Source organism: Oryza glaberrima, chromosome 6, assembly GCF_000147395.1.
Source record: "Oryza glaberrima chromosome 6, OglaRS2, whole genome shotgun sequence".
Classification (NCBI taxonomy): Eukaryota; Viridiplantae; Streptophyta; class Magnoliopsida; order Poales; family Poaceae; genus Oryza; species Oryza glaberrima.
The window spans coordinates 248,671-476,285 of NC_068331.1; the positions used below are offsets into that span (position 1 = coordinate 248,671).

Sequence of the window (227,615 nt, forward strand, 5' to 3'; positions counted from 1 at the left end):
GGATCGAAGCCGAAGCTGGGTCCCGTCTAGGCCTTTAGGGAGAAGACGCCTTGGTGGTGAAGACAATGGCCAGATTATCGGGGATCCTCATCAGGATTGAGGGATAGGGCCCATCGTCTTGATCAGGTCGTGCTGGAGTAGATTGGATCTCGTCCGAGTGGTTTGAAGCCAACTCGATCGAGATGATCTTGGGGTAGATCTCGGCCGAGTTCGGAATACCGAACGGGGCGAAGACCTGGCCTCTCCCCGACTGGTTCGGATCCGAGTCGAGGAGGATAATCTTGCCGAAGTTGTTGGTGATGAAGTCGAGGCTGCCAAACCGGAACGCCTGCCCAGGAGGGAAGACGAAGTCGTCGATGCCGGAGACGAAACCCATCGCACTAATCGGCGAAAAACTTGACACTACCCCTACCTGGCGCGCCAACTGTCGAAACAAGATTTCGGCAATACTAAAAGGGGGTGGCTATCGAGCTAGAAAAGTGGATGGGTTTAGAGACAAGGAAGTTTATACAGGTTCATGCCTTCTTAATAAGAAGTAATACCCTACTCCTGTCCGGGGATTGATCCGCCGAGTGTATTATTGATCGTATGATCTGGGAGTAAAAAGTCGTACCCCAAGAGGCGCCCGGACCCCTCCTTATATAGGCGAAGGAGTCCGTATTACAAAATACAGCCCATATCCCTAACGGAATAGGTAGTTACAAATATGGCCTAATCGTAACCGACTAGGATCCCGGGTATTTCCTTAACATACAAGTTTGGAACTTAACCCGAGTCTCCTTAAAGATATTCTATCTATACATGGCACCCCATACCCAGTCGGATTATACATGCCGTGTAGGTATGGGGTATCCATAATCTCCACAAGTATGCTCAACCATGTCGAGGCTCTGTTTGTCGCACTGTACCGCTAACTTGGCGTTTCCCTGGATAGTGATTATCCCTTTTGGTCCTGGCATTTTGAGCACTTGATAAGCATAGTGGGACGCTGCCATGAGCTTTGAGAGTGCAGTTCTCCCTATGATGGCGTTGTATGCAGTGTCGAACTCTACGATATCAAAGGTGATCTGCTCTATTCGGAAGTTGTCGGCATGTCCAAAGGTGATGGCCATGGGTATTGTGATCTTACCCAATAGCTTAGATGATGATTCTGGAGTGATCCCATGGAAGGGCTAATCTGTAGGCGCCAGCTCGCTTCGTGGTATCCCCATGGCATCTAAGGTATTGGCGAAAAGCAGGTTAATGGAACTACCACCATCGATGAAAACCCATGCTACCATGATGTTCCGAATAGTGGGCTCGACCATGATCAGATATCTGCCAGGTGCGGTTGCAATTTTCGGGTGGTCCGCCTGCAAGAACTCGATCTTGTGTTGGGACCATCTCATCTTGGCAGTAGCCCCCTGCGACGTGGAGCAGACTTCGCGTTCTATATTTTTGTACTCCCTCTTTGAGGTGTACGATGTAGAACCACTGAAGATGTGTGAGACGTGGAGGTCGTATTCTAGGAATGCGGAGTCAGAGTCGGGAGTGGCCGTCTCAACAATCGTTTCGACAACACGTACTCTCTTTCCCCTCTCGATTGCTAGTTGTCGCGCGAGCTCCTTTTTGAAGACGCAACAATCTTCCATGGAGTGACTGTTCGTTTTGTGTATAGGGTACCATTGTTTCCGTGAGTCGTCGTTTTGGGCGTTTGGGCGTTTGGGTGGGTTCGTTTGTGTAACAACCCAGGGCCCGGAAACAGTATTGGGTCCATCTCATTTAGTTGGACCACACCTAACACTATTAACTCACTTGCGTTTTCGTCCTCGCTTCACGCAAAAGGTTCGAACTCCACAGGCTCCCATCCTTATAAGCTGCTGCTGCTCTAGCTGAAGTAGCGAGGTGGTACTAAACTCAGCTGCTACAGTGCCGCGAGCTACTACTGCTGCGCTGCTGCATGCACGGATACTATTAACTCACTTGCGTTTTCGTCCTCGCTTCATGCAAAAGGTTCAAACCGGACTTAACAGCCTCCAGGATCCCATCCTTATAAGCTGCTGCTGCTCTGGCTGAAGTAGCGAGGTAGTACTAAACTCGGCTGCTACAGTGCCGAGTACTGCTACAGTACCGCAAGCTGCTACTGCTGCTGTCTGCTGCGCTGCTGCATGCACGGACGGCCCAGCCCAGCTGTTGCTTGCTCACATGGGCCGGACAAGGCCCAAGGCCAGCTAGCTTGCTATTTTTTTTAGGGTGTTACAGTTTGCTCAGCAGCGAGGACCTCTTCCGAGGGTTTGCGCTTCCCACAATTACGACTTCTCTTCTTGCTCGACTCTGGTGTGTCTTTGTTGGCTGGTGTCACACTCGGAAAATACCTTTCCCGAACGCTCATGTATTAATCCCCATCCCAGGAAAAGCCAGGGTACACCACACAAACATGATACAAAAGACACATCTTTATTAATTATCACGATAATATTTACATTATTACAAAGGCACATAAGGCCTAACAATCAAAGAAAAACAGCAGTGGACTAGTGGGTCTACGGCTTCATCTTCACAGGCGTTCAACTAGGGTATAAGCCAGGACTCCACCTAAGACTTCCTCTTCAAGACGCTTCTCTGACTGGAGGGGGAAAGATTGAGCAAGGATGAGTACAACCACCGTACTCAGCAAGCCACACCGGGAAAATGCACTTAATGCAAGGGAGTACAAGGATTTATTTATAAAGGTTATTTTGCAGTAAACAAGCACTTCAAACATTTAGTTATTTAAAGGCATTTTAATAAAATCACATCCTATCTCTAGTCAAATTACTACCAAGTCGTGCTACGACGCGAACTTACATGGGCCGTGCAACGATGCGAACCCACTTAAGGCGCGCTATGACCCGACCTTACCTTAACCCAACCCACAGGCTCCAACCATGTGTTCCAACTCTACAGACAGAAACCACTAACTTTGGGTCATTGCTCCGCTTGCCCATAACCGAGGGCGCGGCTATTCGAATAAATTTAACCCTAGCCAGAGGTGTACATCTTTACCCACAAGACGCAGTCTTGACTACACGTCAGTCGTGCATCGTGATGCCGGAAAGGTACCCGAAGAGCCAAGATCGCCACATAACCCATCGTTTAGTACTGTCCTAAACAAAGAAGACCGACATAAACTTCCACGGCCAGTAGACTCTGGGACAGGTGGACAGTCTATGCCCCCGGGCGCAACTGCCAGGAATCTCCATTGCAAACTAGACATGTGGTACTACGGAATATGCTTTGCAATCATGCCCCGAAGACCAGTCCTTATGTCGGCCGAGGTGGGACAAACAAAACCATGCACCTCGAGCCCAGCTGAAAATGAGTTTGGGAATTTTGCAAGGGGAGATCCAACCTGTCTAGGCTAACAAGCCTCTAATCCATCATTATCAAGATTATAGAGTCATTCCCAAAGTCTAGATTATTATAAAACAACTAAAATGTTTCTAATTAAGCAGGGCTAAGCATAATCCTAAAATGTCTAGTAAGCACCACATATAGAGTTCTCACTAGCTGGTTTTTGTTACCTAGGGTTGTCAAAGGTAAATACACAATATTCAATAAGTAAAGCCATATCATGGAAATGTAGGAATGGCTAATTAAAACAGTTATAACACGGTAAATTTAATAAAGTGAATGCAATAATTTAATTAAAATACTTTTCACAATTGGGATTCAATATGCTCCAGGAGAGCGTGACTTGCCTTGCTCCGAGAAAAGGAGGGCTTCGGAAGCTTCTGCGACAAACTCGAACGGCACCGCAGGAGACTCCGAAACGACAGGAACTACACGAACAACACAACAAGGCTACAACGCTAAGAAAGAAACAAGAACAGTACATAAAAACAACAAATACAGGATCTTTAAGTTATAACAAAAATTAGACAATTTGGACGGGTCAATTTGGAGATCGTATGGCCGAGAAAGGACCATCCGAATTTTAGGTGCAATTAAAGTGGAAATTTCTGAGTTGTTTAATTATTATTAAACCATTAAATAATGTGTTCTTCAACATCGCTCGAGGAAACAAAGGACCGAGCGACTGGTAGCTAAGACCCATTGGTCAGACGGCTAGCTCACCGTGGACTGGGTTCACAGAGACGATCCACGGGAAGGACGGAGTGAGACCGTACGTGTCAACCGAAGCAAGTGGCCAACAAGCGGGGACTCACACGAGTGCCACGCGGGTTGCACACGTGCGCAAGCACGAGGCGACAACACGGGCACACGACGACAACTACCACCCGTGCACGTCAAGACCGCACAAACGATGGCCGATCCCGACGCACTGGACCGGAGCCGACAAAAGCACGACGAGCATGGGGCGACGTGGGGAGGACGAGGACGGGGCAGCGAGGAGAGGGGTCCTTACCACCACGCACGAGGCGAGGGAACGACAACGATGACCGATGACGAACGGAGGAGACTGGCGGTGACGAACGGGGCGACGACTCGGGGAGGACGACTTCGGTGGTGACCCTTGCATGGAGGCGAGGATGGGCTTGGTGCGGCGACGACGACCGAACGACCTTGACGATGACGGCGGCTTTGGCTTGGCGAAGAGGCGGACGACGATAGGATCAGCTTGACAGGAACGGCAGCCGAAGGGGGACGAAGCAGGACCGAGGACGAAGACGAGGCAACGGCCAGGGAGGAGGACGGCGATGTCGGGCGGCACACCAGGGAAGGCGACGGCGCAGCCGGCCGTCACAGCGGGTCGACAAGCCGAGGACGACAATGCCACGGCGCACGGGTGCCGCAGCAGGGGTGACGACGGTGGGGGCACACTTCCGGCTTGCCTCGGGTGAAACAAAGGCGAGGCCGGGGGAGAAGGGGTGGCGGATGAGAGGCCAAGGGTGGCAACGGAAGGGTTCGGCGCGGCTCCAATCGGCGGGGAGGTGCGGCCGGGGCTCGCCGACGCGGTGGAGAGAGGAGGCCGAGCGGGGAGACGGTGGGGAGAGGCTTGGCTTGCGGGGTGAAGGAAAAAGGGGAGGAATGGGAGGGGCGGCGCCATTTTGTAGGCCGGGAGGAGGGAGGGGAACGGCCGAAGGGAGCTCGGCCGGCCATCCATGGCGGCGGTTCAAGGAGGCTTAAATCCGGTGAATTAATACCGAATTAGGCCTTGTTCGGTTACGTCTGGATTCAATCCGGGCCAGGAATGACAAGTATAATAAGAAATTTATGAAAGATACAATGAGAGACCAGGATTTATTCTAGGCCGGAAACCAATTTACTCGTGATATGGACAACAAAACATCCGGATTAGTTCCACACCTCTTAACTAGTGGATTGATTCCCGGTCGCTTATTTTCCCTATCATAAGTAAATTGGTTCCCGGCCCGGAATAAATCCCGGTCTCTTATTGTATCTATCAAAAATTTCTTACTATAATTTCATTCCCGGCCCAGATTGAATCCGGGCATAACCGAACAAGGCCTTAAAGGGGGGAAAGTTGGGGGAATTGATGAGGAGGAGGAGAGGAACCGATTGAGAGGGAACAACTGGGGAGGGAGATCAAGAGGTGGCGGCGGTGCTTCTGTTCATGGCCGGGGAAAGGAACGGCCGAGCAGAAGGAGGAAGACGACTGACAGGCGGGGCCCACGCGGGGGGCGCGCGGTCACCGCGCGTGCGGCGCGCGTGAGGGCGCGGGAAGGGAGCGGCTCAGCTTGGGCTAGGCGAAGCAGGGGCGGCCCAAGGAGGAGGGGAGGGCGGCCTGGGCCAAGGCAGGCCGAGAGGAAGAGAGGAGGGAGAGAAAAAGAGAGAGGGAAGGAGAGGAGGACCTTGGCCACGGGCCAAAGCAGAAAAGAGGAGGGAGACTACCGATCGGTCGCCCGATCCAAATCGGCAAAAATCGGGCACTCACGTCAGCATGACGTCAGCGCCACGCATGCGTGCAAAACTACTTTAAACTAATTTTTCTCTTAAATTATTTATTCAAATCATAATCCGATTGCACCATTAAATTCGTTGCAATTAAATCTTTAAAACAAGACCACACATGGATATATTCCGATGAAAAAAATTAGCTTATTATTGAACTATTTTTAAATGTTGCACGATGTTCCACCAAGTATATCGGAATTATTTCACTAAGTGGATCGAAAATGTTTCAATCGTTTAAATCAGGCGTTGTTTCACCTTATATAAAAACAATGTTTCAGCAAATAGTGAAAGAATATTTCAGTTCACTACAACATTAGATCTATACGAAACATTGTGAGTATACTAGGTGAAACATTTTTAGTGGAACAAAAAATGAAACAAATTCCGTTAATAGAGGGTTTCCAAAATATGTGGGTGATTTGTTGCAAAAGAATGTTTCGTTCACTGCAACATTAGATCTATATATAGTGAAACATTATGAGTACACTAGGTGAAATATTTTTTGTGGAACAAAAAATGAAATGAATTCCCTTAATAGAGGGTTTCCTCAATATGTGGGTGATTTGTTGCAATAGAGTTAATTGTGTGGATACGTGGTGGGCCAGGGGGGCAACTGCACGCACGCGGGGGGCGGGGGGAGCGCCCAATTTTTGCTCCCCCAACCGATCGCGCGAGGATAAGCATTTTTGGGGAAAAGGGGGAGGACTTTGGGCCGAAAATAACCCAAAGAGAAGATGGGATTATTTTTAGGTTTTCTATTTTAATTGACTCTGAAATTGGTTTTTGTTGCTTAGAATTATTTCTTGCACTCTAAAAATTCATGTAAAAATTGAGGGCTCCTTTCAGACCAAGGAGAATTTAAGACAAATACCCCCAAGCCACATTCGAATTTTTCTTGTACGCATTTTAATGTTTGCCATTTTCTATCGAATTTTAATTAATTATATCGTTCCATTTTAGAGAATGATTTTTAAAACGGGATGAATTTATCAGGACATGACAGCTGGCTTTTTCTCCTTGCCCACCTTACTTTTTCCTTCCTTTCATCTTAGGGCGTCATCTGCATGAGCGCATCTGTCGATAATTTCAAATAGCTTGCGAGCATATGTGATTCGTCGTGTCACTAGTTCCTGGGTGGTGTATCGATCTCGGACGCCTGACTTAAACGCGTGGATGACAAAAGCGTTGGAGATTTCAGGGATCGTATTCCTGCACTCATTAAAGCGTCGGATATAGTCCCTCAACGATTCAACTGGGTTGTGAGTTAGGGCGTGCAGGTCTTACTCGATTGCGTGGCGCTTATATCTTCCCTGGAAATTGGCGACGCACTACTGCCATAAGTCTTCCCACGAAGAGATTGAGTGGGGTGGCCACGTCATCAGGCTCTCTCTTTCCCCTCCTCTCCCTTCCACCTCCTCTCTCTCTCTCTGACTCATCTCCTTGGGCAGGCTGGCTGGTGGTAGGGAGGAGGTCGCCGGGACGACGAGGTCCGACGGCCGGCCGGTGACGCGGCGGCGGCGACACGGGAGAAGGGGAGGGAGGCGGCGGCAGGAGCACAGGGGAGATCGAGCACGGCGGCAGGCGGAGTAGGGCGATGGCGAGGCGGAGCGGCACCACACCCCCTTTGCGCCCGGCGTCGTCATCTGGATCGCGTCGTCCCACCTCCTCGCCCCCTTCGTGCCCTCCTCCGCCAACGGCGGCGACATCTCCGTTGGTCGCCAGGATCCCCTCCCCGAGCAGGAACCCGTCCCGGATCCCGCCCCCACCTCTTACGCGGTAGGCACCACAGCTCAAGCTCGAACTCGCCGCCCCCGAAGCCCTCAGATGGTGAAGCACCCAGCGGGTGAGTCGCAGCGGTGGGAGAGACCGTGACGGAGTAATCAGCCTGATCCTGCATACATTTGAACGCCTCAAGATCTTCCTCTTGATTGTCACCTTTGGCTTTGTCGTCTTTGCCGGAACTGGTTTCTACGTCATCCTTGTTCGACAGAACTACCTTATATTTCTGAACCATGGTGCCGGAGCGAGTCGGTGCGAACGAATGCAGAAATCGGTTTTGCAAGTCGTCTTTCATCTTTTCAAATTCTGCCTTCTGCTCCGGGGTCAGCTTGTCCATCGTTATTGGGATGACGTTCTCTGGGTCAACCTCTCCTTTCTTGAGGCTTGCCATGAAGAAGATTTTACGAAAGTCAGTCCCACTAGGCGTGCCAAGAGGCGTGTTGACGCGAAAAACACGCACTAGACTGAGAGATTTGCTTAACTCTAGTGCAGGTCCAAAGAAATTGCCTTCGGGTTCTGAGCGTGCCAGGGTTTGATCCTGGAACCGAAAAGAAAGAAAAAGGAAAAAGTTAAATCCATCAACGATAGCCGATCAGCTGGATTGCCGATGACGTATCGTTCAGGGCCATGCCGATGTGACTTGCATCGGACCAGCAAGGTCAGAATAAACGTAGGATCATTAGATCTACTCGATCGGCTGTAGATGTCAACGATACATCATCTATCCATTGAAACACACTTAGATCGGGTGATTGGGATAGATCGGGCGTTATGCCGAGACAGTATAAATCACTCAACAACTAAGTGTGCCCCGAAGTACAGATTATGTAGGTTCACAGCATAGCCGATAGAGCAAACATAACGTGTATCGGCTAGTACTCCGATACTACTTTCTACTAGGATATCATCGCAGATGAAATATACAAAACTAAGATCAATCTAACAAGCAGGGTGAACTAGTAGACTGATAGGAAGCTTAATATACTTTAAACGGATGAGATCTTAATATAAAGGGCAGGTTTAGACGGTCCAGAACCAAGTAGGGAAACAGGACGGCTAAATCAAGTAAGATCGGCTGAAACTCCGATGCTATATGTATTAGCATTCAAAGGAAGAGCTAGATAAGACGTTTCAAGACAATACTTAACAACTCGAACCTAACGGTTGCAACATTAAGCATAAAAAGAAACATAAGATCTAAGTAAATCGATGAAAACTCATTCAAGATGGTAGATACACCACATAGTCTAGCTTGACATCGATGCCTAAACCTATCGGCCGTTTCGATGATAGAGGCTAGCCGATGAAGTTTAGGTGACGGAATCAATCTAGATTATGCGGTATATATGATAACTCAGCAATTCACGTAGACATGATTAGAGTGTCATAAAGATGTAAGCACTGATCCCGAGAACGCAATCCACCATAACAAGCTTTACCTCTTCGTCGGAGATCGAACCCGATGCAGCCCAACTCGAAAGCAAAGACTCGTAAAATAGAAAAGGGTGGTGATGCGCAGAAGTATTATTGAACTGTCGTCCCTTGATTTCAAGATGTCGGGTCTTATTTATATCCGAAGTACATAGCTTGTCCTTGCTGGACACGACTCTTATCTCTATTACAATTTAAAATACGAACAAGCCCATTAGGTGGACTCTTACCAAACATATCTTTAAGGAAACTGAAAAAACATCCTAATTAATAAATACAATTGCCCCTTTCTTCAGACCTCGATCCTTGTGTGGCAATGGCTATGAAGTGCTTTGACTAATCCTGATGACAGATGTGGGACCGTATTTTTCCCCCTGGTCGCATCGGCTTGACTCCATCGGATTTGGTGCTAGCCGATATGTGGCAGCTGATACCGCTTGTAGTGATTCGTGCAGCAGCCGATGCTGCTCGTAGCCAATGCTGCTCGTAGCCGATGTGTGCTCTGCCTTCTCAAACATAATTTCTCCAAATCAGCCTTGACCCTAGCTCTGAATCCGGCTTATGGTACTACCAAATTTGGTCGTCAACAAGCGCCGGCGGCAACATCGCCCACCACGTCGCACATCGATGGACCTCCTCCTCCCCTCCACCTCCCTCCCCCGTCCGCATCGTCGACGTCATCCTACTGTAGCCGTTCTTTAGTGGCGAGAGATGAATTACTCTGTGAATAAACAGATTTTACTAGCCCAGGGAGATGAGTGTGAGAGAGAGAGGAGGGGAGAGAGAGCCTGATGATGTGGTGTCCTGAAATGTGGGGCCCACGTGGGTCCCACGCTGACTCGCCCGCCACGTAGGACAAAATCGGGGTCAAAACCACCGAAGGATGTTCGAATGGTTTTGTAAGTTAAGGGATGATATATATCTGGTTTTACGGTTAGGGGACGATTTTGTAATTTGATGACAAGTTGAGGGACCTTCGGTGTACTTTTTCCTTTTCTACTCACTCTTCTGGGCCTCTAGTAGGCCATATGGGCCCCAGTTTTAGAGTGATCGGCCCAAACATGGACCGGGCCATATTGCCAGCCTGTCTAAAAAAGAAAAAGTTCACTTTGAGATCACTGATCCATCGGGTCACATTAGATAGCATTGAGGACGGTTTGGTGCCTATGTGGTAGTTTTGACTTGCTCTTGTTAGGTGAGGTGGCATCTTATATGGGACCCACGCAAAACTCTTTCAGTGAATTGTTTTTAAAAAAATAACATGACCCACCTATCATCTTCTCCTCCCCTCTTCTCTCTCCCTTTATTCTCCTCCCTCTTCTCCTTCTCTCCATCTCTTCGATGAGTTCGTGGGGGACTTGAGGGAAGAGAATGTCGCCGGCGTGGATCAAACTCTAAGTGCTCTACCCGCATCAACCTCGACAGATGGTGAAATGCCACCAAGGATGAGAAGGTCAACATCCCGCTTCCACTCCAGCCAACACCGCTGAGGGCATCAAGTCGCTCGTCACCTCCATGCACCTGCCGCTCCAAGATATCCGCACCGATACTGGTGTAGGTGGCCGCTCCTCTTGCTCACACGCTAGCTTCCAGTAGCTCGCTAGTGGGGAGAAAGAAAAGTTACGAGAGGAAGCGTGGCATTGGTGGCCATAATGAGGGGGCTTGACCGACACGACGCAACGATTGAGCGATAACGCGAACGGCCCTAGAGCGGCAGTCGAGCGACCTGTGTGCGATGGCGGCCGCAGCGTCGCGCTAGCTTGTGGCGTGAGGCTGATTCGCGGGCTGGGGATGCGCATGTAGGCGCCCTAGTTGATGTTGCCCTCACTCTCGTGCGTGGTGGACAAGCACAATGCGTCGCTGAACAATGCCATGGCGCCCTCATGCAACCCTGCCGCCACGACGTCCGACGTCAACACGATGCTTGTCCTTCACCTCCACTTTTTCCCTTTCGCATCACAATCCGACCCCTCCATGATGTGGTTCATCGTCTCTGGCTCTCTGCCATGGGCAGGTACATCCCCATGCCTTCTTCCTTCGTGGCCTGCTCCGTATCACTTGACGAGGACCTAGCTGTCGCATACGTCTTCACCTTCAAATCCCTCATGGCGCTCAAGACCCACGAGGCTGTTGTCCCCACGCGCCTTGTGCGAGGCCGTGGCGGCACTATCCATTGGTCGTCACCCCTTCTAGTTCGTGGTGTGATGTGAAGAGGCGTGCCTCCGCCATCGCCATCGAGCATGCCAGACACCATTTCCTTGTCCTCGATTGTTTGCGCACCTCCACCACATCTGCTACCGCCGAGACCGAAGATACGAGGAGAGAGATAAGGTAGAATATTTGTTTCAATGATACGGGGGTCCTGTGTGTTCTTCTTGTTTCTAGTGCCACGTCAACCAAAAACACGCTCAACACTGTATTGGGACCCAATGTAATCCCGTTTTATAATTTTAGAGATATGTAGTATTTCAATTCAGGACGATTTTAAAATTTGACGATAAGACGAGGGAGCTCCAGCGAACTTTTTCCGTCTAAAAACAATCAATCATCAATCTGGATCTGGCCCATCCACATTTACTTTTCTTTCTTTTTTGAAAAAAAAAAAAGCTGCATCTCCAAATTCTCCGTCTTCTTCTGGAGCGAGGAAGAGGGAAAAAAAGAAAAGAAAGAAAAGAAAACGGAAAGTAGTACGATACAGTAATGGTAAGATGTGGGGGTGGAAACCCAAATGGTATTGGGGAGGGCAGGGGTCAGGGGGGCGCAGAGGCCTGCTTCGTTGCTCCGCCGCCGCCGCCTCCTCCTCCTCGGTTCCTCCTCCCATCTCCTCCGATCTCCTCCTCTCCAAACCCTATCAAATCCGATCCCGATCTCAGAGCAGGTGCGCGTGCGCCCGCCTCCTCCTCTAGATTTCGATCTCCACCAACAATAAGGGATCCTATCCCATCCCATGCCCGCCTCCCCATCTCCGGCGCCGCGAGCCATGAAGCGCGAGCTTGCCTTCGCACTCCAGTCGCTCTCCGCCATGTCCACCTCCCCCGGCCGCACCCGCTCCGGCCGCCCCCTCTCCTCCTCCTCCTCCTCCTCCGCCCCCGCCCCTGCCCCCAAGAGGCGGAGGAGACCGGACAAGCCCCCCGACCACGACCCCGCCCCCGCCCCCGCCCCCGACAAGGATCTTCTCGTCTCCCCTCACACGCCTCCTATGGACGCCGAGGCGCCCAAGCCCATACACCTCCTCAACGACAAGGACAAGGACAAGGAGGGGGACGATGGATCTCACCAGGATACACCCACGCTACAGTCACCCCCTCGTGGATCTGATGCTCATCCAATACCAACGGAGCTCAATGTTTCTGCTGCTGTCGCCAGGCCTCCACAACCACCCCATGCACAACCAACGGAGCTCAATGCTGTTGCCGCCGCCGCGTCTGCTCTACCAATGGAGCTTGATGCTGCTGCTGCTGCTGCTGTGCCTGCCGAATCAACGGAGCTCAATGCTGCTGCAACCGCTGTGCCCGCACAACCGACAGAGGTCAATGCTGCTGCTGAGATTGTCAAACCAATTGGGCTCAATGCTGTCGCTGCTGAGACTGCAAAGCCAGACATGGCCATGGAATTGCAGGAACCGCCTACTGTAACTGCAGCCAATGGGAGGGATGTTTCCCATGAATCATTTGAACAAAACCTGCAACACCAGGTCCTGGACAATGCCTTAACCGATCCTTCTTTGCTTGCCGAGAGCACTGCAACACCAGCCTGTACTGCTGGCCTCAAGCCTGCGAGGCGCTTCACACGATCGCTGCTCAAGAACAAACCAGAGGAAGAGTCCACAGCTAGCAAAAGTCAAGACCCTGCTGTCTCCATGATATCGGAGGACAACAACGAGGCCTCTGTTGATTTGGCTCTTGCCCCAGAGAAGCCACAGAGGAGGTTCACAAGGTCTCTTCTCAAGGTAAAGGTTGAGGCGCGCTCTACCAACAATTTGCTTCAATCCAAGGAGGCAATTGACAGCACATCAGACTCTTCTCGGTCAGTGAAGAAGATGGAGATGAAGATGTCTAAGAAGGTCGCCTGCCTCACAAAGCACCCAAGCAACATTAGAGAGTTGCTCAACACTGGCCTGCTCGAGGGAATGCCAGTCAGGTACATCATCCCCAGTAGCAAGGTACGTGAGGATAATACTTATGTTTTATGACTTTTACCAACAGCTTTTCATTTTCAGTCCATTATAGCGAGTTCCTTATTAATTATTGTGATGGCCACCATGCTAGTTTTTATTATACTATCTTGTAAGTTTTTAGCCAAGCAATGTTAAGATTACTCATGGAACTTTATCTTTAGTCTACTGTGGTATTTAGGAATTTTGTCTTTGACGTGACAGTACATGTATGCACTTATAATATGTTTACTCATCAGCTAGGTCTTATCCATGAAAATAGCTTTAATCACCTATTCTGTTATAATCGGGACCTCCCAGGGTCAGCTCCCAATCGATCTTGTGATATATTCTAAGAACAATTGCCAGGCCAACACACACCCTTGATCTTTTGCTTTGCTTTTCATGGTACACTTCTTGTGGACATGGTGTGCTATTATTTGAGTTGCACTAAGCCAGGTAGCCCCTAAAATGCTACTCTCTACGAATGATACATCTAGCCAAGAATATTAAAACTATATCTGTGTCTTTTCTTCTTCTTTTTTTTTGGGGGGGGGGGGGGGGGGGGTGTTATTGATGGGAGTATCTTTGAGTGATTCACTGTGGATTATGTTCTAGCATACTTTTGTAGCTCAATGCAATTAAATTATATTTTGTTTGCAAGTTGCAGAAGGCTGTGCTGAAAGGAGTGATTACAGGCTGCAATATCCGTTGCTTTTGTTTATCCTGTAATGGTTCCAAGGTTAGTACTCCTTAATCGATAAATCGCTACACATTACAAATTGTTTACATTATCCACCTAAATTTCACAGGATGTTTGTTCTTATTTCTTTGAACAACATGCTGGGAGCAACAAAAAACATCCTGCTGACCACATATACTTGGGGAACGGTAATAGTTTGCGGGATGTGCTGCGTGCATGTGAGAGTTCTCCCTTGGAATCTCTGGAGAAAACAATACGTTCTTCCATTGATCCAATTGCGAAGAGAAGCTATGTTAATTGCCTAAACTGCAATGGTGAGGGTTTCATGCGTTTGTTTTTTGACTGATAGTTTTCCTTGGTACATTTATTTACGTCTTCTAATGCTGCAGAACATCTTTCTTCATCACAAACTGAAATCTTTGGAAGCTTTTTGTGTCAACGTTGCCTTGAGCCAAAACAACATCAAGATCCCCCTTCCCCATCTTATGCTTGTAAGAGCAATTCCAGGTAAGCAGTCCAAGCACCATAATATGTTAGATGTGTTTTTCCTAATAACTATGAGATATTGATTTGTTTGAAAATGCAAAATCTTTCCTTTGGTTAGATAATTTTGTTCAAGATATATGACTTACATCCTTAACTCACAAGAGTAACAAACTATTTTTATTTTGCTGCCAGGGATGTTTTTAATTTTATGGAAATTTCATTGTTTTGACTTATTCAGATGTTAACAGTTTTGTAATGTTCAAACTTATGCTGTTGCATTTATAAATTATCTTTTTTTTTTGCTCCATGTTGTTTTGGGGGCTTTAGCCTGATACCAAGCTCCAAGGATTTTTTGTTGAAGAAGACACCATTAAATACAAAAGGTGGAAGTGCTGGAAAAGTAACTACAAAGTTGGTATTTCTGTACTGTTGTTTTTTTTTTTTTTCTTCTTTCTTATCATGTGACTATACGAGGCATGAACACGAAATTAATTGGTCATTTCTTGGTACTTTCTTCAGGGACACCGGGCTACACAAATTGGTCTTTAAAGTTCTGCTTGATGGTACTGAAGTAGCTTACTATGTTGATGGTCAGGTTGTTATACTCAGAGCTGCTCACTGGTTATGTTAACTACACCATTTTGCAACTTTGGTTAATAATTTGCAGTTGCATTATGCAGAGGAAAGTTGATGGGTATATCAAGGATCAAAGAATCTACTGTAATCACTGCAACCGAGTGGTGCGCTCCTTTCTTATTTATGATATATAATTTACTTCTATCATACTCTATGAAATATTAACTTTTTGTATATGATGAGTATCCAGGTTAGCCCGTCAGCATTTGAGGCTCATGCGGGTGAGGGAACAAGACGCAAGCCGTAAGTCTTTGTTATTTCCTGTATTTAGCTTGTGTGAGCAACTTCTATTTCGGTTGCCCTTATTATACTATGTTTCTACCAGGTATGACAATATTTTTACATCAAATGGAGTATCATTACATGAGCTGTCAATGAAAATATCAAAGGACATGGAATTATCTGAACGCGAAACAGATGATTTGTGCAGAGAATGTGGTCAAGGGGGAGATATTTTCCCTTGCAAAATGTGCCCAAGGTCATTTCACCCAGGTATAGTCTCCCATATTCCAGAATTAATTGCAAATAATGTTTAAGAATGGCTATGTTTTACTTGGGTGATGTTTTTTCTTTAACGATCAGTCCAACACTTGACCTTCTTTTTGTAAAATCTGCAGCCTGTGTAGGGCTGTCTGGAGTCCCCTCAGAGTGGTATTGTGATAATTGCAGCAACCTTGTTCAAAAGGAAAAGGCTTTAGCAGAAAATAAAAATGCTAAAGCTGCTGGAAGGCAAGCTGGAGTTGATTCTATTGAACAGATAATGAAGAGAGCTATACGGATTGTCCCAATCTCTGATGACCTTGGTGGGTGTGCCCTATGCAAGTAAGTATTCTTACTTTTCTTTTTCTTTTAATATTTTTTCTCAATTCATACTTCCATTCTGCAGTTATAGCTAGAATACGTTTTAAACTTGTTGTAATTCATAATATGCAAGCGTAATTTTGATCAATAGGCTGTAAGGAGTAATGCAGTATTCGATGGTATTGAATTAACAATCTACTAGCAAGTAGTAGTACATCACTTTTTTTTTTGGTCCATGGAGAATGGTACCCGAGCAGCATGAAAACAGTGACAGACTACTTATGGACTGGGAAAATCTTTTGGTAATTTTCCAGTGGCATAAGCATAAGTATGACTGGAGCTGAAAACTCATTGGGCTAATAAGAAGAGCAAACAATGGTCTAAATGACTCTGAACAAATGCTCTGATCTAGACAGCAAAATTATACTAAGTAATGTACCTACCCATATTTTGGAGGACTGAAAGATAGCTCAAGTCACCTTGGGTTGTTGGAGGAATGGATTTGAACTCACTCATCCATGTTCATGAATACAGCTGCAGTTGAATCTGATCCCATGATGGGACCAACAGAGTCAACACTATGTGCATATTGGATTTCTTATTTCCTTTTAAAAATTCCAACGTTAAAATCACGGGCCCAACCGAATGGCACCCAACTAACTAATGTAATGAGTAAAGTCAAAACAAATATTATAAAAGCTCTTTGTATCTTTCTTGAAGTTTCTTGTTATCCAGTACAACACCTCAAAATTGCTAGCTATTTTGTTTCTGATGTTTATCTTCTTTTCACTTTCTACATTGTACCCCCGTGATATTATTAATGGTAAGAATTTGTTTCTGCAGGCAGAAAGATTTTAACAATTCAGTATTTGATGAGCGCACTGTGATACTCTGTGACCAAGTATGCCTTATATGCCATCTTGATAGTTCCTGTTTAAGTTCCTGATATTAAAGCTTGCCTTTGTTTTTTTTATTGGATGGTATTTTTATTTTAACACTTTTTTAAAATATTTGGTGCCCCTGCATTTATTGAATTATTCTAATTCTTCACTAACATGGTTTTTTTCGTCACTATCCAGTGTGAGAAAGAGTATCATGTTGGGTGTTTGCGGAGCCAGTGGCAAGTTGACCTGAAGGTTAGCATGAAATCTTTTTTGTTTGATCACCCTTGTTCTTCATGTGTGAAAAGCTAACATTGCCTGTTTTCTTTTCTACAGGAATTACCAGAAGGGGAGTGGTTCTGTTGTAATAGTTGCTCAGAGATTCGTTCTTCCTTGGACAAGATAATCTCTGATGGAGCTTTGATTTTGGCTGAGTCAGATATTGATATCATAAGGAAGAAACATGAGATGAAAGGGTTAAGCATGGACACTAATACAGATCTGAGATGGCGATTACTTGCTGGTAGAAAGGCTTCTGAAGATGGTGACTTATTGCTCTCTGCTGCAGTCCCAATTATTCATGTAAGTAATTCATGTTTTTCTCATAAGTGTAGACATGAAGTTCCATGTCTACAGTCTGAACATTTGCTAGCCAGTTTATGAAGTGGATTTGGGGTGGGGTTAGGTCCTCAGTAGTTACAAGCACGTACCAGCCATGTCTATTAACCAATGACTTGCTCGGTATGATCCACTGAGTTTTTTGTTTTTTAAAAAAAAACCTTTGTAAGTCTTAAGAATTTTTGCCAACATTGATGAGCCTTCAAGTCCAGTCCATGCATAATTTCTAGCAAGGTTTTATATTGAGTTTTTGCAACTGGTGGTTCTTCTCACCAAGTATCTATCTATTGCAGCAATCTTTTGATCCAATCATTGAAGTTCAGAGCGGGAGGGATCTAATTCCTGAGATGGTCAATGGGTAAGAGAACTATCCTTCCATATTTCTCCCAATGCATTGTCCCTGTGTCTATGTGTAAGAAATTTCCCATTTCCTCTAATCTCCCAGGAGGAGACCCAAGGATGGAATGCCTGGCCAAGATTATAGTGGAATGTACTGTGCAGTGTTAACTTTAGGGTAAGAATTCTTTATGATGATTAAGATTTGGCCAAAACTTTTGTGTTCATTGTTGTTGATACAAACTTGAATGTTGCAGCACTTCTGTTGTGTCAGCTGCATTGTTGCGAGTCATGGGAGGTGAAGTGGCCGAACTGCCACTAGTTGCTACAAGTAAAGACCTTCAAGGACTGGTGAGTTGTCTAAATTTGTTCTTTATATTATGCTTCATTCTTGTGTTATTATCTGGCAACGAATGCACTTGTGTAAAGAAGAAATATGCTCTTTTTGTTCCATGTTTCTTTCTAATAATTTGTTGCTCCAAACAGGGCTACTTCCAAGCTTTGTTCTCGTGCATAGAGAGGATGCTTATTTCTCTGAAGATCAAACACTTCATGCTTCCAGCCGCCCAGGAAGCTGAAGGCATCTGGATGAACAAATTTGGCTTCACTAAAATTCCTCAGGAACAGGTTTGTGTTAATCTGCACAGTTTTTAGTGATGACGAGAAATTTAAATCTAATTTTAACTCTCCACCTGGTTGCAGTCGGATGCTTATCTTAATGGGGCACACCTGACTATATTCCATGGAACGTCAAACCTGTACAAGGCTATTCCTTCGTCATAATATTGGTTTGAAGCCTTGTGCTGTGCATGTATGCAATCAGACAGATTTGTGTTTTGAAGCTCTGCTGACAACTGTACATAAGATGATGAAGCATGGGCTAAAGGATGATGATAGCACACAGAAGAAAGGGGGAGAACAGATGAAAGATAAAAGTAACTCGAGGCGGCATGATATTGGTCGACCAAAATTCTTATCCTTCAGTTTGGAGATATGCTGGATGATGGAGGCAATGCATTTTGCTTAATTTTGTTTATCTTTTTTTTAAAAAAAAATTGGCTTTCAGCATTTTCAGTGTGGCTGCTATGCCGCTGAGAAATGCAGCTATTTTTGATGTACAGACCTCAAACATCAGAAACTGCAGGTTTAATGCAGTGCTGACCCTGTTCTGTTTGGAGTTAGACTTTTGGTCTGTTTCTTGGGTTGGCATTATTGCAAGATTTGGAAGGGCCTGTTTGATGTGGCTGTCAAGTTTTGATGGGAAAGAGCATATTGTATTTGTGGATATACATGCTAGCTTAAGTAAAAGTTTTGAAGGAATGCAGTAAGTAGTGGTATTGACCTGGAATTCGGGAGAAGTCATCTCTTGAGTGTAAAATTTTACAGAGCTTGCTCCTGTTAGTTTATTTCATAGGCAAAATTGAATGTCGTGCCGGCGCGTGTTGCTTGCTATTGGGGTCTTACTTAACAGGAAGAAGATAGGGCAGGCAGGCCGGCCCATCTTAAAGCCCATCCCGTCTCGATCTCACGCCAACAGCAACAACAGGTACAAGTCCGTCCGCCGCCGCCGCCGAGAGCGAGAGATGGAGATGGATCCCCCTCGGCTGGGCATGGGCGCGTACTCCGGCCCCGTCCGCCCGGTCGGGGACGGGGACGGCGGCGCCGCGGGCGAGACGATGCTGCTCTGGGCCCTCGGCCAGCCGGCAGCGCAGCGCCACAACGCCTTCGTCCGCCACGGCGCGCACTCCCTCACCCTCGACGCCTGCGGCCGCCGTCTCTCCCTGCTCCAGTCCCCGTCCTCCATGTCCACGCCCGGCGTCACCGGCGCCGTTGTGTGGGACAGCGGCGTCGTCCTCGCCAAGTTCCTCGAGCACGCCGTCGACTCTTGCCTCCTTACCCTCCGGGCCGCGCGGGCGCTCGAGCTGGGAGCGGGCTGCGGCCTTGCTGGCTGCGTCGCCGCGCTCCTCGGAGCCCACGTGCTGCTCACCGACCTCCCTGACCGCCTCAAGCTCCTCAGGAAGAATGTCGACCTCAACGTCGGGGACGACGCAAGGGGCTCTGCTCGGGTCGCCCAACTCGTCTGGGCTGATGATCCTCACCCGGACTTGCTCAACCCACCTCTAGATTACGGTCATTCTTCCTTACTTTTGTATTACTATCTTCTCACTAATAATTGATAGAAATTAATTACTGGAGTACTCCAGTTAGTTAGTAGTAAGAAGAAATGAATTGGAATTTCAGTGCTTGGGTCGGACGTGATCTACAGCGAGGAGGCAGTGGATGATCTGCTGCTCACCCTCAAGCACCTCTCAGCCCCTCACACCACCATCATCCTCGCAGCAGAACTCCGCAATGGTACATTCAGATTCTTAATATCCAACCTAGTACAAGTGGAATCCACTTGACAATTTAATTTCGCATCCAGATGCTGTACTGGAGTGCTTCTTGGAGGCAGCAATGGCGGACTTCCAAGTCGGCTGCATCGAGCAACAGCAATGGCACCCAGATTTCCGCTCTACACGTGTTGCCTTGTTCATCTTGCTCAAGAAACCACCTTCCCAACCGGACGTGCTGCTCTAGCTCCAAATTTTGGGCGTCCCTCTTCGAAAGCTGAATTGTAGCGGAGTACCAGCATTTACTCCATCCTTTGTTCTGGACTCTGGAGTTTAATTTTACACCTTTTGCATGTATGGAATTAGGGGGTCAAAACTGTACGCTTTTGTTTTCTCCTATTGATTACGTGCACTTCGGAAATGAAATTGAAAATTGTAGAGACACCATTTAATCGGTCTACTCCTTTTATATATATAGGATTTTTAAGACAAAATATATCATATAGTTCCGACGATTCATTAGAATGAAACAAATATAAATTCTACTAACAAATATTAGAGTGAATCAACTTGTGATGTAAGATAAACCATACCGTTTTTGAGAAAACAAATTGGCTAGGAAAATTTCCCATCCTCGTGTCATGCTCCTTCAATTTAGACGGCCCTTTTCTTTTCTAATAATTGGATTAAATAAACACTCTTTACTAGCTCCTAAAAGATATGATTTTTACAAACTATATGTGAATATCTTATAATACTTTTTTCAATATATGTTTCAATTTCATAATAGTATAAAGATTAGGTCATATGTACACTCAAATAATTCCACTATTCAACCATTCAAACAGTTGAGCATACATTCAGGGCCTCTTTGTTTCACACGATTTCCAAATCATATAAATAGGAAAAACACAGAAATATTATAGGAATGCACGTGCAAAATAAAAGATTGGACCACAAGAATTTTTCATACACTGAGAGAATGGAGTGGATGTTTTCATTCTTATGGAATTAGTACATTTTTGAGGATTGGCGTAGAAAACTTTCCTTTAAATCCTATAAACCGAATGCATGAATAGTGTTTATTTCAAAGGAATTGAGACTTTCTTTAGGAACAAGGCCTCAAACTAGTAGTGTTTCATATCGTGCTATTTTAGAAGGAGTAAATTTGGTACGTACCATCGCAAAGTTTCTGGTGTTGGAAAATACCATCGCAATGACCTCGAGTAGAAAAGTACCATACAAATTGCCCAGTTTTTTAGAAATGCCCCTACCGTCGCTTTGCTCGTTTGAAGACGTCGTTGATGATGTGAAATGGCGATGATGCCCCTGCTGTGGCCACATAGGACTGAACCCTAATCCCAATCCCTCATCCCCTCTGCCACATCTCCCTAGTGCGCCACATCTCTCCTGCCGCCAACACAATCTTCCCTGGCACCGGCGGCACATGTGTAGTGATAATCACGATGAGGAGTCCATTGAAGTCGCCAGCAACACGGTCCAAAGCGGTGGTGGCTCGAGTTGTAGATCTGATTCGAGCTGAATCAGCAGAGCAGCAGTCCATGGCAGAGGGCAGGAGGACATCAACGCATTCTCCAAGCCAAGCTCTTGCAAAGTCCCCAGTGGACAATCTCCTGCAAAGCCAAGCTCTGTACATGTAAAGTGAGACACCAAACTTCAGTAACTTGGCTTCTTGGATTCCAGAAGGGTAATAGCTTCTATCCTGTACACTTACTTTCAGAAAATTGAACCGAATGTTTGCATTGTTGTTGGTTGATTGGATTCAAAGAATAGACCAATATATATGTGCGATTAGTAGTACTTTTTAATCCTGTTTTATCCATTGGCGTAGGTTTTTTCTAACATATCAGTGCATTTTCTTCTGCTTTGTTGCGGTAGGATGGATCCTACCAAGGCGTTCAAAGTTACTATTAAAATGGGATCATATATGGCAAAGGATGATAGTGGTAGGATTGAGTACATCACTGCCAGATCCATCCGTAAGGTTGTAGATAAGGAGGAATGCTCACTGTTGACTATTGTTGATTATCTAAGAGATGAGTTTCGATGGGGGAGTAAGCAATATCTATCCTGTTTTTTCTGGGACAAATGTGCTACAGAGTTAGCAGCAATTAATTCTGATGCAGAGCTTATTGAAGCATTTGAAATGTATTTCGTCGAGAGGGCAATCCAATTAAACATGTTTGTGCAGGACATAGGACCAAAATGGTCTGGTAAGTTAATGCTTGGCATGACCATGGAGGCTGTTATGATGTCACAGAATACCTCTAGTGCTCAGAACTTCTCCCAACCATCTAGTGTGGTTGAGCAACGTACTCCACAATTATCAATTATTCCGGTTCCACCAGCAGCTCCAAATCTTTCTATTACACCAGCAGCAGCAGCAGCTCCAAATCTTTCTATTACACCAGCAGCAGCTCCAAATCTTTCTGATCCATCTGCAGCTCAAAATAAAGAAGATGCATCTCCAAATAAAGAAGTTGAACTAGTTCTTCCTTCAGTAGCAGTTACTGCTGATGACTATGTTGGGGTTGATGATGAGGGGATTTATGGTGTTGCTCCCATGGTGGGGCCAATACCTGAGGTTGAGATAGGTGAAGATCCAACAGAGCATTTGTTGGAACGTGAAGATGAAATTACTGACAGTGTACCTTGTGAGCCCTGCCCTGTCGTTGATTATCAAAACCCAGCTATTAAAATCAATGAAGTATTTCCTGATAAAATTTCCTTTCTGAAAGCTCTTAGACATTTCGCAATTCTGAAACAATTTGAATTTGGTGTTGACTATAGTGACAAGACAAAATTTGGTGCCTCATGCTGTGATCCTGATTGCAAGTGGAGAATACATGCTTCTAGGCTTCAAGATGAGCATTCATTTCAGGTATAGTGTATTATTGTCAATCTTTTTCTTAATTTTGTTCATTATAGTAACATGTTTTTATTTATTTTCTAGATAAAGACTGTTGGGTCAGACCATGAATGTACTTCTACAAGTTTTTCTAGTGACAAGATGGCTTCTTCTAAGTGGGTTGCACTTAATGTGATGGATTGGTTAGTTGAAAACCCTACCCTTGGCCCTAAGGAGCTGAAGAGAAGGATCAAAGAGAAGTACCAAGTGGATGTCTCATACTTCAAGGTTTGGGCTGGCAAAGAGGCTTGTCTTGAACAAATTCAAGGTTCATGGGTGGAAAGCTTTGATAGATTATTCAACTTCAAGGCAGAAGTAGAGAAAAGATGCCCAGGAAGTTTAGTGGAGATAGACTACAAGGAGAACAAAGGAAAACATCAGTTCAGCAAGCTGTTTGTGGCTCTCAAGCCTTGCATAGATGGATTCCTTCAAGGTTGTAGACCTTACCTTGGCATCGACTCAACCTTTTTGATAGGAAAGTATAGAGGTCAACTAGCAGCTGCTACTGCTATAGATGGTCATAACTGGATGTTTCCAGTAGCCTATGGCATATTTGAGTCTGAAGCTGCTGAAAATTGGGTTTGGTTTCTTCAAAAACTTAAGCAAGCAATCGGCACACCCCGTGGACTAGCATTGCATACAGATGCTGGAATTGGCTTGACGAAAGCTGTTGGTATTGTATTTCCGAAAGGAGTGGAACATAGGGAGTGCATGATGCACATGTGGAAGAATATGATGAAGAAGTTCCACGGTACTGCCATCGATGACAACATTTGGCCTGCAGCAAGAGCTTATGATACAATATTTTATGATAAATACATGGGGAAGATCAAAGCGGTTTATCCTGAAGCCATAAAATGGCTTGAACAGAACCATCCCCATATATGGGCTAGGAGCAAATTCAATGCAATTTGCAAAGTTGACTATATTAACAATAACATTTCTGAGTCTTTCAATAACAAGATAAATCCTTTGAAGGGGCTCCCAGTTGATGAGCTTGCTGACAAGCTTAGACAAATGATGATGGAAAAAATAGAGGTGAGAAGAAGAGTTGCAGCAAAGTTTGAAGGTACAATTATTCCTAGTGTCATCAAGGAGCTCAATGCAATAACTAGGGATCTAAAAGGATATATAGTAAAGCTAAGCTCCTCGACAGAAGCAGAGGTTAGTGGATCCTACAAGGATGGGACTGCTTGGAGGGAATCAGTTGACCTAGAAGCAAATGAATGCTCCTGCAACCAGTGGCAAATATCTGGCAAGCCTTGTACTCATGCTCTTGCTGTGATCTGCTCAAAGAGGGATAAGGTTGAGAAGTATGTTAATAAATACTACTCAGTTCAAATGTTCAAGGCTGCCTACTCCCATGCAATTAGGCCAATGCCAGGTAAAGCCAAGTGGACCAAAGGGACTCAAGGCTTCAAGTTGCATCCTCCCAACCTAAAGAGGCCAGCTGGTAGACCTAAAACTACAAGACATAAGGAGGGCAAACCATGGGGTAAGAAGCACAAGTGCAAGAAGTGTGGAAGATTGGGACATAGGCAATCTACTTGCAAAGAAAATGTTCTTGACGAAGGTCAATCTGAAGCAGGTCCAAGCAACAATAAAAGGTGGTTACACAAACTATATTTACTTCTTTTTTACAATGGATCATATACAACTCAATTTACTATTGTGTTGCAGGCCAAGAACCTCAAATACAACTAAGGGTACAAAGACCAGCAAGGCTACAAAGAGGACAGCTCCAAGGGGGAAGAAAGCAACCATTCAACCAACTTCTACTCCTCCTAGAGATCCAACTCTTGTAATGCCTAGTTCTAGTCCTTTGACAAGGAGCAGGAAAAGGTTATTGGAAGCTAACAATTGCGAAGCACCATGAAGTTCTGAGTCTTTGTTATGTTGCCATGTTATTTTGCTAGACTGATAACTACTAATCATGTGTTATTCATGTACTATCACACTGTTATTTTGCTACTCTAAAAACCATGGATGTGAAACTGTTGTGTAAGAAGTATGGTCTGCCTATTTCGGGCTAGTATTCAACTCTATATTGTTGTTAAACTGATGTTATGCACTTCCACCTAGTTGAATTGTTTTTATAATAAAAGCTGCACTTCTAGATGTTCTACTTGACATTGCATTCACTTCACTAAAATTAGTTTTCGCATACAACTGATAAAGAAATGCACATATTACAGCTTCCAAATTACTACAACTGTAAGGAACACAACTAGAAATATAACTATGTTGATCTTGAAGCCCATCATATCAAAACGTCTTCCTATCTCAACTGCAAGCTTCAAATCATTTCTTCCATTTGGTGTTGTGGCAGTTTGTTCCATAACTGGAGCCATCAGTTCATCTTCCCAAAACCAAAAATGACAGCCACTTGGCTCATCCTGTGACAAGGAAAATCATCACATTGGGACCATGGCTGCAACTGCCAAAAAGTTAAAACTTTGTTAAGTTGCTAATCTTTAACTCACCGAGTGAAATGGGCACCTGTAGTAGTGCCGGGCTGGATTTCTTGTTGTTCCTGATGTCTTCCGCCGAACCATCACGTTGCAGTTGGGACAAACCACTGATGGTATTGCCGAAGAGGCAACGGACTGACTCATCTATGCTGCAACTTGATTGAAGAAGGAGCAACAGACAAAGAAGAGAAGAACAAGATGTCAAGAAGCTGGAATGATAAGGTCCAAAGGATCTAGGTTTTTATATCCCCCGAAGCATCTATTTTGGCTCCAAAAGTTGGAAATTTTGGCGCCAAATGCTGAAATATTTGCAGGGGCATCATCGCCATTCCGCATCATCAACAACGTCTTCAAACGGACAAAGCGACGGTAGGAGCATTTCTAACAAACTGGGCAATTTGGATGGTACTTTTCCACTCAAGCTCATTGCGATGGTATTTTCCAACACCAGGAACTTTGTGATGGTACGTACCAAATTTACTCATTTTAGAAGGGAGGAGGAAGACGGTGAAAAGAAGACAAACAGTTGGGCCTAATTGGGCCTGGGGAAAACTTACTTGGGCGGGGCTTGTGGGGGGTGAGAGGTTCGAGAGCCTTCTGGGAGGAGGAGAGAGAGCGCTTGCCTGACACTGCAGTGGCCCCACTTGTCAGTCACAGTAGGTGGACCCGTACACGTACACGCCTCTTTCCTTTACTCTTCTTCTTTCTTCTTCTCCTCGAGTCGAGAATTGTTAGATTTAGGTCTCCCCCATATCCCGATTCCCATCTCTCTCTCTCGAGTCTCGACGGCGGCTGCTGCTGCGGCGTCGCCTGCGGTGCGATGTCTTCGTCTCCGGCGCATGCTCAGCGCTTCTACTGCCACCAGTGCGACCGCACCGTCCCCATCCCGCCGCCCACCTCCCCCGACGCCGACGTCCTCTGCCCGTTCTGCGGTGGAGGCTTCGTCGAGGAGCTTGGGGAGGACATCAACCCCAACCCCAACCCCAACCCTAGCCCCTTCCTGCCACACCACCCCTTCTTCCCCTTCGCCTCCCCATCCTTCGACCTCCGCAACCCTAGCGACCTCGCCGCCTTCTTCGGGCCCCCCTCCCCCTCCCCCTCCCCCTCCCCAGCCGCCAGGCACTTCGACCCCTCCAACTTCCTCCATGATCACTTCACCGGCCTCCTCTCTGGCGGCGCCACCATCCAGATCGTCCTCGAGGGCTCCTCCGCCTCCCTCCCCCTCGGGGGCGCCGCCGCCGGGCCCGGGGGGATCAGCCTCGGCGACTACTTCGTCGGCTCTGGCCTCGAGCAGCTCATCCAGCAGCTCGCCGAGAACGACCCCAACCGCTACGGCACCCCTCCTGCCGCCAAGTCCGCCGTCGCCGCGCTCCCTGACGTCGCCGTCTCCGCCGACATGATGGCCGCCGATGGAGGGGCCCAGTGCGCCGTCTGCATGGACGACTTCCACCTCGGAGCTGCCGCCAAGCAGCTCCCCTGCAAACACGTCTTCCACAAGGATTGCATCCTCCCCTGGCTCGACCTTCACAGCTCCTGCCCCGTTTGCCGCTTCGAGCTTCCCACCGATGACCCTCACCACGCCCACCCAACCCTTGGATCTCACCGCGCCGCCGTACCCGCCTCTGCCTCTCCCTCTCCCTCTCCAGCTCCACCACCTAGGCTGGCTGAGAGAAGGTTCAGGATATCGCTGCCATGGCCTCTCCGTGCTGCGTTTGGCGGCCAGGCAGAGAGCAGCAATCCTACCAATCAGGATCCTGTTGGTGGTTCTACTGATGCTTCCGGTTCTGGCAACAACAATGCAACTGGAGGTCATCGTGGCTACGATGATCTTGACTGAAGAGCATCGGACAAAGAGGGGATGAGGAGGTATAAGTTACTCTATAGCTTTTATATTTTTTTTTTTGTAAGATGATTACGCTAATGTTGATACTTTTACATGCTCTACCAACAGCCATATTAGTTTTCGAGATATAACCATTCATTTTAGTGTTCTAATATTACTACATGGATTGAAAAAGAAGGGACCCTTCTTTTAACCTTAAGTCATCCATTTCTGATATCTGTTCAATGACAGTTTGGTGTGCTCGATTTAGATTAGAGGTTTTCGCGATCTATAACATTCTTCGTTTATGTGCTAAACATCCGTGGGTTGAGAGTTGGGAACTTGCGCCTAGGGAATGCGTCATGCCATGCGGTGGGAGTCAGTCTTGTGAATAAATCTGTGGCTATGCGAGTCGGCTGGTAGGAAAATGCTTCAGTAAGGCCCACATGTATCCTCATTTATTTCAGTCGATTGGCCAAACATACACTTAATTGGTGGTTAATGCTTACATGTATTTGGTATGCCACAAGATGATTGGTTGCATGTTTAAACTATCAATAGTTGATTGGCAGTAGTGTGTAATGAGACACGTAGTATGTGCTTAAACTGGTTAATCAAGAAATCTGAGTTCTTTTCATGTATTCCGATCTAATGGTTCATATTATCTTTCTTGGTTTGGTCAATCTTAAATTCTGTATCGTGCTAGACAAGCTTGAAAAGGAATGTATTGTTGACCGATGGTTCATATTATCTTTCTTGGTTTGGTCAAACTAAAATTCTGTATTGTGCTAGACAAGCTTGAAAAGGAATGCACTGTTGACCGATGATTTCGAAAGGAGTTTGTGCTCTGTAGGCTACAGTAGTTTGATATACTTCTGCCAGCTTTTTATTGGACCACGTGGTGCAGTAATTTTTTCGATGTGGGAGGAACATACGTGCTCTTGATCCGTCTGGATAGATCCGTACGTCTTGATCCGTCTGGATAGATCCGTACGTCACGCTGCTGAAAAAGGGAAAAAGGAAGAAGCGATACGGGTTCACACACAGGCTGGCATCTAGCTGGGCCTTAGATTGCTTGGGCCTTGCTGGCTGGTGAATGGTGATCACACACGTAGGAGTAAGGGTGCAAGCGGGCAGGCCCACGGACCCACTTATAGTATAAATAAGCGGGTTATCCGGCGTATTATGGATTACCTGCTTATTTGTACTATAAGTGGGTTCGTGGGCCTGCCCGCTTGGTAGGAGTAGGCAGATAAAGAAGAAAAGAGAAGTAGAAAAAATAAAATAAAGAGGTACAAATAGTTTTCTGAAATTATGAGTATGATATACTACAGGTTAAGCTGTAGATTGAAGCAAGTACGGTAACTACACAGACATCCTGTATGTCTATAAAATACGCCTAAAAACAAAAAATAGAAAAATTAAATGTCTTCGATCGAACTTCTTAAGCCTCGGAAATCTTTTTCAGATCTTATATTCCACTAATACTACAAATTTGGAAGGTTTATTTGCAAAATTTTTGTGTCTTATGAATTCACTGCAGTTTTGAGAAAACATATCTTTGTTTCTCCCTAATGGCATATAATCATTTGCCAAAGTTAAACACACATCCATAACTCAACAAAATTATTCACAAATATAAATTACTATGCTACTTTGATCCATCTCAACATTGCAAAAATATTTAAAATACATTATAAGGTCTTGTGGAAATTAAACTTTTTCTATATTATGTACGGGCTATAAATAACCGGCACGCCTAAAGGTGCGCTGATTTTCTAAGACATTAAGAATTAGGTCAATATTTATTGATTATATACCATCAACCTTTGCTGTATTGCATGATCAGTGTGTGGATGGGCTTTGCGCTTTGGCTATTGTTATTTATGGTTAAGTGCTAAAATATCCTTTGTTTGACCAAATAACCAAGTTGCTAGGTTTATGCACTCTACATCTACTGTGGATCGAAGTAAGTGTCTGAAAAAGTTTGATCTTTGTTTTTGTAGCTTTATTTGATTAGCCAGCTTTACCATTTTGTTATTATCAGGATACGTTTCATAATGTCATTCTAGTTTCTGTTGCTTCCTATCTTTGGTTGTGATAAGCATTCAGGCCCCGTTTGGCTAATGGGAAAGGGAAATCATTTCCCACCCACTAAAAGACATCTTTAAATCCTAACCATTCATTCTCCCTCTTCCATTTAATTCTAACCCTTTATTCATTTCCCAATCCCAATCCCACCCCCGGGTTAAGATATCTTATTTTCCCTGCATCAGATACTCAAATTAAAGCATTATTTTTAGTGGGTAACCATGTTTTTCAGAACCACTCGCTCTGATGACAATTTGTTACTGCTATCCACGCTCATTTTTCATATCAAGTTCAGAAACTGAAACTTCCGCCCCATATAGCCTGCTGCCTTTTCCACTCTATTGATTATTTAATGTATTATACAAAACAACCTAATCGTTGAGGGATCTAATTAGTCTGATGTGTTTTGCACCCTCTTGAAGTATGGTGAATGACTGCTAATTTTTGTGACACAAGAAATGGGAAAATACATGCTAAGTGGACTAGTTTAGGAGTCTGGGCGGCTGGGCCTGATGAAAGTTCTGTGCGTCTCCTTTGCAGAACTTAGAATCTATTCCGCGAGAACACTATATTTTCCAACGGAGTATTAATTTTGGTACAAGGGCTGGCTAACAATGCAGGGAGAGGGAGCACGTGCATCAGTATACACAGATGAATGTGCCTCTGATTTTAGCTTTCTTGCTATAAGTTGCCCTCCTGTTGTAAATTGGGCATAAGTAAAATTTTTCTATTTTGTTTTGCAAAACTATTATAGTAAGCTTAAGCACCCCAATCCCTTTCCTGATGCAGTGTTGATGGTTTTGCTTGCAGGGGCGAGGGACATTGTTTGGAGAAGAGGTGCGCCGCGGCAATGAAGCTAGCCTATTCCGTTCTGTTCACCTATCAATGACGAGAAGAAATGTTGGATTTTTTTCCCCCTTCCTTAATTGTGGCATGGATTTACTATTGCTGGTTTTGGGGTCCTCTGGTGGTGTAGAGAATTTTCTATGGGGGCCCTTTTCTTGGTGACATGGACATAGACTGGTGGTGAAAAAAAAAGGAAGGATGGTGGTGGGGATGTTATACATTTTAAGTACTATATGTTACTTGTCATATATACATATCTGGGAGATCTGAAAGCTTTCCTCTGATTGCTGGCGTTGGCGAGCTAAACAACCAGTGCACGATGAGCGTCCTCTTTTTTAATAGCGGTCGGATCGCGTACGTGCTCTCTTCGACGCATCAACTTTTATACTGGTAGTTCTCTCAATTTGGTCTAAGCTCCCGTCGGAGGGCTCATACAACTTGGATTCGGGGTTTGGGTAATGGGGATAAGACCTTGGACGCTGATTTGGTTATACTCAGAAAACCATTCTCTCGTCCTTGGCGCTAGTTTGGCATGGAGCGCTGGAATCAATCAAGAAAGAAGTCGATCTTTGGCCAAGTCCAAGTGCAGCGAGCGTTCATTTGCTCATTCGTTTTAGTGCCTTGCTTTGATGCAATGTGGACTTTACAAAAATTAACGGGCCTTTACAATTGAATGAACCTTTTTACATGTTTCTAATTTTAAAGAATGAATCAATGTTAAATGGATTATAATGTGCTTAGTATTTAATTTCAAAATATGAACTTGTATAAAGAAATTAAAAATGACAGTGGATTATTTAGATGATGAATGATTATGGATTTGAATTTATGTTTCACTTGTAAGTTACTTTGATTTAACTAAAAAGGCAATTTATTTTAAAAGAGGTAGAACGTATTTTATTTATAAAATATCTGTCATTATCTTTTTAGCTGAACTAATTTTTCGATGTGCTATAATTTCTTTTATGAACATGTAATTTTAACGTTGCTACTCCTTTCATCCCATAAAAAACAAATCTAGTACTGGATGTGACATATCCTAGTACTATAAATCTGGACATACCTTTGTCTAGATTCATTGTACTATAATGTGTCACATCCAATTTTAGATTCGTTTTTTTGGACAGAGAGAGTACTAGCTAGTGATTGTGGGGCTGGCTGGCCAAGCGTTGGGGCGCACAAATAAATAGCGCCATGGTGCGAGAGAGAGAACGACAAGGGTATATCTATACTTTCTATATAGTTGGTACCCACTAAATTATTAGAAGTTAAAGCTTAACATGCAAGCATGCCACATCATCACCCACTAGCAATTACTATTCTAGCCTATTTTAATCCCATGCAAGCATGATACATCATCTACAATATTATATTATAGAGATCAACAAGTATGTGTCAAATCATCTTCCTCACATTATTTTCTCAACATTTCAACTATCATCATTTCTACAATATTTAACATATATTTATCCGTGAATCCCGCAGCAAAGCGCGGGATATCACCTAGTTATACAAAAATCAAACCCGATCGAGTCTCGCTTTCTCCTTGCGTCCAATGTTTCTTCGTCTCCAGTCGTATATATTTGAAGGGAAGGGGCCGAACAACTCTTCCATGGTTTTTGTCTTTAGTTTTTTTTTCTCCGTAGATATTCGGAATTTATTTGCGAAGTTAGGGATGCCACGTGCTCCTGGCCTAACGGCCAGCTTTAGAAAAGTACTCTATATATTTCATATTACTTTAAAAACTGCCCATGCGTGGCAACGATGAGAGCTATTTTAATCCTATTATTGGTACTAGAAAAATGCCCATACGTTGCAACGAACGAAATCTATTTTAATCTTATTATTCTTATATGATTTAGTTAAGATGAAATTCACTGTGAGAGTTCGCTTGGATATATATATTTTTAGAAAATCATGAGCTGCAGTTAGGAGTCCAATCGTTTTAAGTTAGCATACGAGTTTTTTTAAAGAGATTTCTTATATGATTTCTTCTGTATTACCAAAATTGAACAATCTTAAAAACCGACTCAAAAACGGATATGTATTTCCAAAAGCAAACGAACTTAAAAACCAACTCATACACGGATGACGTACCAAAATACCGGCAAAAACATCTTCAATGTTTATAATAGTAGAGATAAGTCGTTGTTTTTTTCATAATCAAGTTTATAGGGTTTAATATTTCAACCAAAATAAATATATTATCATATATATATATATAATGCTAGGTTTAATAAAATTAATTCTATAAACTCGAGTCATAATACAAAATGAAGAATTAGTAGCATTCTTTAACAAGACGGGGGTGTAGCTCATATGGTAGAGCGCTCGCTTCGCATGCGAGAGGCACGGGGTTCGATTCCCCGCACCTCCATTTGTTTCTGGTTTCTATGTAATTTTTTGTTTTGCTTCTATACAATTTATGATTTAAGGTCATCTACTCAATCAAACCCCCCCCCCCCCCCCCCAAAAAAAAAAAAGATGTTTTATTTGGAGAACCGAAAAAGAAATAGGAGCTCCCGGCGAGGATCGAACTCGCGACCTTTCGCTTACGAAGCGAACGCACTACCACTATGCTACGGAAGCGGTTGTAGCTGGTTTGCCGCTAACTTTTCCTACAACTTAAATTTTGTATTAAGTATAGTACGGGAACTGCCTGTGCTGTGCTTGTGCTGTTGTGGACGCGGTTGTGCCCTTTGCCTGCAAACATTAATTGTTCTTGTGTTTGGATTGTTTTATAGGAATATAATTAATTGGACTTATTTGTGAAATACTTTCTCTGTTTCACAATGTAAGTCATTTTAACATTTTTCACATTCATATTTTTTTTATTCATATATTGATGTTAAATATGAATGTGGAAAATGCGATAATGACTTACATTGTGAAATGGAGGGAGTACTTGCTATACTTTGATCTAGTAGAAGCACGGACGACACGCATTCATTCAATAGTTGGCTCGCAAATTTAATATAATGTTCCACGCATGGACCAATCGAATTCCGGGCGAAACCGGAAGACGAGATATGATATGTATATGACACAAATCATCAACATAGATAATATATCGTTGAATTGTTCGTCTCATTGCTATTGATAATTGATACACACTTGCATACACACAAGAGAAAACTGAGGAACAGATCATCGGTACGTAGTATATTCGCGATGGACAAATCGATATATATATATATAGGATAGAGCCGTAGGAGGCATTTAGATTGAGAAGAAAGAATAATTAGTTGACGGTCACCTTGCCGACCATCCCAGCTCCGGCGTGCGGCTCGCAGTAGAAGCCGTATGTGCCGGGGACGGTGAGCGTGACGGAGAAGGTCTCGCCGGGGGCGTTGAGGTACTCCTCCTGCGATATCTTGGACACGTCGACGCCGCTCGGAACCGCGTCCTCGTCGAACACCACGTTGTGAGGGAAGCCGGCGTTGTTCTTGAACGTGATGGTCTCGCCGGACTTGACGGTGAAGTCGTTCGGCTCGAACACCAGCACGCCGCCATTGGCGCCGAGAAGCACCTCCTGCGCCATGGCGCCGCCCGCGAGCATGGCGCTGGCGGCCACGGCCACTGCGGCCGCGCCGGCTGCCTTGCCGAGCGAGGCGCGCACGACCAGCGAAGATCTCATCCTCCTCCGCCCGGGAGCGGAGGGGGCCATGGAAGGGATGGTGACGGCGGCAGAGGAAAGAGCGGCCATGGTAGCTAGTGTATTGTATTTCTTCTTGGTCTGCGTCTGCGTCTGCGTCTGCGTCTGCGTAGTACTCCTATGGTTCAGCAGCAGCGGCGCCGGTGTAGTGGTTGCTATAAACCAATCCAATGATCTGAGCTCGGGTTGGGGTTGAGGGGTTGGGTGGCCAGCGTCGTCGCGCGCCATCTTATCGACCTCGTGGCCGCAGCCCATTGGCTCACCCGGATTAGGTGGGCCCACCCCCACACTGCCCTAGCTTAGCTTCCCCCATCGATTCGTGATGCCCACCCAGCTCAGCAGCTGCTTTCTGGGCCGGAATGAAAACGTGGGCCTTTTCTTCTCGCTCAAATCCACCCATCTTTCCTATTAGAAGAGTAAAAAGGAAAAAGTACACCTAAGGTCCCTCAACTTGTTATCGGGATACGAAAACGTCCTCGAACCGCAAAACCAAATATATGGGGTCCCTTAAAAATACAAAACCGGTCACTCGAGATCCTTCGGTGATTTTGACTCCGGTTTTAGTCTACGTGGCGGCTGAGTCAGCGTGAGACCCACGTTGGCCCATATGTCAGGATGTCACGTCAGCCGGCCTCTCCCCCCCTCTTCTCTTCCTCGGTTCCTCCTCTCTCTCTCTCTGCCAGTTGAGCGCGAGCGGCGAGGCTTGCAGGTGAGCAGATGGTTGAGGACTCGGCGAGCTCGAACCGGTGCACGACGTGGAAGGGGTCCGGGTGACCGACAAGGGCACGGCCAACGGCTACGACACCGACGGCCTCGCCGGCAGAGAGGAGATCGGCGACCAGCGCCGCCGCCGCCTCGCTTCCTCCACAAGCCGGTCACCACCGCGCCGTGGACGGTAGCCATCGTCGACCTCGCCGCCCCTATGGCCCTCCACGCCGGCGCACAAAGGGCTCGCCACGGAGGATGAGCGGCGTGGAGCTCCAGACGCGCCGCCAGCGGAAAGCGAGTGCGGCGGTGCGAGTCCCGTCCTTGACGGGGATGCGGGCGACGAGGAGGTCGTCGGGGAGCGTGCTGACGCGGTCCTCGCCGTCGTAGCCCTCGGCGGCGGAAATTGTGGCGCCGTTGCCGGAGGCGGGATGGCCGGGGAACCACCGGAGGCGGCCTTGGACGTTGCGAGGACCACGTCGAGCCCCTCGTGCGCCGGCATGTAGGGACCTATGTGTGGCGAGGTCGACGTTGGCCGCCGCCCATGGCGCGGTGGTGGCCGGCGCGTGGAGGAAGCGGGGCGGAGCCCGAGCCATCAGGCTCGCAGTCGCGGAGGATGGCCAGCGCGCCGGTCGACGGGCTCGAGCGCCGGTCGACGGGCTCGAGCATCGGTCTCTGGTGGTGAGGCCCTCCAGGGTGGGCGCTGGTCGGCGATGACGACTTCCAGTGCGGTGTCCAACGGCGAAGAGCCCCTCTGCCTCCACGCTCGCCCACGGCGTCGCCTTTAGCTTCCGATTCTGGGTCGGTGCCGGCCTCCCCTCCCGCGTCGCAGCCGCCGTCCATGCCGCCGCCTCTCCGTCACCGCACTCGCCCGCCGACGCCGCCTCGCCTTGCCGCCGCCCTCCCCTTCTCCCGTGTCTCCGCCGCCGCGTCACCGCCGCCGCATCGCCGGCCGGCCTGCCCAGTCCAGAGAGAGGAGTGAGAGGGAGAAGAAGGAAAGGAGAGGAAGGGAGAGGCCGGCTGACATGGCATCATGACATGTGGGCCCACGTGGGTCCCACGCTGACTCAGCCGCCACGTAGACTAAAACCGGGGTTAAAACCACCAAAGGATCTCGGGTGACCGGTTTTGTATAGTTAAGGGACTCCATATATCTGGTTTTGCTGTTCGAGAATGTTTTTTATCCTGATGACAAGTTGAGGGACCTTTGGTGTACTTTTTCCGAGTAAAAATAACTTCACTTTACATCCGAGTTTGGCTCGTGTCCTTAAACACAATACCAAATATAAAGCATTTCTCATTTTTTAAACCAATACAAATGAGGTTATGGTTTGGATGATTGGTTTTGGCTGAGTGGTGCTTACGTGGCTAGTTTGACTAGTCCTCGTCCCACATGGCACTAGAAGCAAGATTAAAAAAAATAAAAATATGTGGGCTACATATGTTAGCCAAATAAGAAGATAAAAAACAGTGGGACCCACTTCCTCCACCTCAGCCTCTCTCATCTCTATCTCCTCGACTCTTCCGGGTCGGCGTGCATCCCTCCCTTTCTCCCCTCTCCTTCCCAATTGCGGGCAACGAGCAACGGGGGAGGAGCTACGCGGTGGCGGTCGACAGGAAAGGGCGGCCAACAAAGAGTTTGACGACGGTTAGCCATGGACGCGATGGCGATGACTCCCCGCTTCTCAATGGCCGACGATAGTGGTGGCGAGCCTAGGTCTTATCCTCAAGCGACGGTGGCGCCTCTCTTTCTTCCCCTCTTTTGCAGGCTTGGGTCACCAGCGATGCTCCTCAATGACTCAATTATCTTGTTACGTGAGCAGCGCGACGACGGCGACGACTGCTCGTGATCTTGCGCCAATGACGAGCAGACTGGTGTGCCTCGACGGCGAGCTCCCTGTCTCTAAGGTGCATCGTTGCCTCCTCTCATCTGACTCTAGCAACAACTACAACATTGCCACCGTAGATATCACCGCAGACCTCGCCCGCCTTCGCTCGCACAACTCCTGCCTCGCCACCGGCCCGCCCGTCTGCCCCCGCAACGTCCCATGCCTCATTGTATGCACTGACAACCCGCTGCTCGTTATCGCCGCGCTCTCTTGGCTCGACGACGATGTATGCCCATCCTACATCCTCCTCCCACTCTCTCGACGCTCTTCCTGTTCCTCCCCGCACATGCCACCTCCATGCTCATGAAGCTATGCTAGGACAACGAGGATGCACGCACCGATGACCCGCCGGTTTACACCTTCGTCAGGGATAGGAAAGAAGATGTTCAACTGATATGTGGATCCCACATGTTTTTTATTTTTTTAATGTTTTCTTCTGTTGTCACATCAGTGTGAACTAGGTCCAAAACTGCTTCGTGATCTTGTTTTCATTGGGGATACGTTATATCTGATAATGTAGTTTAAGGACGTGATTCAAACTTGACGTCAAAATTAAGAACCTAAGGTGAACTTATTTCTAGTAGAGTAGAGTTCTCCAGTTCTCCGTTGCACGCAGCATCTTTGGTTGGCAACCTTATTCATGCGAGCGAGCTCTTGAGAATGGATGGATCGACATGATAAAGACAATGGAGGAAAAGATAGATGCACTAGTGATATGACAACAACCACACTTAGCAATAAGCACATCATGGCTAGCTAATGAACTCTTGCAACTTCTTTATATGAACCAGTTACCTGCAGTACTTTCCAAAGAACATATGTAGTAGTATATATGAGGCTCCCAAGCTTAAGCTAAGCGACCATTTATTTACATTAGTCAGGTAGTGTGATTCAGAGATTTCCACACACCAACCAACAAAAGCAGAGAGCCGGCCATCACAAAGAGAGCCGGCCACTGCCACCCCCACCCTAGTCGCACAACAGAGCTAGTCCATTTCTGAATATGAGGTGCATGCTGCTGTTCTCGTGTCTCCAACGAAGGTACATTATTCTCATTGCTATTTCTAGACTCCACTCTCAACAGCCTCTGCTTTAGATTAGTTCCACGGGGCTGATTAGCATGTACCAACATCTCTTCTGCACGTGGGAAATTGAAGGAGATCAGCTACATCGTCAGAGAGAAAAAAATAACTCAGCCATAACAGCCCTGCAAACAACATTGGCTCCAGTAGTCTGTTTCACAAATGTTCCACACGATCCCATCCTCTAAACTATACCGCATAAGAGACGAAGACCTACTGTTCGTGGACAAAATCCCATACTTTCACATTATAAGACGTTTTGGGTTTTGAATAGGTTCATGCATAGGTCGATGTATGTGTTACATATATATGTTCAAATTCATATGAATAGTAGTGAATCTAGAAGAGCGATGGAGAGGCCAAAACATCCTATAATGTGGAACGGAGGGAGTACTATATATTTTTTCAATATATAGAAAACTCAAGTTCTTACACTTAGCATTAATGACATCTCAAGCCAATATTGACCTTTTTCAAATTAGCTAATTGTACTTGAGATCTAGGGGCGAATGCATGTCATACCCTTGCTAGCTTGGTAAATACACCACTAATATTTATTAACGATGACTACCACTTTACACTAGCAAGAAAGAAAAAGTCCAGGACCCTTCATGAGGTATATGTAGGAAAATATAAATTTCTTTTTGCCAGGTGGAAGATATAAATTTCAATGTCTCAAGTTCTAATTACGAATTTAGCAAAGATTGCTTACCATGAAAGGAGAAGCCTTGGAGCTTGTCCATAACTTCCACTGAATAATCCACTTGAATAGGGGTATCCTCTTTGCACTGAATATGCATTGGTTCTCCATCCTGATCAAGACCATTTTAATCAAAACTATACTATTATGAGTAAATAGACTTACAATAAACTGTAGTAGTACCATAATCTGGGAGGCTGCATCGTCATTTTCCTCGCTGTGGTTATTAGATGAACTTCCAGTGTTACAACATGATCCAGCTTCATCTTCACTCCTGACACTTTCCTTCTTGTTATTAGATGAATTGCGAGTGTTACAGCATGATCCAGCTTCATATTCACTCTGCAAATGTGAGGATACAGGTTGAGAGACTGATGCCCTCTCAACAGAGCATACAAGGCGGATCCTTCTTGCAGCAGTTCCTTGTTGTGGATCAACGAGATCTTGAGCTGTCAAGTGCTTCATTGAAGGTGCCTGTTCCTGACCTTGTTCTTTCAAGGCATCTGAAAATGTCATGCCACTCCTGCCCGGTTCTACGATAGTATCGAACCAATGCTGGGGATAAGGGGTCCACAATCCAGCCCAACAGAAGGCTCCACTCTTTTGTGACTCCATGTGAGGATTGAATGCGGAGTGTAGTTGATCTTGGTTGCACAAGGGGGAGCCCTCGGCTACTCCACTGTAGACCATGCTGCTACTCTGGGCTCTTGCTTCAAGATTAGCATCACTTGTTTCTGTTTGTGGTGCATTGATTGAAGAAGAACAGCAAGTAGCATCTGTGTTGTCTGCACGCTTTGTTTAGAACAGGAAATAGAAGGGAAGAAAATGTTCTCATGAGATTAGTCAAAATGTGTAAGAGTAAATTCTAGAATATTCTAACCTGAATTAGAAGCATCTGATATGAATCATTCTTCCTCCAACTATCCATGAGTAATGTGTTATTGTTTGGATTGTTGGACGACGCGGTAGGATTAGACTCTACGTTTCCAGTGGGGTGCTTATCCATTTTGGTGTAATTTGGACTAAACAACAAACTTTGCAGGTCCTGCTCAGACAAGGTACTGCCAAAATGCGCTGAAAGATCTTGCTCACCCAGATTGCCGACAAAAGGGTGATCGCTGTAAGGGCGAATTGGAGAGGTGATATTAGGGAATCCATTGTATCTTTGCTCAGGCTCTAGGTCTGGAAGTTGAGATAACACGTCCAGAAAAGCATCGTCCTAAGTTTTACACACACACAAAAGAAAAAAAAGAAAAGAAATTTATTATCATATAAATGCCATGGGGACCAGTAATGCAGGAGAATTAATAAGAAACTCACATGGGCTACAGTTTGCTCTTTGTCATGGACAGATGTACTAGCATCTTGTATTTCAGTCAGTTGGCTGAAACCAGATGATGGTAAGGTCTGATGATCCTTCATTATTGAGGCGAGGGCCGGTTGGACAGCAGGTGTGCCATTTTGGGGATTGCCTTGAGAAGACGTGGACAATTGTTGGTCCAAATTGGAGGCCGGGGTATGGGTATCATCTTGTTCGTGCTTGTTAAACAGGCGATACAGAACGAAGCTACCCTGACAAATTAAAGCAAATAGACACATTTGATTTGCTCAGCTATTTATATTTAGAGTATGGAGTAGACAGTATATATTTGGTCGTGCTTACGTTTTTGCCTGATTGGAAGTGGGGCTCAGTGGTGCGGTACTCGTGCATGATCCAGGCGGTGCGGAGGCCCCGCGGAGCTCTGCCGCGGTGGAAGACGAGGGTCTTCTTGATGCCGATGAGGGGGCCGGCGGGGCGGGAGCGGATGAGGCGGTCCTTGCCGGTGGCCTTCCAGTAGCCGGCGGCGGTGGAGCGGTTGGAGCGGTGGCCGCCGGGATACTTGCGGTCGCGGGGGGCGAAGAAGAACCACTCGGGGTCGTCGGACTTGATAACGGACATGGCCGGGAGATCCCAGGGCTCGCAGGTGGAGAGGTCCACGTCCGGGATGAGGAGGAGGTCAGGGTGGCTCCGCCCAGCGATCTTGCCCTTCAGATAGTGCCTCACCAGCTCCTCGTCCGTCGGCCGGAAACGGAACCCCACCGGCAGAACCGCCGCGGCGGCGACCGCCGGCGTCATCTCCACTTTCCCTTGTTTCATCGCCACTTTTCCCTTCTCCGACCTCTCTGTCTTTCACTTTTTTTTTTGAGAACCACTTTATATTCTTTCAAAACAAAAAAAGTGTTTCACTTTTATCTTGCCATACCTAACAACCAATGTTTTAAGGGCAGGGTTAATTTATCCATGCCATTACAAGTATGTTATTTCAGATAAATATCATTATATTTTGTTTATTCGTAATTGTGTCACTGAAATTTTTACAAAATTAGAAACATACCATTGCCGTCACATTTTCATCTTCTTTATTTATAACTTTAACTACGAATATATATTAACTAGTTATGTGTTTTCTTTTATAACTTGTGGTAACTGGATTTTTAACTTCTATGTTTGTGGAATGATCTATTTGTAAAGTGAGTATAATTCAATTGGTTAGGTTCTTGTGGTGGAACCAGCCCACCCGAGTCTAAGTCCTGGACTAATTGTTTAGGCTAATTATTATTTCAGTAGTAGACGATGTACCCGTCGATAGCAAGACGTCGTTTGTGCGTTTGTACTATGTTTCTAAAAGTATTAATCTATTATGTTGATTTTTTTACAATCAATTAAATGCCAAGCAAATAATAAGTAGATATTTTTTTTGAGTTTAGAATCCACTTCCGAAAATATGTGGAAGCCTAGAAGGTGTGGGTTGCATGCATACTTTCAAGCCTCTGAGATAATGGGCCGTTTTGGTTTGATAAAAAAAAAACATGCCTTACCAATTTATTGGCAAATGTAATAGTTTTTGTGTTAGTTTGGATCGTGGCCAAATATTTGGTAGTGCATCTTTCCTATTTATTATATTCTATAAGTTTCTTCACTGTACTATGAGAATTTGGTTTTATATTGGTAGCAATCCAAATGTTTGCTAAATAATTTTACTCTACCAATAATTTGGTAGTGCCCAAGTTTACCTAGACTTTGGCATTACCAATAAATTGGTAGGTTAAAGAACCAAACAAGCCCAACATAAATTTTATATACTTCAAAATTTTGAAAGAAAAAATATGTGGTTCTTTTTTAACCTTTTTCGTAACCATTAAGATAACATGCAAATCACGAGAAGATATTATAAATTTAGATAATTATATGTTCAGATTTATAGCTTAAAATATACTGTACTACTTATATTTCAATACGGAGGTACTACTTCTGTAAGTTAGAGCATCTTCAACAGCCTCATAGCATCTTTAACAGCCTCTCCATTCCACTCTCCAAGCCAAATTTTAGCCATTTTAGCCCAACAAGGTGCTCCAACAGCCTCTCCAACTGGATAGCTAAGCCATCCTGTTGGCCAAAACCCCTCCTCCACTAGCCAAATTTGGCCAGCCAGAAATCACTGGCCAACCGTGGGCCCCACACAGATCCCCCCTCCTTCGGCTCGGATGGCGCAGGCGGCCAAGACCTCGCCGCAGCCGCCAACGCAGGCGCCGTGCACCGCCGCAAGCACCGGCTTCTGTAACACCCTGAAAATTCGACCAACAAAATCAGAACTCTAAAATTACAGACCCTCAAAAACTTTTTAAATGAATTGCATCATGCCGGTTTTATTCGCCTATTTTATTTGGATTTGATTTCGGAGTTTGTTGATCGCGAATAAAGAATAATTAATTAGGTCTAAACCCTAAAAATTAAACTGGCAAAATAAATAATTAAAATATAATTTAAAACAAAGATTAGGTGAGGTTGGTAATAAATAAAAATATTATCGCGACCATATTAGTATCAAATAAATTCAAGTGCGATGGAATAAGAATTAACTCTAATTAAATTCAAGAAAGTTATATATAAAAATAAAATATGGGTTAAATTAGGGTTAAATAAAGCTAGCACTGTTCATTGCACTCTAGGTGCTCGACGAGGTTCCCTAGCCCCGCCCCCTCCCTGCCACGTGCGCCGCGTCGCCCGTCCGTCGCGCGCCGCTGCCGCCTGTCGCGCGTCGCCGTCGCCATCGCCGCCTACCGCCGCGCGCCGTTGCCCCGCGTCTCGAGCCCCACGCCGCCGCGTCGCCGTCCCGTCGCCTCGCGCCGCGCGCTCGCCGCCTCACGCCCCGTGCCGCGCGCCATCGCCATCGCTGTCGCCGTCACCGTCGCGTCGCCGTCGCCGCTTCGAGCCCCGTGCCGCCGCTGCCGCGCCGCGCGCGTCGCCGTCGTCTCGAGCCCCGCTCCGCCGTCGCCGTCGCCCGTCTCGAGCTCCGCGCCACCACGTCGCCGTCCCATCGCCGCGCGCCGTCACCGTCGCCGACGCCCCGCGCCGTCGCCGTCGCCGCGTCGAGCCCCACGCCACCCGTCGCGTCGTCCGTCTCGAGCCCCGCACCGCCGCCCGTCGCGTCGCCGCCCCGAGCCCCGCGCCGCCGTCGCGTCGCCGTCGTCCCGAGCCCCGTGCGCCGCCGTTGCGTCGCCATTAAGCCGCCGCCCCTCCCCCTCTCCTTCTCAACCTCTTCCCTATAAATACCCCACCCCCTCTCCATTTTCCCCCACTCCATTTCCCTCCTCCTCCCCTCTTCCCTCTCCACCGCGCCGCCGCCCTCGTGCCGCCGCGCTGCTGCCCTCGGTGCCGCCGCGCCGCGCCGTGTGCCGCGCCGAGCGTCGCCTCGCCTTGCGCCGCTGTCGCTGCCGCCGCCGTCGGTAAGCCGCCGCCCCTCCCCTCGTCCGCCGCCGTCGCCACCCCGGGTAGCATGAGCTGAGAGAGAGAGAGGAAGGGAGAAACCGGGAGGGAGAAGAAAGAGAAAAGAAAGAAAAGGAGGGAGGAAAAAGAAAAGAAAGAAAGAGGAGAGAAAAGAAAGAAGAGGAAAAGAAAAGGAGGGAGAAATAGAAAAGAAAGAAAAGAGGAGAGAAAAAGAAAAGGAAAAATAAATAGAAATTAGAGGGAGATTAAGGAAGCTTAGAAAATTTAAAATAATTAGAATTTAATTATAGGTTGATTATAGTCGTAGAATTGCAAAATTTAATATAATTATAGATTATTTTGGTAATCTCTATAAGTAACTCACTCGCGGTAGATAATCGGATTTAGTTACTAAGAATTGTATTCTTCATTGAATGTTAATAGAGACACTTCTAAATCACAAAATGACTTAGAATTAAATGGCCTTAAAATTGGAATAGCGTGGTTTTTGCAAACTTTGTAATCAATATAGAAAGATCGATTCGCGCTCGACTTTTATTTGAGTTTATTTGGATTTTATTTGAATTCTAATTGAGTTCAAATCATTTCTTCGCACGTAATTTTAGAGCCCGAGGGAGTTGCGGATCCGAGCGAGGGTCAAGACCCGCAGGACTACGAGCAAGGCAAGTCATCACTATTCCTTGAACATGTTGATCCCAATTGCGAAATTGTTTTGTTTACAAATAAAATTGCATGCAATGATAAACATCCTACTTGTGATTATACTATGCCTTGATTATTGTTTACCCCTTATTCCTTCATAACCATGTTTACGTATGAGTCCCTAGTCAACTATGACAATTGCTTAGAAATGCTATTCTAGAATCATGCATACTCATATTTATCAAAATGCTTTATGCTTGGGAAATTACCTTTGGGAAGGTAATTGAGATGCGGCATGTGGAGACATGAGCGCCACATTGCCATGATATTGATGACATGATTTGTGAAAGGACAAATAAAACTAAACAACTGTTTTCGACTGGGGCGGACGGAGGATTTGGGTGATATCTGGAAAAGGCTAGTACCGTCCCCGGTCAATTAAGGACCGAGCCATGAAGTTAAGAATGAAACGACCCCCGTATAACCGCACTTCTCGTATGGGTATAGGCCTAGCGGAGTAGATAGCCGAGCGGAGGCAGTATCCCTGCATAGATGGTTCATCCTTGAGTGAGGCAGGTGCGCTACGGTGGGACAGCCGTTGAGGTAGGGCCGAGAGGCGTGCCCTACATCGGTGTCGCCATTGGTAGGACTGCCATGAGTGTGTGAGAGAGAGAACTTAACTTGAACTATAATTTAATATGTATGTGAGACTTCTCTTTCCCGGGAGCGCCAGAACTCCTCGCTCTGCTAGAAACATGGACACCTAGAGTGCATGAGGATTTAAGTTCATAGAGCGGGTACTGCCAATGCGAGGTTATCAAAAAGCTTTGCCGTGACGCGTCTCATGTGTTGGGACGAGGCTCATGTGTTGGGTAGTCGCGGAGTGCGGGTAAAGTGTACATCCACTGCAGTGTGAGTAAAGCAAATCTATTCGAATAGCCGTGCTCGTGGTTATTGAGCACCGGGACGTGTATTACACTTGGCTAGACTCTAAACTCTTAACTTGTGTGGGATGGGATATTGCATTATGACTTTTATGCTGGTGGAGCCACTTCCTGAGAGGAGAGAAGGTGGACGTCCTCAAAAAACCATGACGACTCAATGACGGGAAGCCATCCTTGGGATCACAATGGATGGTGGACAGAACCGCCGTTGTTTAATATGAACACTGGTACTAAAATTTGATCAGTCTATGCTAGGTCTTAGGCTTGTGAAAAGAATTACAAAACTTGCTTTACGCAAATGAACCATAGCCACACCTTGAATACTCTCTATCATGTGCATTGTTGCTGTGGTGGCTTGCTGAGTACGGTTGGTACTCACCCTTGCAATATACAAACTTAATCAGAGGTCGGAGATGAAGCTTCGGAGGATCCCTACGCTTACTACCAGGAGGGTGATGAAGACGATGGCGCTCAGTAGGTCTTAGTTACGGTCGTTGCCTATGGCAATGGCGTGCCGTTGCCTTAACTCCACTGCCTTATCTACTTCTGCTTTTGGAATGTATTCCGGACCGCTCGGTCCGATGATCTAAGACTATGCCTGCGGGCTTATGATGTAATAATTCGCACTAGACTCTCGTGTATGTGCATTTGGTATTTCAGCTAAGAACTCGTGTGTACCAGACTACTTGATCCAGGGAAATGGTACTGTTTACACGATTGATTCCTGTTATAAAAACGGGAGTCCACAACTTCCGTGCGCCGCTTGCATCTCCAGGATGGTGCGGCGAAGCTCCTCGGCCGCGGGCGCTGGGCCGCTGCCGCCGGCGAGGAGGGGGCCGTGGCGGGGTTGTTGGGGAGCCGGCGGCGGAGAGCACGACGACGAGCGTCTTGAACCTACGCTAGAGCGCCACCATCGTTGTCGAGGTCGCCAGCCGCTGTCGTCGTTGTCTGCACCGTCGCCAGTCGTCCCCGAGGTTGCCGTTGCCGTCGTCTGGATCCGACGGCGGCCGACCTCCGTTGCCTCCCACCCCACCAGCGGCGACATGGATTCGGGCGGCGCGGCGTGGATTCGTGCGGCCTCCGCCGCCTTGCCATTCGCCGTCGCCACCATCCCCATCCACTGCGGTAGCCGTCGTCGTTTCCATTTGTCAGTGTTGAGGAAGAGGTGGGGGGAGAAAATCTAGAGGAAGAGGGGAAAAAAGATTAAGGAGTGATAATGGAGGCTGACATATGGGTCCCAATGTCATAGGCTCGGAATAGAGAGTTTAGATGGAGAGACTGTTGGAGTCCACAATGAGTTTGACTGACCAAATCAATTGGTTAACTAGCTATGTGGGTATTTGAAGAGTCTATTTTAGGTAGTCTGTTGGAGATGCTATTAGATAGTGACAAATGTTGATGGTAGGATCAATGAAGGAGAAGCAGACACGCATCCATTTCTGACTCAGAGGACGTTCATTTTCTGTGACACCTGTCAGGCAATTAATTACACAATCGTGCGGTCGGTACAGGCCTCACAAGTCTCGAGCCAAACACACACACTATCAAGTGCTCGGTATGTACTGGTAAAGAAGAGCCCACACGTGACATACTACATGTAAATAATTTTACCTTTTATCTTCATTTTTCTTCTTTCAAAATTTTGAATTACATATAATTGGTGTAAGCTCCAAGGCTTGAAAGTAGGCATACAATCCAGGCTTCCACAGATTTCGGAAGTGAATTCTAAACTTGTTTGTATTTTGAGATGATACAAACTTGTTTGTATTTCTATTTCCTCTTCTATGTATCTTTTCAATCTTCTCTTTTCAACTCAACCATTTTTACTTAGACTATTAATAAGAAAATCAAACATGTAAATTGATGTTGCTAGATTTATCATTAACTAAACTATCATAATATGCAACTCTTTTATTTAAAACATCTTAGTTTTATGAATATTATTGATTAAAATAGCATTTCAAAAACTATATCAAAGTCTAAAAATACTTCTATTTTAGGACGAACCGAGTATTTGGACTTATACTATGGCACTACGGAGCGAAAGTGACGGGGGGCCGGGGGTGTGAATTCTGGCCGCACATTGTACCTACCCAAAAAGTACTTGCTGTATTGAATCAACGACGATGTCGTCGTTAATGCATCATCTTAATTGACTGTAGTAGTACTAGTACGTAATGCCATTGCACGGGACCATCTTATCTCTTCTTTTTTCTTTAATTATTTGACACAATGCGATTGAATTGGGGTGCAGGAGTATATATATAATAGTAGTGGTAGGTAACATGAACGGTGTAGATTGAGAGAGGCGACGTACTGGTGCTAATAACAAGAAGTACTCCTACATAAAGAGAGAGAGAGAGAGCTAGCTAAGGGAGTACCGACCGAAAAAGCAGAAACAGCCTGCCTGACCCCAAAAAAATGGAGGAAGGCGTCGTCGGTGGGGGCGGCGCTGCCGTTCTTGTTGCCTTGCTCGTGACCGTGGTGTTGGCGGTGATGAGGTCAGCTGGAAGCAGAAGCAGCAAGCGCGGTCGGCTGCCCCCGAGTCCCATGGCGCTGCCCATCATCGGCCACCTCCACCTCATCCGGCCGCCACCCCACCGCGCCTTCGACCGCATCCTCGCCCGCCACGGGCCCCTCGTCTACCTCCGCCTCGGGCCCTCCACGCACTGCGTCGTGATCGGCTCGGCCGACGTGGCGCGCGACTTCCTCAAGTTCGAGGCCAGCATCCCAGAGCGGCCGCCCACGGCGGTGACGCGACAACTGGCGTACGGCAAGGCCGGGTTCGCGTTCGCGCCCTACGGGGCCTACTGGCGGTTCGTGAAGCGGCTGTGCATGTCTGAGCTGCTGGGCCCGCGCACCGTGGAGCTGCTCCGCCCCGTCCGTGCCGCGGAGCTGGCGGGCGTGCTGCGCGCGGCGCAGTCGGCGGCGGAGAGGGGCGAGGGCGTCGACATGAGCCACGAGCTGGTCCGCATGGCGAACAACAGCATCATGAGGATGGTGGCGAGCGCTCTGCCTGGCGAGATGGCGGAGGCGGCGAGGGACTGCGCCAAGCAGGTGGCGGAGCTGGTGGGGGCGTTCAACGCGGAGGACTTCGTGGCGGTGTGCCGGGGCTGGGACCTGCAGGGGATCGGGCGGAGGACCAACGAGGTGCACGCCAGGTTCGACGCGCTGCTGGAGACCATCATCGCGGCCAAGGAGGAGGCGCGGAGGCGGAGCCTAGGGCTGGGCCGGCGGGAGAGTAGCAGCAAGGACCTGCTGGACATGCTCATGGACGCGGCGGAGGACGACACCGCGGAGGTCAAGCTCACCAGGGACAACATCAAGGCCTTCGTCCTCGTCAGTACACTATATATCTTCAAATACTCCTCCTATATATATATATATATATATATATATATATATATATATAGTATATATTCCTCCAGCTCCAGTGCTCCAGTAGAAAAGAATGTTAATTATATATATATATATATATAATGCAGGACATCTTCACCGCCGGGTCGGACACGACGGCCACCACCGTGGAGTGGATGCTGGCGGAGCTGGTTAACCACCCGGAGTGCATGGCGAAGCTGCGGGGCGAGCTGGACGCGGTGGTGGGCAGGTCGCGTCTGGTGGGAGAGCAGGACGTGGCCCGGCTGCCCTACCTGCAGGCGGTGCTCAAGGAGACGTTGCGCCTCCGCCCCCCCGCGGTGTTTGCGCAGCGCGTCACTGTGGAGCCCGTCCAGGTGCGCGGCTACACCATCCCCACCGACACCCAGGTCTTCTTCAACATCTTCTCCATTGGCCGCGACGCCACCTACTGGGACCAACCGCTCCACTTCCGCCCCGACCGCTTCCTTCCCGGCGGCGCCGGCGCCACCGTCGACCCCAAGGGCCAGCACCCGCAGCTCATGCCCTTCGGGAGCGGCCGCCGCGCCTGCCCCGGTATGGGCCTCGCCATGCAGGCCGTCCCGGCGTTCCTGGCCGCGCTTGTGCAGTGCTTTGACTGGGCGCCGCCGCCGTCGCAGCCGCTGCCGCTCGACATGGAGGAGGCGGCGGGGCTCGTGTCCGCCCGCAAGCACCCGCTCCTCCTCCTCCCAACGCCGCGCATCCAATCGCTCCCTTCCTTCTACTCCTGAGCATCCTCGATCGTCGATACGTACACCTGCGAGCCTGCGATCCTGATCCATCCATTTGTTTTTGTTGACTTGTTACTAGCACCTGCTTTGTTTTACGTACCTCACATCAAATAATTCTTATTCAACTCAAAATTAAGCTACAAGTAAGCTATCTCATTTTGAGTCAATGAGTAGAACAAAATATCATGGGCAGGGGCTCGACCTTGTTTGGTCCTACTCATGGCCACCCTGCTCATATCTACTTGGCTTTTAGCAACCCTTATCCTTGGAGAAGAAAATTAAAGAGAGGGGGTGCAATGTAAAACAATTTATAAATAAAACTAGACCAAAGTGAAAAGGTTTGGTTCAAATTGCACCTAGGTAAAAAGATGTGACAATACACTTGGACCAAAGTGAAAAGGTTTGGTCCAAATTATTACAATTACAACATACTAGGTAAAAAAACGTCCTAGCTGGTTATTTAACTGCATTGAGAGCATGTCAGTCCTAATGTTTCTATGGAGGAATTGGCATGTGCGAAATGAAATCATGCATGGTAAAGCAGCCCCACCAATAGAAGTCTCAGGGCCCCTTTGAATCGCAGGGTTGAAAAAATGGAGGGATAGGAAAAACACAGGATTCTGATAGGAATTGAAGTGTAAAATAGAGGATTGCAAAACACAGGAAAAACATAGGAATGGTCGTTTGATTGGAGCGCAGGAAAAACTAGGAATCTGATGAGAGAGATAGACTCAAAGAAAATTTTCCAAGAGGTTGAAGCTCTTACTAAATTTCCTCCAAAATCCACATGCAATGTAGCATTCCATAAGAATTTCGTAGGATTTGGAAAGCTTCAATCCTTTGAATCAAATGGCCAAATAGGAAAATTTCCTATAAGATTTGAATCCTATGAAATTCCTATAAAAATCCTCTGATTCAAAGGGGCCCTCAAAGAGGTTCATTGTAAGTTATGTTGATGCACTGTTCCAGATCCAACAAAATCCTGGTGCAGACCTGTCAAAAGGAAAATTTGTTGCAAGTGCTACAAAGGGTACTGTAGTCACCTCGGCTCCCAGGATTATTCAGCCAAGTTGGGAAAGACATGTACCAGGATGGATGAAACTTAACATCGATGGTTCCTTTGATTGCAGCATTGGGGGGGGGGGGGGGGGGGGGGCGTGGTATTGGTGCAATCCTCCAGGATAGCACGGGGAAAACAATTTTTGCGTCATGCAAACCACTTGAGCGCTGTAATGGGGCGCTAGAATCTGAACTTCGTGCATGTGTGATGGGGCTGACTGCGGCGATCCAAAGGACGCTTCTTCCGATTCTTGTTGAAACGGACTGTATCTCCGTGGTTCAACACCTGTACTGCAGAGAGAAGGACCGTTCAGAGTTGGCCTGCATTTAGGGGTGAAAACGGAGCGGATAATATCCGATCCGCTCCGCCCCGAATCCGTTCGAAATGAGGATATGGTATGGGCTTTTAGAAATCCGGCAGATATGGATGTGGATGCGGATTATCCGATAGGACTTTTTCGGATAATCCGAGATTATCAACACATGTAACCACTCTATCTATTGCATATAACATAAGTTGGTCCATCCAATGGCCTAATTCATCAATGAACCTAGATTTTTTAGTCTGAGGCTTTCACCGTCTTATGTCACTCTTGCGTAGCTGTATTTTTACATTATGGACATTATGTATTCATGTTGTTTAGCACTTAAGTCTATAATTATTACGATGGGTCGTTTATTGATTATTGTATTATAGTTCCTTGCATTGCTAACTCGATGTTGTATTGATTGCATACACACATAGCATCCGATAAATTTATTCTGTTTCTGAACCGACTCCGCACCATTTCCGACATCTGAAACAATCCGCTCCGCATCCGTACACTATCCACACCCACTCCGAATCCGTTTAAAAAATATGGTTTAGGATATGCTATAACCGCTATCCGTTCAAATCCGCTCTGTTTTCACTCCTACTTGCATTGTTCAGGAGGCTAAGGACCTTCTTCTGAGAGACAGGGAGGTTGTTATCAGGAAAGTTAGCCGTAGTTAGAATGCCGTTAGTCATTTCTTAGCAAACAAGGCTAGGGTGGAGTTTTGCACTGGTTTTTGGTTGGAAGGAAATTGCAATCAGATATCACAGCTAGTCTGTGAGAACTTCTCCAATAAGCAATACATTTTCTTCCCCGCAAAAGAAAAAAGTGATTCTATGTCAAATTTGTATATATGTACAAAAGAGCAAAAAAAAAGTGATTCTATGTCAAATTTGTATATATGTACCAAAGGAAAAAAAATAATCGACGCCTGAGAGATTCGAACTCTCGCGGGGAAACCCCATGTACTTAGCAGGCACACGCCTTAACCACTCGGCCAAAGCGTCGGTGATGTGCAAGGCTACGATAGAATACATCTTGAAATAAGATTTCACTTTCAGTCGAGTGCAAGAAGAGGAAAGCAAGACGCGTCAAATCTATCAATCAGCTTCAGCCAAAGCCGAGAGCCCCCCCAAAAGAGAGAGAAGCACGCATCCGATCGCCGGCGACGACCGAATCTGTGCCGGGCGGCAGGAAGCAGAGCGGCGATGGCAGCGATGGCATCCCTGTACCGGCGTGTCCTTCCTTCGCCGCCGGCCGTGGAGTTCGCGTCGGAGGAGGGGAAGCGGCTGTTCTCGGAGGCCCTGGAGAGCGGGACCTTGCAAGGCTTCTTCAACCTCATCTCCGTGTTCCAGACGCAGTCGGAGCCGGCCTTCTGCGGCCTCGCCTCCCTCTCCGTCGTCCTCAACGCCCTCGCCATCGACCCGGGCCGCCAATGGAAGGGCCCCTGGAGGTGGTTCGACGAGTCCATGCTTGACTGCTGCGAGCCCCTCGACAAGGTGAAGGCGGAGGGCATCACCTTCGCCAAACTCGCCTGCCTCGCGCACTGCGCCGGTGCCAATGTCCGCTCCTTCCGCGCCGACCAGTCCACCATCCACGACTTCCGCCACCATCTCGTCCGCTCTGCCTCCTCCCAGGACTGCCATCTCATCGCATCCTACCACAGGAAGCCTTTCAAACAGGTTGTTTTTGTTAATCCTTCTCTTCTTCATTTCAAGGTCTTAATAACCAACCAATTTATCATTGCATTGCATTTCAGACTGGAACCGGCCATTTCTCTCCAATCGGCGGCTACCATGCCGGCCAAGACATGGCGCTTATCCTGGATGTCGCCCGCTTCAAATACCCTCCTCACTGGGTTCCACTCCCACTGCTTTGGGAAGCCATGAATACAACTGATGACGCAACTGGTCTACTCAGGGGGTCTCTTCTCTACCCATCTTCCTCCTCTCCTATCTTTCATACTAGAATGTACTGCCTCCCTTCTCAAATTGCACATGTCTCACGCCATTACTGTTTTTAACTATACATCTTTTAAAAATTATAACCATATCATTTTTTTCATGATTAATCTACCAATATCAGCTTCGCATATAAAGTCCTATTACTGTTTTTAGTAATAATTTAAGATTTTGAGGTCGTCATGGAACAGAGGTAGTAGCTTGAGAATTCTCAGCTTCTACCTACTACTCCCTCCGTTCCATATTATAAGACGTTTTGGCATCTCTCGTCTAGATTCACTAACATTCATTTGAATTTAGACACATATATGAAGCACATATATAGATTCAGGCATGAACCTATTCAAAACCCTGTACGTCTTATAATGTGAAATAGAGTAAGTAGTTCAATTTCTGAATAATGGAGCTACTGATTCTCTGATGAGAATCTGCACTGTTGGGAGCTGGAGATTCTTTGAGCTGCCCCAAACAGGGCCTTTGGTTTGTTAGCAACGATTACTCTTGATGAAGCAATTGGGGCACTGTTATATCTTATTCAATCCTTTGTGCAATTAAACTCCCATTTCTTTAAGAAAGCCTCCTTACTGGATGGTACATTTATGTTTTCTTTGCTGCAGTAATTGTTGTGGTTCGCAAGTAGTTGTAGGGCCTGTTACTTCCTTTTTTGGGCAGCCATCTAATTGCAGGGAGCATTAGTTATGATCTCTTCAGTTTGATTGCCCAGTTTTTCTTTCTAATTGGCAGAGATTGCTTAAATCTGATGGGGTGTCCTTTTTTTGGGTGGTTTAGCACTTAGGTTTAGATGAATATACATGTTACATCACTTGCATTTGGTATTGTGGAAAATAGCAACTTGTAGCATTGAACTTAAACATCACACTAGGTGTATCTTCCACGTGTTGCTGTGGAGATGACAGTGCTTTTCTAATAAAACTGCGTGGAATAATATAATTGCTATAGGAGGGTAAAGTAGAATATACTTTAGAAGCTGTGGCCTGTGGGAAGAATAACAAATTTGCTGTTGTTATATGATGGAAAAGTCTATTTGGTTTCTCAACTTGTCGTGTGATTTGCCTTTGCGTCTCGACTCTAATACCTGATATTACTTGTCCATCATATCAAAATGATGCAAATACTGTCCCTATGCTTGTTTTGCAAGTGTTTTTTTAGTGAGGTGGCTTCCCACATCATCACTTTTTTTGCCATGATATCTGCCTATCAATTAGACACTCATGTTAGTCATGCCTCTTCCGTTATAATAGAAAAAAAATATTAAGAAAAGAGATGAAAATCATATGCATACATGGATAATCCGAATGGCCCCATCATGTTCCTTATTTTTTGCTGACTTATTTTCCATGTGCGCAGTCCAGTAGGATGCCACATATGACAAAACCACCAATATACCTACCAGGGACATCATTTGCATGGTTTTGATAGTTGAGGGATGAGTTTTATCTGGTGCTGGATTTGAGGAGCGGAAATTAAACCACATTAAGAATTGAGGGTCCAAATATGTACCTTTTCCTTATTTATTGGGATACATGGAATTCTTGTACTGCACAGTGACTGCACTGATATAGACATGCACACTAAAGTACTCACTTCAATCTGCACCCATCCACTCGAAGACGCAGACCATATTTTCATCCACTGCCCCTTTGCTTCGGCCTTCTGGAATCTGATACAAGTCTCTCCAAACCGCACATCAATCATCCGTATACATCAGGTCACCCCCTCCGGATAACTCCCAAACCGTCTCCAAGGCACCTTCCTGTTACTCTGCTTCTGGAGACTTTGGCTTCACAGGAATGAAATCATCTTCAACTACCTGCCTCCCTCAGTTCATCGCCTACTTCGTGCCTGCATAGAGGATGCAGGGCTCTGGACTCAGCGGCTTAGACAGATCGACCTTCCTATTGCCGCCACCTGGAAATCCCTTTTTTTCGGGTGCTCTGCAGTTACTGTATATTGTGTTTAAAACTTTGTACAGTGTTTTCCCTTAAAAAAAAACTATAAGCAGCTAAATGATACAGCTAGCCCACTTGCTGCTTGAATGATGATGTGGAGAGGTAGGCTTGGCAAAGTTGCCTTGTAAACACAAATTAATTTTCACTGTAATTATTTGAAATTATAAGTTTAGAACGTATGATGTAATTATTTGAAACCGTTGCAAGTTGCAACACACAGGTATTAAGCTAGTCAAAAGAATAATATACAATTTTAAAATAGTCAGCATATAAAGTAAGCATGGTACAAAAATATGCAAATGCTGTTATTTGATCTTATCTTATAAGTTTACTTAAAAGAGCAACTTTTAGTTCCTGTGAAATGTTCCTAAGAAAATCAAAAGGGCAGATACATGTTTCTTTGCTGAACTCATACTGTGTAAAAAAACATCGACAATCACACTGATATCTGATATTGTTTATTTATTGCTGATAGCATAAGTGTATTCTGATTAAGATATTTATATTATTTATAGCTGTAGATATCATTTAGATCCATCACAGTAATAATATAAGGACTTTAAGTTAGTTTTTCTTGCCAAACTAAAGGGTTTATATGCTGTGAAATAAAGTAAACTACAAACTACATATTAAAACCCATCTAAAAGAAAAACAACATAATACCTTTAACATCTCGTGGGCAGCAAGCATTGACTCATTTCATCAGCAAATATTTTATACCTGATCTATTGCATTTCCACTTCAGTAGCTCATCTCTCCTTTGTTTTGCTATTACTTTCAGAATGTCCTGACCAAATACATTTCATGAACACAACTAAAACAACATATCTGTAAAAAAACAGTACAGAATTGAAGGAAATAATAGGAAAATGAGAATTGAAAAGTGCGAAGAAAAGCAATATGCAAGGAAAAACAGGATTGTTGTGATTCACTGGACTCACCAGATGAAAGAGCATATGCCATTCATTGGTAGACAGAGTTAGAGGGTTGGAGAAACAATGTTAGGAAGTTTTGCTTGCTCCAGTTTCCTCCTCCGTATCTATCCAGTTATTCAGACTCAAGTGCATGTTGGCATTTTGGGAGATCCAGACAGCAATAAAAACTTGACTTTATGGCTTTATTGTTATTGGGATCAGGAACTTCCGAACTTGGCAATTTAGCTTGGTCACATGACTCACATCTAACACCATTTCTTCCGCATCCAACCTCCATACTGTCAACTCCATACCTGTTTATGAGGAGACAACAACTGTGAACTGTCTCCGCGGTTCTTCCTTTGTGCAGCATATTTTTTTGTTCATTTGTTTCATCCCCATACATCAAATGGTTGTTTACATAACAGTGATCCAATGGTTGGTAAATTATGATTACTAGAAAAGATGCCCGTGCGTTGCAACGGGTGGATGCTATTTCAATCTTATTATTATTATACGGTTTAGCTAGGGTGAAATTCACTGTGGGAGTCCGATTTTTATCTCAAGTTAGTATGCAAGTTTTTTTACAAAATTTCTTATACGACTCTTTTCGTATTTTCAAAAGCAAACGAACTTAAAATCCGACTCAAACACGGATATGTATTCCAAAAGCAAACGAACTTAAAACCGACTCAAACACGGATGGCGTACCAAAATACCGGCAAAAACATCTTCAATTTTTATAATAGTAGAGATGTGGATACCATGATATTTACCTTTGCTGCAAAACATTATAGGGGAGAAATTACATTTGCGTTATTTCCTATAGATACAAAATTGAGTATCATTTCAGTTTTACACTCAATTGCCAAACTATCTGTACTTGTCTTTGCCTTTTTATTCATGCCAGTTTAAGATACTGCCATCTTGATATTTGAAGGTTCATGCTTATCTCAAGGCACACTGCAGCTCCTTCATTGCTCTACACAGTGGTAAACATGCCAATGCTTGGTATATCGAATTCAAGTGGGTACATTGATATAATTTCCTTTATATCATTCCTTTAGCTTTTGTGCAGAGTTGCAGAGATGAAAGCTGGAAAAGCATGGCGAAGTATTGCATGGAAGATGTACCCGATCTTCTTAAGGATGAGAGTGTAGACAATGTTCCAGCACTTCTGTCCCGCTTAGTGAAATCCCTTCCTGCCAATGCTGGAAATTTGATCAAATGGGTTATTGAAGTTAGGAGACAAGAGGAAGGAGGATCAGGATTAAGCAAAGAGGAGGAAGAAAGGCTTATTTTGAAGGTCATCTTCAACCTTTTCTTTTCAATCTGGGATTCTGGATCAGAATTTTCTTTTTGTCTCTTTTAACACACCTTACGCTGTGTGCACTTGCAGGAAATGATACTACAGCAAGTCCGTGATACTGAGCTTTTTAGATTAGTCCGTGAACTGCAATTCACTAAGCAGCCATGTTGTAGTTGCTCATATTCAAGTGATGATGATTCCTTTACCCGGATTGCAGCCTCTGTGTGCTGTCAAGGGGCCGCATTGCTAACAGGGAATCTTTCATCAAAAGATGGGTTCTGCTGCAGAGAAACTTGCTTCAAATGTGTACAAGTGGATGGTGATGGGCCTAAGACTGTCGTTACAGGCACAGCGGTTTCAGGAGTCAATGAACAAAGTGTTGATATGCTTCTACCGATATCCACATTGGAAACAAGCGTGTGCAATTCAAATTCAAGCAACGAGGTTGTCAAATATCCATCTAGAACAGATATTTTAACTGTTCTATTGCTGGCTTTACATCCTAGCACATGGGTGGGCATTAAAGACGAGAGGCTGAAAGCTGAATTCCAGAGTCTTATTTCAACAGACATTCTTCATGATGATCTTAAACGAGAGGTTTGTTGTATTAATCCAAACATCCCTTGCTCCCTACTCCCTAGCAAGATTTGTTTTCTAGATAAAATAGGATGTAAATCATGCCTAGTTTTGTGCCAAACAGATCTACTTTAAAGGAACCTTGTCAGACGAAATTATCGTTTCCACCTTCCACCACAAGATAAAATAAGATGTAAATCACGTCTAGTTTTGTGCCAAAAGATCAGTTGTATAGGGCCTACTTTAAAGGAACTTGACTAGACGAAATTATCGTTTCCACTTTCCACCACAAGACAGAATAGTTAACCCAATGTTTAGGGGAGACGAGAGTAGTAGTCACTGATGAGCATAATAAAAGAGAAAGGAGGAAAAGGAAGCATATGCTTTACATACATTAATGAAGTTAAGTTTATGAGTATTCCTTGAAGAGGTCATGGGGCTCTGCGATACTAAAGTTTTGACTTCTGAGTACCTTTTTGAATAGAATAACGTTAACATATAAATCCAACATCTAGCAAAATGATCTGGGCGCCGCATTTTATTGCACATGTGTGAATTGTACCTTCACATGCAAAACTGAAACAAACATTTTTCTGGAGATGATATTGAAACCTTTTTCTTTTACTTCAGTTAAGGAAGTATCGAATAGAATGCTGTTTCCAATCAGATTTGTCCATGTTTCCCTTTTTTTCTCCCTTGTGGATGAGCATTCATACCATGCCGGAGTTAAATTCATATTTCCATGAAGGAAGATAAATTGTTCATCCACTTCTCTTTTCATCAAATTATAGATGTCAAAAACATTTGTTGCACTAGTTTAGAATAACATTTTGTCTGTTGACACAGATATTGCATCTAAGACGGCAACTCCATTATGTGAGGTCCTGTAAAGAGGAGGAATATGGAGATCCTGTGCCACAATCCCATTAACAATGATGCAAATCGCGCAGTTGGTTACCCTGGAGATGCAAAAAAAAGGGGTTAGAGGAGGAACTACATACTCCGTATTACCTTTGTTTCGAGTGAGGACTTCTCATTTTTGAGACACCTGACCTGAGACGGACCCGTGTAGACATGTTCATGTTCATCACCTGTGGTCGTTTCTCTTGTTAGTGACAACTGACAACTAGCGGGGAGGCACACGCTAATTGTGCGGCTGGTGTCCTTGCAAAAGTTTCTCATAATAACGCAATGGCAGATATATTTTCACACTTTATTATTAAATAAAAATATTGAAAAGGGCAATTAAGGAGTAGGATAAACTCTAAGAGCAAGTATGATACTTCTTCCGTTCCTTTATATTTGGCACCAAGCATGGTTTATATTTAGAACTGGATCATTCATCTTCTCTTCAAAAGTTTTCTAAATGCTCAAATAGATGTCAGATTATCAAAATGTATTACATATTAAGTACTAAACTTTCATTTATCATAATCTAATCAACTCAAAATTATTAGTGGTTAAAGTTGCAATAGTACGAGTCAACGGTGACCAACGGTGACAAATAAAAAGGAGGAAGGCTCTAAGCGCTAGTCCCAAGATAGGCTTAGATTAGATAAAGATGTGGAGGAGAAAATAGAGAAGTTATCCTATACACAAACAAACTTGAGGAAATAGAGACAATGCATGTATTGCTCATTTTGACTAGTGTTAAACTTGGGATCAGTGATAAGAAACATAAGTTCACATATACAACTAATTTTTTTGAGTTTTCGTCAAAGCAGTCACCTAGCAGCACCCATCAAATGCAGCCCAGCCTACCTAGTACCAATCTGTATGACTCATCTTTCTTACTTTTTCTTCTTCACACCACAGTCGACAGTATGACACGACAGGACACACATATGCTTTTGTCTTCCTTCTTCCCCTCCAACTCCAACGATCCACTCCACCCCTCTTCCAAAACCCTAACGGCCTAACCCCTCGATCCACCACGCAACGCAGGCAACTTCCCTCGCTCGGTAAGCAACGGCCTAACCCCTCGATCCACCACGCAACGCAGGCAACTTCCCTCGCTCGGTGAGCAATCCTTGTTGTGTTGTTTATATTATGGATTTTCTGTTTGATGCACAATTTAAATGCGGGGGTCCTAACCCTAATATTAGGGTTTAGGGTTTAGGGTTCGATAAACTGTATGTGCAGAGCATGCTTTTGAACGGCGTCCGACAGCTAACTGTATATGTTGTCCACCAGCACGTCGGATGTTGCATTGGTTTTTGGACTCCGAGACTTTTGAACCAGCATTAATGGTGACGGTGTAATCGGGGTCGGGGAACTGTTCCCTGGTGCATTAATGGTGGGAAACTGTTCCCTAGTGCATTAATGGTGACGGTGTAATCGGGGTCGGGAACTGTTCCCTGGTGATAAATCAGGAATGCGCTTGTCAAAATGGTATGCAAGCGCATTCCTGATTTGTCACCGGGCAATGTCGTGTAAGTATTGACTATTATTTCAATCTGGTCTTATGCGAGTTCGATCGAATTACTAGGCTCTTTATATGTTTGTTTTGTGTTAAGTGAGACAGACTATGTTGGTTTACACGAGGATCACCAATCTTAATCTGGAAACCAATCTTAATCTGGAAATGGTTTCAATGAATGACATGTCAGGCTCGCCAGTGCTTAAGGCAACATGAGTTATTGGTAGGGATGAAAACGAAGCGGATAGTTTCCGTCCGCTCCGAACAAAAACGGATAAGGATACCTTTCAGATCGGATAATTCTTGGATAGTTCGGATACGGATACGAATACGAATATGGTATCAGGGTTTCCGTTGGATACGGATAATAATTCGGATATCCGGTGAACAACTATTCGGATATCCGCAGGACCCATGAGACATACCCCATTTCTTTCTAACTCTATAACCTTCAATATACCTTTATAGATTTTAATAGTAGTTTAATCTCTTAACACTAGTCCATACTATTAATATTATTTAAATTTTAAAAAATATTTATAAATTATACCTCATTTTATATAAAATGAGCTAATTATATATGTTGATATTTGTTTCTATTAGAAGTTGAGTTGGTTTTCGTGTTCCGAGAAAAATTTGTTTCTGTATTCGTGTCCGATCATATTCGATTATTATTCGTATTCGAGATAATCCGAATTTGTTTCCGTATTCGAGCTATCCGTATTCGTTTTCGTATCCGGTAAAAAAAAAATATGAAAACGAATATGGTATGAGCATTATCCGTCCGTATACGCTCCGTTTTCATCCCTAGTTATTGACATGTTAGTCGCTGGTGGTTATTGGCATGTTAGTCGCTGGTGACGGGACGTACACTACTGCAGCTTTATACGATACAGTGCTCAAGACATACCACGGGATCCATCTCCGCCACGAAATAATAAGACTCAAATAGTCAAATTTTCACAACGTTTTGCCAAATTCACAATTTATTATGATGAATCATTCTTTCTCATTTTCTTTAGGATATATCCAGCATCACCGATGTGGAGATGAATGCTTGTGTCAATCCAATGACCATGGAGCAAGTCATTGATGCACTATCTTGATTCCCTACATCATCACTGACCACGACGTCTTTAGCAACCATCGTTCGTGCAGAGAGTTCGTCTTCTATGAGCTGGCGGTCGCTTCCTGCACTAGTGTGGTCTGTCATCATTTGGTCATGATTTCGTTAGGAAGTGTTGAACCATTATTTGCTTATGTAGTGGTCAATCCCAAAATTAGAATCCGTACGTATGTGCACGTCCTTCTTTTTAGCTCTCTACGCACAAATGCAGACATAGGGTTTTTAGCCTTGGGCATCCTGTCACACAACAAGTGTGTCCATCCAATCTTATCTGCATTGTGATTGCTGCAAAAGAGAATATCTAGGTAAACCGTTTTACACAGTGTGCCCTATTTGCAGAAGCTGAGATCCGAATAACACGAGGGCTACACCGACACCAGCACCGCGTCGTGGCCGATGAAGTTGTAGGAGAAAAATTGTATATTTGGGACTCCAAACGTTGTGTTTTGTAGATTTGCCATTCCTAACATCGACTTGTAAAAATAGGTCTCCAAACATGTGACACTTGATTTGCATACTATTCTATGTATTTCTTCTCTTTTCTAATCGCTATACATGTATTTGGCAACCAAAAAGACGTATCTGGCCCTTCTCCTCCGTCGTGACCGTTCACTTGTGACGATGAGAGGATGCCGAAGAGGGAGTTCCGGAAGCCGACCATATGCCGTGGAGTGCTGTGCCTGGACGACGACGGCGACGAGCCGACGCTGTCATGCTGCGGGATAGGTTACGCACCATCTCACGCACGATATGTTTCCGAAACAAACTCTGGAAATATTTTTGGGTGCAGCAAAACTAAATTGTAAAAGAAAGCCGCATCTGCGCAGGCACGAGAACCAATTTTGACGGACCATTCACGCGCATGTCTTGTGCGCGCGTCCCCCGGCCCGTGCCCAGGCGAGGTGAGGCGAGCGAGCCCGCACGTGTGTTCCTCTACTTCTTTCTTACTCAAGTGGCTAGGGAGCACTCTCCTAGAACTAGTAATATGAAGGTTAACATGTGTGCTTCTCATGAGGTAAGCTTTTGTGATTCTCTAGAAATAATCTTCATATAGACCTTAGCCCACGTATTAATTCTAACAATGCCTGACTAGATTTTGCAGCTTAGTATGGCAGCCTCATATTGACCCTTTATTTAAACACATTATGCGATATGTTCGCAATTAATTTAGTATTTCAAGGTGAGACATTTGTGTCACCATCTGTAATTTATGTAATTGACAGTCTTACCTACTAACCTCCTCTCAATTTCTACAGACCCGCTGGCCGGCGCGCTACCGCCCACGGCTCTATCTTGTATGATCTGCCACCACACTACTTAAAAAAGTACTCATTGTGTCATTTAATTGAGCAGGTCGTTGAGCCTGACATAACCCCTCCTTTCCTAGGAGTATGATAAGTGCAACGGCATCTTAAAATAACTAAGTCAATGCCTCACTGTCGATGGCATTGCACACTTGCTAGTTTCAAATGAACAAAAGTGTCTAGTGTTAGACTACCATATATGCTACTCCCTCCGTTCCAAAATATAAGGCACATTCATCTTTTATGCAAAGACCAAGAAGCATTTAATTGTGTATTTACTTGATACAAACCAACCAATGCATGCTATATGTATTTGCTTTTATTTAGTTTTTGCCAATGCATGATGCCCTTTGTCTTATTCAAAAAAAAAATGTAATTATGAATTATTTTGCTAGCATTTGATTCATTATTAAATGTACTTTGAGCATAACATATAATTTTCTATATTTCACAAAATTTTCGTGATCAGAAGCGACGACGGGCCTCGATCGTCCTCACAGCCGATCGACCACGTGGTTCAGGATATGGAGCCCGGCGATAAACTGTACATTGCACTGCTTAGGATTCCTAGACTCCGGGAACTTTGAACCATCATTCTTCAATAGAGACGGTGTAATCGGGGTCGGGAACTTTGAGCCATCATTTTTCAATAAAGACAGTGTAATCGGGGTCGGGTACATTAATTCAGAATATTTATGCTTTCTTCGTTCGATTGAATTATCAGGCTTTATGTTCTCTGTATGTTTGTTTTGTGTGAAGTGAGACAGACTACGTTGGTTTACACAAGGACGTTAATATCACCAATCTTAATCTAAAAATGGTCTCAATGAAGGGCATGTCAGGCTCACTAGTACTCAAAGGCAACAGGAGTTATTGGCATGTTAGTCGCTAGTGACAGGGCGTACACTGCTGCAGCTTCTTACATACACCCTTCAGGAAGACATACCATGGGATCCATCTCCGCCACGAAATAATAAGACTCAAATAGTCAAATTTTCACAAAGTTTTGCCAAATTCACAATTTGTTTTTGCTAACATTATGATGAATTATTCTTTCTCATTTCAGTTAGCCATTTGACGCCATTTAGAAGCATGTTTTGAGTGGAGATTATATTAGGTGGTGGGTAGCAGGGTTTTACACTGTTTTTGTATAGCAGCAGAACCAGACATACAAAATGCTTTAGTTTTGAAATTAGGGCATTTCCCTGCATGCTTTAGATGGTGTTAATTTAAAGTAGGATGACTATTTTGTTGCCCCTCTCCCTAATTCTAAGTATATTATAGAACAAATAAGAACCTAAAGTATACTTAGAGCCTCTTGTAATTTAGCTCTACATCTTGTGTGAGAATAAATGATGAGAGGGGTATTTATAGGTGGAGGTGCCTTGGAGGATAGAGTTTCTTCCAAGCATCCAATGAGCATCTTCATCCTCCTAGTGCAAGTGTCTATTTTATGACGTTCTTCCAAGCATCCAATGAGCATCTTCATCCTCCTAGTGCCAAGTGTGTATTTTATGATGGTTTTCATTCAAAAACCTAAACCCTAAACCCTAATTGTTGCCTTAGGGTGTAGGGTATCAGGGTTTTAGGGTTTAGGGTTTAGGGTTCAGGGTTCAGGATTTAGGGTTTAGGGTTTAGGGTTTTGTCATGGTTATGGATAAGGTATACCTCCTATCCTACGACTTATGAAATATGCGGATATGGCATACCTTCACATACGCGGATTGTTCCTGTGTACGCCGTAGGAATCTGTTACAAATTATGGAAAATATCTCTACGAGTCTAGCGATTTCCAAAGTCCTGCTCGGAGGGGATAGAGTTTCTGTTATATCGTACAAGATCCGATGTCTCCGAGTCTTACTTGGAGATCAAGATGATGCAAGATATAAAAGGGACCCCCGGGGAGGGGTGCAAGGCATCGAATATCATCGCCAACACACTCGCCATAGCTTACGAAGCCGGAGTACACGGAGCTAAGTCACCGGGAGATCTCGTCGAATACATCGACTACGATCTCGTCGATCCTCGTTCCAACGTACCCCAATACCCTAATCATCCGGTCTATGAGTATCACTCGTCGACAGTGGCGCGCCGGGTAGTGGGACTTGGTGCTCAAGGTTCCGCTAATATGACTTCAAGCCATCTCGACAACAGTACCAACACCGGCATCAATCAAGGAGCTTCTACCTCGACATCACTGGTGTGGACTCAAGTCGGATCTATTATCTTCCAGTCTACACCGTTACACCAATCTCGACTGACCCAGTTACTATCGGGAATGAGAACGGCATGGCTACGACTTCGAGAAACGACGTCCCGCCAACAGTTCCTCCCACGCAAGTGGAGAACGGAACATCGACGGCCCCAACACCTGGAAGGAATCCTCAAGCGGCTGAGTTATGTCCTTCGCGCAGAAACCCAGAACCGACAAGGATGCCTATCCAGAATCTGAGATCTTGGTGTCTCGTCCATAAGACATCCAAGCATACTCTGGAAGATTGCCCGGTGATACTCCATGTGAAGGCCGAACTCTACGTCTGCTGGGAGCGTGGGATTCAACGCACTTCACCAACGGGTTTCACCTATTGCCCGGTCCATAAATCAAGATCTCACGATCTCACAAGTTGCAAGATCTTCCTTAGGACATTCAAGCCGCCACGTCCTCACATCAAACAACCACGAATTCAATCTCAGTGCGTTGCCGAGGAACGAGACGTAGCAATGACTTTAGATCGGTTCGTGGGTTTTGTCGGTGTCAACCCTAACGAGCCATTCATGCTACACCTTTTGGAAGATTACGAGATGTAAACGTGATCAATGTCGCTGAGACAAGTGCGTCCGCAGCAGCCAGAACGCCTGCCCAACAACTGTGGAACCTCGACGCGTGTCACACCCTAAAAATCCTAAAAATATAAATTGTTGTTTAATTGGAATTATTAGAATTTATTTTAAAAGCCTAGAAGAGAAGATCTAATTTTAAATAATAAATTCCAATATAAAATGAGGCCAGATAAAATTTCATTAAATACTTTGCTTAATTCTATAATTCCTAGATTTTTCTGGGATTTAATTGAGCTAAGGAAGTATTTTTAATAAATGGAATTGCATTTCATGAATAATTTAAATGGAAAAAGGTTTTAAAAAGTCTCTCTTGGCTTTGGGCCGAAAGTCGGCCCAAAACTCTCTCTCTCTCTCTCTCTCCTCCTCGGCCCAAGTCGGCCCAAGTCAAGCCGAGCCGCCCGCGCGCGCGCTCGCTACCGCTGACAGGTGGGGCCCGCCTGTCAGGTCGTCGTCTACCTCTGGCCGGCCGCCGCCCGAACCCTAGCGCCGCGCCGCCGCCGTCTCCTTCCAAATCCGGCCGCCCCTTTCCTTTTCCGGTGAAATCAATAGAGGGGAAATGATCCCCGGGATCCCCTCTATCTTTTCTCTTATGGAATCGTCGGCTAATTCCGTTTGGAAATCCGTGGATTCGATCTCGAATCGGATTCATCTCTCTCTCCGAACCCTAATCTTTCCTTCTCGTCGCCGGCCACCGTGGGCCTTCGCCGCCGCCTTCCAACCCCTATAAAAGCACCCCCAGGTCCTCCGCTACCCGCCGCCACCCTCGCCTTCGTCTCTCGTCGCCCGTAGAGCCCTAGCGCCGTGAGCCCTCGCGCCGCCGTCGTCGCCGCCGCTCCAGCCGTGCGCCGTCGTCGCTCCAGTCGTCGTCGCTGCTCGGGGAGGTCACCGTCATGGTCGCCGTCGCGTCGCCGTCCTCGTCCACCCCTCCGTCGTCGCCGTAGGTCGCCGGAACACCGTCGTCGTCGTCAAGCCGAAGGTCACCGCCGCTTCTTCCTCGACGCCGTTGCCGTTCGTTGATCTTCCGCCGTTGTTTTGGTCACCGGTGAGTTCGCCGCGTCGCCCTCTACGAGTTGGTGTCCTCCGTTCGCGTCGTCGCGCCGTCGTTCACCGGCGAGCTTGCGCGCCCGAGCCGCCGCCGGTGGTGACGTCATCGCCGACGTCATCGTTGCCGTCCGCCGTAGACCGGTCGTGGACCGTTGGATCTTGGCCGTCCATTTTGGATGGATCGATCTCGGCCGTTCATTTCCGTGAACCGTCGCCGTGCACCCGGTCCACCGCGAACCCTAGCCGCTGATGCAATAATTCCCTTTTCCTTTTCAAAAATAATTCATTATTGCGTCATAATTCAATTAAAATCCATATAAGTGTTTTAATCCGATTTAATCTTTAAAAATTCATAACTAATTCATCTTAGCTCGGATTTTGTTGGTTCAAGTCTCTAAATTTTTCTAAAATCGAGATCTACATGTTAAAAATATCCACATGTACTGTTCATGCTTGTTTATGTGCTGTTTTGGTGATTCTGCTCTTTTCTGTTTAGATTCCGACGTTTCCGGAGAGTTCGTTTTCGCAGGAGAAGAATTTGAAGAGTTCCAAGGCCAGCAAGGCAAGTCACACAGATCCCAAACAACCCTTTGAGCATGTTGATCCCGTTTAAAGCTATTGTTTTTATTCAACTATTGCATTTATTTTCGAATGTCATTGGGTGGAATTAACCTATTGTTTGTTATAGCCTTTTTGTTCTTGATTACTTTATTCCTTGATACCTTGGGTTATTATAACTTGACTAGTTGGGCTTTATATATTGGTTCAGCTAGATATTAGATATGATTGCTTAGCCATGCTTAGAAACATTAGCACACTATTGGGATAACTTATGATTCACTATTATTTAATGATGGCTTAATGATAGCTCATGATGGTTAATCATGATTGGTTAATTAATTAATTTGCCAACTAAAACCTGATAATGGTGGGTTGTGAGCACATGGTTTTGATGGTTGTGCTCATGACAATTAAGGACCGGTTCACGATTTTCGGTTGTGAAACATTAACCGTACCAACCACAAGCCAGCGTAGGCAACGACTTTACCTTTTGTATAACATGGTTCATTGCGGGGCACCAGACTGAGAAGTGGCGGAGATAAGCCCACGGGGGTCGCTGGGGAGTCCATGCCTTGTTTATAAGGGGGTGATTATGATCCAGGAACGGTGCGCTGTGGTGGATTGTGTTGTGCGAGGGGTACTGTCACAGCTCCTTTCCGAGGTACCGTGGTGGTATCGAGGCGCATGGTGACATGTCGTGGGGCTGTGTCTTGTGGGTACAGTGGTACACCTCTGATAAGAGTAAAACTATTCGAATAGCCGTGCCCGCGGTTATGGGCGGGTCTAACAATGTCTTTCGTGATTAGTCTCACACCTCTCATCATAATAAAAGATGCTATAACTGGTAATAATTTGATTAGCTCCTGGTTTGGAATGGTATATTCCTGCTTTGGAGATAGAACTGTGCAGCCGGGATGGTTGTTCAGAATGGTTGGGCCTATGCAACAGGGTATGTTGTATAGCATTGGATTAATATTGTTTAATTATTACTTAACTGTTTTATTAAATTCTAAAATGTTTATTAAATGCTGTTTATGCAAATGAAACCCTACTATGCCATCCTTTGTTATCCTGTGCATTTGCATATTTGCTGCGTGGCTTGCTGAGTATGTCATATACTCACCTTGCAATCATTCATCAGAGGAGGAGTTCGACAGTGATGCTGATGGTGTGGAGGATTAGGTGTAGCCCTGATCAAGCTGCCTGTGGAGTGGAGTCGTCTGCGCCGTTTATCTTATTTTTCCGCTGCTTAGATCTTTATTGATTGAGAGGAACTATCTACCTCTGTAATGACATTTTATTCGCTTATTAATTAGAGTAATAATTGTACTCTATTATCAATTTGTTATTGTGTGCCTCGGCTGATTCCTGGACGAGGGTTCACACACATGTAAGCGTTTGGAATTTTGGATAGAAATTCCGGGCGTGACAACGCGATATTGAGAGAAAGCCCCTTTGACCTTGCCCTAAACCCTGACGTTGATCAGCGGGCAACGTGATTACGAGAGACTGTGACCAATCTCAATAGCGTGTTCGCGGAGACAGCGACTGAGCCTCCACCGCAAGATCCACCACGAGGAAACGGTGAACCAGCTAACGGGAACGCAGAAGCGGAAAACCCTACTGGAGAACATCCTCTCCGTGCTCAATCGCCACGGGCAGCCCGAGATCCAACTCCACCGCGTCGTGAGAATCGCGACCTTCACGAACATCTGGACGACTGGCGGAGGGAAAGACGAGATCGGAACGACACTGATCGTCATCGGCGTCGTTCTCCCTCTCGACGAGAAGAGAACACCGCTCACCGTTGACACTGCCATCGTCCCCCCTCATGCCAAGGAGGGAACAATGATCGAGGAGGCCGCCCTAACGAAGATCGAGATCGGCAGGCCCGTAGCGACCGCCGAGACAACAACGATAACAACCGTCGTGACGATGGCGACAACAATCAGCGAGATCAGGGAGCCAATGGTCAAGTTCAAGGCGATAGCATCAGTGGCGAGGCGACGACGATGGACGGGAACGCAATTCCCGATCTCCCGCATCTAGTCGAGATTGAAGACGCGACCACCGTTCGAGAAGTCGAGCTCCCGACCCGAGCGATCCCTCGTCCTCATCTTCGTCGTCTTCTTCATCGGACAGACCTCCTCGACGACATCACAACCGCGGGCCACCTTTCGCTCCAGGAGGTGGGTGCAGAGCGTTCACACCCACATTATGAGATGTACGATGGCCCGAAAAGTTTCGACCAGGAGCGATCGAGAAATATGACGGAAGTGCAGACCTAGAGGAATTCCTGCAAGTCTACTCCACAACTCTCTACGCTACTGGCGTAGATGATAACGTGCTGGCAAATTACTTACCAGCCGCATTGAAAGGTTCTACTCGTTCATGGTTGGTCCACGCGTCCTTGACATGTGGGGCCACGTGGGTTCCACGCTGACTCACCCGCCACGTAGGACAAAACCGGGTCAAAATCACTGAAGGATGTAAAGCGAACGGTTTTGTAAGTTAAGGGATGTTATATATCTGGTTTTGCGGATGAGGGACGATTTTGTAATTCGATGACAAGTTGTGGGCCCTTTGATGTACTTTTTCCAAGTAGAAAATAAACTAGTACCATAAGGATATTTATTTTTATTGATTTATATGGTGGGTCCCGCAATATCTCCTTCTCGTTCACCTCCCTCTTGTGTTGTTGAGGTGCGGTGCGACTTGCGATTGCGAGTGAGCGGCATATACCCTACGAATCGAATCGAATTCCAAGCCCACCGCCGGCGATGGCCATCGCCGGCCTGCTACTCCGACCTCCTCCGTGCGTCGCCACGTGTACTCCTACTTCCCCTTCCCTTTCCTCACAGTGGAGGAGGCGGAGGCTCACCCTCGCCCAGCCCTACTGCGCGGTCGGTCTATCCTTCGTCTCCGGCCGCCATCTCCGCCGCCGCCGTCGTACGGGCACTCTCCTACTACTACACCACAACCAACAAACGATTCATTGATTGATTGATTGTATGATACGAAGCGAGCCTTCCTGAGTTTATTGTTTGGATTCATTTCTTCCCTTCATTCATTGCGACTCATAGTATCTAGTTGCCTTTTAATTGCACTCCTTCTTTGTGTTATTATCCGTCAAAAGTATTCATCATATCTTAGATGAAAATACCCGTAATAGCAACTCTTGTCACAAGCTCTATACAGTGCACAAATTGGGCGGCATTCAACATTTTGTCATTGTTCGGCAAAATGCCCACCATATGCTCGGCAAAATGCCTGGGATCATGTCCCTCGCATCACCTGGCTGCTCGCCATTCTACACTGTTTAGTTTCATCTCAATTCAACTCTACCCACTTCTTCTTTCGTTTCCATAACTACCATTCCTACGTGTCTCGGCAGTTCGATTTCACTAACCTCATCTACAAATTTTCTCTTGGACTGGAATTAGACGTCAACACATTACCATCTTTGTATGAAAAACAGGAAAGCTAAAGACTAGGAAAGGAAGAGATCAGGATTTCTTACCCATCTAATTTGTCTTCGCCGATATAACTGCCCATCTACCTTCCTGCTTTACATAGCTGGATGAAGGATATTCCCTTTACTATATTTACTATGCCTGTATTCATATCGTGCTGTTCCATAATTCTTTGCCAAATTAGGCATCTCACTGCGTTTGTGTTTCTTTGACTTCTTCAATGTAGAGAGCAAAAGAACAAGTCGTGGAACTGGTGTTTACGCTTCTTTATTTGGAGTTGGAGCTCCCGAAGCTCTGGTTATTGGAGTGGTTGCTCTGTTAGTCTTTGGTCCCAAAGGACTAGCAGAGGTAAACTCTTTCCCAGCAAGCCTAGACATCATATTTTTGCTGTTGTCCGGCTTCCTATTCTAGCTAATTCTTCACTAAACCCTCAGCATTAGTACTCCAAATAAACTGCTCCTGAAGTTATTCAGGGGGAAGTCATACCCAATTAATTTAAAGCACTCGTCTTGAAATCCACATTAGAAATTCATGTATGTCAGTAAAAAATCACAATTGCACCTTGATACATTTGCAGTGTTTGGACCCCTGGGTTGTTGCTGGTTAGCTCCACTTATCTATTTACCATTTCCTTCAGTCCTAGACTCATATCCTGCTTCTCATTCAATGCTGTTAAAAACTAAGGTGGCATTCAAACAAGGGTCTTGACATTTTCCTAGTCTTGAGCAAGCACACATTTTTTTCCCGTGATTTGAGCTTAAGACCCGTGAATGTAATGTTGTCTTCCCTTGTTTTTTTGTTCCTTGAAACACAAAAGGCTCGGATGATAAGCCTGAGGCTGCACCTTACACCAGCGAAGAACTCATGAAAGTAATTGAAGAACAACTAGCTGCATCTGCAGCTGCTGCTTGGAATACTCAAGAACCTCCTCCATCACAGCAAAAAGGTTGTGACATTTTCTTTGTGCCAGTTCTTCAATTAGGTACACATGTTCAGTATTCATAAGATAAATTGTGCAGATTGTCTTATGTTGTATGACATTTTCCAACTGTGTAAAATTCTGGTTTGTCTTTGCCAAGTTCTCAGGACTCTATGCTCCTGTAAGCATATAGTAGTCCTAGAACAAAATGGAAGCAACACTGCCAGTGGCTTATGTGAGCATGTGTTGATTGCTGGGGTAGTTGTTAAAGGTCCTAGTGACTGCACTTGTTTTTGCTCTGAATTTGTGTAAATCGTAAGCCTGTTTCAGGGGACACTCCCTTGTAGTATCGTTTTTACTTACGTTGTATCTGAAAGTAATCGCTTACGAATTTCTGGTCAAGCTAATTAACTTGATTCTGCTGTGTCATATTTCAGAAGCAGCAGCTACTTCTGAAAGTAATGACGGTGCTATATCAAGAGGGAGTGATGGTGCTGGTGCTGCAATGAGTGAGCCCAATCGGAACATTTCTGAGAAGATGGAAACCGAGAGATGAAGCATAACGATGTACTACTGTATTAAGACCGACGCAAGAACACGCTGTGGAGGTTGGAAAGAGCGGATTATGATTTTTAATTTGGGGAGCTGGGTATGCCTGGGTTTGGGTAGGGAGTGATTTGAGAAAGTCTGGTCAGGTGTGATGCATATGTGTTGCTTTGCTGTGTACTAGTACTAGATCGATTGTAGAATGGACGGACAGACTGACAGGTGATCGTCCCTCCCTTCCTCCGACCTCTAGTTTTGCTATGGATGATGTTAGACCCTGTTTATATGTGACTAAAAGTTTTAAGTTACTATCACATTGGATATTTGGACTATAAATATTAAACGTAGACTATTAATAAAATCCATCCATAATCTTGAACTAATTCGCGAGACGAATCTATTGAGCCTAATTAATCCATGATTAGCCTATGTGATGCTACAGTAAACATGCGCTAATTATGGATTAACTAGACTTTAAAAATTTGTCACACGAATTAGCACTCATTTATATAATTAGTTTTATAAGTAGTCTATGTTTAATACTCCAAATTCATCCGATATGATAGGGGCTAAAATTTAGTCACTGATCCAAACACCACCTAATTTGTAGGAGTAGCTGTCTGTCTGTGCCCATTGACTATCCCTAGTACTACTATGTGTTTGATCAGTTGTCATCTGCAATCACTTGATGAGCTTGATTTGTAAGGTGAAGAGGATATAAGTTAATGCCAAAGGAGACGATGCAAGTAATGAATTGATGGATGATGTATCTGATTATTGGCACTGCAGGCATGTCCAGTATAGGTGTTATTATATTTTATTATTATCACTATGATCACTTTTAACTTAAACTATCATCGTCTCAAAATATAAGTATTTTGTGACTTCAACATAGTCTCGAAGATACTACTTTGAGCAACAATATCTATGAAAGTAATATGTTTTAAATATAAATAGTTACATACTACGATAGTTTGTTTAATGATTAATCTAGTAACATTAATTTTACATTATTGATCTTTTTTATTTTTTATTAATAGTTAAAGTTAAAAATGTTTGACTTAGACTATTCTAAAAATGTTTATATTTTGGGACAGAGGGTGTATGTATGTAGACATTCATAATAATAATAATAATAAAACTTTTTATATTCTGGTAAAGAGATAATAGTAGATTTTATTTGTTTGGAAATGTAGCTATAAATTTGGACGTATGAATTGAAAAGGTAGAAAGGTACGCTCCCATCCTTGGATGCAAAATGAAATGGGAGTGGGAGAGGGCCACCGAGCAGCTGAGACTCGGTTTGGTTGACCTGACCACCGGTCGTCGTCTTGGGTTGGCTTGGCTTGCTGTCCGCCCGCGTTCACAAGGAGAGGAGAGGAGGTTGAGGTTGATCTTGAGTGTGAGGAGAGGCGAGATCGGAAAAAGGGGAAATCGGCGTTGCGATGCCGAAGCGGGTGGCCGACGAGATCGCGGCGCTCCCGGAGCCGCGTGGGCCCCTGCGCCGCCCCTGCGCCGACCTCTCCCGCCGCGTCCGCCTCCTCGCCCCGCTGCTCGACCACCTCCCCGCCTCCTCCTCCTCCTCCTCGAGTACTCCCCTCGCCGACGCCCTCGGGGCCGCGCGAGACCTCCTCCGCAAGACCCGCGACGGCAGTAAGATCGACCAGGTCTCTTGTCAATTCTCCTCCTGCTCTTCCTGCTGCTGTTGTTGATTTCAATTCTCAACCATCAATCTATACTATACTATATACTATATGGATGGATGGATGCAGGCCATGCGAGGGGATGCGTTCCTGGACGAATTTGCAGGCGTCAACAGGCAGATTCACCTCGCCTTGGATGCCTTGCCCTACAACACCTTCCACATGCCCCAAGAGGTCCAAGAGCAGGTACTCACTATATTATGCAGCCCCCAACTCCTTCTTGGACTTGGACTTGGAATGGAATGTTTGAATGTATGTTTTCTCCTCATCAGGTCGCGCTCGTCCACTCCCAGTTCCAACGAGCCTCCACAAGGACGGATCCCCCGGATACACAGCTTTCCATGGATCTTGCTTGGGCTCTTACCGACAACCCTTCCGACCCCGCCCTTCTCACCAGGATCTCTCACAAGCTGCAGCTGCACACCATGGCTGACATGAAGAACGAGTCCATCGCCCTTCATAACATGGTCATTTCCACTGCCGGAGAACCTGATGGCTGTGTCGACCAAATGTCTTCCCTGCTCAAGAAGCTCAAAGACTGCGTCGTCACTGAAGATCATGCCAACGATGCCCTCACCACTAGGTCTGCCTCCATTAAGCATAGGTCTCCTATCATCCCAGACGAGTTTAGGTGCCCCATATCCCTCGAGCTCATGCAGGACCCTGTCATTGTGTCCAGCGGCCAGGTACATGTTTCTTGTAGTATATTCTTTCCACCACATACATTTTTTCAGTCCAAAAAATTTAAAAAGCAATTGTGTCTTCTTTTTTTCAGACATATGAGCGATCCTGCATCCAAAAGTGGCTTGATTCTGGCCACAAGACCTGCCCTAAGACGCAGCAGCCACTCTCGCATACTTCTCTCACCCCAAACTTTGTCCTCAAAAGCCTCATCTCACAATGGTGCGAAGCTAATGGTATTGAGCTTCCCAAGAACAAACAGAATTCCCGTGATAAGAAGGCGGCAAAAAGTTCCGACTATGACCATGCTGGTCTAGTCTCGCTGATGAACAGGCTCAGGAGTGGGAACCAAGATGAGCAGCGGGCAGCTGCAGGTGAGATACGACTGCTTGCCAAGAGAAATGTCAACAACCGGATATGCATCGCTGAGGCAGGAGCCATCCCCTTGCTGGTCAATCTGCTCTCCTCTTCAGATCCACGAACACAGGAACATGCAGTGACAGCACTCCTGAACCTCTCCATTCATGAGAACAACAAGGCAAGCATCGTGGACTCTCATGCTATCCCTAAGATAGTGGAAGTGCTGAAAACTGGGAGCATGGAAACCAGAGAGAATGCAGCAGCCACACTATTCAGCTTATCAGTTGTTGATGAGAACAAGGTAACTATTGGCGCCGCTGGTGCAATCCCTCCACTCATCAACCTTCTGTGCGATGGGAGCCCAAGAGGCAAGAAAGATGCTGCGACGGCAATTTTTAACCTGTGCATATATCAGGGAAACAAGGTCCGGGCAGTGAAAGCTGGAATTGTCATCCATCTGATGAACTTCTTGGTGGATCCTACAGGGGGAATGATTGACGAGGCACTTAGTCTTCTGTCAATTCTTGCAGGCAACCCAGAAGGCAAGATTGTAATTGCGCAGTCAGAACCAATTCCTCCACTTGTTGAGGTTATCAAAACAGGGTCTCCTCGCAATAGGGAGAACGCTGCAGCCATTCTATGGTTGCTCTGTTCTGCTGATACTGAGCAGACATTGGCTGCAAAGGCAGCTGGAGTGGAGGATGCACTCAAGGAGCTGTCAGAAACTGGAACAGATCGTGCAAAGAGGAAAGCTTCTAGCATCCTCGAACTCATGCGCCAAGCAAATGAGGCATGAAGCAGACAACATTCATTTGTTTAAATCTGATTTGTGGTCGTCTTATAGCTGTAGCCCATTGTACACATAGACATATAAACACTAAATTGTTTCTCAATTATGTTGAAGTTTGATATATATATGTAGGCAGATTTTTTAAAAGGGAATATGCCGTAAACGTATAAAGTGTTGTATAATTTATATTGTAACTTGCTACCATGTACTTGATAAAACTGGTAAAAAAATCCATGTGTTTCAGTTTGCTGGCTATTATTGTTTCAGATCTGACGCATTCACATGCATTTTCATTTGTTGGCATTTGACTGCTTGTTGAGCAGGATTCTTTGAAGGGAAATGGACACTGAAAGTTGCTTCTTCCTGGGGAAGCTCTGTGCTTTGGGCAATGCGTTTGGTGGCTTCATTCTGAAGTAAGTTCGATTTCAGAAAATTGTTACCACATTTAGTTGTTTTTTTTCACAGATTAGTACTGCATGTTAGTATATTGGTTTCTTGAACCCACAAAATGTGTCTATTATCAAATTGTCTGATTTAAGCAATGAGCAGCATTTCTTTTTCCTTTTTATTTACCAAAAGCAACATTTCTTCACTTGATGAAAACCTAAGACATAGAAGATTACCATTGCATCTACTTCACTTTGTGTTTCTTAAGCCTTTTGCTAATGACATCCTTAACTTGTGATTATTATTTAATGAAATCAAACAAAATGAATGGTGTCATTGCCATGTAACTAAATCTGTTTTGCAACCAAAAGATTCATAACATGCTTGGGCACATGTAAGTTGTAACATACTAAAACTGCTATGTTGGGGCAACAAGTGGCCCAGTTGTCTATGATTCCAATTTCCAAACTACTTCTAAAAAATATAAATTTTTGGTGCAAAATAAATACTGACAAAGAAACAAAGAAGACAAGAAATTGCTGAAAATTGTTGCCCGGGTGCAGCACGTGGATCAGCATGGTGCATAATTTAGTTGTAGCTAATTTCAAGAGATAGTGCTTTGCGGATTAATTACAAAAAAACACGTTATTGGTGTGTTAGTATGACCGTTTACACTCTTACTAGGATGCAGGGAAAAGAAGTCATAGGAATAAAGAGACAGTAAAAGGAAAGATACATATGCCTCCATGAGGAGTACATATAATTATATATCATCACTGCACTTGTGGTATGTGAGAATACACAGCACGTTGAGACCATAACTAGGTGTCGAGAAATGCTATTCATTCGCATGATCTGGTCTTTTCTCGGACTCTATCAATGCAGTCTTACTATTCTTATTTAATCTCTTTTGAGAACATGAGAGGATCTGGTCGTTTATCTTGTGGCACAAAGAGCTGAGTGGCTGGGACAGAGTAGAGTGTTGGGCTTCATGCATTCCACCCATGTGGGGACAATTGTTGTCGTGCTGGTTGCTCTGTAATTCCTGTCAGTTCTAGCCGAACCCATTTACAGTCTAAAATGGAAGGGGGGACAATATAGTAGTAGCAGATAAATGTAACAGCACACTACACAGTATAATGAGCTGGGCTTGCTATGGCATGACGTCTGGTTAATGGCACTAGTAAAAATGAACTGCCTGTGTCCTCTCAACTTTTGAATCGTGATGCATAGAAAAAGTTCATCAGGTCCCATTGCCTCCTATTAACAAATAGCTCCAGCTCTCTCCTCACCACGGTATGTCATGTCAGTAGTAGTGCACAAACATGCAGCCGCAACCACATGGCCAACCTAAGCAACGAGGGCATGCGCATATCATTTGCTTGCTTAATCTTTCTTAACTCATCTGTCAGATTGTCACAGCCCTCTTGTTGGAGTAATAATCAATACTACTTGTGGTGTGATGACACAGCTACGATCTAATCCTTGTACTTAAAACATATAAGCAAGTTGGGTTGAGGAAGATCTAAACACCGGGCAGCCTGCAGATTCAGTTGTGTTCAACTTTGTCCTTTGACCACAACTACTAGCTAGTGCGTGTACCTAATCAAGATTCTTGTTACAAGCAGCTAGCTAGCAAAACATGTATTGTGATATTATTCTATATATGTTCACATGTGATGTCCCCTGTTGGCTTGGTGCATTTGGTAAAACAAAACTACTCTATATTATGATAGACTATGGATACTCCAATAATCCACAATCTGTTGCTAGGGGGGGTGTCAACTTGCATTAACTTGTTAACAAAATACAGATTAAGGTGGGAGCCCGGTTGGAGAATCAGTGGCCAAGACGCATGCATGTGCATGGCGCTTAATTAGTTGAGTCGTAGCTTGTTGCTTATGGAGCAGGAGTAGTATACATGGAGGTACTCCAGTATAAAGGAAGGTGATGTGATTAATTTGCATCGATCTGCTGCAGGGGTGAGCCGCGAGCCAGAGCCATCAGGTATTTGTCAGCAGCAGCCAAAGAAGCTACTCGATCAGTAGCTATCTTGGGGAGCTAAGGGAGGTCATGGGTCACATTGGCGAGGCTGGCGGCGGCGCTGTTGTCATGGGCTGCAAGGTGCTGCCGATGTGGAGGGAGAGCGGCGGCATGGTGGATGGCGCGAGGAAGACGATGGTGCATGGCAAGAAAGCTGTCGCTCGGGTGAAGGAGCTCCTCAGGCGGGCTGCTCAGCCCAGGTCCCCTCACCCTCACCCTCAGGCCACTGGCGCCAGCAGGTGGAAGGTAAATTCATTCACCTTTTTTAATTCCTTCTTAAATCTTCCTGCTTGTAAAGAAGAAGGAAGATGATAAGTATGTGTTGCATGGATGGCAGAAGGTTATGAGCTTCCAGGCGAGGGATAGCAGCAACAGCAAAGCAGGCAACGACAGCACGAGCAAGCTGAGTTTCAAGTGGGACGCGGGTAGCTGCTCGTCTGCGTCATCGTCGGCTATGTATTCCCCGCTGTCAGCCGTGTCCGCGCCGGCGAAGGCGCCGTCGAGCCAGCAGCAGCTGCGGCCTTGGTCCACTGTCCCTGATGATGGCGAGCAGCGGATGGCGCAGTGGATCACCACCGATTCAGACTGTATGTATATACTCCTATCATAGCATCTTTCTTCTACTAGTGTACCATATATACACACAATATACATATGTGAAGAAGGATCGAAGCAAAAGTAACGATGATTTTGGTTCATCTGCAGTTGTGGTGCTGGAGCTGTGACCTCAACTAATCCCGTTCCTTGGGATGATGGAGTGGAGGCCAGGCAAGCAATTAAGCTGCAGATACTCATGGATGGCTCTCACTAATTTACTGACTGACTACATTCACAAGTTTAGACCGATGGAGGGGGGGAAGACGGAAGCAGCGAAGACAGTAGTATTATTTATGAATCTCAAGGGCCAAGAGCAGAGGCTGCAGCTAGGTTGCTGCTGATCAATCCATATCATGAGGAAACTTGAATGGATTATTAAAAGTAATAATAACAGACCGGTTTATTACTAGCACAAGAGGAGAGTCATCGATGAAATACTAGTGCGATGTATAGTATACGTTTGTGTTTCTTTTTCTTTGACACGTAGGATGTGTTTGTGTTGCAGGAGTGAGTGAATTTAGAGTAGCATACATGCCATGCCATGAATCGTTTGATCCTCTCTGTTTATGTTCCACGTGGATGGAGGTTTGGGCAGGGTACTACACGATTCATTTTAAGCCCGCCCTGCTCTGATCTCCGCTCGAAATAGTCCAATTTATTTCCCAAGTGAAAAAAATAGATATTTCATCTTTAGAAACCCGCACTTAGTTGAGTACTACTCCCTCGTTTCAAAATAAAAAAACATTTCCAAAGTTTAAATTATATATTAAAATATAACTACTTTATCATTTACTCCCTTACCTTATCAATCAAAAATCACCCCTTGTCTAATCTCTTCACATGCTTTCTCATTTTAATTAATGATAACTCATGAAAAACTTTAGAAATGATTATATTATTAAAACAGAGGGAGTACTATGCAATCCCAACCCCACAATTCCATGTATCTTCAAGACCCATACTCCAAGGGTATATGGCCGATGAAAATGAATGATAGGAGGTGGTGATCTACTCTAGCTAGTTGTGATAAACATGATAAGAAAAATTTCTAACTTTCTTATCTGTGAGTGTCGATGCTATAAATTCAAGTCAAGATGTCGAAAATATCATTGTACAGATATTTTTGTCCCGCTCTTTGCCATCACTATCAAGTATGTGTTATTTGGCACCTATTAGGCTCTTAAAGAAACCGGTTTTTACCCTGGATTCCACTTGTACCATCGTGAGTCCCCTGAAGCCCTAAAATTCCAATGTTGTCGCTACAAATCGTGTGCGCCTACATGCGCATTGTCACCAATGTCGCTCAGATACCCCTCCTCCCACCCAAGCAGATTAACCATAACATAGTTGCCTTCCGCTAGAGCCGTGTTGGATAGGCTCCTTTTCAAACTAAAAGCAAAAAAAAACGTAAAGTATAAGTTGTCGGACATTTCAATATTGGGTCAAACACTCTGATATAGCTATTGACTTTTACACACTAAACCGCACTCTAATATAGCTATATCGACCACTCAAACAACAGCGCATATACATCAACTAACTATAAGCGTTGCAACTAGCAATGCGTCAAGAAAGTAAAGATGGAAATAAATCATCGAGATTTGTGCGATGATGTATTTCCCAGAGTTCAAATACTTGAGGGAATTCTATTGATGCAGCAATGGGACTTCATGATCTTTCAATGAGAGTAGGATAACTTCGATTTGGGGTGAGAAGTCGACATTGACGGTTCGACTACAAATACCACGGGGGTGCTGCGACTTAGCAACTAATGCCGTGCCAGGAACAACCTTGAACCTGAAGCAATCGAAGAACAAGTAAGAATGTGTTGGCATGTAAACAGTTCACAACACTTGCCAAATGAAACTGATACACAAAGCTAGGGTAAGTATCTGGGCGGTCTAGTTGATATGCGAGTACAATGAAATAGTTGAAACTAAACTTGCATCTAAACAAAACCCAAGTTGCAATGGTGGCTGCAAAGGGTTTATATAGGTGGAGGAATGATAAGGAGAGAAGGTGGGAGAAAACCCTAGTCTTTATGGACCTCTAATGGCTCTATTGAATACAAGCCAGAAGCCCAAGTTTCTGGTGCGAACACTATTTTGGTTATTCTGAGCAGCTTCGGGTGAATATGATGGTGAGACAAGACATATATGAAAGTATACGACAAGATCATTCAACAAGTACTCATTTGCCCCTATTGCCCTCTGGAGTGAAGAGCCATGACTTCATATTCCTTAACTTCATACAACCATGCCCCTAATGCTCCTAGTCTTGTTCGTGAATCTGGTTGCTCTCCCATATTCGTAAGAACAAGTAGACCATAACAACTAGTTAGTAGCACCCAGTTTAAAGAACTTATATGAATAGTTAGGAACAACTTTACTTGATTCTTAAGATTGAGCTCTAGCCATTCGTCCTTGCTGTGCAGTAGACATGATTGTTTCGTTGAAAGGGATGTCCTCATCATTTACTCTCCGTTGAGTAGCTCATAAAGAGTCAGTTTTTTTTTCAACACTGGTAGACACATCTCTCCACTAATATAAATAGTATGATAGAAAAAATCAAACCACATTCCAGCCAAGCTAGAAAAAACATATCTTGTACCACACCCCAACCATTTTTATTTACTTTTCATTTTAGCATTGTCGATCTCCTGTCGCATTCCCAGATTTTTTTAGAGATGTCTTTCCTTTGCTACTTTTAATCAATGCAACCATAGTAGTACAAGGAATTTTAATGCTTTTCTTTTGGGATCTCCCTCCATTTGACATTTTTTTTTCAAAAATCAAACATCCTTAGATTTAAATATGTTTATAAAAAATTGACATAGCAATACGTAAACATCAAATTAGTTCACTAAATCTAATATCGGATATGTTTTTATACTTTGTTTGTTTCATGGTTAGATTTTATAAATTTAATTAAAGTTTGAAAGATTAATTATATTAAATCAAAACATGTTATAATATAAAACGAATAATCAGGTTACAACTTAACCACATATATTGGATTCGGATAATCAAATTGCAACTATACTACCGAGTACTACACTAGCCACCGAACCTTTTTTAGGAGGCATTTAACTATTTACCACTCGCAGTTATGTCATGTGGCTTCTCATGTGTCTATGATATATAACGAGATTGCTAATTGGTGCGCGCACGCCCTCCACCCGCCACGTGTCTATTTTTTTAGTGATTTTTTTCGTGCGTTTTTCTTTTTTTCGCGATTTTTTTCTTTTATTTTTGCTCTTTTTCTGATTATTTTTTTAATTTTCAGCACACGTGTTTTCAAATATTTTGTGTTAAAAGTTTTTAAATCATGACTTGAAAATTTTTTAATTTGGATTTGAATATTTTCAAGTCTCGAGTTGAAAGTTTTTAAATCCGAGTTGAAAGTTTTCAAATATGTGTTGAAAGTCTTTGAAATTTGAGATGAAAATTTGAGATGAAAAGTTGAAAGTTTTCAAATTTAAATAAATTTTGAAAATTTGACTTCATATATATATATATATATTTCAATTTCTTAGTTAAAAAAATCTAGTGGAAAAAAAAATCTTAGCTACTACTGTTATTATGTCTAAGATAAGACTAATAGATTAGTCTAATCTAACTACCTAAAAAAGTTGGGATGGCTAGAATGAGCTAGCCATCCAATGGAATTAAGATAGGAGGAGCCACATATTTCCAACCCTTCATTTAATTCAGGTGTCATTTAATCCAGGTGGAAGGTAAGGAGTTCAGGAATTGAACCCTGGCTGCAACGTTCACACTGAACGCTTGTACCAACTGCGCTAGAAGCGCATCTCTAATCTAACTATCTAGTCCAAAAAAAATATGCGCCGGTAGCGCGTACGCGTCCACTAGCAACCCCCGATACACAAGCTGTAATGTATCTATGATAAGTGAGTCCAGCGATAAATTCATAATTGCCTTACGGATCTCAAATAAAAGTAAAGAAAATAGAGTTGAGGGAAAAAAAAGAAAAAGAAAAAAAGAGGGCGACCCACCGAACCGAACAAGAAACAAAACTAGAGAGGAACTCTCCCGTCGTCGTCTCCCCCTCCGGCTCCGTCCGACCAATCCGCCCCGCATAAACCCCCGCGACTGCCGGCGCCGCATCCCCTCCGCTCCGGCCGGCCCGACCAGAGAGCACTGCCCACTGGCCACTGGAGTGGACTCGCGGGAACATCTGGGCGCCGCCACTGATCGATCTCCTCTCCGTCCGTCCTCTACCTGGTAAGCCCTAGTTTGTTTGTTTGTTTGTTTGTGTTTTCAACCCTGGCCTCAATTGACATTGGCGTCGGCAGGGGCAGGGCAGCTAGGTGATCGATGCCAAGGAAGAAGGCCAGCTCGCCCTCGCCGACCTCCACCGCCAGGGAGACTAGAAGCTCCTCCGCTCGTGGTCATGCATCACCAACCCCAACCCCAACCCTCAGGAGGTCCACCCGAGAAACCACATCCAGATTTTCTTCTTCTTCTTCGTCTTCCGCAAACAAGCTCAAAGGCTCCCCCGCCAAGCAAAGTGCCAACAACAACACCGCAAAACGGAAGATGAATAATGCTGCAGCAGATACCTCCACCAGGCCAATCAAGAAGAACAAAAGGCTAAACGCAAAGTCCTATTTAGCACTCTTCTCCACACCCCAACAAACCGCCAAATCCCCTCCTACCCCTGGTATGTATTTCATCTCTTTCTCTTCTTTATTTATCGAGGAGGAAATTCCCGGCTGTATTCTAACTTTGGCAATGTAGCCCCTCCTCTCCTAGTCCAAGTGGATGACGACAATGCTTCCACGGTGCCTATGCAAGACAGTGGCACTCTTCTGGAGCATGAAGAAGCTGACACACAAGAGCAAGGTTACCAGTCTGGCTTGCACAAAGTTCCTGAGGTGGTACTGGAGGAGACTGATGTCTCCAAGAACAAAGCTGATGAACATGCTTCCACTTCTGAGGTCTCATCCTTCCTAGGCCTTAAACCCCTGAGTAACATCATAACTAGATATCTGCTTATTTCAGTATTACATGTTCTGTTTGTTTATACCTGCAAAATCTTATACGACCTCTGGAGGGAGCTACTTTGGTTTATAATAATATGACCAAACACAGTATCTGCCAGATGAGGATACTTACTACACATGCTCTTTTCTGTTTACCACCTCAGTCCCTTTAATTACTATGTTTCATGGCTCTTAGCAGCACCCTGGTTCTTTGAATATTGTGTTATGTTAGTTCCGTTTGTTTTGAGAGATATAAGATTTGCAACTCCATTGTGGTGCACTCTAGGATTTGCCTTATCCGCCATTTTGTTGGAGTGACAAATTCTTGATTGCCCCCATCCTAGTCATTAATGATCTTTCAAGTTCCATGTGTACAAGGGAATTAAAAGCGTAACATGTATTTTTCTACAGCCACTTATTCCTGTTGATCTGTGTTCAAACGATAATGCTTCTGAAAGCAGCCATGGGATGGAAGTCAAAGAGCAAACCGTGGGATGTTCAAAGTAATCCACTTATCACTGTGTGAATGCTGATTTTCCTATAGAGTTGTTACCACTTACCATGATGACGCTGAGCATCACCCTTTCATTTTGCAGCCCATGTTTTGTAACAGATTTGCCAAATAGGCCTTGCTCCATTGTTCATCATGAAGAGGTGGTACTAAAACAAGTCTTTCAGCATCTTTTTCTGTCACTAGCAGTGTATCTCTTCTGTCTTCGTTTTGGTGGAACAGGACCAACATTTTTAGTTAATGTTCTTTTGATGCTTCTCTAGGCCAAGAAGACAATTGAAGCAGGTGATCCCAGAGAGATCAAAGGGGCTTCTACTTCAAATCAGGCTTTAGTAACCCATTCTGATGGAACAGATTACAACGAGTACCTGTGTGCTGTTTGCAGAAGTAGGGAAACCCCAGGAATTCTCAAGTAAGTCAATTTACTTCGTTCTTGCTGCTCCTTGCGGTGCTGTTCCTTTCTGTTACTTCTGCAGATCCTGTCCATTCTTGCTGTGGATCCTGTATTGGCTTTCCACATGTTAAACTGTTCATGCCCCAGTGTAGAAAATATGTGGTGATTGTTACTCCCATTGACAGCTGGCATTCTGTACAGTGAGTTAATACCAGTGACAAAACACTCTCAAACTGCCAAATGTATGGAGGGCACTGTGACCACCTGCCCTTCGTGAGGATGGAGGGATTTGGGACTATCGGCGACTGTGGAGGTTGATCCAGGCCATGTAGCCTCCCTCGTTGGTTGGTTGGTAGGGGCTACTTCTGCCTCTTTTGTAGGTTTAAAATGAGGCAGCTCAGGAGATGCCACCATGAAAGGCTGTGGGAGAGGTCATTCAAGAAGAATTTGTATGACAGAATGGGGCACACCGGCAGTGTGATGGGATCATGGGAGTAGTAGGTGGTAGGGTACGAGAAGGTGGCAGTGGAGCATGAGAGGAGAGAGGGTACGAAGATAGTCCGTTGGACTTGAGTGAATAGTGTGCCCTTTATCCTTCATATCTTCTTCTCTTTATTTTTTTCACATTCATGCTGTGGATATAATAGTTGGCTTTGTTAGATTGTGTATTCGGCATATACTTAATTTGTAAGGATCTCAATAATTTTAAATCATCGTTTCTTTTTTCAATCTGGTAACAGGTCTTGTGATGGAAAAGATTGCAAAAATCGGTACCATGATTCTTGTCTGGATCCTCCCCTGCAATATGTGTCGCTAGGTATCTGGTTGTGCACCTTATGTACTAAAAAGAGGCTCCAGTTTGGTTTATTTGCAGTCAGTGAGGGCATTGAATCTTTGTGGGATGTTAAGGAAGGTAAGTACTAAATAAAGCGACAAAACATATAGATAGATATCTTGAAGTGTAACCATTCATTTATTAGTTCTATTACTTTGTCACCCTAGGAGCGCAGAACAACAAGCAGTATTTTGTGAAGTACAAAAATTTAGCTCATGTACATAATCAATGGCTTCCAGAAAGCGATATAATTCGCACCCCAGGAGGTCAAGATCTAATCAACAAATTTTGTAAGAGGATTCAAAAAGAAAAGGTGGTCTCTGTGAATTTTTGTTTTGTCATATCAGAAGAGACTATTAGGTTCTGCAAGCCTACTGATGTTTGTCCCTTTCAAATGTGGTTTCTTAGACAATAAGGTGGAAGCAGGAATGGGCTGAGCCACACCGGCTATTGAAGAAAAGACCTCTTATGTCTGAAAAGGAAGCTGAAGAATTTTTTAATTCACTTGGTGATAAATTTGCTTACTGTAATGTTGAATGGTTAGTGAAATGGAAAGATCTGGGCTATGAGTATGCAACATGGGAGCTTGAGACTTCATCATTTTTATGTACCCCTGAGGCTAAGGATTTGAAAAGGAACTATGAGAGCCGCCATGAAGATGCAAGAAGAGGTTTTGATCCTGCAAAAATAAATAAGGTGTACCTCTGAGAACAGTTATCCACATTAACTGATTCACCATTGCTTAATTGGATAAGGATCACACATATCACCTGTACATGCTGATCTGCTGCATGCATGCATTTTTGTGGTTGTCCACCTCATATAAATAATGATGTTTGTAAATTTTTAATAAACTATTGACTTCTTTTCATAGTCATGTCTTATCTTCATGTCATTTTATCGTACAAATTCGACCAGTTATGGCCGGTTGATTATCAGAAATTGAAGCTTTATAATTGGTTCTCAATCAACTTTGAATCTATACCAATGATCTTCTGTGCTGTTTGTTAACCTTGTCTTTCTCCTTTCATGCTACATTTTGCACTTCTAATTCTTCAGTGATTTAATTCTTATTCTACATGAAACAGCAGGTGTATTTCTGACTGAGTTCTTGTTAGATTCTTCGTGTCATTTACCTTATATAAACCCATAGTCTCCTAGAATCATTTTGAATTACTAAAATTTGGTCGGACAACTTTTTTGTACTTACTCCCTCCAACCAAAAATATAAGGCCTAGTAGCTTTTTACATTGTCTCCAACATTATACTTTGACCATTAATTTCTTTTATAATATATCAACAACTATGAAATTAACATTATGTGAAAGCAATTTCAAATGCTATTCGAATGATATCACATTCAATATGCATGAAATTAAACATGTGTTTTGTTAGTTCAATTATTAGTCAAAATTTTCAGATGTTGATTTTCCTAAAAATAAGGATGCCCTATATTTTTGGATGGAGGGAATAACATTTTGCTCATGTAACTTCACTGGTATCATTCGGTTACTGGCATTTTCTTAGTTTGTTTCATGCTTTCCAAGTTAGTTCATTATGGGCCTGTTTGGCATAGCTCCAGCTCCAACTCCACCTCTCATGGAGTTGGAGCTCAGCCAAACAGTTTCAGCTCCACCTAAAATGGGAGTAGAGCTGGGTGGAGTCTCTCACAAAATGAACTAGAGAGGTGGAGCTGGGTTTAGGCAGCTCCACAACTCCACTCCAGACCCAACTCCTAGAGCTAAATTTAGGAATTGGAGCTCTACCAAACAGGCCCTATGTTTAAATCCATATATTCATTAGGACTGTTTGAAATGTGGAAACCCGCAGGGAGATACACTCTTTCCTATATGACTATATTTGAAACATGTCTTAGACTGGTATATCTTTCTATGATTATGCAGGTTTCTCTTTAAATAACTCAATGGGGGTGTTTTTTCTTAAATATTAACAATTTATAGTGTCTTTGGTGTTTACAGGTTAAGCAATGTCTGTTTCAGAAACTTCAGAAGCTACCGGATGGGTTCCCCCCTGGTTTAGACAAAGATCATTTGAGTTCACTTAACCGGCTCCGCGAGTTCTGGCACAATTCTGATGGTGCTATTTGTCTCGATGATCAGGTAGTACTCTCCGAATGTTTTAGCTGCTATGCACAAGAACTGATATAGCGTTTACTCCAACTTGGGTTGGCTTCCTTTTTTTTCACCCACCCACTTTTGTCAGTTCTTACTTCTTAGTTATAAGTATATAGTGGACTGCATGGCTAAATGCTGTAGTGCCCTTGACATTTTATTGTGGATTCTTTCCAGTTATGTTCCACATCTGAAGGTTTAACTATGTAACTTATCTATTGACTTTATACAGGAGAGAGTAATCAAAACCATTCTTTTTTCTATGTCCATATTGCCTGATGTCTGCCAACCACTTCTCATTGTCTCTACTTCTGCTTCTCTCTCATTGTGGGAAGCTAAGTTCAATCGCTTGGCACCATCGATCAATGTTGTTGTGTATAATGGGGAGAAAGACGTACGCAAACAGATTCAAGATTTGGAGTTTTATGAGAACGGTTTGGTGACGTTTCAAGTTCTCTTGTCCCATCCTGATGCCATCCTAGAGGTACTTGTTTCTCATTTCCATCAGCATCAAAACACATCAATGACTACTCTTGTTCTCATTTCCATCAGCATTATCCAATCATGAAAGTCAGCTATCAAGATTACTCACATCCTATTTCTTTCCTTTTTTCCACTGTAATACAGGACATTCAGACCATGGAATCAATTGTTTGGGAGGCAGTTATGGTTGACGATTGTCAAAGCTTGAGAGTTTCAAAATGCCTTGAACAACTTAAGCATCTTTCTACCAATTTTAGGATGGTTCTTTTGAGTTTCCCACTCAAGGTGCTGTTAGCAACCGTAACCTGTAGAATTATTTTCACTCTTTTTCCACAAACAGGCAATGTTAATTCCTTTTGTTTTGCAGGAGAGTATTCCTGAGTACATCAACCTGCTGTCTTTCCTCAACCCTGAAGGAAGTGTCATTTCGAGTAGTTCAAATGGTGATTTTACTGATACAGGTGATATCTTAGCAACGCTGAAAGAAAAATTTGCTCGTCATGTTGCATTTGAGCGGAAAGCAGATTCTTCAAAATTTTTGGAGTACTGGGTTCCTGCTCGTCTTTCACGAGTGCAGCTAGAAATGTACTGTTATACCTTACTTTCAAACTCCCCAGCACTCCGATCACACTCAAGAACTGATAGTGTTGGTGCTCTTCGTGACATTCTTGTATCCCTCCGGAAGGTTTGCTCTTCAATTTTCTGAGCACAATATATTGTTTTAATTCATGGCAGGGAATTAGATAGTCTAGATGATGGAATCTGTATGCAACAGTTTCTTCTGACATAGCTGCTGACACAATATATCCTTGTTTCTTCTGGCACAGTGCTGTGACCACCCTTACCTGGTTGATCAATCACTGCAAAGCTCACTTACTAAGGGCCATTCTCTGACTGATATTCTAGATATTGGAGTGTGTGCAAGTGGCAAGCTACTGCTGCTTGATAAAATGCTCCAAGAGATCAGAAACCAAGGCCGGAGAGTTCTCATTGTTTCCCAGGCAAGATACTAGATAACATTCATCCATAATGTTTTTACATGCTATACTTAAATCCAAAGTTGTGAAGAGTGATTGCTTAGTACAGAAGTCCAAAGTTTACTTTCCTCAAACATATTTGGGTGTTTTCTTATCATTTCCAAAGATAGTCATTGCTATGCGCAATTATTATCATCTGAGAAAAATATTGTGAGCTGTCTTTAATATGCACGTTTTAGTGTCAGGGCTTAACTACTCAAATTAGGGCAGTATCTGACTTGCCTCAAATGCAACATCAAGGGCTGCATAAAAACCTTACACGATTTAATACAGTCATGCAGAACATGTAGGGCTGGTGTCTCTCTCTATAAAAATTCTTAGGGCTGTAGCTGGGGTAGAATGCAGTTGTTTGCTTGAGCCCTCCTGTTCATATTTTATACTAGAAACAAAGGCTCAAACCATGTTATTCTAGCTTGCACACTCCATATTCTGCAGGAATCCAGGTGTTGGAGCTGCACCATATGAACCCTACCAAAAAGAATTAAATAAGTTACTGAAATGTACAAAGTACAAACTCTTTTAGGAGTATATACTTCTTTATTTCTAATTGAACTCATTATTTCGATATGCTTTGGTTCATCACTGATAGAACTTAAGTGTTTGGCATTCTTATATTTTTCTTCCAAAGTATGTCAGTCCAATCTGGTTCTCCTTTTTCTTATATGGCAGTCTGGTGGCGGGGCTGGCAACCCTATGGGTGACATTTTGGATGATTTTGTCCGTCAGAGATTTGGTTTTGAGTCATATGAGCGTGTAGAACGCGGATTGCTAGTGCCAAAGAAACAAACAGCACTGAATATGTTCAATGACAAAACTAAGGGGCGTTTTATTTTCTTGATTGATAGTCGTGCTTGTGTTCCAAGCATTAAATTATCATCTGTCGATGCCATCATCATATATTGTAGTGATTGGAATCCAACCAATGACTTGAGAGTTCTCCAGAGGATCAGTATAGAGTCTCAATCTGAATGTGTGCCTATTTTTCGCTTGTATTCGTCTTGTACGGTGGAGGAAAAGACTCTTATACTAGCGAAGCATGATCATATTCTTGACAGCAACGTCCAGAATGTAATGCCTATCGTGAGCCATTCCCTGCTTAGTTGGGGTGCATTGTTTCTCTTCAATAGACTTGAGGAGTTCCAAAAGCATGACTACTCCAGTAAAGATTCTGAGGATGATGGTCTCTTCATGAATAATGTATTTTTGGAGTTTGCAGAGAAACTATCCACCAACGTTGAAGCCAGCACTAAAATGGAAAATGCAGTCATATCTCGAGCTCAGCAGAGTGGATCGTTTTATTCTAGAGATATTGCTGTTATAAGCGAGAGGGAGGGAATATCTGCAGTTGATGGTGATTTGCCAAAGTTCTGGACCTTCTGGTCAAATTTACTAGGTGGGAGGTCTCCTCATTGGCAATATATATCTGAGCCAGTGCAAAGGAACCGTAGGAAGATACAAAATATGGAAGACCAAATGAGAATACCTGCAGAAGAAACTGATGAAGCAATAATGAAACGTAGAAAAATCGGAGAAATCATGGATTCATCTCCGAAGATCCTACCTGTCAAAGACAATGATGCTGTGCTGCCTGAAAATAGTGCAGCATCCAGTTCTCATGAAACATCAGTTGATGACACTTGGCAAGAGCTAGGTATTCCAACTGTAACAGTAATTAACAGCTCTTATGCTTTATGTGCATATGCTACATTTTTTTATAATACACTCCATTTTGTAGGGGCAGAAAGCCTTCAGGGCACACAGAAAGGTCTTCACACCCAACTCAAGCCAGAGCTGTCAAAGTTGTATGAATTGTTGGAATTGCCGGTACTGCCAAGTATATTAAAATAAATGCTTGCTTTATGTTATTAATTTGAGAAAAATATTTTAGTTCACTGCAAGTACAGGACATAATCTGCTCTTTTAGCATTCAATTTAATAACTAATATTTCTTAGTTTTCAACAGCAGAGTTCCACACCTTGTGAAGAGTTATTTATCAAGTTGGATCTTGATAACTTTTGCTCTTCATAACGGAAACATTTTCTTTGACTGTCAGTGTGTCATTTCGATCCATATATGTTACTTCCTCCGTTTCACAATGTAAGACTTTCTAGCATTGCCCACATTCATTTAGATGTTAATGAATCCAGACATATGTATGTGTTTAGATTCATTAACATATATATGTATGTGGGCAATGCTAGAAAGTCTTACATTTTGAAATGGAGGGAGTATTAGTTGCTACTATATCCTGCTTTTAGCTCAGGTTATGAGCTTTGATATCACCTACTCCCTCCGCCCCATAAAAAACCAACCTAGTACTGGATGCCTGTCTAGATTCGTAGTACTAGGATGTGTCACATCCGGTACTAGGTTGGTTTTCTATGGGACGGAGGGAGTGCATGTTTCTACATGCTTCCAATATGAATTTATGCAGGACAGCTGTGTCCTGCAGTCCTGCTGTTAAAAAGTTGCCTCCTCTTCTGTAGAATTTATGCAGCATGCTGTTACCCTAACGTTTCAGTTTAAGCGAACTTTTCCTGAAGTCACTTGATTCTCTAGTTAAATAATATAAGCTGATTGGATGCTTGGATGCTTGATAAAACCTTTTGCAGGAGACTGTCAAATGTTTATGTGAGGAATTACTTGATTACATTTTGAAGAATCATCAAGTCAGTCAGGAGCCAAAGGGCATATTGCATGCATTCAACATTGCCCTGGTTAGATTATAAAAATATTTTATAGGTTTTTAGCTAAATTTGCATGGCTAAATGCTATTATTTTTTCCATGTGCTTTTCAGTGTTGGCGTGCTGCTTCTCTCTTAAAGCATAAGATCAATCGAAGAGAGTCACTTGCCCTTTCTGTGAGAAACTTGAACTATGAGTGCGATGAAGTGCTCGCTGAATATGTTTATGAGAAGCTAAGGATCCTCAAGAAAAAGTTTTCGCGTAGAGCAAGTGAAACAAGCAAGCAGAGCCAATCTACTCCAGTAAATAACACATCATCTTACAAACAACAGACCTCACCGAAATTGAGAAGTGACGGATCAATTTGTCATCAGGTAACGACAATTGATGGTGATTTGGAAAATGTTTCACATGAAGAGGCTCCACATGATATCTTGACCGAGGAGATGATATTAGAACAGAAGGAATTGATATCTGTTCTAGAAACTCATAGAGAAGAACATGTTTTAAGGGATGAACTTCTTGAAAGAATCACAGAGAAAAGAATTAATTTAATTCACATGGTTTTCTCCTTAAGAGAAAAGAATATTCAGGATAAACAAGAAAACGAGACCACACTGTTAGACATGCACAAGCAAAAGGAAGTGGCAAAGCTGCGAGAAACATGCAATTTGGTCGTGGAACATCTTCGTAAAGGTCACATTGATTCAGAGGACAGGGATGCCACGGTGAAGCTAATAATTGAATGGTTTACTTTGCTTCTGTATGCATTTTTGAATCACATGAGATGCCAGCATAACAAGTTGAAGATGCAGCAATCAACTTCATGGAACAAGGAGTTACAATTGAAGGAAATTTTCCTTCAGCAAGCAAAATCTGGCCACTTAGATCGTAGCTTTGATCAACAAATTCCTTTACCAGATTCATGCTTTACTTTGGAAGAATTCAGCCACTTCAAGGAAATAGTTGGTAATTTCCCTGTCGGTGCAGCTACTTCAGCAAATTGCCAGCATTCTTTGGCATCAACCATGGAAATTGCATTGGTCCGGAGTGTCAGTCCATCTGAAGTTGGGAATTCAGAAGCAGCGATAAATGGGGCTGTTGAAGTTCCTGTCCCCACCGAAAAAAGACCAACATCAGAAGTTGGGTTGTCGCAGAACAGGATGGACAATGATTCTGATGGCATTGACTCACAAGGAGGGCCACCTCTGGCTGTTCAACATTCATTAAGTTCTAATCCTGCAATTGACAATTCCAATAATTTGGTATGTTGTATTTTGTTCATATGCCTTCTTTTTCTGCGTGATAACGTATCGTATTCTGACTTGACAACTTATTACATGCACAGCTAGTCGACATTTATTCATTTAAGTAGTTGCCCTATTTTATATAAAAAGATTAAATTGCCTGGACACTATATATTAGTAGGAAGATCTAGTTAGTTGCTCTGTTAATCTGTCCAGCATGGATTGAACATCATGCTAACCGTATATAGTATGTGGCCTTTGATGCATAGCATTCTCTTGGGCATTATTCATTTGCTCTATCCATTTTACTTGAATGCATTCTTTAGTTGTGGACATCTTCAGTTGATGCAGCTGGTACACTTTGTCTTTGCATGGGAATAGTGGTTAGAATATTTCATTCTTTTTTAAAAAATTAATGGCACCTCACTACTTTTGTGAAATTTTGTGCTGTAAATATCATTGTACACTATATTTATTTTGTTTGTTGTTATTTATTTCATAAAATATATAATGCCAGAAACAGCACATTGTAAAATGTTGTCCATATTATATCAGGAATCTTCAGTTGCCAGCCATAGAAGCGAACATCTTGGGGATATTGCAGTGGAAGTTAATGCCAACAATTGTGGCACTACTCTTGCAGATTCACCTCACTTAGAGGCACCAACTGTGGCTGCCCTGCCCAGCCAGAGTGCCTTGCCAATGGCTATGGAAGTTGACATTCAGACAGATCATGTAGTTCAGTCTGCCCAGCAGAACATAGTGACAGGACGAGTTCCACAAGAAGAAGAGCGAGAAGGTTCGACCACTGTAACATCAGCTCAGCCTTTGCAACCTGAAATGCGACCATCAAGTCCAGTATCCGGTATTTTGCGTGAAAGAACAAATCCTGATCAGAGGAGGGAAAGTCGTCAGCCAGAGGCTGCACCTAGTTCGGTGGATCCAACACAACTCTTTCCCGTGGCATCACTGATGTTTAATCACCCACCACTTGGCAATGAACCATTGAAAAATGAGCTGCACAGATTACAAGTACACATGGATTCTCTTAATAAAATCTACGAACTGAAGGTTTGCATATTTCTCCCTCTTGCTAATATACCAACTGCTCACACTATTTCCAGATTCATCATAGTTTCATCAATTCTGCTTTTACCTCTGGACAGAAATCACAACTTCAAACGGAGTGCAGCCAAGAAATCGAGAAGATAAAACAGAAGTATGATTTGTTAATTAAAGAACAAGACTCCGCTCATCATCAGCACAGGAAGACACTGGATGACTTGTATGGGAAAGTTCTCCTAAACCAATCACTAGCTGATGATTTTCGGGTCAAATTTGTATCAACATCTGCAGCTCAAGGTATACTTGATATCTTGCAAAAAAATGTTTTCTGATATTGTTAGTGTGGATATGAAACAATCTGGGCCAAATTTCTGCTACAACATTATATTTTGATAATTTGAATTTTTCACAAAAAACGAAATAGATCTCCTACAAGCCATTGTTTGTTTTTGAATTTAGGAGATCATATCGCTTACTGTGCCTTGATGATCCATTCTCTTGCTTATCCAAAGGAGGGCCTAATTCGATCCTAAGGTCAAGTAGTAGTAAGTAACCTATTTGTTAAGTCGGACCCAAGAGCTAAAAGATAACCTCTTCCTTATTATGATTGGAAGGAAACATCAAAACTACGTTAAAACTGAGCGAATGCATTCCGTTCTACCCCTCCTGTTAATGTAGGCCTTTCCCTGGGAGAAAGGGGCATGGTTGTTCTGGATTTCTGGTCCTATAGTGGAAGAATAATTTTTCACAATGAGATAATGCCGCATAGGAATTGAGCGCCAGGAAATGCCAAGTTCATTTGCAGTGCTTGACAGACCTAGTGTTTTGCACAATGAATAAGATTGTGCTTAAAAAAGATTTGTAAAGAAAATTATTGTCCTGGACTGAGTTGTTTTCTGTAGAAGTATTGTTTGTTACTAATGTTCACTCTATTTGGACTGCAGCCAGAGCCGTTTCTCCTCCACTTTGCCAGACAACTCGCCAGACAGCTGGGGTATCTCAGCAGGTACCAACTAGGCCTTCGGTGGCTGGATCGATTGCATTGCCAGTCGGTTCATCATCAGCTAGTCGACCATCGCTGCAGAGGCATTGTGCTCAACCATCGCATGTGGATCGGTCATCATCATCGGGGGGGAGTCATTCATCATCGCCATCTTCACAAGTTGTACGACCTCCCCCAGCAATACTAGGCAGCGTTGTCAGGGCAACATCAACTCCTTTTAGTCACACACCTGCAGCCCGTGGAAACTATGGAGTTGGGAGTGAAGTAGCACGGGCACCAGCTCCCCATCTCCAGTTCAGGCTGCCACGAGCACATCCCACGGCCCCTGTAAATCAGCAGCAGCGGCAGCTCCCAGTTAGGCTAGAGAGCACATGTTCAAGGACACAGTTGACTCCTGTGAGCACCCCAGTAAACGCAAGGCAGTTGAGTTCACAATCAGTTTCCCCGGTGAGCAATTCATCATCATCGTCAAGCTCACATCCAGGTCCAGCACTCTCAAATCCAGCCTTGGCAGCAAATTCAAGTTCAAATCCAGTTTTGAGTGCAGGCACAGTGGCATTGCCGCCAAGTCCACGCCCACCCGAGTCGATAGCAGCACCAAGGGGACAGCAAAAGGGGGCACCGTCAGGTTTGAATACAGTGCCTGTTGTAGGCTCGGGTTTGCCGGCAAGTAGGTCCATGTCAGATTCGGTGTCGCTGGATGCATGGCTTACATCCAATCTTGGTCTGAAGGACGGTGAAACCAGCACACCTCGCACTCGCATGGATAGTCATCGTACAGTAGATGTGGTGTGCTTGTCCGATGACGAACCAGAAGAGCACTAGAGCTAGAGCTAGACTGACCTGATTTTTGTAGTACAGCAGTATTTTCTTGGAATGCCATTTTTTGCCTGCCTGGCACAAGGAGCTGAATTTGGCCGGACTGGTGGCTTGCATGTATGTGTTGTTACTACTAGTTTGTTATTAGTGGTACCATTCCATTCTAGCTTAGCTTGTAAGCTGGGTGGGTTGGGGTTCCCTTCCCTCCAGGCCTTGTGCAGCATGCCTAGTAAGAAGGTCTGCTAGGGTAACTTAGGTTGTTGTAAATAGTACTAAGTAATTAGTACTGTACAAGTAATAACTTGCTAACCAGCCAAGCAGGAAGTGAATTAAGCATGGTGGTAATGGCCTCCTTGGTTGCTTGATTGGTTGTAGTCGACGACCTTTTGGTTTACTAATATACTTGTGTCCTTGAATCTTTTTTTTTGTTTTATTTTTGAAAGGGTGTACTTTAGAGAAAGACTACACAACGGTATACCGTTGAACGGTATACCGCTTATCCCCCATGCCGCGGCCCCGCGTGCCGGCTTCTTCCGAGTATGTCGCCTGCTGCTAGGATTATCATCATGCACGTTTGCTGTGTGTATCAGTGTATAGTCTTGTTCCTGACAGCTAGCTAGTATCCAGCATGCTTGTCCTGCCTTTGATAAATATTTTATGTATATGATAAAAGTAACTTACATATGTAATAAAAGTAATATACAAATGTAAATATTTTTCATTGTAATATAATCATGTAAGATTTTGTTCTGAAGATTTAATTGCAACGAGTACAATGGTATAATCGGATTATAGATCGGATAAGTAACTTGAGAGAACTTCATAAGAAGATAAAAAAGACATGTATAACCTAATAGCAAAAAAAATAGTTGCATATATGTGAGGTGCAGTAGTACTTCTCGCAGGTATCGCGTTGTCGCCTAATAGGAGATGTCTCTCGAAATAGATTTTGCGCAATCTAATATATATTTTTTGGACGGAGAGGGTAATAGTCGAGAAGGGTTGAGAGTGAAAAAAAAAAGGTGGAAATGGAAAATGAGGTGGGTTGCGAGTGCCAGCTGTGCGGTGGGCGGCGTGGCGTGGTGTTCTGCGGCGCCCACGGCGGGCGCCTCTGCCTCCAATGCGACCGAGCCCTGCACCAAGCCCACGGCGGGGCCGGCGATCACCCCCGCGCGCCGCTCTGCGACTCGTGCAACGCCGCCGCCGCCGAGCTGCGCCTCAACGACGGGGCCACGCTGTGCGGGCCGTGCGCCTACCGCTACGCCTACGCCTACCCCTACACATACACCTACGTCTACACCGGCTGCCCCACCCCGCTGGAGATGATGCGCCTCCTCCATGCCGCCCCGCCGCCGCCGGTATTCAGTCACCCTCATCTCTTCTCTCATCTGAATTTGGCTCTATAGTTTCCTGCAGTCGGCAGGTCCAGGAAACCCGATGCTGGTACAATAATGCATCATATGCAGCCAGCTACCTGCAGTTTACAACAACAAGGAGGAGGAGAAGGAGAAGAGCTACTTCCAACTCTCTTATCTGCGACTGCGACTCCTAATACTGCTACTGCTGCGCCAATGGCAATGCCACCCCCACCCCCACCCCCACCACTACAACACCACACCACCACCTCCCTCATCATGATGATAAGGAACATTCACAAGCGGGAGGAGAGGAACAGAGCCAAGCTCAGGTACAATGATAAGAAGAAGACGAGGAAGTACGTATATATATACTCTACTTATTACTACTTGCAAGTGCAACAACCTCCAAATGATCTCATCTTAACATAAGCTAATTAAATTAAATTGATGCAGGTTCAGCAAGCAGATCAAGTATGCCTGCCGCAAGGCCGGAGCCGACGCACGAAAGCGGGTCAAAGGCCGATTCGCAAAGGCCTCTTCCTCCTCCTCCTCCTCCTCTTCTTCTTCCATCGATCATCGATTATGATAACCCACGCTCTCAACTCTCAACCACATTTCCTATTCAATTCCACATCCCCTATCTAGCGATCATTCTTTCATCTTCTGGACCTTGTGTTCCGTCATGACCAGCAATAATGACCTAGCAACTGCTCAGTGCGCACACTGTAAATAAAATCTTCCCACACCTGAGTCATCCCATCCCTGATTTTTTTTTTTTTTGAGAACTTCCTTGATTGTTTTATGTCCCCTATATACTTCTGCCTGTCCTTTTTCTTTCTCTTCTTTAGAAAAAAACAATGGACCAATTATATTCTTGCTCCATTCAAATGATGTAATAATCCTTGTATTCAGTTTAATTAGCTCATTGATACTCCTATCCTATGTTAAGTCCCAGCAGGTTCTGAAATTCAAAATCTGCAAAATCATTTGCCCTCAGATCGATACGTGATGAGCTTCCTCATTTCGGCATCATCAAGAAACTGCAGCCTGACGATGCTGATCACTACTACTTGATTCTGGACAGTTAACTTGTTTTGTAAGCAGCAGCGCAGTTTTGGTTAACGGACTATCTTGTCTCTAATCTTGTGCATCAGACGTACTTGAGTTAAATATATGCCATCCTGTCAAGTCAAAGTTAGTATCTGAAATCTATTAGTTACTTGATCGGGTTGAGCACATGCAGCTTCCTTTGATTTTCCTCTTCCTCCTTTTCTGTTAGTACTTTTTTACATTAGGAATTCGTCTACGCAACAACTAGTAGCCTTTTTTTTTAGGCCGGACCGGAACAAGTAGAAAGAAGGGGTGTGCTGCTATTGCAGAATGCAGGAAGTCTCCAGGCACATTCCCTAGTTCGTTCCTAAACAGTGAAACTGGCACCATTCATCAGATTCAAACTTTGGCTGTTTGTCTTTTTTAGAATATTTAAGAAGCTTGAAAACATAAGATATTATATTATTTAAGTATGTAATGTCATAAATAACTTTTATTCGTTATAATATAATTATTCAGAAATAATTTGTGATCGAAGTAAGACGAGTAGATGATGATAATAATTAACAGTCAGGTTATTCGAGAATGGAAGAAATACTCTTTCCTCGACTCATCCGCTTTTGTATGTGCATGTCAATAAATATACTTTCTCTGTTTTACAATCTCTGTTTTACAATGTAAGTCATTCTAGTATTTCACATATTTATATTTATATTGAGTCTAGATTCATTAACATTAATATATGTCTAGATTCATTAACATTAATAAGAATGTAGAAAATATTAAAATAATTTATATTATGAAACGCAGGGAGTAGTATATAAGTACTAACACGATTATTATGAATGGTCTTCTTGCTTTCAAAATAGAATACCCAGTGATGCTGATGCTAATGGTACTAAGTCGACGGTTATTCTAGAATTAGTTGGATCATATGGAGTACTATTTAGCAGCCGGAGGCATAGGCAGGCTCATGTCAGACGTGACGACTGACGACTTGTACTAGTAAACTGTAGAACCTGAGCTTCCATTTGAAAATTCAGTCAATCAACGTGTCAAAACCTGAGCATCAGCCTCAAGTCCACTAGTATTCCCTCCATGTAAAAAAAGCTTAACCTTGTGTACTAGGGCTGCGTTCGAGAGAGTGAGTTTGTTTGTTTCGTTTTTCACGCGTACGTTTCTCAAACTACTAAACGGTGTATTTTTTGTAAAAATTTTCAATAGAAAAGTTACTTTAAAAAATCATATTAATCTATTTTTAAAATTTAAAATAGTTAATACTCAATTAATCATGAGCTAATAGCTCACCTTGTTTTACGTATTTTACCAATCTCCTCAATCCCCTTCTCCTCAAACACACCCTAGATGCTGATACATAGTAGTTAGGGGCAAATCACAAACCCTAAGAAGTAGGAGTAAAATCACAATTGAACTAGAAAGTAAGGGCAGGAACACAATTGCCCCTAGTAGTACTACTCCTACGTACTAATATTATGAATTTGAACCGCTGTACATATTTATAGTACTAAGGTATATTAATATTTAGTATGAGGTTAAATTTTTTTTGAAACGGAGAAAATAGACAAGTTGAGAATCAACATGGAAAATGCATGTGCAGGCACGGTGCAGTAACAGTAGTAAGTAGAGGGAAATGTACTTATATGTGTAGTGTAGTACTATGCTCTACAGTTTTATAATGGGTGAATAGCTAATTTAGTCCTTTAAGTTTCACCGAAGGCTTAATTTGGTCCTTCATGTTTTATTTTGTCCACATAGCTCCTCCAAATATTTGTTTTGGCTTGAAATCATCCTTGGTCCCACTTAATATGTCATATGGCTATTTCTAGTCAATATTTCTATTAAAAAAATGTCTTTTTTGCCCTTAATTTGCATACAACTATATACTAGAAAAGAGAAAGTCAACATGAATAAACAACATTACAGATGTACTTCCCATTATTTCAACATGTGCATATGAAACTTAAGCAATTGCTATCGTATACACTTGCTAGTACATAATTTATTTTCATTTTACATCATATACTATGTATTATCTATAAAAAATTCAAGCATACAATTTTTCTCTTATATATGTGAATGATGAGGGGTATAAGTGTCATTTATGAATAGAGTTGTTGGTTTAAGGATAAGTTTGAACTAAAAAGAAAACTTGAAGGACTAATATGGATAGATTGAAACATCAAGTACTAAACTGAGCCTTAGATGAAACTTGGAAGACCAATTTGACTATTCACCCTTTTATAATACTGAAATTGACTTGGGAAACCATTTCTTCAACGACTATAAAATTGGTAACAATAAATCCTTGCAGTATTTGACATTAATTCCTTTTTCTTTCTTGTTTGTGAGTAAAATATTGTTGGGCCACCAACCCACAGCTTACATTGCCTTGTAGACTAGTACTAGTATAAATGAATGGGATATACACGTAGTAATAATCCAATCCAATCCAGTAATATCGCAAATTAAGCAGCAGGTGCAGGAGGATGTCGTCGGCGGCGGCGGTGGTGCGCGTGGTGTCGAGGCGCACCGTGAAGCCGGCAGCGCCTCGGCCCCGGGAGAGCATCCCCCTCACCTCCTGGGACCTCTCCATGCTCTCCGCCGATTACATCCAGAAAGGCCTCCTCTTCCCCCCGCCGCCGCCTTGCCTCCTAGTCGTCGACCACCTCGCCGCCGCCCTCTCCACCACGCTCAACACCTACTACCCCGTCGCCGGCCGCTTCGTCACCCACAACCACCCGGAACCTGAAGGCGGCTGCTCCGTCTCCATCGACTGCGACGGCCAGGGCGTCCAGATCGTCCACGCCGTCGCCGATGCCGTCACTGTCGCCGACCTCCTCCCTCCCGACGCCCACGTCCCGCCCCTCCTCCACTCCTTCTTCCCGCTCGGGGACGCCGTCAACTACGACGGCCACCATCTCCCCCTCTTCGTCGTCCAGGTCACCCACCTCGTTGACGGCGTCTTCCTCGCCTTCGTCTACAACCACGCGCTCTCCGATGGAACCGCATTCTGGGACTTCCTCAATGCGTGGGCCGAGATTGCGCGCGCCAGCTGCCTCGCCGCGCCCACCTCGCCCCCACCCTTGTTCAACCGTTGGTCTCCCTCTCCCGGAGACGGAGCCCCGGTCGTGCTGCCGTACGCCGACCTGTCGGAGCTGATCGAGAGGCTGCAGCCGCCGCTGCTGTGCGAGCGGATGCTACACTTCTCATCGGAGTCGCTGGTGGCGCTCAAGGAGCGGGCTCGCCAAGAGCTCCTGGCGGCCGGGGACACGGCGGGCGCGGCCGCGCTGACGAGGTTCCAGGCGCTGAGCTCGCTGCTGTGGAGGTGCATCACCCGCGCCAGGCGGCTGCCGGCGGAGCAACAGACCATGTGCCGCGCGGCCATCAACAACCGCGGGCGCCTCCAGCCGGCGCTGCCCAGGGAGTACTTCGGCAACAGCATCTACGCCATCAGCACGGAGAAGGTGCAGGCGTCGGAGCTGGTGGAGCGCGGGCACGGGTGGGCGGCGGCGGCGGTGGGGCGGGCGGTGGCGGCGCACACGGACGCGGACATCAGGGCGCGGGTGGCGGCGTGGGAGGTGAAGCCGATAATATACACGGCGAGGTACTTCGACCCGTCGGGGGTGATGATGGGGAGCTCGCCGCGGTTCGACATGTACGGCTGCGACTTTGGGTGGGGGAAGGCGCTGGCGGCGCGGAGCGGCAAGGCCAACAAGATGGACGGCAAGGCGTCGCTGTACCCGGGGCGGGAGGGCGGAGGAAGCATAGATGCGGAGGTGGTGCTCACTCCACACCACATGGCGGCGCTGGACGACGACCTCGAGCTGTGGGCCGCCGTCACGCCGGACCACACGCTCCCGCTACTGCTCAACAACAACAAACCTTGAAGCTTTTCTTCCTCCTCCTTCCTGCCTTAATTAGTGCCTGCCTTTTCTTCCAAAATTAAATAATAAAATAAGAAGCTTTAAGCTTTTCCTTCCGATGATATTGTTTCCCGTCTCTGTCTCAGGTTTTGGTTTCCTAGTGTTTGTTTGCTTGCTTGATTGATAATCCAGCATCAACAAACAAAGTAAAGATATATCTATTCATGTCATGACATCATTCCAGTGAGGATGCAATGCACAACACCTTCTTCTTCTTTTTTTCTTTTGACGTAACAGAGGTTGCAAACTTATGGGTTCGTGTCTAATTCATTATCTACAAAAACTGGGGTTGCAAGCATACTACATAGATACTGTATTATCTTACAAGTACCAAATCACTTGAGCCATCCAGCATTATCTTCAGTTGCTACACAAGAAAGATTGGTTTGGTTTCCTTATACACCAACACCACAAGTATGCACATATGAGAAAATTGATGTTCTGGACTGGAGGAAACCCTCCATGCGTTCAGTTTGAGACCAAGAATTTGACAGGTTCCGCTCTAAACACCAAACCAATTATTATATCATAGGTCCAAAACCAAAACCAAAATAGATCAATTTTATCTATCTCAACTCCCCACATCAATCTGTATCTCAACAGAGGGGAACATGTTAACAGTCCCAAGTTGCGAATGTAACATCTTCTTTCCGGCGGCATGTTAATGGTACCTCACACGGTGTCCATCCATTCATTCATTCATGGTGTTACAAACACGCCTGAACTAATCTGCCTAGAGTGTAGGCAACCTCTTATTGAAATTGACATTCTTGCTTCTGATAATGCTATACCCACGATTGTACAGTACAGGCTGCTGAGCATTATTGTCTTTACTTACACGGATCTGGTGAATGGTTCAGTTACAGCCTCACAAAATATACACAAGCACAGCATCATAAGCTACTAAAACTGATCAAAGCTACTTTCTGCATGGTTCTTCGCTGGTTGCCCCTCCATTGTCATGTGAGAAGTGGGATTTCAATCCAATCCAGCACTGGTAGTAATCGAGATCCCGGGATGGGGAATCGAGGGCCCATTGGCAAACCCTGGGGATGAGTGCAGACTCGAACATGAATGCAAGCGTGCCGCTTAGCCTTGATGGCTCATTGGCATCAGGACGGCTGATTGTTGCCTGCAAATTGATGCAACACACCATGTTACAAACACATCAGCAGCCATACCACCTACAAGGAAGGAATTCCTCCCTACCATCGGCATGACTAACCTCGTATGTCTTGGTGTCTGGGCCATGAGGTGTCATGCAACTGTGAAGGCTAGCACCTCCAGGAAGAAAACCATCGGCTTTGGCCTGCATAAGTTCAGAAAGATGAGTTCTGATCATGACTAGCTTAGTCAATACACACCAGAGAGAAAGAGCAGATGCTAGCGAATGATCAGGTCTGACCTCGTATATTCCATAGATCAATCCCATAAATTCACTCATGCAATTGCGATGATAGTATGGAGGGCGGAATGTGTTCTCAGCGACCAACCATCTAGGCGGGAATATCACAAAATCAAGCAATGCGACACCAGGCTTATCAGTTGGTGCAGTCAGCACTGAAAGTTGAAGAAATATATCATGTAAAATCCCCCTCACTGAATTGAATGAACTATACTCATTGTGTTTTAAGATAATGTAATACAACTATTATCATTGTGTTGGTCGTGAAAAGCAATCACCTGTATTTACTGATGGATCAGCATGATCGAATAGAACAGTGTTAAATGGACAGAATTTACTCAGGTCGTACTGAAAGAAAGAAAGAAAAGAAAATCAGATCATATGCCTCTACCTGCAAATTTCTGCATAGAAAGAAAGGAATTAACATGGCTAGATAAAAAGGTTTACCTTGTAAGGGACATAATTTCCATGCCACGCTACCACATTAAATGGAGAAAAGTCCTGAGTGGCAGTGAATAGCTCACCACCATATTTCTGAACAATTGTGTATCCTGGGCGGTGGACTTGCTCAAACCATGCTGTTGGGGAAAGGAAATCCCTTGCCGAAGCCAAGCCATTTGCACCTGCACACCAACCGGACATCTTCTAGCAACATAAACCTTGTATGCTTACACTGTAAATATTTTTCTTTTTTTTTAAAAAAAAGAAACAAATGCAGAAAGGTTGAAGGCACTGGTATTACCAATCGGGCCAAGATCAGGGAGCTGAAAGTGGGTACCGAAAATCTCAGAAACATAGCCACGTGAAGGACCATCGGGCAAATCAACAGCAAAGCGAAAACCCTGGGGAATGACAACAATTTCACCAGGTGGGACTAGCAGCTTCCCACATTCAGTTGTGATCAACAGCTCTGGGCTTGATAGAAAAAGGAGGAACTACGGTTAGCATACATATTCCTGTAGAAGGTAGGCATAACTGAATGGAAATTGCATTAAGCATTATACTACTTTTGAAGCATGGTGCTTGTTTTCCTTTTTTTTTTTAAAAAAAAAGAAGAAGGTACGTTAACAACCACAGACACAGAGTGGCACAAGTGGAGCACTGGAAATGATGAAGATTGAATAATTCAGGGGAGAAGAGAAATAATGTCATTGTTCATATGGTGGTAAGCAAGGCAAGTGGCAATCATGTTGTGGTGTGGAACAATTGATAACTGGAGGGGAAAAGTGTCATGAGGTTAATTAATAGTACAGTAGTGGGTTAATTTGCAGAGATGAAGAAGGAAGGGCAGGGCAGGATAGAAGTGAAGAAGGGAATGGAAGATACTACAACATACTTCCTTGCTGGGGGACAATGAGGAAATCGCCGTCAGCGTTGCAAAAGGCGCATCCGTCCATGGACTTGTTAGCAGCGTACCTGGAGCAAGCAGGATATAATGGATTGAAAGAAAGTAGAATCAGCATGGATATACATACATACATACATACATACATACATACATACATGTGGATGGCGTATCCGTGGCGCAGGAAGGAGCTGCCAGCGCCGCAGACGGTGTAGAGGCCATCGATGAAATCGAGGGGAGGATGGTGGGGGGGCACGTCGGCGGGGCGCCAGCGCAGCTGGGTGGGCGTGGCGACGGTGTCGGTGGTGGTGCGGTCGAAATCCCCAATGAGGCGGGGGTGGGCGGGGCGACGGGGGTGGAAGGGCTCGTGGGTCACCGAAGGCTTGATCCGGTACAGCCATCTGCATCTTTCTTTCATTTGATCTGATAGAATTGAGGAAAGATTGAAGAATCTGATAGAATTGCTTACGTTCGGAGGTTGCGGGCGCGCGGGGCGGTGAAGGGCGTGCCGGAGAGCTGCTCGGCGTAGAGTCCCAGCGGGCAGACCAGCGGGCTGTTCTGCCCGCGCGGGAGCGTCCCCGCCACCGCCTCCGACGACAAGCTGTTGCCCAGCCCCGACAGATATACGTACTCCAACCCCCCCTTCTCCTGCTGCTCATTCTGCGCCGCGGGGGTTGCCGTTGCCATGGCCATGGCCGCTGGCCGGAGGAGAGGGAGAAGGACAACACAACTGCTTGTCTCCTTCTTTCAGTTTCAGGAGGCTTCTCCTCTCCTGTATCTCACTCTTCTTCTCACCGTCTGTATATATCCTCCAATCAACTACTCCTCCTAAATAAAAATAATAATAATTACTCTCTCATATTACTACTACATACTAGTAGTAATCTAATACTGATTACTAACACATATTCTATGTATTAGCATCTCTTCTTTATCAATATACTTTTACCCTCTTCTAAAGAAAATTTGTTCTGTATTAGCCTCTCCTATTAGGGGGAGGAGTATTGTTGCAAGACGTTTGCTTATTACAACACAACAATTTTCGCAACTCCGAATGTGCGTAGTGTACAACAACAAGAAGAAGAGGAGGAGCAGTTTGTCTTGCCTTCACTTACTCAGACAGCGATGGATTGGATGCCATCTCCACGTACTAAGTATCTCTTATCTTCTTCATCTAACACTGACCGTTCTAAACTATAAGATCTATATTTTGTTTATAATAACATATTTTGATTATTAATTTATTTCATATTTATATTATTAATAAATGCATAATACTTAGCATTTACTATTGTTATCATTATTATTATTATTATTACCGAGTTGAATTTTTTAAAAAAGTATACCCTATAATGTTGGACTACTACTGACCAGTCATCCTAATCTTCTCAGGAAACTGGAGTAGTTTGCTGCCTCTGCCTACTTAAAAGAAAAGGAAAAAAAACAAGTCAACTTAACCCAAGCTATGATGCACAGATGCACCCCTATCTTGTTTCTTGTTGGAGGAGATGCATTTGCTGAAGCTTTAGTTGTAGTATCTCGCGGTTCAAACAGACATGCAGTTCAGCAAATAAAACTTGGGAGTACCACCTTTGTGGTAACTGGTAAGAGTCAAACAAACGACTTGCTCTTCAACTATCGATCGCCTGCAGGTTACACTAGTCACTAGGAGTACCATCATGCATGCAATGCAAGCAGGCCTCACGGACACGGAGGCTGCTGCGGATCAGGGCAAGGAGTGATACAAGTTGGCCGGTAGACACGCAGAGGACGGACCACCTCTTCTGCTGGGACGTTGTCCATCCAACTTTAGTATCACCGATGCCCATGACCACTTCGATTGCGCAATTCTAGCTATGGCTCAACAGGATCATCGCTTGTTCAATTAATGATGATCCATTATATATGTTCAATCCTGATGCATGCATGTTACAGTCAGGCTGCTCAAGCAGATTGTTTGTTTGCAGCAGTATCTATGCAATTTGCCTATTTTAGTGAGTTGAGTATTGCCTCTTAAGTGGTCTCCTTCTCCTCTTGTAAAGGTGGCTTGAGCTGAGCAACAACTCATCAACATCATGAATGTCTGCTTCAGGGTCCCCCCTCCTAGCCATCCAAACAGAATAGATAAATACCGGTCAATCCCCCTGGGCAACACAAAACAACCCATTTGATGTTCCTCAACAGCTTCTGTACAAATCAAGAGATCAATCAATCAAGCAGCATCTCACCAACACAACAAACATATGCCTGGTGAACAAACACATATAACACAGCTTTGTTAAACATGCACGCAAACATTGCAGCTCACAACAAGGTGTAGTAAGACATCCCAGAAATATTCTTCATCGTATATGTAGAACCATCAGCGACACAAGATCCAACTCCATACCATTAAATTGACAGAAACAAGTCCACTAGGCTTGCCAACATTTAGATTTAGGTACCACCGGCAACATCAACACATTTCATAAACCAAACCTAATGATAGAACAGGTCTTGCACAAAAGCATCAGTTGAACCTTCCTCTGTACATAAGTAATAACCAGCTCCAAATCTTTTCAATAGCTTTCCAGGATAAGATGAACCTACTGCTACCGCTGCATCAAAAATCTATGTCCACAGCCCGAGAGCCAATCAAAGTCTAAGTAGTCAATCCTCGTCGACGACATCCACCAGCTCATACTCGACCAGCGACACGTTGTTGTCTTCCTTGACTTGAAAGCTGGCAGGGTCCGTCACCTCGATCCGGCCCCATTTGTCAACTGCCAGCCTCATGGTCCCCTTGAACATGTCAATCTTGGCATTGCGGAAGATGACCGTGGTGCCTGGCTTCACCAAGTCAACTGTTGACACGAAAAAAGGATAGGGCTTACTTAGATGGATGAGACACACACCACAGCTTTTGAACAAAAAAGCGAAGTGATTATAATGATAGTAAGTGACTAGCACATATCCATCATCGACCAAGATCAATTAACGGGCATAATATAGAAAAGTAAACATACACCATTATTATGTAATGAAGTGAATAGGAACGTGAGGCAGTGTTTCAGATCAGAAAGCAATAAGAAACACATATCACTTTCCATCAATGTGGTATAGAAATAATAAGATGAGACACCAGAAATATTTGTCTCCTTCATTGCCTAGGGACACACGCGGTATATGTGTTGCATCAAGTGCAATTTAAGTTACATTAGAAAAAAACTGTGATCCTTGAGCAGTGGCGGAGCATGGGTCTCCACAATGGTGGTTCAGACTTAGTATATGGCAAACCAATAAAGCCAAAGGCACATTGAAACAAGTCAATGAATGGAATGATTCAATTGGCATACAAAAGTTCAATGGTTTTTTTTTCTGGCATAAGCTTCTTGTTTCAGTATATAAGGGTATATAATGGGTGTTGTGCCGCCAATTTGCTTGAGCAAAGGATACATGAGAGGTTGCAGTTGAATACTGTAATGAATAAGGAAGTAGGAGGGGAGAGGAGAGGACCTTGTTGGTTGCGGGCGGTGAAGAGGACGGTGCCGGTGTTGTCGCCGACGAGGCACTCAGCGAGACGAGCGCGGGGAGGAGGGTTGTCGAGGATGATGCGGGCGGAGAGGACGCGGGCGGTGAGGGTGTGGCCGTGGCTCTGGGGCCGCAGCCGCTCCACGGTGGTGAACACCGGTTTACGCAGTTGCTGCGGCGGCCGTGCGGGAGCGGGAGCGGATGGCGAGGGGTTGGGTGCGCGGGGGCGCGGCACGTAGGAGGGAGCGGCGCCGCCGCGACGGCCGTAGGGGCGACCGGTGGAAGACATGGCCGGCAATCTCTCCGAATCTTCTTCTTGTTGGATTGGAATCGGAAAGCCGCAGCCGCCGCCGCCGCCGCCGCCGCCTAAACCCTAGCAGCACAGCACAGCAGAGCAGAGCAGCTAGTATTCCCAGAGTATGATTTATGAAGAAGAGGATCGGATCGGATCGGCGACGCAACGCAACGCAACCGAAGAGGCCTACGATGGTGGGCCTGGGCCTTTCGTTCTTCATGGCATGGGATAGGCCTTACTCCTACTACTGGACCGGACATAGTTTTGATGGGCCTAAATCTAATCCACATGTACGGTACTAGAGAGCCTTTCTTTGTCTCAAAAATTTAAAAAGAAAACAGAAAAGATAAGGAATAAACTCCAATTTAACTCCCTCAACTATTGGCTGGCATAGCCTCCAACCATAACATGGGATATATTAACCCCCAACTCCTAAAACCGATGTAAAAGACTCACTGAAAAACGGTTTTCGCTGACGTGTCTTCTACTCTTGATCTAGTCCAATTTGAAGATCATATGTTAGCGCCTCTTTCTCTTTTCTACTTTCTTTGTCCTAAAATATTACAACATCCATCCTAGTACAACGAATGACAGTCTAGATTCGTTGTCCTAGGATAAGTCAAATCCCATTATAAATTGCAATGTTTTGGGACGGATGAAGTACCCCATCAACACGTACGTACTGCGCCAATAATGCAGAACCTAAGCGGCGTGTAGGTGGGTGCATGTCAGTGTTATCCGCTAGCTACTACTCCACAACATAGTAAAAAAACCGGATCGGGGGTTGACATGCTGTGGCTGCGGTTCACCGATTGAACCGTCGGTTATTTATTTATTTATTATTATATTATATTTCTACTATTTTTAATATAGAACCATCACAAATCGGTGAAAATATGTACTCCGACCACATCCTTTCTCTTCTTTCAAAGTGGACTACTACTGCTCCTTTCTCCGTCCTAAAATATAAAGCATTTTTAAGGTTGACATGAGTATATTAAGAAAGTATGTGAGGATGATTAGATAAAGTGTGTAATTGGTTGTGAAGAGAAACTAGGTGAAAGAGAATGCTTGTGATTGGTTAAGAGAAGGATGTAGGTAGAGAAATAACCTCATTTTAAAACAAGGTATTGTACTATAAGTAACTGTATTTTGGGACGGAGGTAGTACCTGAGTTTATCCGACTTCACTGGACTGGACAGGGGTATGGACAGTGCAACCTATTTGATTGAGATTGATGTGGTCGTGTTGCGTTGTTCACAAATCACACAAATCATTGAGATTGATTGGACGGAGCAACGAGCTAAACGTGCCTTCTTCGTTAGTGGTCAACTATTTGATTCGATTCCATATATTCGGATTCATTCAACAATCGTCATGGATGCATGCCTTTCTTATATAAAAAGGTCAGCATATCAGGCCCTGTAATATCAAAACCAGCGGCGCTAGGAGCTGTTCCCACCCACGAATCCACGATCTTTCCTACTGCAGTCTACTCCTCTCCATAAAATAAAATAAAAAACTGGGTTTCCGTGTTTAACGATTGACTGCTCATCTTATATGAAATTTTTTTATAATTAGTATTTTTATTGTTGTTAGATGATAAAACATGATTAATATTTTACGCGTGACTTGTCTTTTTAACTTTTTTCATAATTTTTTCAAATAAGACAGACGGTCAAACGTTGGACACGGGAACCTAGGGTTTGTTTTTTTTTTTTTGACAGAGGGAGTGCTTCACAAGTTGATATGAAGTGGAGTGGTGGAGTTGGCTCCACCCTTTAATTCATTATGTGATAACACTCTAACCAATTTTATACCGTTCATATATAGAGTTGAAACTTACTCCAGCTTCAAGAAAGGTAAAGCTGCAGCTAAAACTATGCCAAACGGCCCCCTAAGTATATCGACTCCACCCTTTTCTCTTCAGCTTAAGCTAAAATTTAAATTTCAAAACTTAATTTTATATCTTTTTTTAAAAAACATAGTACAAACTCATACGCTCTTATAAATATACACGCACACTTTACCTATATCAACATCTTTGAAAAATTAGGTCATCATATCTTAGAATTGACGAAGTTACCATGGGTCGGTGGGTATGTCGTCTACCATTGAAATAATATTAGCCGTAAATGCTAGCAACCGTGCTAGATTCCACCACAAGAATTCCAACTAGTTGAGCTATGCTCACCTCGTAGTTTTAGAGTTGGCTTTGATATTTTATTCATGCTAATTTATCTTTTAATATTGGATTTAAATCACTAAAAAATTATATAAAATTTTTATCCATAAATTATCTTCTAGTTACTAATAAGCATTATAACTTTCAATCATATGTATACGAAATAATATGACTGATACGACAAGGGAACGGGTAATATAAGTACTACTCCCTCGTCTCTAGAGTTCTCCAGGAAGACTAAGGCTATTTTCGGCACCCCTTATTCCCAACCTCTCTTCCTGGTTTTCCACGCGCATGCTTTTTAAACTACTAAACAGTGTGTTTTTGTAAAAAAATATATATATAGGAAAGTTACATTAAAAAAACGTATTAATCCATTTTTCAAGTTAATTTTAGCTAATACTTAATTAATTATGCGATAATAAGCTGTTCCGTTTTCTATGTCGATGGGATAGACTCCCTGATATAGTAGTGCTAAGACTCTAGATAAAAAAGGAAGTTCCTACGCGAGACTAGGGTAGTAGTCAATAAGTGGTGTGAAGGTTAGCAGTTACCTTATTTGTTGTGCGCTTAACTGAAAGTGAGATAGGCGGTAGGTGGTGACAACCTTGTTCATCCTTTGCATCCCTCCATGTTCAGATGCATTATAGAGCTCAAGGCAAGATTCACCTTGACAAACTAAGAGAGGGCCAATGCTCGAAGCATTCGATAGAATTTTACCTTTAACTTAAGATAACTAGTTGAATCTATAGAAATCATCTCTAGCAATCTTATCATCAAATTGTTGTAGTTTGTAGAATCCTGTTTGTAGATATACACACTCATTTCTTGCATTTAATATCCTTGGAATGCTCTAAGGGAAAGTGCTATACAACGGTATCCGTGCGCTTACGGATTTATCTGTGCGTAGCAAATACGAGCAGTCGCTTTCTCCGTCATAAAATATACCTCTATTATCTATGTGATGTCAAATCTTCATTTAGATTGGTTTTTTCTATGTAGTGTCAAATCTCAATCTATGGGTTTTTTCATCATAATTATGTCTCATTTAACTTCTCCCCTTAGCTTTTCATCTTAACAAATAATAATTATTTCTAACTTAACTCGCATCTCTCCTTAGGTTGCGCTCGTTTGTGCCAGCACCGATGAGAATACATCTCACTCAAGTAAACTAATTAAACAATATAAGATATCTCGAACACTTATTTTATAAAGCAAGCATCCGCCGAGGTCCAAGCAAAAAGAAGGCTGATAGCTCTGGCGCTTCTTCGGAACTCCAATGGAAGAATGCTGACAAACCTGACACTCCTCCGGAAGTTCTCGGAGAGAACTCTCATACTTTAGGGCACTCCTTCTGGAACTCCCCTCATTCACTCAATAATCCAACATACTAAGCAAAACCTAAAAGTGAGTTGTACTCTACTTTGTGTGTTGAGCTCATCATTTTATAGCTTCCGTATGATGGTTGGAATGTTCGTTGTTGGCGGTTCACCCGAACCAAGAGTTCGGTTGATCCCTGGGCCTCACCCCTCTCCACCAACTTTCTTCAGCGGCTTACAGGTGGGCCCTTATGGCAGTTGAGGATTGTTTGGTCCCACTTTAGGTCTTTTTGACTGTCAGGTGCATCATCCAATCCGTGTACTTGCGTATGATTGGCCGGAGGTTTCTTTTGTCGCATGACAGGTGTATTTTCATCCATAAATAACCTGCATACATATATTTACCAAATTTAGTGGAAATGGTTAGTAGTTAGCCCCTATCACTAAGTTTTGATATAAATTTTTATATTCTTTTTGCAGGAGTTGATAGTTAAAGTTTGCACTTAATGACCATCAACAACAACTATTGTAGATCTATTGGAGACAAAAGGAAAAAAAAGTATTACTCCCTCCAATTCCATAATTCTTGATGTTTTAGATGAGATTGATATCAAACTTTTATAATTTTAACTATCAATAGTTTAAAAAATATTTAATTTAAAGACACTAGAACAACTTATATAGACTTGTATTACAAAGTATCATAACAAAAGGAAAAATATATGTATTTATTATATATATTATAATTAAAAAATATAGTAAAAATATATTTTGAAGTCAATGCCATTATTTAAAGGGTAAATTGGAACCATGCCATTATAATTTTGCAAAGTTTGAGATATGACATCGATATCTCAATGACATGTAGGACCCACATGAGTCAATGACATATGGGTTAGGATGGCATATCTCAAATTTTTCAAAACGAGTAGTAGATTTTGTAGTATGTTGAATGATGTATACGGGCGCCGTCCAGTTAGTTGCACTTAATTGTCAATTAAGCTGGGGTTGGGGGGGATGTATACCTTAATCATTGGACTTAATTGTGATTGTTGCCTTTGATGGTAGGCCGAACCATCGATAGCTACGAGTTTGGTCGCTGGTAATGTAGGAGTAGTTTGTTTGTTCGGCTCGATCGATCGGCGCGCTGTTTAACCGTTTGTCTTCCTCAAAAAATTTAAATTTAAGTAATTATTAATTCTTTTCCTATCATCTGATTCATTATTAAATATATTTTTATGTAGGCATATAATTTTACATATTTCATAAAATTTTTTAATAAGAAGAATGGTCAAACATGTGCTAAAAAGTCAATGGTGTTAAATATTTCGAAACGAAGGGAATATATCATAATAACGAATAAAGCCCTTGTGTTCAAGTATATAATCTAATCTAAATATATGCAGCCAGGTGATGAAGCAATCAGCAGGAATAAATTAAGGATATTCTCGATGGAGCCAAAGATGGAAAAGATAGAAAATATACTCCGATATATCTAGATCGAAAGTAATCAATCAATATATACAGTCAATGGAGTCAAGTGGTAACTGTGTATTGTTAATTGCCTGCCTGCCTTGGTTTTAACGATATAGCATCCCATGATAGGTGACATTTTTGACTTTTTATTTACAACGTAACGTTTGACCATTCGTTTTATTTGAAAAATTAATGTAAATATAAAAAAAATAAGTCATATGTAAAGTACTTTTGATAATAAAGCAAATGACAAACAAAATAAATAATAATTCCAAAATTTTTTGAATAAGACGAATGATCAAACATTGACAAACAAAAACTCAAAAAGACAAGTAATATGGGACGGAGGTAGAACTAAATAGAGTAGTATATATCTGCGCCGTGCGGGTGGTTTATTCTTCTGTAAGACTGTGTTTGATGGTGGGGTTGGAAACCCATCTCTTATCCACGAAAAACGGAACGGTTTAGTAGTACATAATTAATTAATTATTAATTATTTTTTTAAAAAAGATCATTATGATTTTTTAAGCAACTTTCGTATATAATTTTTTTAAAAAGAAAACGCACAATTTATCAGTTTTAAACATACTATATACGCACGCAGTATGTACGCACTTGTGAATACTGTAGTAATATATCATGGTATTTGTCGACGGTGGACACCCGTAGACCGGATATAAAGGGTATTGGGGTACGTTGGTACGAGGATCTACGTAGTACGACTTCAAGAAAACATGAGACAAAGATTATACTGGTTCAGGCCCCTTGATAGGTAATAGTTCTAATCCAGTTGGTACGGGATTATATGGTGAGAACCACAAATTACAAGGGAAATAATAGAACTCGATGATACCGACGAGATCGTAGTCGAGTTAGTTCGACTAGATCACCCGGCGACTTGGCTCTTGTAGACTCCGGCTTCGTAGGCTGTAGTTATTGTCTTGGCTATGAGATTCTATGCCTTAGGTCCTCCCGGGGGTCCCTTTTATATCGCAGGTCAGGTGGTCTCCAAGTAGGACTCGGAGACATCGGACCCTGCACGATACAGTGACAACCCAGTCCTATACGGGTAAGAACTCTTCCACTGGTGAACTTCGTGATGAATTTCCTTAGCGTATACAGAGAACGTCTGTACACGCGCAGATGTACCATATGTCGTACAGCGTACATCCAAGGGTAGAGGGTATACTTTATTCGTAACCCTAACAGTATTGATAATCAGTAGCCCTGATAATTAAGATAAGATAGGACTGGACTAATTAATCACTACTGCTAGCTGGGTAGGTACTGTATTTGCAAGAGCAAAATAATACAGCATGCAGTTATTTTGTGTACAGTAATAAAAAGAAGAGAAATAATTGAGTAGAGCAGTAGTATGCAGGTAGTAGGTTGGTAGGTGGCGTGGATGAACCGTATACTCCTACTGGAGTACGACTGAATGAAGAAATAATTGAGCACGTTTGTCTACACAAACGCAACGCAAGAGACTAGGGAAGCAAAGTACTTGATGCATACGATCTCAACTCGACTAGTATGTATCATGTATGTACGTACGTATGTACTGTATTCATTAGGGTGGGACTGTATACTATAGTTATTATTACTAGTATTGTTGACAAAAACAATTCCTAAGTTTTGTTTTAAGAAGAAGAGCAACAAACGTAAGTCTATAGGAGTACTAGATCTTTGCATATAGTACCCAATAAATAGAGGGAGAGAGAGCGCGGGCCAAACTCCCAACTCCCAAGTTGCAATCGAGAATAAATAAAAATCCCAATCCCCTCCTTCTCTTCTTCTTCCTCCCTGTTCCCTTTTCGATTCGATTGGATTGGATTGTTTTGCTGGCTCGCTCTCTCTCTCTCTCTCGTGGTGTGGTGTGGACAAGAAAGAAAGGAAAGATGGAGGGCGGCGTAGGGGGGGAGGTGGACCACCTCGCCGGCGAGAGGGCCACCGCGCAGTTCGACGTTGAACACATGAAGGTTGCCTGGGCTGGCTCCCGCCACGCCGTCGATGTCGCCGACCGCATGGCGCGCCTCGTCGCTTCCGACCCCGTAACAATAACTTTCTCCCTCTTTCTTTCTTTCTTTGCACAGATAGATAGATAGATAGATAGATTATCAACTTCGGCTCCCCGGATCTCTGATTAAATTACCTGTATGATGCTCTTCTTCTCTTCCCCCAATCCTTCTTTCCTTGTTCTTCAACAACCACACCACGCCGGCCCGATTTTACCCCACGATAATAATTTCATATATTATTTTTAGTTTACTAGCAGCAGCCAGCAGGAGTATTCAGTTGATACTGTTTCGCTGACTTGTTTGCTACCCTAATTATTATTATTAAGGAGTATTTTTTTTAGCTAGATGCGATGCGATGCGATGCTTATTCCACTGCTCCTGCTCTTTCTTCCACACATATCTCCTCTTTTACTATTATTAGTATTGTCACTAGTAATATTATTTATATTCTGCTATAGTGATTTTCTCCTCAGATCAGATCTACCAAAACCTTGTACCCACACAAATATCTTCTACTCTTTTTTTTTTCTGATACTAAACATTATAATATAGCTAGCTGCGCTACAAGATTGATAGAAATTTCTCAGCACCATACATTATGAATCATCTCCATATATGATGTATCAGTAATAACAGTAACAATGTACCAATTGCTACGTGTTTTTCTGTAGCCTCCTCTTTGCTAACAAATGCTAAAATGCTATAAACAAAACAATCCATTACGCTCACAATGGTTTCCTTACATTTTTGACTCCTTTCCAATCTAGGTGTTCCGCAAGGATAACAGGACTATGCTCCCCAGGAAGGAGCTGTTCAAGGACACACTCAGAAAGGCAGCCCATGCGTGGAAGCGTATCGTCGAGCTCCGTCTTACAGGTCAGGTCCCAATCCCGTGATGCTTCTTCTTCTTTTATTAACAACTGATCTTCCTACTCTTAACTCATGTAATGGTGTTGTTGTCCATTAACAGAAGAGGAGGCAAATTTGCTAAGGCTATACGTGGACCAGCCTGGTTATGTTGATCTGCACTGGGTACTAATATCGACCATATTATCTTCACTATCTACTCCGATATACAGCACTGAAGCTGCTCAATTTTATCCACAAGCTCGATTAATTAATAGGGAACAATACTTTGTGCAAAATTTTATTTTGCAGGGCATGTTTGTTCCTGCTATAAAAGGCCAAGGGACTGAAGAGCAGCAGAAGAAGTGGCTACCTCTGGCCTACAGGTTCCAAATAATTGGATGCTATGCTCAGACTGAACTTGGTCATGGTTCCAATGTTCAGGGCCTTGAAACAACCGCCACATTTGACCCAAAGACTGATGAGTTTGTTATACACAGCCCGACACTGACCTCTAGCAAGGTAATACTCCTATCTACTCTTCCTCTCTTATCTATTAAGATGCTACATTTCTTCTTTAATTTGGAATTTCTTCAATATCTTGTTGCATGGTTCATGATTTTATCCCCGTGTGCAGTGGTGGCCTGGTGGCTTGGGAAAAGCTTCCACTCATGCAGTTGTGTATGCTCGTCTGATAACTGAAGGAAAGGACTACGGCATACATGGTAGAGTCTCTTGTATTTTGAAGGTGACTTTTAAGCAGTATCTTTCTTTTTGCGACTCATGACTATCTATATATCAGGTTTCATTGTGCAACTACGAAGCCTAGAGGACCACTCTCCCCTTCCCGGTGTTACTCTTGGTGATATCGGTGGAAAATTTGGTAGTGGTGCATACAACAGTATGGATAATGGAGTTCTGCGATTTGACCATGTGCGCATCCCAAGGGATCAAATGTTGATGAGGTTTGTCCATTGGGTTATCATGTTTTGTTCGGGCACTTGTCAAATACATTCTGATACCTTGATGTAACCATTCTCAAGCACACCCATGCTACTCGTGTAGGCTTTCACAAGTTACGAAAGAGGGAAAATATGTGCACTCAGATGTCCCAAAACAGCTGCTTTATGGGACAATGGTTTTTGTTCGTCAAACAATTGTTGCAGATGCTTCTAAGGCTTTATCACGTGCTACTTGCATTGCTGTAAGATACAGCGCTATTCGAAAGCAGTTTGGCCCTCAAACTGGTGGCCCTGAGACTCAGGTACTATGTCAGATTTGAATTTTTTTTTTGTATTACCACTTATTAATTTGTTTTTATGCTCTTGAAACATTTCCTGTGACATGTATTCCTTTTGCTTTTACTGGAAAAACCATTGTCTGAGTTAATATTTGTACTTTGTTCATCTAAAAGAATTAAATTGATAAACGAGTTTAACTTTTTGCTACCAATGACAAGTGGCTAATGGTCTATAATGGTTACAGGTCCTCAATTACAAGACTCAGCAAAGCAGACTCTTTCCTTTGCTGGCTTCAGCTTATGCATTTAGGTTTGTGGGTGAGTGGCTGAAGTGGCTGTACACGGATGTCACACATAAACTGGAAGCCAAGGATTTCTCAACACTTCAAGAGGCCCATGCCTGTACTGCTGGGTTGAAGGCTGTGACAACATCTGCGACAGCTGTGCGTACAATTATTTAATTCAGTACCACTTTTAATGGTTATACTTGCTGACTGGTCATACTAAGCCTGCAAATTCAGACTTTTGCTTTATCAGTACACATCCTTAAAATGAATAATGGTCAGATCGCATCAATGAGTTTACACGCATAGCTGGTCCAACAGCCTAGCCAGTTTATATAACGAGTGAATTACACAATTTTCATTGTTCTCAAACCTGTTTTTTTTTTAATGCAGGATGGAATTGAAGAATGCCGAAAACTCTGTGGTGGACATGGTTACCTGAACAGCAGCGGGCTTCCTGAATTGTTTGCTATCTATGTTCCTGCTTGCACTTATGAAGGAGACAATGTTGTTTTGCTATTGCAGGTTAGTATGCTATTGTTGTTTTGTTCTGTGGATACTAATAACTCTCCTACCTGCTTGTGGTTGTGTGGATGGCCTAGCTTGTTGGGCCGAATCATAGGTCCAGTCCTTCAAGTTTCCTCAGTTTTGGTCAATTTACAGTCATAACCTTTGGTGCTCTCTGCAGGTTGCAAGGTTTCTAATGAAGACTGTATCCCAGTTAGCTTCTGGAAAACAGCCTGTTGGTACAACGGCTTACATGGGCAACATACAGTACTTGATGCAATGCAAATGTGGTGTAAATACAGGTATATAGTTGTATCTTCTGGCAGGCTCCTGTTTTAGACAGCTGTATGCCAGTCATCACTGTACGTTATGTATATATATGCCCATTGCTGGGAAGCCATTGATGTTGAGATGAATGCCATAGTGATTCGTTTTTCCATGATTATCGACAGCTGAAGATTGGCTAAATCCTGCTGCCATACGAGAGGTATTTGAAGCTCGGGCTCTCAGGATGGCGGTGAATTGTGCCCAGAACATAAACAAGGCACCAAGCCAAGAAGAAGGTTGGTATTGCGCCATATGATTATTAATCGAGAATAAAATATAGAACAGAAACCATAGTGCATTTGCATGTAGTTTCGTATTAATTTCCGTGGTCTATTATAAGAAATTGCATAGATGATGATGGTGTGCGTTGCTGAATATGCAGGGTTTTATGAGCTATCCCCTGATCTGCTTGAGGTGGCGGTGGCCCATATCCAGTTGATAATTGTAACCAAGTGAGTATTGCCTAGGATGAAAGAAATCTGAAGTATGGCTTCATTTATATTTTATTGGCATTTATTTATTTCGGTGTGTTATGGTACGTATAATGGTTAGGTTCATAGAGAAATTAGAGCAGGACATCCCTGGTGAGGGAGTGAAGGAGCAACTGCGCATTCTTTGCAATGTGTACGCGCTGTATCTTGTTCACAAGCATCTGGGTGACTTCCTGTCGACGGGGAGCATCACAGCAAGGCAGGGAGCGCTGGCAAACGAGCAGCTGGGAAAGCTGTATGCGCAGGTATGGTGTTCCTCCGTCGATGTCAATGTCAAAAGTGGATGAGAAACTGAGAAATGAGACAAATGCAAATGCAGGTGCGGCTGAACGCGGTGGCGCTGGTGGACGCGTTCAACTACACCGACCACTACCTGGGGTCGGTGCTGGGGCGCTACGACGGCAATGTTTACCCGGCGCTGTACGAGGAGGCGTGGAAGGACCCCCTCAACGACACGGATGTGCCGGACGGTTACCAGGAGCACCTCCGCCCTCTGCTCAAGCAGCAGCTCAAGCTCTCCAGGCTATGATCATCCATCCATCATCCTCCCTTTCTTGCTCTATCAATCATATCATACTGCATACGATTTGAGTAGTAGTAAAATAACACCAGCATATGCAAGGTGCTGGCTGGCTGCTAGTATTTTCTTTTTCTTTATAATTTATTTATTTGGGGAGAGCTGGTATTGTCTTATTTATTTGGGAAGAGCTGGTATTGTATGTCTGGTGATTTGGTATAGCTGTAACTGTGAACTTCACCACATCTCCCCCTTCTCAAGGGCATATGCATTCTACTCCTATGGCTGTGTTTAGTTCCTTCCAAAGTTGGAAGTTTGGGTTGAAATTGGTACGATGTGACTGAAAAGTTATGCGTGTATAACAGGTTGATGTGATGGGAAAAGTTGGAAGTTTGGATCTAAACACAGCCTATATGTATATTGAGATTGTCCGTGCGGCGCTTCTAGTGTGAAATATCCTCCCTTGTCGAGCATATTAACATTGCATGTACTGAGATACCTCAGTGTCCCTGAATGCTGACACAACTTGAACCCAACGTTCGTGCTGCGATGATTCAGAAAAAAACACAAAAGCACATACTCCTAAGGTTGTACAGAACTTATATAGAATCCAATGTCAGGTTCATCCTACATTCATATAGGCAAGTTATATTACTAGTACATTCAGTCAAAAAAATATTACTAGTACACGATGAACAGTTCCAACCGATTATTGTTTATTGACGTCTTTGATTATTTTGGTATTTCAACTTCTGTATATGTTTGTGCAAATTCACACAATTAATACACTTATGATTGTTCTGAAATTTTAATCACTGCAACGCGGTGAATTAGACTGTAGTGCAACTGTTCTTTTCGGCGACTTGGTCAGATTATTACGTGGAATACTTTCCACTTGCTCTACGCCTTTGAAAATACGTTCGTTCTCTCAAAACACCTTTTTTTTTCTACCACAATGTTTAGACTAACCCATTTCACATTGATCTACATATATGTTTCGTGGACCATGTGCCTATAAATTCATATGGATGTTAGTGAATCTAAATGAACAATGGAGATGTCTAACAACGTGAAACGGATAGAGTATTTGTTAAGTTTATTTTTTAAAGTAGTAGTACTTAATTTATCCCTATACAATCGAGTAGATAAATCCGTGTTTTCAAATGGGAAGACAAAAAAAATGTTTTCGGCACCATTTTCAAGGCATGTATTCCATGTTTTTTTAGAAAGGGGAAAACTCAAATTATTAGGGCAATATAAAAACTTAAAATACATAAAAGATACTAGCGTTTTTCATTCTCTATTGAAACCTTGGGGCAAAATAGAATTTTGTTATTAAAACCTTGGAGCAAAATACTAAGATAGTCCAATAAGAAAAGCTTTAAAATAAATAAATGAATGAATATAATCATCATCATCATCTTCCCGCTTATCCTGTCGTGGATTGGAGTCCGTCCAGGTCCAGGTCCAGTGTAGTCGTAGCCATGGCGGGTTTGGCTCCCCCTCCCCTCCTCCTCCTCCCCCTCTCCTCCTCACTCTCTCCTGCCGCCGCCTCCCACCACCCAACCTCCCCCCCTTCTCGCACACGCCGACGACGCCGCCTGCTATCCGCCGTGGCGTCTGCCGACGGTGATGCTCCCTCCCCAGTCTCTGTCTCCGCCTCCGCCGCCACCAAGGGGCCTTCCTCCTCCTCCGTGCTCACCTTCCAGCAGGCCATCCAGCGCCTCCAGGACTACTGGGCCTCAGTGGGGTGTGCCGTCATGCAGTGCAGCAATACAGAGGTTGGAGCAGGGACCATGAATCCCTTGACATTCCTCAGGGTTTTAGGCCCCGAGCCATGGAACGTTGCGTAAGTAGAAGACTTCCCTTCCTTGTATTCTGGACTACTCCTCCATTTCTCACTGTATTATTCTTCTAGTTATGTGGAGCCAAGTATAAGACCCGACGACAGCCGCTATGGGGACAATCCTAATAGGCTTCAGCGTCATACTCAATTTCAGGTAAATGTTTCTACCATACCATATCCATCCTATATATTTAGCTCATTGCTGCTGCCTTCCTCCGTTATTTAATCTTTCTTTTCCGATAGGTAATTTTGAAGCCTGACCCTGGAAATTCACAAGACCTCTTTCTGCACAGCCTTTCAGCACTAGGTATTTCACTACTGCTTTCTTTTTTTTTTTCATCATAAAATGCACGCCGATATTCTTCTGTTTCTACCTTCTCATTTATTTATTTCCTTTCCTAATACATTGTTGTGAATACAAAATGCTGTATATAAATGTTTGCATCACAGGTATCAATGTCCGTGAACATGACATCCGTTTTGTTGAAGACAACTGGGAGAGTCCAGTGAAGTTCCTCCTCTTTTACTCTTTCCTTCTTAAAATATCAACCAATGCAATCATTGAACCAAAGTGTATCTGGTTACAAAAAGCCGGATCGTTATTTCAATATAATGATCTTTCCTTTAAAAAAGTCTATCTGGTTAAGTCATCATCATTGCAACTGAATATCTCTAATTCATTACCTTGTTCATGTTTCTTCCCATTGATGGACAGGTTCTTGGTGCGTGGGGATTAGGCTGGGAGGTTTGGATGGATGGCATGGAAATAACACAGTTCACATATTTTCAGCAGGTACAGGCGTTAGCTAAAACAATTCACATATTTTTAGTGCATTATGTTGACTGCTTTGGCATCACAGTATTTTTTGACACTTGATGTGTGTATTATTCCCTTCTAATCCTTGGAAAATTTTAAGACAGTTTTTCTTAATGCTAATTACTGTAGTCAGGAAGCCTTCCATTGCTGCCTGTTTCTGTTGAGATAACATATGGACTTGAACGCATCCTCATGTCTCTTCAGGTGAGCCTAGTAGTGTTGCTATCTACCTTAGTAGTTTTTTATGAGTTAGAAGATGAGCAAACGATTAACAAACCACCTATTGATTTTGTTGATTGTGTATATTGCACCCTTTATGTTCAGAGTCTCGTATAAATCTTAGTGGACTTTCTTTTGCGAATATTTTCTACCCTACTGGATCATATACCCTTTGAAAGAGCTGACCTTACTTTGATTTAGATGTTTTGACAGGGTGTAGATCATTTCAAGAATATACAATACACTAAAGGAATTACATATGGAGAACTATTCCTTGAGAACGAGTATGTATCTTCTTGAAAGTTCTAGGAGCTTTGTGTACCTTTTCTTCTTCTTTAGCATCTTGCCTGCAATGTGCCATTTCTTTCCCATCCTCTTTTTACTACATTAAGTAGAACAATTTCGTGATATATTTCTGTTGTCTTTATTGATTATAAATAATTATATGCTTAGGCTCAATACTATATATCTGGTTTGTTGATTCAGGAAAGAGATGAGTGCATATTATTTGGAGCATGCGAATGTTGATAACATTCAAAAGCATTTTGATGATTTTGAAGAAGAGGCTCGCTCTTTATTATCACTTTCGCTTCCTATTCCTGCGTATGTTTGATTGATGCACTCATTTCTTGGCTTTCATGTTTTATTTGTTAAGAATTGACAAGCTGACCTTCGATTTGCAATGGATTAGGTACGATCATGTTCTGAAGGCCTCTCATGCTTTTAATATTTTAGATTCTAGAGGCTTTGTTGGTGTAACCGAGCGTGCAAGATATTTTGGTCGCATGCGGAGGTGTGGACCTACATACCTTGATTTTTTTCCCTATGCCTTTTCTCATCATGGAATCCTGGTTTTGTTGACTTGATTTATTTATTTACCAGTTATTAGCTTTACTTTTTTCAGTTGTTCTTGTTTCTAGCTTCTGCATAAAGTTAAGATGTAATTCTCATACTGCCGATGCTCTTGAGCAGTCTTACTCGCCAGTGTGCTCAGCTTTGGGTGAAAACAAGAGAGAACCTCGGTTATCCTTTGGGCACTTATCAAGAGTCTAATCTTATCTATCCTCATGTCTCTGAAAAGCCTAGTAGAAAGGTATTTCATTTACATGACCATGTACTATTACTTGTGTTATTTTAATATTTGAATCCAATGGGTGTGGATGGCTTATGTCATAACTTCTGCAAAAGCACACCCATTTTTACTTATCTTTGGTGCTTTTTGTTTAGGGAGTTGTCGGACAGCCACGAGCATTTGTTCTTGAAATAGGAACAGAAGAGTTGCCACCTCATGATGTGATAGAAGCAACCAAACAGGTAAACCAAACTTCCTCCTTCACCCTTATAAGATGAGAAGAATTTTGAACCTAGCATTGGCAAAATGATGTCACCTTTTGGTCATATTTGTTTTTTTATGGAATTTATACTTCAATTCTAGGTGGAATGACTTTTGGTTTTTTCACCTTTGAATCTTTGACATCCTCCAGCTGGAGAAATCTTTAATTCAAATATTGGAGAAACGAAGACTGAGCCATGGGAAAGTACGCTCTTATGGGACACCAAGGAGATTAGCGGTATCAGTTTAACCTTTGTTGTCTCACATGAGTTTTATTTTTCCTAGCGAAGTCTCACATTTGTTTCTATACTATCGCAAGCTTCCTCATATATTCTTGCCAGTTATGCATCTCTTGTGTCTAGGTGTGTGTTTGGAAAAGCTGGCCAGTCCTAACATTCCGGAGGCCTGGTGCAGAACAACAAACTGTAATAATAGTCTACCAAGTGCAAAACACATGATGGAGAGATATCTAATATTAATCAGTAGGTTCCCTATAGGTTTGTTAGTAGGAATGGTAGATAAAACTGTCTGAAAATACAAAAAAGAAATCACATAATGATGCACCATATTTAATTGAAGATATATCTTGGTAATGCGTCTTTTATGCTTGGTAACTGACAATTCTTTTAACATGCTTTACTCTGGTCTGAATCTATAAGAAGACCTTCTTTGATTTGTAGGTTGTTGTTGAAAATCTTAATATGAAGCAAATGGAGGAAGAGATTGAACTACGTGGTCCACCTGTTGCAAAGGCATTTGACCAAGAAGGAAGACCCACTAAGGTTAGCTATCCAAAAAGGAGCTGGACTTTCCTCTGCTCTTCTGCTATTGCTTATTTTTAGGGCTTTCCATATCACTTATGAAGAAAATGGTAAGGTACTTCAAGTATGCAGAAAGTCATGCTGAAAGTAACATCTATTCCATTAAATTACAAAAACTGCACACTGTTTATTATTTTTCTCCGTTCTTATTAATGCTGTTGAACGGCTTTTGTTTCTTTGATTTTCTTCCTTCTATTCTCATGACAGGCTCTTGATATTTTTTTGTGGAATAATTTTCTACTCTTATTCAGGCTGCTGAAGGATTTTGTCGAAAGAATAATGTCCCAATAGATAGTCTATATAGAAGAACTGATGGTACGCGACATGGTTCCCTAGAATTTGTATTGCCCACTTCCATCTCAATGTGTTTTGTCATCACTGCTACAGTGCGTGTTGGTTACTCAATGGTGATCTGATACCATCTCCATTTCTTGTTACAATTTGTTGTTCGAATCATTATGTGGAGTCCCATGTAGAAACGAATCCACCCTTATAATTAATGATATGAAGGTCTCCCATTGTTCTACAGTCCCATGTAGATTGGCCTTCCTTGGGTCAATCTCCTTTGCTTGCTGCACCAGTCGTGTGCAGCTTGTTCCTGTCACATGTGCATATGCTGCACTGGCCTCTCTTGCATATCTTATTCTGGTATTTGATTTAATTAGCTAGATATGGAAGATATACTCATATGCATGGGTGATGGCCTATATATGTAGGCGGTATGTTCAATCGATACTGGCATGATTAAAAACATGTGTTAAGAAACGACCTATGGTGGGCGGGCCCTCGTGTACGGGTTAGGGGCCTCAAAGCACGGGTTAAGGCCCGAACGATGGGGGGCAGGTCTGCGTGTCAAGGGGCCAGGGTTTGTGGCATTTCTTGACCGGCTTTTGCTGAGGTTTCTTCTTAGCGCAATGCCGTGGGGGTGGTCTTTCCCCCGTCAGTCGAGTTCTTTCTTTTTTTTTAATTATTTATGCTGTCAATAAGATTCAATTCTCAATTGCTTATGCTGCATAAACCAACTGACAGCTAAATACTGGGTTTTATTTTGGTTATATTAATCCGAACCACCACTACAGAACATAGGCCAAATGAAATCATGTTAGTTGTTAGCCTGTTACAGCCAATTTATCATTTACTAGATGTCTAACATATGTTCTTATTGTTTCATAAAGAGGTCTAAATTGTGAATACACATTTTCAGGTAAAACAGAATATATCTACGCTCGGGTCAAAGAGTCTGCACGTTTTGCTGATGAGGTTTTTTTTCCTTTCCTTTATGTACTCTTGAAAGCCATTGCATCAGACAATTGCTGGAAGCAGGACCTTTGCTATTGCTTGATGACTTCATGAAGTGCATTTTCAAAATACAAAAGGTGCCCCTTTTAAGTTACTGGGGTTCAGGGATAGACTTTTTGCTCGACAAATCAACCCAGTCGCATTATGTTTAGTACTAGCTCTTTGAGCCAGATGGACAGTCATCAAGATTAAGCATACTTACTCCATAACATACTATTCAATTCAAGCTCCACAACTCATAATAGGCATGCTTCTAATGCTTGAAAGGACGATATCTTCTAATTGGATACTGATAGGTGATGATTAGGCACCATTTAGATAGATCTTGCACTCAACACCCCAACACATCCAGTACCTAGCAAGTATCAACTAAATGCATTCTGCATAACTGCATAGTTATATATTCGTAGTTTCTTTACTGCTAAAATTGTGCAAGTTTCTTATGTTATTTAGGCCTCACTTTCATTTTTTCTAGACTTGTTCAATAGTTGTAGCATGTGAATTGCAGGTACTAACTGAAGATCTACCGACTATTATATCTGGTATTTCATTTCCCAAGTCTATGCGCTGGAACTCCAATGTAAGTGTTATTTAACTCATCTTCTTTACAGATGGTAATTCAAATGTTTACTTTGCAGCTGCTTGAACTCCATGTTATCATTATTGTGCTTTGAGGGATCATAGCCATCTATAAATGCTCTAATGCCATAGCAGACAGTTAAACCGGTTGATTACTTGATTATGTGTTAGTGTCTCTATTTCTGCAAATAGAAGCAAAATCCGATCATCTGTTTGCTGTTTTTAGCATCATTTTATCACTGGAGATGTCTGTTTTATTCCAACTGAGGGTGAATCACTTGCAGATTGTGTTTAGCCGGCCAATACGCTGGATCTTTGCCCTTCATGGGGATCTCATTGTGCCATTTTGCTTTGCTGGCATATCAAGGTAATATTTTACTACATAATAGGTAATGCACTTCAGTTTCTGTTTACATAATGATACGCAAAACTTCCCGGAGGAAGAAAAATTCTAGATTGCACTCGAGCCAATTTCTGGGCTTCTCTTTTAAGATATTGGGAAACTAGAATAATTGACTTATCACAACTACAGTGATACTATCCATTGCCATAATGTGTACAATATTCTGTAGAAATGAAAACATTACTTGCTATAACGATTTTTTTTAGCTTAACATGTCCACTTATTTATAGTCATTTCCTTGAGAAATATTTTTTCTCACAGTTATAATTATTAACATGAGTTGCAATGGCACAGTGGGAATCAGTCGTGTGGCCTTCGTAACTCCTCCTTGGCTAACTTTAAGGTACCAAATGTGTTGTGGTAGCTAGCTGGTTCTGCGCAACCACAACAAAATGGACTTTCTTGCATTATTGTTTTCATTATCTTCATGTTCTTCGGGCCAGATTGATATCCACTATATAAAAAAATCTTCAATTTCTTCGTTCTGATTTTCTTATCTAAGAGTATTGCTGCATAAATTGAAAAATTGAAAGTATTTTGCATCAAGCAGTTCGGAAAGGCCTTTGATCCAGATTAACTCAAACATCCAGTAGGAAGATGCTAGGACATATTTGTTTCTATCTATTCTTATATCCTTGTCTATCTAGGGAATAGTCTGAACATTCTCCAAATTCAGGTGGAAGCTGCAGAATTATATTTACACACCCTGGAGAAAGCTGGGATCCTGATTGATATGCAGGTGAGACGGGCACACATAATCTTTTCATGTGCTATCTCATGTTTTGACTTTTCATAGGCTTCGTAGCTGTAAGCTCCAATTTCATGTACTATTTATTCCACACAAGAATATTGGTGCCAACTCTTATAGCCTGCATGAAACAGGGAAAATGCTGCATGAGTCCATTAATGGTTTTTAGTTGCTCAGTATTCCAGGTTCTACTGTACCTTATGATGTATATGATACCCCACTGCAGGAGCGCAAACAACGAATCTTGCATGACTCTAGTATATTGGCTGAGGGTGTTGGCGGTGATATCATTGCACCTGATAGCTTGGTGCAGGAGGTTGATGCTCTTCTGCTCCTCAGTTAACTTTTCTTGTACATACGTTTTTCTTGATGAAATTCAACTTATTTCAAGATATATTTTAAACCATACGATGCAGGTCATCAATCTTGTGGAGGCGCCGATGCCCATTATTGGTCGATACGATGTTTCCTTCTTAGAACTTCCAAAGGATGTATTAATAACGGTATATGCACAGCTTTTGATTGGTGATGTGTAGAAGCCATACTAAATTCTGTTAATTTTTTTGATTCAGACACCAAAATGACAAGTCCATTAACATAGTTCATTTGTTGGAAGTTAAATTTATTAACTGAGAGAACATCTCATATTATGTATGTTTCTTATCAGACCCACATATGCAGGTTATGCAGAAACACCAGAAATATTTCCCTGTAACCTCCAAGACCACGGGCAATCTGCTACCATGTTTCATAACTGTGAGATGATTTTTCCCGTTGTGTATTTGTCTTCTTCGTCTTCTTGTTCCTTTTTAATTTAGTGTTTGCTGTTAGGTTGCCAATGGTGCCATTAAGGAAGAAGTAGTCCGCAAAGGGAATGAAGCTGTACTCAGGTTATGAATGTTTTAGCAATGCTACTGTGTAAAATTTATAGCTGGAGCTTTGACTGGAAGACATAATTCTAGATAATGGATAGAAGTAGCCATAGTTTGATTACCAGCATTATGTTTGCATCGTCTTTTCTTCCCTCTGCCTTTTTTTTTATTCCGCAAGAGAGCTGTAGTCAACTGTAGATTTTTTTTTTTTGCGAGGAACCGTAGATTCTGAATTGGTATATAAATACAGGGCACGGTATGAGGATGCTAAATTCTTTTATAAGATGGATACGCAGAAGAAACTTTCTGAATTCCGAGATCAGCTCAGCAGCATTCTCTTTCATGTAAGTACGGTGTACCAAAATTCTCTTAGTTTCTTGTATATGTTTACGTACATAACATCTGCATCATGTTGAACAGGAAAGACTTGGTACCATGCTTGACAAAATGAAACGTGTTGAGAACACTGTTGCAGAAGTGGCCCTCCTTCTCGGAATTAATGAGAAAACGATCCCAGCAATCAAAGATGCAGCTGCATTGGCTATGTCAGATCTTGCCACTAATATTGTTACTGAATTTACTTCACTTGCTGGAATTATGGCACGGCATTATGCTTTGAGAGATGGCCTTTCAGAACAGGTTTCTGACTTTGTTTTGTGGTGAAAATTTTGTTGTTAAACTTCAGTGTGAAAGTTGTGGCCATTTGTGCACATTTGGTTGAGTAGTTTTCATGTCAGATTGCAGAAGCCCTATTTGAGATAACACTTCCAAGGTTCTCTGGTGATGTGTTCCCAAAAACAGATCCTGGCATAGTCCTTGCAGTCACTGACAGGTATTTCTTGCATACGTAGCTTTCATGTTCAATTTATAATAGTCTGCGCCTTAAAATACAGGCTGGGAATTCAAAGAGCCATCGTTGTAGCATGTCCCTTTTTAGGATTCTGTGCCACTGTATTATTTCTGTACAGTTGGTATAGAGGAGAGCTGCTCCGATTTCTGTTCTCTTGGACTGGGGATTACAGTGGGTGGGCAGAACAGTAGGGACTATGCAGCTATTTAGTTAGTTCACATAGTTGAAAGTACAACTTCTTACCAGCTTTATTTACCAGCAATGCCAGGATAAAACAAACAAAATGGTATTGCAATGCAAACACATTGTGGAAACTGAGAGCTTCCCAGATTTATGATTGCTTTTGTTTTTTCCATGTGAACCACACAAATTGTAGATGCTTTAATATTTTTCTTATTTGTAATTCAGATTGGATAGTCTAGTGGGTCTGTTTGGAGCTGGATGCCAACCAAGTTCTACAAATGATCCATTTGGGCTAAGGAGAATTTCCTATGGATTGGTAAGTGAAGTTGAGAATCTACAAACACCATCATATTATGAAATATTCTTATAATATTTTTCATCTAGGTTCAAATATTGGTTGAGAACAAGAAGAACTTTGACCTCACGAAGGCCTTGACCTTAGCGGCAGAGGAGCAGCCAATAACAATAGATAGTGGTGTTATAGATGAGGTGAGCACAAATATCAAATAATCCTGATGTTAATCTTTGTTGATTATATGGTTTGTGTCAACTCTAATTAATTTCTCAGGTAGTACAATTTGTCACGCGGAGATTGGAGCAACTTTTGGTACGTATTTCCTTGAACAGTAATAATAGTCTGAGTTACATATAATGCTTTTATTCCCCAAGACTCCATCCTTTTGGAATCTACCAAGGATTAGAGTAGAAGCTTACCTACACTGGAAGAGCAAGTATCTTTTCCCGTACAGACTGGTTTTAGTGACGTTTTCTCCCTCGTACACAAGAAATTCCGAAGATAAATATGCATACTATCATTGCTTCATGTTTATCCATGTAGCTTATTCAGCATAGTACCGAGCATGGATTTTGTTGCCATCTCTGCTTCTGTTTTCACTTCTGATCCTTTTTTTTTTTATCAAATACAAGTCAACAATTGTCAGTGAAATCCATTTCCTGTAACTGATGGTTTTTCGTCAATTTATCAGGTGGATGAAGGAATTAATTGCGAGATAGTCCGTTCAGTGCTTATAGAGCGTGCAAACTGCCCTTATCTAGCGTCACAAACAGCAATTGAAGTAAGATTCTTCAATTCTTCTGAATCCTCTGTATGTTGGATATGGTTTTCAAATATTACGTATCTATAATCAGGAACGATATACTATGGTTGTACAGTGTTAAATTATATCTGCTTGGTACTTTGCTGAATGAATGGAAGTATGATTTGTTTTTTTTTAATGGTCTTGATGTGTGGACCTTGCAGATGGAAGCATTTTCAAGAACTGAAGATTTCCCAAAAATTGTCGAAGCGTACTCAAGGCCCACGAGAATAATACGTGGAAAAGAAATTGGGTCTGCTTTAGAGGTAACGGCTGCTTTGTACAAGAATAAACAAGTACCATGATGATATATCTTTCAGATTCTGATTACAGCTTTGAATTATGAACTAAGCTTTTGGACAGTAGTATGTACCACTAACCAGTAACCAAGCCTATTGCAAGCAGAGTTTGATTATTCCTTGCCGCAATGTTAATCTTTCCTCGCTGTGAATTTATATGCAGGTTGAGGCAAGTGTATTTGAGAAAGACGAAGAAAGAGCTTTGTGGAGTGCCTACTTGGAGGTTGCGGATAAGATTCATCCTGGTACACAATCTTATCCAAAGTGAAAAATAATCCGAGATCCACTGTTTCTTCTGTTGATCCTTTTTTCTCTCGTGTGAAATATATGTGCTTTGCATCGTCTATTCTTTCGGGCGTGCTGTATATTCTGTTTACTTGTATCCACATTCCACCCTGTAGGTGTTGACATAAAAGCCTTTGCGGACGCTTCTCTGGAACTGTTGCAACCCCTAGAAGATTTCTTTACAAATGTTTTTGTCATGGCGGTGAGCTTAATTTTCGAGTACTAAGCATCTACTTAGCCATTTATTACTAAATGATTTAGACTTTCGTAATGGTGTATGCTTTGCTATGTGGTTGGTGATACAGGAAGACGAGAAAGTTCGTAACAATCGGCTTGCACTGCTAACGAAGGTTGCGAGTCTGCCAAAGGGAATTGCCGACCTGTCAGTTTTACCAGGGTTTTAGCCATTTTTTGTTGCTCTTCTAGTTTTATCTGTACCATGCTTGTGCGTTCATACCGACTACAGTTTTGCAGCCAAGAAAAGAGCGTGATCCCTATATATATAATGTATAGGTAGCTAGCATAAATCGTCCTCAACTTTGTTGTCCATTGCTATGTTAAACATATGTTTTTGTTTTCAAACCATTTTGGAAATCAAATGCCATAACTTGTATCAGACTATATACCAACTCAAGGGGTATCTTGCATAAATTCCATTCTATTCCCTTTCCCTTTGTTGTTTCATCCAGATCGTTTCCAGGCTTTTCAGTTCTTCCAATTTCTGAAGTACCCACGACCAAAGAGAATTAAACAATGAGATAATTTGGTTCTGATGAACTGGCGATTAGAGTTGTTCGAAGCACAATCATCCTTATAAATTACTTCTACTACAATGTACATCAGGAGAAGAATTGATTAACAGCTATATGCCGCTCTAGAAAAAAAAGAAAAGAAAAGAAGACGAAGCAAGTAGCTACCATCAGATCAGTAAATACACTCAATTTTGTCGAGATACAACACAAGTCTCCGAAAACTGCCAATCAATTACCTCCACTTAAGAGGTGTATGCAATACATCTGTGCATTGTAACATACTGATATAAAAACAAGATATCCTATATCTTCTCTTCTCTTCTCTTCTCTTCTCACCCTAGAGAGATCCACTACACCTCAACGATAAAAGCTTGCCTTGGGGCATAGCTTCTCTACAGATCCATCTTGTGGCCCATCTACAGGCCGTAGCTTAATTTCATAGATCTTTGGCCACAATTTTCCGGTCACTGCAAGCCATTGAAAAGGGTTAGCCACTGCCCCATGATCAGAAGAACCTTAGATGGCTTCACTAGGATGAAACCAGCGCATTAGAATGCTAAAAGCTCACCAAATAATCTTTGATTTTCTTCATCCCAAGCTATACCATTTAGAACATCGATTTCCTGGAACATGGAATAGATTCATTAATGTCATAATGCTATGTCTTCCTGCTAAGCTACAATATGATTTTGAACATCATGAAGCTCACTGGACCAAACAATGATCAAGAAGAGTATAAAAAAGTGAAGGGATAAAAAAAAAGGTAAGAGAAAGGCATAGATTGCTCACCGTATTGCCAGAATTCCACAAGTGTTGCCTTCAGAATTGCAAGAACATAAGAATTATTTGTTATTGTCAAATGCAGGCAACTATCCATACAGAGTGATCACTATTTCAGCTGACGACTTACCTCAGCTCATGAAGAAAGATCCAGCCCACCACTAGGCCATCTTCATGGGAGACTCTAGCTATGCAATCTGTCTATATACCATGGATTTGAAATGAATACTGAGAATTCACATTGTATTGGTTGATCATGTATTACTATAAACAAATTTTACGTGTAAGCTATAACAACTAACAAGCAATTGTCAGCAAAGGGGGCACAGCTGTCTAACCTGCCAGACATTTGCCCATACTTCACCGTTTATATATTCCAGTTCATTAAGATAGGGGACTTCATTATCTTGATATTTCACAGTCACTGTCTTCATGACTGCACCAAAAGAAATGTCAAATAATCAAAATGGAAGTTTCAAACAACAGTTTTTAGTCCCAGGCAAGTTGCCTGAGTCTAGAAGTGAAATCAAGTCGAACAACATGAGCCAATGGGAATCACAAAATCACTGGAATAATTACCTTGAATCGACTTTGGATCAAGCTGGTATAACCTTGAAGTACCATCACTGCCAAAAAGAACTTTTCCATCAGTAGCCAACCCCCACCCATCACTCATTTTATGGGTAAAACTCTCACGCTGCAAACGAAGCATGAAGTACATTAACATGCCACCAAATACATCATGCGTATAACTAGAAAGCATGGCAACAATTTGGTGGTCTGTATTCAATTACCATGTGCATAACAGAGAGCCTAGAGTCCTATAAGACAGCTAAATCATGACAAGATAATCAAGTTTGGAGTATGTGGCAAAGACAAATGCATTGAGTATCTTAATGGAAACTAAAATGACTGATAGGAAACACAAGGTGACAATAATTGCAAATCCACAATTCACCAGGAAAGTAGAGTAGAAAAGTGATATCCAAAATAAGTGGGAGTTTAGGATCATTATCCAGGAATTAAAACAAATCTAAATCATGCATAGCTGCAATAAGCAAGGAAACAAGAGCAGCAACATACTTTGCTAAAGTTATGTCGATCATAGATAAACCCCTGTTTCTTCATCCAAACAACTTGAAACAATCTGCAAAGGAAAAGTTTCCACAAAACGAAGTGAAGGTTAGCAGGACATAATAGAAGCAACAAAGAACACTATTTTGAAGAAAACAACTGTAACTGAGGTATATCTACTTGTCATTGAGAAGCGTGAGACCTTCTCCAAACAATCGTCCATCCATTTCATGCTGAACTAAAACCTGAGAAATCGTAAGTGATAAGCGAGAATTCATCTGATTAAGTGCAATGGTAGTTAAGTAAGAAAAGCAAGATAAGGGACATACTTTTCCAGTTTTAAGATCAACCCTCCGGACCGATGACTGTTGAGAAGCAAAATTAGAGGCATTTAGTGGTTTGGAGAAGTAATTAAAGGAATCAAGCAAGCAAATCAAACTAAGAGTGACATAATGAAACAAATACGGGTGGTGGCAAATAGATATGGGGTAAGCGAGTCAGGGACATAGTAGACTCAATACGGTAGACTTGAGCAATCCGAATTAGTGGCGGTCAGTCTTGTGTAATTGGGGGAATAATCATAAAGTCGGACAGGTGGTTTTGTTAGAGGATATAGGCTGAATATTAAAGAGGCAGCATTGCATTGCATTGGAGTAAACAAAAGGGAAGGCAGAGGAGTCCATTGGAATACCCTGTGATAAAGGCCAGTTGACTCGAAAAAAGTGTCATTTCCTCCATACAAGAGACCCTGCATAAATAGGAAATACAATAGAGATTCATCAGGAATGAAGAGCTATTAGGGGGTGGGTCGTTGAATCAGATCAAGAAGAAGAAGAAGAAGAGCAAGACCTGGGTAAAGGCGTATGGATCGTGTGGATATTCTCGGAGCAGGTCAAAAGAGTAGAAGGTTGTGGATACCGGGCGGCGGAGGAGGGCTGCTGGTGCGGCGTTGGCTAGCCATGGAGCGTAGCCGTAGGGATGGGCAGCAGCGAGGACGACGATGACAAGGAGGAAGAGGAGCGCGGCAGCGGCGATGAGCGGGCGGCGGCGGAGGTGAAGCGGGGGCGGTGGTGCGGCGGCGGCGGAGGGGGCGGAGATGGAGAGGTTGGCGGGAGGCATGGCGGTGGCGGTGGCGCGACGGTGAGGAGGCAGGGCCCTCCGCCGGGGCATCTCTTTCTGCTTATTTTCCTCCTCTTTTCTCTCTCTCTCCCTACCAGGTACCAACCAACCTTCTCTCTCTCGTGTGTTTTTCACCACTTTCTCTTTCTGTGTTACACTACACTCAGTAATATGAAGACCGATGAAGGGAGGAGGAAAAATACAGCGAGGGAGACGCCCCCCCCCCCCCCCCCCCCCCCCCTGAAATTAACAGATTATTTTATCACCTTTCCGTGGAACAACCTAAACGGTTGTTTTCTATCCATACTCACCTCTATAAAAACACACATACAAACAAGTCACCACGAGCGTCTCGCTGTCAATGGTACGTTACATAACATAAAAGAATTATTAGTCATAAATAAGCACTTGTGTCAAATATAAGATTGGGTGGGCTGGCTCCACCATAAAAAACCTAAACAGTTGAGCTACGCTAACTTCGCTTACAATTTGGTCAATCTATTCTCTTGGTTCAAGGTATTCCGTCAGTCGACAAGAAGCCCCATCGCTATAATCCAGCTAAAAAGTCTGAGAAAAAAAAATCGAAGAATACTCTCTCAAGGAATAATTCAGCGTAGTTATAACTCTGTGAAAGGGTCTAATTAGTATAGCTACACACATACAAACAAATTATCCATTCAGGATTGTGAAGCATTTGCTGCTCTGACTCTCTCTCTCAAATGAATCACTAATAAGTTAATATAAGATAGACATATCACCATAAACTTGCGGCATCTAGGGGTGGAGCTCAGCAACAAGGTCGAGAAAATGTTTTAGCTATAATTAATCTATTTCACCATATATATATATATCTCCTCGATATAAATTTAGACACCCGCAGCAACTTAAATTTAATTTAAAACAGAGTAAAGTAAGCATGTGGCATCCCTTTTATTTCGCCTAAAGGTACCAACACTCTTTTTTAAAAAAATATATATACATCTTTTTTATTGATTTTACATAAATATATGTGTTTAGAAAGAATTTGCAGAAATATACCGTTGTCTCAAATTGAAAGCGCGAAATGCACGTTACCAATGACTTCGTGTGGAGGGTGCACGAGACCGCTCGGTCTCGCTCGTGGATATTAATGAATTAACTTGTCATTAGCAATAAATTAATTAATACAGTATTATTTATTTAATCAGTATCATTAGTAATTAATTAATCGTCAATCAACCACTACACATAGGCAATGTCAGGCCATCTCACCGGTCTCGCTTCCTGGCCATGCCAAACTGTGCTCGGTTCCGCCCGCCTTGCGAGACCCATGGCACGACCACCGGTTTCTCGCGTGTCACTTTCGCGTATTTGTTTAGCGATATCGTTTCGTTCTCGCATTTTCACTCAGTGACAACGGTATATTTGTTAAAAAATTTATGTCCCAAATATTTATAATTAAGAACAAAATAAATAAACAGTATATATTTCTTTTCAAAATTAATTCACCAACACTCAGCACTACAAGTAGATTATAGATGACCAAACAACCATGCCCGGCCAACCCTACCAACGGCATGACTCACCTAACCAGCCCGTACGCATATTGGGCCACCGTTTTGTAATGCCCGAGCCATCTACTATTTGACTAGATTGATGGGTTGGCTTGTTTAGTTAACGGCTTATTACTCCCTCCGTTTCAAAATATAAGGCACAATCACTCTTAACCTAAAAACCAAGAAATAATTATTATCATCTCCTAGTTTGAATCACCCTAATAAATATAATGCATGCATCTAATAGAATTAGATATCTTTTTGGAGTAGAGGATTTAAAAAAATAATAATTTATGGAGAAGATGTCCTAATTAATTGTATGCATGACTTATATTATGGAACATCTAAAAAAAGTAGTTGTGTCTTATATTATGGAACGGATGGAGTACTACTAGGGGCCTATTCACTTTGATGTCATTTTCAACTTTACTAAATTTTGGTAAAGTTGCTAAAAAGTAGCTACATTTAGTTTGCTGCCAAATTTTGGTAACTATATAAGAAATCCTGCCAAAATATACCAAAAATTGATAAGGTTTTTTTCATCGAAGTGAATATGCCCTAGCACTTATAAACGAATTGTAGCACGCTCACGGCTCACCTGCACTGCATGCATACTACGCCAATAATGTACTGCATGCTAATCGATCTGTAGTTCTTGTTACTTGCTATATTTTGTTCGATAGCCATATTTGATCAAGAATTATTTAAGAGTGAAGTATATGGACGGTTTCTAAACTGGTGCAGGTATGTCATCTAGTTTCGTGAACTCCCGAAATATATTTTTAGATCACATAAACTTGTCATGTGTGTCATATAGGTCCTAACGGCCCGGTTCAAACCCGCTCCATATGCTGACGTGGCATTGCCACGATGATACCTACGTGTCAGTGAAATCCATATGTCAAGCATATATAAAATTAAAATAAAAAACCGTATTTTCTCCTCTTAGGTAAAAAAAATGATAAAAATTCTAAGGTAGAGAGAAGAAAATATAACTTTTACAAAACAAAATTGATGTTATTATTATTTACTTTCATATTTAAAAGTGTTAACTTATAACTACGTTTTGTATCACTAGCCTGTTGAGCAATTTTCGATCAAGCTAGTATCGACGGAGGGAGTAATTGCTCCCTCTGTTTAACCATCGTTATATATTTAGGGATGGAAGTAGCGTATTAGTTAGTGATAGTAGTAGGGTACATATATACGGTTAAATCTGCATCTGTATGTATGGCAGCTGGATTAATACATGGAGCAGATCTATCAGACATCCATCAACATATTAATGTCTCGTCTGCATTCTTAAATTGTACACCTACTACTTCAATTCAATACATATAGTCATGCATCTCTTCAATTCAAAATACAATATATATCTATATATTTTGTTTGGATACGATTTTAATCAACAATTGCTTATATATTCTTTTAACATAAAATTTTATTCTATTCGCACTTAGAAATTACCAACTTATAATTATGTTTTTACCATATAAATGATATAGTAATAGAAAAAACTGTTAATTAAAGTTTTATCGTAATAAAATAAATGTGTCTTATATTTTAAAACGGAGTGGATACGCAGCTATTACTCCAATCCACTAGCTACCGCTACTAATAGCGCAGCGCTGCTATCCATCAGCATCCTTCCTAGTACTATCTGTGTCCAGATTCATAGCTAAAAATGCTTACATTTTTATTGACAGGGGATACTCGTAGACCGGATATAAAGGGTATTGGGGTCTGTTGGTACAAGGATCGACGTAGTACGACATCAAGCAAACAAAAGATAAGGATTATACTGGTTTAGGCCCCTTGATAGGTAATAGCCCTAATCCAGTTGGTATGGGATTATATGATGGAAACCACAGATTACAAAGGAAATAGCAGAACTTGATGATACCGACGAGACCATAGTCGAGTTGGTCTGACTAGATCTCCCGGCGACTTGGCTCCTGCACGCTCCGGCTCCGTAGGCTATGGTGGGTGTGTTGGCGGTGATATTCGATGCCTTAGATCCTGTCAGGGGGTCCCTTATATACCGCGGGTCAGTTGTTTTCCAAGTAGGACTCGGAGATATCGGACTCCTCACGATATGGTAAAGACCCAGTCTTGTCCGAGTAGAACTCCTTCTATCCGTAGATACTATCCCTATCACGTGATAGATTTCCTTAATGTATACGAAAACTATCCATATATGCGCGAGTATACCGTATCAATATACAACGTACATCTAAAGATAGATGGTATATCTTATGCGCAACCTGACAATTTTGAAACTGAGGTAGTAGCTTTTAATTTTGGTCCACTCGTTCATAGTACAAACAAACGTGAAAAACGCAGATGCAGTTTTATATGTGAACACCAACGGCTGCCTGCATACACTTGATGACATCTGCAGCTTGCAGACAGCAGCTACCAGTGCTAGCTCTTGTACACAAGCAAATTAAGATTTTTGCTTACTTTGCAGGGATCATAGCCGCGTGTTTTCGCTTGTTCAGTTTATTGAAAGGGTCAGTCATGCATGTTTGCAACAGACACAGAATTAACGTGGAGCATATATATATAGCTAGTCAATTCTTTGAAAAACCTGAGATGGAGAAACATGTATAATATAATCTCATAAACAATATCAGAGCCTGATATTGGAGGGAGAATTAATCCAGCTAACATGGACCCAGCTAGCTATAGCCAGTGACAGCTCAAACCATCCAGTTCCCACCTTGCGCAACCACCCGAATACCTTAAACTACCCGTGCCATTAATTATCTATCCCCCAAGATATTGCAACAAAAATAAACAATCATTTTTTAGTATCTGTTGTTTATTTTAGATATGTATGACCATTTCACTTGTGTCTAGATCCTAGCTATATATGTTGCTTTCCGGATTTCAATCTTATGTAGCTTGCTTTCCCGAATTCAATCTGTATATACTCCACCAACCTGTAAAATGTTTTCTTAATTTAGAGAAAGAAAACAAAACTGATCATTCATGGGCAGGCTCATCTCCTCCTTATTCTTAAGAATCAGTATACGTTCATATTGACACCTCACAAGTTTAATTAGCTAGCTCGATCGTGGGCCTTGCTGTTACATCTACTTAAGTTTATATAACAATCCAAGTTAGTAGGATGTGTCTTTTTCTTGGGACGGATCGGCAGTGGCGGATCCAAAACGAAATAGCAGTGGGGTCTGAACAAATTAGATAGAGTTACAATTCCTCTTCCATCTACGTATGGTAAAAAATTTTAGTGGGATCTTCGTTGGGGCTCTCATAGTCTTCACGTCAGTAGTGGGAACTCGAGACCCACCGCCCCATGCTGGATCCGCCCCTGTGGATCGGAGGGGTAGCAATTTAGTACTACATCAGATACATTTTAATATTTTATTTTTTTAATATACAGTATTAATTCAATTATAGATTTAAAATGAAGAAAGTAATTAGTCTATTCTAGTCCCAAACGAACGAACTTGCTGGAACGCACTTGTGCAGTATGTTTAGAATTTAATTGGGGGTAGTTAACTGCTATCGGATGGGAAGGTGTTCGTTAGTTAATTAATACTTAATGCCCCATTTGTTCTAAAATATAAATGATTTTGGGTGAATGTGACATATTCTAATACTATGAATCTGACATAGCTTATAGAATCCACTCAAAATCTTTTATATTTTAGGATGGAGGGACTAGTATCAATTTCATTATGCTCTTGATTTTAAGGAACTCTGCTGCTGCTCTTCTAATTGGAGTAGTGAGTTCCCTAGCATTGACGCAATTTAATGTAAAATACTAGTTATGTTATCTTGTAAGTCAACAACTGTATGTTATCTCTGATGATCTTACACATGGCACAGGTGAACCATACATAAGTCCATAACTCACACATGGCATAGGTGGACCAAACTGTAACACTCTACGTATGTGAGATAGATTTTCCATCCTTTAAAAGAATATCCTCTTGTTTTTGTACATGTCACTAAAAGTATTAAAATGTTTTAGAAAAATAACAATATAGTCCATATGTGATATATCACTTCATAAATATACACGTTAAAATTCATCTTATACAATTTAAACCAAAATAATAAATTTAATTACAAGTAGAGTACTATTCGTAATTAAATTTGTTATTCTTTTATATAGGTTGAACTTAAATTGTATATTTGTGGATTGATATATCATATATTAATCTATTATACTAAATTTTTAAAAAGATTTTATTACTATTTAAATTACAGATAAAAAACAATTTTCCATACTGCGTCTACGTATACTCTCCTCTCTCTCACACACACACACACAAAGACATACAGATGGTGCAGGCAATAGCCAAAGTCAAGGTCTCGCCATCAACTTGCACAACAACATTGATATCTGAATTAAAAAAAGGCAACCCCACACAAGACGCATGGATTTATTTTACTCCCGATAACGAGAAAAAAAAAACACACATATGAATGCATGATAGAGGCAGCTCGATCGGTCCAGTATAAAAAAGCCTTCTTGGCTGTTCCGTCTTCTTGGGCGTAGAGCCAGCTATCTATCAGCCACCGCACAACCCACAACTGGCCTTCAGAAAGGGAGGAGGAAGATGATGGAGGTGGAGAAGCCATGGGAGTTGAAGGAGGATGTGGAGATCATGACGGAGGAGGAGGAAGAAGACGACAGCAGCAACCTGCTGCAGGCCAGGGGCAGGAACAAGAAGCACGCGCTCATCAATGGAGATGAACAACAACAAGAAGAAGAAGAAGAAGAGGTTGTTGAGGAGCACAAGAGCGTCTTCTTTGATCCAACCCAAGGTAAGAGATAATCTTCATTTCTCACTCCTCTGCTCAACTGCTTTCTTCTGTCTTTTATTCATGTGAAGAACAACTCACTACTAATAGTAGTGATGCAACCACAATTAGTACCAATCAATTTCCTTGTACTTCTTAATTAATTCCTTGATACTACTGTTTCTTTGGGGAGGGAAGTAAGCTAAGCCAACTCCTGTTGCATTGTAGCTGTGCGCCTTGTTGCAAATTCTATTACCTTCAACACTGATTTTATCTCCTGCCTACCTTTCTTCTCCATTTCTTTCATTCTCTCTCTCTCTCTCTCTTGTTATTTTTGTTAAGCACAAAAGAAACAGACTTTTTGAAAAGGAAAAGGAGAAGAAAACAAATGGGCTAACATGGGGGACGCATATAAGTTATGGTTAGGACAGAGATACAGATACCACCAACAGCTACAGCCCTGCAGATACTTCGTTTTGCAGGTCCTTTTCCCTCATCCAATCATCTTTTCTTCGCCCACAAATTTCAGCGAACATCATGTGCCCTACGTGGCTGATGATTGTGCAGCTCCTTCACTTGTTAGACTTTTTTCGTGTTAGGCAAAAATTCTGTCTAGTACCTGTCATGTCACTCTTGGAAGTACCTTTAAGAAAAAGGATGTCTTTTATGGTGAATTTGATGTTCTTGTTTAGCATCTTCCATTCCATCTTCTAGAAGCTCCCATCATTAATTTGATATTTGGGGGAGGAGATTCAATATTGTAAGCTTGTTATAAATAGATGGGTTTATACTTTTGAAGAAATTAACCCATCAGCTTGTACAGGCTTACAATTAAGATTTTTAGGCTGGCCTTCAAAGACATGGCATCGGATCTTTGTAATTTATATAGTTGATTTCTGTACTGCAACATTATTTATGTCTATTGATTGACTAAACCAAATACCAATTGTCAAGGAAAATCATGGCTAATTAATACTTGTCAATATATGCAGTTGGCAACAGAAGTAGTCTAAGGATTAATATCTTTGCTCTTTTTATATTTATGGATATAGATGCCGAATTTCTATCCATTATCTAAAAAAAAGCAAGCCTATTCAAGCTTCCAACATAAATTCACTGATAGATTGGAAACTTTAGATAAAAGAACACATAAAAAATCCTACTTACAAAATCACATGGTAATTTTCTCTTTCTTCCAAGGCTACACTTATCTTCTGTTGGAATGTTAAATGTGTATCCAATGGAACATGATTTGCTTGTGCAAGTGAATCCATAGATAAATACTACTGGTAGCAACACAAGATACAAACTTTAGGACATCTTTTTCCCCCTCTTTAAACATTTAAAGATAGTCATTTATTTCTTTGCTGAAGGGTTATGGAAGTGCCGTCACTGCGATTGGACATACCTCTTGAGTGGTCCATCCAGAAATGTTATCCTGAATCATCAAGGGTATTGCCAAATCACGACGAATCTTGAATCGTTAGTTCAGAGTGAATCATTTTACAGTTCACCAAGCAAAGGTTAGTGTTGAGTATTCAGAAGCGTAGGATAATAATGGTTAGATTTCTAAAGCTTTCTTTAAAACTGAATAAAATAGTGATGGCAAAACTAGGTCACTAATCATGCTTGCTAAGGGAGGCTTCAGTTTTGGTTGTACCGGCATTGAGCTAGTTCTGCTTCAGTTTATTCAACAAACCTGAGAGTCTAGCTTGATCTGTTTAAGCTCTTGTAATCATTCTTTGAAGCTTTTTATGCACAAAATGAGCATGTTACTGATGATGGAAAAGCTGGCAAAGTTTGAAGTATTTAATAATATTGCCTTTTTCTCTATTTTCAGTTTCTGAGCATGGTACTGAAGTAAGTGGTAAGAATGAAGTTACAAGAGTGGAGCAGTTCGTTGCTAAAAAGGAAAAGGCGCATGAAACATCAAGTTCAAAGGGAAAAGAACTTGAGACACAGGAAAATGCTAATTCTCAAGAAACTAATGAAAATTCTAATAACAGCAGTTTGGAGAACAGATCACCTTCAAATGGTTCACATGAAGTCTGTAACAGTGGTGAAACAGTTACAGTTGCAAATGGAAAAGCAGGCTTGAAAGTGATCACAATCATTGACAAGAACCAAAACGGCCTGGCAAACTCAAATGGTTCTCTTCACATTGCCAATGTCAGCATGAACAAAACTAGTGTCCATGAAATTGAAGCTGAGAAGGATGAAGATGTCATTAAGGGCAAAGTGAACATTGAAGAGTATGACCTTGAGAAAATTCTTGATGAGCAAGAAACTCATGACCTGTTCTGTCCCAATTGCAACTCATGCATAACTCGAAGGGTGATTCTGCGGAAGAGAAAAAGGACAGTAAGACAAACATCACCTGATGAACCACCAAAGAAAACACAGATTGCAGAGCCTTCTGCTAATACTTCAAATCAGACTGTACCTGAAAGACAAGGGCAAGAGTCACCTGACATATTCAGATGTTTATCATGCTTCGCCTTCTTCATTCCAACAGGTATCATTTGGGGAAGCGCTTGTAAATTGTAATCACGTATTCATCACCTGAAGCTTAGCATATTTGCTAAATGAAATAGAAATGTTATTTAGCGTATTCACTAAAAAAATAGTAGAAATGTTACTTAGAATCATTATACTTGTGTATACAGTTTCAGATCCACCATACCTGCACTATTTATGCACAAAGAGCCAAAACTGAAAGTCTCACATGATTCATTTCATTCATGATTCAGACATTGAGTTGGAGGCAGGAATCTGCCTTTTTCGACGATGCATTCCTAGTTCAGTTTTAGGATAATGTCTTGGTTTGTACAGGTGTTTTTTGCCGGGCTGGCCAAGATAGGCCAACCAAATTTACTAAGATTGAGGAATATGTACTGGTTTGTACAGGTGTTACCTGACTATTTCATTTCAAAGACCAGCTTAACCTGTTTGTTATCACCAGGTTGTGGCTTTAACATATTCCGTATATTTGGAAGGACGGAAGTGAACCAAGAAGCTCAGGTACAGGAAGCTGCTGCATCAGGTCAGATGTCTGGCTCCGACAATTGTGCAAGTTGGCTTTTTTCTTGTTTCGAGCCTGGAGACGGTCCAAAGAAAACTGATGCAGGTATGTAATCTGCAAGGCATGCTGTACTTACTAGAAGGCAGTTACTCTACATTTCTTGAATTTCTCTGAACAATTTGTACACATTGCAGGTCCAGAAAAGGAGCCACTATTACCTGACAAGCAGGACTCCAATAATGGTTCAGCTTCATCAGTTGAAGGTAGCACAGCATCCGTTCATAGTCATGGCATAAGTGTACAACAACAAGAATCAAAGAGACCATTGCCAGCTGAGTCATCTTCCCAACTTCAACCCAGCAATACAAAGAAAGAAGACTTCGGAACAGTATCGTTCAGTGGATCATCATCGGTAGAAGCTCACTCATCGTCATCTGCTAGCATTATCAACCCTGGACAGACCGCGACAGGTTTGTTTATAATAAGACCCTCAATGAACTCGTGAATATGCAATAATTTGTGATAATTGGTAACCAACTGGCATTGACTGCACCTAAAAGTTGAAGCCCCTTATCCAGGATTCCTTCAGACTGGGGAAACACATGTGGTGATTGGGCAGCAGGACATCGTACTGCAACAGAACGTTCCTCTTCCAAAGCCTGGAGATGCAGCTCACCTAGATAAACAGAAACAAGGTAGGCCTGATCAGGATTCGTGAACCATATTGTTTCTTATTTCTAGTAGAAGATGAATCATGCCGATGATAGTCTCTCATTTTTTTTATCTGGTCTCTTGCAAATTTTGAAGAAACTCCACCAGCAAGCCACACATTTCCTACACCGGGAGTCAAGATCCCAGATGCAAATCCAGCTAAATTTATACCAGGTGTGGTGTGGTTACACCATTATTGAGGAGCCAGCTTTACATATATTGATTGTCGCATTGCATATATGACTTGCAGATGTGGTGAGGCCAATGGTAGATAAACCAAGTCGAGGCATTGTGATTCCTCCTGAAGCAGTTGAGTCACAAACTCGACCTGAGCATTCATCAGTGCAAATAGGGCCTGATGCGAGCATGCCATTGATTGATACTCCTGCACCAGAGCAAAGGGATGATTGGGACATCCTGAAAGCTATCGTATACGGTGGCCTCGTGGAATCGATCACCAGCCTCTCTGTGGTTTCAGCAGCTGCATCCAGCGGCGCCAGGACATGTAAAGCTTCCTCTCTGTTGTTGATTCTGGTTCCTTCCTTCCTGCATCAGCCATCACATATGTTGGTCGATTTGCAGTGGACATATTCATCTTGGGCATAGCAAACCTCATCGGTGGACTTCCCATCATCTTTCACAGCGTAAAAACTCAAAATCATATCTTGACTACTAGATTCTCTTGAATTGAATAAATTTCTAATTTATGGGGTTTGAATTTAGATGGCTGAGCTGAGAAGCATTGGAGATGTGGATGAGAGGGAGGAGCAGGGCGGTCACTACTGGTTGCAGCTGGGGAGGCGATCCAAGTACCGGCTGCATGTCGCCATGGCCGTGCTGTCCTACCTCCTCTTCGGCCTGCTGCCGCCGCTCATCTACGGCCTCTCCTTCCGCGGCGGCGACGTGAGGGAGAAGAAGATGGTGGCGGTAGCGGCGGCGTCGCTGGGGTGCATCGCGCTGCTGGCCATGGGCAAGGCACACGTGGCACGGAGGCGGAGCTACGTGAAGAGCCTCCTCTACTACCTGAGCATTGGCGTGAGCGCGTCGGGCCTCTCGTACGTCGCCGGCCTCCTCCTCGCCCACTTTGCCCTCATCACCCACCAAACCCCTCCTGCTTCATCCTCCTGGGCTTCATACTGAATTTCTTCTTCTTGTTTGGTTCGACAAAAGTTTTGATGCCTTCCCATTTACAGCAAGCCCTTCGCAAGATCATAGTGTAAAAGCTCTTTTTCGTTGTACCATAGCACCCTTTTTTTTTGTCAATAAACTTTGGCAAGGAAAATAACAAGGTCAGGCTTGTCCTGTTCTTTTTACTGAAGAAAAAGAACATTTTATCTGCCTATTATAGAAATGTAAGCATCACAACTCACAAGAATGCAATGCAGCCAATGAACCAAGGCCACAAGATCGTGGTGATACTATCCCAATCACATCGCCTCATATTTACACACAACCTGAACCTGGAGCTAAACGAAAATTGGAAAAACCAAAAGGGAACATCTGCTGCTGAAAAGAAAAGCCACTACTGCTTTTGAGTGGGTTGTCCAGTCCAGTAAGTCTTGACAGCCACAAGTATCTTCTCAGGGTTGAATGGACCAGATTCGTGATCCATTATTTGGCTCTTCCACCGCATGCCTTCTGTAATTGATTGTATCTTCACTAACACCTCCACCGTGTCCCTGAAAATCACTGTCCCTTCAGGCCTTAGAATCCGGTCCATCTCCAGGAGAATGTATGTTACGTCACACCTGAAACCCATTGTTCAACATTAGTTGTCAAGGGAATCATTTTCTTATAATGACTCAAACGCTAACATTGAAATGAACCAGAAACACGATGCATTTGAACTCTACAGGGAAAAAAAAGGGACGGTTTAAAGCCTTGATAAACTGGACACACCACACAGTTCTTGCATTACCTGTCCTGATAAAAGCTGAATATTTTATCAGCATGGATGAAGTCATATGTCCTCGGATACGTTGAGAAAGCCTCACACCAGTCTTGGTAGGTTCCAATGAATCCCCTCTCATAGATAATACCAAGGGTGTCATGAGCAGAGCCTGAAGGTACCACGTTCATCACCCAAAGTGGATACTTCATCAATGCAGCTGCGAATCCCCCCATCCCTGCATTCATATCCATCACGTTCCTATATCGCCCCTTGGTTAGTGGAGGAATCAATTTCTTGTAGTAATCCACTCTCTCTGCCCACACCTTATTATCTTCTTGGAATATCTCCGTGGTGAGGCCTGAAACTGATCCACGACTTATTCTTGGAGGCACAGCAAATGCTCTTTTTGGCCATTTCTCAAGAGCTCCACCAGCAACCTCGTCTTCACTATTCACATCCGGAAGAGGTGATATGCATGTCTCCATCTTCTTGTACCTAAATCTCAACAAGTCAGTTTGTTTACTGATCAACAGAAATATCAAAAGAAGGCCTTGTGAGTACTATGCGGCGTGTGCTTCTATGTTTCTAGAATGATGAACTATTGTATGAGAGCATGAGGCTTGATCCATAAAGGATTAGATGATGCTTCCTAAACTGTGAAAGGTTGAATTAATACTTCATGCATTTAAGAACAAATATAGCCATCGGGTTACATTTTGTCTTGTAGCCAGAGATAAACAGTCACAAAGAATTTTCAAATGAACAATTGGTTGGTCGTATATGCTAAAACATTTTCATTTTTTAAAAGAATGGGAGAATCACACTGGTGTCTCACTAACATATGGGCCCAAAGCCCCCACTTGTCAACTTCAATTCACATTGAGTGGCATATTGATATTATAAAAGAAATTCAGTGGTATAGCCTGGGTTAATCCTTAAATTTCAAAGAAGCAGGCTCGTGAAAACAATAACATGATAAATCAGTCCAAATTATCTATTTCAGGACAGCAAAAAAGACAAAGTATGTACTTCGAAAAAATAAGCTTGTTCAAGTACAGAAGATGGGTGCTGCAACTAGTAGAGAATATGCTTCACTTAGACGGAGTTTAACAGAAATCTTACCAAGCAGAGTCAACATCATTGCTCTTGCAAATCTGAGGGGTTTCATAGATCTTCCGACTATTAACACACTCTATGTGGTTGATAGGTTTCTGCCATATAGCAAGATCATCTTTCTCTACCACCTTCTTCCAGCAGAGACGCTTTGCCAAATCCTCAATCTCATCTTGCTCTTGCTTCAGGTCTTCTTCTGTTCTTTCCCAGCCCTTGAAGTACTTCTTCCAATGGATTGGAGGCCCAGAGAGGATCCAGTAGCCTCCTGGTCTAAGTACTCTGTCTACTTCAATTAGATAGATACCATCTGTTGGAAATAAATCTTAAGAGATTAGCCCTATTATATAGTTATTACTGCAGCTGTTGTTTATGTAATAATACGATAAAGAGAATACACAAAGATTGAGATAAATGAGCTCACCAAACTTATTCCATGGGATCAAACATCTAGAGCAGTGTGCCATGTCAAATGATCTAGCAGGGTATGGGATTCTTTCCGTGGATATCACTCCAATCATGGCCGGCACTCCCCGCTCCAATGCAAACTGCACTTGTGCCTCATGTGAATCTCTAGGTGCAAATGACATAGTGATGATGTTCCTCTTAATAAGATAAGCCCCCCAACTTGCCACCTGAACAACATCCAAGATACATTCATAAATCCTAAAAAATTTGCAGAAACACATAATATCTTGGAAATTGCTAAATCACTCACCCCACATCCAGTATCAAGCGCAGTTCTGATGTTGCCGTCCGTTAATGATATGAGAGCGTTGATGTCATCGATATAGGCATCAGCACCATGTGGGAACATTGTGCCGCCTCCAGGGAATCTAAACCGTTTCCCCTCAACTTGAATCCAGTTCTGGACAGCTTTCTCGATACTAAGCTCCCGATGAGGAATGTTATCGTACCAAGCAAAATCACGACATTGTGGCCACTTGAAGGGATTCTTATACTTTGGTGGTGCAGGAATCAAGCACCGGAAAAGCTCTTCTTTCCGAGGGCAGTGTCTCTCCCTGTACTGCATCATTGTCTTTGGGAATTTCCTGGCTCTCCTTGGATCTTGGCAAGGGGTATACTCGCTGTATTTCAGCTGACAAGGTGGGAATTTTTCGGCGACAAGTGAAGATTCATTGAAGCTCACCTGATGGTGGGCTTGGAAATCAAGACGAGCGTCTGATGATGACCGTCCAGACGAATTGCTGGAGGTGCGCAAAATGGATTCACCACATTGGCTTTTAGTGTAGATTATGGATGGGTGTATACTAGTAGTTGAAGTGCCTTGCCAAGCACCAAGAATGTATGATGCAACACAGAGGCCAATAACACCTATGGTTAACGTTACTCGCATCCTTTGGAACACTGGCTGCCTGGCCTTAGGGGATCCACTCTGCTCTTTTGCCATTACACCTGCAAGACAAGGGGCGGATCCAACAAACTGTTACTACTAGTTGTATTAAGAGAGGTTTAAGGAGAAGAGCTTCTTCCAGACCTAGAAGAGAAGCTAGGGTTAACGCAAGCAAATTCCAGATGTAAGTACTCCTGGTGCTCACCAGAAACATGAATCAGAAAGAGGATGTGGATGCTCACCAGGATTCCCCTCGCGCAGATGGAGATCGGCAGCCGCGACTCGTCCTGCGCGAGGAGCGGAGGAGACGACGAGACGCCCCGGGAGATTTTTCTTTCTTTTACGCCGCAAGGGAATGAAGGGCACTCCACTTTTATCTTTTTTTTTTCCTTTTTACTTTATTAAAACTGCACTTGCAAAGTTTGGGAGGGACGACTTCTCATCTATGCTAATATTTCGAAATTTTCGATCAAATTTTAGAAATTTTCATCTCAAATCTATTTCGACCATAGGACAAAATTATACCGTATTAATTGAACGGTGGTGATATAAATTAAGCAAAATATGATGGCATATTGTAAAACTTAACAAATGCTTTATGAATCTAGCTTCCCTGTGAATATTTGGGAAAGACAAAATAAATGGCTCCATAAAAATGTTTTTCTTTTTATAGAATAGGGTATTTGAACTGTGCAGTATAAACTAGAGTAGATTTTGTGAAGAAGACAAGAAAGATTAGCTCTTTTCCAGCCAAAAAGTAGATTTTGTGAAGAAGGAAAGGTTAGCTCTTTTACAGCTAAAAGAAGGGTAGCAAACATGGGAATGGGGTTCAGCCTCAACTTTTTAATTTTTTTCTCTGGCCATTCACAGCTGCCGCAAATAAGCTTTTGGTTTGGATTGGGGTTGACCGGCTGCAACTACGCTGCTGCAGCCAGCACTTTCGATCAAGAGCTCTATCTATTGAAGAAAAAGAAAATCTGCAAATTAGTAGTCAACGCGAATGAAAGAAATGAGGATGAAAGTGGAGGGTAAACTTAACTAAGGGGAGGAGAGGGGAGGAAAGGGAGAGGGAGAAAAGGCGATCGAAAGTCGATATAGAAGGGCAATCAATCTACAGCCATAGGCAGCCGGAGAGGAGAGAGTGAGTGAGTACCTTTGTTGTTGTTGAGTTGGACCTGAAGCGAAAGGGTCGCCGGGCGTTTCGTAGCAGTGCACAAGTTGGAGTACACACAAGTGCACAGGAGAGGAAAGAAGAGAAGAAAGCTAGGTCAGACCCTCGCCACGCGAGGTAAGGCATAGAAAAGCCGACCGTGCCTCCACCTCTGGTAACAAACCAACCAACCACCTCCGGTAACAAAACCAACCAACCAACAGACGAGACGAGTGACCGATTGAAGAAGACGGTGGACCGAGTGAGGAAGACCGGGGTATTTTGGTAATTCCCACCCTTCTTCTCCCCTTTCCGATAATTCCCATCCTTCTTCTCCCCTTTCCTTGTGGGCCAGCCTCTCAACACATCCACGTACTCTTTAGATCAACAATTCTCACCTTTCTTCTCCCCCTTTTCTTGTTGGCCGGCCTCTCAACGCATCCATGTACCCTTTGGATCAAACAATTAGTACGTGCGCTCCAATTTTCGTTTTTAGACTTTTCAAGTCTTTTACTCCAAATCATATCATTCCATCTATACCTCTTCTTTTTTCCCATTTTGCATGGACAAATTTTCGTTTATACCATTATTTTCGCTATAATAAATGTAGTAGCAAAATATATCATTTACACAAGTGCACCACCATCTCATTCTCATCTCAAATCACTAGCTTGGCTAGATGCCAATGGCCGTATGGTATATACGTTTGGCCCGTTCTTCACACATCCTGCTGATTCAAATCATCCATTTCATGGGCAACATCTCACATTTTCATTTCATATATTCTTCTTCTTCAACACCTACGTACTACTAATTTGCTGCTACAAGAGTCTTGTATGCATATACAACCTCAAGGCTGTGGAACCTCTTCCTTCAACTTCTCCACTGAACAGTTCTCACAGATGAATACAGACAACGTCCGTCCATCTCAATAATACAGTCTTCTTCATCAGCCTGAAAAACACCACAAAACAAAAGTTTAGGCAAGGCAACTTACCACCATATTAGGTAAAATGAAATGACTAAAATTCTTAACTCGTGTGCTTTACAATAATTGATCGAATGTTGAACACAGGCGCACATACTCCCTCGTAACAATATCGAGATATAACAATATCTGCTCAAGTACCACACAGATGATCAACATATATATGCCTTACCTTGTTCCGTCTTGTGTTCCAACAAGCTGTCCCAGCGGCTTTTCAGGATCTCGTATGCGTCTGAACATGGAAGTGCGATTACACGGGAGCCGCCGTCAGTTGGCAGCTCAATCACCAGCCCCAGACGCAATAGTGTCTCCATAGCTTTGTCAATAGGCATTTCGATCTACAGGGATAACAGAGAATGACTCACTTCACAATTTTCATGATAACCAACCAAACAATTCTAGATGCTCATCCATACCTTCGCCTTAAATTTCTCGTACATAAACTGCTCACATGTATCTCTGATGCTTACACGAGATGACACCTGCATGGGGTTAGCTAGGAAAAGCGATTAGTGACATGTCATGTAGGTCCTAGCCTCCTATACTGTATTGAAAGCAAACATGCCATACCTGATACTTTTTCCTGCACAGTAACATACCATATGCCAAAAGCGCTTCTTTATACTGAACAAAACACTCATTAAGGGAGAACCCTTTCTGAAAAAGCTGATCATATGCACAAAAAAAAAAAACCCCATGCTTTTCTCTGTTAACTGAATCTCACCTGTTGTTGCTCAGAAGCGTCAAGGAGAAAATAAACTGAACCAAATCCACTTGCTAATGTCTTCTCATAGAGCGTTTTATTGACCAGAAGCTGGACAAGAAAAATATTCAACTGACTTCAAAACCTTACGGCAGTACACACTTATTTTTTTTTTCAGGTAAGGAGTTAATACCAAATATATCCATCACACTATGTGAACTACTATATCGTACAATTTTCACAATTTGTTATGCATGCATATGCTAATATATCGATGAATTCCTCTCTGGTGCCTGTTAGGAGGCCACCAAAGCTAAGTACCATCACAAACAACCATGTTTGTTGTAAAATTGCACTAAATTTCTCAAAATCTTAATGAATTTGTCTAGCGAAAAAAAATAATATATCGACGAATTTAAGTAATCATGTAAACATATGAAAAAGTAATGATTTACCTGGTATCTATCCCTAGTTTGTTTGTAACCCAGCGCCACACGGAACACAAGTATTGCTAGTGCAGTAAAGGCAACTATATCAAGAAGAAAAGCCGATCTGCATCACCATTGGAGAAAGAAAACAATATCATATGTTTTGTTAGAATAAAAAGTAGTCCCCTCAAATCTACTGATGTATAAATTTACATACTTACGGAGATGAGGCTAAACTCTCAAATTTGTAGTTCACGACATAAGCCAACAAACCTATTACGGTAGCAATATCCAACCTTACCTGTATTAGGGAAGAAAAACATAACTATAGGTGCAGAAAACGGGGGAATAAGAATAGCAAACGGAATAACTGTATAAACAGACGAAATGGTAAGATCTGTTTTCATGGGGAGGGATAAAATGACAAGAATTACTGTATCTAGGATGCGGAAGGACAACTTCTTGTGAGGAAAAACCACCTGCAACAAAAGTTTAGTCTAGTAGTCATTATGGTTTCGATATGCTCGATTTTGTAGGATGATAGATCTGCGTTGGAGTTTATTTAATCATTTTTTTCCATTTTAGTAGACATCATAGATAATCAAGGCTTGTAAATGGTAAGATGATAGTGCCAGGCGGAAAAAATAGTAGATGATAGTAATCTGAATAGCACAAACAAAATGTGAGACACTATACTTTTTCAATAGGTGTAAGATACTCAGCACACTTACTGGCAGATCAGGGATGGGGATCCTTTCAAAAATTTTCAGTTGCAATGGCATCATGTCTGATTTTTCTCTCTCTTTGCTTTGATCAGCCTCATCAGTATAAAGTAGGATCAGTTCTTGGAATGCTGGTTCCTGACGAAGAACAAGCCAGAATTTAGCATTTCCTTTGCAAGCTAGCTTCTTTAAAGAAAAATATTTGTACTTTTCTGGCATCCTATATAATATAGAATTGTAAAGGATAATAACAGAAACCATTTCAATATTGTCAATTTTCTCACCATAATAGTGATACTAATGTTTAGTCCAAAGGCTGTGTATTCTATACACATTTGAATTGCTTCCTTTACTTTCAAATCATTACCCAAGGTGTAACACAAGTCTATATATGTTGTATAGCAGTACACCTGCTTGGTTTTGTGATTTTGATGTTGGGTTCGAGTACATGGTCAATCAATCATTCAGTCAATATCCCAACAGTCTAAACATTTTTATCATTTAACATAATGAATATTTTATAAATATATGTAGGCACCAAAATTAATTAGCTATTAGTAAGAAACATGTTTCTACAACTCAAACATTGTAGATACCTGAAGAGTAGACTTCCCAAATAAAACACCAAAAGAAGCTTTTGTTATCTCCCAGAGATTGTTGTTACAAGATTCTCTGCTTGCTGGCGCCCATATATTTGCAAGTGTTATTCTTGGCAGAAAATTTGGCCTACAACCAGCGCCTTATTCAGTAAATCTAAAGAGCATCACTTACTAATGTTAAACATATCTCAATAGTTATTTTCCCAAAAGAAAGAACCAAGAAACAAAGTTGAACAATGGTGCTTATTGATGGCTTGCTAATAAATCCAATAAGGTTAAACAAGGGTCTAACCTCACATAGCCTTCAAGATCTTTTGTATCGATATCTGACTTTATTGTTGCTTCTGGCAGAGAAGGGATTAAACCAGTCCAAGCAAGCAATCTTCTTAGAAGTCTGCCACGAGGACCAACTGGTGACAGGATTCCTTCGTAACGAGAGACTGCCCTTTGAGCAGCAATCCAAATAGGAAGATCAGCATCCGGTAATTGATCAGATCTAAGTTTATCCCATGAAGAGTTCTCAATCAACGAAAGCGAATTCTCCGCATAGGTTTGCTCTTTAAGCCAGACCTTAAGTTTTTCAATCCAGATCTGAAATCCCTCATTCCCTGTTGATCTTTTCAATGCCTGCCATGAACTAAATAATCACATACAATTAGCTAAAAATTGTTACATGCACGCAACATCAAACTAGTAGTAATGGGTCTAGCAATCAACCATACTTAAAAGAGTTGAAAAAAGGAGTACAACATGAGTGCCAATTTATAACACAATGCCTACACATAGACAGGATGAGAAGTTGAGAACTGCAATAGTCAAATTGTCTTAAAAATTAATTTATATGCGATCCTAACTTGAATTTTGTTAATAGCCTGGCCAGCTAATTTTGGAATTATCTTTTCTTTCATAATTATTTTACAATTATCTAAAATAGTACAGGGGCTACAGTGATGTACACTGATGTATGTTTCAGACTGTTCACGTAACAACTAAAGATAATGATGTCTTCTGCACAATAACTTTGCCTCTGTATTTAGGAACACAGATCCCAAGAATAAAACAGTTAGAACCATTTGCGAGTATATGTCTCAGGAATTATGAAAAGATTAGGTTGAATTCTAACTTCATTTGTGCACGATCTAAGATTGATGCTACTATCTGTTGGTCCAAACCATTCATTGGTTACTACAGTACTGGTCGTGAGTGGAAACTGGGGCAGGTTGAATTGTTAACACTACCAGGACAGCGCAGTATAAGAAATAATTTCTTTTATATGATGAGCAAGAAATTAGCATAACACATTAGGATGGAAAGATTAACTGACCTCATTGAGCCATTTCCCCAGCTTCCTCAAGGGCTTGGAGAAGCCAAAGAAGATATTTTGCAAGAGTTTAGACTGTAGGTAATCAAGCTTTTCAACCAACAGTAGGCCCTTCTGCCTCTCCGTTGCATACCCACGCCTGTGAAGAAAAAGGGTTATATATTCATTCGTACCATGGTGAGTTACATGTGTAGATAGGCTATCAGGTTGCAAAAAGGAAACAAGAGGGGTTACCTGAATATGATAGCATTGGACTCAGCTGCCTTTTTCCAATCGACATAAATGGGCAAAGTCAAGAGGTAATCGGTGTTTAGGGCGTATGTCAAGAGCAGGTCTTGCGCAGAGAGCTCTTCAAATTGAGCATTGCGCAGAAGGTTCATGAAGGAGCGCTGGAAATGAGTTGCAAAAGCAATTCTGGAAACAAGGGCGTGTTGAGTTGAGTTATCAGCATAGGCACAGTATATAGTACTAGTAAGTGGAAGTGAAGAGGATCCGATTAATTGTTACCTGTTGTGTGAATCAGGGTCTGGTGACAATCCCAGGAGTGTTCTGAGACCCAAGCTTCTGGTAAGAAGCAAGGTTCCGTTGTCTGTAATGCCAAAAAAACCAGCAGTGGTGTTGGCGTTGCCGTTGAGCACGGGTTGGTCATCGTCATCGTCATCAGCGGCAGCGGTGTGTTGGTGATGGTTGTGGGTGAGCATGTAATAGGTTCGCATTTCCTCGAGCATCTCCTTGTGCTCTGCGTGGAGGAGGGCGTCCAGGCATCTGCCATGCATGTATCATTGAATTGAATTGAATTGGACTTGAAGTGAGGAGCGGAGAAGATGAGCAACGAACCTTGCAAAGCGCTTGAAGTCAGCAGCCGCAGCAGAGGTGGGAGAGGGAGTGGGAGGTTGGGATGGGAAGAGGGAGAGGAGAGCGTCGAGGAGGGCGGGCTTGGAGACGGCGATGTAGCGTTGGCGCGGGACGTGGATGCCGGGGATGGCCTTCCTCCCCTTCAAGTCGAAGTCGCCGTCGTCATCAACAGTGGGTTGGTTCCATGGGTCGGAGTCGGAGCGGAATTGGACGGTGGCGGAGGAGAGCTTTGGGGAAGAGGAAGAGGAGCAGCGCGTGGCCGTGGTGGGTGGTCTGCTGCTTATTCGGACATCCCCAGGAGGCGGAGGCACGGAGAAGGAGAGTTGTGGCTTGGCGCCGGCGCCGGCACGCAGTAGAAGGAGGGGCATCGCCGGCGCCGACGACGACGCACAGCACAGGGGGGGATAACCTGGATGGCGCGCAATGGCAGGCAAGAGCAAGAGGATAACCCGCCCAACCATGGGTTTCCTGCCACGTCGTGGTATCTTCATGGGCCGGGCCGTGGCACGTGGCAACAACGAACGAACGAACGGCCCAGTCTGTCTGATCCCATCCGATTTCCGATGGGATCCCAACATCGATCTCCCCCGCCGCCGCCGCCTTCTGGCTTCTCCCTCCGACTCCGATCCGCCGCCGCCGCCTCCCTACCTCCATCTCCATCTCCATGACCGCCTGCGCCTCCTCCTACTCAAGTCCGGTCCGGCAACAACCTCCTTCACTCATAAAGCCCGGAAACTACTGAGTACGAATTCCCCTCCTCCCTCTTAATCTATCTATTCTATGGCTATGGCTTCAACCCCTTGTTCATCTGTTACTTTCTGCACCGCACAATAACAAGGCTACTGGAGGGAGTACTAATTTTCTTAGATTCAGCCCTTGCTAGTTGCTGCTAATTGCCATAGCAGCCAGCCACAACTCTCTCGCTCACATTACGGCACCATCTTTCTCACCTATCTAATGATTCCTTCTATATTTCCTATATATCACAACCATCGCTACTTTTCTTCTATTCATCTACTCCCCTGCTACATACTTCTCTCCGCAACAATTGAGTAGGATGAAGAGAGAACAAAAAAAATACAATTCCAGTGATTTTATGACGTGGCAAATGAAAACAAAAATAGTGATATCCCAAATAATGGGGAAGGGATAAATTCATAGCATAATGGATGCACATTCTATAGCTACTATTTGTTCTGTGTCTCCTGCTTTTCTCTATTTGTGCTACAAGTATCATACCAACACTTCACCTGCACTTGTTCTTCTACAAAAGATGCTTGTTCTAATCTGGAATTCATGCAATGCACAAAGGGAGACCATGGTTTTTTTGTACATTTTTTTTCTTTGCTTGTAGTCTCACCAAGTGTACGTTCTATCTATTATTTCTCTAGTATTTATCATTTACATTACTTATGCATAGTAGGGAATTGTAATAAGTGATTTCGGTTAAAAAAACTATTGGAATGTACCTAAATGTCTGCTTTCATCTCCATTGCAGGACCTCCTCTTTCACATCTCAAACAGAGTTCATGGGTAGTACAGCTGCAGCGGGTGGTAACCTGCGAACCGCCCTCTCGTACTGTGTGCAGCAAGTTCGCAACTATGATTATCACCACTATCTCTGCCTTCTCCACCTACCTCCAGCTATGCGCAAGGCTGCATTCGCCTTCCGAGCCTTCAACATTGAGACGGCAAAGGCCATGGATGTTGTCTCGGACCCTAAGACTGGCCTTATGCGCCTCCTCTGGTGGAAAGATGTAGTCGACAAGGTCTTTGCAAACAAGCTGGTTGAGCACCCTGTTGCCCAGGTGCTCTCTTCTGTTGTGTCCGAGCACAAGATTAGCAAGCATTGGCTCAAGAGGTCTGTGGAGGCAAGGATAAACGATGCAAACCGGGATGATTATGCCATTCCTGAGACAATTTCTGAATTGGAGAGGTATGCAGAGGACACCCAATCTACCATCCTTTACATGACGTTGCAAGCTGGTGGGATACAGTCCACTATCGCTGATCATGCCGCCTCACACATAGGCAAAGCTAGTGGGCTGCTACTGCTACTCAAGGCTTTGCCTCACCATGTGAGTAAGCAAGGGAGGATACCGTATATCCCAGCAAGTATAGCTGAGGAGTGCGGTCTGCTTACACGGGAAGGTGGCCGATCAGAGGTCAGGATGGGAGATGAGCTCCCAGATGCAGTTTTCAAGGTTGCATCTGTTGCTGATGCTCACCTGCAGAAGGCGCGGGAGCTGGCCTCTTCTGTGCCAGCGGAAGCAATCCCTGTACTCCTCCCAGGGGTACCAGCCCAGGTCCTTCTGGACTCCTTACGATGCCGTGAATTCAACATCTTTGATTCACGGTTGTCAAGGGGAGTTCATGGGATATCTCCTTTGTGGTACCAGATAAAGCTCATCTGGCACTCGGTGCGGAAGAAGTACTGACTAACTCATCCACACAAGCACCCATAAAGAGCTCGGGTTAGTTGTGTCTTTTTTTTTACCAAAATGCAATAAGGTTGATAAACAGATTGAAAAACTCTGACTTGTTGGTTGGTGCATGTATCTGAGCAATGTCGATGTACGTTCCTCTCTAGGATACACAAGTGTTGTTGGAATTGTTCGTTTTGTTTGCGATCCGTTTTTGCACGAAGCAGAGGAATGTAACAGGGTGGATGCTGTTTTTTTCTTTCTGTTGAGTTTGTTGTGCAATTGCTTGCCAACGAGCTACTGGCTTTTTATGCTTGCTAAGCATTGGTCATATTCACCTAGATTGGTTGGTTGATGGGCATTGGGCCTATTTGGTGATGGCAGTCCATTATATTGGGGCCCAAGAGCAGAAGGCAACCGGGCTCCAGTGCAATGTCATTGCATTGCGTGATGCTTAAGCCTGATATTATGGACGTGATGTTTAAGTCAGTTCAGCTCAACAAGTTGGACATGCTCATCTCCCCGTGCAAGACAACACCATCATCATCCTCTCTTTGACGGACTTTCATCTGCTTTTCCATTCCTCAGGTAATTGCAGTATGGAACAGCAATATTTGTTTACTAATACTCATATGTTTGCTGCAAAAACCTTGTGTGCTGTTTTTCTGCATCATTTCGGGCTTGTTGCTTCTGCAGGATCTGATCAATGTCTTCTTTTTTTCCACGACAAAAAGAACAGATTTGTTATTAACAATGCAGCTTTTTACCACTTTTTGATGAGTAGCAATTTTTACCATTGTAAAGTTTAACAGTTATCAGTTACTACCAGTCACCAAGGTATGCCTAGGTAACTTTGGCAGTTCACTGAAAATGTTCTCAAAAAGTCAAGCAACTATGAGTGCTTGACTTTCTGAGGGCATCAGGAAATGCATAATATTTACTGTCAGAAATCAGCAGGTGCCGTATGGAACAGCTCATGAAGGCAGAAGACTTGCTGTGCACTTAAGCTAATAGTACTCAATTGTGCTGTTAAACAAATATGTCCATTTTGTTTTTTTCTTTCATTTGGTTTAAATGCTGCGGCAGCTTGCCAAACACAAAGTCAAGAAGTAATAAAAAATATCACAATATCATCAACGGAAACTAACAAATGAGAAAAATATAATAACAGGAATTAATCATAGTGTTCAACATCTGATTCGCCATAGCCCTTTAATTCTCTTAAATTTGTTAATATTTGAAGCATTCTCAATGTCTAAGGCGTGCACAAGAACATAATGAATCCTCTATATGAAAATAAAGGTTATTTTCATCAGTTAAATCATTTTTCCAATTCATTATTTTCACTGCTTCAATTACTTTCCACTGTTCGTTTTTCATGTTGTTGCTGCTGAACTGAATGGAGATATATTCTTCTAGCTTAAGATACTGTGCAACTCTACATCTTTATGGTTTCTACCTGTTCAATATTTTTACCACATCAGGTTCTGAAACAGCTGCTTGCTCATTCTCTATCGTTCTTTATTGAAAGGTTAACTGTGTTAACTCTAGTGCAAGGCAACTAATATATTATTTGGCAAATTGGATAAGTTTAGCAGCCTGCATGAGCCAATAAAGTGAGTAGCAAATCCTTGAGAGGTACTTAGGAGGACAAACACCTGTCCTCACGCTTAAAAGTAACTCAACGTAGCCTTTTCTTGTTTGGGTCCTTGAGCCTTGCCTTTTCTGTGTTTGGTCCCTGGTGGAGTAAACAGCAATCACTGAGGGAAGAAGCATTGTCCCCTTGTTGGTTGGCCCCCAATCCATATGCATGCTTGCTTGCTTCAGAGCTAGTCCCATTATTGTTCACTGTGGCCTGCTTGTGTTGTATCTAGGCAGTGGTCTTCATGTGTGGCTGGGTCTATGCTCGACTCAGTTCATGAGTATATATTGCTGCTGGGTGTGTAGGTGGAGTCAGCTTAAGCATGCATGCCATAGTAACTCCAGGCAAGATACTCACGGCAATTATTGTTGCATTTTCTGTCATTGCAGACAGTAGAATCAGTGTTCCCGATCCAAGCAGCAGGCATCCAAGTTAGAACTGTTCCTTCACATAGTATTTCGGCTTGTTCTTCTCTGATTGTTCAGCCAGGAACCTGACTCACCATTCACCAGCATGTGGTATTTTAGCATGATGAAAGCCTTAGAAACCACGGCAACTGTAAAATTGTTCAATCTTTCATTAAAAAAAACCTAGTTTTTCTTGTTGAGCATGTTCATATATGTCATTATACAGTACCTAGGTATTATATGTATGTCTGAAAAATTAGATAATCAAGTATATGCTTGCATTCCGTGGTTTCTTTATTAAGCTTGGTCAGGTTTGGGGTACAAATGCTCATAAGCCCAATCATAGCACTAGGTTTGGAGGTTAGGGTTGAGACTAACCTGAACCAATGGCATTTGAAGAGGATTTACTTGTAGGGCTCCTGGCTTCGTGCCTACTGCGTACCCCTGACCCCAGGTAAAGTATGGATAGATTGAGTTGATTTTTTTTCAAATTGTCAGCTCTTTTCCTTCTTGTGGACTTATATTGAGTCGTGCACTTTCTATGATTCCTTAAAGCAGTTTTTAAATATATATCTCTTTTTTTGTTCTGCAGATTTACCAAAGCAATTTTTCTAGCATTTTCTCATGGAAGTGAACAATACCATGAAAGTGGTGGGTTGCGTACGTTTTGAGTACAATGATTCGATTAATTGCCGAGACAGGAAGAATAAAATAGATTGATCTTGTTATATTTGGAAATGGTGGGTCTGCATCCATGATTCCACAATACATACTCCTCCAGCTTGGAATGAGCACAACAATGAAGTAAGTATGAGGAGCTTTTTCCCCTCCATTGCATATATATGTTCTCTAAATCTCTTGTGCAGTCCTGGAATGTTAATTAATTATATGTGATGCATGCATCTAAATGCATCATTGTTCAGCTGGTATATGTAGCAGGCTATACATATATATTCTTTAAGTGTGAAACAGAGGAGAGTAATTAAGGGTGGTAGAGGGGTTGCATGATGGGTTCTCACATGAGGGCTTTCACGCAGGCATCATTTTATCTTCCTCTACAAACAAACATCACCCCCTCCCTTCTCTCTCTCTATAACTTAATTATTCCCTCCTTCCTCTCCCCCTCATCTCATCCTCTCATGCCTACCTGGTTCCCAACACCTTTGCCTTTTCCACACCTTTTTAACCTCATACACGCGCAAATAATTATATCATTTATACTGCATTTCCTCCTTTCATTCTCAGAAAGACAGAAGCTGCAGCCGCTGACATGGTGGTCCGTATACTTCATGATACGACACACACATAGACAACTGAGAAGTAGTGAGATGTGTGATGCATGCAAGAGGGCTGTGCGTCCGGGCTGCATGGCTTGTGCTGGAGTGTGGGGTTCTTGCACTATATAAGCCAGAAGCTAAGTTGGTGGGAGGCATGCATGCATGTCTTTCTTCCTACCTCTTATGCATGTTTGACAATCTTCATCTCTTGAAAAGCAACGGTTGGGAACCATCAGCTTCCAAGGTACCACCACATTGCCGGGGGTCGCTATCTCATCTCTAGCTTTCTGTCTCTAATGCTGTCATCTGCCTACTTGCTGAGTTGCTTCACATCATCCTTTGGACATAATCACCAACATACTCTCTGGTAGGTGAGTTCCATTACTGTTCCGCCTTTGTTTTTGCGTCATTATCCTAATTTCCGTAGGCTTACATAGTTGTCATTTCGTTCTCTGTGTTTTGGAGACGCAAACTTATTTGTCTGACAGTTCAAAAACATATAAACAGACAACTTGGATGATATTTTGCTCTTAGATTCATTAGTTCCCTGTGTAAATGGTTTATGACTCCTGAAAGAACTACATCTATGCTCTCCAGGAAGTACCAGAGTGATATGGCTAGCTAGTTATACAGATGATTTTTCAAACTTCTTAGCACTCTGTTAAGCTGTATGCATACGAGTGATCATGGACAATTAATCTTCTACTGAAGTTCTATTAACCATACATATACTTTGTTAAATTTCTTCTACTGATCCACATGCAACGAGTATTTGTATATGGCCTGTTCAGTTTTTCTTCTCTTTAGCATTCAATATGATTTAATTGAACTGCTCTATTTATGATCTTCAGGAGTTCTTCCATGCATATGCATGCGTCCTTTCTTCAATATATATCTTCTAATTGACTGTATTCGCAGTTTGAACTAAGTCGATCGTCTTCTAGACAAACTTGTGATGGGCATGTACCACTCTATAACTAAATGAATCTATGATGCCCTGTTGCGTTTCAGCCTTATCTGCATGTTTTTGGCATCATACATTTGCTAGCAGCTGGTCTAGTTGCTTGAGATCATTGGTCTATACATAATAATTAAAATCTAGGTAATAAAACTGCCTATTGTTATGAGAGTCGCTACCATAGCAATAACAGGTAATTGTTGCAACAGCTTGTTTTCTGTTGCATTAAAATCATAATAGCAGTAAATAGGAATCCTTAGTACTTGCCGTGAATTAGCATTTCTTGAACTGATTGTTACGAAATGAACACATGCATGCATAAATAGAAAGACATCAGGTTCATCCCTTGGACTATGCATGTTTTAATTAATAACTGTAGCTACACACTTCTCTATTTTCTCCGACATTTTAATTTGGAAAAAAAATGTAAGAAATGTACAAGGGTTTAAGAAACATGTTTGTAGAATATGTGCATGCATGGTGAAGTGTGCTGAAAATTTGCTAGGACGATATATGTACTGGTCTCGTGCATTAGAAAATTGATATTTTTGGTAGTGCGCAATGCAAATGACGTGATATTCAATACTGGTACGTACGGGTGAGATGCTTGTTTTTTTATCTTCTTGTTTATTACATATTACTATGTTAGTCTCTCCTTATGTAATTCCAAACCACGTACGATAATTTAAGAATTTCATGCTATCTAATCTTCTTTGACTCCGCACTGCTTGAAGCAAAATATATATTGTGCCAAAAGCACATCGTGTAGAAATATATAAATAAAATCCATAATGTATAATTAACGAGAGTATCTATATAATGTTTGTGCATATTGGCGTACTTGTTACATATGTTGAAACACCAGAAGTTTACAATCACATAGCAGAAGAGGTTTATCTATTACAAACCACGATTATATTCATGAAGCTTTTAATTTGTCCTCCATGACCTTATTTCATATAGAAACACACGTACGAAGGTCAATATATATATAAGCAGCACACAAACACCACACGTCGTACTAGCTAGAGTAGTCTTATTTACACGGCATTAATATGTAGCTCAAACCACTTGTATCGATCTGTCCAATTGATACGATACGATCATAATCATTATTGAGATAATTTTATCTATAAGATATAATATATCTTGATTAAATGCGCGCAGGGCATCGATCATGCATGGATCGATCACTTCCATGGATCAATTTGGCTGCTTGACGTTGATGTGGACGCATAATCGGCGGCTGCCACCTCTTGCTGCTTGTCACTGACCTGAAGAATGTCTCCTTCATCAGTATAATGATCCGCAGGCTTGTTTGTAGCATCATTGCTAAGCTGAGAGGCAACAAACTTGTCAAGAACTCTCCAGTCAGTGGTAGTGGCTTGATCGACTGCATGCATGTCGTCGAAGAAGGGATCAGCCTGAGCATGGTGCATGTTGATTTGGTGGTGATCTGGTGAGACCAAAAGAGAATGGAAGGAGGAAGTAGAACTCTCCAGGTCATGGGGCATGGTGTTGAGGAGATGATGGCCTGCCGCAGGGACTTGGAGCTGCTGAATCTTAGTAGTGAGGTCTCTGTGCTTGTAAGTGGTGTGGAGGTGTTGCTCTTGCAGCGTGATGCCGGCGTGGTGTTGGTGTGGGCGCAATATTGATGATCTGGTGATCATCATCGGAGACATGAAGGCGCCCGGTGCATCTTCATCAACGTACCAGCTGCCGCAAGGTGCGTCATGGTCTGAATCTCTTCTTGTTGTGGGTAATCTCTTCTTGAACACCCGGCATACCACCCACCCTTCTTCCTGCATGCATCATATCCATTCTTTAATTTATAACCTTGAATGAATTAATTGCATTAATTGGAGTATGTGACGTTTCTCTGAAGCTAGCATATATATGCATGCAGATGGATGAACTGGAAATTAAGAAGAAGATAGATAGATAGATAGATATATACTCCTACCTGCGGCGGGGCCGTCTCAGTGGTCTCGAGGCGGTACTCGTGCATGATCCAGTCGGACTTGTGGCCGTTGGGGGCGCGGCCGCGGTAGTAGACGAGCGTCTTCCTCATGCCCACGAGGAGGCTGTGCTGCTTGGTGGCGTAGATGGGCTTGTCTCGCCCCGTCGCCTTCCAGAACCCGGCCGCCGTCGCACGGTTGGTCCTCGTCCCCGTCGGGTACTTCTTGTCCTTGTGGCTGAAGAAGTACCATTCGTTCTGCTCCTCCGCCGCCGACCCGCCATTGATCCGGCAACGCTCTGCATGCATGGTTGGTATACATATATACTCCCAGTAAATTATTGCTGTCTTAATTAGCACACGAATACTGTACAGATCTATCATATGCATGCATGTACGTACTGTACTGAGTACTGACCTTGCAGATCCCATGGCTCAATCTTGTAGAGATCGACGTCCTTGATGACATTGAGATCAATCCTTCTTGCGGCCACCTTCTTCCGAAGGTAGTAATCCACCAGCTCTTCGTCCGTCGGGTGGAAACGAAATCCAGGAGGAACCTGCGCCTGCTGCTGCGTGCTGCTGCTGCTCATACTAGATCCATCCATTTCGATCGATCGATCGGCCGGCTAATATATTAATTGACAACTTAATCTATCTATCTATATATTTGAGAGCCTGCCTCTGCTTGCCTGAAATCACAGTCATGCATGCATGTCAATATTGTTATAAACTACGAATACTTACAGTGATGTACGTACGTACGTAGTCGAGCAATTAATTAATTACTGTATACATGATTTTTTTTTAATCCAGCTGAACACCTGGCTGGGGCTGGCTGGCCGGCTGGAGACGCATGAATGCATGTGATAATGGATTAGATAGATCGAATGAAAAGTGCAGTAGTGGTATATAGGAATGCATGCAGTCGAAGGGAAGCAACAGCTAGCTAGCAAGCAGGAGAGGGAGAGTGAGCACGATCGATGATGATTTGGAGTGACGCACGCATAATGCATTACTAGCTAACAAAATGAATGAATGAATATATATATGCTGCCTGCAGCCTGCATGTGGTGCATGCTCACTCATTGCTCTTTGTGGAATGTTCCCCGGCCGGCCTCTCTCCTCTCACTAGCTCATACCATAGTGAGTGAAAAAGTCCTCATCATGCATGCAGCATGCTGTATGTCCCTAGCTACCAATGCAACCTTAATTTGTCACACTATCTAGCTACTACTACTGCATGTATAGCTAGATAGATCAAACTGTACTGTATGTGTGTACATCTCGATCTGTGTATAGTATGTCTTGCCTGCGTGTACATATTTTTAAGCTCGATTAATTGTACTCTTATTGATTACATACAGAGATGATATCATGTTGCAGCTATAGCCAGCCATCTCGATCTTTTGTGCTTAATTTAATTTGAATGGGTGAGATCTAGCTATCTGCTGATTAATTGATCGATGAGTGTATATATAAACACCTTATTTGTTAATTTCTCTCTTCGATCCTATGTACACATGTACATGTACATTTTGCGCGTGCTTGGGAACTTATGATTGTGCTACCACGTCCATGTTTATCACAGTAATTAGTATCCTAGCTAATTCAGAGATGTGCAGTCAATTGCTATATTTTTGTGTTATATGCATACTGATCAGCCTTTTGCATAATAATATGTAGAAATATGCAAACGTTTTCCTATATATAGAAAGACAAACCAGCGGATCGGTTTTGAAAAATAATTGACATATAAAACGTACACTATGTATAATTTACTGGAGTTAATTAGCTTATGCTATTATACTGCATGTAAGTAGTTACTAGTAGTTAATTAACAATGCATACCGGCCATATATGCATCCCTGAAGTTATCTGAATTAGAAATGCAATACACAGCGGTTAATTACTTTATTTGCTAAAAAGTTAAATATATAATAGATCGTTATTTTTCATACAGATTTTCGTAAGAAATTTTATGTAGAAAACTACAAATTAAATTTCTAGTTAAAAGACAATCAAAGCTGGAAAATGATGACTATAATAATAATGACAAATCTGAGTGGAATATATATTTATTTAAATGATATGAACATATGCGACTATCTTAGTTGTCATATTTCGTACATATAATTTGTGCATATATATAGTTTGTCTAGCTACTCTTTCTTTTCTGATAAAAAAACACAAGGTCGGATGGGCAAAAAATAACGATCTACTTCCTCCGTTTCATAATGTAAATCATTCTAGCATTACCCACATGCATATAGACGTCTAGATTCATTAACATCTATATGCATGTGGGCAATGCTAGAATGATTTACATTATGAAACAGAGGGAGTATTATAGTTGTGTATTTTTGTCAAATGTGTATCACACATAGGATTCTACTGAAAATCTGGAATTAAACACGACGATAACTACATATATATCTAGGTTTATACATGCTTGAATGCAAGGAGGATTAGATCGAATAAGATACACACAATAACACAAGGTCAAGAAATCAATCAAGGGAAGATAAGATGTATATATACCTTGGTTTGATCAGTCGTGGTTGGTTGGGTTAAAATCAGTGTATGATGTGATCAAAATCCTTGTAGAAATCCAAAGATGAATCTCGATAGGTAGCAGATAAGAGTAGCTAGCTAGGAGACATGAATGAACTTTTGTTCTCTTGTCGATCCCTGTCTGGATTAGTTGCTCGATCAATGTGCATATATATATGCAGTATGTATATATTCTCTCTCCTTCTCGATCCCTAGCTAGCTATCTAGCTCGTTATCTGCAGGTTCAGATCCCAAGAAGAATGTTACAGAAGCATGTACAACAACATGAGACATCATCAGCAAAAGTTTGAGGGATCTTAAAAAACAACAAATATAATTAATTAAAGAAGTATGAATAAATCAAAGTATGTCGTCGATCTACAATTCTACACATATGATCTGCAAAAAAGTAGCACGTAAAATATATATATATATAAGCTCATGAACTAAGAGTAGCATCAGAAACCTAGCTACACAATACCTAGATGTGTGGATGCATCAGCTGCATGATATATAAAGTTGTTGATTGACTAGTAAATCATGGATGGCTCGATCGATCGTTGGTCTTCCTCCTCCCTCCTCGATCCGATCCTGATGAGAGATCGGAAGAGAGGAGGAGAGGTAGCTAGCTGCAGCTGAGAGAGAACGGAGAACAGGGAACGGGGTTGATGTGTGAAGATAGAACGGGATATGATTGATTGATTGTTTGATGAAAAGAAGAAGAGAAAACTAGTAGCTAGAGAAAACAAGTGGAGTAGTAAAGAAACGGATCTCCATGCGATCCATGGCGACCATGAATTAACGCATGTATGCAGTAGCACAGGCAGAAAAATGAGGAGAAATTAAGAAGCTAAATATTAGAGGTAAAACTATATATATATATATTGCACACTGATGGATCGAAATTAACAAGAATAATATATATATCTAGATATATGTAATTAAGCAGCCTGGGACGACTGGGAGGATGAAAGAGATGGATGAGGAAGATGCAGCAGGAAGCTAGAGAGAGAGAGAGAGAGAGAGAGGAGCAAGAAGCAAGAAGAATGTGGATGGCGAAGCTAGGGCGGCCGAAGGGAGGGAGGAAGGAGGAGACGTAAGAGAACAGCGACTGACCTAGCTAGCTTTGCTTTCTTTGTCTACTCGATCGATCCCTCCTCCCTCAGGCCTGAGAGCTAAACACTGTGGGGCCCACGTTACAGAGGGCACGCAAAAATTGGGACCCACCCGACCACTACTCACCAAACAAATGAATCCCCATCCATCCATCAATCCACTGCAGCCTCGCGCCATCATCATTTCTTCCTTTTCCTTTAGCTAATTAATCTAAAAAGATATTGTGTGTGTATACATATCTCTGCTCCACTATTTAGTTTACCTATTTAATTAGCCATACTATTGCTACGAACATACTACACATTAATTGAATTTAGACGTACCAATACTATACGAAACTAGTTTTCACATCCGGCAAAATTTCGTTCGTAAGTATATAAATGAAATCAGGTTTCGGAGAAATTGCATATATATGTTGGATGATCGATCGATCGCTACCAATTAATATATCAAAAGGCCAATTTCCATGAAAAAGGCAAGGCTTATATATGTTTGTACGCGCTTGCTATAGCTATTCGGCCGGCCAGCGTATTAACATATGAAAAGGTAGCAAAACTTAATTATATAATTAATGGCGGTGAAGGCAGGTGCAGAAAGGATGGCATCATGCTATGCATACATGTCCAAGTGAGGTTGAGGTGTGTTGGAGAATACAGGCAGTATTAATCCGTGGATGATTGTATTAATTCCCCACAACCACAAAAAGAAAAGTGAAAAAAAAGGCGAAAGAATTTAAAGGCAGGCAGGCAGGCAGCTAGCTGCAGGCGTGAGCTTGAGCCGATCATTAGCCTCACACACAAACACGAGAGATGTGCACTGCATATACTCCATCCGTTTCAAAATGTTTGACACCGTTGACTTTTTAGCACATGTTTAACCGTTCGTCTTATTAAAAAAATTTATGAAATATGTAAAACTATATGTGTACATGAAATTATATTTAACAATGAATCAAATGATATGAAAAGAATAAATAACTACTTAAATTTTTTGAATAAGATGAGTGATCAAACACGTACTAAAAAGTTAACGGTGTCAAATATTTTGAAATGGAGGGAGTATATATTTACATCCACCCGGTCTCTAGATCTACGCTTGCGTGTATCCCTTCCCTTCGCCTGGCTTGCTCCTCCTATTTAATTTCCCATGCGCACATTAACCATCTTCCTTTTCTTAATTCATTTCATTTCATATCATTTCTCTTTTTTAAATCAAAATTATTACTGCTACTATCACTACTCATATAACAGCACATTAATTAGTACCAGTTTGACAAAACCTAACAGTGATGATAGTTTCCTGGTTATCCCACAAAATACTCTTGCGCTATGCAATGACAAGACCCGGCCAGTACTAATGTTATATCTACTGATGATGGTTTCCCGTCCCACAAAATTAAACACTCTCGCGTTGTGCGGTGGTAAGAGTAAGACCCAGCACTGGTGTCTACTGATTATGGTTTCCCTTCCCACAAAACACTCTCGCACTATGTGTTGGCAAGACCCGACATCAGTGCCGGTTCATATTAACAACCTGCATACATTATTCAGCATACAATCGGCGTTGGTTTATAAGAATATAATGACCCCACACTAATGAACCTCATAATATTAGTGTTCGTTTTAGATATGAACATAATTTTTATCATATGAACTCGAATCGTACGATAAAATTTATATAAAAATTATACGTCTTGACAAGATCTTTGTAGTTGACAACCTTTTCATTTGAATTCTTTTAATTAGATAATTAAATCCATTATTCAAATCTTTACCACGCATATGAGGGAGAGGTCTCGGCTTCAAATCCTATTTTTTAAAGTTCTTCCGTAGCCTACATTGTAAATTTTGATCCATATTATTAGTGTTGTTTGTAGCCCCAACAGGCAATTATATATTACCCCCCCTCCCCCGGGGCAGATCTATAGTGTTAGCATTGGTGTCAGGCGACACCGACGACTTTCAGCAAAATCTATGTTAAACTGCTTATCCATATATTATAACACACTAATCTAAGTATACTTAGCATGCTATGACACCAGAATCAATTTTCTAGATCCGCCACTGCCCCCCCCCCCTCTATGTACCCCACACACATGCACCCCATCGCCAAGCGTCCAAAGTTTATTGTCAGTTTGATTTCCAACACTAACAAGGAGATATAACCCGGTACTAAAGCCATTTTATATATTAGTGTATATATGGCTCCAATTAGTGACAGAGTTACAAAAATTTTTGAACTCGAGTAAAGTTTATTATAACTATCATTTGATATAGAATTTTTATCATCAGTTTATTTACAAAAATATTAAAATTTAATGTAGTTTTCAGCAGCGATCTTGGGCGGCTGTCCGGGCTAGTCGGACAGTGGCTCCGCCCCTATCTCCAATACCTCAGACACTGCCATAAGTTCAAATCCTCTCGGAAACAGGTTATTTCAACATTTTATTCTGTACTTAATAATGGATGCACGTTTCTCCTTAGTACTCTAAACAATAAAACAAATATATCTCAAAATATCAGGTTGATTACGGTACAATGTATAGTATATAACAACTCGCCTGTTGCATATACTACTAACTACTCCTTCCATCCCAAGGATCTAGAATCGTATATGATATTTTCTAGTACTCTGTCCCGATTCATTGTATTAGTAAATGCCACATCTTACTCTAGGTCTTATATTTTAGGACGGAGAGAGTAGTAGTAATATATATTGCGTCAAATTAAAAGCAGTCCGTTGCGGCAATTATGGAGTACTCCCTCCATCAAAAAAAAGACAAACCGTGGGTTCCCGTGCCAACGTTTGACTATCCGTCTTATATGAAATTTTTTTATAATTAGTATTTTCATTGTTGTTAGATGATAAAACATGATAAATACTTTATGTGTAACTTATCTTTTTAATTTTTTTTATATTTTTTTTAAATAAGACGAACTGTCAAACGTAACGTTGGATACGGAAACCAGGGTTTGTCTTTTTTTTTTTTTTTGACAAAGGGAGTACTTGTCAGTTGTCAAGCAGTCCCGGTAAAACCGCAAGAAAGCTATAGCCAGTCCCAATCAACAAACCGCGTTGCACCACCTGACATTCAAATCAGTCGGTCTGAGCCTCACAAATTTCATGCACCATCCATCTGGGCATATATCTTGCTGTATCATCTACTGTCATACTCCTACATGCATGCCTGCCAGTAAAGTTGTTGTACAGTACAGTAGTTGCAAGCCCCAAAATATTATAGTATCTGCAACTTCATACAGAGAGACAGGAACAGGAGAGACAAACTTCTCTAGCTAGTAGTACTAAATTGAGATGGAATGACAATCATCAATATCCAGATCTCTACTAATAAGTCGATCGATGCGAGAAAACACACTCTCAGGCACCACTCCTTGCAGGTGCCGACACACAGACTCAATGCAATGGTTTACACAATCTCTGTTAAATTCCGACAAACTTTGCCGATGCACAATGACAGTATTCCACACGAATCATGGAACCTACAAATTTTTCGACCTACCCGAATTCTGTCAGTTTCCTAATTTGCAAACAACAGCCAACAGGGCACTAACAGGAAAAATATTTTCATTGGACGAACACCGCCGCTACCAGAGACACCACAACTGCAAGCCAATAGCGGTTTGGTGATGCAGCAGAGGATGATGAACTTGATGAACCATGAGGCTTCTGAGCCCTAGAGGACCAAAAAAAAAAAAACAGTTGAAGCATTAGTCATTACTCCTGTAAGGTCAAATGCAAAGTAGCTGGAGTACTCTCTAAAGCACATAAGCAAAATACTAGCAACATACTTCTGTTTATCCTTGAGGAGGCCACAGTAGAGCATGTTATCTGGAGCCACCATCTCAGTGACATTATAGCCTCCATCTGGATCCACCACCCTGATGTATGTCTCCTGACCAAGATACCATGTGTCCAGATTTTCGGTGCGTACGTTCCAAAAACCCGGGCTGTCAAGTGACAGCATCACAGCAGTCCATGCTCCAGGGAATACCTACAACATGAGTGTGTGATAGTATCTATCGTTGTTAACTGCAGGACGCAATAAGCTCATCTCAGCAATCGATGACTAGATAAATAAATATCTCTTCAATCTTGACTAAGAAGAAATATTAACATCTTGCATCCACCAGCTCATAAATAAACATTATAGTGGGTGTGAACATTAGCATAGTTAAAAAGCATCCTGAAACACAAGGACTTCATCAAGAGAAATGGCCAGCCTACGATAGTTACCTGTGTGGTGCAACGAGAAACACCATCCCACTTGTTGTAAGTCCCACGGCTATTCTCAGTCCACTCACCATAGTCCATCCTGGTTGGCAAAATGCAAATGATCCATTATACAGGTTGTTTGCTGATTGACAGCCAAGGAAATGCAAATTTGAAGCATTGCTCACCCTACAACCCAAAATGCATATCCATCGATATGGTAGGTCTGGACTTTCGTGTCATTGTTCTGAAATACAATTTCCAAGAAATTCTTGTATGTGGAGTTAATGACAGAAGTTTTCATCACTGGCGGTCCATCAATTGGCATAGTAGGGAAGTCAAGCGTGTACACTCCTTTCTTGTCATAGAGATCCGCCAACCTCATAGGGGTATCGGGTGGGGAAAAAGAGATACCACTCAGTGTAGTCCGTTTTTTCCCGTTGATAGTAACAGGTGGTTCATTCCTGAGCTTGTAAACCTGGCTGACGTTGATAGAGCCATAGTGAAATGAACCTTGAGGATTTGGACGAGCAGCACCAGTACTCACATTCATCCTGGGAAAAGAGAAAGAAAGTGTTTTGTTGAGGACAACATATTGCAAACTCTTGGGGACAGTGATATATGTCTAGACTCTATGTTGCTCACGAGTTGTAGCAGACAACCTTACACTTTATAAATAGATGATGCTAGCAGAGACACAGAACCACTGGGAATGACTACTAAACATTTAGAGGTCACTATATGTATTGGAAGCAAATTGAAGTTTCTAAAGGAATACAAAAGGTAGAGGTATGCATAAGAACAGATTGTCTGGGCAGAAAACTCCCAAGTACACTGACAGAAGTGTTGATTTGCAAAGAAAAGGATGTATGTATTTTGTTTGAAGTGTGTTTCCCATGCAGAATCTGAAAACAAGTCATATTTGAATGAAATATCTTTGTGAATTCAATGCGACTAAATGTACATAATTTACATTATGGGAAGTAGCATAAGGTCCATGATAAGGAAAAGGTGAAAACAAATTAGGAGATGTAGGTATAGCAAAAGAAAAGTTACAAACAAATTATTATATCACATTAGCAAAAAAAAAAATTTGCAGCGTATGCTGGGTATAAAGAAGACTATTAGAAAGTATCAGCACATGATGGGTCAACCATTTCTAAGGTACATGCTTTTAAAGAGGCTAGGATTGCATGAGAGGAAAATAAGACATTGGTCATTTGTGCGGGGTCTGCAACTAAGAAGAAAGAGTTATTTTGTACAAACCTGATGGAGCGTGCCTGGTTCATTGAGAAAGTTTTGTCGTACTCATCATTTGGTGGATCAGGAAGAGGGCCAGAAGCTTTTCCCTTTGAATTTGAATACTGCAAGATTGCAACACCGGTAACTTTGGTCCACAGTGATTCATTAACAAACCTAGCACTGGCCACAATGTAGTAATCACTGCTTGCATTCTGATCCATGGTGATCAAAAATGAGTAGGACTGTCCCACATGGATGTCAAGATTTGTGAAATTCTGCTTCATTGTGTATGATCCCTCAGTTTCAACAAGGGCCAAATTGTGGTTCTGAATCCTGAAGTTCAAGCTCGTCGATATACCCACATTGTGGACACGGAAACGGTATGTTTTTCCTGTTGCGGAGTTTGAGCAGTCAGTTACCAAATCATGAGAATAAACAAAGGCAATCATTGTTCAAAGAAATTTTAGTTGGCCCTGTCATGGAAGTGATGATGAACTATCACTTTCATTCATCCAACATAGCAGTGAGAACACATTGTACAATTCAATGTTACATCCAAAAATACTGGTAGCAGCAGCAGAGAGATAGACTTATAGGAGCAGTTTTTTTGGCAACATGTACAAGGACTAGTTTAGCTTATCATGCTGAAAGTGTGGGAGGACTAATCACCTGGTTCAACTTTGATAGTCTCATGTTCAATGCCAGCAGGGACGAGGGAATCATTGTACCTATACGGCCCCTTGCCATTCATCAGAACTCCATCAGGCATCCCGAGCTCTTTTCCATCATCGAGCATCTTCCTCAGGTCCTATACAAGACAAACACAATCAGCACCATGACCATTGATGTGATGAGTCCTGGAAAATAGGCTTAGGTTTTTTTTTCTCTCTCTACCGTGTGGCTCTTCTTGTACCAGTCCCCAATGAACAAGGTGATATCTCCATCTGGTGTGTCGAACGGGACAGAAATGACGGCGCGGTTGTTGACAGTAATACCTCCGAAACCACCAGCAGCACGCTGCAGGCTAAGGGGTGGGAAGTAAAAGAAGCTCCCAATCTGGTCCTTGACTTGGAAATTGTAGGTCCAGTTCCAACCTGGAGGTATGGGGCAGGTTGTGCCAAGAACACCATCCTGCCAGCAGTTCTTTCTTTGCTGGATCCCATCCCTGATTGAAATAAGACATGGGTCAGTCAACACATTGACAGCACATTATATTGCGAGTGAATGTCAGCATGGGAGCGTTGAACAATATAATGGAATGGGGGAGGAAATTGAGTCTGACCAAGTGATGAGTAATGGCTCATCCAAGCTGTTGAGCACATTGACGACCACATTGTAGTTGGTGGTGAGGTTCATGACGGGGCCAGGGAACTGCTTGTTGATTGCGATAACCTGAAACAAGTAAAAGGAGGCATAATGTTAGTTAAGAGACAGGCATGAAGATGGAGGCTAGCATTTGCGAGTTGGAAAGAGAAGCAGAGGTGAGCAGAGCTAGGCAGGCAGTAATACTAGTACTAGGGCGTGTGCAAGAGGGATTAGTGCTTCAATTCGAGGGGAAGGACGGATCGGAGTAGCGGAGATCTGCTACTGCTAGAGCGATAGGAGAAGTTTGGCAAAGGGTTGGAGCAGTTGTAGTCTGAAAAATGTAAAATATATCTTTTGAAGTAACAGGAACACATCCAGTCCGTCTAGAATCCAGATGCGAATGCGAATGAAAGAATGAATCTTGAAATAAACTAGCTAGTGTTCCGGCGCACGCAAATGTTTCCCCTAATATATTAGTGCAGAGTGTAAGCAATGAGCAAATCTGATTCGTCCCAGGAATGAGGGGCACGAATCGGGGGGAGAAAAAAAGAAGAAGAAATCTTAGAGGGAGGGATTCCATGGAGGAAGCAAGATGGAAGCTTTGGAGGCATTCCATGGATTGATTTGATTTGATTTGATTTGATTTGTAACACAACACTATTACTAGTAGTGCTCAGAAGTAGTATAGCAAGAAGAAGAAGAAGAAGAAGAACCTTCTGGGGAAGGCCTAGCGGGGAAGCGGTGATGAAGGAGACGTCCCAGTCGAAGAAGACGTAGGGGTCGGTGGCCTGCGCAACCAAGGCGCCGGCGACGGCGACGAAGGCCAAGAGCGCCGCCGCAGCAGCCGCCATTGGTGGTGAAGTCAAGCACTTCTTCCCCCTCACTCCTCTTGTCTGTCTGTGTGTGTGCGCGCGTGTGGGAAGGAAACAAACCAAGGTCCGAGGGGGGGTTTTGGGGGTGGTTTTTGTGAGTGAAGGCAAGCCCCACGACTCTGGTACTACAGCTGTACTTGAAACACCATTAGAGAAGAGATAAGTGATGGTCGCACTCACACACACTGCTCCTGCCCGCCTCTGCTTATGAGACGCCGACTACTGTACACCTCACCTGACATGAGGGGATAAAGAAGAGCAAAATTCTTTACTTTATTTTTTTTCTAACTACTCCATCCGTTCAAAAAAGACCGTCCAAATTTGTTGGTTGGTTGGATTAGAATGAATCACATTCTCATTAAAAGGTACTCCATCCATTCCAAATTAATCTACATATTTTATAGGTACATCAAAACCAAAAAAGCTAATAACTCTTCCATACTATATTTATTCTAGCAACAAACTCAATGTATGCACCATTCCTAATATTTCCTAGCCAATAACAAATCAAGATATTGCATGTGGGTTATAAATATTTGTGTGCATGGATGCATGCATCAATGTCCATTTATTCCAATGCACAAATAATGAATAGACTCAATAAATGAACACAAATATATAGATCATTTAGGAATAACCTAAAAAAACTATATATAGATCAATTTGGAATGGATGGAGTATCATATATCCTCCTAATTTATCTTTTTTTTTTGGTTTAGGGGGGGTGGAAGTAGTAATCCCTCTGTCCCAAAAAGAATATGTCCACATAGGTTGATTCTTTTTGGGACAGATGGAGTAGACATTAGTTTATTTTCTTTTAGAGCAAAGATAATGAAGTGGTAGGCTATTAAGTCAAATATAAACTTATATAGAAGAGAGAGAAAAAGTGTTAGCTCTAATACAAGAGCTTGCTTTACACGTGCTCAAGATATTTACATTAAATTTACAGTGATAGAAAGCAAGAGCAAAGGAAAAATAGAGTTAACCTTTAACTCTAACATAACGTAATGTAATAGTTAATAGTTAGCTATATAATTAAACTTGCCCTTACAGAGAAGAGTGTAACATACCTGTTCACATGGTACATGTTCTCTACATATGCTTCAAGGTATATATTGCTGGAAGGAAGGAAAATAGCCAAAAGCAAGATAGTGCTTTTATTTTTCTCCTTGATGGACTGCGTGAAACGAGGATCGAGTCGCATTCCCAGCTAATTGTGCCTGCCTGTCTAGCTCGTGCTGATCATGTGGTGGAGTAGACAAATCGGTATCAATCAACAACTACTCCTTCAGTCCAGTGTACTCCACTACTCATCAATCAAAGCTGGCATGGGCATGGCCACGTTCTTCGTGAGTTGTTTTCTAGGGATGGCGGATGCCGGCCAAGAAGAAGATTTAAGGAGATGCATGCGGCTTCCGAGGCATAAACAACGGAAACGAAACCAACGGATTTAAGGAAGGAGTAAAGAATTGTATGGTGGGCGGGGATTCCGCATTTGGCCGCGCGCCGCGTTCAAACCGGATACCCTACTGTACTATTTTCTCTTCTCTTCTTTTCTTTTCTTTTCTTTATTATTATCAATGGAGCTACTCCAGTGAAGTACACTCTCACTCCTATAAAAAAACCAATTTAGTACTGGTTATGACATAACGAATCTGGATATACATTTGTCTAAATTTATTATACTATAATATGTCACATCCAGTTCTAGATTTACCATTTTTTTTATGGAGAGAGTACTGTGTAATTGTAATTTTGGTTTTCCTTTTCTTTTTCAAGGTCGGTGATTTTGTCTCGCTTTTTTTTTGAACCGAAGCCGTAGATTACACCTGCTTTGGACGGTCGTTAATAGACATTGACATTGAACTTCGGCACAAAAGCCCCTAATACCGACAAAAATGTTTCATTTCCTTAGAATAAGTTTTTTAAAAGATTTATTTATAAAATAAAACTTTTAAAAAGCTAAAATATAAATATTTCATATGTATACCACCTTCATTCTAAAATATACTTCATTCGTCCTACAAAATCAACTTCTACGTATAAATCTATACATAGCTTTCATCCAAATTCATATATAAAAACTATTTTTACAGGACAAAAGGAGTAGCTACCTAGCTACATGTCCACACTAAAAATTATATTTTTATTGTAAATTTCACTTTTTACCACTTTTTATTATTGATGTTCTGTTTTGGATCATTTTCTAAATAATGCTTTCACTTTAAACCAGGTAATTTTATATTTGTGGTACTTTTGAGTCATTCTTAACTTTTTTATCCATCTACGTACAATTTGTCATATGTTTAAGAAATGGTCTACATAAACTTGAGAGAGCTTGTTGACGAGTAGGAGCCGGCCTACTCGAGGTCATTCATATGAGTAAGAAGAGAGTCTAGATGGTCTAAATTGAAATAAAGGCAAGATTACTCGCTTCCAAGTAAAAATATTGATTAGAGGATGGTTCAAAGCGAAATATCAGTAATAGAAAATGACTTATGATGAAATATACTTAATATTTTGGGAGAAATGGAGTACTACAATACCTACCTAGAAAATGACTTACGATGAAATATACTCAATATTTTGGGAGAAATGGAGTACTACAATACCTACCTAGTACTACTTCCATTCCAAGTGTATAAATATTGTCTGATTCAATCTGAACATGGGGATGTCGAGAGAGTATTTTGTTTAGAAGATAAGAGCAAATACAATAGCAGATTATTAGCCAGCTATAAATATATTTTAATGAGATAAAAGATGAGAGAGAAGAGCAGCGGGCTACAGATCTGTAGCCAGCTACAACACAAACTCCAAGACACAATATGTGTATGACATGTGGGACCATATATTAATAGTATACTAAACAACTATTGTACGAATTAGCTATTAGATTGGCTATAGATGAATTGGAGCTAGTAGTGAGCTATACTATTAAAGTTGCTCTAAGGTACATATACTAGTATACTCCCTCCATCTAGTCATATTTCTAAATCTGAAAAATTTACTCATTATACCTACCTAATACTACTAGTACTCAGTACTGGTTCTATTTTCCATCAATTAATTTATTTTACTACTATGAGTGGTAAGTACATACTACTGTAGTAATTTGTTCGCAAGTACGATCTGAAATACTAGTAGTACTGCTAGATTTAAGAAACAGCATCAAACCATCAAATTTGACCTACTTGGTTGGGCTTCATAGCCCAAGCCCAACAACAAGAATGTTCGTGAGGGCTTGTTTAGTTGGCAAAATATTTTGCCCACGCATATCACATCGGATGTACGGACACATATTTGAAGTATTAAACATAGTCTAATAATAAAACAAATTACAGCTTTCGCTAGGAAACTGCGAGACAAATTTATTAAGCATAATTAATACATTATTACCAAATGTTCATTATAGCACCACATTGTTAAATCATGGCGCAATTAGGCTTAAAAGATTCATCTCACGATTCCCTGGCAAACTGTATAATTAGTTTTCTTTTTTTTATCTACTTTTAATACTCCATGCATGTGTCCAAACATTCAATGTGACAGCGCAAAAAATTTTGTTTGAAAACTAAACAGGACCTAATTTCCTTTCCCTTCTCCCTACTTTGCCTATTCATGTTAAGATGTTCTATTTACATATAGTTACTACAGTAGCATCTTGATCAAACATGTATACGTAGAATGTGATGGGCGCAGTAGGCCGGAAGTAACAAAAGCCAATATACATACTACTCCCTCTGTCCAAAAAAAAGACAAACCCTGGTTTCCGTGCCCAACATTTGACCGTCCGTTTTATTTGAAAAAAATATTAAAAATATTAAAAAGACAAGTCACGTATAAAATATTAATTATGTTTTATCATCAAACAACGATAAAAATACGAATTATAAAAAAAATTTCATATAAAACAGACAGTTAAAATTGGACATGGAAATTCATAGTTTGCCTTTTTTTTTTTTTGGGGACGGAGGGAGTAGGTAAGATATGATGAATTGATGATTTATTCAGTTGACTGGAGAATCAGGGAAGCAATTAATTAACTAAGCAGGCCCGATGAAGGCCACAACGACACCATAGCCCATAGGCACGCACAGGCGCACACACATCCAGTGCGGCAGTGCTCAGCTTAAATGGAACTAGGGCATCTTGGCAGTTTAACAGCCGACAGAGATCCTAACAAGAGCAACAACAACATCTGGATAACAACAGCATACGAGTACAAAGCAAATAAAATGGCTGGACGTCCGGACCAAACAGCTGCTTAGTGCTTGCTAGCTAGCACAATCAGACTACCATGCATAGTGCACAATGTGTTCCTCAACAAACTGAAAACAACAACGGTGGTTATCACAGTGCTACAATGATGATGATGATGATACAGTGCTACAAGCTCCATCATATGCGTGATAACCACTAGACGAGATGAGATATGGCCTCTTACTTCTTTCCCTTTTGGATGACTTTGACTGCATTGTTCACACCGGCCATCTTCTCATCTGTGACCGGCCCTCCTTCTGGAAGATCGAACTTCCTGCGGGTCAACGACCTCTGCTTCCCTGGTGGCTGAGGGTCCACAATCTCCAGCATACCTTCAAGTTCATCAAGCATAGACTTCTTTGCTGTCCTCACCATGTAGTCAGGACCCTGTTAAGATCCAACCACAAAATATAATTTTAGAACCACAGGGACAAGAAGCACCAAACATATAGCGAGATCAAAGGCCAACTATTATAAGGTGATATGATATAGCACCCCTGTGCGGTGATATCATATAACATCCTTGTGCTTCAGGAAATGTGAGACTAAATAAGGTATGCTATGTGCAAGAACTCAAAATGAGCAACATATAAAGAAGAAACAAGTAGATTTAATTAGCTATACATCTGAATCTGATGAGATGTGCAGACATTTTATTACCTACTAGGTATAAATGCTCACCCTTCATCTCCTTGTGCGTTAAAGGGAAATGCATATTAGTTTGGTTAATATTCAACTAGGTGTTTCACAACCATATGTATAAGAAAGAGATGCACAGCAGCTGCAATATTTAGGTCATGCTTTGATTCCCCTAATATTAGGACTAATCAGTAACTTGAGGTGATAAAGCAGCATTGGAAACCTATGCAGAGATCCCTAAAGGATTAATCGCCCTTGGACCAACCATAGAGGTTGCAGATTGATAATGCAACAGAAACAGTGACGGCAAACAAATAGAAGGCCGACGCTCACCTCAAGCGCATCTACAGTGAGCAGCAGCACGATGATTTTCTCAGTGAACCTTTGGCGCTCTTCATGGTCATGTGCCATGCGATGCCTGTAAGAGATGTTATAGAAGAGGGACCTGATCTCCTTGAGCTTGGCCTTAGCCACAGCCAGATCACGCAGGCAGCGAAGCACCTGTGAACGGTGTGCCAGGTGAGCCCTGTAGTTCAACTGGATCAGCAATGCCGCATCCTGTGGGGACAGTTCCTTCTTCTTTGCCTTGCCATTGCCCAATGCAAAAGCCTTTGATCGAATGAGGGGAGGAAAATGCAGGATTGTCAGCATAAATGTACATTTGAAACAAGAGGAATCAATCGGTTGGTTGTTCTCTAACTAACAAATATTTCCATATTATGCCCACAGCAAGAGCACCGATGCACATCTAATTTGCAGACACTAGTAGTATCTCTGTAAAAACCAAACCCCTCTATTATGACAGATACAATCTTTTTTTCTGGAAATAATCACATAAAAGTGTGATCTTCAGCGAGCGAAATGGTGACTACATGTAATGTAAAAGATGGGGTTTGAGAAAGTGGTCACCTTTCTAATGGCGACGCATCCAGCGGTGTTGTCCTCCTCAGGAGGGATCTCCTCGATCTTGACGGAGAAGGGGCATTTCTTCTGCTCCTTGTTGACCACCACGGTGTTGTTGTCCTTCTTCTTTTTCTTCTTGTCGTCCTTGGCCTTGGTTTTGAGCTTGCTGTGATCCTGCAGGGCCTTGTGATGGAGTTGGTCCTCGATCTCCTCGTCGTCGTCGTCGTCGGTGGCAGAGAAGTCCTCCTCCCAGGTGTAGGAGTGTGACCATGGCTCGAGGCAACCCTTGCCCTTGAGGTGGGTGGCCCACTTGAGCTTGGTGGCAGCAGCGGAGGCGGTCTTGGCCTTGGCCTCCCACTTCCACTTGCGGTCGAATCCATCGTCGTAGGGGGAGTCGAGCTCAGCCTCCCACTTGAGCACCCTCTCGCCGGCGCGAGGCTTGTCCTCGGTGGTCCACTTGACCTTGCGGCCGGTGGACTCGGTGACATAGGTGCACTTCCTGCTGGTGGGCCTGGGGTGTGGGGCGCGGGCGGCGAGGGCGAGCTCGAGTTGGGAGACGCGGTCGGTGAGGGTGTGGAGGAGGAAGGGGTCGAGGAGGGAGCTAGTGGGCGGCGTGGGGAGGAAGGGGTGGAGATGGAAAGGGTCAGCAGCGAAGGGGGAGTCGAGGGCGAAGAATGGGCAGGTGGAGGAAGCGGCGGGTGGGGAGAGGAAGGGGCAGGAGGAGGAGGACGGCGGTGGGAAGGGGAAGAAGGGGTCGTCGAGGAGGTGGGCGTAGCGGTGGTGAGAACTCATGGTGGCCGGCGGCGGTGGAGCTCTCTGCTCAGCTGCCGCTGGAGTGGGAGTGTGAAGGAGACTTGGTGATCTACTGATCTGATCTGATCGGATCTGGTGTGGTACTCCATCCATGGGGTGGGGAAAGCGATGGAATGCCAAACGTGGTGGGGTTCTCTTCTCTACGGAAGATGAATACGCTTTTCAGCCCGGGAAACGCCTTTTTCTCTATGCAAGACGATGCACAACAACGGTTTGGTTGCCCATATTAATCCAAAACGGTTTATTAGGGAATAAAAATTATTTTACATGCACAACTTTTATATATATGATTTCAATTATTTAAAATCCAATACTGAAAAAACATTACGTTGGAAATATCTTAATATCAACTTATACATGGATATGAATCAAACCATCTAACTTCTTCTCCATTCCCTTCCACTTAGTTTCATATGAGTAGCCGAGACCCAGCACTAAGGTTGTGTTCGACGGTGCAGAATGGGAACCCATCCCTCCTGCACACAAACGAAGTGATTTTTTAACACATGATCAATTAAATATTGGCTTTTTTTTCTTTTGAAAAATGGATCAATATGATTTTTTTTAAAGCAACTTTCATCTAGAATTTTTTTTTTTGCAAAAAACGTACCGTTTAGTAGTTTGAAAAGCGTGCACGAGGAAAACAAAAGATACGGGTTCCCCGCAAAAAAAATACAAAAGATATGGGTTGGGAAGATAAAGTGTCGAACTCAGCCTAAACACCCCATAGAAGTATCATGCCTCCGCCCCTCACTACCCTCTAACATGCCAAGGAGCCTCTCCAAAGTCCAAACCATTCAACCTACATCCTTCTCGCAACCCTATTTCAGTACACTTCTTTATCTTCTCTCACTACGATTCTCTTACACCGTCATATCCACCACGCATGCACCTGCCTCCGCCTCTTAACTACTCCAATGTCAAACTTACCTCGCCATCAACACCACTCTACTCCTCACGGCCAAGGTGGCATCACCGTCGTCCCGTCACACCCGCCAGTTGAGGGTCATAGACATCTGATACACTGTGATATGATCAAGGAGAAGCGTCTGTAACAAGTGCTCTGGGAATGTACGTTTTGGCTAGCCACGTTAACAAATTTAATATCGTGTCTCGATGTTTGGATCTCTTATGGTGTTCTTCCATGTTTTGCTACCAAAGTCAATCTCAGTGTTAGTTTTATAACATAAATGAAATGATATAAATTTGCATGATTCTGCTCCCTAATTTCTATCAATTGATGTCAGCTAGTATTTTCTTGTAAATTAATGTTTTAGAATTTGCCCACGAAATTCAGATTTGTATCCATATCTTTTATAAGTATATACAAATTATTGACGTGTATTGCAATTGTTAATGCGAATGCCGAGTTTGAGGTGAATTGTGTAATTTAAGTTATGTTTCGCCTTCGATATCAGTTAATCACGGGTTTAGTGGTCTGTCATTATGTGGCGGGACTTGTGATGTAATATGAGAACTTGATCTTGTTTGGTGTCCGTATCCGGTTCAGGTTTGGAGATATTAGGCCGGCAGCTGAAGAAAGGTCACGGGCCGTAGTTTAGTTTCAACAATATAATCCCCATATCTAGTAGTGAAGATATGGGCGTAATTTAATTGTAAACATTTCCTGTGAAGTTATATTAGCGATTGACAGAGACTATATATATACAGTATATTAATTGTTTGACTCACTTTCATGTTATGGCAGAGACAAGACCATTTTTTTTTAAAGCGGAGACAAGACCATTTGGCTTTCTTTCTGTCTTCGTTCTTTTTCTTTCGAGACTGCCTTAATGGCATTTGACTGTAAAACATTTCATAAAATCTTACAAATTTCAGACCATTACATCGTTTTAAGATTCGTGTGTTGTACTCCTACCTCTAACCCTAACCCCTCCTCTCTCGTCATTCCCAGCAACACCGTCACGAATGAATGGATCAATTGGGCACTCTCGATATCTTACAGTAAAAGTACTAACTGCTGTAAGCTAGGCACGGTTAATTAATCATGTCATGGTATACACGATCGCCTTAATTAAATTGATTTCTCACTATACACGGGACGTTGAAATGGTAATTAAATTAAGCCGCTCTCTCTCAAAATAAACAAGTCCTTAAATTTAAGGAATTATATATATTGACGATATATATCTAGCTAGCTAGCAAATCGATCAGGTTGTTTGTACCTTACTGTTGTCTTGAGGGTATGTAGGCCATGTACGTATACGTACGCCAGATCGATCGATCTTTGCAGCACTAATCTATGTATCATCGATCTTATCTTGAAGGTCTGCAGTTAGTGTTATATATTCTAGTGCAACAAGTAAGTAATAAAATTAGCAGTGGCATTAACTCGATCGATGATGGCTAAACTGATCCTTCCAAAGGACTGCCCTATAAATCAATAGTGAGAGAGAGAGGTCATAATTAAGCAGAACAGTAGCAATTAGTAAGACAGTAGCTTGTGGTAGAGCTTGTAAAGTGTGTAGTGTACGTAGATAGCAATATAATGGCTGCATCAGTGAAGATGGCCGGCGTGGCGTGCGTGTTGGTGGTGGGCGTGCTGTGGCTGAGCGCCGGGCAGTCGGCGGCGTGCGACGGGCACCCATGCCCGACGCCGGCGGGGAAGTGCCCGATAAACACGGTGAAGCTGGGGGTGTGCGCCGACGTGCTGGACGGGCTCATCCACGCGTCCACGCCGCCCAAGGAGCCCTGCTGCCCGCTCATCGCCGGCCTTGCCGACCTGGACGCCGCCGTCTGCGTCTGCCTCGCCATCAACGCCAACCTTCTCGGCCTCAACCTCGACGTCCCCGTCGACCTCTCCCTCCTCCTCAACTACTGCGGCTGCAAGCTCCCTGCTGGCTTCAAGTGTGCCTAATTACAATTAATTACTCTCTCTAGACAATTAGAGAAGCTCTTATTACGTACTACTCGTACCAGTACCGTACCACTCCATTACCATTAGTTAGCTAATAAACTAGACTAGCCCCATGTGGGGGGCATGTGTGTGTGAAGTGCATGTCATGAGCATATGCATACATAGTGCTCCCTAACTAGCTAGCTTAATTACCAGGCCAAGGTTTGTGCACTACTAAAAAACCCTCATACAGACCGGCTTATAGGTGCCGGTTCATTTAAAACTGGCACCTATAGAGCTTTTCCCACCTCCCTGCAGTGGAAAAATATGAAACCGGCACCTTTAAGGACATTAGAACCGGCACCTATAATATATGTGCCGGTTTTTTAAAAGAACCGGCACCTATAATAAATTAAGGTACCGATTAATTTAAGAATCGGCACCTATAATTTTTTATAGGTGCCGGTTGTTTTTAAAAACCGGCACCTATCCAAATCGAGCTGAGCCACCGAGCCGCCGACGTATCGGCCTCATCCCTATATGAGGACGCATCGGCCTTATCCGATCCCCTCCATCTCTCTTGGCTCTCTCACTTTCTCAGCGCGCGTGGCGGTTGCTGGAGGGGAGGCGGCGGGCAACGGGTTGCGGCGGCGCCCTCCCCTCCGCCGGATCCGGCGGGAGGGGAGGCGCGGCAGGCGGCGGCGCAAGAGGGGAGGTGGCGGGCGAAGGGTTGCGGCGGCGGCTGGCGCATCTCTCTCCCGCAGCTGGCGGCTGCCTGGCGGAGGCAGCGGCGGCGGCGGCCGCGCCCTCCCTTCCGCCAGATCCGGTGGGAGGGGAGGCGGCGAGCTCCCGCGGCCAGCGGCTGCCTAAGGCAGCGGCGGCGGCGGCGGCTGTGCCCTCCCCTCCGCCAGATCTGGCGGGAGGGGAGACGGTGAGCTCCCACGGCGGGCAGCTGCCTGGGGTAGCGGCGGCGGCGGCGGCTGCGCCCTCCCCTCCGCCAGATCCTGCGGAAGGGGAGGCGGCGGGGAGGCGGCGAGCTCCCGCGGCCGGCGGCTGCCTGGAGGAGGCAGCTGCGGCGCACCACAGCGGCGGCGGCCGTGCCACAGCGGCAGATCTCAAGGGGAAGGAGGCCGGAGGCGGCCCAAGGGAGAAGGACGAAGGTTCTTGAGCGTTCTTGAGTTTCCGCATGAGTTCATTAATCTTTGTAGTATTTTACTAGTTCTTGATAAATATAGTAGTTTGCTGTTGGAGTTGATCTCGGATCCGAGAGGCGGTGATGAAGGGGATCGAGTAGGGCGGTGATGAACATGGAGTATGGTTGTGTGGTTGTGGATGATTTTTTGTGAATTTGTGGATGAATTTGTCGGGAGCAATCGATGTGGGGCAGGGCGTGGTGACGCAGTTGGTGAGCTCGGTGCGATTCGAGCCGGCTCTTTCCTTTTTTTTTTTGGCTCGTGTGAACTTATAGGTGCCGGTTCTATTTTTGTATATGTGCCGGGTTTTGCTATTGGTGTTGATTAATTGGTGCCGGATGAAAATCCAAAACCTATAGACACTTGCAAACCGGCACCTATGGCATATTCTATACTAGTGGTGTTAATTAGTGTAATAAAATTAAGTTTGCATAGAGCTACTGTAGTAGGTAGGTATACGTACAAAACGTGCGAGCGTGAGTCAGTACTGTGAGTGCTCATGGTTGCACATAGATACGTATATACACGAGTGATGTGACCTGCTTACAGCTTCATCATGTAATTCTTCGTGTACTAATTAAGTACTCCATCCGTCTTAGCTATTAATCTGGATAAACAAAAAATTATTATATTTTAGGACGGAGATAATACCATATATATATATATACTGTACTCATCATGGTATGTACTATATGCATGCATTACCTCCGTATCATTTTAAGCACAACCATGAGTTTTCGGGTTTAACTTTAATTGTCTATCTTATTTAATTTTTTTATAATTAGTATCTTTATTGTTATGAGATGATAAAACATGAATAATATTTTATGTATGACTTATGTTTTTATATTTTTTAAAGAAATTTCAAATAAGACGGATGATCAAATATTCTTTTCTTTTTAATATATTGACGTGCAATCTGTACCACTCTTTTCTGTTCTCCACTGTGTTTCGGCTATTTACCTCTTACACTTGACCATCATTAATATAATGATGATTACAAGGTAGAGTCTTTAACTTTTACGTAAAATGAAAAAAAATGTTACTATATTTCAGAATGGAGGTAGTAGTGATCGATACGATTGAGTACGTAGTAGTAGTGCCCTCCATATCCGCTGCGCAGCTAGCTTGCATGCACTTGTTGTTTTAAACTTCATTCGACAAGCTAGGTCAGAAGCCACAAGCACATATTTCTATGATGATTGATGATAAAACTTATAGTTAATTGTCTGACAAATTGAATACTGATGACAATAGTAAACAAGACACGTTACGTTGAGCAGTACTATATATATATATTGTACATATATTTGTCTCAATCAATTTTATTCATTCCATTATTGTTTGAACACAATGTGTATACAGTTACACATAATTAGCTCAATCAGAGAAATAGAGCTAATTAATCACACAATGAGAATAGTAGCTTATTACAACCCGGGCGGCCATGAAATTAAGCTTCGATCGACCGACATATACGATGATGCATAATATCGATCGATAGGCATTAGCACGACGATTATTAATCATATATATATGGGCATATATAAACGGGTTGGCGTAGTAATTAATGAATTTAGAGGCCGAGGGCGTGGCAGTATCCCCAGAGGGTTTCGGCGGAGATGCGAAGCCTCCTCTCCTCCTCGTCGGTGAGCACCAGCTCGGCGGCGACGCCAAGCACGCCGGCGCGGCCGAGGCGAGCGGGCAGGCTGAGGAAGAGCTCGCGGTCGGCGGGGACGCCACGGACAAGGCCCTTGGCGAGGACGGAGACCGGGTGGATGCGGCGCTGGTCACGGAGCAGCGACCAGGCGATGCTGGCGACGGAGTAGCCGATGGCCCACGACGTGTACCCCTTGAGCTTTATCACCTCGTACGCGCTCCCCACCACCGCCCGCCGGATCCCCTCCAGCGCCGCCTCGTCGAACTTCTTCGCCGTCGCCGCCGACCGGTGGTTCTTCTGCAGGTGCGCCAGCACCGGCATCCCCCCCACGCTGATGCTCGACCACAGCGCCACCGAGCTGTCCCCGTGCTCCCCCACCATGTACGCCTGCACGTCCTGCGCGCTCACCTCCAGGTGCTCGGCGAGGAGGAACCTGAACCGAGACGAGTCCAGGTTCGTCCCCGACCCGATCACCCTGCTCGCCGGGAACCCCGACAGCTTCCACGCCACGTAAGTCAGCACGTCCACCGGGTTCGACACGATCACCAGCACCGACTCCGGCGACGCCTCCGCCGCCGCCGGCACGATCTTCCGGAACAGCGACACGTTCCGCTGCAGCAGGTTCAGCCGCGTCTCCCCCGGGATCTGCCGAGCCCCCGCCGTCACGATCACCAGGTCCGAGCTCCTCGTCAGCGACACCTCCGTGCCGGACACGATGTTCACGCGGGGGAGGAACGCCGCCGCGTGCTGCAGGTCCAGCATCTCGCCCCGCACCTTGTCCGCCACCGCGTCGATCAGCACGATCTCGTCGGCGAGGTCCTGCGTCAGGATCGTCTGCGCGATGGCCATGCCCACGTTGCCCGCGCCGATCACCGAGATCTTGATCAGCCGCCGCCGGGGCAGCGTGCCGTCGTCGCCATCGGTCAGCGTCAGGTGCCGGAAGAATGACGGGCCATCGGCGTCGAACCCCAGCTCAGACAGCGACGACGCCTTCTTCATCGATTTATCCTGCACCTTCTTCTTCTTCTTCTTCTTCTTGCAGACGGTTGGCTAGCTTGATGCCTGTCAATGAATAATTATTGTTTATATATGTAGGAAAAAAACACTACTAGCTAGTAGTGAAGACCGAATGTTGGAAATGTGTTTTTGCTATACATGCATGGTCGTTGCACCCCTTGTGTATTTATAGGGTTGATTACTACTATTATATTATCTTTAAAGTAATTAGAAAAATTGATCTGACCGTGATAAATTTATAGGTTGAAAAGGGTAATTAGTAGCATGATTGTGCTTGATTAGTGAAAACCGATGGTTAATTAGCTGGTTTTTGGCACAATGGCGGCAGTACTGCTACCTTTAATTTGTGGTACCTAATTTCTTCGTCGGTTCATCGATCCACTTTAATAAAGCGACACACACATGTACATATATATGAATGTATATAGATCTCCCTTTTTAAGAAAGAATGTTGTCAGTAGCTAAGCTACTAGCCAGTAACTTAATTAGTGGTCAGCATGAATTAGACGACCGACGCATGCCGTTAACATAAGACTTGATTTGGGTAGAATTGAATTGATGGGGATGAAAACCATGTACTTAACTTGCGATGCCTGTTGGATCAGGCCGGAAGAAAACAAAATCGAGGTCGCGGCTGTAGTGGTAATTAGGTCTTAAGAATCTTGATCAAGATTCCATTCTTTCTTTTCGGTTTGAAACGATGAGCTGAGGGAGAAAACCGTGGCGTCCACCAACACAGAAACATCATGCATGACTGCTGATTACATAGATCGATTCAAGCTCAGATCATCCTTGACAGAGACACCCTTGATATGATAATCAGTAGTACTACTAAGTAAATGCATGAAGGGCCTTGCGAAACAAGCTACAAGTAGCTGTAGGGGCCACTAATTAACACAGTAATTATAAGTTCGTGGCCAAGCATGATCCTAGGTACTACGAGCTGCCGCTGGTTTAATTTGAGAGCGCGCACGGTTTCTTAATTCCGCTTTGTTACTTTCTCCCTAAAAAGAAGAAAAGGAAGATCGATGTTAGTAGTTGAAAAGGTCGGTAAGAATATGATAAGCAAGATGGTCTCTCAGCTGATCATATCAATCAGCTGAAATCAGACGGCTAGCTGGTCACCGTCGAATATAATAATATATAATGGCCGATCGAATGTGTATATACTCATTGTTCTTTCTAGCTTGATAGTGACCACAAATGAAGTTAATTGTGCTACTTTCATTAATCCATTTTGCAGTGACCGGGTTATATATTGACCATTATTCTATATCTGCTGGCGTGCATATATATGCCATGATGACATATAATTGGACTTTGGTCGACCATTCCGGCCGGCAAAAGTTAGTTTCTTGGAAGCATCCATCGATTGGATTCCCCCCGTATTAACTGCATGCAGATATATGTATATCCAGACGTCCTACCGATCGATGCAGTTTCCAGCACAGCGATCAGATGCTGATCAGATCAACGGCTAGAGCGAATATATAGTCTACATATATCCTGCATAGTGATCAAGCTATCAGCTATATATGCACGTGAGTACGTCTTCCCTTTAATTGTTTCTTAGTTTTCGTATCGATCTTGGAGCAGTTATCCTTGTTCGTTCATAAGAATTCATGTGTAACAAATTAAATTAGAGCACAGATTCCGTAATGAAAATTCACGTGAGGAATTGAAACACACCGCGCGAGGTGAAAATTCAGGTGAGCCTTTCCAAAAATCTGATCTAATGGTGTCATCCCGACATTGTCGAGGCATGACAACCTCCTTCACAGTCATCCTCTCCGGTGGTTTCTTCATCCACCAATATTGCCAACACGGACTTTTAATTTCGTTGCCTTTCATACCCTCACACCTCCGTTGAGTTGTGATCCAAATTCATTTGCACTTAATAAAAGCTAGCTTTTGCCGTAGCGGAGCGAAGGCTGAAGCTGGCCCATTGGGCTGTGCGCCTGGGGACGCCCGGGGGTGCGGGGGCGGAGCCCCCGCGGTACGGATCATCATCCCTTTTTAGGGTTCCACTATATATATACCTCTTGTAAGCCGCCGTGCGGCGATGTAACCTCACCTCAGATATAGTGAAGATATTTTGCTGGCTGGCGCCCGTGGTTTTTTCTCTCCTATTTTGGGAGGGTTTTCCACGTTAAATCTCGTGTCTTTTGTGATTGATCTATTGTTCTTTATCGTTTGTTCGCCTATCGTTTCCTAACAACCTCCATCTTAATTACCTATCTCCGGTGGTTATTGCCGTCGAATACACTATCACTTCATGCCTTCCTAACTTGGCCATCTTTTTTATTTTTTTTGCCCACCGTCAGGCCGCCATCTCCCCGATCTCCCTAAGTCAGGGGAACTTCCTCTCCCCTTACCCACATCGGAGTTCATCAACGTCATCAAAGTTGGGAAACTGACCAGAGTACAGGTCCCAATAATGCATATCAGAAGTTTGCAACGTTTTGAGAGTCGAAATTAAGTAGTTTAGCATATCGATATTTATAACGGGTCGGATTTCAGATGAGCGATCAAACCTAATCCCAAGGAATAAATTCACTTTAGGTCCATCAATTTATCGTCTAGTCTGAATTACGTCCCTAAACCGGAAAACTGGATACAACGCATCTCCAAATTATAAAACCAGTGCAAACAAGGTCCTCAGTAGTATTTGATCTCGGTTTTGGCTGACGTGGCGCCTATGTGGATCTTTTGACTAAGTCTTTGTTCTACGTGGCATTGACGCGGCGCTTACGTAGCAGTTTGATAAAAAAAATAAAAAAGCAAAATTAATTTTTTTAGAAAAATATACAGGACCCATATGTCAGTCAAATAAAAAGTAAAAAAAGTGGGACCCACATGTCAGTGGGTCCCACTTCCTCCATGCGCCCGATTTCCCTTTCTCGCTCACGCGCCCGCGCGCGGCGAGGCGGCCGGTGGCAGCAGCGCCGAGGAGCGGCACTGCGGCAGCACGGGAAGGGTCGTTGGAAGCTGGCGCGTCCGCGAGCTTGCATGGTGGCGCCCTGGTCGAGAAACTTGGCGACGAGCAGGCCCAATGGGCTGTGGCGCGAGCGCCACCATGTCGGCGTTGAGCGCGACACAGAGGCACTCCGGCTGTGACTTCAACGCCTCCCCAGCTTCGAGTAGCAGTAGCACGATGACGAGGATGCGCGCGCAGGCGTGTAGTAGGAGGTGGCGAGGGAGAGGAGCTCGCCCGCCGCCGCTCCTCTGCTCCGCCCCGTGCCGGCCGGCCGCTCCACCTCGCTTGTCGCCTGCTCTGGCCTTCTCCTTACAGGGAGAGAGATGATAGATTATTATTTTGTGTGTAACTGACATGTGGGTTTTTTGGGTTTTATTATTTTTTCATATCGAATTGCCACTAAGCGCCACGTCAATACCACGTAGGACGGAGACCTAGTCAAAAGATCCATGTTAGCGTCACGTCAGCCAAAATCGGGGTCAATGCTGCTAGGGGACCTCATTTACATTGTTTTGTAAGTTGGGGGATGCATTGTATCCGGTTTTCCAGACTGAGGACGAAAATCGGACAGGGCAACAAATTGAGGGACCTAGAGTGAACTTATTCCTAATCCCAATGCTAAACAATACATTCATGGGCCTCAATTCTCAAACCACCTAAAAGAGCCGAATATGTAGTAATGGGCCAAGAAAATGAGCTTTGTTCACAACTACAAAGGGCCCCGTTTGATCTTGATTTCTAGACGGAATAAGTTCACCAGCTGTCCCTCAACTTTACGTTGAGTTTGTATGACATCCCTAAACCCTAAAACCAGAAATCTTCACCCCTAAACTATATAAACCGTGCAATTTCGGTCCATAGCAGTATGGATCTCTGGTTTTGCTGACGTGGCATCCTAGTCAGCAAAATAAAATATGAAAAAAAGTGGGACCCATATGTAAGTCTCTTTTTCCTTCTCTCCTCTCTCTTCTCTTCTCTTCTCTTCTCTTCCCTTCTTCTTCTTCTGAATTTCACCTTAACTAAACCATATAACAATAATAAGATTAAAATGGCCTTTACCCGTTACAACGTATGGGCATTTTTTCTAGTCTTTATTTATTCTTGTTGATTATCGAATCAAATCATCTGGCAATGTACACCCTGAACCCAAGTTTATATATCATTCCACTGTCCCCATTATATCACCCAAGCCTGCGTGCGTTCGTTCGTGTCTATAGATGGCCATCTGGGCCGCCTGGCACGGCACGGCCCAAGCCCGGCCGTGCCTGGGCCGAGGCTTGTCGGGCCGTGCCGTGCCAGCCCACAGGCGTCATACACGGCCCAGGCACGGCCCAATACTACTCAGGCCGTACCGGGCCGGCCCGAAGGCACGATGGGCTATTGTGCTGCCTCACAGTAAGAGTTTATATTTGGTCCCTCAACTCTGTGGGCTGTGTTTAAATGGCTGGACAATAAGTCTATTTTGTATACCTATTTTCATGGGCCATGCCTTATACGATTATATAAGTCTATTTGTCGTTCCTATATTTTTTTTATTTGATCGGGCCGTGCTGGGCCGGCCCACCGTGTCGAGGGTGCAGCCTAGGCACGGCCCGGCTGTCGGGCCGGGCCAAAATTGCGGGCTTCATGCCGGGCCGTGGGCCTCGGGCCATATGGCCATCTATATTCGTGTCCCCCATTATATCACACAGTGGAATGATATATATGCTAGAAAAATTCAAAGACACTGAAAGTAACACAACAAGCACATGATGCATGTATTTATTTTAATTCTCAGGCCGGGATTACCAGCTTGAGTACGTTACATATGCACCGATCGAGTATTATATTTTGGTACCTACTTACATACATACATGAAAGCAATATATATATATAGCGATGATGGCAACGGTCCGGTCATTATTTTATTTTATTTAGCTAGCCGTTGTTCGATCGATGATAGAGAATGATCGGTGATTAATAAGTAATGAGAGGCGGGTGCATGGTGCAGGCCTTGGAGGCGGCCTTTGCCATGTGGTGGTGGTCGAGGGCGGCGTTGCACATGTTGGCGAAGGCGCGCGTGTGCTTCATCCCATACTGCCCCAGCGGGCCACAGTGAGCCTCGAACGTGCGCACCATCGACTTAAGGCAATCCCAGTCGTCAACCAGCGGCTGCCCCGCCCGGACCTGCAGGAGCTGCGCCTTTGAGGAGAGGAGGTCTCCGACGATGAGGTCGACGCTGGTGTCGAGGCGTGATCGCCTCTCCATCTCTCGGAGAAGGCGCTCCCATGCCTCCACCGATTTCTCCTCGTAGTACTCACGCCACAGGTAGACGAGTCCCGCATCCCGTTGGTCCACGCCGCCGCCGCGGCGCCCTTCTTCGTCATCGGTGAGTATGGCGCCACTAGCTGTAGAGGTGATGCCAGGGCCGGGGGGCAAGTAGTAGAGGCTGACGGGTTGGGAGGCGAGGCGGAGGTCGCCGTACAGCTTGACTTGTGATCTTGTGGTGCGCTTCTTGACGATGGTGTAGAGCTGGGCGAGCGTCTGGCGATCGCCGGGGCGGCGCGGGTCGGCGTCCTCCATCCAGGCGACGCTGAAGAGGTCGCCGAGGCAGGTGGTGTACCCCGGCGTGTTGCAGTAGGTGGCCCAGCTGCTCTCCGTCTTGTTGGACGCCGTCATCGCGTACACGCCGATGTTGGACGGGAGGAGGCCCTCGAAGATGCTACCCGACTCGCACGCCTCCAAGTACACCACCAGGTTCAGGAACGCGCCGCCCGCGCGCTTCTTCTTCAGTGCTTGCACAAGTTCGTTCGCGTACAGGCCCTCCCCCGATGGCATGGCTGCATCCATATGCATGTATCATGTATATCCAATTCAATTTAATTTAATTAATTAATTAGGCAGTAATTGCATGCATGCGACGTACACAGGACTCCGGGACCGCCATGATCTGAGTAATAGACGAAGACATGGTCGTTGGGGCCGCTGCTGATGACCTTTCCGCTGCCGGCGCCGGTGAGAGCCGACTTCTTGCCCAGCAACACGGCCAGGAAGTTGTTCTTATTCACGTCTTTCCCCTTGTAATCCTGCATATATACATGCACCAAGTGTCGATCATGCATGGACACAATTAAACGGCCGGCCGCAGTGTTTCATCGAGTATATAGCTAGCTAGATTAAGGTAGGTAGGCTGTACACGTACGTACGTACCTTTGGGACTCCGGCGTAGACGTTCCCGCCGTTGGGTTTGTTGATGATGACACCCTTGCGAGGATTTTTGGGGTTGTAGGCGATGTCGTCGTACATCATAACCACGATGTTCTGGTCCTTGAGTCCTCCCTTCTTCATTATCTGGTACGCGTGGCACACGTCTGCCTGGTGACGGTAGTTGTCGTACCCACTCGACCCCGCGATGAGCAACGCCCACTTCGTCCCCCCATTCTCCGTCGGCAGCCGGAGGAACTCCTGCCACAGGTCGCCGCCGTCGTTGCCGAGGCCCTGGCCTCCTTTAACTTCTTGCATCAGCATCAGCAAGCCTAGCAGGCAGACCACAGTACCCATGGCCGCCATGGATCTCTTCTTCCTAGCTAGCTAGTAATTCGATCGTTTTCTCTAGCCTAGCTAGTACTGTATCGATATCGACTGGGCTATATATTGATTCCCGATGATTTCCCCAGCAATGTACGTACCCCTATATATAGCACTAGCAAGTGCAGTTACCATGCATGCATTGCATGCGTACGTACCCCTAGTACTGATATAAAATCCAAGAGGGTAAGTCAAGAAAGCAAGCTAGGTTAGCCCAATATATATAATTCTACTACCTAATTAAGCTTAGCTTGCACATTACTACTACTAATATTAAACGACTCTTTTTTGGACCCTTAATAAAGATCATGCCTTGTTTCTTCTATTTAGCTAGATTTAAAAATAAAAGGTCAATTGTTCGTTAAGTACTTTAATTTTCATAACCGATGGATCTTACAAGGTTACGATAATATATATATAGTAATAAAATCCATATGTCCTAATCAGCTGTCGACGACTTATAATGCACCGAGTATTATATAAATATAGTTACTTGTTCACATACATGAAAGACATCGAGCGATAGCAACGGCCCGATCTGTATCTTATTTAGCCGTTGTTTTACTATGTATACGTACATGCATATAGGTAGTACATATAATCATATTTGGTGAGAATGAAATCTCTTCAGTGACATTCCCATCGTAGTACGTACGTACTAGCAGCCATGCTTAGACGATATCGATTATCATGCATGTAGCACATCGGATTATTAGATTGAGAGGCTCATCCCAGCTACTCCCTCCGGATTATCATGCATGCATGCATGCAGCCAGCTATTGTCATTGTTTCACAATGTAAGTTATTCTAATATTTCTCACATTTATATTGATGTTAATAAATCTAGACAGATACATTGTGAAACAGAGGAAGTACATATCTTCAATTTAACAGACAATAGCAAGTCGTCTCAGGTCCAGGATAGCTGCCTGCCTAGTGCCTATGTAAGGAGGAGCACGATACAACAACTGCACGCGGAATAAAACGTCGCTAATTATTTTGGAGGATTTCACATCAACTATATTACGTAAGTAGCTCAAACACACATATCTCTACAATTATAAAAATTGAAGATTCTTTTGCTGGTACTTTGGTACGTCATCCGTGTATGAGTCGTTTTTTTAACTTCATTCACTTTTGAAATATACAGATCTGTATTTGAGTCGGGTTTTAATTTTGATCGTTTTTTTAAAAGTCGTATAAGAAATCCCTTCAAGAAAACTCGCATGCTAATTTAAGATAATCTGACTTCTGATTGTAGCTCATGATTTTCTTTACTACTTAAAAAATTGAGAACGTTCCCGTCGTCTGTGATAATGAAAAAGGGCAAAAAAAACATAAAAAGAAAATAAAAAGGAAAGTCCGATTCAATGACGCGGAGTCCCAGATCGCTCCCTTGCGCGGTTGCGCTCAATCCCGAGTCCGATTACATGAAAATATAAAAGCAAAGCCTCCTATTTCTATTTCTAAAGCCACAATTGAAATTCCCAACAAAATTCCCCAAAGTCGAAGAACCGTAAAAGTCAAAATCCAAATCAATTAAGTTAAGGGTTCGAGTTACTTACCAGACTTGAAGCCTGTAGCACCCGTATTTTATGTGCTTTTATTTAAAAAGTTTGTCATTTAAAAATTGGAGTTAATTTGGTTCTTAGTTGATTTTGTGCCAAATGGATCTCAAATCCTCTCCTAGAAATTTCCTTCAAATACCTGTGATACCCTAGGTCAAATTAAAATTCGAGTTCCTTTCAAATCCTTCTCAAAATTCAATTCCTAAATCCTTGAGAAAATGTGAATTGTCATTGTTCATTTTGGGCCTCCTTCCCTTCCCTCTCTCTCGGCCCAGCTCCCCTCCACCTCCTCTCTTCTCTCTTTCCCCTAAGCAGGCCGGCCCAGCCCAGCCCGCTACTATTCACCTTCTTCCTCCTTAGACCAGCCAAGCATGCACACAAGGTGTTCGACGATATGTCGACCCAGGACGCCGAGTCGTGGCAGCACCGCGTCGCACCTAGCCGCCCTCCCGTGCACCGCACGTCGTGCCAACACCCGCATCGCGCCACCCCCGAGCCACGCCAAAGCCGCATCGCGCCAAACTCCACGAAAACCGCCGCGCCCTCTCCGGGAGACACGGAGCCACGTCGCCCCGCGTCACCCCCGTCCCGTCGCCGTCCATTCCATCCATCGAGTCGCCATCCCATCGCCGTCGCGTCGACGCCAACGGATAACGGCCGCCACGCCACCCCTCGTCATTCCCGTTCCATCGCCATGTCGCGTCGCCACCACCGCTGACGCCGCGCCGTCCCATCCCGAGCTCCCGCGGACGCGCGTCCCTTCGCCGTCGCCTCGTCGTCCTGTCGTCTGTCTCCTCCCGGGAAGCCGTCGAGCCGCGTCTCTCCCTCTCTCTTGCGTCGAGTCGCCACCGTCGCTTGCGTCACCCCTCTCTAGCCCTACCGCCCTAAATCCCGGCCATAGCCGTCGTCGGCCGTGCGTCACCCCCGTCTCGCCGCCGTTCCCGCTATCCGCGCGTCACTTCGTGTCGCGTCGCCGTCGTTTCGCCGTCGCATTGCCACCGGTGCATGACGCCACTCCGTCGCGTCGCCATCCTCTTCGCCCCGGAATCCCGCCCTAGCTGCTAGCCGACTACCCCCGGAATGCCGCGCCTAGACCGCCAGCTCGCCACCGCGTCGCTCGCCTATAAAAGGGGAAGCAGCCCGAGCTCCTTCTCCCCACACTATCACCATCCCAACCCATCTCTCTCTCCTCTCTCTTTCTCTCGTTTTGCTCTCTGTTGCTGCCAGCCAGAGCCGCCGCGCTATTCTCCCGGCGCCGCCGTCGCCGGAATTCGCCGCCGCCCTCCCTCAGCCGCCGGTCGCCTCGCCGCGCCCCATCGCCGCGACGCATCGCTGTCCCAAGCCGAGCCGAGCAAAAGAGCGAGAGGAGGAAGAAGCAGGCCTCCTCAAGCCTCTGCCAAGCCGGGCCCAACGCCTCCTTTTCCTCCCAAGTCACTGACGGCCAGGTCCCAGGCCCTTTTTCCTCCATCCATCGCTGACAGGTGGGCCCTTTCTTCCGTTAATAATTTTGATTTCCAAATATTCCAGGAAAAACCATTTATCCTTTGAAAATTCATAGTAAATCAACCGTAACTCCGATTGACCCGTTCAAGTTCTTAAATTTTTCTAAAATTGAGATCTACACAGTGGCACCATTGTTTCTCTGATTTGAGTTAGTTTTATTGCCTTTTGTTAATTAGATTTGTTTTCGCGTTTAGAACCCGAGTACAAGGAAGCTCCGGACGCTGCTTTCGAAGGAGAAGACCCCAACCCTGTGCAAGGCAAGCCCCTTTGATCACATTGTCCCTATATTTTCAATGATATGTTGTTTGTGAAGATGCATTGTTTAGTTCACACGATTAACATGTTTAGGCCTCGGATTGTTTATACAACCGACGGACCAACCCAGTAGTCGCACTTATATTACATAGGTTGATGTTTCCATACCATTGATAGCTCCACAAATATTTGCGCCGGTATCGTTATACGATTACCGAGGTAGTTTAGCTTAGCCATGCTTACGTTGTTGCCGTGTGGGAAACTTGGGTTATTCCAAATACATGTTTAAAAATCCGGTACGTTGTACCGAGGAGTTGTGAAATAAAATGTGTTGTGAAATTAGTGATGATGCGGAGTCATGCCTTTGTGTTTTGGCTACATATTATCGTTAAGGACTGATTCCTTTGGGAAATCCATCCAAACACGTTACAGTGCGACCACACGGGTATTTATGGGATGCCTCTGGCTGAGTAAATTGTTTTCACATGGGAGTTGGTGTGCCAATGGTTGTGGAATGCCGAGGATGAGGAGACGAGATGTTACACATTTTTGCCCATCATGGGTGTCTTTTTGCCTCTATTGTGGCATGGTACCAGTAGGAGTAGGAGGCATCCTCGGTATTTCCTGAGTGGATGACGGCTGTCATTGCCTGATACTTGGCTATGGATCTTAGCCCAACTAGGTAGCATGCGATTTTCATGGGTTAGCTTTGGAAAGGCCTTATCATGAACTTTCATTGTTGACGGGTAAACAATGTCATCTTCGTGTCGTGTGGATAAAGCGTGCAACCTCTGCAGAGATTAATGAACTGTTCGAACAGCCGTGCCCACGGTCAAGGGCGAGTGTAAGGTGTTTCTCATAGCGTAGATTTGTTTGACAAATGTTTGTGAAGAAGTGGTTACTAGGAAGGGTAACGTTACCAGAGTCCGCCTGTGTGGCAGACGGCTAACCTGGGTGGTTAGGAACGGGTCTGTGTGACCTGGGGTGTCGTCCGACACCGATGTGTTGTTAGGGCCATGATGATGGTGTTGTTGTGCTGAGATAACTGTGTGGACTATGTGTTGTTGTGAGAAGAAACTAATAGAGGAAACAAAGTAATTGTTGTTCGTTTATCGTGACAAGTTGTTGCAAAGCAACTTGTGGAATGGGTCGAGGCGTGAGCCTCCTCCCGGCAACTAAAACTTGACTCACTCACTAGGAGTTTTGTGAAATAAATCACTTTGCCAAAAAGGCAGCTTTCGCAAATAAAACCTTAGCCTCCTTGTTTAAACCAAACATGTCATTCTTTCCCTGGCTTGCTGAGTACGTTAAGTACTCACCCTTGCCCCTTATAATAATATATAGAGTATGAAGATGAAGACGTTGACCCGACCGCCGAGGAGTATCTCCAGGAGCAAGCCGAGCATGAAGACTTCTAGATGTTTCGTGCCTAGCCCCAAGCCTCGCCTGTGGAATAAAATAGATGCCTAGGTTCTTCGCCTAGTGCATGGTTGCTTAGTCGCTTAGTGCTCCGCGTTGTTCGCTTCTGCGCCGTCGCTTTTATGGTTTTCTGTAATGTTGTGTTGCTCATCTATGGGCCTGTCCATGATAGCAACTTATGTAAGGACTACTACCCAGTGATATAATAAAGTAGTTTACTTTGATTCCATATTTATTCTGTGTGTACCAGCTAGTGTATCCTGGGACTGGTACTAGATCACAGGTAATGCATAACACCCTGGTGTGAGTTAGCTGTGTTAATGGCTAATGAATGTCAGGGCGTTACAAAGCCCCTAAGCTCACTGGCCGGAGCGGCACTGCCGCACCTTCACCTCCTTGCAGTCGCGTCGGGTTCCCCGTGCACGCGCTATCCTGGAGCACCCCTCCACCGTCCCTTGCCGGAGACGGCAAGCGTCGGCTTTGGTATGTCATCCGTGTTTGAGTCGGATTTTAAGTTTATTCGCTTTTGGAATTACATTTTCGTATTTGAGTCGGTTTTTATATTTGTTCGCTTTTGGAAATCTAAAGTAGTGAAAAAAGTAAAGTTTTTCGCCACCATATTGCGCCACGTCATCAAAAAATTATGGACCATCCGATTTCTGCTTCAGACGTTGCAAGCCATCGGTTCCCTTCATTGGCGAAATCCCCTTCCGGTCCATCCGGAGACTTCGTTTTGTAACGAGGTACTTCCACATCCCTGGTCTTAGTATTTTTTTCGTTTACACCCCTACAGCCCTCCTGTGCGAGTGCGACTGACTGCGACGAGGCACCCGGCGACCTCCCTCCCTGGTCGCTACGCGGCCTCCGCCTCCCCTCCCGAAAGCGAGACGCTGCTCGCCATCTTCCCAATCCCCACCGCTGCTGCATCCCCCTCCCCCAACATCCAACACCTACCGGAGCGGCATCGTCGCTCCTCCTCCTCCTCCCGATCTCCACCGCCTCTAGTCGTGGGCCTCGTGGCCCTCCCAGATCCGGGTGTCGCAGCAATGAGGACAGCTGAACGGGCACTCGCCAGCCATGAGGAAGAAGACGCCTGCAACAGGGAGAGGCAGCGGCGGAGCTCGGTGCGTGGCTCCTTTCTTGCTGCCGCTGTCCCCGGTCCATCCACCACCACGCCCCATTCTACTCCCCTAAAAGGCATGCGTTGCTAATGAAACTAGAACCCCCTCCCCGTAATACATAGTATGTGTCAATTGTTTAATTATGGGTGTGTGCTCATCTTCAGTTTTAGAAAGGGCATAGTTCGTCCACAAGATATATCATATGACTGAAGTCTTTATAGATTTTATGAATTTGCTGATTGCTGAATCACTTATTCAATGTAATTGTTTTTAGAGGAAATATTAGATAGCTCGGGATGGATGGTTGGCATACACGATATGTTCATGGTAAAAAGAACCAGGCTGAGAGGGATTGGATTTTTTTTCTTCTAAATTTATATACTAAAGGAAAACCCTGGAAGATAGAATAAATTAACCTGAAGTTTCAACAAGAGTTGCAGATAAGAGTACTACTCCCTCTGTTTCAAAATATTTGACACCGTTGATTTTTTAGCACATGTTTAACCGTTTGTCTTATTCAAAAAAAAATTGTGAAATATGTAAAACTATATGTGTACATGAAAGTATATTTAACAATGAATCAAATGATATGAAAAGAATAAATAATTACTTAAATTTTTTGAATAAGACGAATGGTCAAACACGTACTAAAAAGTCAACGGTGTCAAACATTTTGAAACGGAGGGAGTATGTTCATTGCCTCATTTCTTATTGAGGTGCATACTAATTTAGTTTGTTTCTGCTAGAGAATCAACATTACTAAATCAACAAGTTGATATATCCTGTTAATTTTGTTTGTAAGCTATCACTAATTCACTATGATGAAGACCTGAAAAACTCAAGAGTTCTGGCAATTCCACTACATATGATTCAAAAAGTTCTGTTTACCAGTATACTCACATGAGTGTCATCTCCTAACGAGAAAGTTCTGATCGCAACAAGTGGATCAACATTGCAATGGTTATCGGTGCAGTTCTTGATACAACTGAGAAGCACATGAAGTTATGTAATGCCCTCTTCTTCCTTCATTTTGACAGTGTTTTATTATTAAATATAAATTGTTGGTAAGACGGCAGTTGTTAAGATCTGAATCACAAGAAACATGGAACTGTGAACCTTTTATGTTTGAGTCACAACTTATCCTTTCGACAAAGGTCCTGTGTTGTTAAGTAGTGACTATGAATACACCATACTCTATACGCTGTGTTGAAGTCCATATGTTCCATTTATTTTCAATGTTCCTACAGAATAAATTGTAGATCATGGCTATGAATGCATGTATTAAGACTAAAACTTACATAACAAATGGTTTCAATATTGGTGTTAAGTAGTCATATTTTTGTATTTTAGAATTTTAGGCACTTTTCAATCAATAAAGCTATGCAGTGCTGATACATTAGGCAATAATTTCCTTGGTATTGACTATGGCCTTTGCTAGATATATGCTACATTTTATCTTACAATAACATGTTTTTTCCATATACTCAGGTGATATAACTGACATTTCCTAGGCTCCATGAACAATTCCAAATAATTAAAATTATGCAAAACCACAAGAGTGATATGTACATGTGGACTTCTTTGAAATCTGAATCAGGTTTCGCTGCTACTGTAGTGGAAGCATGCGGACAGATTGGAAGTATTTGACATTTGAGTGTCCTGATTTGCCACGATATGTGCCATGAGGAAACTCTTCTTCTCAAGTTCTGTTTGCGAGGGATTTAAGGTGAGTAGATATCTTTTGTTGGATGTGAACTCCATCAGTTGCATCTAATTTTAGCTGTAAACCTGTAAGATCAAATCCAGCAAACCAGGGTGCCAAGTTCGATGGCAAACACTGACATCAGCCGCCGAGGGTATTGTTTCCCATTGCTGCGCTGCGTCGCCGCAAAAAGCTTCATGGCCGTCGCCTGTGTCCGCTTGTCTATCAAGTCACCCGAAATAGTGATGATAATGTAGAGCATATTTTCAATTGTGTAGCTCCTTGCTATGTGCAAGTGTTCTACTGAATTTACTTTGTTTCTAAACTGTGATACCTATCGAAATTTCTCCTGAAAAGAAAAATGTTCAGCACCCCTTGATTATTGGGACTCCACGTTGTTTTGTTTGCTATGAATATGTTGGTAATGATCTGCAATATGGTACTACTATGATATATGAGGAGGCCAGACAAGTGACTAAAATTCTAAGTGATTTCGTAGCTTTTGGATCCATACAAGTAGTCCAAAATTCATTAGTTCCCTGTAACTTCTCTTGGGATATACTATCACTCAATTTTCCATTATGAAGCTAAAGTTATTATTGACTCCTAACCAAATGGAATTGTACCATATATCTTAGTTTACCTTATGTAACGTGTGGATTGGCACGTATATGTAGGGTTCTTATTTCTATGATAGCAAGGGAACAAGGTGGTTGGATGCACTTAGAGAAGATTTGTGATTTTTTGGTTAATACCTAATTACTAGCTAAGTTTTAGGATGATGTCTGAATTAAACAAGCTGCCCTTCTACCTAGTGCCGAAGATTGATTAACAAATTTTGAAGGAAGATTGATTAACAAATCTCTTAAAAGCAAGAGATTCATCTGAATATGTGATTTTAACTAATTAAATAGAATCACATTATTTGTATATGACAACCCTTATAATAAATTATTCTTAAACACGGGCATCATGGTCGCGCAACGCGCGACAGATATTGGCTAGTATAAAATGAGTTGTATAATAAATCTCTTTAGAAAAAACTCGCATGCTAACTTGTAGAGACAATATCCAAAAGAATTCTCACATGGAATTTCACTTTAGCTAAATCGTATAACAATAATAATATGATAGCCTTTACCTGTTGCAATGTATAGGCATTTTTTTTCTAGTATAATAAAAATTGTGTCCCCCCTGCTGCTGCCCCTGTCTGCTTCGCTCATCGTTGCCGCCGCGCTTGCCCGCCGCCACCGCCGCTCTCGCCCGCCGTCGCCCCGCCCATCTTGGCCTGTCGTCGCCTACCAGATGAAGACGAATGAGAGAAGAGAAGAAAATAAAAGAGAAAAGGGAAGAAAGAAGAGATATGGGGGCCACATCGTTTTCTCTCACTTACGTGTGGGCCCTACATACTTTATTTATTTATTTTTGCTGGCTAGGATTACACGTCAGCGAAAACAAGTGTCTATACTGCTATAGGACTTAAATTGAACGGTTTTTTATAATTTAGGGATGAAGATTTCTGGTATTGATTATAAGGAATATCAAACAAATTCGGTGTAAAGTCGTGGGACGGCCGATGAACTTATTCCTTATTCACAACTACAGAAAGAGGCCCGTTTGATATTGATTTCTGGCTGTATGTCGTTTACATATTTCATTTTCTCTCTTCTTTCTGGAGACTGTTCTACATGTACTATAACATACTGTACTAGTAGTAGCTTGCATTGAAATTGACAACCAAATAGTTTGCAGAAACGACCACAAGATCAATCGTCAAGAAAGATATACTCCCTCCGTGCGTGGGTTTCTGTGTTCAATATTTAATCATCTGTTTATTTGAAAAATTTATAAATAAATTTAAAAATATCATGTATAAAGTATTATTCATATTTTATCATCATCATATAATAATAATAATAATAATAATAATAATAATAATAATAATAATAATGATGATGATGATGATGATGATGATGATGATGATGATGATGATAATAATAGTAACCATCATCATCATAAAAAAATTTAAATAAAACGAATGGTGAAACGTTGGACATAAAAATCTACAACTACACTTAAAATAGAACTGGGAGCTGGCTGAACCGTTGTTAATAGTTATTGGATCACAAACTAACTTTAGCCTTTTTTTTTATTTTTTTGATATTTGAATGTCCTAGCCTTACTCCTAGTTAATACTACTATCTTCGATGTTAGTAGATGATGTCATTGATTTTTTATGGCACGTTTGATCATCCGTCTTATTAAAGCAATTGCGTAATTATAATTTATTTTGTTGTGAGTTGTTCTATCACTTAAAGTATTTTAATCATGAATTATATCATATATTTGTATAATTTTTTATAAGGCGAATGATGAAACATGTGTTAAAAGGTTAACGGCGTCATATATTAGAAAAGAGAGGAGTAATATACTCCAAATAATTAACAGGTCCCTATGAATGAAGGTATATGATCATATCTCTCATGATAGATCGATCGATGTGATAGCTAGCTAGCGTCGATCGTTAACTCAAAACTTTGGCATTTCTCCAGCTTAATTGATCATGCAATTAAAAATGGTAGTTGCAGAACTGTCATTGTTGATGATGAACACAGTTCATGTACTGTCTACCTTAGCTAGTTTAATATATAAACAAGCTAGCTATCTAATATACGGGAGTGTATCATATGCATATAGGTCCTCACGTGTATACACCGTGTACACCAACTAAAAATTATTACAAAAGGTTCTAGAAAAAATCATACATGTACGTCTAATAGTATTATATATACGTGTAAAGTCGCATCTTCAAATTCATTCTACATATAGAGTAAAAAAAGATAAAATTCTGATAGAATTATAACCTTAAAATTGTCAGATTTTTTTGTGTTTTTTTTGTTAAGGCTAAAATATAATGAATTTGAAGTTAAGATTTTATCCCTAAGTGTAATACTATTGAAAGTACATGTATGAATTTTTCTGGATTTTTTTTGTGACATTTGTTAGTTGGTGTGCACGTGTATACGTGTAAGAACTTGTGTGTATAGGATATGTAGCCCTAATATACATAAGCTGTGTTCGTCCTAGGAACGAATCATCCAAAACGGAGTGGTCCATTAGCACGTGATTACCATGCAGATGACGGATGGTGGGATGGAGGAGTAGCACACGTGAATGGGATCCAGCATGGAGGTTGTCGTCGCCGTTCCCGGTCGCCATCCAGTCCTCGCTCCTCGCGCGGGAACAACGTCCGCCAGTCGCCGTTGCCGCTCTTGGCCACCATCCTCCTCCTCCGTCACTTCCGTGTCCACGGCGCCACTGCTGCTTGCAAAGGCGCACCCCGAGCGTTACTGAGCCACAGCGCTCGGTGGAGTCTACGGGTTACCACTGGTGAGGCTTGTGGTGATCCTTTCGGCCGGCGAATTCCTCGTCGAGGCCGTCACACTCATCCTCACCGCTGTGTTGCCACCTTTGGTAGAGAGAGACGGTAGTTGGAGTCTTGAGGCGGAAGACATCAACGAGTTGAGAGAAGAGATGAAGCAAGGGCATTTTGGGTAATATAGAAATACACTGGTATACACGTGGGTCCAACAACCTTCGGGGAGTAGAAGATGGCAGAGTAATAATCGTAATGACATCTTTTCAATTAGACGAATTGTAATGATTTTTATAAAAAAAACTTTCGAAGTTACAATGGCATGATTTATTTTTCTTTTTAAAACTTGCCAAGTTATAATGGTATGAATCTAATTAACCCGAATAATAAACAAGGTGTTTTAGTGTGATGGTAAAGTTTGGATTTGTACCACGTATTTTCGTGATGATGGCGTGCGAGTTATGTATATCGGTGTCCCTTCAAAAATTGACCAATTAGTAGAGTAGCAAGTAGTAACTGAGAGAGATCAACAACAACTCCTACTCCAGCGAACTCTTCTCCTCCATTTGTATCTCCGCCTCATAGTCGTCATAGTCATTTCTACATGCTTGCTGCCTATGATCAATATTGCCCTCATGTCCTCCTCCTCTTGCCATCCCCACAACCCCACCACCCTGCCGCTGCCGGAGCCGGACAGCAGCAAGTCGCCGGAGCCCACCTCCGTGCTCTACAACCGCAGCCCAAGCACCTCCCTTGGCTCCTGCTCCTCCAAACCACCGGAGGACCCTCCTCCTCCCCCCATCGCCGCCGACGACTACTGCGAAGACTGGGACGCCGTCGTCGACATGCACATGCTCGCCCCCGCCCCCGCCCCTGACTCCTCCTTCCTCCGCTGGATCATGGATGCCGGCTATGCCGACGCCGACACCTTTCCCGACCACCCCTCCTTCGACTCCGACCTGCTCCAACTCCCCATGCCCATGCCCTCTGACCATCCTCCTCAGCCGCTCGTCGACGACCTCCTCGACGCCGCACGCCTCCTCGACGCCGGGGACTCCACTTCCGCTAGGGAGATATTGGCGCGGCTCAATCATCGCCTCCCCTCTCTTCCGTCGCCGCCGGGCCATGCCCACCCTCCGCTCCTCCGCGCCGCCGCCCTCCTCCGGGACGCGCTCCTCCCGCCCACCGCCCTCCCCGTCTCCTCTACTCCCCTCGACGTCCCGCTCAAGCTCGCCGCGCACAAGGCCCTGGCGGACGCCTCCCCGACCGTGCAGTTCACCACCTTCACATCCACGCAGGCCTTCCTCGACGCGCTCGGCTCCGCGCGCCGCCTCCACCTCCTCGACTTCGACGTCGGCTTCGGTGCCCATTGGCCGCCTCTCATGCAGGAGCTCGCGCACCACTGGCGCCGCGCTGCTGGGCCGCCGCCGAACCTCAAGGTGACCGCATTGGTGTCGCCGGGGTCCAGCCACCCACTCGAGCTCCACCTCACCAACGAGAGCCTCACGCGCTTCGCCGCCGAGCTCGGCATCCCGTTCGAGTTCACCGCCCTCGTGTTCGACCCCCTCAGCAGCGCGTCCCCGCCCTTGGGACTCTCGGCCGCGCCCGACGAAGCGGTGGCCGTCCATCTCACGGCCGGCTCCGGGGCCTTCTCGCCGGCGCCCGCGCACCTCCGTGTCGTGAAGGAGCTTCGCCCCGCCGTTGTGGTGTGCGTCGACCACGGGTGCGAGCGCGGTGCCCTCAACCTCCTGCGGTCTTGCGCGGCGCTGCTGGAGTCTCTGGACGCGGCGGGCGCGTCGCCGGACGTGGTGTCCAAGGTGGAGCAGTTCGTCCTGCGGCCACGGGTGGAGCGCCTCGCGGTCGGCGGCGGCGACAAGCTGCCTCCGCCGTTGCAGTCCATGTTGGCGTCCGCGGGGTTTGCGGCGCTGCAGGTGAGCAATGCGGCGGAGGCGCAGGCGGAATGCCTGCTGAGGCGCACGGCCAGCCATGGGTTCCATGTGGAGAAGCGGCAGGCGGCGCTGGCGCTGTGGTGGCAGCGGTCGGAGCTCGTCTCGGTGTCAGTGTGGCGATGCTAGCTGCCTCTGCCTGGTACACTTGTACTACAAATGTTTGGTGTTCATTGATCTTGAATATTTTCAGCTTTGGGTAAATTGATCAAACCAAAGCTGCTTGTGATATGTTAGCACTAGTAGTAGTAATTGGGTAATTATTTCTTGCCTGGGAGAATTCATGCCCCATGGCATGCTTGTACAATTTGTATGGCAATGACAAAATTGGGAGTGCTCAAGAGTGCAAGCCCCCAACCTTGTGATTCAATTGTTCATAACTGCACGTCTTTCTTTTATGCACATCTCTGATCTAATATACAGAGTAGTTCTCTTTTATTTTTGGCTCTTTCTTTCCTCTCTAGTCACTCCATCAAGGTTCTTCCTGTGGAAACACATTTCTGGGGAAAACACAAGGAAAATGTCACTGGATAATTGTATTGCTATTGCACATGATAGGCTTTGTTCACTGTTATGGTTTGCATCAACCAGTTTGCAATTAAGGTGTACCGGAACGCTGTGACTTTTCTTCTTCACTGGCAGATTTTTCTTTTCTAGTTTTTGGAAAAGGCCATCAACAATGAACAGTCCATTTGAATGTGATGTGCCTTTATTGACAGGTGACATCCATTTCACCATCTTTCACTCATCAGGATATATTGCAAGTTGCATCCTTGTTTTATCTTGAAGAATTCTCTTCTTCTTTTCTTTTTTCCTTCAATCCGAAGCGTGATTTTCTTCTTCAATGCAGGGGATACCACAAATTTCCTCCACTACACGATGCAGAAATTAGGAACTGAAGTGAAGGGTAACATGTATGCATCCTCATACCTACCAGTAAACATGGAATTGTTTCTTCTGCTGAAGGGTCATCGTGATGACACCGACCTTCGACCATGTGGATACACTAACTTTGCTGCTTGTTTTTTAGGAAGCATTTCATAAGGCAGAAACTTATTGCAAAATGTCAAAGTTTCATCATCTTGGTATTTGCTTGCAGTTGCTACGTCAGTTGTTAGGACTAGTCTTTGCATTTGTTGGCCATGTGGTCCATAACCTGCCAAATGTCCAGTCAGATCTACTCAGAATTGCAATTGATTTTGGTAGAGTAGAGACTAACATGCATCCCATAGTGCAAAAGAAACCAGACCTAGAATTTTCAATGTGAAAGGTGGTTCCTCTCCATATATTAAGTGTATTCATTCAGATAAATGTTAGAAGAAGGTTTTCTTGTCACTGCAAATCTGCATCAAATTCTTTAGGGAGTCATCACTCAACACTAGAAACATTCCATATCACAATAGATTTTGTCCTTTTGTACTCAGCTGCATAAATGAAGGACTATTTGCAGTTTATCTTCGAGCGGCTTGTATTGCAGCTTCAATTTGCGAGACGACTGTTGCAAGATTTTCGATATACTTGTGGTCACTCAGCTTTGATTTGTCCATTTTGGCTCTCCCTCTCTGATCTTTCATTTTCAGGATAGCACTATGTATGGCTACACGATTGAGACGACATGCCATCCTTTTCCTGCCCTGGGACTAGTAGTAATCTTTTCAACACAAAGCAACAGGCAAATCTCCTCTGCCTCCCATTGGTTTGTATGTATTGTAGGCTCACAGCCAAGCAGTTCCTTGTCCCATTGTCTTTCCTCGTGTACACCTTGTACACATGTATCAATTATTTCTTATGGGTGTGTTATTATATGTCTTGTATTTAGGCCTTAATCATTTGGTGTCACATGGACTTTGCCTCTCATCACATGTAGACCACACTTTTTTTTTAATTTCACTTGTCCCCTCCACACTCTACCAGGTAGTAATACATCTCATCTCCATTAGATGAACTTTCATTTTATCTTTTGGCCCCTCATGGAACTAGTGTTAGTTGAGCTTGAACCACGTAATACAGTTGAAATGCATGCACTTGTGTCTTGTCTCTTCTTGTACAGTGGTGACCACAAGTTAGCTATATATGTTCTGATAAATCCCAACATGTTCTCCAATGTGAAAAGTCTGCAAGAGTTTATATCCCCAACTGCAATTGATCAATGAATATATAGCTCAATTAGAGAGGAGGGGGGAAAGAAACATGACATACCGTATTTTTGTTTGAACCTTTGCTGAAAGATGGAGATATGATCTGATAAGGACTAATGCCTGCCATTTCTTGATTGAAGATTATGACCTCCAAAGTAGCTATTAGGACCACACAGGACACTTTCATGGGATGCCAAAATTTGTGGACTCAAAGTAAAGTTGTAATCAGCTAAACATCTATAAGCATTGCTCAAGTGTGAATGATCAGTTTAGGACCATACTGACATGGTGAGCTGAATATCCAGGTTAGAAACTGTTTCTAAAATAAAAGAGAAGCATCTTCATTGCTTCTGAACTCTGGTGCCTTGCATGTGAATTAACCTCAGGATAAAAGGGGCCTTGGGATGGATATATGGCTGCTTTACTTTACAGATTTCTCTTGCTGCCCAGGAAAGGTATTTTGCAGCCTTCAAGCAAAGTAGGATCATGGAGGCTGGCTCCCTTTCAATTTCAGACAAGCTCTGGTAAAGATGGATAGATATTTACATGAAAATTTATTCAGACTGTCAACTGTTATTGCCCCTTTTTTTTTCTGAACCGGTACTTGTCGAAGAAGTCCTCCTGCTGCAACCTTCAGAAAAAACACTGTATTAACAAAGGCACTCTACACTGTATCAACAAAGGCACTCTGGTCACTGTCAGTGTAATTAAGCTTAGATCTTAAAATACGACCAGGAAAATGATTTTCCGGTAGCCATCAATGGGCCCATCAATCAAATGATTTGTGCTATAATGTGACTCTGGATAATCATCCAGTTGGATATGATGTTCCCAGTTCAGTACTAATATCGGTCAAAGCGCAGAAAAATAGAGATAACTGATAAAGAGGAAGACATCAAGTCCTTAGCAGCAAACGTGATTGCTGATACAGTATACATTTGTATGAGATGATGAGGTTCAGCTACAGTTGCAGAATATGTGATCCAGTGATTGCTGACGAGTGATGACACCAAGTTCTTTGCAAAAACATGATGGAGACTGGCATGTTTGTTGAGATGATGACCACCATCTGAATTCTGATGGATGGTTAGGCTGTGCCGCATTTTGGAGCAAGCTTTCGCTCGCTGCCTCTCCTTTTGGAGGATGCATTGCCATAACAGCTTTCTTTATGTCAGCGTCCCTTTTTTTACACACGAATTATTGACAGTAACAAGTAGTAGAGAATATAATCAAGTCAACAACAATACTACTACATTGTAGTTGCATCCTACTCCAAAATACTTGTGAATGGAAATGAAATTGGCACCTCTTTCAAAAAATTAAGTTTGCACAGCCAAAAACGTTTCGAAAAAGAGCCAAGTACATGGGGCTTCCATTCCAAAAAAAGACTTCCTTACCCACAGGCCACATTTCTCCTTATCATTTATCACCTTGGACAGAAAAAATGAAAAAGGTTTAACTCCTGGAGTAGAAAATTTGTCTTAAACAAGAGAACATCAAACTTCAACTACGCGCTGTAAATTGTGATTTAGCTCAGGATAAAAATGCATTTACAGAGATGACAAGGGATGCTGTGCTGACTCCTATGTATGTTTGCTCTTTGGTTTCAAGACCTCATGGGGCCGTGCCGAGGTTATACAGTGTAAAACAATGAAAAGAACTAAGACACCGTTATTGTGAGCCTTATTTGTGAAAACCTACAAAAAATAACTCTCCCCGTCATCCTCATTTACAGCAACATGGTCGTTGGATTCTCGATGTAGCCCTTGAACGCCTTCATCCATTCTGCACCAATGGCACCTGCCAGAAAATAGAAAAGGGCAATCCGTCAGCAAGCTATGGTGAATCCCTTCCCCCAGATAGCAAGCAACAAGTAGTGCCAATTGATCCAAAACGTACCGTCAATGACCCGGTGGTCGCAGCTCAATGTTGCTGACATAAACGAACCAACTTCAAACTGACCCTCAGCTCCAGGGATCACCCTCTTCTCAGCTGTGCACACAACAAATTTCTAGACGTGGTAAGTAAACATCATAACAAAATGGCTTCAAGCGAGCATAGACCATTGGACATGATAGATAAGCAGATCCTGATGGCGTGATTCTTAGGCAGCATGTTACCTGAGCCAATAGCCAAAATTGCTGATTGTGGAGGATTTACGATGGCACAGAATTGCTTAATTCCAAAAGGGCCTCCCAAGTTTGACACAGTGAAAGTGCCACCCTGCAAGACATTGCATACAAATTGTCAAAGGAAAAATACTATCGAATCAAATATATATTCGGCCTATACCTCATAATCCTCTGGCTTAAGGCTGTTGTCCCTTGCTCTCTGAGCCAGTTGCTTCACCTCATCAGCGATAGTGGCTAGGCCCTTCTTGTCAGCATCCTGTAAAAACAATACAAGTTAAAGATGCTGAATAATTTTTTTAAAAAAACCATGGAAATAAATGGCATACCCTTATTACGGGAACAAACAAGCCATCCTCAGTTTGTACAGCAACATTGATGTTCACATTGTGGTATCTGCATGAGATTATATGTAGCACATCACATCATAAGTAGTAGTAGTGAACATCCCAGTCTCAATGATCAATTACTCATAACTTACTGGCGAATAAAATCATTCATCCAAGAGCTATTACACTCAGGAACATTACGAAGAGCCAATGCTGCGGCCTGCATATTGGACAATAATTTAGGTAAAACATCCTACCACTCATGCAAAATATTAACTCTGAAAATTGTTTGTCTGAACAGGAATGATTTGCGCATGCATTGATCAAGTCTAAACTTAACTAAGCCTTGAGGAAAGAAGAGTATCACATCAAAATTTACCTTGATAACAAGATCATTTATGGATATCTTCTTGCCACCAGAGGTATCCTGCAGAGGATTCAACTCACTTCGCAACCTGGAACATAAATTATTCAAGAATTTTGCTTGTCAAGTAACCCTATAGAAAAATATGGTGCAAACAAAAACGAGGCCTCCCCCCCCCCCCCCCAAAAAAAAAAAAAAGAGCAAATGGTTCATCTAGTAATCAACCAGAGGTTCACAAAATATGTTCTTGGGTACAGGTTGATAAAATACTAAATTGCTCGAACAAAGTTTTGATTGAAACCATACTTAATAAGTTTGTCAACACGAGTATCAACTGTCAGATAGTAGTGAGGAATGGTTTGCTTGGAGTGCAGCAGGCGGTTTGCAGTAACCTGACGAAATAATATCAGAAACTGTTAATAGAAGTAGAGCACCAACAGCAACAAAAACCTTGAAAGAAATTAAGTGGCAATGATATTACCTTCCTTATTTGCGTATTAGGAAGATCCACATAGCCTAGTCCAGGAGCTGCTGCTGTTTCCTTCTTGGCACCCTTGGCCACAGAAGCTTCATTAAGCATAAATATCATTAGATTACCGAACCCACTTACTCTACTCTTTATAGGTAAAACTATCACCATTCATTACTTATCATGCTTTAATCTGGCTCTTATATATAAGCATCTTAATTCTGAAGGCCACCATCAAGATGATGTTTTTTCAGCATGAATAAAAATACAGAACAATTGCATACCCAAGTAATCCTCAATATCTGCCTTCAAAATTCGCCCATCGGGGCCAGTACCTTTTATGCTTGACAGTGGTACCTGTTTAGGAAACAAGGTTTCAAAATTAAAAAACTGCGTTCTTTGGAAACCGTATGGATAGCTAAAATATTAGAAGCTTACATTGTTGTCTTCTGCCAATTTCCTTGCGATTGGACTGGAGAATGTGCGATCCTCTGAAAGAAAAGATTCTTCTGTCTTTGTAGCCTTTGGCTCAGGAGCCTTGGGCTGCTCTTTCTCCTTTTTTGGTTCTGTGGGCTCAGATTGGGGCTTCGATTCGGCTGGAGCTGCAGATTCAGCAGATGATGGAGCCTTATAATCCTTAAATTTGCCGATGTCTTCCTCTTCTTCCACGGTTACGGCAATAATCTGGTTAACAAATAATGTGTAAATATTGAAGGCAACTCAAGTTCATATCAGCACAGAACATGGGCTAAATGGAGGGAAAAAGTGTCTTTTCTAAATCAAGAATATGTACCTCACCAACTTTAATTTCTTTGGCACCATCTCCATGGATAATTTTAGCAAGGTAGCCTTCCTCCATGCATTCCATCTCCACTGTCGCTTTATCCTAATCACCATAAATGTGATTGATGGTTAAGCTGCTGCTGCTCCTTAATTAAATAAAGTAGGGAAATTAAATCAAGTCTTGGTGTGCACATTAAGAAAGTAACTTACAGTCTCTACTTCACAAAGAACTTCACCAGGTGAGACTTTATCTCCTTCTTTCTTCACCCACCTTGCAATGTTTCCCTACAGGCAATTTAATAAGTTTGACATGATAAAGGCAACTCAAGAGATACATGACACTGCTCATCCTTTAATTTTCTCTTTGCCATGATGCCATGATTTTATTTATTTATTCAATTTCAGCTGTTGAGTATTGTACCTCAGTCATGGTAGGGGAGAGTGAAGGCATTCCGATTTCCTGATGTGGAGGCAAATCTGGACAGTAAACAATACTATTGAAAACTCCGAACGAAGATATTAACTATGATATAACTTAAAGTTGGGCATAATGCTATAACAGAAGGATCTGAATCTATAACACAAACATAGTGTTAGACATAGGTGTCATGACTTTAGAGAAGGTACCTGCTCCACTTGAAAAACACCTAGACGGTACTACCTGCCCACTGATGATAAACAACGAACAGTGAAAATGGACTCTCAGCTATTTAAACCAGAACAAACGTATGGCTAAAGAAAAATTCAGAACAAAATCACAAAAGGAAAGTACATACCATGAGAACAAACTATGTACCCCATTAGCAGTAATTGGCATTCCATATTTGGATGCTCTCATGAAATTGGAGGCTCTACTTGCTTCTTGCGGTGAGACCTGTGGAATGAAAGATAGGACAACAAGCTAGAATTAGAACAAATGCTTAAGCATTCAAATTTAGAAAGGGTGAGAGCTTGATTAGAACCGCATAACCTTGAAATTCTGAAGCTCTTTTCCAGACTGCCTGTCATGGGAAAAATCTGATCCTCCAATTTTTTTTGCATACTCTGGATGAAGGTTGGAACTTGATACAGCTGCAACAGGAAGTCGCTATAATAGGCAATACATGTAGAGGAAGAAAATACCATTTTCATTACAAATGTTTCACTAAGACCAAAATATTCTGTGTTGAAGCACTAGAAAACTGGCGAGTGATACCCAAATATTTGTATGACGAAAGGAAGTTCCTTTTTCTTTCTGAACAGCAAAAGTTTATTGAGACATCAGAAAGGAATAAAGAGAGAACACATACTATCTTCCTTTACAAGAGAGGAGCAAGTGCTGGATGAGAAGTGACGAACAACAGTCCCACGCTCGCATCCGAGGATAGCATGCGCTCTTCGCAACTGTGTGAGTAGATTGTGCAGGCAACTATGAGCATATGCAAACCATATATGTATAATAACAGAATGAATGTTCATAGACGAAATGCAAGCATATATAATCCAGTTGTGTTTGACATAAATGATAAAAACCAGAGGCCCATGAAGATAGAGCAAGCCAGACATGCGCTTTGGTGTAATTCCACAATGACCTAGATCGATTTGTACATGATAGCAGTTGAGTAAGATGAATAGAATGGGTTTAAAAGTAGCGGCGTGATTACCGAGAGAGGATTTGTGCAACTCTGAAAAAAAAAAGGGGACATTTTGAACAGTTGAAACAAATCCCGTGATCACAGTGCGCATCAGCGCTAGTAATAATTGTACTCTTGTAATCCAACTTGTAAAATAAAAGGGCAGGAAGGACAAGGTAGGTAACCGCGAGAGAATAGATTGGCACACCCAAGAAGAAGCCTCAGCCCTCAGGCGCAGCAATTGCGAGCGCAGCCGCAGGTGGTGGGCAAACCGGGGGCATCGGCGCATGCCGGAACGGATCGATCGGAGCAGCGCCAATTCCAACAAACCGGGATGCGGTGCCAACAACGACGACGACGCGAGAGACAGAGAGACGGGGAGAGTGAGAGAGGGAGGGGGGAATGGAGAGGAGAGACCTTGGGAGAGTGGCGGAGGAGGAGCGCCATGGCCGCCGGCGACGAGGCAGGCGCGCGCGCGCGATTCTTGGGGAAGGAGGTGCTACTACAGATTTGGAACGACGGACAGAGAAGAAGAGGAGGAGGAACAATTAAATTAAATTGCCTTAATATATTTATTTAATTTATTAATCCTTGACGAGTACGTAATTTATAGGGAGGGATTAGTTGGTTGTTGCGCTTCGCTGCGCTGTACCTCCCTTTACTTTTGGTTTAGAAAATTCAGAATGCTGAGTCTTAGTACGTTTCAATTTTGGAGAGGTCTTCTTGAACGACATTTGTCATCAAAAGACAAAAACTCAAGTCGTCGTAGCCAATTTGCACTTTGGTTTGTCTTCTAATTAAATAATTATTATTTATCTTGTGTATATATATGAAAGAACGCAACCATATATGGTTATGAAATATAATATACACAATATATTAATATACTTTTATTTTTATTATAATATTTTCATATATATAGAGCGTATTTAAACTAAATATTTACACTTTTCAGTAGTAGTTAAAGTTCTAATAGTCGAACTAACCTTAATTCTATTCGAAACGTTGAATTATGAAATAGTTTGGAACTCTTTTATTACCAGTATTTTTTATAATAAGAGTGGAGGGTTTAAAACGAAATTCACAATTATTAGTATATGGAGTAGTTTATTAATGTGTCAAGGAATTATTACTGATGAGATGGAAAATCAGAAAACGAAGAAGGATTTTGGACCGTTGGTTGGAATTTGCACGGTCTCGATCTTGTGTTGCTACTCCACTCCAGTAGAGACCGCCGCCGCCGCCGCCAAAAAAACCCGTAAACCCTAGCTCACGACGGCCGGCGTCGCGCCGCCGCCCCATGCCTAGCTGCTGCTGCCTCCTCGGCCTCGGCTTCCCCTCGCCGCCCTCCGCCCTCCGCATCCTGCGCCGCCGCATGGCCTCTCGCGCCTTCCAGCTCCGCCTCAACCCGCTCACCGGCGACTCCGAATGGCTCGTCGTTGAGGAGGAGGAGGAGGAGGACCACCACCCGACACCGCCACCCAAGCAGCTTCTCGCCACCACCTCCTACCTCGACATGCTCAACGACTCCGCCCGGAACCGCGCATACCGCCGCGCCATCGAAGCCGCCGTCACCGACCCTTCCTCGCGCGTCCTCGACATTGGGTCAGCTAACCCAACCCAATTCAAATACCTCCTCAATTTTGGTTTATGCTCTAAATACCTGAATTTTTCTTTTTAAGCCAGTCCGGCCCAAGTAGGCTAACCAATTTCATTAACATTGGGGAAACAGTACAAGTTACAAACTCATTTACACCAACAGCACGCACTTCCAGCATCTAAATTTTTTCTTTCTAAAACACTCAGGTTCCTTCCAAATGGACATCATCTCTTTGATGTCTACATACCTCAAATTGTAGGCCATAATTCAACTGCCTGTCGAAGTTAGGTTCACTTACTAGCATTACTGGATTATTAGCTAATGTGATCTCATCTCATCTCATGACTCATGGATACTGCATAGGGCACCGAGATCATGCTCACTGTTATCTTTAATAGCACCATAAAGCTAAGCATCCAAACTCATGTTAGGTGTTAATTCTCGGGGAAAATATTGCTTTACAGGGTTATAGTTGGGGCTTTTTGTGAAGTTTTTAGATTAGGATTCAGTGAATATCAAGCCATCAGGTTGCATTGGATTGGATAAATATAAACAGATAGTGGGCTCTCTTTTCTAAATTATCTTTTATCAATCATTGAATATAAGTTTTGACCAAGTTATCTATCTCTGGCTATAGGTTTCCTAAGGCTATATTACAAAGCAAATATTACTTTCAGCCTTTTATGTGCAAGTGTCTCATTGCCTTGCTTAAGTTGTCCTGGTTACTGCATGATTATTTCTAGCAAAAGGTGGAATGGATGCTTACGTCTTTAATGATTTCAGAGCTGGGACTGGGTTGCTATCCATGATGGCCGCCCGAGCTTTGGCAGCTGTTGGGGGTGAAACTAGAGGAGGAAGTGTTTCAGCATGTGAATCTTACCTCCCAATGGGAAAATTGATGCGAAGGGTACTGAGAGCCAATGGGATGGAAAACAGGGTCAAAGTCTTTCACAAGCGTTCGGATGAGCTCAAAGTCGGAGATGACCTGGATTCACCAGCTGATATATTGGTATGCTCTTGTTTTAGGTCAGCACTATTGACCATAAGATGCTGCTCATATATATAGCAAATTTGGCAGGGGAAAAATGATCATTTTCCAATCTAAAGAGTAGCACTTGATCATTTGCTACCCCTTGTCTCTCAGACATGTTGCCTCAGGACCCATGGTCAGAGTCTACACATTGTGTGGGAAATGATTGATTTTGCCACCCCAAATGTTCAGTCCCCCATTATATTCTGAATTAAAATTGCTAATCTCATCTATACTTGATTATCCAACCAAAAGTTTCCCAAAAGAAAACCATTCTACTGATCTCACTTATTGTCAATGTGATAGACTATCTGTATCAGGCAAACTGCTGTAGATGTATTGATTGTTTTGTTTTTTTTTTCTTGAATACGCAAGAGAGTTGCGTATCATTTCACTAAGAAGAAGAGAAAAACAGGAGAATTGGGAGGGGAGCCCCTCCCCTCACCAAGACCCCACAGGCCAAGGCCTTTACAAACAGGGGATTGTTTTGTTATTTTGACTACTGCCATTCAGAGGCACGGCCAACTCAATATTGCTTACTTTCCCTTCTATTTGTGTTTTAGGATATAAGAGGGTTTAACACTTTTCTTGCTATTGTGTATTATGTGTAACTAATACTCGTGCTAACAAAGACATGTTCTGCAGGTAAGTGAAATTCTTGATTCTGAGCTGTTGGGCGAGGGTCTGATACCTACTTTACAGCAAGCATATGACATGTTATTGGCAAAAAATCCAAAGATAGTTCCTTATCGAGCCACTACATATGGGCAGGTCAGTTCCCAGTGCCTTCTAATATGCGTTTGTCCCAATTTTAACAATGTGAGATAAATTTATACTGAATTTGTTGATTTCCTTGATGTCCTAGCTAGTTGAAAGTACATTCTTGTGGAAGCTACATGATTTGCACAACAATGAAGCAAATGCTGCAGACGGTGTATGGCTTACTCCTGGTGAGATGGAGAGGATTGTGTCTGTGAAGCCACAACAACATGCAATGCAATGTGATGCACTAGAAGATGAGATACGATTGGTATGGACTTTAGTTTTGCAAAATCTGGTAGAAAAGTATTTTCCCAACTCCCAAGTCCTAATTTGTCTTAATGTAGCTGTCAGAACCCTTCAAAGTTTTTGAATTTGACTTTTGGAAACGGCCAGATAGTCATCGTGAGGCCAATATCAAGATACGAACAACACGAGATGGATATGTTCATGCTATTATTTCATGGTAGTGCAGCCTCTTGAAGAATCTCTAGTCTTCTGAAATTTCTCTGAATAAATGCATTTATCTGTGACTGCAGGTGGGTACTTCAATTGGATTCTGCTGGGTCAATCTTCTACTCAACTGCTCCTAGATGGGCGAGACAATCAAGTAGTGAGGGGCCGCAACGCGGTTGGTTAAATAATTAGAATTTTGTCCACCTTTTTTTGCATTTAGTCAGTACCTTTTCCTAGATTTATGTGATCATAGAGTTGTGCACAACATGTAGAACAGTTGATATGTGCATGCCAATTCCTGATAAGTAGAACAGTCATTCTAGAGTCTGACTTCTACCAAGCCATAGAAAACTATTTATTAGGTCACATGCATATGTGTATACGATCATATGCTTCACAAAAGATCATCCAAGGCAGACACATATGCATACACAGATCCATTCATAGAAGATCATCACAATGAAAAACCATAATCGCTACTAACTTGAATATTTACTGTAGTCGCTAATAAAGATTTGAAACCACTCAGTCAGACTAGCATGCTATTGATGTGGACCTTTTAGGACTAGCATTACTTCTGAAATACTGAAACTACTTGAAACTATAGAATTTATTCATATTGCTTTCTGCTTTTATAGACATGAAGGATTGGTGTGATCACTGGAAGCAGTGTGTATGGTTCATGCAAGGCAAGGGGATCCCTGCTACGGAAGACCAAGTTCTTTCGTTACGAGCTAGACATAACCAAACCAGCATCTCCTATCAGCTGAACATCAATGATGAAGCATGTGATAGAAGTTCCAAAGGTGACCATCTAACGTTGTTGCCAGAACGGATTGCACTTTATGGTGATAAAGATTGGAGATCAGCTCTGATAAATACCATTAAAAATGCTGTGAGTTTCCCCAATTCATTTGCCTATAAATATTATGATATTTAAGCTATAACTTCTCTGTGGCCTTCCACTTTGCACTACTGGGAAGGAACTACTTATGTTGGTTATGTGTAACTTCCGTAGAATCCAAACATCTGTTACTTTTGGGAAGGAGGGAGGGAATTCTATGCTTGCCTACTGACATTCAAGTTTCTAATTGATAACCTCTGTTGGCCCCCTTCATGCATATATGAAGCATATTGTTCGACGTTATCAGCAGCTCTGAGATGATTTTGCTTCTGTTCTTAAAATTGATCACTTTTTTTAGTGGGAATACACGATTAATTCTATATTTTTATGCTATGTATAACAACTTGAGCTTATTGATGTTTAATTTTGCCTTGCCAGTTAACTGTGAAATCTTCCCCAACTTGTGTTGTGGCTGACGACAGCTTGTTCTTGGCTCTCTTAATTTCCTCCATGTCACCCACTTCAAAAGTCATCGCGATGTACCCTGGTCTACGGGACAAGGGTGCAGCCTATCTTCGATCTGTTGCAGATGCAAATAATTTTTCCATAGACCAGATTCAAGTGATTGGTAAAAGAGCCTCATCTATTACAGCTGATGATCTGAAACATAAAAAGGTAAATGCTGTAAATGCCATTAGTGGGTGATTTTGAATATTCGTCGATTCCCTCATTCTTGTTTAAATTCAGAGTTTCATATGCTGCCGTGTTATATGAATGCATCTTGATATTATTAATTATCTGTTCATCTCCATAGGTTAATTTATTAGTGGGGGAGCCATTTTATCTTGGAAGTGAAGGAATGCTTCCGTGGCAAAATCTACGTTTCTGGTTCGTAAGATACCAACTCACATTACCAATTGCCCCTTTAAAATAAGGCTTTCTACTCCCTAATGTCACAATCTTTGTTCATTATCTTGGGAAATGTTGTGCCACACAGTCTGTCCTTTTAAGAAACTGGGTGTGTATTCTGCATTGTTCCGTTCTCTGGTCCTTGTGAGAAATGGTTGTAATTTATCTTTTAAGGGGGTACACATGATGATTTCTGGTTAGCTGCATTGTTAAATTAGCGCTTTCTTATTCTTTTGCATGGTGAGCTTCGACATGTTTTGAAACGAAGGAAATACAGTTAGTTACTTATCAATATGTTGATTAATTTGCACTTTAAATCATTCACTGTGTAAAAAACTTGATTCTTTAGAGTTGTCCTTTTGTTTTTGGCATATTTCTGTACAAGGGGAAAACTACCCCCAGTTTGATAAGATGAAGCCATTGCTGATTGATGTTAGAGATTTCTACACTCTGCTAGTGCATGCTGCTTTTCAAAGATTTCCTAACAGTGAAGCCAATAATTTTCGATATTGTATGGTACTCCGTAGCCTGCAGTATGTCCATCACAGATTCACAATCCATCACAGATTCACAATAGAACATGCAATTGACCACTTGATCCTGTACAACTTGTTTGTTAAGGAATGGAATAGAGTTTAGATCAGTACGTCGCCACCTTATCCCTCAAAGACACATGCTTACTAGAAAAATCAGGAATGGGATGATGTCATCATGAATCAACTCATGGTTGATGGTTTGATTCCTCAAACCAAACAACTCACTAGTATTACTTAACCCATGTTTGGTGTGAAATTATTTGGAGTACCATCTCTTTGGTTATAGTTGCATATGAAGTATAAACCTTGGGAACAATTTGCACAACCAGGTTAATCTTTCAAGCAAAAGCTGGAATAAGAGTTACTAGTAGTGTTTGCGCAGACTGGACTTGTCTGGTAGTGATACACCTGGTTTCCTTGTTTCTGTTGCATTTATCAAGCACCACACATCCATATTGTTTTAAGATTCATCAAACCCAGGGAGGACAAGTAAAAAATACAAACATTTTTTTATTTGAAATCACCTTTTATGTACTTTTATATTGATTTCAATTGTATTTTTAAGGTAAGACTTAAAAATATATATCCCTGATGTTTTAACTCTAGGAGTGTGAGGACCCTACTTGACTCGATGTTATCTGAGGATGCATTCATCATGCCTTGTAAAGGAATACTAAAGCTATGTGCAATGTCACTTCCGGTCAGATTTTCACATGCTCACCTTTCTGTTATGTTTCTTCAACATCGTTTTCTTTTGCGGAAAAAAACTGTCAGTTTTCATTTTCGTGAATTAAAGTACTGCAGGACTTATGGAGGAGCCGTAGCAGCCTTAAAGATGTAGAGGGTTTTGATCACTCAGTTGTCAATGAGACTTTAGGAGCCTGTGGTTACCTGCCTGGAGACCAGCAAGGTCCTTGTCTGCCGTATTATGTATGGCAATGTGGTTATACCAAGGTAAAATCGAATTATGAGTGCAGATGCAGTGTCATTTTCAAGTGACTAATGAGTAATGACCTTAACTTTTACAGAAATTAAGTAAAGTGTACTCTCTGATGGATTTCAACTTTTCTGAGCCAATCCACTCCTGTTTTGGGAAAACAAAGGTATATTTTGATGTTTCTTCATGAATGCATGTCATTGAGGTTTTTGAATTTACTAGCCCTGCAATTTGATAAGATCCCAAGTAGTATTTTGAGTAAAATGCCTGCAGGCTATCTTTTGTGGGTGATTCTGTTATACTTCTGCGAAACCTTTCTTTTTGGACTCTAGACAATGGTATTGCTAAGAGGTGTATAAGAAACCTAGGGTTGGCACTTAGCTAGATGATGTTAGTTCGAGTAATCTATAATCTGTACCCTGTATATTGGTTTAGCAGTGGATGGATTTCCAAGTCTCGTGATCTTAACAAATCATGGAAGTGCTTTCTCAGATAAACATGCATTTGTGGTCTGAAATGCGCATATAATTATCTTACTGTCTACGGCCTTGCAGATCGAGTTTTCTCATGATGGAACATGCCATGGTTTTGCGGTTTGGATTGATTGGGTTCTTGATGAGAGAAAATCCGTTGTGTTAACAACCGGACCAGGTAAATATATATAAATTCCTGATATCTGTGCTTGGGAGAGATGAATTGATGAGAAGATTGATGGTGTTGGTGTTGATTTTGAGCTCAGATAACCGATACTGGAAACAAGGAGTACAGCTCTTTAGCAAGCCTGTAGAAGTAAATCCAGGCAAGTCGGTGATGCATGTAGAGGCGTCCTTCGATCCTTCCACGGGTGAGATAACGTTCAGCAGTTCATCAACAACCTGCTCCTGAGGCGATGCTGTATTGCTATGCCATCTGTGTGTGCGCCTATGCAACATGGGAAGCATATTGCTTGCGTAATTCGGCCCAGCGATTACGGCGCACCGTAGGACATTAGTGTTTTCATCCCGCAGATATTTGGCAGTGGTTATTTGTGCGTAGGCCACAAACCGTTCAGTCCAAAACGTCTTAACTTTTGTTCTAAAATTGAGATGCAAAAAAGGGGAAACAAAGAGACTAACGGGTGTTAGAGCAACCGCCACGGATGCCGAGCACTAGGGCTGCCAGATTGGACACCCTTGGGCATTGTCCCGCCGTATCTAGCTCGTAAAATTTTGCCTAAAGGTTCTCTCTCTCTCTCTCTCTCTCTCTCTCTCTCTCTCTCTCTCTCTCTTGAGAAAAAGGTTCATTCTTATGACGTTATATGCGTTAATCCGCCAAGCATAAATGAGCCAGAAGGCATTAGTTCACCTGCTAATACTCGCATGTTATTTTCCGAAAACTTACATTCTTGCCTAACCCAAGGTTAATACAAATGTGTTTTTGTCCAAAAGCTTAATACTCATGTGTAATTGGGCCGAATTCATGCATTTTTTTGGCCCCCAAGGCTAATAATCACAAAAATTAGCGGAAAGACTAATATTCATGCGTCCATAAGTCTAAGGTTAATACTCATGAAATTTGGCCCAAATGCTAATGTTCAATTTGACACGAATTATAATTTCATCACTTGTAATGACCTCAAGGTTAATACTCTTGAAAATTTGACTGTAGTGCTAACAATCATTTGTTTTGTTCAAGGATAGTACTCACGAAAGTTTAAACCAAAGGCTAATAGTTTTGTGCATAAGGATTTTTTTGCCCGAGAGTTTTGTTTCTGTTTTTTTTTTTGTTTCAAAGGCACTTATTTTTCCCCAAGGGTAATATCATGAAAGTTTGAACAGAATTGCTAATATTCATGCATTTTTGGGCTGAAGGTTAATACTCACGTGTTTTTGGGAGAAAGACTAACGTTCATACATTTCTAAGATCAAGATCAATAATCATGTGTCTTTAGCCTATGATCGGCACTCGTAAAATTTTGGGGTCAAAGGCTAATGTTGATGTGTTTATGGCCTCAAGGTTGATAGTCATGAATTTTGGCGTCATTTTTGGCCCAAGATTAATACTCATGAAATTATGAGTGGAAGGCAAATACTTATGTAGTTCTCTGCCCATGGATAAAAATCATGTTTCTTTTTGCACAAGGTCAGTGCAAATGAAAATTTGGACCAACGATTAATATTCATGAAATTTCAGGCCAAAGATTAATGCTAAGATGTTTTTGGGCCAAAGGGTAAAATTCAACACTTTTGGGGCCCAAGGTTATTACTCATGAAATTTTGGCCCAAAGGCTATACTAGGGAATTTTGTTCGAATGTTGATATACATATGTTATTGCACTAAAAACATATAATTCATACATTTTTGGCCCAAGGTTAATAGTCACAAATTTTTTGGTAAATATGTTAAAATTCATGTGTTTTTGGCCCAAGGTAATTCATGAAATTCATGCGTTTTATGCCCCGAAGTTAATAATCATTATATTTTTGACGAAAGGGTAACACTTATTTGTTTCCAAGACTAAAGTTTAATGCTCATAAAATTTTGGGCCAAGAAGGCTAACTCATCTATTTTTTTTGGTCCAAGAGTAGATGGAAGACTAATATTCATGTGGCTTTCAACTATAAGGTTAATACTCATGAAATTTAGGCCAAAGGCTAGTATTCATATATTTTTGGCCTCAAGGTTAGTAATCTTGAAATTTGGGCTGAATGCTATCAGTCATTTGTTTTGCCCAAGATTAATACTCACGAAATTTTGAGCAAAAGGCTAATGCTGATGTGCTTTTGTGCTTAAGGATTCCTTTTTTTAAAAAAAAAGTCATGCATTTCTTTTTGCCCAAGATGAATACTAATGAAAATTTGGGCCAATGATTAATAGTCATGAAATTTTAGGCCGAAGGCTGATACTCCTATGGTTTCAAATCGAAGGGTAAAATTCAACATCTTGGAGCCTACGGTTAATACACATAAAATTTGGCCCAAAGAAACATATTCATGTGTTCAGTGGCCAAGGCTAATAATCATGAAATCTTAGGCCAAACACTAATACTCATTTGGTTTTGGGACTAAGGTTAATAATCATTAGATGTTGGACTTGTGGCTAATACTCATGTGTCTAGGGGTTGAAGGGTAAAATTTAGTTATTTGGGGCCTAAAGTTAATACTCACGAAATTTGGCCCAAAGATTAACATTCATGTATTTTGTGGCCCAAGACTAATACTAATGACATTTTGGACAAAATAGTAATATCCATTTGGCTTTGCCTAAGGTTAATACTCATGAAATTTTGATCAAAGGCTAATACATATACATTCTTGCATATGTTCTTGCATCGAAGCCCAATCTTACATTCATGTATTGTATTTTAGGCCCAATCTTACTACTTACAAAATTTTAGGTGAAGACTTAAATTTATGAATTATGGCCAATGACTATAATTCGCAAAACTATAGGCTAATACACATGCTGTTTTTTTCCCAAGGCTAATACTCATGAATTTTGGATGAAAGCTATATAACTCACGACCAAAAGCTGAAAATAATGAAAGTTTGCATGGAGGGCTAACACATGCATACAGTTTTAGTCCTAAGGTTAACACATGAATTTTAAGTCCAATGAGTAAAATTCCTTTTTTTTTTTGGCGAGACCAATTTTTTTGTATTACAAAATTTTAGGTGAAGACTTAAAATTATGAATTATGGCCAAGGAGTATAATTCACGAAACTATAGGCTATAATACACATGCAGTTTTTCCCAAGGCTAATACTCATGAATTTTGGCTGAAACCTATATAACTCACGACCAAAAGCTGAAAATAACAAAAGTTTGCATGGAAGGCTAACACATGAATACAGTTTTAGTCCTAAGGTTAACACTCATGAATTTTAAGTCTAATGAGTAAATTTCCTATTTTTTGGCAAGACCTTTTTTTTGTATTTTTTGGATCAAAAACTAATCATCGCTAAATTCTAAACAAGAAAATAATGTTAATATATTTTTATGTCAGGGCTAAACCTCGTAAAATGTTAGGGCGGCGAAAAATACCCAATGGTTTTTTTCCAAGGTTAATACCCATGATTTTATGAGACAAACCAGTAAAAATTCCGGTATTTTTTTTACCAAGACTTTTCTTTTATTTTTTGGTACAAGACTAATAACCACTGAATTTTAGGCAGAAGAATAGTGTTCATATGTTTTTGGGACCAAGGGTAATACTCAAATTTTGGGCTGGAGAAAAAAAATTCAACCATTGTTTTCAAAGGATATAAATAATGAAATTGTGTTTTTAGGTCAAAAGCTAATATTCACTGAATATTTGGCAGATGAATAAATTTAATTTGGTTTCAAGCCCAAGGCTAACGCACATGAAATTTTCACCAAATAAAAAATATCTCATGCGTTTTGTTCCAAAAAGCTAATACTCATCAATTTTGGCAAAGAGGCATAACTCAGGAAACTAGATGCCAAAGGTTTAAAATAACATA

General features: G+C 42.9%; 32 protein-coding genes, 1 long non-coding RNA gene and 3 other non-coding genes across 46 annotated transcripts; 21 read left to right on the forward strand and 15 right to left on the reverse strand.

The window, feature by feature from the left end:
• The first annotated feature begins 11,830 nt into the window (after nucleotides 1-11,830).
• LOC127776495 (uncharacterized) lies at nucleotides 11,831-18,914 on the forward strand. Of its 2 annotated transcripts, none has more exons than XM_052302885.1 (18): nucleotides 11,831-13,270; nucleotides 13,932-14,003; nucleotides 14,074-14,278; nucleotides 14,354-14,471; nucleotides 14,778-14,861; nucleotides 14,970-15,045; nucleotides 15,131-15,190; nucleotides 15,277-15,329; nucleotides 15,412-15,578; nucleotides 15,704-15,908; nucleotides 16,731-16,788; nucleotides 16,967-17,023; nucleotides 17,105-17,350; nucleotides 17,680-17,744; nucleotides 17,832-17,900; nucleotides 17,980-18,073; nucleotides 18,209-18,349; nucleotides 18,425-18,914. In XM_052302885.1, the coding sequence occupies exons 1-18, from the start codon at nucleotides 12,056-12,058 to the stop codon at nucleotides 18,503-18,505; spliced, it is 3,066 nt and encodes a 1,021-aa protein (XP_052158845.1). In that variant the 5' UTR covers nucleotides 11,831-12,055; the 3' UTR covers nucleotides 18,506-18,914. The 2 variants fall into 2 exon arrangements, with proteins under 2 accessions (XP_052158845.1, XP_052158846.1); XM_052302886.1 differs by having other exon boundaries at nucleotides 14,104-14,278.
• Nucleotides 18,915-19,081: 167 nt separating this feature from the next.
• Nucleotides 19,082-20,530, forward strand: LOC127776496 (uncharacterized). Its single transcript, XM_052302887.1, has 3 exons — nucleotides 19,082-19,852; nucleotides 19,964-20,077; nucleotides 20,148-20,530. Exons 1-3 carry the CDS (start codon nucleotides 19,147-19,149, stop codon nucleotides 20,300-20,302), a joined length of 975 nt encoding a protein of 324 aa, XP_052158847.1. The 5' UTR covers nucleotides 19,082-19,146; the 3' UTR covers nucleotides 20,303-20,530.
• Nucleotides 20,531-22,312: 1,782 nt separating this feature from the next.
• On the forward strand, nucleotides 22,313-24,860 carry LOC127776221 (uncharacterized). The gene is made up of 4 exons (XM_052302581.1): nucleotides 22,313-22,730; nucleotides 22,815-22,957; nucleotides 23,030-24,591; nucleotides 24,665-24,860. Exons 1-4 carry the CDS (start codon nucleotides 22,313-22,315, stop codon nucleotides 24,858-24,860), a joined length of 2,319 nt encoding a protein of 772 aa, XP_052158541.1.
• Nucleotides 24,861-26,170: 1,310 nt separating this feature from the next.
• Nucleotides 26,171-30,523, forward strand: LOC127777972 (E3 ubiquitin-protein ligase RING1-like). Its single transcript, XM_052304592.1, has 2 exons — nucleotides 26,171-27,321; nucleotides 30,179-30,523. Exon 1 carries the CDS (start codon nucleotides 26,276-26,278, stop codon nucleotides 27,290-27,292), a length of 1,017 nt encoding a protein of 338 aa, XP_052160552.1. The 5' UTR covers nucleotides 26,171-26,275; the 3' UTR covers nucleotides 27,293-27,321; nucleotides 30,179-30,523.
• Nucleotides 30,524-32,518: 1,995 nt separating this feature from the next.
• TRNAA-CGC (transfer RNA alanine (anticodon CGC)) lies at nucleotides 32,519-32,591 on the forward strand. The gene has a single exon. It is a non-coding gene; the product is annotated as a tRNA-Ala (tRNA).
• A 140-nt stretch (nucleotides 32,592-32,731) lies between these two features.
• TRNAT-CGU (transfer RNA threonine (anticodon CGU)) lies at nucleotides 32,732-32,803 on the reverse strand. Its single transcript has one exon. It is a non-coding gene; the product is annotated as a tRNA-Thr (tRNA).
• Nucleotides 32,804-33,282: 479 nt separating this feature from the next.
• Nucleotides 33,283-34,139, reverse strand: LOC127776706 (plastocyanin, chloroplastic). The gene has a single exon (XM_052303229.1). The coding sequence runs from the start codon at nucleotides 34,122-34,124 to the stop codon at nucleotides 33,456-33,458; it is 669 nt and encodes a 222-aa protein (XP_052159189.1). The 5' UTR covers nucleotides 34,125-34,139; the 3' UTR covers nucleotides 33,283-33,455.
• Nucleotides 34,140-37,216: 3,077 nt separating this feature from the next.
• Nucleotides 37,217-40,451, reverse strand: LOC127776704 (NAC domain-containing protein 7-like). Its single transcript, XM_052303227.1, has 6 exons — nucleotides 39,909-40,451; nucleotides 39,566-39,817; nucleotides 39,126-39,464; nucleotides 38,429-39,037; nucleotides 38,258-38,357; nucleotides 37,217-37,600 (listed from the first exon to the last, which is right to left on the reverse strand). Exons 1-6 carry the CDS (start codon nucleotides 40,380-40,382, stop codon nucleotides 37,341-37,343), a joined length of 2,034 nt encoding a protein of 677 aa, XP_052159187.1. The 5' UTR covers nucleotides 40,383-40,451; the 3' UTR covers nucleotides 37,217-37,340.
• A 6,435-nt stretch (nucleotides 40,452-46,886) lies between these two features.
• On the forward strand, nucleotides 46,887-49,776 carry LOC127776705 (cytochrome P450 93G2). Its single transcript, XM_052303228.1, has 2 exons — nucleotides 46,887-47,938; nucleotides 48,085-49,776. Exons 1-2 carry the CDS (start codon nucleotides 47,021-47,023, stop codon nucleotides 48,721-48,723), a joined length of 1,557 nt encoding a protein of 518 aa, XP_052159188.1. The 5' UTR covers nucleotides 46,887-47,020; the 3' UTR covers nucleotides 48,724-49,776.
• A 1,245-nt stretch (nucleotides 49,777-51,021) lies between these two features.
• Nucleotides 51,022-51,103, reverse strand: TRNAS-GCU (transfer RNA serine (anticodon GCU)). Its single transcript has one exon. It is a non-coding gene; the product is annotated as a tRNA-Ser (tRNA).
• Nucleotides 51,104-51,181: 78 nt separating this feature from the next.
• LOC127776707 (glutathione gamma-glutamylcysteinyltransferase 1-like) lies at nucleotides 51,182-58,088 on the forward strand. 2 transcript variants are annotated; one of them, XM_052303230.1, is made up of 6 exons: nucleotides 51,186-51,778; nucleotides 51,856-52,019; nucleotides 55,882-55,933; nucleotides 56,020-56,247; nucleotides 56,341-56,847; nucleotides 57,673-58,088. In XM_052303230.1, the coding sequence occupies exons 1-6, from the start codon at nucleotides 51,305-51,307 to the stop codon at nucleotides 57,754-57,756; spliced, it is 1,509 nt and encodes a 502-aa protein (XP_052159190.1). In that variant the 5' UTR covers nucleotides 51,186-51,304; the 3' UTR covers nucleotides 57,757-58,088. The 2 variants fall into 2 exon arrangements, with proteins under 2 accessions (XP_052159191.1, XP_052159190.1); XM_052303231.1 differs by lacking the exons at nucleotides 56,341-56,847; nucleotides 57,673-58,088 and having other exon boundaries at nucleotides 51,182-51,778; nucleotides 56,009-56,234.
• Nucleotides 58,089-68,801: 10,713 nt separating this feature from the next.
• Nucleotides 68,802-71,848, forward strand: LOC127775918 (sec-independent protein translocase protein TATB, chloroplastic-like). 2 transcript variants are annotated; one of them, XM_052302230.1, is made up of 3 exons: nucleotides 68,802-69,070; nucleotides 70,412-70,540; nucleotides 70,951-71,848. In XM_052302230.1, exons 1-3 carry the CDS (start codon nucleotides 68,902-68,904, stop codon nucleotides 71,067-71,069), a joined length of 417 nt encoding a protein of 138 aa, XP_052158190.1. In that variant the 5' UTR covers nucleotides 68,802-68,901; the 3' UTR covers nucleotides 71,070-71,848. The 2 variants fall into 2 exon arrangements, with proteins under 2 accessions (XP_052158190.1, XP_052158191.1); XM_052302231.1 differs by lacking the exon at nucleotides 70,951-71,848 and adding an exon at nucleotides 69,821-69,942.
• Nucleotides 71,849-72,378: 530 nt separating this feature from the next.
• Nucleotides 72,379-74,848, forward strand: LOC127776798 (U-box domain-containing protein 12). The gene is made up of 4 exons (XM_052303345.1): nucleotides 72,379-72,726; nucleotides 72,832-72,948; nucleotides 73,035-73,448; nucleotides 73,538-74,848. The coding sequence occupies exons 1-4, from the start codon at nucleotides 72,505-72,507 to the stop codon at nucleotides 74,597-74,599; spliced, it is 1,815 nt and encodes a 604-aa protein (XP_052159305.1). The 5' UTR covers nucleotides 72,379-72,504; the 3' UTR covers nucleotides 74,600-74,848.
• A 68-nt stretch (nucleotides 74,849-74,916) lies between these two features.
• Nucleotides 74,917-78,529, forward strand: LOC127776799 (uncharacterized). 2 transcript variants are annotated; one of them, XM_052303347.1, is made up of 4 exons: nucleotides 74,917-75,006; nucleotides 76,961-77,269; nucleotides 77,364-77,610; nucleotides 77,729-78,529. In XM_052303347.1, the coding sequence occupies exons 2-4, from the start codon at nucleotides 77,054-77,056 to the stop codon at nucleotides 77,746-77,748; spliced, it is 483 nt and encodes a 160-aa protein (XP_052159307.1). In that variant the 5' UTR covers nucleotides 74,917-75,006; nucleotides 76,961-77,053; the 3' UTR covers nucleotides 77,749-78,529. The 2 variants fall into 2 exon arrangements, with proteins under 2 accessions (XP_052159307.1, XP_052159306.1); XM_052303346.1 differs by having other exon boundaries at nucleotides 77,361-77,610; nucleotides 77,729-78,472.
• A 3,083-nt stretch (nucleotides 78,530-81,612) lies between these two features.
• LOC127775855 (uncharacterized) lies at nucleotides 81,613-95,200 on the forward strand. 2 transcript variants are annotated; one of them, XM_052302165.1, is made up of 21 exons: nucleotides 81,613-81,864; nucleotides 81,936-82,303; nucleotides 82,381-82,580; nucleotides 83,037-83,128; nucleotides 83,222-83,279; nucleotides 83,400-83,548; nucleotides 84,271-84,443; nucleotides 84,533-84,678; nucleotides 84,774-85,061; nucleotides 86,345-86,485; nucleotides 86,730-86,981; nucleotides 87,125-87,265; nucleotides 87,348-87,665; nucleotides 87,808-87,981; nucleotides 88,687-89,668; nucleotides 89,753-89,841; nucleotides 90,631-90,735; nucleotides 90,817-91,968; nucleotides 92,506-93,021; nucleotides 93,117-93,312; nucleotides 93,960-95,200. In XM_052302165.1, exons 2-21 carry the CDS (start codon nucleotides 81,958-81,960, stop codon nucleotides 94,841-94,843), a joined length of 6,402 nt encoding a protein of 2,133 aa, XP_052158125.1. In that variant the 5' UTR covers nucleotides 81,613-81,864; nucleotides 81,936-81,957; the 3' UTR covers nucleotides 94,844-95,200. The 2 variants fall into 2 exon arrangements, with proteins under 2 accessions (XP_052158125.1, XP_052158126.1); XM_052302166.1 differs by having other exon boundaries at nucleotides 81,942-82,303.
• A 665-nt stretch (nucleotides 95,201-95,865) lies between these two features.
• LOC127776428 (zinc finger protein CONSTANS-LIKE 10-like) lies at nucleotides 95,866-97,624 on the forward strand. The gene is made up of 3 exons (XM_052302788.1): nucleotides 95,866-96,195; nucleotides 96,304-96,551; nucleotides 96,649-97,624. The coding sequence occupies exons 1-3, from the start codon at nucleotides 95,866-95,868 to the stop codon at nucleotides 96,779-96,781; spliced, it is 711 nt and encodes a 236-aa protein (XP_052158748.1). The 3' UTR covers nucleotides 96,782-97,624.
• Nucleotides 97,625-99,623: 1,999 nt separating this feature from the next.
• On the forward strand, nucleotides 99,624-101,548 carry LOC127776427 (uncharacterized acetyltransferase At3g50280-like). Its single transcript, XM_052302787.1, has one exon. It carries the CDS (start codon nucleotides 99,753-99,755, stop codon nucleotides 101,151-101,153), a length of 1,401 nt encoding a protein of 466 aa, XP_052158747.1. The 5' UTR covers nucleotides 99,624-99,752; the 3' UTR covers nucleotides 101,154-101,548.
• A 300-nt stretch (nucleotides 101,549-101,848) lies between these two features.
• LOC127776426 (homogentisate 1,2-dioxygenase) lies at nucleotides 101,849-104,938 on the reverse strand. 2 transcript variants are annotated; one of them, XM_052302786.1, is made up of 9 exons: nucleotides 104,409-104,929; nucleotides 104,098-104,340; nucleotides 103,931-104,010; nucleotides 103,337-103,504; nucleotides 103,042-103,217; nucleotides 102,873-102,942; nucleotides 102,595-102,749; nucleotides 102,415-102,498; nucleotides 101,849-102,321 (listed from the first exon to the last, which is right to left on the reverse strand). In XM_052302786.1, exons 1-9 carry the CDS (start codon nucleotides 104,630-104,632, stop codon nucleotides 102,109-102,111), a joined length of 1,413 nt encoding a protein of 470 aa, XP_052158746.1. In that variant the 5' UTR covers nucleotides 104,633-104,929; the 3' UTR covers nucleotides 101,849-102,108. The 2 variants fall into 2 exon arrangements, with proteins under 2 accessions (XP_052158746.1, XP_052158745.1); XM_052302785.1 differs by having other exon boundaries at nucleotides 102,415-102,749; nucleotides 104,409-104,938.
• Nucleotides 104,939-106,306: 1,368 nt separating this feature from the next.
• Nucleotides 106,307-107,860, reverse strand: LOC127776430 (uncharacterized protein At4g28440-like). The gene is made up of 2 exons (XM_052302789.1): nucleotides 107,435-107,860; nucleotides 106,307-106,782 (listed from the first exon to the last, which is right to left on the reverse strand). Exons 1-2 carry the CDS (start codon nucleotides 107,736-107,738, stop codon nucleotides 106,589-106,591), a joined length of 498 nt encoding a protein of 165 aa, XP_052158749.1. The 5' UTR covers nucleotides 107,739-107,860; the 3' UTR covers nucleotides 106,307-106,588.
• Nucleotides 107,861-114,446: 6,586 nt separating this feature from the next.
• On the forward strand, nucleotides 114,447-119,374 carry LOC127776757 (peroxisomal acyl-coenzyme A oxidase 1-like). The gene is made up of 14 exons (XM_052303292.1): nucleotides 114,447-114,775; nucleotides 115,510-115,618; nucleotides 115,713-115,774; nucleotides 115,901-116,110; nucleotides 116,226-116,313; nucleotides 116,391-116,553; nucleotides 116,654-116,852; nucleotides 117,074-117,271; nucleotides 117,506-117,637; nucleotides 117,801-117,921; nucleotides 118,072-118,182; nucleotides 118,329-118,398; nucleotides 118,499-118,682; nucleotides 118,757-119,374. The coding sequence occupies exons 1-14, from the start codon at nucleotides 114,623-114,625 to the stop codon at nucleotides 118,964-118,966; spliced, it is 2,010 nt and encodes a 669-aa protein (XP_052159252.1). The 5' UTR covers nucleotides 114,447-114,622; the 3' UTR covers nucleotides 118,967-119,374.
• A 1,027-nt stretch (nucleotides 119,375-120,401) lies between these two features.
• LOC127776471 (glycine--tRNA ligase, chloroplastic/mitochondrial 2) lies at nucleotides 120,402-131,266 on the forward strand. The gene is made up of 34 exons (XM_052302851.1): nucleotides 120,402-120,803; nucleotides 120,873-120,954; nucleotides 121,044-121,107; nucleotides 121,251-121,306; nucleotides 121,516-121,593; nucleotides 121,747-121,821; nucleotides 122,050-122,120; nucleotides 122,323-122,439; nucleotides 122,528-122,629; nucleotides 122,809-122,929; nucleotides 123,064-123,150; nucleotides 123,321-123,407; nucleotides 123,850-123,951; nucleotides 124,242-124,305; nucleotides 125,195-125,250; nucleotides 125,798-125,869; nucleotides 126,153-126,235; nucleotides 126,566-126,614; nucleotides 126,948-127,010; nucleotides 127,246-127,335; nucleotides 127,436-127,522; nucleotides 127,701-127,775; nucleotides 127,851-127,909; nucleotides 128,142-128,235; nucleotides 128,312-128,530; nucleotides 128,629-128,723; nucleotides 129,150-129,240; nucleotides 129,309-129,413; nucleotides 129,493-129,531; nucleotides 129,911-130,000; nucleotides 130,186-130,287; nucleotides 130,484-130,565; nucleotides 130,722-130,807; nucleotides 130,911-131,266. Exons 1-34 carry the CDS (start codon nucleotides 120,439-120,441, stop codon nucleotides 131,007-131,009), a joined length of 3,207 nt encoding a protein of 1,068 aa, XP_052158811.1. The 5' UTR covers nucleotides 120,402-120,438; the 3' UTR covers nucleotides 131,010-131,266.
• Nucleotides 131,267-131,568: 302 nt separating this feature from the next.
• On the reverse strand, nucleotides 131,569-134,470 carry LOC127776472 (glutaminyl-peptide cyclotransferase). The gene is made up of 11 exons (XM_052302853.1): nucleotides 134,061-134,470; nucleotides 133,903-133,959; nucleotides 133,541-133,576; nucleotides 133,392-133,456; nucleotides 133,221-133,284; nucleotides 132,717-132,834; nucleotides 132,476-132,573; nucleotides 132,268-132,338; nucleotides 132,147-132,174; nucleotides 131,926-131,980; nucleotides 131,569-131,824 (listed from the first exon to the last, which is right to left on the reverse strand). The coding sequence occupies exons 1-11, from the start codon at nucleotides 134,379-134,381 to the stop codon at nucleotides 131,715-131,717; spliced, it is 1,023 nt and encodes a 340-aa protein (XP_052158813.1). The 5' UTR covers nucleotides 134,382-134,470; the 3' UTR covers nucleotides 131,569-131,714.
• Nucleotides 134,471-140,359: 5,889 nt separating this feature from the next.
• On the forward strand, nucleotides 140,360-145,701 carry LOC127776400 (membrane protein of ER body-like protein). 2 transcript variants are annotated; one of them, XM_052302754.1, is made up of 10 exons: nucleotides 140,360-140,665; nucleotides 142,015-142,164; nucleotides 142,482-143,156; nucleotides 143,604-143,768; nucleotides 143,858-144,133; nucleotides 144,242-144,358; nucleotides 144,471-144,548; nucleotides 144,625-144,879; nucleotides 144,957-145,018; nucleotides 145,098-145,701. In XM_052302754.1, exons 1-10 carry the CDS (start codon nucleotides 140,458-140,460, stop codon nucleotides 145,512-145,514), a joined length of 2,403 nt encoding a protein of 800 aa, XP_052158714.1. In that variant the 5' UTR covers nucleotides 140,360-140,457; the 3' UTR covers nucleotides 145,515-145,701. The 2 variants fall into 2 exon arrangements, with proteins under 2 accessions (XP_052158714.1, XP_052158715.1); XM_052302755.1 differs by lacking the exon at nucleotides 142,015-142,164 and having other exon boundaries at nucleotides 140,362-140,665.
• A 62-nt stretch (nucleotides 145,702-145,763) lies between these two features.
• On the reverse strand, nucleotides 145,764-149,101 carry LOC127776401 (probable methyltransferase PMT17). The gene is made up of 6 exons (XM_052302756.1): nucleotides 148,972-149,101; nucleotides 148,094-148,791; nucleotides 147,800-148,010; nucleotides 147,388-147,685; nucleotides 146,293-146,760; nucleotides 145,764-146,122 (listed from the first exon to the last, which is right to left on the reverse strand). Exons 2-6 carry the CDS (start codon nucleotides 148,784-148,786, stop codon nucleotides 145,897-145,899), a joined length of 1,896 nt encoding a protein of 631 aa, XP_052158716.1. The 5' UTR covers nucleotides 148,787-148,791; nucleotides 148,972-149,101; the 3' UTR covers nucleotides 145,764-145,896.
• A 1,561-nt stretch (nucleotides 149,102-150,662) lies between these two features.
• LOC127776149 (uncharacterized) lies at nucleotides 150,663-156,161 on the reverse strand. Its single transcript, XM_052302498.1, is given in 16 exon segments — nucleotides 150,663-150,833; nucleotides 151,040-151,205; nucleotides 151,284-151,349; nucleotides 151,438-151,491; nucleotides 151,592-151,681; nucleotides 152,026-152,122; nucleotides 152,220-152,299; nucleotides 152,433-152,477; nucleotides 152,730-152,858; nucleotides 153,317-153,446; nucleotides 153,612-153,946; nucleotides 154,644-154,779; nucleotides 154,875-155,054; nucleotides 155,148-155,405; nucleotides 155,478-155,990; nucleotides 155,992-156,161. Coding segments are annotated over 16 exon segments (2,454 nt in total). The 3' UTR covers nucleotides 150,663-150,828.
• LOC127776151 (uncharacterized) lies at nucleotides 156,090-158,177 on the forward strand. Its single transcript, XM_052302500.1, has 2 exons — nucleotides 156,090-156,237; nucleotides 156,994-158,177. Exon 2 carries the CDS (start codon nucleotides 157,025-157,027, stop codon nucleotides 157,931-157,933), a length of 909 nt encoding a protein of 302 aa, XP_052158460.1. The 5' UTR covers nucleotides 156,090-156,237; nucleotides 156,994-157,024; the 3' UTR covers nucleotides 157,934-158,177.
• Nucleotides 158,178-161,623: 3,446 nt separating this feature from the next.
• LOC127776150 (NAC domain-containing protein 105-like) lies at nucleotides 161,624-167,772 on the reverse strand. Its single transcript, XM_052302499.1, has 5 exons — nucleotides 167,194-167,772; nucleotides 166,701-166,948; nucleotides 164,578-164,851; nucleotides 164,166-164,458; nucleotides 161,624-164,004 (listed from the first exon to the last, which is right to left on the reverse strand). Exons 3-5 carry the CDS (start codon nucleotides 164,765-164,767, stop codon nucleotides 163,393-163,395), a joined length of 1,095 nt encoding a protein of 364 aa, XP_052158459.1. The 5' UTR covers nucleotides 164,768-164,851; nucleotides 166,701-166,948; nucleotides 167,194-167,772; the 3' UTR covers nucleotides 161,624-163,392.
• On the forward strand, nucleotides 163,793-165,377 carry LOC127776152 (uncharacterized). The gene is made up of 3 exons (XR_008018107.1): nucleotides 163,793-163,928; nucleotides 164,109-164,469; nucleotides 164,607-165,377. It is a non-coding gene; the product is annotated as an uncharacterized LOC127776152 (long non-coding RNA).
• A 3,273-nt stretch (nucleotides 167,773-171,045) lies between the features above and the next one.
• On the reverse strand, nucleotides 171,046-175,581 carry LOC127777743 (monocopper oxidase-like protein SKU5). Its single transcript, XM_052304360.1, has 9 exons — nucleotides 175,319-175,581; nucleotides 174,583-174,692; nucleotides 174,195-174,465; nucleotides 173,970-174,108; nucleotides 173,325-173,691; nucleotides 172,247-172,612; nucleotides 172,083-172,161; nucleotides 171,638-171,840; nucleotides 171,046-171,522 (listed from the first exon to the last, which is right to left on the reverse strand). The coding sequence occupies exons 1-9, from the start codon at nucleotides 175,454-175,456 to the stop codon at nucleotides 171,414-171,416; spliced, it is 1,782 nt and encodes a 593-aa protein (XP_052160320.1). The 5' UTR covers nucleotides 175,457-175,581; the 3' UTR covers nucleotides 171,046-171,413.
• A 4,076-nt stretch (nucleotides 175,582-179,657) lies between these two features.
• Nucleotides 179,658-182,215, reverse strand: LOC127776554 (BAG family molecular chaperone regulator 7-like). Its single transcript, XM_052302969.1, has 3 exons — nucleotides 181,289-182,215; nucleotides 180,713-180,988; nucleotides 179,658-180,127 (listed from the first exon to the last, which is right to left on the reverse strand). Exons 1-3 carry the CDS (start codon nucleotides 182,186-182,188, stop codon nucleotides 179,921-179,923), a joined length of 1,383 nt encoding a protein of 460 aa, XP_052158929.1. The 5' UTR covers nucleotides 182,189-182,215; the 3' UTR covers nucleotides 179,658-179,920.
• Nucleotides 182,216-184,570: 2,355 nt separating this feature from the next.
• LOC127776557 (lipid transfer protein EARLI 1-like) lies at nucleotides 184,571-185,275 on the forward strand. The gene has a single exon (XM_052302971.1). It carries the CDS (start codon nucleotides 184,605-184,607, stop codon nucleotides 184,971-184,973), a length of 369 nt encoding a protein of 122 aa, XP_052158931.1. The 5' UTR covers nucleotides 184,571-184,604; the 3' UTR covers nucleotides 184,974-185,275.
• A 2,307-nt stretch (nucleotides 185,276-187,582) lies between these two features.
• LOC127776555 (L-lactate dehydrogenase B-like) lies at nucleotides 187,583-188,940 on the reverse strand. Its single transcript, XM_052302970.1, has one exon. The coding sequence runs from the start codon at nucleotides 188,802-188,804 to the stop codon at nucleotides 187,722-187,724; it is 1,083 nt and encodes a 360-aa protein (XP_052158930.1). The 5' UTR covers nucleotides 188,805-188,940; the 3' UTR covers nucleotides 187,583-187,721.
• A 4,624-nt stretch (nucleotides 188,941-193,564) lies between these two features.
• On the reverse strand, nucleotides 193,565-195,428 carry LOC127777351 (vacuolar-processing enzyme-like). The gene is made up of 3 exons (XM_052303926.1): nucleotides 194,989-195,428; nucleotides 194,705-194,864; nucleotides 193,565-194,618 (listed from the first exon to the last, which is right to left on the reverse strand). Exons 1-3 carry the CDS (start codon nucleotides 195,346-195,348, stop codon nucleotides 193,756-193,758), a joined length of 1,383 nt encoding a protein of 460 aa, XP_052159886.1. The 5' UTR covers nucleotides 195,349-195,428; the 3' UTR covers nucleotides 193,565-193,755.
• Nucleotides 195,429-206,835: 11,407 nt separating this feature from the next.
• LOC127775846 (scarecrow-like protein 6) lies at nucleotides 206,836-208,626 on the forward strand. Its single transcript, XM_052302153.1, has one exon. The coding sequence runs from the start codon at nucleotides 206,928-206,930 to the stop codon at nucleotides 208,383-208,385; it is 1,458 nt and encodes a 485-aa protein (XP_052158113.1). The 5' UTR covers nucleotides 206,836-206,927; the 3' UTR covers nucleotides 208,386-208,626.
• Nucleotides 208,627-211,869: 3,243 nt separating this feature from the next.
• LOC127778014 (dihydrolipoyllysine-residue acetyltransferase component 3 of pyruvate dehydrogenase complex, mitochondrial-like) lies at nucleotides 211,870-216,639 on the reverse strand. The gene is made up of 19 exons (XM_052304651.1): nucleotides 216,499-216,639; nucleotides 215,758-215,851; nucleotides 215,439-215,539; nucleotides 215,245-215,342; nucleotides 215,096-215,136; nucleotides 214,890-214,945; nucleotides 214,679-214,753; nucleotides 214,479-214,571; nucleotides 214,124-214,369; nucleotides 213,970-214,042; nucleotides 213,698-213,783; nucleotides 213,523-213,608; nucleotides 213,232-213,307; nucleotides 213,005-213,072; nucleotides 212,853-212,919; nucleotides 212,687-212,782; nucleotides 212,515-212,617; nucleotides 212,294-212,386; nucleotides 211,870-212,194 (listed from the first exon to the last, which is right to left on the reverse strand). The coding sequence occupies exons 1-19, from the start codon at nucleotides 216,526-216,528 to the stop codon at nucleotides 212,124-212,126; spliced, it is 1,653 nt and encodes a 550-aa protein (XP_052160611.1). The 5' UTR covers nucleotides 216,529-216,639; the 3' UTR covers nucleotides 211,870-212,123.
• A 672-nt stretch (nucleotides 216,640-217,311) lies between these two features.
• Nucleotides 217,312-224,281, forward strand: LOC127777879 (protein arginine N-methyltransferase 7). 4 transcript variants are annotated; one of them, XM_052304497.1, is made up of 14 exons: nucleotides 217,312-217,686; nucleotides 218,465-218,690; nucleotides 219,357-219,482; nucleotides 219,577-219,741; nucleotides 219,818-219,936; nucleotides 220,010-220,101; nucleotides 220,565-220,821; nucleotides 221,209-221,445; nucleotides 221,585-221,658; nucleotides 222,822-222,915; nucleotides 223,020-223,169; nucleotides 223,244-223,318; nucleotides 223,707-223,803; nucleotides 223,892-224,281. In XM_052304497.1, exons 1-14 carry the CDS (start codon nucleotides 217,382-217,384, stop codon nucleotides 224,035-224,037), a joined length of 2,163 nt encoding a protein of 720 aa, XP_052160457.1. In that variant the 5' UTR covers nucleotides 217,312-217,381; the 3' UTR covers nucleotides 224,038-224,281. The 4 variants fall into 4 exon arrangements, 3 of the variants coding, with proteins under 3 accessions (XP_052160457.1, XP_052160458.1, XP_052160459.1); XM_052304498.1 differs by having other exon boundaries at nucleotides 220,010-220,083; XM_052304499.1 differs by having other exon boundaries at nucleotides 220,010-220,080.
• The last annotated feature ends 3,334 nt before the right edge of the window (nucleotides 224,282-227,615 follow it).

Excerpts from the sequence above, each read along its gene's own strand:
- LOC127776495 (XM_052302885.1), top strand. The coding sequence starts at position 12,056 with ATGCCCGCCTCCCCATCTCCGGCGCCGCGAGCCATGAAGCGCGAGCTT. Across the intron at positions 14,279-14,353 it reads TAATTGCCTAAACTGCAATG|AACATCTTTCTTCATCACAA; the intron begins GTGAGGGTTTCA and ends CTAATGCTGCAG. Across the intron at positions 15,046-15,130 it reads CTTACTATGTTGATGGTCAG|AGGAAAGTTGATGGGTATAT; the intron begins GTTGTTATACTC and ends TGCATTATGCAG.
- LOC127776496 (XM_052302887.1), top strand. The coding sequence starts at position 19,147 with ATGTCGTGCCGGCGCGTGTTGCTTGCTATTGGGGTCTTACTTAACAGG. Across the intron at positions 19,853-19,963 it reads CAACCCACCTCTAGATTACG|TGCTTGGGTCGGACGTGATC; the intron begins GTCATTCTTCCT and ends TTGGAATTTCAG. Across the intron at positions 20,078-20,147 it reads CGCAGCAGAACTCCGCAATG|ATGCTGTACTGGAGTGCTTC; the intron begins GTACATTCAGAT and ends TTTCGCATCCAG.
- LOC127776221 (XM_052302581.1), top strand. The coding sequence starts at position 22,313 with ATGGAGGCTGTTATGATGTCACAGAATACCTCTAGTGCTCAGAACTTC. Across the intron at positions 22,958-23,029 it reads AAGATGAGCATTCATTTCAG|ATAAAGACTGTTGGGTCAGA; the intron begins GTATAGTGTATT and ends TTTATTTTCTAG. Across the intron at positions 24,592-24,664 it reads GGTCCAAGCAACAATAAAAG|GCCAAGAACCTCAAATACAA; the intron begins GTGGTTACACAA and ends ATTGTGTTGCAG.
- LOC127777972 (XM_052304592.1), top strand. The coding sequence starts at position 26,276 with ATGTCTTCGTCTCCGGCGCATGCTCAGCGCTTCTACTGCCACCAGTGC.
- LOC127776706 (XM_052303229.1), bottom strand. The coding sequence starts at position 34,124 with ATGGGCTGCGGCCACGAGGTCGATAAGATGGCGCGCGACGACGCTGGC.
- LOC127776704 (XM_052303227.1), bottom strand. The coding sequence starts at position 40,382 with ATGAAACAAGGGAAAGTGGAGATGACGCCGGCGGTCGCCGCCGCGGCG. Across the intron at positions 39,818-39,908 it reads ACTTCCAATCAGGCAAAAAC|GGTAGCTTCGTTCTGTATCG; the intron begins GTAAGCACGACC and ends TTAATTTGTCAG. Across the intron at positions 39,038-39,125 it reads ATCAGATGCTTCTAATTCAG|CGTGCAGACAACACAGATGC; the intron begins GTTAGAATATTC and ends TTCTAAACAAAG.
- LOC127776705 (XM_052303228.1), top strand. The coding sequence starts at position 47,021 with ATGGAGGAAGGCGTCGTCGGTGGGGGCGGCGCTGCCGTTCTTGTTGCC. Across the intron at positions 47,939-48,084 it reads ACATCAAGGCCTTCGTCCTC|GACATCTTCACCGCCGGGTC; the intron begins GTCAGTACACTA and ends TATATAATGCAG.
- LOC127776707 (XM_052303230.1), top strand. The coding sequence starts at position 51,305 with ATGGCAGCGATGGCATCCCTGTACCGGCGTGTCCTTCCTTCGCCGCCG. Across the intron at positions 51,779-51,855 it reads ACAGGAAGCCTTTCAAACAG|ACTGGAACCGGCCATTTCTC; the intron begins GTTGTTTTTGTT and ends ATTGCATTTCAG. Across the intron at positions 56,848-57,672 it reads ATGATGATCTTAAACGAGAG|ATATTGCATCTAAGACGGCA; the intron begins GTTTGTTGTATT and ends CTGTTGACACAG.
- LOC127775918 (XM_052302230.1), top strand. The coding sequence starts at position 68,902 with ATGGCCATCGCCGGCCTGCTACTCCGACCTCCTCCGTGCGTCGCCACG. Across the intron at positions 69,071-70,411 it reads CCATCTCCGCCGCCGCCGTC|GCTCGGATGATAAGCCTGAG; the intron begins GTACGGGCACTC and ends GAAACACAAAAG. Across the intron at positions 70,541-70,950 it reads TCCTCCATCACAGCAAAAAG|AAGCAGCAGCTACTTCTGAA; the intron begins GTTGTGACATTT and ends GTCATATTTCAG.
- LOC127776798 (XM_052303345.1), top strand. The coding sequence starts at position 72,505 with ATGCCGAAGCGGGTGGCCGACGAGATCGCGGCGCTCCCGGAGCCGCGT. Across the intron at positions 72,949-73,034 it reads CCCAAGAGGTCCAAGAGCAG|GTCGCGCTCGTCCACTCCCA; the intron begins GTACTCACTATA and ends TCTCCTCATCAG. Across the intron at positions 73,449-73,537 it reads TCATTGTGTCCAGCGGCCAG|ACATATGAGCGATCCTGCAT; the intron begins GTACATGTTTCT and ends TCTTTTTTTCAG.
- LOC127776799 (XM_052303346.1), top strand. The coding sequence starts at position 77,054 with ATGGGTCACATTGGCGAGGCTGGCGGCGGCGCTGTTGTCATGGGCTGC. Across the intron at positions 77,270-77,360 it reads CTGGCGCCAGCAGGTGGAAG|AAGGTTATGAGCTTCCAGGC; the intron begins GTAAATTCATTC and ends CATGGATGGCAG. Across the intron at positions 77,611-77,728 it reads GATCACCACCGATTCAGACT|TTGTGGTGCTGGAGCTGTGA; the intron begins GTATGTATATAC and ends GTTCATCTGCAG.
- LOC127775855 (XM_052302165.1), top strand. The coding sequence starts at position 81,958 with ATGCCAAGGAAGAAGGCCAGCTCGCCCTCGCCGACCTCCACCGCCAGG. Across the intron at positions 85,062-86,344 it reads ATCCTGCAAAAATAAATAAG|GTTAAGCAATGTCTGTTTCA; the intron begins GTGTACCTCTGA and ends TGGTGTTTACAG. Across the intron at positions 89,669-89,752 it reads TGACACTTGGCAAGAGCTAG|GGGCAGAAAGCCTTCAGGGC; the intron begins GTATTCCAACTG and ends TCCATTTTGTAG.
- LOC127776428 (XM_052302788.1), top strand. The coding sequence starts at position 95,866 with ATGGAAAATGAGGTGGGTTGCGAGTGCCAGCTGTGCGGTGGGCGGCGT. Across the intron at positions 96,196-96,303 it reads ATGCCGCCCCGCCGCCGCCG|CCAGCTACCTGCAGTTTACA; the intron begins GTATTCAGTCAC and ends CATCATATGCAG. Across the intron at positions 96,552-96,648 it reads GATAAGAAGAAGACGAGGAA|GTTCAGCAAGCAGATCAAGT; the intron begins GTACGTATATAT and ends AAATTGATGCAG.
- LOC127776427 (XM_052302787.1), top strand. The coding sequence starts at position 99,753 with ATGTCGTCGGCGGCGGCGGTGGTGCGCGTGGTGTCGAGGCGCACCGTG.
- LOC127776426 (XM_052302785.1), bottom strand. The coding sequence starts at position 104,632 with ATGGCCATGGCAACGGCAACCCCCGCGGCGCAGAATGAGCAGCAGGAG. Across the intron at positions 104,341-104,408 it reads CGCGCCCGCAACCTCCGAAC|ATGGCTGTACCGGATCAAGC; the intron begins GTAAGCAATTCT and ends AGAAAGATGCAG. Across the intron at positions 102,750-102,872 it reads TGATCCATCAGTAAATACAG|TGCTGACTGCACCAACTGAT; the intron begins GTGATTGCTTTT and ends TTCAACTTTCAG.
- LOC127776430 (XM_052302789.1), bottom strand. The coding sequence starts at position 107,738 with ATGTCTTCCACCGGTCGCCCCTACGGCCGTCGCGGCGGCGCCGCTCCC. Across the intron at positions 106,783-107,434 it reads CACCGCCCGCAACCAACAAG|TTGACTTGGTGAAGCCAGGC; the intron begins GTCCTCTCCTCT and ends TCGTGTCAACAG.
- LOC127776757 (XM_052303292.1), top strand. The coding sequence starts at position 114,623 with ATGGAGGGCGGCGTAGGGGGGGAGGTGGACCACCTCGCCGGCGAGAGG. Across the intron at positions 116,554-116,653 it reads AGGGATCAAATGTTGATGAG|GCTTTCACAAGTTACGAAAG; the intron begins GTTTGTCCATTG and ends CTACTCGTGTAG. Across the intron at positions 118,183-118,328 it reads GGCACCAAGCCAAGAAGAAG|GGTTTTATGAGCTATCCCCT; the intron begins GTTGGTATTGCG and ends CTGAATATGCAG.
- LOC127776471 (XM_052302851.1), top strand. The coding sequence starts at position 120,439 with ATGGCGGGTTTGGCTCCCCCTCCCCTCCTCCTCCTCCCCCTCTCCTCC. Across the intron at positions 122,121-122,322 it reads GAACTATTCCTTGAGAACGA|GAAAGAGATGAGTGCATATT; the intron begins GTATGTATCTTC and ends TTGTTGATTCAG. Across the intron at positions 129,532-129,910 it reads GGAGATTGGAGCAACTTTTG|GTGGATGAAGGAATTAATTG; the intron begins GTACGTATTTCC and ends TCAATTTATCAG.
- LOC127776472 (XM_052302853.1), bottom strand. The coding sequence starts at position 134,381 with ATGCCCCGGCGGAGGGCCCTGCCTCCTCACCGTCGCGCCACCGCCACC. Across the intron at positions 132,339-132,475 it reads TATGGGCAAATGTCTGGCAG|ACAGATTGCATAGCTAGAGT; the intron begins GTTAGACAGCTG and ends CATGGTATATAG. Across the intron at positions 132,175-132,267 it reads ATCTTTCTTCATGAGCTGAG|GCAACACTTGTGGAATTCTG; the intron begins GTAAGTCGTCAG and ends GCAATTCTGAAG.
- LOC127776400 (XM_052302754.1), top strand. The coding sequence starts at position 140,458 with ATGATGGAGGTGGAGAAGCCATGGGAGTTGAAGGAGGATGTGGAGATC. Across the intron at positions 142,165-142,481 it reads TTACAGTTCACCAAGCAAAG|TTTCTGAGCATGGTACTGAA; the intron begins GTTAGTGTTGAG and ends CTCTATTTTCAG. Across the intron at positions 143,769-143,857 it reads TCCAAAGAAAACTGATGCAG|GTCCAGAAAAGGAGCCACTA; the intron begins GTATGTAATCTG and ends TACACATTGCAG.
- LOC127776401 (XM_052302756.1), bottom strand. The coding sequence starts at position 148,786 with ATGGCAAAAGAGCAGAGTGGATCCCCTAAGGCCAGGCAGCCAGTGTTC. Across the intron at positions 147,686-147,799 it reads GATCCCATGGAATAAGTTTG|ATGGTATCTATCTAATTGAA; the intron begins GTGAGCTCATTT and ends TATTTCCAACAG. Across the intron at positions 146,123-146,292 it reads TTCAGCTTTTATCAGGACAG|GTGTGACGTAACATACATTC; the intron begins GTAATGCAAGAA and ends AATGGGTTTCAG.
- LOC127776151 (XM_052302500.1), top strand. The coding sequence starts at position 157,025 with ATGGGTAGTACAGCTGCAGCGGGTGGTAACCTGCGAACCGCCCTCTCG.
- LOC127776150 (XM_052302499.1), bottom strand. The coding sequence starts at position 164,767 with ATGGATGGATCTAGTATGAGCAGCAGCAGCACGCAGCAGCAGGCGCAG. Across the intron at positions 164,459-164,577 it reads TGAGCCATGGGATCTGCAAG|AGCGTTGCCGGATCAATGGC; the intron begins GTCAGTACTCAG and ends CCATGCATGCAG. Across the intron at positions 164,005-164,165 it reads CTGAGACGGCCCCGCCGCAG|GAAGAAGGGTGGGTGGTATG; the intron begins GTAGGAGTATAT and ends TGATGCATGCAG.
- LOC127777743 (XM_052304360.1), bottom strand. The coding sequence starts at position 175,456 with ATGGCGGCTGCTGCGGCGGCGCTCTTGGCCTTCGTCGCCGTCGCCGGC. Across the intron at positions 174,693-175,318 it reads CGCTAGGCCTTCCCCAGAAG|GTTATCGCAATCAACAAGCA; the intron begins GTTCTTCTTCTT and ends TACTTGTTTCAG. Across the intron at positions 172,162-172,246 it reads TATGCATTTTGGGTTGTAGG|GATGGACTATGGTGAGTGGA; the intron begins GTGAGCAATGCT and ends TTTGCCAACCAG.
- LOC127776554 (XM_052302969.1), bottom strand. The coding sequence starts at position 182,188 with ATGGATGGAGTACCACACCAGATCCGATCAGATCAGATCAGTAGATCA. Across the intron at positions 180,989-181,288 it reads GATGCGTCGCCATTAGAAAG|GCTTTTGCATTGGGCAATGG; the intron begins GTGACCACTTTC and ends ATTCGATCAAAG. Across the intron at positions 180,128-180,712 it reads TCACTGTAGATGCGCTTGAG|GGTCCTGACTACATGGTGAG; the intron begins GTGAGCGTCGGC and ends GGATCTTAACAG.
- LOC127776557 (XM_052302971.1), top strand. The coding sequence starts at position 184,605 with ATGGCTGCATCAGTGAAGATGGCCGGCGTGGCGTGCGTGTTGGTGGTG.
- LOC127776555 (XM_052302970.1), bottom strand. The coding sequence starts at position 188,804 with ATGAAGAAGGCGTCGTCGCTGTCTGAGCTGGGGTTCGACGCCGATGGC.
- LOC127777351 (XM_052303926.1), bottom strand. The coding sequence starts at position 195,348 with ATGGCGGCCATGGGTACTGTGGTCTGCCTGCTAGGCTTGCTGATGCTG. Across the intron at positions 194,865-194,988 it reads TCTACGCCGGAGTCCCAAAG|GATTACAAGGGGAAAGACGT; the intron begins GTACGTACGTAC and ends GTATATATGCAG. Across the intron at positions 194,619-194,704 it reads TGGCGGTCCCGGAGTCCTGT|CCATGCCATCGGGGGAGGGC; the intron begins GTACGTCGCATG and ends ATATGGATGCAG.
- LOC127775846 (XM_052302153.1), top strand. The coding sequence starts at position 206,928 with ATGATCAATATTGCCCTCATGTCCTCCTCCTCTTGCCATCCCCACAAC.
- LOC127778014 (XM_052304651.1), bottom strand. The coding sequence starts at position 216,528 with ATGGCGCTCCTCCTCCGCCACTCTCCCAAG. Across the intron at positions 215,540-215,757 it reads CTCTCTTGTAAAGGAAGATA|CTGTATCAAGTTCCAACCTT; the intron begins GTATGTGTTCTC and ends TTCCTGTTGCAG. Across the intron at positions 214,572-214,678 it reads TTCTTTGTGAAGTAGAGACT|GATAAAGCGACAGTGGAGAT; the intron begins GTAAGTTACTTT and ends TATGGTGATTAG.
- LOC127777879 (XM_052304497.1), top strand. The coding sequence starts at position 217,382 with ATGCCTAGCTGCTGCTGCCTCCTCGGCCTCGGCTTCCCCTCGCCGCCC. Across the intron at positions 223,170-223,243 it reads GGCAATGTGGTTATACCAAG|AAATTAAGTAAAGTGTACTC; the intron begins GTAAAATCGAAT and ends TAACTTTTACAG. Across the intron at positions 223,804-223,891 it reads TGTGTTAACAACCGGACCAG|ATAACCGATACTGGAAACAA; the intron begins GTAAATATATAT and ends TTTTGAGCTCAG.